At 49.3% G+C, this 203,636-nt stretch overlaps 4 protein-coding genes, 2 long non-coding RNA genes, 1 other non-coding gene and 1 pseudogene across 9 annotated transcripts; 3 read left to right on the top strand and 5 right to left on the bottom strand.

Moving 5' to 3' along the window:
* Positions 1-8,392: 8,392 nt before the first annotated feature.
* On the top strand, positions 8,393-11,541 carry LOC139032038 (uncharacterized). Its single transcript, XR_011484584.1, has 2 exons — positions 8,393-9,054; positions 9,685-11,541. It is a non-coding gene; the product is annotated as an uncharacterized lncRNA (long non-coding RNA).
* Positions 11,542-14,739: 3,198 nt separating this feature from the next.
* TRNAG-CCC (transfer RNA glycine (anticodon CCC)) lies at positions 14,740-14,814 on the top strand. The gene has a single exon. It is a non-coding gene; the product is annotated as a tRNA-Gly (tRNA).
* A 2,022-nt stretch (positions 14,815-16,836) lies between these two features.
* Positions 16,837-29,815, bottom strand: LOC110142714 (olfactory receptor 10T2-like). Its single transcript, XM_020902031.2, has 2 exons — positions 29,807-29,815; positions 16,837-17,790 (listed from the first exon to the last, which is right to left on the bottom strand). Exons 1-2 carry the CDS (start codon positions 29,813-29,815, stop codon positions 16,837-16,839), a joined length of 963 nt encoding a protein of 320 aa, XP_020757690.2.
* A 10,455-nt stretch (positions 29,816-40,270) lies between these two features.
* Positions 40,271-43,171, bottom strand: LOC110124567 (MKI67 FHA domain-interacting nucleolar phosphoprotein pseudogene; annotated as a pseudogene).
* A 534-nt stretch (positions 43,172-43,705) lies between these two features.
* On the bottom strand, positions 43,706-82,928 carry NOTCH3 (notch receptor 3). Its single transcript, XM_070462725.1, has 33 exons — positions 82,757-82,928; positions 80,130-80,208; positions 76,594-76,736; positions 76,176-76,514; positions 75,967-76,089; positions 75,656-75,889; positions 74,613-74,768; positions 74,341-74,526; positions 73,627-73,740; positions 73,289-73,402; positions 72,264-72,497; positions 72,033-72,143; positions 71,359-71,551; positions 71,131-71,282; positions 70,795-70,908; positions 69,679-69,834; positions 68,116-68,341; positions 67,522-67,723; positions 67,107-67,260; positions 66,524-66,708; positions 65,836-65,968; positions 65,495-65,752; positions 65,293-65,411; positions 64,260-64,846; positions 62,302-62,634; positions 58,680-58,834; positions 58,373-58,595; positions 56,851-56,935; positions 53,586-53,748; positions 51,462-51,766; positions 51,049-51,196; positions 46,637-46,734; positions 43,706-45,822 (listed from the first exon to the last, which is right to left on the bottom strand). The coding sequence occupies exons 1-33, from the start codon at positions 82,875-82,877 to the stop codon at positions 44,767-44,769; spliced, it is 6,999 nt and encodes a 2,332-aa protein (XP_070318826.1). The 5' UTR covers positions 82,878-82,928; the 3' UTR covers positions 43,706-44,766.
* Positions 82,929-96,830: 13,902 nt separating this feature from the next.
* EPHX3 (epoxide hydrolase 3) lies at positions 96,831-101,464 on the bottom strand. Of its 2 annotated transcripts, XM_070462716.1 has the most exons (8): positions 101,393-101,464; positions 100,228-100,527; positions 99,932-100,017; positions 99,362-99,519; positions 99,135-99,263; positions 97,835-97,938; positions 97,620-97,756; positions 96,831-97,522 (listed from the first exon to the last, which is right to left on the bottom strand). In XM_070462716.1, the coding sequence occupies exons 2-8, from the start codon at positions 100,468-100,470 to the stop codon at positions 97,297-97,299; spliced, it is 1,083 nt and encodes a 360-aa protein (XP_070318817.1). In that variant the 5' UTR covers positions 100,471-100,527; positions 101,393-101,464; the 3' UTR covers positions 96,831-97,296. The 2 variants fall into 2 exon arrangements, with proteins under 2 accessions (XP_070318817.1, XP_020728807.1); XM_020873148.2 differs by having other exon boundaries at positions 97,620-97,666; positions 100,228-101,464.
* A 2,996-nt stretch (positions 101,465-104,460) lies between these two features.
* Positions 104,461-176,620, bottom strand: BRD4 (bromodomain containing 4). Of its 2 annotated transcripts, none has more exons than XM_070462682.1 (21): positions 176,534-176,620; positions 175,353-175,456; positions 136,728-137,046; positions 133,065-133,202; positions 131,615-131,750; positions 129,858-130,147; positions 128,832-129,194; positions 127,690-127,818; positions 122,841-123,050; positions 122,159-122,358; positions 121,587-121,921; positions 120,417-120,527; positions 111,276-111,328; positions 110,764-111,139; positions 109,597-110,190; positions 107,607-107,719; positions 107,346-107,508; positions 107,082-107,212; positions 106,720-106,925; positions 106,399-106,630; positions 104,461-106,088 (listed from the first exon to the last, which is right to left on the bottom strand). In XM_070462682.1, the coding sequence occupies exons 2-21, from the start codon at positions 175,397-175,399 to the stop codon at positions 106,020-106,022; spliced, it is 4,215 nt and encodes a 1,404-aa protein (XP_070318783.1). In that variant the 5' UTR covers positions 175,400-175,456; positions 176,534-176,620; the 3' UTR covers positions 104,461-106,019. The 2 variants fall into 2 exon arrangements, with proteins under 2 accessions (XP_070318783.1, XP_070318787.1); XM_070462686.1 differs by having other exon boundaries at positions 121,587-121,882; positions 176,534-176,618.
* Positions 176,621-189,469: 12,849 nt separating this feature from the next.
* LOC139033496 (uncharacterized) lies at positions 189,470-200,043 on the top strand. The gene is made up of 2 exons (XR_011486050.1): positions 189,470-190,183; positions 191,327-200,043. It is a non-coding gene; the product is annotated as an uncharacterized lncRNA (long non-coding RNA).
* The last annotated feature ends 3,593 nt before the right edge of the window (positions 200,044-203,636 follow it).

Here is a 203,636-nt window from a genome sequence, read left to right as displayed (position 1 = left end):
CCTTTCCTAGGCCTTGGCCTCCTTCTCCTGTTCTCTGTTATAAAAGGTATTGGTTGCTGTCCGGACCATCTCACCTAAAGAGGAAGCAGGGTTCTGTTGCTGTAGATGTTGTAGCTTTATTCTGGTATCTGATGCACATTGGGACAGGAATTTGTCCTTTAAAATCACCTGTCCCGCCCTCAGATTGGGAGAAAATAATAGCAAATGAAGCAACAGACAAAGGATTAATCTCAAAAATATACAAGCAACTCCTCCAGCTCAACTCCAGAAAAATAAATGACCCAATCAAAAAATGGGCCAAAGAACTAAACAGACATTTCTCCAAGGAAGACATACAGATGGCTAACAAACACATGAAAAGATGCTCAACATCACTCATTATCAGAGAAATGCAAATCAAAACCACAATGAGGTATCATTATACGCCAGTCAGGATGGCTGCTATCCAAAAGTCTACAAGCAATAAATGCTGGAGAGGGTGTGGAGAAAAGGGAACCCTCTTACACTGTTGGTGGGAATGCAAATTAGTACAGCCACTATGGAAAACAGTGTGGAGATTTCTTAAAAACCTGGAAATAGAACTGCCATATGACCCAGCAATCCCACTTCTGGGCATACACACCAAGGAAACCAGATCTGAAAGAGACACGTGCACCCCAATGTTCATCGCAGCACTGTTTATAATAGCCAGGACATGGAAGCAACCCAGATGCCCATCAGCAGACGAATGGATGAGGAAGCTGTGGTACATATACACCATGGAATATTACTCAGCCATTAAAAAGAATTCATTTGAATCAGTTCTAATGAGATGGATGAAACTGGAGCCCATTATACAGAGCGAAGTAAGCCAGAAAGATAAAGACCATTACAGTATACTAACACATATATATGGACTTTAGAAATATGGTAACGATAACCCTATATGCAAAACAGAAAAAGAGACTCATGTATAGAACAGACTTGTGGACTCTGGGAGAAGGCTAGGGCGGGATGTTTCAAGAGAACAGCATTGCAACATCTATATTATCTAGGGTGAAACAGATCACCAGCCCAGGTTGGGTACATGAGACAAGTGCTAGGGCCTGGTGCACTGGGAAGACCCAGAGGGATCGGGTGGAGAGGGAGGTGGGAGGGGGGACTGGGATGGGGAATACATGTAAATCCATGGCTAATTCATTTCAATGTATAACAAAAACTACTGTAATGATGTAATTAGCCTCCAACTAATAAAAATAAATGGAAAAAAAAAAAAGAAAAACTATGCCTAAAAAAAAAATAAAATAAAATAAAATCACCTGTCCCTCATAAGAGTCTAAGTCCAGATTGGTAAGCTTTTGGAGGGCTTCTTTTAGTCTTTCCAGAAAGTCTATGGGGTTTCATTGGGCTCCTGAGTTATTGCTGAGACTGGGCACAGTCCCACAGCTAATGGGCTTCCTTCTATTTCCGTGGGTGGACTCCCTTAGGGAAGTCTTTCTGAAGCTTATCTTACCCAGTACTGTTGCAACCTGAGAGCTAGGCGTCCCCAGGTCAGGGTGCAGATCCCCAGGCAGGCTGAGGCATGACAGCCTCCTGGAGATTGAATCCCTGGGCAGGTCAAGGCAGGTTGGCCTCCCGAGAATTGGGTCCCTGGGCAGATCAAGACATGACGACCTCCTGGGACCCCTGGACTGGCAGATCCCCAAGCAGGTTGAAGTGTGACAACCTTTCGAGAACAAGATCCCAAGGCAGATCAAGGCAGATTGAGCTCCTGGAACCCCCAGACTGGAGTTGGGCATCCCCAAGGTCTCCAGCATGACCAGTGCTGGGTAGAATTAAGGGGTTGTAATTTTAACTCATTGCCTGTTTTTTCACCACAGATGGGAATAGATATCATGATGTGAAGCAATTCAAGCCTATACCCTGAGACTGGGAAACAGTGAAACAATCATAGGCTTTATCCTCTTACTGCTCTAAGGGATTTAAGTCATTGATTTCTTCCCCTAGTTCTCCATTAAAGCAGGTTAGGGCGTCTCCCCTGGTAAGCACTGTTGGCATAAACCCACTTTAGGTAATAACAGAAGTAATGACAAAAGAGTGGGTTATCTGGCCCTATTAGGTGGAGAAGGCAATGGCAACCCCTTCCAATACACTTGCCTGGAGAATCCCAGGAACAGAGGAGCCTGGTGGGCTGCCATCTATGGGGTCACACAGGGTCGGACACGACTGAAGCAACTTAGCAGCAGCAGCAGGGGCATTAAGGTGTTTTAATAATACACTGGGTGGAGCAAGGGGGCAGGGTCCTGATTGTAGGAGTTAGTAATTGGCTTAAGAACAAATTTGTTAAGAGGCAACAGACCAGATGTTCTGTAAAAGTGGAGTGGAGATTTGATCCAGGGGTATGTTCTCCCTTTAGGAGAAGGGTGGTAAGGGTTTGGGCCCAAACAGCCTGCAGGGCTAACTCCCAAAGTGGCAAACATTATCCCTGGAAGCCCAGTTGCCCTTGAAGGGATGCCAACTGATGGACTTCTAGCAGGCATTGTGTGCCTGTCGCCCACCCTAGCGGGTTCACTGAGAAATGCTGGTGTTGCACATGTTGTAGGAAACATGGAAGATGAAGAACTGAATATCTAGAGAGATTGGACATTATACAATACTTCCCTCCCATGGGCCAGATATTTTCTGGTTGTCCCTCCAGAAGATTGTAGAGGCAACATTGTGGGGCCTGATGGGGCTCAGGAAAGGAGCATGAAACAGGAGGGAAGGGGGAAGGGCATAACCTTTGAAAGAATGACGCAGCGCAGGGGCATAACATAAACCGATTAAAATCAATTGGGTCCAAGATAACAAGTCAAATTCAAGTAAACCTTAATGCCCAATCTGTAAGCCAAATGACACACCCAGAGGTGGCAGAACAGCTCCAAGGCACTGTCAAGACAGAGGAGTGGTGGTTCCCCAACGGTTGGGTTGATCTTCCCACTCATTAGCATACGAATTCACCCTGCTCGCAACACCTAGCCAGGCCCCATTCCAAGGCCAGAGCCCTCCGCAATGGCCCACACCCTGCGGAGTGTGCTTCTCTCTGATTCCTAACAAATCCACCTCTTACCTATCGCTTTGTCTCTCACTGAATTTTCACAATGAGACATCAGAGCCTGAGCTTCATTAGGTCCTGAAGCCAGGCTTCCTGGGTTTCAGCCATGCTCGAGTCCCAGGAGAGAGAGCTGAAGGGCAGGAGGAAAAAACAGTGGGAAAAACATGCCAAGGAATCCCCTTCATAGCCTGCCGGGAAATCTGCTAAATACCTGACCTGTGCTCACAGTTTTCATTGGCCTGATCCTTGGCACAGAGAAGATTAAGGACAGAAGAACTCCCACCGGCTTGGGTAACAGCTACTGAGACTCAGCCTTTGGGACATACCGAAGAGTAGCCTCTCCAGAGTCCCTCAATTGCACCCACTGCCGCCCACCTGTTCGAGGGGGGTTCGAGGAAACAAGAAATGACAAATTGTAAAGGAATTTTGTTAGGCATATGTCCCTCCAGCCAGAGGAGCGAGGACTTCCTACCTTAACTGGAGGTCTTCTGGAATCTGAGGCTGAGCCGCGTGAGCTTTCTCCTGAGTTCGTTTCTCACTGTCCCGGTTTCTAGCATGATGGGCCTCTTGTCACTTCCCCTGTGCTGGGTTTTCTTCGCATTCCGCTTCTACAGCGGGAGCTTTCGCTAAGTTGGGCTCCTGCTGTGCCTGGCCTCCTCTTTGCGGGGGCTGCGCAGAGGTTGTTTCAGCCAGGTTAAACCAGAGACAGGGCACCACAGATGTCAGAGGAGTGTGATCTCCTCAGTTCTGTCTCGTCTCAACAAAAAGTTGAAGTGACGGACGTTAAAGCGTGTCACAGCTCTCAGACAGACCGTGTTATAGCTCTTGGACAGATCAGTATTACAGCTCTGGGTTACAGCTCAGTTTTATTTAGAAAGTAACAGGAACATACATCCTCGAGACGTGAGAGCATGCCGACCCAAAGACGCGAAGAGAATGAGCACGTGTGTTGGGGGGGGCGGGGGCGGGGGGAGAGACCCCCTGCCCTTTGGCTCCTCTTTTTAGGTTTTTTTCCTCCCCACTGGGCCTGCCCTATGTAAATTGGGCTAGCCAGGAATGTTGTTTGTTCTACCTGAGGTCCTCACTCCGGTCTTCAGACCTTCCTTTGTTCTATTTTCACGGGCTTTTCCCTTCTTTGTCTTTTAGCCACCGCCATTCCGGACTTTTCCATTTTCTAACTACCTAACACTAATTATCTGCATAACCGAATAGAATCATAAATTCTATTATGCTTATTGGAGTATGACCACAGGTCTATTGATAATTGTCCACTGTTAAATACCTAGGCTTAAGGCATACGAATCATGGGTTTAAGGCATATGAATCACTGGTTAACTTTGGTTGTATCTTTCTTTTCTTTTGTTCAGACTAGTTTCAGAAAATTTGGGGAAGTTGGTTTGAGCGTGTACACTTAGGGTATATAAGGTTTTCTCAAAAAGATGGGGTCCTTGGAGACTCTGCCTTGGGCCCATAGGTGTAATAAAGTGCAGTCCACTATCTTCATTGTCCTTCTGAGTGAGTTTGTTTCCCAGAACATGTGACTACAACATTTGGTGCATTGTCCGGGAAATGCCTCACTTTGAGGAGACAGTCCCATTTGGAACTACTCTGAGGCCTTAAGGCTTGAATCTTCTAGAGGAGGAAAGGTGCCTAGCCCTTCTGGAAGGATTCTGCTTCTCAACACCTGGACCTTTCATGTTAGTAGGTAGTGAACAGCAGCAGGGGAACTGAGCGCTCAGGTGAGGAGCAACCCACCCGGCAGGGTGGAAGAGGGGGCCTGATCACCCCCCTGGGAGGAACTAGAAGGGGCACGGACCCACAGGAGCCTGGAATAGGCAGGTGGCAGCTATTGCTTGATACACAGGTTGACGAGCGTGTTAGGGCTTAGGAAGGAAATTTGTGAATGTCATTTAGGAGGTGGTGTCCACACCATCTTGGGGAAAATTATTACCAAGCAATCGCCAGGGGATTGTTAGAAGAAACTTGGTCTTTGTGTGCTCATATTCTGCCCTCGTCAAGGAGGTTTCCCATCTGCTGTGAAATTCTTGACACCCTCAGAATTGTCGGGCTAGAAGGAGGGGGATACATAAATTGTTATGCCCACTGTCCAAATCCCCCAGCAGGAAAAGAGAAGACCTCCATGACAATGCAACACGCAAAGGAAGGGAAATTTATTGCTGACTCGAGCCAGGGCCCCTGCTGCAACCAACACAGTGGTGCAAAGTCAGAGAGCCCCGAGCCCGAGTTTCCACGCACATTTATAGGGTGCTCGATTTCAAACATAAGCAGTGGGTAGTGGGCGCAAGCGGACTGGTTACATGTTTGCAAAGCAATTTTATTGGTACAAACTTTCGCGCGCGCGGGACTTTCCAGGGGACCTTCTCGGAGGTTTACTGGGCGCGTACTGATTAGCTGGTCTCTGGTGGCCTGTTGAGGGCAGATAATTACCCTACCCTGGGGAGAAACTGAAACTTAGGCCTACTCTTAGTTCAGGGCGCCTGTCATGGTGCTAGTCTTGACAGTCTCACAAAATGAGTATGAACTGGCTTTTCTCAGGAAAAGTCAAAACGACCTGGGACATGGGATATTTAACCCATCTGTGTTTTCATCCGCACCCAATCAAGCCCACCAAGCCAGAACAGACTTTAAAAGTTAAGGGAGAAACAGTCTTGGACTACATGGTGGTCTGGTTCAGCCGTGCTGACCAATAGGTGAAGACAAGCTGATCCCCCTTCTCCCTCTAATATATGGTAGGTAAGGCTCTTCTCTTCTCACTCCAATTAGGAAGGAGGCAGAATGGCAATTTAAGTGTTTCACTGAGTGGAAATATCAGAAGTACACAGGATACCGAGAACTTCAGAAACAAAAGGAAAAGTAGAAGGTCCAAGAAGGTAAGAAAGATGGGGGCGGGGGAGGGAGTGAATCTAAGGCAACTGTACTGGAGTGCATGGTTAAAAATTTAAAGAAGGGATATGGAGGAAACTGAGGTGAAGATGATGCCTAACCGCCTCCACATATTCTGTGAAGTCTAATGGCCCCCCCATGGGAGTAAGATGGCCACCAGAGGACACCATGAACTTAAAAATTAGTGGAAGCAGTCTATACCGTAGTCACAGGAGAGCCAGGACACCTGGGTCAATATCCATATATTGACTCAAGGCTAGGGTTCGCTCAAGCCCCTCCTACTTGGACAAGGTTCTGTATCCAGAAGGGAAAGGGAAAAATATTAATGGCACAAAAGTTGACTGATGATCAAAAAAAGAATAAATTCTACAGGATTTGGATGGGGATGACCTGCCCCCTCCTCTGTACTGGATGATGATGTGCCCACCACCCAGTGACCCACCAGGACCAGAGGCCACCTTAATGCCCGATCCAGGGTCAGGGGAAGTTCCTGCAGCTGTTGCTGCTCCTCTGTCAACTCTCCTGGAGATAGTAGAGCCGCCGTTTTGGCAAGCTCCGTTCCCAGCGATGGTGACCTCTGGTCAACGCCCCCATGATTCCACCTCAGCCAGACCTCCTAGACTGTATCCACCTCTCCCGGTGAGTACTGATGGGAAGGGAAAAGAAAACACAGGAATTAGACAGAGGCTACGCTCCACCAAGGAACAGGGGGAAAGAACCCCACTACAGATGCCCCTCAGAGAGCTACAACAGCCTCTGGCTCAGGACGCATGTGGGCACTACCATCCCCCCCTGTAGCCTATTATTACCAGCTATTTTCCTCTATGGATATATTAAACTGGCAGAGACACACTCCACCGTACTCGGGGGAGCCACAACCATGATTAGGCTAATGGAGACTATTTTTCAAACCCACCGCCCTACATAGGATGACATAATCCAACTACTAGTCTCCCTTTTCAGCACTGAGGAAAAACACAGGATCCTAACTGAGGCCAGAAATGGTTCAGAGAAATGGCACCTGAGGGTACTGCAAACCCGCAGTGGTGGGCAGAACTAGCCACCCCAGATGAGAGGCCCAACTGGGACTGTAACACAGAGGAAGGGAGGGGCCACCTGGAGAGATAACGGGTGGCTGTTTTACAAGGTCTCAAAGGGGGGCCCGGAAACCTATGGGTATGGCAAAACCCTCCAAAGTGATTCAAAGGGGAAGTGAATCACCCTCTGAGTTCTATGAAAGACTGTGTGAAGCCTATATACTTTATACACCAATAGATCCAGAGGCTGCGGGGTCTCAGATAGTGATAAATGCAGCCTTTATGTCTCAAACCTATCCCGAAAATGTCAGATGGCGGGACACCAAGTGACTCATGAATTTTTATACATCCCTGAATGCCCAGTACCTTTGTTGGGAAGAGACTTGCTGTCTAAATTGGGGGCACAAGGGACCTTTGCCCCAATGAAAGACCCACTCTGTGAGTGGGCTCAGCCACCTATTTACTCTTCCTCTTGGTAACACTCAAAATGAATGGAGGTTGCACGATCTCCCAGAAGGGAAACCGGACAGGCTAAACAGTCAAAAGAGAGAGTTAACTCAACAATTCCCTGAGGTCTGGGTAGAAGACAACCCCCCCCCAGCCCCCCACAACCAGGCTTGCAAAACAAGTCCCACTGGTAATAAAATTCAAACCCAGTACAATTACATCAGCACCCGCCTTGGGCCTGCCAGACTCTGAGAAGTCGTTTTCTCTTTACGTGACTGAAAAGGACAAGGTGGCTATGAGAGTGTTGTCCCAGACCATGGGGACATGGGACAGACCCGTGGCTTATCTCCTGAAATGGCTGGACAACGTTGCCACTGGGTGGCCGGGATGCTTATGGGCAGGGACAGTTGCTGCAGTTGCCTTACTGGTTCAGGAGGCAACCAAGCTGACTTTGGGCCAAGATATCATGGCAAAAGTCCCGCATGAGGTCAACACTCTCCTGCGAGGGAGAATAAACGGCTGTCAACATCCCGGATTACTCAATACCAGGGACTGTTATGTGAGAACCCCATGTTACTATGGAGCCTTGTCAGGCCCTGAATCCGGCCACTCTCCTTCCTGTGGGAGAAGGTGGGCCCTCACATGATTGCAAGGAAATATGCCAGCAGACCTGACTTGAGAGACCAGCCAATCCCGGACCCAGATTTGATCCTGTACACCAATGGCACCAGCCTGGTGAAACAAAGACAACTGTCAGGATGTGCGGTAGTCATGGAAGAAACCATCACTGAGGCTAGCTCTCTGCCATCACAATGGTCTGCTCAATGGGCCGAATTATATGCTCTAATCTGGGCCTTCCAGCTGTCAAAAGGTAAGAAGACAAACATTTACACAGACTCCAGGTATGCTTTTGCCACGCTCCATGTACACAGGGCTCTGTATAAGGAGAGAGGCCTTTTGACAGCTAGTGAAAAAGATATTAAAAATAAGGAAGAAATTCTGACCCTATTAGATGCTGTCTGGGAACCAGAAAGGGTTGCAGTCATACACTGCTGAGGACATCAATAGGAGGATACCCCTTGGGCTCAGGGAAACAGACTGGCAGATAAGACCACTAAACAAGCAGCCAAGGGCTATAGGGTGACAAGTCAAGCCCCTATTAAAGCTCTCATATTGGTGGAGCTGCCCGAGCTAACGCTGGACTCTCCAAGATACACTGAAGCCCCAAACCAACTAGCCAAAGCAGAAGGGGCCATCAAGACTGAAAAGGGATGGCGGGAATTGCCAAGTGGCAAATTATTGGTGCCGGAGTTGCTGGTGCCCACTCTGGTAAGCCAAACACACCAAGAGACCCACCTAGGACATGATAAACTGGAAGAGCTAATTCAAAAATATTTCCTGGTTCCCTGCCTCTCTTCCCTATGTAGGACAGAATCTCAAAACTGCACTGCCTGCTCACAGGTCAGTGCTGCCTGTCGGCACAGACAGAAACCTCTGGGGATTCAGCTAAAAGTCACCCTGCCCTTTGAACACCTGGAAGTGGACTTCACTGAAATGAAACCTCACAGACCCTACCATTACCTGCTGGTCAAGGTATGTATGTTCTCGGGATGGGTAGAAGCTTTTCCTACCTGGACTGAAAGAGCATCAGAAGTAGCCCAATGCCTGCTTAGGGAGATAGTTCCTAGATTTGGATTTCCTACCAGCATCGTATCAGACAATAACCTGGCTTTCGTAGCTGATTTAGTACAAGTAAGCAAAACTCTTAGTGGAAATTACATACAGCATATGGGCCCCAGAGTTCTGGGATGGTGGAAGGAACCAACTGGACACTTAAAGAGACACTCTCCAAATGGACCATGTAGACTGACTGCTCCTGGGTGGACTTTCTTCCGACGGCTCTGCTCAGACTCAGGATGACCCCACGGTCCCATAGCTATTCTCCATATGAAACTGTGTATGGGAGGCCCCTCCCATAATAAAACAGGTGTCTACAAATTTGCCTCAGGTAAGGGGGGATGAGATTTCACAGCAGATGGAGCAACTGGGTAAGGTAATAAATCAGGTAACTAAGTTTGTACAAGAAAGTGTGCCGTTCCCCCTTGCAGAACAGATTCACAAAGGGTGCCTGGGGATCAGGTATGGGTCAAGGACTGGAAACACAACTCCTTGGCCCCACATAGGAAGGGTCCATACACTGTTGTCTAACCACCCCTACGGCAGTTAAAGTTGCAGGTGTCACTCCCAGGATCCACCACATGAGGATGAAGAGAGCAGACCCAGAAAACGCTGAGTGGACTGCGCAGAGGGACCCCACTGACCTTCAAGAGACCAAGATCCTCCTTAAGAAGAAGAAGGAAAAGAAGATTCCAGACGAGCCCCTTCAGGATGAAGCCACACAATCAACTCCTGCTGCTTGGCCTCATCAACCTGATTTTGAATTTAACTTCAGTTTCATCTGAGGACAATGTTTTCATCTCATGGGCACATTCCTACGTGGACTTCCACAACACCTCCAACTGCTGGGTATGTGGGGCTATGCCTCTGTGGTGGATGGACTTCCTTGGTGGGTGTCACCACTCCACCAATGAGATTTTAAACCATTCTGCTCTTTTCTGGGACAACAAAAAGAGACATTCCTTTCTCTTGTCAATCATAATCTCTCCCTGCTCTCTTGGTGTAAGCCAGACCTCCAGTCAATAGACTCGGGTCATGGGGTTACATTTGATGTAAACACTAGTTTCATTGAAGTAACAAAAGCCTGTACCTCATATTTAAAGAACAAAAAGGAAAAAAGCTCCCTGACCAGCAAACGAGAATAGGCCTCTAGGTATGTTGAACAATTCTACCAAGTCTAGGATAATTATTTCTGGATGACCCCAGAAAAGAGTCAATTAATTGCTCCCACCACTATACGCTGGGAACAAAAAGAACAAAAGGTAGGGTTTGGTGACCATCCATTAGACTCAAAAAAACTAAAATATATGGGGTATCTATCCCCCGAACAATGTAAACAAACATTTGAGGTCACATACCACCCCAACCGGCCCATCCATTGGCTAGGCTCTGATTGGAAATATAACCATGGAATCCACTGGGTGGCGGACCAATGGAACCCAATGACTTTGTGGGCCTAACCTTTGGCCTTGGTTACCAACCAGCTGGGTAGGCCGCCGTACACTGGGATTCGCTTTTGTCCATGGCAGCATAAAGCCTAACCTACAATAAGCCCCAGTAAATCTACCTTATTTGCATGCTAGGTGGACAAGGTCTGTGTTTCAATGGTATGAGTATATTGCTGCCTTATTCATACCTTCTATAGGGACAACAGATATTAGATTAAAGTAGAAGCCTGGGCTAATTTCACAAAACAGGCCCTCATAGATAATGCTAAAGCCATCCAAGCCTTAAATGAAGAACAAATTCAAATGAGAAAAATGGTAATTCAAAATAGAATGGCTTTGGATATGCTCACAGCTGCTCAAGGAGGGACCTGTGCTATAATTAAGGTTGAATGTTGTATATATCTTCCTGATTTATCTAGCAATGTGTCAGCTGCTTTAGATGACTTGAAAAACCAGGTAAAAGCAATGTCAAATGAAAACATTCCTTTCTGCACTTCAGTCCTATCTTGGGTGAAGGGTGATTGGTGGAAAACTAACTGTTTACCATTGTTATAGTTGCCTTGATAGTTCTGCTTTGTGGACCCTGCATTTTACAATGTATTATGAACTTTGTAACCCAAAAGTTGGTGTCATTCTCCTAAACTAGTGGTCAGAGAGCCAGGGTGCCATATATCCCTATGAGTGATGCTCATACTATGAGATAAGAGCATCAAGAGGAGGGAATGAAGGAGGAAACAGAATAGGTTCCATCTTGAAAGCATAACTCCATCTTGGGCTGGACTGTGGACTTTGAGCTATATGACCAGTACCTATGGAAACAACATACCAACTGGAAATCCAGAGCCTCCACCACCATGGAAGAGCCCCAGGGCTCATACCTAGACTCCCCATCACCTAAAAGAATACCCTAACAATCTGTGTAACTGAATAGAATCATACATTCTATTATGCTTATTGGGGTATGACCACAGGCCTATTGATAACTGTCCACTGTTAACTACCTAGGCTTAAGGCATACAAATCACAGGTTAACTTTGATTGTGTCTTTCTTTTCCTTTGTTCAGACTAGTTTCAGAGAATTTGGGGAGGTGGGTTTGAGCACATACACTTAGAGTATATAAGGTTTTCACAAAAATGAGTTGGGGTACTTGGCTAAGAGGAGACTCTGCCTTGGGCCTACTGGTGTCATAAACTGCACTCCAGCATCTGCATCATCCTTCTGAGTGAGGTTGTTTCCCAGAACACCTGGCTACAACAAAGGAACTTACTCCAGATTGCACAGCTTGTAAGTGATAGAGGCAGAATGTGAACTCAAGCAGCGCTGCCTGGGACTCCAGACTGGGAGCATCTCCAAAATGGGCACTGTGCTTCAACCACATGGCTCCTTCATGCCTATCCCGGGATGTAGTGTTAGGGGCCCACCCAGATGTCCCTGTGCTTCTGTTGAATTTTATCCTAAATAAGTTGCAAACCAGAAAGGAATTTTTTTTTTTTTTTTGGCCTCACTGCGTGGCATGTGGTGGTTAAAGATCCATCTGCAAACACTGAAGACACAGGTTATCCCTGGTCCCAGAAGATCTCACATGCCAAGGGGAAACTAAGCCCGTGGGCCCCAACTACTGAGCCTCTACCCTAGAGCCCACTCACTGCAACTCCTAAAGCCCCAGACACTCTAGAGCCCATGGTCTGCAGCAAGAGACGCCACTGCAATGAGAAGGCCTGCGTGTTGCAACTAGAGAGAAGCCTGCACACAGCAAAGAAGACTCAGAACGGCCAAAAGCAAATAAATAAACTTATCTTTTCAAAGAAAAGAATAAGAAGGAACCCAAGCCATCAGGCTCCTTCTAAACTGTGATTCAAGGCCCCAGTCCTTGCTCCCATCTTTGGTTCACAAAGACAGCGCCACCTGGGCTGGCAGTCATCCTCACCAGGTACAAGCACAACTGTGAGTCGTGCATAGCACACTGTGTTTGTTGAGTCTGTAGCCCTCTGGGAGGTGGTTAGGGAAAGACGGGCTATTTGTCATAGTTGTTGCTTCTTCCCACTATCATTAAAGAGAGAGGTGGACTTTCCCAGTGGCTAAGATGGTAAAGTCCATCCTAAAGGAGATCAGTCCTGAGTGTTCATTGGAAAGACTGATGTTGAAGTTGAAACCCCAATACTTTGCCCACCTAATGCAAAGAACTGACTCATTTGAAAAGACCCTGATGTTGGGAAAGATTGAAGGCAGGTGGAGAAGGGGATGACAGAGGATGAGATGGTTGGATGGCATCACCGACTCAATGGGCATGAGTTTGAGTAAACTCTGCGAGTTGGTGATGGACAGGGAGTCCTGGCGTGCTGCAGTCCATGGGGTTGCAAAGAGTCAGACACTACTGAGCGACTGAACTGAACTGAAGATGGTAAAGAATCCACTGGCAATGCAGGAGATGAGGGTTTGATCCCTGGATTGGAACGATTCCCTGGAGGAGGAAATGGCAAGCCTCTCCAGTGTTCTTGCCTGGAGAATCTGGAAACCTGGCCAGCTATAGTCCATGGGGTTGCAAAGAGTCAGACACAGATGAGCAACTGAGCATGCATGCATGTTCTGAGGCATGCAGAGGTATAACATGAAGGTATTCTTTCTCCATGCAGACTACAGTTTAAATTGGCTGATTCTGGTGACTTGGGGGGCTCACAGGGAAGCAGCGAATCAAAGGGCCCTGAGGAGGCAGTTATAGCAAGAAACTGACCATTTCTCCACAACCTTGAGATAATGCCAAGGTCTAACTGATCTCAGGTGACCTCAAGCCCACAGCAGCTTAAAGCAGGGTTTCAATTCCCAGCCACAGATTAAGTTTGGGCTGCAAAGGTGAGAGCGCTGAATCTCAGCCACTAGACCAGTGGTCAGTGACACAGGTCCTGGCCCTTTGACTTTGCACAAAAGAAATCCCACAAAGACAGGAAGTAGTGAAACAAGTGAAGTGTTTATTAGGAAGATAAAGAATACAGTACGTGTGAGTAGACACACGGGCAGACTCAGAAAGAGACTCAGGTGGTTTGAGTCACTTTTATGGGGCATTTCTTTCACCGATGTGCCTGGTTCTGAGTCCGTATTTGATGTATCTCAGGTCCTCACACATGCACACAAGCATTTCTTAGCCGAGATGGATTCCAGCAAAGAGGCCTATGGGTAGACTTTTGACCACCAAGGAGTCTTCTAGTCAAGAAGTTCTCCTTGACTTCAGGAGTGAGAAATATGTGGTCTTGGGGCATCTCTGGTGGTCCAATAGCTAAGACTCTGTTCTTCCAATACAGGGTACCCAGGTTTGATTCCTAGTCAGGGGACTAGATCCCACATGCCACAGTGAAGGTAGAGGAAGATCCCACATGCCACAACTAAGACCCGGTGTGGCCAAAAAAATAAATAGTTTCTTAAAAAAAGAAAAAAATGTTTAGTCTTTTATGTGGGCAGGGCCCAGCCTCCTCTGTCAGTGGTCCTGCTATTGATATTTCGGAGTTTCTGTTCACAGGGAATGAACTCAAGCCGCTTACTCTGGGGTACCCCACTGGCCTCATGCCTCACAACTAAGCACAGAAGCCAGGAAATAAATGAGGGCAGCCTTTGGGTTTAAGAACTACAGCAGATGGGTGAACCTCGAGGACATGATCCTCAGTGAAATAACTGTCACAGAAAGGCAAATACTATGGTATCATTCCAGTTCTATGAGCAATTTAGAGTAGTCAGATTCATAGAGAAAAGGTAGTAGAATGTTGGTTGCCAAGAGCTGGGGCAGGAGGCCAAGAAGGAATGAGGTGTTAGTGTTTCATGGAGACAGAGTTTCAGGTTTATGACATGAGGACCTCTGGAGATGGATGGTGGGGATGGTGGCAAAACATTCTAAACGCATTTAATACCACTGAGCTACCCAGATGGGACTAGTGGTAAAGAACCCACCTGCCAATGCAGGAGATGTAAGAGATATAGATTTGATCCCTGGGCTTGGGAGATCCTCTGAAGGAGGGCATGGCAACCCACTCCAGTATTCTTGCCTGGAGAATCCTTTGGACAGAGAAGCCTGGCAGGCTACAGTCCATAAGGTTGCAAAGAGTTGAACACAGCTGAAGCGACTTAGCACATACCATACATTTAAAAGTAGTTAAGATGGAGACTTCCCTGGTGGTCCAGTGGCAAAGACTCTGCGCTCCCAATGCAGAGGGGGCCCAGGTTCAATCCCTGGTCAGGGAACTAGATCCCGCATATGTGTGGGCATGCATGTTCAGTTGTGTTTGACTCTTTTCGACCCCATGGATTGTAGCCTGCCAGTCTCCTTTGTCCATGGAATTTTTCAGGCAGGAATACAAGAGTAGGTTGCCATTTCCTACTCCAGGGGATCTTCCCTACCCAGAGATCAAACCAGTGTCTCCTCCACTGGCAGGTAGATTCTTTACCAGCTACACCACCTGGGAAGTTCCCGCCTGCTGCAGCTAAAAAATATCGTGCATGCTGCAACTAAAGATTTCACATGCCAGGACTAAGACCTGATGCAGGCAAATAAATAATTTTTAAATAAATAAATAAGGGTAGTTAAGATGGTCAGTTTTATGTTGTAACTATTTTCGCCACAGTCTAAAAAATGAAAAGGAAAAACAAAAAGAACTGTGTCAGGGGAAATCTTTGTTATTACTTGCACATGAAGCTGCCTGGAGATAAAAGGACCAGACACCTACTACATTTTTGAGAGAAATTATGAACTTGGCCTTCAAAGGATCATGACTCTCTGGTACACATAAATCAATACCCTGGGGAGTTTCCTGGCAGTCCTAGGGCTTGGGGTTTTCACTGTGGGCCCCAGGAACTAAGATCCTGCAAGCCTCGAGGTGAGGCCAAAAAAAGAAAACAATGCCCCATGAGGTCCTTAAAACCATCCCAGTAGGAAATGGAATGAGAAAGCTTCAGAAGTAGTGATAGGGAACAGAGGTCTGCAAGGAACCTCCCAGAGAACAGAGCCAAGGACCAGGGACAAAGACCTTACTCATAGCAATGCAGGAGTTCACCATTCCTGCTTAACTCAATATCTGAATTGCTAAATTCAGTGACTTCTGTGTGTTTCCCATGCTTCCACTGAGGTTTTGGGCTCACTGTGTCTTTAACATTTATTTTGCATGTAGATTGGAAGTTTTTATCTTGTTTTTCAAGTCTGTGAGTCACCAGCCACAAGAAACCTGTCCAGAGTTCAAAGAACAGTTAGAACAGGATGCTGTGAACAGAATTCATTAAGCTATGACTCAGAGAGGATGCTCTGCGTCTGAGAAGGAGTGTGTGCTCGTTGTATGACATTGAGTAGAGTGGCACTTCTGTCACTTATGGACATTTGCAGAACTTCTCCCAGTTCTGCCTGGCTAAGAAAATGCCTTCAGATCTTTCAGCACCAAGATATTTACAAGACAAAGAAACCCTCCTCTTGTTAATACTGCCTGCCTCTCAAATCACAACTTTTTAAATTGTAATTGAAGATGAAGGGAAAAGGCAGCTTTTTATGGAGTTTCTGCTGGGTCCCAGGCACTGTTTGTGAATTGCCTCACCTAGACTATTTCATTTAAGGTTATGGGAGTAACCTGTTTTCCAGTCTGGGCAGTTGAGTGGCGAAGAAACTAAGTATCTGGCGGGGCATATATTCATGAAAAAGCTAGAGGGGAAATGTAGAGAGAGTGTTTTGTGTTTTTTATCTTATTTATTTATTTTTTTGGTGGTACCAGGTCTTTAGATGCAGCATGCAGAATTGTTTGTTTGTTTGTTTGTTTGCTTAGTCACTCTTAGCGATGCCATGGACTGCAGCACACCAAGCTTCCCTGTCCTCCACCATCTCCTGGAGCTTGCTGAAACTCATGTCCTTTGAGTTGGTGATGCCATCCAACCATCTCACCCTCTGTTGTCCCCTTCTCCTCCTGTCTTCAGTCTTTCCTAGCATCAGGGTCTTTTCCAATGAGTCATCTATTTGCATCAAGTGGTCAAAGTACTGAAGCTTCAGCTTCAGTATCAGTCCTTCCAATGAATATTCAGGGTTGATTTCCTTTAGGATGGACTGGTTTGATCTTCTTGCAGTCCAAGGGACTCTCAAGAGTCTTCTCCAGCACCACAACTCAAAATGAGCTCTTAGTTGCTGTCATGTGCGATCTAGTTCCCCGACCAGGGATGGAACCCGGGAGCTCTGAAATGGGAGTGCTTGTGTCTTAGCCACTGGGTCACCAGAAAAGTCCCAGGGAGTGTTTATTTTAAAATTACGTGGCTTCGGGCCAGGATCCTCCTCAGAGCCACCCTCACCTCCTTATTGCGCAAAGTGTATACCACCGGGTTCAGTAGCGGCGTCACCACCGTGTAGAACACAGCCACCAGGCGGTCCTGGCCTGGGCTTCCTCCAGACTCGGGCCTCAGGTAGATGATGGAGGCGCAGCCAAAATGCACGATGACCACGGTGAGGTGGGCGGCGCAGGTGGAGAAGGCTTTGCTCCGGCCAGCGGCCGAGGGGATCCTCAGGAGGGCGGCCACGATGAAGGCGTAGGAGAGGAGGATAAGGAGGAAGGAGATTAACACCACGAGAATACTCAGGAAGAAGATGGCCAGCGCTTTGCTGGCACTCTCCGCGCAACTGAGCTTCAGGACGGGGGCGATGTCGCAGAAGAAGTGCTCCACCCGGTTGCTGCGGCAGAAGCGCGAGGAGAAGATCAGGCTAGTCTCGATCGAGGCCACCGAGAAGCCGGAGCAGAAAACCAGGGCTCCCAGACCGAGGCAAACCGTGGGTCTCATGATCACCGAATAGCGCAGAGGATGGCAGATGGCCACGTAGCGGTCGTAACCCATCAGAGTGAGGAGGAAGCAGTGACTGCATCCCAGGCCCAGGAAGAAAAACATCTGAGCCCGACAGCCAGAGATGGAGATGGCCTGGTTCTCCATCCACAGACGAGCCAGCATGTTGGGGATGGTGACCAGTGTGTAGCAGGTCTCGGAGAGGGACAGCGCCGCCAGGAAGCGGTACATGGGAGTGTGCAGGGTCCGGTCGGCATGGATGACGGTGATGATGGTGACGTTGCCGCTGAGGGTAACCAGGTACGTGAGGAAGAACAGTGCAAAGAGGGTGGTCCTCAGGTCTGGGAGGTTGGAGAAACCCACCAGAAAAAATTCTGTCACCAGCCAGGTGGCATTTTCCTGCTGCTTCTCAGGAACCTGAGAGGAGAAGGCAGAGGAAATGGAAAAGGAAAGTTCAGGAAGGCTCTGCTAAACATCATGTGCCACAAAGACAGAAATATAGATCAATGGAACAGAATAGAAAGCCCAGAGATAAATCCACGAACCTATGGTCACCTTATCTTCAACAAAGGAGGCAAGGATATACAATGGAAAAAAGACAACCTCTTTAACAAGTGGTGCTGGGAAAACTGGTCAACCACCTGTAAAAGAATGAAACTAGAACACTTTCTAACACCATACACAAAAATAAACTCAAAATGGATTAAAGATCTAAATGTAAGACCAGAAACTATCAAACTCCTAGAGGAGAACATAGGCAAAACACTCTCCAACATAAATCACAGCAGGATCCTCTATGACCCACATCCCAGAATTTTAGAAACAAAAGCAAAAATAAACAAATGGGACCTAATGAAACTTAAAAGCTTTTGCACAACAAAGGAAACTATAAGCAAGGTGAAAAGACAGCCCTCAGATTGGGAGAAAATAATAGCAAATGAAGCAACAGACAAAGGATTAATCTCAAAAATATACAAGCAACTCCTGCAGCTCAATTCCAGAAAAATAAATGACCCAATCAAAAAATGGGCCAAAGAACTAAACAGACATTTCTCCAAGGAAGACATACGGATGGCTAACAAACACATGAAAAGATGCTCAATATCACTCATTATCAGAGAAATGCAAATCAAAACCACAATGAGGTACCATTACACGCCAGTCAGGATGGCTGCTATCCAAAAGTCTACAAGCAATAAATGCTGGAGAGGGTGTGGAGAAAAGGGAACGCTCTTACACTGTTGGTGGAAATGCAAACTAGTACAGCCACTATGGAAAACAGTGTGGAGATTCCTTAAAAAGCTGGAAATAGAACTGCCATATGACCCAGCAATACCACTTCTGGGCATACACACCGAGGAAACCAGATCTGAAAGAGACACGTGCACCCCAATGTTCATCGCAGCACTGTTTATAATAGCCAGGACATGGAAGCAACCTAGATGCCCATCAGCAGACGAATGGATGAGGAAGCTGTGGTACATATACACCATGGAATATTACTCAGCCATTAAAAAGAATTCATTTGAATCAGTTCTAATGAGATGGATGAAACTGGAGCCCATTATACAGAGCGAAGTAAGCCAGAAAGATAAAGACCATTACAGTATACTAACACATATATATGGAATTTAGAAAGATGGTAATGATAACCCTATATGCAAAAAAAGAAAAAGAGACTCAGATGTATAGAACAGACTTGTGGACTCTGTGGGAGAAGGCGAGGGTGGGATGTTTCAAGAGAACAGCATTGAAACATGTATATCTAGGGTGAAACAGATCACCAGCCCAGGTTGGATGCATGAGACAAGTGCTCAGGCCTGGTGCACTGGGAAGACCCAGAGGGATGGGGTGGAGAGAGAGGTGGGAGGGGGGACCAGAATGGGGAATACATGTAACTCCATGGCTAATTCATTTCAGTGTATGACAAAAACCACTGCAATGTTGTAAAGTAATTAGCCTCCAATTAATAAAAATAAATGGGAAGAAAAAAAAAATAAAATAAACATCATGTGCCAGTTGGAAAGGATAATCATCCCTGTTTTACAAGAATAAAAAGGAAAGAGGGACAGAAATGAGGCCATTGTGGGACTTCCCTAGTAGTCCAGTAGTTAAGAATCTGCCTTGCAATGTAGGGGACGCAGTTGTCATCACTGGTTGGGAAAATAAGATCCCACATGCTGGGCAGCAGCTAAGCCCATGAGTGGTGCAAGGCAACTTCTGAGCCCCAGAACTCTGGAGTCCCAGCCACACAACTAGAGAGCTGGCAGACAGCAACTACTGAGCCCCCACACAGCAATGAAGATTCCACATGCTGCAACTAAGATCCAATGCAGCCAAATAAATAAACAGTAAAAATAAATAAACAAGAAATGAGGTCATGGTTTTCCTAATATCACACAGCTAGCAGCTCTGCAATAGACAAGAAAATCACAGATATGGAAATAACTTGGGTGCTCATTAACAGATGAATGAAAAAGGAAGATTGGTACATACACACATCAGAATATGATTCAGTGATGAGAAAGAAGGAAATATTCCCATTTGACAATATGAATGGACTTTGAGGACATAATGCTAAGTGTGATATCAGATAGAGAAAAAAAAACACTGTATGACCTCACTTATTTGTAGAATATAAAAGTCAAACTTAAAAAAATATATATTATATATATATAAGGGTGGGAGTTAGGGATAAATAGTAAAATCGTCATTACCAGGGGTTGGGAGGTGGGTGGAGAATTGGAGAGATGATGTTTAAGTATACAAACTTGCAACTGTCAGGAAATAAATCCTAGAGATCTAATGCATAGCACAGTGAATATAGACCATTGTGTATATAAACATCAAAGTTGCTAAGAGATTAGATCTTTTTTTTTTTTTTTTTGAGACTATATCTTAATTGTTGTTTAGTTGCAAAGTCGTGTCTCACTCTTTCATGACCCTTTGGACGGTATCCTACCAGGCTTCCCTGTCCCTGGGATTTCCCAGGCAAGAATACTGTAGCGGGTTTCCATTTCCTTCTCCAGGGAAACTTCCCAACCCAGGGATTGAACCCAGGTCTCCTGCATTGTCAGGGAAGCTCAGATCTTAATTATTCCCACCATAAAAAAGAAATGATAATTCTGTGACATGATAAGAGATGCTGCTCTGGCTACAATGGTGCATCCGTGCTAAGTCGCTTCAGTAATGTTCGACTCTTTGCAACCCTGTGGACTGCAGCGCTGCAGGCTACTTAGTCCATGGGATTCTTCAGGCAAGAATACTGGAGAGTTTTACCATTTCCTTCTCCAGGGCATCTTCCCAACTTCGAGGTCGAATCCACATCTCTCACATCTCCTGCGTTGGCAGGCGGATTCTTTACCACTAGCACCACCTAGGAAGCCTGCCTACAGTAGTAATCATATTTACAATACATCAATATAGGATACACCTTAAACTTACACAGTCAAATATATTTCAATTAAAAAAAGAAAAGAGGGATGTCCCTGAGTGTCCAGTGATTAAGACATCATGCTTCCACTGCAGCACAGATTTGATCCCTCATCAAAGAATTAGATCCTGCATGCCCCACATGGCCAAAAACAAGGGGGGAGGGATTATTTTTAATAAAGCAAAAATATGTTCTTAATTAAAAAAAATTTTTTAAGAAAATCACAAGAACCTTATAAGGAGTAAATTACAATATTTGGGGCAGGGAGAGGGGGTAGGAACTTCAGGGCATTAGTCTGAATTCCACTAGAAACAGATCCTGAGGAAAGGATTCAAAAGCAAGTAATTTATCTGCAACGTCATCCCCAAATACATGGGTGGTGGAGTGGTGAAGGGAGACAGACCATAAAAAGTGTATTATCAAGATGTTGACTGAAATGAAAACATACAACAGGAGAGCTGTTAGGTTCAGTTTTATTTGGGGACTTACTAAGCACTGAAGCTTGAGAGAGGGCTGCCCTGGGGGCTCAGACAGTAGAGAATCTGCCTGCAATGCGGGAGACCCAGGTTCCATCCCTGAGTGGGTAAGATCCCCTGCAAAAGGGAATGGCTACCCACTCCAGTATTCTTGCCAGGAGAATGAACAAAAGAGCCTGGCAGGCTATAGCCCATGGAGCCGCAAAGAGTCAGACATGACTGAGTGACTAACACTTCAAAGTTCGACAGACAGCCTCTCAGAGAGCTCTGAGCAACTGCTTGGAAGCGGGATGGGGGATGGCGGGTGGGAGGGGGTGTGCAGGGGAGTCAGATTTTGGAGAAGTGGGAAATGCAGTCAAGCATGCACCTCAGTAGAAGGTTGCTGCTAGTCACAAGGAGCAGATATCTTATTGATTTTAGTGCTTTTCTAACTTTGGGAAGATGCAAGAAACTCTGTTGTTCAGTCACTAAGTTGTATCCGACTCTGCGACCCCATGGACTGCAGCACACCAAGTTCCCCTGTCCTTCACCATCTCCCAGAGTTTGTTCAAATTCATGTCCATTGAGTCGGTGATGCAAGAAATTGGGCTCATAAAAATCTCTCCCGAAAATCTAATTATCTAATGGGCTGTTCTGCCAGTTTCCCCAGAGCACTAAGAATTTCATTCCTGATCCCCACACTGAACTCCTTTCAGGGTGTGTTAAAGGTCTGTGACTGCAGTGGTCTGTGACTCAATCCTTCTAGAGCCAGGTGGCCAGTGACTTTCTTCAAGAGCATTACTACAATGTAATCCCACCTGGAGATCCTTGAGGGGTGGTGAGGGAACTACGCTGCTTATCCATCAATCCCCAATCATCTTGCTCAAGAGGTTCTACCAGGAGGCATCAATCTCCCAGGACTTCCACACCTGCCACACATACAGGGAATTCAGTCTGACAGGTAAGATAGGAAATTGTGGCCAAGGGGATGTGGGCTAGGAATTCACAGAATCCTCTACTATCCATGTGAAAAGGATACCCAAGAAAGGCAAAGCCTGTAACACTGATATCTGAAATGATCAAAGTAATACTTTTAGAAAATTTGACACCCAAGGCTATATAATGTCTTCCACGGTCCCTAGGCACTTTTGCCTTCCTCCATAAAAATTGCTTTTGGGGGGAGGGTGGGGCTGGCCAAGCCTCGAGGCTTGTGGGATCCTAGTTTCTCAACCAGGGATTAAACCTGGGGCCCTCAGCAGTAAAAGCACCAAGTTCTAACCACTGGACTACCAGGGAACTCCTGAAAATTATTTTAAAAAGAGGGAGGAATTCCCTGGCTGCCCAATGGTTAGGACAGCTTGATTCCATTGCAGGAGACACAGGTTCGATCCCTAGGTGAAGAACCAAGATTCTGCAAGCCATGAGACATGGCCAAAGAAAAAAAATTGTCTTTTATTTTTATGTAAATTTTATTTCTAATTTTTATTTAAATAAAATTTCATTTATCAAATGAAATAAAGCCAACTTTTTAATTTATGTAAATTTTATAAAAATTCAAAATTTTTACATTTTTAGGACTGTATTGATGTAAAGATGAATATAATTCTCTAAGAGCTTATTTATTTCTTCTGATCTTAGAAATCTACACAATTTCATGGGCCACCTAACAGTATTTCGGATCCAGGCCTTGTGCTGATAAATACTTCCGTGTTAATTAAATGGAAAATAATTCTGAAATTATTGGCTTTCTTTTTTTTGCTGTGCTTCACAGCATTCAGGATCTCAGCTCCTGTACCAGGGATCAAACCCATGTCCCCTGTAGTGGAAGCACAGAGTCCTAACCACTAAATCACCAGGGAATTCCTGTAAAATTTTTAACCATTTTAATTCAAATAATGAAGTATTAGTAAAAATCCTGGGATTTCCCTAGTGGTCCAGTGGTTAAGAATTTGCCTGCCAAAGCAGGGAACACAGGTTCGATCCCTAGTCCGGAAGGATTCCACGTGCCATGAGGCAGCTAAACCTGTGCACTACAACTACTGAAGCCTGCATGCCCTGGAGCCTGTTCTCTGAAAGAAGAGAAGCGACCACCAAGGGAAGCCCACACACTGCAGCTGGAGAGTAGCCCTTGCTCCATGCAACTAGAAAAAGCAGCAATGAAAACTCAGCACTGCCATAAATAAATAGAAAAAAAGATAATTACTGAATTGGTGATTATTTTATAATCAATTAACTTGCAAGCCCAGAAAATGCATATAATCTATATTGGAATGTTTCTGAGTATTTTGCACTCATTTGGAAAATTGTCCTAATGTAATCTTTCCCTATTTATCAAGAGTTAATTCGTCTGGAGGGAAGCACATTTCAAAACAACTCCGGAGACTCCCCTGACTGTGGGTACTGGAGAGATGAGGGCTGATTCATGCGCCATCTAGTGGCATTTAGGGTAATCTGCAAGCCAGTGGCCCTCGAAGTGAAGTGAAGAGAAAGTTGCTCAGTCGGGTCCGACTCTGAGACATGGACTTTCACCCGCCAGGCTCCTCTGTCCATGGAATTCTCCAGGCAAGAATACTAGAGTGGGTTGCCATTTCAGTGACTCAGAAGAGAAGAAATAGCTGCGCCGCTGAAATTACTCATCTGCAGCAATTGGTCAAGAGAAATTGAGGATGATTCTTTAAATGTTTTAGAAGTTTGTTGAAATTTTAATTTGTGAAAAATACATTTTAAATTTTAGTTCTAAAGATATATAAGTAGAGAAAAGCAACAAAAATGTGCTTGATCGTGTCATAAAGAAAAGACTAGTCTGGACCATCGGAGAATTTAATAGGTGCAAAAGACAGTGAGGAATGATTGCCCGTTTTTCATGAAGAAAGGAAAACCAGGAAGCAGGCAGTCATGTTGATCAAGCACAGGGGTGCGAACGTTTTCTGTAAAGGACCAGAAAGTGAATAGTTTAGGCCATTTGGGTTGTGCAATCTGTTATGACTGCTCAACTCTGTCCATCTAGTGTCAAAGCAGCCATGGACAATGTACACACAAGTGTCCCTGAACGTTTCAATAAAACTTTATTTACAAAAACAGGCAACGGGCCAGATTTGGCCCTCTGACTATAGTTTGCTGGATTTCCCAGGTGGCTCAGTGGTAAAGAAACCACCTGCTGCAGACACAGCAGATAGGGGTTCGATCCCTGGTCAGGAAGATCCCCTGGAGTAGGAAAGGCAACCCACTCCAGTATTCTTCCCTGGAAAATTCCTTGGACAAAGGAGTCCGGTAGGCTACAGTCCACAGGTTGCAGAGTCGGACATGACTGAGCACTCAAGGACACGTGCACACAATAGTTTGCCAACTCCTGATCCAGCACAAACAAAACTAAAAGAATATTCCACTTAGGAAAATTCCAATGAGGTCCTCTGAGGAATTCACACTGTGAAAAAAAAAAAAATGAAAAGCCTGACTTGAAATCTTCAAAAACTAAAGCAAAATGAAATTCCAATTTAAGAATCTCAGATTCCACTTAAGAAATCTAGATCTAGGGGACTTCCCTGGCAATCTAGCCTCTGCCAATTCAGGTGCTCCGGTTCAATCCCTTGATCTGGGGAATAAGATCCCACATGCTGTGCTGTGCAGGGATGGGGAATCAGGGGGAATCTAGATCTATGAAAAGGTACACTGGACAGAGATACCCAGAGCATGTGTCTGAAAAAGGATCCTTTATTGCAAATTAAACTAAATCAGAAAGAACATCAGGGCCCTTATATAGTGAGACTTATAGAAATTCGATTACCTGGAAGACTTCACAGAGAAAAAAAGTAATTGGATTATGACCACTGAAAAAGTGTAATTTCTGGATATCACAAAACATTGTTAAATTGAAATAAATGTATAGGCAAATAACAAACTAGAAGAGGTTGTGACTCTAAAAAATCTTCAGTTCCTCTTTTGCACAGCAAATCATAAACAAAAAGACAACCTATAGAATGGGAAAAAATATTTGCAATGATGAAACTGACAAGAGCTTTATTTCCAAAATATACAAACAGCGCATACAGCTCAATATCAAGAAAAACAAACGATCCACTCAGAAAATGGGCAGAAGACCTAAACAGCATTTTTTTAATTTATCAAATTGGCAAAGACTGAAGAAGGAAATGAGAGGTGGGTGCTAATGAGTGTGAGTAAAACTAGGTCGTTGACCTCTTTGCATTGTTGGTTGCAGGAGAATACAATTTGTTTATATATCTGAAATCTTATCTTGGTTCTATAATTCTCCTTCTAAATATTTTCTCAAAAATAAATTATCTGGGGAATTTCCCTGGTGGTCCAGTGGTTAAGAATTGCCTGCCAGTACAGTGGACTTGGGTTCCATCTCTAGTCCGGAAAGATCCCACATGCCACAGAGCAACTAAGCCCATGTACCTCAACTACTGGAGCCCAGGTGGCCTAGAGTCTGCCCACTGCACCTAGAGAGTAGCCTCCACTTGCCACAACTAGAGAAAAGCCTGTGCACAGCAATGAAGACCCAGCAGAGCCCAAAAATAAATAAACAAACATATAATTTAAATAAAAGAAAAAATTATCTGGGACTTCCCTGGTGGTCCAGTGGGTAAAACTCCTCACTTCCAATGCAGGGGGCCCAGGTTCTGTTCCTGGTCAGACAACTAGATGCCTCAACTAAGGATTCCACATTCCACAACAAAGATCAAAGATCCCACGTGCTGCAACTAAGACCCAGCACAGCCAAATAAATGAATATTTTTAGAAAAAGAAATTCTCTGACTTTCAGGTACAAGGATGTTCATAGTAGCATTATTTAAAGTTTAAAAAAAGAGAAAGAAAAACCTAAGTGTTCAATAAAATGCCCTTACAAATCATTAAGGGGGGGAAGAGCTAAAACTTCAATAGACGAGAGGATGGACCATCATTAAAGTCACGTCTTTGAGAATAATTGATGACAAGAGAAGAATCTTGATGTATGTGTTTGCTGAGAAATGGGAAACAAAACAGTTGGATCCCAATTGACTTACTACAAAAGCGTGCATTTTCCCTTCTTTTTTGTATGTCCCAATTTTTCTGCATCAAGTGGGGATTTTGGTAAATAGAAGAAATAAAATTTTTTAGAGGGATTCTTTTTCCTCTGGGTAAGTATTTTTATTGTTCTTAAAGAAGTTTAATCAACCTGGTTCAGAAAAAAAGGAGCTAAGGGTAGAAATAAAGAGGTTCCCTTTGAAACCCAAAGCTCAGATGGTAAGGAATCTGCCTTCAATGCAGGAAACCTGGGTTCTATCACTAGGTCAGGAAGATCCCCTGGAGAAGGGAATGGCAACCCACTCCAGTATTCTTGGCTGAAGATTTCCATGGACAGAGCAGCCTGGCGAGATACAGTCTATGGGGTCACAAAGAGTTGGACATGATTGAGCAACTAACACACAAGGATAGAGATAAAGAGGTTCCCTTTGGAATGCAAAATATGCTAACACCATTTGTGGTGAACATTTTCAATACATATCTGAGGAGAAAATGTCTAGTAAAAACTGCAAATAAGTAGGTGACTTGGCTCCCTAGCAAACCATGTATATTCAGTCCCTCAGTCATGTCCTACTTTTTGTGACCCTGTGGACTGTAGCCCACCAGGCTCCTCTGTCCATGGAATGTTCCAGGCAAGAATACTGAAGTGGGTTGCCATTTCTTCCTCCAGGGGATCTTCCTGACCCAGGGATCAAATCCTTGTCTGTTGCATCAAACCTGAGTCTCTTGTGTATCCTGCATTGGCAGGCAGATTCTTTATCCTGGGCAAGCCATGAGGTGGACCATTTTGGAAGATCATAGGAAGTATTTGTGGGTATCTAAGGGCATTAGACAAATGTTCCAGAGTGAGGTGATGCTTTTTAGAGAAAGAAGTTAAGACCAGGTTGATGGACTCCCTGCTGTAATTGTCCTATTAGAAGGGGTCTTTCATGGTATTAACACACGCTTTCTCCAGGAACGTCAGCTTTTCTTGGGCCTCATAAAGAGGGCAATTGGGAAGGAAACATCCCTCAATACACACTCAGTGTAGAAGTCTCCTCTAGCTAAATTAGCCAGCTTCTACGTGCATGCCTCCAGTGATGGGGAGGTCACTACCTGACAAAAATTCCCACTACATAAAGCAGAAATCTTGTGCTGGAGACAGTGATGTACTGAGACAACAAGATTGAGCTCTGGAATCAGACAGAGCTGGATTTGAATGCAGGTACCTTCACTAACTAGGAGCAGTGTGAGCCTGGGTAGCCGGCTTTCTCCCTCTGAGCATCATCTGTCAAAGTGAAAATTGATCCTCTGAGATCACAGATAATAATAAGATTCTCTGAACAATATTAAGAATCCTTTGGTCTCAGGCTCCTGACAAGGATAGCTGGGATTACTGTTCTTGGCTTTGCACTGCTGGGGAAGCAGAACATAGAGGGGATCACTGTTCACAGTAATGGTACCAAGATTTGAAGCCAGGAGTCTGTCTCCGGAGGCTGCCCTTTAAGGGCTGCTGTGAGTTTTGCAGGTTCACCTTCCATGCTATACACATTCATGGAGCAACAGTTCTCTGCCAGGCATTGCTCTCAGCATGGAGGACATAGCAGGGAACTAGACAGAGATCCCAGCTTGGGAGGAGCAAAAGGCTCTAGGGAAGTGAATCAGGAAATAAGCAACAAACTTGATGACTAAATATGTGAGATTCTATATTGGAAGTTAGTGCTACAGAAAAAGAGAAAGCAGAGAATTTAGGGGGTAATTGAGAGGTCTGAAGAGGCTGCAATTTTACATAAGACAGTCAGAAAAGGGCTTGTTGATAGAACTACCATGAAAGTGAAAATGAAAGTGTCAGTCGCTCTGTCGTGTCCAACTCTTTGTGACCCCATAGACTGTAGCTACTAGGCTTCTCTGTACACGGAATTCTCTAGGCAATGCTGAAGTGGATTGCCATTCCCTTCTCCAGGGGATCTTTCCAACCCAGGGATCTAACCCGGGTCTCCTGCATTGCAGGCAGATTCTTTACTGTCTGAGCTGCCTTGGAAGCCCATGTGCTGTGCTTAGTCGCTCATACTTGCTCAGTCTTATCTGACTCTTTCCGACTCCAGGGACTATAGCCCACCAGGTTCCCCTGTCCATGGGGACTCTCCATGAAGGAATGCTGGAGTGGGTTGCCATGCCCCCATCCGGGGGATCTTCCTAACCCAGGGACCCAACCCAGATCTCCTGCATTGCAGGCAGATTCTTTACTGTCTGAGCTGCCTTGGAAGCCCTTATGACCCAGAAAATCTCACCTCTGGACATATACCCAGAGAAAACCATAATTCCAAAAGCTACATGCACCTCAGTGTTTATGGCTGCACTGTTTACATTAGCCAGGACATGGAGGCAGCCTGGACGTCCATCCACAGAGGAGTGGATGGGAAGATGTGGCACATATACACAATGGAATATTACTTGGCCATGAAAAGGGGGAAAGAAATTGTGCCATCTGCAGACACGTGGATGGACCTACAGACAGTCATACAGAGTGAAATATCAGAAAGAAAAACATTGTATATTAACATATATGTGGAATCTAGAAAAATGGTATAGATGAACCTATTTACAAAGCAGAAATGGAGACATAGATGAGGAGAACAAGTTTATGGACAGTAAGTGGGGAAGGAGAGATGGGTTGAGTTGGGAGATTGGGATTGACATGTAAACACTACCAAGTATAAAATGGGCTTTCCAGGTGGCACTAATGGGAAAGAACCCTCCCGCCAATGCAGGAGATGTTAAGAGACACAGGTTTGATCCCTGGGTTGGGAAGATCCCCTGGAGGAGGGCATGGCAACCCACTCCAGTATTCTTGCCTGGAGAATCCCATGGACAGAGGAGCTTGGCAGGCTACAGTCCATAGGGTCACAAAGAGTCGGACTTGACTGAAGTGACCTGGCACGCATGTATAAAATAAGCAAATGAGAGCCTACTGTATAGCATAGAGAAGTCGACTCAGCGCTCTGTGGTGACCTAAATGGGGAGGAAATCTAAAAAAGGGGGATATATGCATACCTATGGCTGTTCACATTGCTTTACACTAGGAACTAAATCACCATGGTAAAGAAACTATTTAAAAGAAGGTGAAAGAACTTGTTGACGTTCAATGTTCAGTTGCTCTGGAATGTTTTTCTCCTCTTTGTTTTCAGATCTCACCTTGAGGGTTAGGGATGGGCCAGAGTGGCTTGTCCCAGCTTGGCAACAACCCCAGTCTTTGCTCTTGCTTCCCTCTGAACTGGGCAGATGCCACCTCCATGGTGAGGATGGAGAGGTGCCTGCCAGCTGTCCGCATGACCCCGCCCTGCTCAGCCTGTGTCCACCCTGGCATTCCCTGAGATAAACAGAGCCCCCTCTGCTCCTGGCTGGACTGGTCCCTCCCTGCCCGCCTGATACAGCTTTGCCAGCCCCTTCACCCTCCTCTTTCTCCCACACCCTCATCCAACCTGCCAGGAAATTCTGTGGGCTCCACCTGCACCTCTGTCCAGGATCGGCCACCTCTCACCACTTCCATGGCCCGCACTCATCATCAGTCAGCGGGACGAGCTCAGCCACCTCATCCTGGATCTCCTGGCTGTCACCCCTGTCCCCCACATTCTGGTCTCCCACAGTGGCCAGAGGGCACCTGGGAACCCCTCAGTCAGGTCATCTCCCGCCTCTGCTCAGAATCCCCCGCGGCTCCCACGGCACTTGGTGTAAAAGTCAGGGTCCTCAGTGTGACTCACAAGACACGCTCAGTTACCTCCTTGCCCTCACCTCCTTCCTCCCTCTCAGCCTCTCCCCCTACCTCCCTGTTTCTCCTGCAGTCACTGTTCTAAGCACCGCGCAGCCCCAGGGCCTTTGCGCGGGATGTTGCCTCCATCCCATACATTTTCTTGACTGATTTCCTAGTTTCTTTCAAGGGTGGATTCGGGATCTTTGCCAAGCCACCCGGGTCTACTCTTACTTCTTTCTGGAAGACCTGGGATTTCTGTGGTGGCATGGTGGATAAGAATCTGCCTGCCAATGCAGGGAACACGGGCTCAACCCCTGTTCCTGGAAGATCCCATATGCTGTGGAGCAGCTAAGCCCAGGAGCCGCAACTACTGAGTCTGAGTGTTGCAAGTACTGAAGCCCGTGCAACTAGAGCCTGTGCTCCACAACCGTGAGAAGTCCAAGCACCACAACAAAGAGTAGCCCCCCCACTTGCTGCAATAAGAGAGAGAGACTGTGTGACACATCGAAGACCCAGCAGAGCCGTAAACAAGTAATTTTTTTTTTAAAGGCAGAGTCCCTGAACATAGCTGCAGCTTAACCCTGCAGCAGCTGAGAAGCTGTGACTTTGAATTTGCCTCAACATGTCCAAAGTCTGTTTTCCAATTGACAGGTGAGAGTGCCTGGCCAAAAGGAGGTCAGGTTACAGGGCTAGACATTGTCTTATTTGCCTACCTGGAACCCGTGACAGTTGCACCCATGGACAGATCTCCAAGCGAGTTGCTTGTTTCCTGGGAGAGTGGGGACCCAGAAAGTTCTGAGCTTAGGAATCCACAGGAGGTTCAAATGGTAAAGAACCCACCTGCCAGTGCAGGAGACAAAGGTTCAATCCCTGGGTCGGGAAGATCCCGTGGAGAAGGAAATGGCAACCCACTCCAATATTCTTGCCTGGAAAGTCCCATGGACAGAGAAGCCTGGAGGGCTACAGTCTATGGGGTCAAAAAGAGCCAGACATGACTTAGTGATGAAAAAACAACAAAACAACAAAGTCCTGAGCTCAGGGGCATGCCCATGCCACCCCTATGGTGAGGGTGAGAGCCGAGGAACACACAGGACTGAGATCTGGACTCTTTCCTTTTCTACCAGGAAGCCTCCTCAATACTGGAACTGCTCCCCTGTCACCACTGAGCCCTCACCACTCAATGACCCTCTATGTGTGTGTGTGCATTTCTGCCCATGAAGCTTCTGGATTCGTGTGTGTGCGTGTGCATGCCTGCCACTTGCAGGGCACATGTGTGTGCATTTTGCACCCGTAGTGCATGCATTAGCCCCACCCTCCTTCTGCTGTCTGCTCACATGCCCGTGCATGCCTGTCAGGGTTGTGGTGTGGCTTCTCCAGCCAGGCAGGGGCCCTGAATCCACACTCACCATGGCCGAGGGAGGCTCCCGCAGTCCCTGCCAACATCACTCTCTGCTTACTGCCTGAGAGAGGAGGGGCTGAGGGCCAGGGTCCTGTTATACATGGGGTCCCTGGAGATGCCGTCCCTGGGGGGTCCCCAGATACTAACGAGCCCCCCAGGGCTCAGGCTGGAAACACCCTGCAGGCCTTTTCCCTCCTGGAAACTGGAGACCTCAGGGTCTGCTTCCCCAGCCCACAGGATCTGATGGCAAAAACAAGTGGGAAAACGACTAACGACAATTTCTATTTTTGGATGGTGGCCCCAAATGCACACCTCACTCCGTCCATTCTCCCCAGTGACCTTCAGGGCCCAGCAGGTGCTGGACAAGGCTGCTGCCCAAAGGAAAGTGTGCCGTCTATACTCCTCTCTCAAAGGGGGAAGGAAGAAGTGCATCATTTTGATGTTATTCAGTTGCTCATATGTGTCTGACTCTTTGCAACCCCACGGACTGCAGCACACCAGGCTTCTCTGTCTGTCACCAACTCCCGGAGTTTGCTCCAACTCATGTCCATTGAGTCGGTGATGCTATCCAACCATCTCATCCTCAGCGTCCCCTTCTCCTCCTGTCTTCAATCTTTCCCAGCATCAGGGTCTTTTCCAATGAGTTGGTTCTTTGCATCAGATGGCCAAAATACTGGAGCTTCAGCTTCAGCATCAGTCCTTCCAGTGAATATTCAGGTTTGATTTCCTTTAAGATTGACTGGTTTGATCTCCTTGATCAAATAGAAGACTCTCAAGAGTCTTCTCCAGTACCACAGTTTGAAGGTATCAATTCTTTGGCTCTCTGTATTTTTTATTTTCTAGCTCTCACATCTGTATATGACTTCTGGAAAAACTATAGCTGTAACTATACAAACTGTTGTCAGCAAAGTACAGGAGAAAAGCAGAGAGATAGCTCCAGAAGCAATGAAGAGGCTGAGCCAAAGTGGAAACAACGCCCAGTTATGAATGTGTCTGCTGGTGAAAGTAAAGTCCAAAGCTGTAAAGAACAATATTGCATAAGAACCTGGAATATTAGGTCCATGAATCAAGGTAAATCGGAAGTGATCAAACAGGAGATGGCAAGAGTGAGCATCAACATTTTAGGTGTCAGTGATGTCCAGCACTTTTGAGACCCCATGGACTCTAACCATCCAGGATCCCTCTTGTCCCCAGGCAAGAATACTGAAGTGAATTTCTACTTCCTTCTCCAGGGGATCTTCCCAACTCAGTGATCAAACCTGCATCTGCTACACTGGCAGGTGGATTCTTTACTGCTGACCCACCTGGAAAACCTTTGGCCAATATCTCTCACATTATTTTCCCCTCCATCAGTTCCTGGTAACCACCACTCTCCTCTGTTTATGAGTTCAGCTTTCTTAGCTCCCCCACATAAGTGAGATCATGCAGTATTTGTCTTTTGATGTCCAATTTATTTCACTTAACATAAATGATGACCTCAAGGTCCATTTCTGTTGTTACAAATGGCAAGGTTTCCTTCTTTTTCATAACTGAATAATATTTCAATATGTATATATACCATATTATATATAATATATATACATATATATAGCATTATAAATATTTCTTCTTTGTCTATTCATCCAATGCCAGATGGTTAGGCTGTTTCCATGTCTTGGCTATTCTGAACATTGCTGCAATGAACATGTGAGTCCAAGCTGAGCAATTTAACTTCACGAGTTAAATTTCTCAACTGTACGTGAGTACAGTCTCATGATTTTTCATACCCACCTGCTGTACACCTACAACCCCTTTCATAGTTGAAGTTCCCCCAGAAGCGGACACTGAGACAAGGATTTGAGTGTAGGTAAGAAATACCTGGAGTAACAGGCAAATTTGGCCTTAGAGTAGGGAATGAAACAGGGCAAAGGCTAATAGAGTTTTGCCAAGAGAACGCACTGGTCATAGCAAACACCCTCTTCCAACAACACAAGAGAAGACTCTACACATGGACATCACCAGATGGTCAACACTGAAATCAGACTGATTATATTCTTTGCAGCCAAAGATAGAGAAGCTCTATACAGTCTGCAAAAACAAGACCGGGAGCTGACTGTGGCTCAGATCATGAACTCCTTATTGCCAAATTCGGACTTAAACTGAAGAAAGTGGGGAAAACCACTAGACCATTCAGGTATGATGTAAATCAAATCCCTTATGACTATACAGTGAAAGTGAGAAATAGATTTAAGGGACTAGATCTGATAGACGGAGTGCCTGATGAACTATGGACGGAGGTTCATGACACTGCACGGGAGACAGGGATCAAGACCATCCCTGTGGAAAAGAAATGGAAAAAGGCAAAATGGTTGTCTGAAGAGGCCTTACAAATAGCTGTGAAAAGAAGAGAAGCAAAAAGCAAAGGAGAAAAGGAAAGATATTCCTATTTGAATGCAGAGTTCCAAAGAATAGCCAGGAGAGATAAGAAAGCCTTCCTCAGATATCAATGCAAAGAAATAGAGGAAAGCAACAGAATGGGAAACACTAGAAATCACTTCAAGAAAATTAGAGATACCAAGGGAACATTTCATGCAAAGATGGGCACAATAAAGGACAGAAGTGGTACGGACCTAACAGAAGCAGAAAATATTAAGAGGAGGTGGCAAGAATACACAGAAGAACTGTGCAAAAAAGATCTTCATGACCCAGATAATCACGATGGTGTGAGCACTCACCTAGAGCCAGACATCCTGGAATGTGAAGTCAAGTGGGCCTTAGAAAGCATCGCTACGAACAAAGCTAGTGGAGGTGATGGAATTCCAGTTGAGCTATTTCAAATCCTGAAAGATGATGCTGTGAAAGTGCTGCACTCAATATGCCAGCAAATTTGGAAAACTCACCAGTGGCCACAGGACTGGAAAAGGTCAGTTTTCATTCCAATCCCAAAGAAAGGCAATGCCAAAGAATGTTCAAACTACCCCACAATTGCACTCATCTCACACGCGAGTAAAGTAATGCTCAAAATTCTCCAAGCCAGGCTTCAGCAATATATGAACTGAGAATTTCCAGATGTTAAAAGTGGTTTTAGAAAAGGCAGAGGAACCAGAGATCAAATTGCCAACATCCACTGGAACATGGAAAAAGCAAAAGAGTTCCAGAAAAACATCTATTTCTGCTTTATTGACTATGCCAAAGTCTTTGACTGTGTGGATCACAATAAACCGTGGAAAATTCTGAAAGAGATGGGAATACCAGACCACCTGACCTGCCTGTTTGAAACCTGTATGCAGGTCAGGAAGCAACAGTTAGAACTGGGCATGAAAAAAAAAAAAAAAAAGCACCGGACATGGAACAACAGACTGGTTCCAAATAGGAAAAGGAGCATGTCAAGGCTGCATATTGTCACCCTGCTTATTTAACTTATATGCAGAGTAGATCATGAGAAACGCTGGGCTGGAGGAAGCACAAGCTGGAATCAAGATTGCTGGGAGAAATATCAATAACCTCAGATATGCAGATGACAACACCCTTATGGCAGAAAGTGAAGAAGAACTAAAAAGCCTCTTGATGAACGTGAAAGAGGAGAGTGAAAAACTTGGCTTAAAGCTCAACATTCAGAAAACTAAGATCATGGCATCCGGTCCCATTACTTCATGGCAAATAGATGGGGAAACAGTGGAAACAGTGGCTGACTTTATTTTTCTGGGCTCCAAAATCACTGCAGATGGTGATCGCAGCCGTAAAATTAAAAGACACTTACTCCTTGGAAGGAAAGTTATGACCAACTTAGACAGCAGATCAAAAAGCAGAGACATTACTTTGTCAACAAAGGTCCGTCTAGTCAAGGCTATGGTTTTTCCAATGGTCATGTATGGATGTGAGAGTTGGACTGTGAAGAAAGCTGGTCACCGAAGAATTGGTGCTTTTGAACTGTGGTGTTGGAAAAGACTCTTGAGAGTCCCTTGGACTGCAAGGAGATCCAACCAGTCCATCCTAAAGATCAGTCCTGGGTGTTCATTGGAAGAACTAATGTTAAAGTTGAAACTCCAGTATTTTGGCCACCTGATGTGAAGAGCTGACTCACTTGAAAAGACCTTGATGCTGGGAAAGATTGAGGGCAGGAGGAGAAGGGGACAACAGAGGATGAGATGGCTGGATGGCATCACCAACTCGATGGACATGGGTTTGGGTAAACTCCAGAGGCCTGGCGTGGTGCGGTTCATGGGGTCACAAAAAGTCGGACATGACTGAGCGACTGAACTGAACTGAACTGACGAGTTGTTTTGTTATTTTCTTACTGTTGATTTTTGGAAGTTCTCTATATGTTCTAGATAAAAATCTTTTGTTAGATATTTTCAAATGTCTTAACTTTTCACTCTTCTAACTGTATCTTTCACAACACAGAAATTTCTAATTTTAATAAAGCCCAGTCAAAACACTTTTTCTTTATGGATTGTGCTTTTTTTTTTCCTTTATGTATTGCTAGGAATTGCTTGCCTTATTGTGTGAGACTTGACCTCAATACAATATTGAATAGATGTGGTGAAAGGATACATCCTGGTCTTGTTTTACATTTTAGAGGGAAAACTGTAAATCTTTCACCATTAAATAAAGGGTTAGCTGTAGGTTTTGGGTAGAAGTATATCAAGTTGTTCAGTTCAGTCGCTCAGTCATGTCTGACTTTTTGCAACCCCATGAACCGCAGCACGTCAGGCCTCCTTGTCCATCACCAGCTCCTGGAGTTCACCCAAACCCATGTCCATCGAGTTGGTGATGCCATCCAGCTATCTCATCCTCTGTCATCCCCTTCTCATCCTGCCTTCAATCTTTCCCAGCATCAGGGTCTTTTCAAATGAGTCAGCTCTTCACATCAGGTGGCCAAAATACTGGAGTTTCAACTTTAACATCAGTCTTCCAATGAACACCCAAGACTGATCTCCTTTAGGATGGACTGGTTGGATCTCCTTGCAGTCCAAGGGAACTCTCAAGAGTCTTCTCCAACACCACAGTTCAAAAGCATCAGTTCTTCAGTGCTCAACTTTCTTTATAGTCCAACTCTCACATCCATACATGACCACTGGAAAAACCATAGCCTTGACTAGACAGACCTTTGTTGACAAAGTAATGTCTCTGCTTTTTGATCTGCTGTCTAAGTTGGTCATAACTTTCCTTCCAAGGAGTAAGTGTCTTTTAATTTTACGGCTGCGATCACCATCTGCAGTGATTTTGGAGCCCAGAAAAATAAAGTCAGCCACTGTTTCCACTGTTTCCCCATCTATTTGCCATGAAGTGATGGGACCGGATGCCATGATCTTAGTTTTCTGAATGTTGAGCTTTAAGCCAAGTTTTTCACTCTCCTCTTTCACGTTCATCAAGAGGCTCTTTAGTTCTTCTTCACTTTCTGCCATAAGGGTGTTGTCATCTGCATATCTGAGGTTATTGATATTTCTCCCAGCAATCTTGATTCCAGCTTAAAAATGGGTAAAACAGGGACTTCCCTAGTGGTCCAGTGGTTAAGAATCCACCTTGTAATGCAGAGGATGCTGGTTTGATCTCTAATCCAGGAAAATCCCACATACCATGAGGCGACTAAGCCTGCATTCTCTAGAGCCTGTGCTCCACACAAGAGAAACCACCACTATGAGAAGGCTCACACCACAACTAGAGTGTAGTCCCTGCTCACTACAACTACAGAAAGCCCACATGCAGCCAAAGAAAGACCCAGTGCAGCCAAAAATAAAATAAATTTTTTTAAATGGACAAAACACACAGGGCAAACATTTCACCAAAAATGATATACAGATGGCAAATAAACAAAAATACAGTCAAATCATTAGCCATTAGGGAAATGCATTTAAAAACCTCAATTGGATACATCTGTGCATCTAATAAAATGGCCAAAGATAAAAATAAAACAACAAAAACAACAAAACTTGCCGATACCACGTGCCAGTGAGGATGCAGAACTGGAAGCTTCAGACATCGTTGTAAATGCAAAATTGCATGTAGCCTCTCAAAAACAATGCAGAAGTTTCTTATAAAGTTAAACATCTTTACCATCTGAGCTAATAATTCCACTTCTATGTATTTTTCCTAGGAAATGAAAACATACATCCACACAAAAACCTATCCATGAAATGTTTATGACAGCCATATTTAAAGCTGCCAGAAACTGGTCACAATGCAGATGTCCTCCAATAAGTAAATGGTTAAACGAACTGTGATATATCCTTACGGTGGAATACTACTCAGAAATGAAAAATAGAAACTACTGAAACACGGAAGAAAAGCTATGACAAACCTAGACAGTGTGTTAAAAAGCAGAGACATCACTTTGCCAATAAATGTCCCTCTAGTCAAGCTATGGTTTTTCCAGTAGTCATGTATGGATGTGAGAGTTGGACCTGAAAGAAGGCTGAACGCTGAAGAACTGATACTTTTGAACTGTGGAGTTGGAGAAAACTCTTGAGAGTCCCTTGGACAGCAAGGAGATCAAACCAGTCAATTCTAAAGGAGATCAACCCTGAATATTCATTGGAAGAACTGATGCTGAAGCTGAAGTTCCAATACTTGGCCACCTGATGCAAAGAGTAAACTCACTGGAAAAGCCCCTGACACTGGAAAAATTGAGGGCAGGAGGAGAAGGGGGCAACAGAGGATGAGATGGTTGGATGGCATCACTGACTCAATGGACATGAGTTTGAGCAAACTCCAGGAGACAGTGAAAAACAGGGAGGCCTGTCATGCTGCAGTCCATGGGGTTCTCAAGGAGTCAGACAAAACTGAGCGACCGAACAACTGAAACATGAATCAAAGGAGGTAGAGTGATGGTTTGGTAGTTGTTTCCACAGAATTCCTGCTTTCACAAAACTGATAACCCTTAAATTTACCCCACCCCACCCCCATTTCCAGAGCAGAGACTGATTGCTTTAAGAAATCAGCACATTCTTTTTTTCTTTTTGGTGGTAAAGCTGAATTAGCTGATGCACATATCAAAGGCATCAAAAACTTAAAGATTGTTGAAAGGCAAAACCCAACAATTTTATTTCCAGATAGCAAGTTGCCCTTGCATACAAAAAACAAAGAAGTTTATTTGGTGGTCACTGCATGATTCTTGAAACCAAATTCCAGATTGATGATACTGATAAAAGATGATAGTTATTAATTAATCCACGTTCACTTCAATTCAGCTCAGTCGCTCAGTCGTGTTTGACTCTTTGCGACCCCATGAACTACAGCATGCCAGGCTTCCCTGTCCTTTACCAACTCCCAGACCTTACTCAAACTCATGTCTATTGAGTCAGTGATGTCATCCAACCATCTCATCCTCTGTCGTCCCCTTCTCCTCCCACCTTCAATCTTTCCCAGCATCAGGGTCTTTTCAAGAGTCAGTTCTTCACATCGGGTGGCCAAAGTATTGGAGTTTCAGCTTCAACATCAGTCCTTCCAATGAATATTCAGGACTGATCTCCTTTAGGATGGACTGGTTTGATCTCCTTGCAGTCCAGGGAACTCTCAAGAAACTTTTCCAACACCACAGTTCAAAAGCATCAGTTCTTCGGTGCTCAACTTTCTTTATAGTCCAATGCTCACATCCATATGTGACTACTGAAAAAACCATAGCCTTGACTAGACAGACCTTTGTTGGCAAAGTAATGTCTCTGCTTTATAATATGCTGTCTAGGTTGGTCATACCTTTTCTTCCAAGGAGCAAGCGTTTTTTAATTTCATGGCTGCAATCACTATCTGCAGTGATTTTGAAGCCCAAAAAAATAAAGTCTCTCACTGTTTCCATTGCTTCCCCATCTGTTTGGCATGAAGTGATGGGACTGGATGCCATGATCTTAGTTTTTGAATGTTGAATTTTAAGCCAACTTCTTCACTCTCCTCTTTCACTTTCATCAAGAGGTTCTTTAGATCTTCTTCACTTTCTGCTATAAGGGTGGTATCACCTGCGTATCTGAGGTTATTGATATTTCTCCCAGCAATCTTGATTCCAGCTTGTGCTTCATCCAGCCCAGCATTTCACATGATGTACTCTGCATATAAGTTAAATAAGCAGGGTGACAATATACAGTCTTAATGTACTCCTTTTCCTATTTGGAACCAGTCTGTTGGTCCATGTCCAGTTCTAACTATTGCTTCTTGACCTGCATACAGATTTCTCAGGAGGCAGGTCAGGTGGTCTGGTATTCCCATCTCTTTCAGAATTTTCCACAGTTTATTGTGATCCACACAGTCAAAGGCTTTGACATAGTCAATAAAGCAGAAATAGATGTTTTTCTGGAGCTCTCTTGCTTTTTCCATGATCCAGTGGATGTTGGCAATTTGATCTCTGGTTCCTCTGCCTTTTCTAAATCCAGCTTTAACATCTGGAAGTTCATGGTTCACATACTGTTGAAGCCTGGCTTGTTGAGCATTACTTTGCTAGCGTGTGAGATGAGTGCAATTGTGGGGTAGTTTGAACATTCTTTGGCATTAACTTTCTTTGGGATTGGATTGAAAACTGATCTTTTCCAGTCCTGTGGCCACTGGTGAGTTTTCCAAATTTGCTGGCATATTGAGTGCAGCACTTTCACAGCATCATCTTTTAGGATTTGAAATAGCTCAACTGGAATTCCATCCAGTTATCCATGCTAGCCCCCTGCAAACTAATTTACCTTGGTAAAAATGATCATATATACATAAATGAGTATCTATTAGTACTGATACCTCCTTCTCACTCCCCATAGAATTCAAGTTCTAGTTTCAGCCACCTTATGGGTTAAATGTTCTTGGTCTAACAGAGAACCATTTAGATGTTGTCAAGCAAGATTTTCTTTATTTGATGGTAACAACAGAGACTACAGTTTACTACTTAAACCAGCAGTTAATAGTGACCTTCTATGCAGTCAGAGTAACTAAAAGCAGCTGTGAAAACTGCAAGGAAAACTAGAGACAGGACAAGAGGCAGTGAAAGCCTGACTGCTGCAAACTGGTACACACCCCTGCATTTCAGCAAGCGCAGGGAAGCCAAAGTCACTGACTGCTCTCCTCACTAACTTGAATTGACAGTTTCTTCTCCAACCATCTTGTTACTGGTCACATTCCACTATATCTCGTTAAATATAAAGAATCAGTCTCCATAGTAAAATCATCTTTTCAGAAGAACTATACACAATACATTCAAAATCACTGTTTTTTCTTCATCTTTTTTCCTTGAACTTATAGGTGGTTGAGTCTCTTGTGTTTCTTCTTTTTCACCAGATATGGGCCGTTTGAAAACTATTTCATTATCTTTATCATCATCGTTCATTTTAGCCACTTCAGACTTTTGTTTCTCCAAAAATGTTGGTGTACAAATTGGTGTGGGACCCTGGCTATCCACAGCCTTCTCAGGAGTGTTAGGAGTGACTGAAGCTGCTTTCTTCTTCTTACATAAAACCTTTCTGGAATTTTGAGGACCAGTGTTTAAAGCATTTTCCTCATTTTTATGTAAGACCTTAACCAATGAAGGGAAACTATAATCAATTCTCTTTTTAGCCAGTCTCCTCCTGAGTAATTTTTCCTCCTTTTTAAACCACTCCTCCATCTATAGCTTTTAAAGAAGCTACCGATTCTGATTGTACCATTTCACTGCTGGATATGATGGCCTTTTAAATGGTATATGCCACTCTCTAAAAAGTTCTTCATGTACCTTTTCAGGTGGTATAAAATGACACTTCAAGAGCCTTTCACCAAAAAGGTAGCTGTTCATTGTCTCAGCAGTTATTTTAGTAACATCTTCAGACTCAAGCTCCACAAAGCCATAGCCTTTGCTATTTCCAGTCTTTTTTACTCCCGGACAGTCTGAATTTTGTAACAGTGCCAAACTGGAAGAAATATACTCGGATTTGGGTTTCATAAAGTGATGCTGGTAAGCAAACCTGAGCCACCTCCTTTTTAAATTTGGCATCCTCCTGCGGGTTTAGGGACAGGAGTGGCTTAGCTGGGTCATCGAAGGCTGCCGTTCCACCAATTTATACGCAGATGAGAAATCAACACATTCTATATCCCATTGCCATAGTGATTGGCTAGTACAGTGGTGCTCAAAAGCAATTTTTCATTGCTTGGCAATTGGCAACATCTGGAAGCATTTTTGGTTATCACACTGGAGGAGTGCATGCTGTTGGTATCCAGTGGGTGGAGGCCAGGGATGCTGTTAAACATCCTACAGTGCACAGGACAACCTTCCACAGCAAAGAGTGATTTGGCCCTAAATGCCAATGGTACCAACATTGAGGAACCCTAGGCTAGAGGATAAATATGTGACCCAAGTGAAGTCAATACAAAATCAACACCAAGACTAGAAGCTTCTCAACTCTCTGGAATGTACAAGATGGTCTATGATCCTTACACCTATTTTGTTAACACAGAGAAGGAAGATCAGAGGTGGAAGTGGGAAGAGAAGCCAGGTTGAGTACCACGTGGAACCTGGGGATGAAACTGATACTCAGGGAAAAATCTGTAGAGATGAGTACCTCAGTCCAAATGAGGTCAAATGTTGACCTCATTTGAGCCACTAGATCAAATCTCCCCTGAAGCAGATCCTTTTCAGCTTATGAACTGATTGGTTTTTTTTGTTTTAGCTAGCTGGGTAGACTTTTGTGTTACCTGAAACCAAGAGTGCACCAGTTGACAGGGGGAACCAATGAACATTAAAGTTCCCCTTTCCTGGAGGAGCCCGGTATAAACACAGCCTTGTCTTGTGCACAGTTATCTGCAAGACATAAAAACCCATTCAAGCTGGAGTACTTATTAAACGATGCACCAGTCTCTCCAAACCCCAAGGAAGCATGAAGTATAGTTGAGATCCGTGCAAAATCAGACTTAGGCACTTAGAAGGTAATTAATAAATACCCACTGATGGCAAAGCTGTGGTTTTTGCAGTGGTCATGTATGGATGTGAGAGTTGGACTATAAAGAAGGCTGAGTGCCAAAGAATTCGTGCTTTCAAATTGCGGAGCTGGAGAAGACTTTTGAGAATCCCTCAGACAGCAAGGAGATCAAACAAGTTAATCCTGAAGGAAATCAACACTGAATATTCACTGGAAGGACTGATGCTGAAGTTAAAACTCCAATCCTTTGACCACCTGATTCGAAGAGCTGACTCATTGAAAAAGACCCTGATGCTGGCAAAGATGGAGGACTGGAGGAGAAAGGGGTGACAGAGGATGAGATGGTTGGATGGTCTCACCATTTTGATAGACATGAGTTTGAGCAAACTCCAGGAGATAGTGAAGGACAGGGAAGCCTGGCATGCTGCAGTCCATGGGGTCACAAAGAGTCAGACACGACTTAGCGACTGAACAACGAACAACATTGATGTCAATGGAATATATGTTCAATTAACTGGAATTTCCATTTGGAAATGAAGTACTCCCTCCAACATCCTGGAACCATTTGAGTGCTCATCTCTAATTCTCCGATAGAATCTGATCCTCCCAAAGAAGACTGCATAGCTCCAGTCTTCTGCTGTTTTCTCATCAGTACCCAGCACCCCAAATTGCCCATCAATATTTCTCCATCTCTCTTGGCCTTAGTAGCTCCACCAAATGATACCTTTCTTGGTGTCCTCATTTTAAAAACATTCTCAAGCAAGAATCATTGGCTCAACTTTAGTCAGGTGGCCACCCCTAGTCCAATCAATGGAGTCATCCATCAAAAGAGGAAGCAAAAGTAGGTCAGCAAGTGAGCCAGATGGTTTGGTCCCAAGATGAGAGCTCAAGTTACCAACCAGGGTTCTTGGCCACCTTCATCAGTAGAATTGATCAGAGGCCAGATAAGAAATTCAGGCAAGGTTTTATTGGGATCCCTGTTGCAGCAGTGGGGAGTGAGAACAAACAACAGCTTCCCTTTACTTGCTCATTTCCCAATAGCAGAGAGGGGAGAGCTGGTTCCTTATATGGGGTAAGTGGGGGCGGGGGGTCCAGGGGTTGAGCTGGAGGGGTGGCTTAGGTGGTACCCAGCCCTCAGGTGGTATTGTGTGCAGGAGGCATGCACAATACCCTGTTCTTGCTCCCAGCTCTTCAGAAGCAGCAGTTGGGGTTTTCTGGTCTTTTTGTATCTTATTGTCCATAATTTGCCCCTTGTATACATACATGCCTGCAGGTATTTTTAGTCCCTTACAGTTTCTTTGTATTTTGTTGCCCCAGGAGAGGTTTGTCTAGGTGCAAGCACTGCAGGAAAGGGTCCCAGGTCCCGTGTCTCGGCCTGTCTCAAAGTTAATGCTGAAGAGACCAAAACCCCACACTACCAGCACCCCTCCTTACCTAGACACACAACAATAACACTGAGTGTTAACTATTCCTTTATTAGGTGGTGAGGGAACAGGGGGCTGTACAATGCAAGGCCTGGGGACTTAGCTACACAGGGATTGTGACCAGAAGCTATATTACAAAAATAGCCTACAAATACTTCTATTTTGCCCTGGGGCTGGGCCAGAGGAGTACCAGGAAAAAGAGGTGCCAGGCAGGCAGCTCCTTCTCTTCCTGCAGGCCCATTGTTTACAGGGAGACAAAGTAGAATGCACACATCTCCCCTGGTCCTCATATTCCCACCAGCCACCCCACCCTTCCCAGTTCCCAAAGGAAGAAGGCCCACACCCTAGGATGGGGGTGGGGGGACTGTGGGCGGGCTCTCTGGGCCAGAGGGCAAAGCTCTAGAATAAGTTCCATCTGGAATGCAGTGAAGTAAGGGAGGTGGAGCAGGGAGGAGGCTCCCAAGTCTCACCCGACCCCTAGCCCCGGAGGGTGCGCCCAAGGGTGCCTACTTGGTACACACCAGGGTCGTGTACTCAGTACACAGGAGCCCGGTCATGCCTGTGTACTTGGTACACAGAATCCAGCTTGGCCGAATGGGCCCACAGACTCAGCCCCACGGGGGCACTGGGGGGGTTCGCAGGGGGGCAGAGAGCATCTCCATATATATATTTTGTAAAAAATAATAATAATAATAAGTTTGTTTAAATGAATTTGTTTCTATACAAAATGTAAAAAAAAAATAATAATAATCCACTTGTGTCAGAGCAGGAGGAGTGAGAGAGGGAGGCCAGAGAAGGCAAGAAAAGGGGGGAAGAGAGAATGAGGGTAGGGGGGTATTGGCCACAGGATGAGGGTAGAGGCAGGAGGATGTCCTAGACTCACCACAGGACCCAAGGGTGAGGGTCAGCCTGCACCCCTTATAAATAAAGGAAGACTGAAACCCTAGGCTGGTGACCTATCTTGGTCACACTGCAAGGAGAGTGGGGTGCAAGAGAAAACAAGAGACAGAATGAAATGGACTAAAAGGGGAGACAGAGGAATCATGATGGGATGCCCCTTCAGCCTCCCCAAATCCAGGAACTGGGGAGTCCTCAGGCCAACACTTGCCTCTTGGGGGTGACTTCAGGCTGGGGCCCTAGCTGGGTCTGGGCCTGAGCAAGAGCGCCAGGGACAGACAGGGGGAGCGGCTGGGCCGACAGCGACCCAGCAGCTGTGGCCGTGGCCCCGGTGGCAGTGGCCGGGCTGGGCGTGGAGTCAGACCAGTCCGAGAGTGAGGGTGGGGAGGGGCTGGCCCAGTGCTCGGGGGACTCGGGGGATGGGGTCAAGTAAGGGTGCTCGCTGGGGACCCGCAGGAAGCGGGCCTTGGGGGGGCTGCCGTGGGCCCCAGCCACTGCGGGGAATTCCTCGCCGTGTCCTGGGGCGGCCAGGTAGGGCGGGGGCCGCTCCTGGGGGGACACGGGATTCCCGGGATTCAGCAGCTGGGGTCCCGGGGCCAGCGGCAGCAGGAAGGAGGGGCCTGGAGGGGCGGGTGGGGGCAGCCGGGCCCAGTCGAGGGGTACGGCCACGGGGTTCAACAAGCCCAGGCTGAGCACACAGCCCCCAGGGGGCTGGCGCCCTAGACCCGCCCGGCCTGCGCCACCCAGCTGCGCCAGAGACACGGCCGTGGCCGTGGCGGCCGCGTAGGGCCCCTCGAGGGGGAAGCCGCCTGGGGACGCGGGGGGCCCGCCAAAGGCCCGCGGGGAGTCCAGCGAGTCCACGGGCGAGAGCGTGACCGAGCTGTCAGCCAAGGGCCCCGGGCAGGCCAGCGTCAGCTTCTTGCCGCGCCCCCGGGTGCCCTGCGGCCCCAACCCCGCCTTCCCCGGGGGCCTCCGGCTCTTCTTGGCCCCGGCCTGCGCCACCTTGAGGCCGGGGAGGAAGGCCCCGGGCGGGCAGAGCAAGGGCCCCAGGCCGTGGGGGCCAGGCGGGCTGCGGGGCCCGCTGGGCTGGTCCAGCAAGCGCACGATGTCCTGGTGCAGCCTTTCCTGGGCCACGTCCCGGGGCAGCCTGTCCAGGTGGTCTGTGATCTCCCGGTTGGCAAAGTGGTCCAGCAGCAGCTTGGCCGCCTCGAAGCTGCCCTCCCGAGCGGCCAGGAACAGTGGAGTCTCTTCCTGTGGGGGCCCGGGAACCCAAAAGATGTCAGGGTCACGAGTCAGGTTAAGTCCTGCCTAACATCACAGAGGCCTCTAGTGTCTGAGGGAAACAGAGCTAAGAGTTCATACTCTGCAGCCAGACAGACCTTGATTGGAATCTCAGTTCTGCCTGGGGGTAAAACTGGGCAAGTTCTTTCCTTAAAGCCCTGTTTATCCAGCACCTATTAAGAAACTTCAGGGCCCAAAGCCAGGGTGAGGTGAGTGAGGCACTCACCTTAGGCACAGAATTTAAGGGGGTGGCGAAAAATTCTGTTATCAAAATAAATGGTATTTAATGCAGTTTTTAAAGTTAAGATTAATGGAAAAAAAAATCCATAACAAATATAGCATGGAAATTTTAGATAAAGATGGAATCTATCCCTGCATTCTTTTGAACCTCATTTTTCCATTTGTGAAATGAGAGTAATACCACCTTGCAAGGGTTTTCAAACAACAGTTATAATAGCTATCTTTTGTTGAGGATCCACTAAGCACTTTACAAAAGGATTAGCTCACTGAATCCTTGGAAGAAGCGATGAGGTGGGTACTGTTGCTTCTCCATTTCAAAAATGTGAACAGAAGTTCAGAAGAGTTAAGTAACTTGCCCAAGGTCACCAGCAACTGCCATCCACTTCCTCCTCTGATCCACTATTGGAACCTCTTGGGCCCTGATCCCACACCGGAACGCTGGCTACAGGCAGGGTGAGTGTCCCCACTAGCCTCCCCCAGTCTCCTCTCTGCTACCTGTGGCAGCTGTGCCAAGGCTGAAGGTGATCCAAAGGCTGGGGCTCACCTTGCTATCCTGCATGTCCTTGTTGGCTCCGTTTTTGAGCAGAGCCAAGGTGGCCTCCACGTTGTTGACAGCTGCAGCCCAGTGTAAGGCCGATTTTCCTACGGGAAGTGAGGAGAGGTCAAGGTCAGGACCCAGCCCACTAGCTGCCCCTCCCCCACAGGGGGGAACAGGAAGTGTCTAGAATATGGGCTGGGATGGGGGGGAGGGGAGGGGAGGCTTACCAGAGTATCTGAGTACCTGTGTTTGGGTCCACGTGTGCACTTTCCATATTTGGTGTAACTTTCCATATTTGGGGCATATTATGTGGGCCTCACTAAGTTGTACATAGAGCTGTGCTGTCCAATGCAACAGCCAGTCACATGTGGTTCTTTAGTTTATATAAATTACAGAAAAAAAAAAAGAATTTCCCTGGTAGCCTAGTGTTTAGGATTCCAAGCTTTCATTGCTATGGCCCAGGTCCAATCCCTGGTCAGGGAACTGAGATCCTATAAGCTTCACAGCATGGCAAAAAATAAATTAATTAATTAAATTGGTGTCAAGACAGTTTAATGGGGAAGGGTTAACTTTCTCAACAGATCGTGCTGGGGGGCTTCCCTGGTGGCTCCACAGTAGAGAATCTGCTTGCCAATGCAGGGGACACAGATTTGATCCCTGATCTGGGAGGACCCCACATGCCTCGGAGCAACTAAGCCTGTGTGCCACAACTATTGGGCCTGTGGTCTAGAGCCCAGGAGCCGCAACTACTGATGCCCTTGAGCCTAGAGCCCATGTTCTGCAACAAGAGAAGCCACCACAGGGAGACGCCCACACACTTTAACTAGAGAGGAGCCCCCAGTCATTGCAACTAGAGAAAACCCACATACAGCAACGAAGACCCAGCACAGCCAAAAATAAATAAAATTATTTCTTTAAATGGTGCTGGTACAACTGGATCTCCACATGCAAAAGAACAAAGTTGGACCCCTACGTCACACCATATACAAAAAATAATTCAAAGTGAATCCAATATCTAAATGTAAGAGCTCAAACTATAAAACATTTAGAAAGAAACACAGGAGTAAATTTTCATGAGACCTTGAATTAGGCAAAGGATTCTTAGATATGACACCCAAAACACAAGCAACAATAACAACAAAAATAGATAAACTGGACAAAATCAAGATAAAAAACTTTTGTGCTTGTAAGGACATCATCTAAAAAGTAAAAAAGAAAACCTCTAGGGAAATTCCCTGGCAGTCCAGTGGTTAAGATTCCAAGCTTCCACTGTAGGGGGTGGAGGTTCAATTCCTGGTAGGGGAACTAAGGGACTGCCCGATGGCTCAATGGGTAAAGAATCTGCCTGCAATGCAGGAGACACAGAAGACTCAGGTTCAGTTCCTGGGTTGGGAAGATGCCTTGCAGAAGGGAATGGCAACCCACTCCAGGATTCTTGCCTGGAGAAGTCCGTGGACAGAGGAGCCTGGTAAGCTACAGTCCATGAGGTGGAAAGAGTCAAACATGACTGAGTGACTAACACACATAAGGACATCACCTAGAAAGTAAAAAGAAAACCTACAAGAACTTCCCTGGTGGTCCAATAGCTAAGACTCCAAGTTTCCATTGCACGGAGTTGGGGGTTTGATTACCGGTTGGGAAACTAAGATCCCATATGCCGTGGGGTGCAGTCCCCACTGAAAGAAAACCTACAAATATAATAAACCTACTGTATGTTTGATAAGAGACCTACCTAGAATATATGAAGAACTCTTATAACTCAATCATAAAAAGACAAATAACCCAATTTAAAAATGGGCAAAGAATCTGAATAGACATTTCTCCAAAGATATACAAATGGCTAATAAATTTAGAAAAATGCTCAACATCATTAGCCATCAGGGAAATGCAAATCAAACTACATTGAGATACTAAATCACATCCACTAGGGAGACAGTACAAAAAGACAGAGAAAAACAAGTTGTCAGTCGGGATGTGGTGACATTGGAACCTTTTTTATACACTATTGGTAAGAATGAAAAATAGGGCAGCCACTGTGGAAAACAGTCTGGCAGTTCCTCAAAAAGTTAAAAAGAGTTATCATGTGACCTAGCAATTCTGCCCCTAGGGATACATCCCAGAGAAATAAAACCATGTCCACACAAAAACTGATACATGAATTCCACAGCAGCATTATTCATAATAGCCAAAAGGCAGAAACAACCCAAATGTCCATCAGTGGATGAATGCATAAACAAGATGTGGTGCATTCACATAATAGAGCATTATTTAGCCATTAAAAACAAAAAAGGGGGTTTCTCTGTGTGTTCTAGTGGTCAAGAACCCAGTAGTTAAGAACCCTGCCACACAGGGGACATGGGTTTGGTCTCTGGTCTGGGAGGATCCTGCATATGGTGGAGCAACGAAGTCTGCGCAGCACAGCTACTGAGCCTGTGCTCGAGAGCCCGGGAGCTGCAACTACTGAAGGCCGTGACCCCTGCCGCCCGTGCGCCACAGCAAGAGAAGCCCATGCACTGCAACTAGAGAGTAGCCCCCACTTACCACAACTACAGAAAGCCAGCAATGAAGACCCAGAACAGCCAAAAATAAATAATTCAAAAAAAAAAAGAGGGAGTTCCCTGGTGACCTAGTGGTTAGGATTCTGGGCTTTCACTGCTATGGCTGGGGATCATTCCCTGTCAGAGAATTGAGACCCCGCAAACCTTACAGTAAGGCCAAAAAACAAACAAAAAGCAATACTGGTACATGCTATCATGTATATACCTGCTATATGCAGGCTCATGAACCTAGAAAACATCACACTAAGTGAAAGGAGCCAACCAAGATCACGTATTATGTGATTCCATTTATATAAAGTAGAATACACAAATCCTTATAGAGAGAAAGTACATTGGCAATTGTCTAAGGGCCACGGAAAATGAGGGGGTGTGGAGGGGTGATGGCTAAGAGGCAAAAGCTTCTTTTTCAGGTGATGAAAACATTCTAAAATTTATTGTGACAAAAATAAAATTAAATTTATTGTGATGATATTTACACAACTTTGTGGTTATACTAGGGGGCTCCCCAGGCAGCGCTAGTGGTAAGTGGTAAAGAACCCAGCTGCCAATGCAAGAGACATAAGAGATGTGGGTTGGGAAGGTCCCCGTGGAGGAGAACATGGCAATCCACTTCGGTATTCTTGCCTGGAGGATCCCAAGGACAGAGGAGCCTGGCGGGCTACAGTCCATGGGGTCACAAAGCATCGGACATGACTGAAGCCAACTTAGCACACACACAGGTGGTTATACAAAAAAAAAAAAAAAAAATCACTGGATTTTACACTTGAATGAACTGCATGGTATGTGAATTACATATCAATTCAGCTATTTTTTTTTAACGCAAAGCAAAGGTTAAAATATTCAATGAAATAAAAGACTCAGTTCTTTGTTCGCCCCAGCCACATTTCAAGTGCTCAGTAACTACCATGCATTGCCAATAGCTACCATATCAGACAGCACAGACCAAGAGTATTTCATCATCACAGTTCTACTGGTCAGTGCCCTTCTAGAACCATATTTCTAAAGCAGGGGTGATTTTCCTCTCTGGGGCATTTGGCAATGTCTGGAGATATTTTTGGTTGTCACACCTTGGAGGTGGGGTGCTACTGGGATCTAGTAGGTCAAGACCAAGAACGCTACACTGCACAGGGTGGCCCCCACTGCAAAGGATGATCCAATCCCCCAATGTCAGTGTTGCTGAGATTGAGAATACCTGGCTCCAAAGATGTTTCTGAGAGTCCAAGTGTGTCTGTGGTCATGTGAGGTTCTCTAGACACAAGGCAGGTTGCTGTTGGGCAAGCAAGCCACCTCCAAGCAAGAAGTGATCCCCACCTACATACTGGCTAATTTGCAAACTTTACACCAGTAGTCCAGCAGGTGGCACCAGTGTACACCCGTCTAACAAAGCAGATAGAAAGAAAGTGTCGGAGAAAGCACGCTTGCCTGCTTCGTCCTTCAGTCGTGTCCCACTCTTTGTGAAACCATGGGCTGTAGCCCACCAAGCTCCTCTGTCCATGGAATTTTCCAGTCAAGAATACTGTAGTGGGTTGCCATTTCCTACTCCAGGGGATCTTCTTGACCCAGGGATCGAACCCATGTCTCCTGTGTCTCCTGCATCGTCAGGCAAATTCTTTACCACTGAGCCACCTGGGAAGCCCCATGGGGAAAGGCACCTTTTTCTAAATCACTGCAGCACAATATAGGCTAATGGGTGTCATTTTAAAAAAAATAAATGTATGAGAGTGTAAGTCCATGTTGAAACCCTGTTATGAGTGCATGGGTTTCACTGACCGGGTCTCAGTGTGGGTATGAGTTCACACCAAGTTAGGGTCCCGGTGACACTGTCTCAGCCCACACCCACCGCTACCCCCCGCAGCCTACCGAGCTCATCCACAGCATTGACATCAGCGTGGCTGGCAATGAGCTCTTCCACCATGCCCTCCACCGCCAGGCGGGCTGCCAGGATCAGTGCCGTGGAGCCATCTGCCATGCGAGCATCCAGGTCTGTAGAGCGGTTCCGGATGAGAATCTAAGGGAGATGTGGGTGCAGCAGGGGGAGTCATGGCAAGAACAAGGGAACAAGAAGCACCCCCAAGCCCTCTGAGGACCCCAACCAATGCCTCCCATGGAACTGATGCGTTCAGGGAGCAGCTACTTTACAGTAACTCTACACTCATATATCCCCATTTCACAAATGAGAAAGATGAGCTCTGACAGGCAGAACCAGGGCTCAAACCCAAGTCTGTCTGACGTGTGTCCCAGCTCTCAAGTCCCAAGAGGCAAGCCAATCTCACCTGGAAGACGCCCTGGGCATCAGCAGTGACGGCTGTGTGCAGAGGGGTGCGGCCAGAGTGGTCCTGGGCATTGGTGTCTGCCCCAGCATCCAGCAGCCGCTTGGCCGCGTCAGCCCGGGCATAGCGGGCAGCCAGGTGCAGGGCCGTCTCGCCAGTACGGTCAGTCCGAGCCCCAAGCTGTGCCCCCTGGCAGATCAGGTCTGAGATGATACTGGCTGATGTGTCTTCTGCCTCATCCTCTTCAGTTGGGATTGGCTCCAGGGCTCCCCCGCAGAAGGAGGCCAGCATTAGAGGGGTGAAGCCATCTGTAGGGACCAGGAGTGTGTCAGAAAGGAGGCGGACACAGGGCCTTCCCGGGGAATACGACACTGCATTAGGAGGAAGTGCACTGCATTAGGAGGAAGTGGGATGTGTGGAAGTACAAGATCGAGGGGCCAATCCTCCCATCACACACACGCACACTCACACACACACACGCACACACCTGGCACACACACTTGTGCCAGGTACCCCGAAGCCAACCCAGGATGAGGCTTCACAGGCATTTGGTTTGTGACAGGAGGCCTCCTAGGCAGTAGGGCACACAGAACGAGGGAGGAAGTCAAGCAAGTCAACAATGACCACATTCCTGGAGAGTTATTTCAGCCTGAGTTATTTCACTTTGTCAGCAAAGGTCCATCTAGTCAAAGCTATGGATTTTCCAGGAGTCACGTACAGATGGGAAAGTTGGACCATAAAGAAGGCTGAGCACCCAAGAATTGATGCTTTCGAATCATGGTGCTAGAGCAAGGAGATCAAACCAGTCCATCCTAAAGGAAATCAACCCTGAATACTCAGTGGAAGGACTGTTACTGAAGCTGAAGCTCCAATACTTTGACCATCTGATGCGAAGAGCTGATTCACTGGAAAAGACCCTCATGTTGGGAAAGATTGAGGGCAGGAGGAGAAAGGGGCAACAGAGAATGAGATGGTTGGATGGCATCATTGACTCAATGGACATGAATGTGAGCAAACTCCAGGAGACAGTGAAGGAAGGGAAACTCGGTGTGCTGCCATCCATAAAATACCAAGTACCTGGGGGCCTAATGGGAGTCCAAAGAGAGCCACAGGTGCAAGTCATTTGGAATGAAAGCAAAACAGAGCTGCAGGAGGCATATTATAAAATGTGGCAAAGACAGACCCAAGAGGATTCACATACCATGGTCTGCTCTACTCTGCAAGAGCATTTGCTCTTGTTTTCCTTAGGAAGCCACTAGCACCCCATTCTCAAGCCCTAGGTAAAGGCAAATCCCCCACGCAGGGACAGGCATATAGCCCAGGCCTGTCAATCTGCATGTTCCAGGCCCCAGGCCACACTGATTGGCTCACACATGGGGCACGTGACCTTAGACCATCCAATCAGAACTCATCTTTGGAGGACTTCCCTGGTGGCCCAGTGACTAAGAATCTGCTGACCAAGGCAGGGAACCCAGGTTGGATCCCTAATCTGGGAAGATCCCATGCTGCGGAGCAACTAAGCCTGTATGCCACAATTCCTGAGCCTGGGTACCCTAGAGGCGTGCTCCGCAATACGAGAAGCCGCGGCAACGAGAAGCCCCTGCACCGCAACTAGAGAAGACCTGTGAACAGCAACAAAGAGCCCACACACTGCAAAAAAGACCCAGTGCAGCTGACAGTTTTTAAAAAATAAATAAATAGCTTTCATTGGCCAAAGATACAATAGTTTGAGCATCAACAAGAATGTGTGCATTAAATTTAAACATAGCAGCTACATTAAAAAAAAAAAAACCTCATCCTGGGACTTTTGCTGTTACAGATGAGAAAAAGGTTTTGTAATGCCAGCAGGAGAAAGACTGCCTGGACTGGAACCAAAAGTTGACAAGTCCAGGATCCAAATGTGCCTGAAGCTTCTGTTTACAAGAGCCAGTAAATAAATCCCTTGTTTTACTTAAGTTAGCTTGAGTTGGGCTATTACCACTTACAATCAGGAGTCCTGACTAACACACACATCCACAGCCAGCCAGCCAGACACACCCTGCTGTCCCCAGAGCACAGACTCAGATGGAACCTCTGATGAGCAGGATGGATCAAGGGCATTCTGGAGGCAGGGGCGCCATCACTGACCTGGACCGCGCACGTTGACATCCATGCCATCCGCATCTGCATCGCCCTGCGGCGGTGTCAAGGCCATGGCTGGTGCCACGCGGATGTCGGCGGCAACCAGGTGGTGTTGAGTCCACTGGCGGCAATCCACAGCGTCCTCAGTCCCCACACCAGGCTCCTCCACCTGGAGGAACAAGGACCCAGGTTCTCACAAGGAATTGGGAGACACAGAGGGACCATCTGGGCATTCTCACAGAGATGCACACACGGCGGATGCCGAGAAGCCATTAACGTCCTGCTTGATAGGGACTTCCCAGGTGATTCAGTGGTAATGAGTCCGCCTGCCAGTGCAGGAGACACAGGTTCGCAACCTGGGTCGGGAAGATCCCCTGGAGGAGTAAATGGCAACCCCCTCCAGTTCTTGCCTGGAAAATCCCATGGATAGAGGGATCTAGCGGGCTACTGGAGAGGGCAATGGCACCCCACTCCAGTACTCTTGCCTGAAAATCCCACGGACAGAGGAGCCTGGTGGGCTGCAGTCCACGGGGTCACTAAGGGTCGGACGTGACTGAGCGACTTCGCTTTCACTTTTCACTTCCATGCATTAGAGAAGGCAATGGCAACCCACTCCAGTGTTCTTGCCTGGAGAATCCCAGGGACGGGGGAGCCTGGTGGGCTGCCGTCTATGGGGTCGCACAGAGTCAGACACGACTGAAGCGACTTAGCAGCAGCAGCAGCAGCGGGCTACAGTCCATGGGGGTTGAAAAGAGTCGGACACGACTGAGCAACTGAGCACACACAGCAGGACTAAACAGAGCCTGATCAAATCAGATCTGAACTTGAGGACCCGGGTGGAGAGTTTAATTTCATAAACGGGAAGAGCCAGGTGACGGACAGCTAACCGGAAAAGGTCCTGGAGGATGGGACACCCTTCAATGTGGATTTAGTGTCTGACACTGTCCCTTAGTAGACTTGTAACCCTACCATTCTGAGCTTCTCATTGGTAAAATCAAGATGATGCAGTCAGGGACTTCCCTGGTGGCCCAGTAGTTAAGGATCCGCCTGCCAATGCAGGGGACATGGGTTTGATCCCTGGTCCGGGAAGATTCATTATGCCTCGGAGTAAATAAGCCTGGGCACCACAGTGACTGAGCCCTCGCCCTGGAGCCCATGCTCTGCAACAAGAGAAGCCACCGCAATCAGCAGGCTGACCACTGTAACTAGAGAGAAGCCCTAGTCTCCACAACTAGAGAAAACCCACTCAAAGCAACAAAGATCCAGCATAGCCAAGGATTAACTAATTAACTAACTTAAAAAAAAAAAAGATGATGCAATAATCCCACAATACCCACATAAACATTCTGCACCATATACTTAACACCCACTTTTGGATGAGAAAGTAAAAGAAAAAAGCCTGAGGCAAGCAGATTTCTTTAGCTGTCATTTGCAATAGAAGTATCCATTTTAACAAACATTAAAACACAGGCAGGAGGAGAAGGGGATGACAGAGGATGAGATGGTAGGATGGCATCACCAACTTGATGGACATGAGTTTGAGCAAACTCCAGGGGTTGGTGATGGACAGGGAAGCCTGGCGTACTACATACAGTCCATGGGGTCACAAAGAGTTGGACACAACTGATTGAACTGAACTGAAAACACAGGAAAAGGGAGGAGACTCCCTGGTGGTCCAGTGGTTAGGACTCTGCACTTTCATTACAGAGGGCCACAGTACAATCCCTGGTCAAGGGACTAAGAATCCATAGGCCACCCAGTGTGGCCAAGAAAAACATAGGTAGGGGAGAGGCAGCTAAGCATGGAAGTATATATCAGTAGCTGCTTTATAGCATCCTCACAAAGATGAAATAAGAGGATTTGTGTACATCCCAGACATTCAGCAAGCTTCAAAGTATGCTAGCAGGAACCTGTTATGAATTGTGCTACCCCCAAATCATATGACATCACTTTGCCAACAAAGGTTTATCTAGTCAAAGTTATGGTTTTTCCAGGAGTCTTGTACGGATGTGAGAGCAGGACTATAAAGAAAGCTTTGCACCAAAGAACTGATGCTTTTGAACTGTGGTGTTGGAGAAGACTCTTGAGAGTCCCTTGGACTGCAAGAAGATCAAACCAATCAATCCTTAAGGAAGTCAACCCTGAATATTCATCAGAAGGACTGGTGCTGAAGCTGAAGTTCCAATACTTTGGCCACCTGATTCGAAGAGCTGACTCATTAGAAAAGACCCTGATGCTGAGAAAGATTGAAGACAGGAGAAGGGGGCAACAGAGGATGAGATGGTTGGATGGCATCACCAACTCAACGGACATGAGTTTGAGCAAACTCAGTGAGATGATGGACAGGGAAGCCTGGCATGCTGCAGTCCATGGGGTCGCAAAGAGTCAGACACGACTTAGCGACTGAACAACAACAAAAATCATATGGTGAAGGCCTAATCCCCCAACATGACTATATTTAGAGACAGAGCTTTTAAGGAAGTAATTAAGGTTAAATAAGATCATAGGGGTGGAGCCCTAATCCAATAGGACCAGTGGAAGAGGAAGAGACACCAGAGTTCTCCCTCATTCTCAGCACACAAAGAGGAAAGGTCATGTGAGGACACAGTGAGAAGACACATTCTCAAGATAAGAAGAGCCAATCCTGCCAGCACACTGATCCTGGACTTACAGCCTCCAGTGTGTATCTGTGCCTGCTAAGTTGACTCAGTCGTGTCCGACTCTATGCGACCCTATGGACTATAGCCCACCAGGCTCCTTTGTCCATGTGATTCTCCAGGAGAGAATACTGGAGTGGGTTGCCATGCCCTCCTCCAGGGGATCTTCCTGACCCAGGGATTGGACTCACGTCTCCTGCCTTTCCTGCACTAGCAGCCAGGTTCTTTATACCATTAGCGCCTCCTGGGAAGCCCCAGCCTCCAGAGGTGTGAGAAAATAAGTGTCTTGTTTGAGCCACTCAGTCTGCAGTGTTTCATTATGGCAATGCTCGCTGACAAAGACAGGGCCCATGGTGTGGCCCCTGGACAGGAAAAGACTAGCTGGGGGTGTTCTCAGGCAGGGCACGCTGGACTAAGGTGGCCGCATCAGAGAGAATGCAGAGTCACTCTCTGGGATAGGGGATCCCCTCTGGAAAGATGCCAGGAGCAGGATGGGGTGGTTGCCGTGACTGTTCTCCGGAACCAGGGACAGCGGGGATTCCCCTGGCTCTCCCACTGACCACTGGACCCCCACCCAGGACCCTGAGGGCAAGGGTCACAGGAGGGAACACAACCTTCAGTCGCTTGGCCTCTGGGCACTCTGTGTCCATCCAGTCGGTGGCCACCTCCCCCATCAGACTCTCACCCTTGGCCATGTTCCTGTGGGGACAGTGGGGAGGGGGGAGGGACAACAGGGTCAGCAGGGGCAGGGCCCACAGGGTCAAGAGACAGGGTCTAAGGACGGGATGCAGGATGCGGTCAGGGTTGCAGGGGATACTCTCAGGGGTTGTGATGGGTGACAGTCAGGTGGAACTGGGGAAGGGACAGGAGTCAGCGGTCAGAGCAGTTGTCTGTGGGACAGGTGAGGGTCATAGGCATACAGCATGGGTTACAGCAGATGACATCATAGTCATGGAAGACAGAGTTATCCTCATAGCAGGTGAGAGATGTAGCCAGGAATGAAGAGGTTGTGGAGAGGCAGCAGAGGGCACAGGGTCACAGGAGAGGTAAATTCAGGGATTAGGACAGGGTGTGGCTGGAGTCTTGAGGGGCCGGTCAGGGAGGTGGAGGTCATGGCCAAGGCCAGGACTGAGGATCCTGGGGAATGAGCACTGAATTGGGGTGGAAAGGCGGTGAGAAGTCAGCAAGAGTCAGGGTAGGTTATTTTTGAGGCTTTCAATGGCTAAGTCAAAGATCTCTCGGTAAATGTCACAGTGCACTTGCAAATATGTGGGTTATTTTAAAATTTCTTTTGATATTGATTTCTAACATGATTCCACAGTGATAAGAGAACAGACTCCATATGATTTCAATACCTTTAGACCATGACATTTTTGCACCTTGTTTTATGACCCTGGGTATGGGCCAGTATCTCCTGGTTTATAGTCTATGGGAACTTGAAGGTTTTGTTCCCTGCTGTTGTGTGAAAATTGTATAATCTTAATTATGTTGAATTGGCTCATACTGCTTTTCAGGTCTACCATATCCCTCTACTTTTCTGTCTGTTCATTCTGTTAATTTTTTGAATTTGATATTGAAACTCCAATGAAAAATCTTAATTTATCTACTTAAAAGATAATTGTAACATACAGTGGAACTATATGTAACTTTCTTCTGTATTTTCCAAGTCTCCTATAAATGTGCTATCATACTCTCATAAATTAAAAAATTAAAACAACAAAAAAAGTCAGGGTAGGTTAGAGCCAGAGGTGGTGCTGGGGCTCATAGAGAATAGGATCAGGGGTCCAGTGAGGGGCTGGGGTGCAGACAGGGGTCATGAGGTGCACAGTCATGCGGGAACACGTTCTGAGTATCAGGGTGAAGTCTGAGAGGCTGGGATGGGGGGAGCGGGTAGTCACAGTAGGGTCTGAGTCAGGGCACTGGGCCATAGAAAGGGGATCGAGGGCCACAAATCAGGGTGACCCCTGAGGGATCATGGAGTCGGTGGTCAAGGAGACAAACACTGATGTCCAGGCCGGAGTCTGACGTCAGGGTCAGGTAGGGGTCAGAGGTCAGAGTCAGGTGAAGGTGGGCTCAAGGGCTCATCAGACCCGGCCACAGTCAGGGACGGGGTGAGGGATCGGGTAGGGTCCTCACTTCATGCCCAGCGCGTCTTGGCCCACGGGTTCCCGCCGGCCCTTGTGTCCCGCGGCCACATCCTTGTGCAGCGCGAAGCCCTCGGGGAACCAGAGGGTGCTGTGCTCACGCTTGCGGCGGGCCACCATGACGCCGAGGACCAGGAGGACCAACAGGAAGATGCCGCTGGCCGCCAGCAGCGGTAACAGCGGCACGCTTGGTTCCGGCAGCTCCACCGGCTCCCCTGCGGGCAGGAAGCAGGGGGTCTTTTTACCAGGGGCCTGGGCCCACCCTCACCCTCATCCCCTGACCCCCGGCCGGGCCTCACCCCGCGCCGCCCGCAGTGGGTAGGGGAAGTCAAGGCGCTCCACCGCCGACAACGCTCCCAAATAGTCCGCCGCGCTCTGAGCGTCAGGGAAACAGTGGTCATTCTCGGGCGACTGCAGGCACAGACGGTTGTCAATCTCCAGCATCACTACAGAGCTGCGGAGACACAGGGGAGGGGCAGGAGGCTCAGCAGGCACTGCTACAAGCCCCGCCCCAGGCCCCGCCCACCGCCCCACGCCGCGCTCAGAAGCCCCTCTCTACTCACCAGGTCCCCACTAACTCCCATCCGGCATCCAATCCCACCACATCCCCTCAAACTACCTTTTTTAAAATCCACTTACCATATATTTGGTGATATTAAGGATGTTTATTTTTTTTAGCTGTGGTCATGGTATTACAGTGTTTTTTAAGAAGAGAGCTTATATTTTTTTTAGAGAAGCATACTGAAATGTCTACATATGAAGTGACACACTATCTAGGAACTATTTTGACATAGCATGGGAACTAGGACAAATCGAAGGGACTAGATATGAAACAGGAATGGCCTATGGGGGACTGCCCTCATAATCCAATGGCTAAGACTCCCAGCACCAAGTGCAGGGGGCCTGGGTTCAGTTCCTGGTCAGAGCACTAGATCCCACATGCCACAACTAAAGACCCTACAAAGACGACCAAAGATCCCATGAGCCACAACTAAGACCCAGTGAAGCCAAATATAAATATATATATATATAAAGAATGGCCATATGTACTCATTGTCAATGCTTGGTCCTAGGTACCTAGAAGTGCACAATCCTGATCTGTTTTTGCATATGCTTAAAGTTCTTTGCCAATTCCCAAGCCAGTATTGCTGTGGCCACCAATGTCCTCTAAGTCATGAATCCAATGGCCATTGTTTTCCCATCAAAATCTCCTTTCTCAGGTTGGTGCATCCACCTCCTGCCTGCTATGAGCACTGGCTTCTAACAGTTGACAGCTGTCCCTTCCCCCAGAGAACTAGCCTCAGCAAAGTGGGTAGCCCTTCCCTTGGGAGGTGACACTACTTAGGGAAGCCCTAGGCCAGGGTCTGACTGATGTGTACAAAAGCTGGCCCTTCTGTCTCAAGGCGGGACCAACCTTACCCTCCAGAGCTCTCCAAGGGATCAGGCTGTGGCCCGATCCTGGCCGAGGCTCCCTCCTGCCTCAGTTCCTGCCCCTGTCCCATCCTGCCTCCCTCATCCCCGATCAACCCAGAACACCCTTTCAATACATTGCCTATATCCGAATCTCCACCTCAGGCTCTGCTTCCAGGAACCCAACCCTCCAAACATTTTCTTTCTTCAGGATACCCAGTACCCCAAGTCCTGGGCCCCCTTCCGTCTCTGCTCCTTCCGCTTCTCTTTTCTGAGCTAATTTCTTTCAACCAATCTTTAGGACTCAGGGTCCCCATTTCATCCTTCTGTTCCCCACACGTCTCCCTACTTCTTCAAGTCCCTCCAAGGCTACAATGATTGCCAAGCTCGTTGGTCTCACTCTTCAGACCCTAGCTGCCTCCTGAGGGTCTCCCCGAGACCCCCAGTTCCCTCCAGACTCTACAAGTCACAAAGTGATCCCGAATTTCCACCTGATGTCTTAACCTTTTTTAAAAGAGATTTTAAAAATTTATTTATTTTTGGCTGTGCGGAGTCTTCATTGCTCCACGAACTTTTCTCTAGTTCTGGACAGGAGGGGCTACGCTCATTGCAGTGTGCGGGCTTCTCACCGCGCTGACTTCTCTTGCTGCAGGGCACTGGCTCTAGGGGACGTAGGCTCAGCAGTTGCGGTTCCTGGGCTCTAGAGCACAAGCTCAGCAGCTGTGGGTCCCTCCACCGCTGGTGGGAGCTTCCCAACACAGGGATCGAACCGATGTCTCTTTGCATTGGCAGGTAGATTCTTTACCACTAAGCTGCCAGGGAAGCCCTGTGTCTTCCTCTTGATGAGAACACTTCCAGCAACTCAAGTCACCCGGCCAAGGACTGGCACACCACCCATCCACCCATCTCCTTCATCCCAGTCAGAGGTCCTGCTCCTCACCTCTAACTTCCAGCCCTCCTCTCTGTGTCAGGGTCCTACCCTGTTCAGAAGCCACATCTCCCTCTGGTTCCTCCACCAGGTCACCAGCAGGAGAGTTTTATATTTTCCATTTATATTAATTTTGGACAGTTTGATACTGAAACTCCAACTAAAAATCATAATTTATCTACTTAAAAATGATCATAATATACACATTCATGTTAAGTGGCTTCATTCATGTCCAACTCTTTGCAACCCCAATGAACTGTAGCCCGCCAGGCTCCTTTGTCCATGGAATTCTCCATGCAAGAATACCGGAGTGGGTTGACATGCCCTGCTATAGGGGATCTTCCTGACCCAGGGATCAAACCCACGTCTCTTACATCTCCTGCACTGGCAAGAGGGTTCTTTACCACTAGCACTGACTGGAAAGCCCATAATATATAATGGAACTACATGTAACTTTGTTTTTTATTTTTACAAGTCTCCTATATGCTTCCCTTGTGGCTCAGCTGGTAAAGAATCTGCCTGCAATGCAGGAGACCTGGGTTCAATCCCTGCGTTATGTTGGGAAGATCCTCTGGAGAAGGGGAAAGCTACCCACTCCAGTATTCTGGCCTGGAGAATTCCATGGACTGTATAGTCCATGAGGTCGCAAAAAGCCAGACACGACTGAGCGACTTTTACTTCACTATAAATTTTATAAGTTAAAAAATAAATTAAAAGAAAAAACAGGGCAAGTTAAAGCCAGAGGTGGTACTGGAGCTCATAGCACATAGGATCAGGGGGCTCAGTGAGAGGCTGGGGTGCAGACACGGGTCAGGAGGGGGGCTCTTCTTCTGCTCCCCAGAGGACCATTGCTCATGTCTGGAGGCATTTCTGGTTGTCACATCTGGGAGGGGGGAGATCTGTTGCCTGCATCCAGTGAGTAAAGGCCAGGGAAGATGCCAAACACCCTACAGTGTACAAGACAGAACAGCACCTCACAGTAAAGAATGATCTGGCCCCAAGTCAATGGTGCTGAGGTTGAGATGTGTGTATTATATGTATTATATAATACTGTATGTACTACCAAGAAGGCACTCCCACATGTTGAGTATTTCCTAAGCAGTGAAATCAATGAAAACATAACTGGACTAAAGGCCTAACCCGGAGCCTGAAACCTACTAGGTGCTTTATCAGATATTTCCGGAGAAAAGCCAAGTTCAGCCACAGAGTTTTAGAGTTTGAAGGGAACTTAAAAATAGCTAGAATAGGGGTTCCCATATGGTAAGGGAAGTAAAACGCACAAGGGGTTTGGCTTCCCTGGTAGCTCAGCTGGTAAAGAATCTGCCTGTAATGTGGGAGACGTGGGTTCCATCCCTGGGTTGGGAAGATCCCCGGGAGGAGGGCATGGCAACCCACTCCAGTATTCTTGCCTGGAAAATCCCCATGGACAGAGGAGCCTGGCGGGTTACAGTCCATGGGATCGCAAAGAGTCAGACACGACTGAGAGACTAAGCACAGCAAAGGCACAAGGCCTTATGAATGGTGCCCCTTCCCTTGCATCTGTGTGCGCCTCCCACGGCTCCCCTCGGGGTGGAGTCACTCACCCGATCACCTCGGGGGCCAGCTCCCGCCGGTTCCGGGACTCAGCGCCAGGCCCGGGCCGATGGTAAGGGAAGACCATGGCCTGACCGTTCTCGTCCAGACGGAAGCGCAGCGAGGTGCGCAGGATGCCGCTGAGCCGCTGCAGGAAGTCGGCGCTGGAGCGCAGCAGCTCCTCCGGCGGCAGCAGCACTGTGAGCACCAGGACGCCGCGGGCCAGCAGGGCCGGCACCTCACCCGCACAGTCCAGGCCGTCCCAGCCGCACTCCTCCGTGTTACAGCCCTGGTCGCAGCGGCCGTCAGCGAAGTGGTCCGCGCAGTACTTCTCATACACTGGGCTGGGGGCGAAGGAGGGCGGGGTCAAGGGAGCCTCCCCCCAACCCCTAACCCCACACGTCCCCACCTTGCCCCCCCCCCGCTGCACGAATACACCACAAAGCACCCAAGACTCCTCAAGGAGCAGAGAACTGGAATATATCCACATGCTTGTGGAATGTATCAGGCTTTCTGCAAAACCAGCCAGTTGCTTTGCAATTATTAAGTCATTAACTATTGACAACCACGTCCTAGGTGCTGAGCGCAGCTGTAGGCACTAAGGATATGAGTGAGGTGAAAACGTTAGTCACTCAGTCTTTGAGACCTCATGGATGGTGGTCCGCCAGGCTCCTCTGTCCGTGGAATTCTCCAGGCAGGAATACAGAGTGAGTAGCCTTTCCCTTTTCCAGGGGATCTTTCCAACCCAGGGATCAAACCCAGGTCTCCTGCATTGCAGGCAGATTCTTTACCGACTGAGCTACCAGGGAAGTCCACTAAGGATATGGCCCCAACACAAAACCTTACCCACTTGAAGCTGTCATTACAATGGGCAGAGACATATATTAAAAATGATGAATCAGCAGAACATACAGTGTTTTGATCACACACCAATAAAGGCTAAATGTAAACATACACATACACACACACGAATTAAATGCTAAGGGAAAAAATTAAGCAGAGGAAGTGCTGTGGGTGGCCAGAAAGGAGTTCACAGAGAGACTTGTGCTTGAGCAAAGACTTGAAGGAGATGAGGGAGGAGCCATGTGACTCCCTGAAAGACAAGCCAGAGCGAACAGCCAGTGCAAAGGCCCTGAGATGGGCCCAAGCCGGGGAATCTGAAGACTGAAGAAAGGCCAGGATGGCTGGAGCAGAATGAGACAGGGGGAGACAGAAGGACACGCAGAGGGTCAGACAGGACAGAGAATATGGATGGATAGAGAGAATGTATGAGACAGACAGGCAGGCCTCATGAACAGACAGAGAAGGTCAGAAGAGGGGCAAGGAAAGACCAGCAGGGCCATGGACAGATGAATGGTCATATAGAAGGGCAAAAACATGCATGGATGGACATAAGGACAGAAGGGGCATGTGAATGAACGGATGGGGCACAAAGGTGCGCAGATGGGCAGATGGGGCACACAGAGGGACAGACTGGCATAGAGACAGACAGATGGACAGATGGCGTCCAAGGATGGACAAGCAGGGGTGCAGACAGACAGCTGGGTGCATAGAGGGACAAAATGAATTCATGGATGGACAGAAAGGCCAACAAACAGGGTATAATGAGGGACAGATGGGGTGCAGGGGCAGACAGAAAAACAGAAAAGGCTAATGGATGGACAAACAGACTGCCACATTGATAGGCAGGGAACAAAGATGTACAGACAAGGCACAAGAATGGGAAGACACACAGACATAAATGGCATATGGATGGCTAGGTGAGGGGCACAGACAGACAAACTGCACGCGGATGGGCAGACAAGGGACACCAGGAAACAGACGGGGCAAACGAAGGCACAGCCCAACAGACAGACTGAGGACGTACTGACGGATCAAGGCAAACGGATGGACAGACAAGAGAAGCAGGGCCCACGGTGGTCAGGTGTGGCACATGGACAGACAAGATCCCGGCTGAGGACGGACTCACTTGCAGGTGCGCTCGCGGCCGCCGGCGCGGCAGTCGAAGTTGTCGTAGAGGCAGGCGGGCGAGCTGCAGGCGGGGTCGCAGCGGCTGTTGTTGAACAGGAGCCAGCACTGCAGCGCCGCGCACTGCCGCCAGGGGTCGCTCACGCTCAGGGAGCAGTCGCCGCCGTCCCAGCCGCAGCCGGGGCTGTTGCACTCGCGGTCGCAGTTCTTGTCGCCGCTCTTGGCCTCGCAGGCGGCTCTCGGGCACGCCGGCTCCTCCGGGACCTCGGGCATCGCCACGGACACCTCGGGCATCGTCGCGGGCACCTCGCAGCGCGGCCCGGCCCAGCCTGGCGCGCAAGCGCAGCGGAAGAAGGGCGCGAGCGGCTCCGGGCGGCAGGAGCCCCCGTGGAGGCAGGGAGAGGTCGCGCAACTAGCGTTGCCGGCCCCGGGGGGCGACCCCCGGGAACCCCGGCAGGCGGGACCCGACAGCCCCGGGGGGCAGGCGCAGCGCGGTCCACGGACCGTCTGCTGGCACGGGACACCCATTGGGCACTGCAGCTCCCGGCAGGAGCGTGCCACCCGCTCGCAACGCGGGCCCCAGAACGGCTGTGGGTTGGGTGGGGGGAGAGGAAAAAAAGCGCGGGGGCAGGGGATGGAGGGAGAGAGAGAAGGGGAGGAGAAAGTAGGGAAGGTAAAAGAAATGGAAAGGTGGAAAAGCGGATTGAGGGTTGAAGGGGGAGAGGGAAGAAAATATGGAGGATCAGAACTTGGGAAAGGTTGTGCCTCTGATCGCCCCAGGTCTCGCCCAATCTCTCCTAGCTCCCACTGCCAGCCCCACCTTACAGGTAAGCCCAAGCGTTCCCAAGAGGCCGCAACTCCAAATTACGGAGAGACGCACACACAACCTCCAGGTAATTTCAACATTTCCCAGAAATCCTCTTCCACTTCTTGTCCCCTAAAGCGTCACCCTCCCATGAGGCCACGCCCCCTAACCTCCACCCCACCCGCTTCCAGAGACCCCGCTACCACGGGCCACCCCACCTACCACCTACCGGGATGCAGTGGCAAGAGAAAGTCAGCACACCCCCAGGGCCGGGGCTGGGACGGCACTGGCCTCCATGCTGACAAGGCTGAGACTCACAGGGAGACAAGACAGTCTGACAGCGGGGACCTTGGCAAGCAGGAGGACGCGGATCAGCTGCCTGTGGGAAACACAGGCAGGATCCCAGGCCAGCCCCCTCTTCCCGTGCTCACCTGTGAAGCCAGGGTGACACAGGCAGCGGAAGCCCCCACCTGGGTCCTGCAGGCAGTCCCGGGTATGCGCCGCGTGGCAGGCACCTGGGCGACACTCATTGATGTCCCCCTCACAGCGCAGGCCAGTGTATCCTGGGGGGCAGGTGCAGCGGAACCCACCCACCAGGTCCACGCAGGTACCATTGTGCAGGCACCGAGGCCCCAGGTCCAGGGCAGGGCCTGGGCCACAGTCATCCTCATTAATCTCGCAGAGCACGCCTGGGGGGTGGGGGATGGGGAACATCAGGAGGGCTCAGAAACCGAGCCTCCCCGCCTGTCCCCCAGCCCTGGTCCTGGCCTACCCAGCGTCCCTGGGGGACAGGAGCAGAGATAGTGGGCCACGAGGTCAATGCAGATGCCCCCATGCTGGCAGGGCTGGGAGGCACACTCGTCTATATCATCCTCACAGCTGTCACCAGTGTAGCCGGCTGGACACTGCAGTGGGGGCGAGACAGGGACCTCCTCAGCCCAGAGGGACACAGATGCTCCCCATGGAGATACAGAGAATCCAGGGCAAAGGGGCACATGCAGTCATCCCACGCACGGAGACATGCTCAGTGAGCAGAAACACACACCCAGTGCATGGAAACACCCAGACACAGAGGGCTACAGATAACAGTGCAAAGAAACACACATACATACAAATGCACAGGCAGTCACACAGGAGAAATACCCAGATACACCCAAGACACACACGGCCAGAGACGCACACTCAGACACTGGCCCATGTGTGCCATTCATACCCATAGAAACACCATGCACAGAGACACATATGTCCAAGAAATAACAAAAGACAGAGGCAGAGCCAGACGCAGACACCCTGAGATCTACCCAGAGTGACACCCACAAAAAGACACTCAGAGTCACAAAAGCAAAAACCCAGACATGCCTGAGAGGGACACTGCACCAGGCTCTAGACACACAGAAATGTGTAGCCAGACTCACCCAGGAGTGAGCAGCCCTCCGTCTCCTCCCCTGGGTGCTCCTTACCTCGCACACATAACCGCCCAGGTAGCCTCGGCAGGTGCCCCCATGTTGGCAGGGCTGAGCCAAGCAGGGGTCCATCTCCTGCTCACAGTGGCTGCCGGTGTGGCCCTCTGGGCACACACAGTAGTGGGAGCTGTCCTTGTCCACACACTGCCCACCCGCCTGACACAGCTGCTCCGTGGGCACCCCTGAGCAGAGGACAGCGGCATCAGGCAGACTCCCTCCTCCCTGCCCCTGTCATACACAGCACACCCAGCATCCCCACTAGCCTTGGTCACCAAGGCGTCACACACATTCCACTGGGTTCCCACACATCCCCTCACACTGACACACACACACACACACACACACGCGCGCGCGCGCGCGCGCGTGCGCGCACTTTCAAAGCTCACATCAGCTAGGTCACACACGGCATCGCAGACATCCCAGTCGTTTCGCAGTGATAGACACACACACCACCATGTCCTGGCCATATTCACACACACTCACACACCCCACCACGTCCATAAGCTCTGATGCGCTCTCATTCAGCTCACCCTAGCAGGAAGTATGTGCACACACACCCAATCACGCGCCCCCCCCTCACCGATTTGGGCTGCAGCCTCTCTGCAGGGCAGGCTCCGGATGTCACATAGGCGGCCGCTCCACCCCGGGGGGCAAAGGCAGTAGAAAGAGGACCCTGTCCGGGCACAGCGACCCCCATTCTGACAGGGCGAGCGGCTGCACCAGTCCACCAGCGTCTGTCGAGGAAGGCCGGAGTGTCCACACTCGGGGACCCCTAGAAACCCTGCCCAGCTTCTCCTCCAAGGTCGTGAGCAGGCTCCAGAACGCCTCTCCAGATTTCTCCCCCAGGATCCCTGCCAGGCCCCTCACCGCTATCCCTGTGCCAACTCCTCCCCAGGATCCAGGCTGCCTTCTCAACCAACCAAGGTACCCAAAGGGCCCCTCCCCCAGAACATCCCTCTAGACTCCTCCCCCACGGCTCCAGTGACCCCGCCCACCTGGCACTGAGCGCCTGTGAAGCCCCCTGGGCAGGCGCAGCGGAAGCCGGGGTGGGCGGCAGTGCAGACGCCCCCGTGCATGCAGGGCCGCGAGAGGCAAGGGTCCGTCTCATGCTGGCAGTGTGCGCCAGTGTAGCCCGCGCGGCACAGGCAGGTGAAGGAGTTCACACCATCCACGCAGGTCCCTCCATTGAAGCAGGAGCTGGAGGGAAAGGCGGGGCGCGTCAGGCCCCGCCCTTCAGAGGCCCCGCCCCGCTCCTGGGTTCCCTCCGGGCGGAAGAGTGACAAGACCCGTACCCCAAGGAGAAGCTGAGGTCCCCCAAAGGCCCCGCCCTGTCGTGTCCCTTAACCCCAGTACCCCAGGTGCTTCAGGGCTATGTGGAGGCCCCAACCTGGCCTGGCCTTGCTCCCTCAGGGACCAGGGTACCTAAGGTGACCTCCCAACAGATGTCCTGCCCCTTCCCGGACATGTCCCCATCAGGCATCAAAGTCCTGAAGTGGGTGTCCAGCCGAGGACTCCTTGTCCCCGGCTCCTCGGGTCCCACGCCCCATCCGATGCCAGGGTCCCTGCCCCCCAGGAGAGGCCCCACCCACCTGGGACTGCAGTCGGGGAGGTCCTGCTCGCAGCGGAAGCCGCCATAACCGGGCGGGCAGGTGCAGGTGAAGGAGGCCACGTGGTCTGTGCAGGTGCCTGAACCGCAGGGGCTGCTCAGACACTCGTCCACGTCTCGGGCGCAGCGGGGGCCAGCAAAGCCAGGGAGGCAGGAGCAGGAAAAGGAGCCCACTCCGTCCTGACATGAGCCACCATTCAGGCAGGGGTCTACGGTCAGAAGGGAGGAGGTCTGGTCACGCACCTCACCCCCTGACCTGGCCATGCCTTGCATAGAGGAAAATCGGGAGAAAACCAGGCTTCATTGGGAGGAGCACACTTAGCCAGGGGAACCAAACCCTGTCCTCTCTGAGGCCTCATGCCTTCCCTTATCTGGTTGAAACCTCCTCTATGTGGAAGGGAGGAAAGGTTTGAGAAGCTCCCAAAAGGTTGCCTGCGTGCATGCTATGTTGCTTCAGACATATCTGAATCTGACTCTATGTACTATAGCCCGCCAGGCTCCTCTGTCCACGGGATTCTCTGGGCAAGAATACTGGAGCGGGTTGTCATGCCCTCCTTCAGAGGATCACCCCCACCCAGGGATCGAACCCTCATCTCTTATGTCTTCTGCACTGGCAGGTGGGTTCTTTACCACTAGCACCACCTGGGAAATCCCAAGTACTGGTTGTATCTGCTTAATTCCTGAGTTTGGCACAGGAGGTCTCCTCCAGGCCTGGGCTAGCCAGTATGGTGGCCGCTGACTACATGTGGCTCTTGAGCACTTGACATGTGGTTGGTCCAATTTGAGATGTACTGTAAGCATAAAATAGACACCAGATAGCAGATCATGACGATTCCATATGAAAAAAGAAAAAAATAATGTAAAATACCTCAATCATTTTATATTGATTACATGTTGAAATGGTAATGTTTTTATGTATTAGGTTAAATAAAATATATTATTAAATTTGATATCACCTGTTGTCGTTTTGTTTGCTTTTTAATGTGGCTATTAGAAAATAATTAATTCAAGGACTTCCCTGGTGGTCCAGAGGTTAAGACTACCTGCTCCCAATCAATGCAGGGGGCCTGGGTTTGATCCCTGGTAAGGGAACAAGAACCCCCATGCTACAACTAAGATCTGGTGCAACGAAATAAATTTTTTTTAATTAATTTTAAAAAAAAAAGATTTTTAAAAAATCAACTAAAGAAACTTAATTCATATGTGACTTGCATTATTTGTCTATTTAACAGTGCTCCTGGTGACTCACTAAGGGGCCTATTATCTCATACTTTACATACAATTTTAACTTGCTTGTTGACAGAGGCAGGTTACAGGCTTCAGAGTCAAACAGATCTGTGCTCCTATCCTAGCTCATCTCTCTACTCGCTGCACGACCTTGGGCAAGTCACTTAACCTCTGTGGGGCCTCAGTTTTCATGAACAAATGGGGTAAGTAAGACAACTGTGAAGATGAAATGAAAGTACAGTGCTAGGCATACTGTAGCAACTTGATGAACATGTTCCCTAGGTCAGAACCCTCCCCCCAAGAGCTCCCTTGAACTCACTGGGGTCACAGTCATCGATGTCCTGATCACAGGAAGGGCCACTGTAGCCCTCATGGCAGGTGCAGCTGAAACTCCCTGCCAGGTTGGTGCAGGTACCATGGGGACCACAGGGTGAGAGGCTGGCACACTCATCCACATCCTGCTGACATTGTGGGCCTGGGGGTGGGGAGCAAAATAACATCCAGGATTAGCAGATGCAGGGTAGGGTCCGGGAGTACCTGGCGCTCAGGAGGAATTTTAAGACTGACATAGATGAAGGCAAGAAGTTTGCTTCTCGGTGTTTTGCACATACTGTTCCAGCACGCCCCTCTCCTTATTTCAGCTGGTGGAGAATGTGATTCTGTGATTGAGGCCTGCTCCTCCAGGCTTTCCCCAAACTCTCAGCCTGAATTCTAGATTCTCAAGCCCTTATCAAACCGAAACCAGTCACTCCTAAAGGAGATCAACCCTGAATATTCATTGGAAGGACTGAAGCTGAAGCCGAACCTCCAATACTTTGGCCACTTGATGCTAAGAGCCAACTCGCTGGAAAAGACCCTGATGCTGGGAAAGATTGAGGGCAGGAGGAGAAGGGGACAACAGAGGGTGAGATGGGAGGTTGTATGACATCACTGACTCAATCAACGTGAATTGGAGCAAACTCTGGGAGATGGTGAAGGACAAGGAAGCCTGGCGTGCTGCCCTCCATGGGGTCAAAAGAGTCAGACATGACTTAGCAACTAAACAATGAACAACACAGCCCATATCCCTTCCTCTTCTCCTGAACTGACTACACAGGCTGCAAGTGTCTCTGTCTAGCTCTGTTCCTTCCCAGAAGGAAGCTCCCTTAAAAGGCAGAACCAGGGGACTATCCTGCTGGTGCAGTGGCTAAGACTCTGTGCTTCCAAAGCAGGAGGCCTGGGTTCAATCCCTGGTCAGGAAACTAGATCCCACATGCTGCAACTAAGACCCAGTACAGTCAAATAAATAATAAGCAAACAATTTACTTAAAAAAAATTTTTTTTTTAAAGGCAGAGCCAAGGGGGGGTTGGGGTACTCCTTCTCTGGGTCCTCAGCATCATCCAGTATGGAGCAAGTTGCAGAGGAAGTGAAGGACAGAAGAAGCAACTGGTGTACCTTGCCAACCAGGGGTGCAGGAGCAGACAGCCAGCTGGCCAGGAGCAGACTCACAGTAGCCCCCATGCTCACAGGGATTCGGGGTGCAGGGGGACAGCAGCTCACACTGATGGCCTGTAGTGGGCAGGCAGAGTGAGATCGTCTTGAGAGATTCCTTGATCCCATCTCCCCACAAGGTCCCCACCTTGATACCCACCTCCCAAGCTCCTGTGTAAGAGTGAGAAAGGAAAAGAAAAAAGGGACAAATGCAGAGAAGGAAGAGAAAATGAAGCAGAAAGGAAATAAGAAGGAAGAAGGAAGGAAGAGGCCCTGGGGAGGGAAGGTGGAGACACGCACCCTGGATACCAGGGGGACAGGTGCAGCGGAAGCCCATTCCATCACTGGTGCAGGTGCCGCCTTCCCGGCAGGGACGGGATTCACAGGCATCTCGAGTGAGGCTCTGACTGCACTGAGGGCCACTCCAGCCAGGTTCACACACACAGCGGAACCTGGTGAGGGACGCAGTCAGGGCTGGCAGGAGGGTAGGGAAGCTGCAGGGGTCAGGGAGCTAGGGAGAGACCTCACCCTCCAGGCGCATCGTGGCAGATGCCATGACTGCAGGGTTCCTGGGCGCAAGGATGGCTTGGGGGAAGGCAGAGCGGGGGCAGGGAGCCAGGTGGGCAGAGGCATCGGAAGCCATTTTCACCATCCACGCAGGAGGCTCCCTCGCCGCAGGGGTTGGACGCACACTCGTTGATCTCCACGTTGCAGAGAGGCCCTGGGGAGCAGGCAGGCAACCTCGTCCCAGGACAAGGATAGCGGAGCCAACCAGGGAAGGGCAACCTTGCCCCATTTAGCACAGTCACACCCTTGAGTAAGGACCATCTCATTTGCTTAGTAACACATCAGCTCTTGTGCAAATTAGGACAGCCATCTCCGTAACCCAGAGATACCTCGCCCCAGATCACCCTTGCCCCCAAACTTACATGAAGTCACTTTCATTCTGCCAAGGATTGCCTTGGCCCCACTCAGAAACACCTCAACCTCTGAGTCTGAACACCTTCATGGACATACCAGGATAATCTTGAGCAAACATGGGGACACATGCCAATGGGAGAAAGCAAAATTCTCAGGGCAAAGCATGGACAATCCCTAAGGACAAGCACATGCAAACAGAGGGGCAAAACCTGGCCAGGAAAAATAGGTGATTTCACCCTCACTCTATAAAGACCCTGTTTCCATGGCAGCCACTTGCCCACCTGTGAATCCAGGCTGGCAGACACAGTCATAGCGGTTGATGCCATCCCGGCAGACTCCAAAGGTGCAGGGGTTGCTAGCACAATCATCAGTGTTCACTTCGCAGTTCACACCTGGGGAAGGGGAACACGACTGGGATTGCCACCACCGTCACCTGCCAGAAACACCATTCCTGAACCCTCTGTGTCCCATCATATGTACTATTCCTGTCCCAGACCAGCCCCTGGCCCCACCTGTGGTGCCAGGAGGGCAGCGGCAGAGGTATTTGTCCACCAGGTCTAGGCATTTGCCTCCGTGTCGGCAGGGCTGGCTTCGGCACTCATCCACCTGGCTTTCACAGCGCATGCCGGTGTAGCCCGGGGCACAGGCGCACGAGAAACTGGCGATGCCGTCCACACAGCGCCCGTGGTGGCAAGGGTCTGGCGAGCAGTCATCCACGTTGCGCTCACACACTGTGCCCTCGAAGCCTGCGGTGGATAGAGGGTCAGGCTCCACCCACTGGCCAAGGTCCTGCCCATAGCCTTGGCCTCTGCTCAATCCTAACTCAGCTCTCCCTCAGGCCCGGCCCATTGAGCCAATAGGAGGCAGGCTCAGTTCAGGCTCCGCCCCTGGCTGGCCTCCAGAGGCCATCCAGCGGCAAGCTCCGAGACTTGTCCCTGGCCAGGACCCTACCAGTTAAATCACACCCCTAGCGAGACCCTGCTTCCAATCCTTACACCATCAGCCCTGATTTGCCTCTCCCTCCACTGGAGATGTGGACACATGGGAGGTTCCTGGGCTTCCCAGGTGGTTCAGTGGGTAAAGAATCCGCCTGCAATGCAGGAGAGATGAGTTCGATACCTGGGTGGGGAAGGTCCCCTGGAGGAGGGCATGGCAACCCATTCCAGTATTCTTGCCTGTAGAATCCCATGGACAGAGAAGCCCGGTGGGCTACACAGTCCATTGGCTCGCAAAGAATGGACACAACTGAAGTGATGGAGCAGGACAGTACGGGAGGTTCCTGGGGATGGAGGGGTTTGGACGGGGTCCCTCCAATCCAGTGCACATCTAACCTACCAGATCCTTTGGGCCCACCCCCTAGCCTTACCTCTGCTTATGTCCACGATTGGCTCCTCCTCCTGGCTCTTTCATTAGTCCTGCTCCAGGCCTGCCTTGCAGCAGCTCTGTCCCCAACTTTCCCCCAAGCTTATTATTGGCCCTTTTCCCCCACTAGCCCCTCCTCCAGATTCCTGCCGTCTTGTCATTAGCCTGCCCTCACCCTCTGCGCAGCGGCACTCGTAGCCATCTGGCTGGTCCACGCACTTGGCTCCGTTCCGGCAGGGTGTGCTGGCACACTCATCCACATCCAGCTGACACATGGCCCCACTGAAGCCTGGAGCGGGGAGTGTGAGATAAACAGAGGGACCCAAGTAGGGCCAGAGCAGACACCCCTCACCAGTGCTGCCTGGTTTGGGTGGAAAGCCCATTTACTTTTAAATTAACTTCATAAGGTGCTATCTGCTATATAGGAACCCACTAACATGATGTTATAAGCTCCCATCCTGGAGTCTTTGCCCCAGAAGGTCTTTCTCAGGCTCCCTGGCCCAGAGTCCTCACCCGAGGGGCACGTGCAGCTGAAGCCATTGACTCTGTCCTTGCAGACCCCACCGTTCACACACGGGCTGCTCTGACACTCATCCATGTCCACCTCACAATATGTGCCGGTGAAACCTGGAGGGGTGGAGGGGGGGGGGTCACAGCAATGAGGGTTTAGCTTCTGGTCTGAAGGGAGAGCAAGGGGGGACATACCCCACTTCCCCTGAGCCTTGGCCCTGACCCCAACCCATCTCTAGATTCAGTTTTCAGACTCAGGCTGGATCTTCATTCAGCGTGGCCCCAAATGGCCAAATGGCTCAAGGCTTGAGACTCCATGTGGGCATGTCTTCAGACCACCTCCTTCCTTCTTCAAATTATGCCTCTTCCCCAGCTCCCAGCCAAGGGCCCACCATAGCCTTGTGCCCAGCCTCAATCTCACCCCAGCATCAGTGCATCTCTGTCCAGTCTCCACTGTGACCCCTACTCCAGACCCTGGTCCTGCCCTCATGTCATTCCCATCCCACAGTGCGTCCAGACTCCACTCCCAGCCCATGTGCGGTTCTCCTGACTCCACCAGACCACACCCCCGACTCTGCTCCGGCTCTGCCTCCACCTCATCCCAAGCTTCAGTCTCTCACCCTTCCAGTTCTGTCTGCTCTGGGCCCCTCTGCCTGAAGGCTTTTCTCACCCCGCCTCCCAGCCTCAGGCCCCGCCCCAGCCACGCCCACCACACACCTGCCATGCAGATGCAGGTAAACTGGCCTATGCGGTCCAGACACGTGGCCTGGTTGCGGCAGGGTCCTGACAGGCATTCATTGACATCGGTCTCACAGCGCGGGCCAGTGTAGCCACGGCCGCACTGGCACAGGAATGAGCCCTGTGTGTTCACACACCGGCCCAAGTGCTCACAAGGGTTGGCACCTGCAAGGTGGGGTCACAGTGTGGGTGTGGGAAGCTGAGGAGCAGCCTCTCCCCTCCTTCCCTACCCTCAGACTGTACCCCCTCACCAATGGAACACTCGTCCACGTCCTGGTCGCAAGCTCCGCCTGTGAAACCCGGTGGACAGGTGCAGATGGCCCGGCCATTCACTGGGTTCGTGTCACAGATAGCATCCTCGTGACAGGGGTTGCTGACACAAGCATCGTCCAGATGACACAAAAGTCCTGGGAAAGAGTAAGTGGAAGTCAAGGGCAGACCATCCCCCGGCTCTGCCCAAAGGTCCCACATCCCTGAACATTGTAGTGTTTTGTTTTTTCGTTTATTAACCAGCAGTGTATTTAGTGGGCTTCCCAAGTGGCACTAGTGGTAAAGAATCTGCCTGCCGATGCAGGAGACATAAGAGATGCAGGTTCAATCCCTGGGTTGGGAAGATTCCCTGGAGGACAACATGGCAACCCACTCCAGTATTCTCTCCTGGAGAATCCCATGGACAGAGGAGCCTGGCAGGGCTGCAGTTCATAAGCAACTTAGCATGCACATACATATTTAGTAGCTATTCTCTCCCAATCATTTATTTAAAATTTAAACATACAGAAAAGTTTATTCATATACCCATCACCTAGATTCAACTATTGTAATTTTATTTTTTCTGAACCATTTGAAAATAAGTTGGAAATATCCACATATTGTTTTTAAAATCCATTGACTGTTTTTATGATTCTAAGAGAGTCCTAGCATTAAGTCTTTGCCTCTGCAGTACCCTCTGCCTGACATACCCTGCCCTCCGCTCCAAGTTACCCTAGCAAACATCTTCTCTGATCTTTGCCACTCCCAAAAGTCCCCTCTCCTTCTGAGTCATAGTTTAGCTCTCCATTCCGGTGAATTCTTTCCTGGATTGTCTGCCCTCCAAGGCCTCTCCCAGGCTTATCCTTCACCCCAAACCCAGCTTCTAGCATAAGCATTAAGCATCAGCTTAATTAATTAAGAACAATATGTTTAATTATGCTTCTAGCATAGCATAAGTCTGACTCAAGTCAGACTCCATCCTTGGCCCCACTCAAGAGCCATCAATGGCTCCCTGCTGCCTTCAGGGAAAAAAATAGTCACTCACCAGTTTTGCCCATGGGGCAGGCACAGTAAAAAGAGGCCACACGGTCGTGGCAAGTGGCCCCGTGGAAGCACACAGCCGTGGCACAGTCATCAATATTCTGACTGCAGCTCTCACCCGTCCAGCCATTGACACACACACAACTGTGGCCACCCAGTGTGTTGAAGCAGGTGCCCCCGTTGTGGCAAGCGTTGGGCTGCAGCTGACACTCGTCCACGTCCTCCGTACAGAACTGGCCTGTGGCACACAGATGCATCAGTCCGCTTACCTGGCGCGTGCCCGTCCAGGGGCCCCCCTCAGGTCCCACCGCTCACCTGTCCACTCAGGAGGGCACTGGCAGTTGTAGGTGTTGACACCATCCACGCACGTCCCCCCGTTTAGACATCGGTGCCCTGGACAGTCGTCCACATTCACTTCACAGTTCTGGCCCTCGAACCCTAGCGTGGAGCGCAAGGATGGTCACCGCCAGGCGGGCCGGCTGTCCCGCCGCCTCTGCTGCCTCCCCCGGGTACAGCTCCCTCACCAGGAAGGCAGGCACAGTCGTAGGTGAGGTCGCCGCTCTGCCTGCAGGTACCCCCGTTGCGGCACAGGGAGGGAGCGCAGGGCGCCGCAGCGCTCTCACACAGGGGCCCCGTGTAGCCACCTGGGCACTGGCAGCGGAAGGAGCCGGGCGTGTTGAGGCAGGTGCCACCGTGGCGGCAGGGCGCGCCCACCCGGCACTCGTCCACGTCGCTCCGGCAGCTGCGGCCCTGGAAGCCGGGTGGGCAGGAGCACAGGTAGCGGCCGTCGGAGCCCACGGAGCAGCGGGCACCATGGGCACAAGGGCTGCTGAGGCAGGGGTCTGGCAGGGAGCAGTCGGGGCCTGCCGGGAACCAGGAAGGGTGAGCCCAGGCCGACCACACCCTTGCCTGCCTTCAGCTCCCTTCCAGACCCCCCTTTACCTCGGAAGCCCCGGGGACAGCGGCAGGTGAACCGGGCGGTCCCCGCCACCACTGAGCTCTGGCAGACACCACGGCCAGCACAGGGGCCGGAATGGCAGGGGTCTTCCAGCTGACACCGTTCACCCACCCAGCCTGGTGGGCACCTGCGGACAGACACGACCTGGTGGGGAAAGTCAGGGCAGAACAGCACAAGAGAGACACACCAGACAGACCAGAAGCACACAGGTAAACAAACACACACACTCATTCATCCACGCAACAGTTTCCCTGAGCATACCTACTAGGTTCTTAGCAATGGGAATACAGCATGTGTGCTAAGTCACTTCCATCATGGCCAACTCTTTGCAACCCCATGGACTGGCTGGCTCCTCCATATCTGGGATTCTCCAGGCAAGAATACTGGAGTGGGTCGCCATGCCCTCCTCCAAGGGATCTTCCCAACCCAGAAATTGAACCTGCATATCTCTTAAGTCTCCTGTATCGGCAAGTGGGTTCTTTACCACTAGTGCCATCTGAGAAGCCCAGGAATACAGCAGCAAACACAATTAAAGTGGTCCCCACCCTTTTGATGTTCATAGCCGGGTCTGGCAAAGAGAAGATATACAAATAATGAATGAATAAGCAACATGCACGCGGTGGAGTGGGGGGGGGGAGGCGGCAGCGGCGGGTAGTTCAGGCCATGGGGATCATGAAGGATGCAGTTGGGCAGAGTGGTGGCCCCAGAAAAATTATGTCCATGACCAAGAACCTGTGACTGTGACCTTATTTGGAAAAAGAAATGTAATTAATGATGCAATTAAATGAAGGATGTCTAGATGAGACCATCCTGATTATCCAAGCTGGCCCTAAACTGAGTGACAACTGTCCTACAAGAGAAAGGCAAAGACTTCTGGCCTCCAAAACTGCGAGAATAAATTTCTGTTATTTTAAACCACCCAAGTTTGTGGTCATTTGTTCCACAGCCACAAGAAACTAAAAACACAGGATAAGGAGGACAGAGGGATGGGGGTGGGGGGAAGGCAACTATGTTTTCACAGACAAAGGGAAGGAAAAAAGAAGACTGTGTGGGAGAAGAAAGTGAGGGAGGGGGCCACGGGCCTGTGTGGGGAAGACTAGAGGAAATGGCAAATGCAAAAGGTCTCAGGTTCCAGAAGACAACCACCCAGGCGCACACAGATGGGCAGAACCCCCTAAGGTATCAGACGAGAGGGACACACTAACACGATGCGCTGGGCTGGCAAATACTCAAGACCCCAACCCACAGCCTCATTCACCAGTACGGGCTAACTTTCACATGCCAGACAAGAGGACCTCCACAAAGCTTCAGTTCCTTTCCTGGGACACAGAGACCCCTTCCTCCCGTTGCGGGGAGGAGGTGGCCACCAATGCTGGCGCCCCCTGTTGGGAGAAGGTCCTTCAGCCTCCAGCCCCCTCCAAACGCACCAAGGCCACCTTGAGGGTGAGGGTACAGAAGCGCGCTGGTCTTAAGGCTAGACACCTCCAGAGTGGGGTCAGAGGGCGGGACTTGGACCGGCCCTCGACGCTACCCGCCCCTCGCCTGGGTTCCTCCCTGTGGCCTGTCCCGGTCGCTCGGGGCTAAACTTAAGTAACTGACTCAGTCCTTAGCGTCACCCACAAGATTCCCCCCACCCCAGCCCCCAGCGAAACAAGTCGGGGCAAGAGCGGGCGCAGAGGGAGAACCCAGGTCCCAAACCCCCTCCCCAAAGATCCGCAGGGCAGGGACCGCCGCCAAGACTGCGCGCCGGGAGGGGGCGTGCTGCACCGGGCGCCGAGCACTGCGAATTCTTCCTCCCCCAACCACGCGCGCGCGCACGGCAGGCAGGGCGTGGCCGCGCGGCCCGCTCCCGGCGCCCCCGGCGGGTTCCCACGCTCTGTGCCCCGCGCCCCTGCCGACCGGTCGGGCTGGTTCTCCGCTGCCCGCGCCCCGCCCAATCGCCTGGGCTTCACCGGAGACCGATGGGGGCGGGAGAGTGGGGGGGGGGGCGGGGAGCATGGACTCGGTAGGGGGACTGGCTGGGGAAGAGGTGATGACTACGAGATAGACACTAGAGTTTGAGAGACTTTGAGAGTTGGAGGATCCATGGAGGGGCGACAGACTGCGGGATCCGCGAAAGGAATTTGAAGGAGACTAGGGATGAGGGGGTACGTGGGGAGAGGTTCCCACGGACCACCTCTGGAGACTAAGCCCGGCGCTCCGCTCCGGGTGATCCGGGCTCCGGGCGGCCGCGCGGGCCGGTGATTCACCTGTCGGGGGGGCGGGGCAGCCGGGGGCGTATACACCTGTCGGCAGCTTTCCAGGCGCGGGGTCCCAGAGCGCAGGCGCCTGGTCCCGCGACTCCGCCTCCCAAGTGAGAAGCGCCAGGTGAGGTCACACTTTCCCCCCAATTCCCACCATCCCAACCCGAGGAACCCGCTCTACCAGGCTGAGACCCTCCCCCCCCCCCCCCCCATCGAGGTGAGTCAAAGTGCGTGTGCAACTTCAAAGGGTCTCTGAAGTCACCCCAGACCCACCCAGCTTGGGCTGGACACACAAGTTGCTGAATAAATGGATGCATTTAATGAATCGACCAATGGCTACTGGGTGACCTGCTATTATTAATGATGATATTATAAAAGGAACCAAGCATTTTCCCATAACCTCAGAGGTTCCTCCTTATGGCACCTATTTTCCAAGTCTCTACCATTAATAAAAAATACCATTTATTAAGCACTTACTGTATGCCCAACACTATGCTGATTTCACTCTTAATCTTTACAATCAACTCCATAAAGGAGGGAACTGTTATTGCCCCATTTTCCGGATGCAAAAATGAGGCTCAGAGAGCTCAAAGCACTTGCTCAAGGTTATCGCAGAGCCCAGAATTCAAATTGATCTCTGTCTGCCTCTGCTCAGCAATTTCCCAGGCCCTGCCCTGCCCTGCTTTCCCAACCCTCTGCCTTTCCTTGTACTTTCCAACAACTGCATTTGGGGGGGACTTTGGTCACAAATCAGGCAGAAGGACCATATTTTACAGATCAATGAGGTTCAGAGAGGGGAAGTGACTCACTCAAGGTCACACAGAAAGTAAGTGGCAGAGCAGGGCTCCTGTGGCCCCACCACTAAATCATGAGATGTGGGAAGGTACAGATGCTATCCCCACTACTGCTAAACCACTGTTACTAGTCCCTGAAAATCTGTTGATTGAATAACTATCTGTCCATCAGGGGATTTACACAAGACCACAGGCAGCAGAGAATTCGGTGTAGTTGGCATTAGCGGGCCCATTTTCCAGACTAGGACACTGAGGCTTAAAAAGTCAGGCCATCAGCAACATGATGTGGAATTTGAACCGCAGCCAGGCAGACTCCAGAGCCTCTACTCCTAGCTCTGCTCCCTCTAATGGGGAAACAAGAGGTTGCTCAAGCCACACACTTGAAGGAAGTGGTGGAAGCATCTATGGTGAACAGAGGCAGGGGGAGAAGACAGACCGCCTCCCCACACAGGGCCCACTGATGGCTCAGAGCCAGGCACTCACAGGCAGGCAGCCTCCCGGGAGGGCAGCTGGGTGCAGCGACCTCCGTTCACACACGGGCTTCCGTCCAGGCAGGGGGGGGCTGGGTGGGGGTGAAGGAAGGTGGGGGTGTCAGGCAGGCGCCCAGGAACCCCAGCCTGGATTGAGACTCCGTCCTTTCCTCCCTTGGGCAACAGCTGCACCAGGCTGGGGGCGTCTCTGCGAGGGCAGAGAGCCCCCCCATTCACAGTTCCCACGGCCCCCCGCCCCGGCCCCAGCTGTTGGGGCTGCAGCTGTCACTGCCAACTCGAGCCCTGGGAACCACAAGGCAGGGGCAAGCAGGAGGAGGGGCCGACTTGTGCCAGATGTGGGGGCTCAGAAGCTGCCAGAATGGGGGGCAGGAAGTGGGGGTGCTGCGAGGGTTGAAGGGAGGTCTGGGACTGTGTGCCCAGATCCCGGGGTTGTGGAGGGGGCAGGGGTGGGGAGTCCTGGGGCCCTGGGCTTCCTTCTGCTGATGTTGGGCATCTACTCCAACTGGGCAGGCCTGCATGCTAGTTCTGGGGAGAGATGCCAGGGCATGAACGAACACCGTGCGCAGCCAGCAACTGGGCGTTACAGGGATGGGGTCTGTGTTGAGGGAGGGGCAGCTGGCACAGGCTGACCTCTCCAGCATCCTCACCTCTAAGGGCTGTGTCTCTCTGCGGTGTGGCACAGTCTAACTGTCCTGTCGGATGGGTCAGGGCTGTGGCGGGATGTGAGTTAGTGGGGCACTGTGTGAGCCAGCAAGTGTGGGGCTGCTTGTGCATGTGTGCCTGTGTGTACAAGAGGAGACAGAAAAAGGGAGAGGAAGAAGATGAGAAAAACAGACAGACATAAAAGAAGGAAACTAGAAGGAGGCAGACACAGAGAGGAGATCAAGAAAGACAGAGACAGAGTTTAAAAAAAGAAGAGAGACCAAGATATACTGGACATGCAAGTGCATTAAACATGGCTTCTGTCCCTTCCACAAGGCACAAGCAGCCAGGACACTATCACCCATACAGGAGCCCAGGGCTGTTTGTGAACTCACACTGGGGGCCACATGACATGAGCCGTGGGCCCTGTGGGCCATGTGTGTGTCTGCATGGCCTGCATGGATGTAGAGATGTTTATAGGCTGAAACTTGTTGTGTGTCCATGTATGTGAACTACGTATCTGAGTATATAGCCGTTGTGTCTGTGTGTGACTTGTATGTGCATGGGTGTGTCTGGGTGTGGGTTGGACGTGCTCGTATACCTGCATGTGCCAGCTAGGTGTAGGCATGTCCTTGCCTCTGTCTATATGCATCTCAGTGTGTGCAGATAGTGAGTGTGAGGCCTTGGGCTGGTGGTGCAGGGTATGTGTGAACATGCGTGATCATATGAGCACGTGTGAGCTGTGAATGTGTCTTGTGTGATCGTGTGAGCACATGTGCGGGTGTACTCTATGTATGTGTGCACACACATACACATCTGCATCTCCACATGTGTGACCCAAGAATGTGTGTCCTGTGAGTGTGTGACAGGCCATGTGGGGGCGGCTGCTCCTGCCCACTCCTGCCCCATCTGCCCGCCCGGGGCTGGGCTGGCTGGGTAGGCCTGTTTCCTCCCTACCCCTCCCCGGGCTGAGCCCCACAGCAGCGTCCAGAGACCCAGGGCCAGGGCCACTGGGCTCGCGTCCCTCCCCTGCCGGCCAGGCCTCCCTTGGCTGGGGGTGCGCCCCAGCAGCCCCGGTCCGGCCCCGCTGCCGTCCCCGCTTTGTCTGGCAAAGAAAGCGCGAGGCTGCCGGGGGGGAGGGGGTGTCTAGACGGCGTGGCCATTGTCCCAGGCGGGGGAGGGGAAGAGTGGGGAGGGGGAGGGGCGGGGGGCTCCCCGGGCCCGCTGGGGAGGGGGTCGGGCTGCTGGGAGGGGGCGCTGGAGCGGGAGAGGAGCACGTGGGCTCGCGCCCCCTGCCCTCCCCTCCCTTCCCCAGGCAGGGACAGGGTCCCGGGACGCCGTCCTGTCCAAGCAGCCGGGGGAGGGAGCGGGGCCGCGGGCGGGGGAAGGGGCGCGGGCGCCTCTATGGCTCCAGCTCTGGCTCCGGTTCCGCGTCTTGCCGCGCTCCGGCCTGGGAAGTTTTCTCCGAGTTTAGAGCTCCGAGAACTTCGCGCCCCCTCCGGCCCCCCGCCCTGCCAGACCTGCCCCGGCTGTGTGCATGAGGAGGGGGAGCTTTTATGCGAGGGGTCCCCGACCTGGGGTACTTGGGTTCCAATCGTGACCTTCCCAGGGCTCTCGACAGGCATGGTTGGTGAGAGAGCCCCAGATTCTTGGCTACCCCCCCCCCCCACTCCCCCGCTAATCTTGATCCGCTCACCTCCAGCTCCCAGTCCCGGGCTCCAGGGTCCCTTCATTCCCAGCCCACATCTCTCCCAGGCCCCGGTTCCTGCGGTCTCTGGGGTCCTGCCTCAACCCCCACTCTCAATTCGGAGTCCCTGCCCCCGGCTCCTGCGCTCGCTGCCCCTGCGCTCTGGTCCCTGATTCCCAGGGACCGCCCCCACACCCACCAAGTCCCAGACTCGGGGAGGCCTTGCACTCCATTCTTCCCCTTCCCCCACCCACTCACCCCATCCCGCCCTCAGGGTCCCGGCCCCTCACCTGCAGCCCCCGGCCCCGCTAGCAGCAGCAATAAGGGCAGCGTCCGCACGGACGGCAGGGGTGGCGGCGGCGACATCGGGCGACGGCGGCGGGGGCGGCGGCCCCGGGGCCCCGGCCCCATGGCGGCCGGCCGCGACCCTCCCTCCTCCCACCTCTCTCCTCCCTTCTCCCTCCTTCCTTGGGCTCCGGGCGCGTCCGGGGCCAGCCTCCGCGCAGCCAACTTCGCTGAAGTGAGACGGCCGGGCCGCCCCGCCCCCAACCCTGGGCGGCTCGCCCCGCCCCAGGGCCGGCCCAGAGCTCCCCCGCCCCCGGCCCGGCCTCCTGGGGTCCCTGCCCACCCTCCACCCACACAGCCTGGGACCCGAAGACCCTCTCAGAAACTCAGGCCAGCCGGCCCAACCCACGGTGTCAGACACACCCAACTTCCTGAACATCTCCAGCTCCCCAAAACACATCCAGAGCCCGAGACACACACGGAGCTGGGCACAAACAGACACTCCCCTACCCCCACCCCCCGACACCCCGAAACTGAAACCAGGCACGTTCTGCAAGGCTCATGAATACATAGCCAGGATGCACAAATGCAGAGGCGTGCACAGAGCCTCCTGGGGGACTTAAAATCTGAAATATTCACAACTCTAAACTCAGGCCCTCTCAGACCCTCTCAGACCTAGAACCTTGGGCGATTTTTGCAGCCTCGGACCTCAGGCACAGGCCAGTAGTTTCAAGTGTGCTACCAAACACTCACACTCCTTCTTACTCTCAGCGCTTCCTGAAAGTAACCCCTTCCTCCTCAATATCCAAAGGTCCACCCCACCCCATAGCCTACACAGCTTCGCTGCTCAGCCAATCTTGCTCAGTTTCATCCAACTGCCTTTTCCAAAATCAGTCATGCTGAAAAACAACCACCCTGCAGTGAGCTCTGTCCCTGTGGCAAGAATGGGGACTCCGGAAAGGCCCCAAGACCAGCCTAGAGAAGCTCCCAATCTGGGGAAGAAAAAAACAGACTCCAGCACTGTGGACTTAGGGTTGGGCCAGAGGGAGAGACAGAGCAGAGAAGCTGGTGAGGGTTCTGCTTGGGGGAAGGAGGTTACTTATTCATTCATTCATTTATTCAACAAGTAGGTATAAAGCTCAGGCTCTATGTCTCGTGTTGTTTGAGCAGCTTCACCTCCCCTGCCCTCTTCCAGAGAGAGCTTCCCTGAGAAGGGTTCAGTGGGGGCTCTGCCCAGAACTGGAAGAAAGACATTTCAGGAGAGGGACAGGTCTGCAAACAGAGGAGGGGGCCGAGTCACGTAGGGAAGGAGGGGAGAGTGGGCAGGTCAGGGGTCGCCCTGGCCCTGAGGCGGAGGAGAAAGAGGCCAGGTCGACCTTGTAGGTGTTTAGCACGGTGATGAGGCTATAGTGAGGAGGAATGGGTTGGGGGTGATGCGCTGAAACCCAGGAGTCTGAGGTTCACCCATGAGACAGCTGAGCACGGGGGCATCAGGGTGGGATGGGCACCCTGGGCACCCCAGAGATCTTTGAGCAATTTTTAAACTTCATTTAGAAATAATTTAAAATGCAATTTCCATAGACCCTTTACCCAGCTTCACCAACTCGGCCCACACTTTGCCAAATTTACTTTATAATTATTGTTATTGTTCAGTTACTAAGTCATGTCCGACTCTTTGCGACCCCCTGGAGTGCAGCACGACAGGCTCCCCTGTCCTTCACTGTCTCCTGGAGTTTGCTTAGACTCATGTCCATTGAGTCTGCGATGCCATCCAACCATCTCATCCTCTGTCACTCCCTTCTCCTTCTGCAAACTTCAGTCTTTCCCAGCATCAGGGTCTTTTCCAAAGTATTGAAAAAGAGTTGGCTCTTCGAGTCAGGTGGCCAAAGTATTGGAGCTTCAGCACCCCAGCATCTATCCTTCCAATGAATATTCAGGGTTGATTTCCTTTAGGATTGACTGGTTTGATCTCCTTGCTGTCCAAGGGACTCTCAAGAATCTTCTCCAGCACCAAAATTGGAAAGCAGTGCTCAGCCTTCTTTATGGTCCAACTCTCACATCTGTACATGACTACTGGAAAAACCATAGTTTTGAAGAAATTATATATAATTTTAACTTATATATAATATGTAATATATTATATAATAGATGTATTTGAGAGCAGGGCTTCCCAGATGGGTGTTAAAGAACCCACTTGCCAAGTGCAGGAGACATAAGAGATGCAGTTTCATCCCTGGGTCAGGAAGATCCCCTGGACAAGGGCATAGCAACCCACTCCAGTCTTCTTGCCTGGAGAATCCCATGGACAGAGGAGCCTGGTGGGCTACAGTCCATGGGGTCACAAAGTGTCAGACACAACTGAAGCGACTTAGCACGCACACATATTTGAAAGCAAGATGTAGATATGATGTTCCTTTGCCCCCAAAATCATCACTGTATGTTTCCTAAGATTGAGGGCATTCTCTTATACATATATACACAACAGTTTTCACCATACGGACAGTTTTTGGTTTCCCCAGTAATATCCTCTATAGCATGTTTCTTTGCTGGTCCAGGATCTAATCTCTGACCATGTGTTCCATTTAATGGTTATGTTTCTTCATGTCCTTTAATCTGTATCAGTTCCTTAACCTTTCTTTATCTGTTATGATGCTGATATTTTTGGATAGTCAAGGTCATTTGTTTCACAGAACATCCCTTAGTGAACTGGGCTGCAGTTTCCTCATGACCAGGTACAGGCTCTGTGTCTTTGACAAGAACTGCGGAAGCAATGCAGGTACTCTTCCATGGGTTGTATCAAGGAGGTACCTGATATGGGTCCCCAACACTGGTCTTGTTAGATTTTGATCACTTGAATGAAGCTGGTCCAGTTTCTCTACTGTAAATGTACCACTCTCTTCCCATCCCCTCTTGTAATGAGTAAATATCAATATCATGTGGGGAGATATATTGAGACTGTGTGACTATCCTGATGCCTGTCAAACTTTCACCACTGTTTGGGGCATTTATTGGTGATTGCCTCTGATGATTTTTTTAAAAATTGAGATACAATTTCCTTACATAAAATTATTACCATTTTAAAGTGTACAGTTCAGTGGCATTTAGTGCAACCACCACCTCTACCTAGTCTTATCACACTTTCATCAATCCTAAAGAAAACTTTGTCCCCAGCCATCACTCCTTATCTGTCCCTGGCAGCCATTAATGTGTTTCCATCTCCATGGATTTACCTTGTTCTGGAGGTTTCACATCTATGGAATCAAACAATGTGTGGTCTTTTATGTCTGACTTTTTTCACTGGGTATGTTTTAGAGGTTCATCCATATTGTAGCATGCATCAGTTCTTCATTCCTTTTTATGGCTGAGTAACATCCCGTTGGAGACGTAAGAAATGCGGGTTCCATCCCTGGGTTGGGAAGACCCCCTGGAGAAGGGAAAGGCAACCCACTCCAGTATTCTTGCCTGGAGGGTCCCATGGACGGAGGAGCCTGGTGGGCGATGGTCCAAAGGGTTGAGAAGAGTCGGACACGACTGAAGCGACTTAGCACGCAGGCACAACACCCCATTGAATGGCTACACCACGTTTTACTGGACCATTCATCTGTTTACCTGGGATGATTTTTATAAGTACTTATTTTTGGCTGCGCTGAGTTTTCATTGCTGCGTGAGGGCTCTCTCTAGTTGTAGCAAGCGGGGGCTACTCTTCGTTGCGGTATGCGGGCTTCTCCTTGTGGTGGCTTCTCTTGTTGCAGAGCATGCCCTCTAGGTGCCTGGGCTTCAGTAATTGCAGCAAATGGGCTCAGTAGTTGCAGCTCTTGGGCCTAGTTGCTCCGTGGCATGTGGAACTTTCCCAGACCAGGGATCAAATGTATGTCCCCTGCCTTGGCAGGTGGGTTCCTATCCACTGTACCACTGTGGAAGTCCCCTTGGATGATATTAAAATACTGGAAGAGGAAGAGGTGGTGGAGGCAGAGAAGTACCATTAGAGAGAAAGAATGAAAAGCCAGGGGTGAAAGTTTAACAATAGACCAGGGTCCAACACAGGAGATGATCCCCAGCCCTGCTGACAGTGGCAGAGAGTCGACCACCAGGGGACAGGAACTGAGGGTGTCCCAGCCTCTCAACTTATGAGTGCAACCTCCATCTGGGAGGAGAGCTATTCACACATCTTACAGGGTCAGCCCTCATGGGGATGGGTCTCTGCCCATCTTATGATGATTTGCTGGAGGCTTCCTAGAGGAAGAGCTGAGATTTGAACCCAGTGACTCCAGGCCACATGGAATGAGAGGGAGGAGTTGGGAGTGGGGGTAGGGGCTGGGCAGAGAAAAAGACAAAAGTTGCATAATCAGAAGGGGCACAGCTGACTCACCTTGAGGGTGCTGAGTCAAGGGGCCCATGGGGATGGGGGAAGGCGCAGCTTAAGTCCTTCTCATACTCGTCACCCCAGGAGGAAATCCCGGCCCCTCAGCCCTGCTTTCAGAGCCTTCAGATGCTCCCCAACCCCTCCTGTTCCCTTCATCATCACACTGAGTCACCCAGCAGGCTCCGCACTCTCACGGCCTCTGTTCAGGTTCTTCTTTCTGCCTGGGACATCCGGCTAGTTAGAAGGACCCTTTTGCTTTCTCCCCACACAGGAACTCCCAGCAGATGTGTTTTTTTAAAAATGCATTTCCTGGGGCTTCCCTGGTGGTCCAGTGGTTAAGAATCTGCCTTGCAATTCAGGGGACACCAGTTTGATCTCTGGTCCCGGAAGATTCTACATGCCACAGGGCAGCTAAGCCCATGTGCCGCAACTATTAAAGCTCTTGAGTCTGTGCTCGGAAACAAGAGAAGTCACCACAATGAGAAGTCCGTGCATCATGATGGAGTAGTTCCCACTCGCTGTAACCACAGGAAGCCAGACACAGTGATGAAGACCCAGCACAGCCAAAAATAAAGATAAATAAATGTATTTCCTGGGAGTTCACTGGTGGCCTAGGGCTTAGGATCCTAGGCTTTCACTTCTGTAGCCCTGGGTTCAGTCCCTGGTTAAGGAACTGAGATCCTACAAGCTGCACAGTGCAGCCAAAGTACATAAATAAATAAAATTTTTTAAATGCATTTCCTTCTAGCTATAGGGAATGCTGTACTATTTCCTGCACATGCCATGGCTTTGCGCGCGCAGCTCCCTCCTTCTAGCGTGCCTATCCACCTCCATCCTGTACCTGGTAAATTCCTATTCTTTAAGATTTCAGCTCCAGGAAGTCCTCTCTGCTCCCCACCCCTGGCTCTCCTAGCATCCTCTCACCCTACCACTTGGCCTTGTCCACAAGGGGCTGGGGGTGTCTGTATCCTGCTCTTTCTCCCCTCTCCTATAATGGGGGCTAACCAGTGGCCAGACATCACACAGCACGAGGTGGACACTGAGGGGGCACCCTGGGGGGGAACTGGCTGAAGGAGTTGGCATGCTCAGTCCAAAGGAGCCACCAGTAGGGGCCCAGACGACTCTCTTCAGTAACTTCTAGGGATCTGGGGGTCCTGAAAAGGGTCAAGTGGCCCAGGGGACAAAGGTAGAGACTTCAGGAGTGGGGCTAGTGCCTCCCCTGACCCCTCTGAGAAAGGATTTTCAGATGGAACAGATGCTCTAATGGGTGCTGAGCTCCCCATCACAAGGAGCAACCAAGAACCTGGATACACATTTTGCTAGGCAGGAAGTCCAAAGTCTGCTACTCTGTTGATCCAATGGCCCCTGGTCTGCGGCAGACAGAGACAGAGAGGAAGCAGTGATGATGAAAGCACAGGCTGAGTATAGAACGAGGGGAGTGAGGACAAAAAGAAGATACATTTGCAGAGCCCCTACTGTGCACCCATCTCTTTTTTCCCCTCCAATTATTAATTTACTTTCTTTTTGGCCGCGCTGGGTCTTCATTGCTGCACGCAGGCTTTCTCTAGTTGAGGTGCTCAGGCTTCTCGTTGTGGTGGCGTCTCTCGCCGTGGAGCAAGGGCTTTACAGCGTGCAGGCTTCAGCAGTTTCAGCACACAGGCTCAGTAATGGCGGCTCATGGACTCTAGAGCTCAGGCTCAGTCGTGGGGCACAGGCTTAGCTGCCCTGCGGCATGTGGGATCTTTCCAGACCAGGGACCGAACCAGCGTCGCCTGCCTTGCAAGGAGGATTCTTAACCACTGAGCCACCAGGGAAGCCCTGTCTGTCCCTTTCTGAAGCCCCCAAATTCTGAGGACACCCACTCGGCAAGGCAGAAAGTGAGGGTCCCCGCTCCAGTCTTCGGCTGCCCTCCAGTCACAGTGGCAGGAATGGCCCAAGGTGTCCAGATCCTTGGGAGTCAGGACAGTCAGAGCAATTATTCCCATGGCTTTGCAGCAGGCAGACACCCAGTTCCCAACATGGTGGGGGTAGGGGTGGGTTTGCACCGTCTCCTGTCTCCCTTGCCCCTGCTGGTTGCCTTGGCCAGGGACTGCATTTCTCCTCAATGAGCTCAGTCCCCAGGGATGCAGGACCTGGGGCCAGGCCAAGACACAGCTGCTGGGCCCAGGCCCACTGACCGGGAACCTGAGAATGTGCCCTTCGCTTATCCTCTTGGGACCACAGTCCCGTCCTCTGCACATGAAAACTGGGGCTGGGCCCTTACACCCAGGCCATGGGAGCCCAACAAGAACCAGCAGGAGTGAGGGCTGCTGGGTTATGGGGCCTGGGCAACGGGGGGGAGGGATGGACCCCAGGGGTTTTGGGCTGCAGACCCGGCCGGCGACCCTGACCACTGCCTCCCTAGAGCGCTCTCATGCTCAAACCCTTCAAGGCTTCCCATTGCCCAGAGCGACATCTTCCTCACCAGCTTCCCGTCCCCGTTTCCCAGCCGTCCCAGCTTTTTGTTGGCTGTGCGCTGGGTCTTCGCTGCTGCGCGGGCTTTTCTCCAGTCGCAACGTGCCGGCTTCTCGCTGCAACGGCTTCTCTTGCTGCGGAGCCCAGGCTCTAGGGCACTCGGGCTTCAGCTGTCATGACACGTGTGCTTAGTAGTGGCGGCTCCCGGGCTCTGGAGCACAGGCTGTATAGCTGTGGGACACAGGCTTAGTTGCCCAGTGGCACATGAGATCTTTTGGGACCAGGGATGGAATCCATCTCTGTTGCATTAGCAGGTGGATTCTTTACCATGGATTCACCAGGGAAGCCCACAGCCTTTCCAGTTTTCACAGTGGCTGTACCCACTGCCTGGGACACTTTTCCCAAACTTGGGAGGCTCCTTTCACCTGACCGCTCACTCTGGCCCTCCAGCTCTCCCCACCTTCATTCAGTCATTTGACAAACACACAGTGAGCAACTACGTCGTGCCTGACCCTATTACAGGTAGAGGTGATGAAGGCCGAGCAGGTTCCTGCCCTGATAGGAAACAAGGAGGCAAACAAATAACCCTAGAAAGGGACATGAAAGATGAAGAGATTTCAGTGTAGGGGACTGAGATAAGCGTCGCTGACGAGGGAACATTAGAACTAAGACATGGGACTTTGCTTGTGGTCCAGTGGCTAACACCCCAAGCTCCCAATGCAGGGGGCCTGGATTCCACTGCTGATCAGGGAATTATTAATAGATCCCACATGCCATAGCTGAAGAGTTTGCACGCCACAACTAAGAGTTCGAATGCCACAATGAAGATCAAAGATCCTATGTACCATGACTAAGACCAGCCAAATAAATATATTTAGGGAATTCCCTGGCAGTCCAGTGGTAAAGACACTGTGCTTCCACTGCAGGGGGTGTGCGGATTCCATCCCTGGTCAGGGAACTAAGATCCCATTTGTCTTGCAGTGAGGCCAAAAAAATAAATGAATAAATAAATATATTTATGTTATGCTCAGTTGTGTCCAACTCTGTGACCCTATGGACTGCAGCGTGCCAGGCTTCCCTGTCTTTCACCATTTCCTGGAGTTTGCTCAAACTCATTGAGTTGGTGATGCCATCCAACCATCTCATCCTCTGTCATCCCCTTCTCCTGCCCTCAATCTTTCCCAGCATCAGGGTCTTTCCCAACGAGTTGGCTCTTCGTGTCAGGTGGCCTAAGCACTGGAGCTTCAGCTTCAGCATTAGTCCCTACAATGAATATTCAGGGTTGATTTCTTTTAGGATGGACTGGTTGGATCTAAAAGAACTGTGATCTGAAAGGAGGAGAACAAGCCGGTGAGGCAAACAGTCTGGTAGCATGTTCCAAGTGGAAGGGAAAGCAAGTGCAAAGGCCCAGAAGAAAAAGGGGTGGGTGGATAAGAGGAACAGTAAGGAGGCCAGGGTGCTGGGTGCAGAGTGAGCAAAAGGTAGGCACTCAGGGAAACTGAGGGAGGCCGAGTTCCAAGGGGCCAAAGATCTGGGTTTAAATGAAAAGCACAGTGGACACCACTGGAGGGGTTCGGCCGAGGGAAGCTGACCTGATCAAGGTTGGAAACGATAACACCACCATTTCTTTCTTTTTTAATTTTTTTATTTGGCTGTGCTGGGTCTTGGTTGCGTCAGGTGGCATCTTCATTTCTGCGTGTGGGATCTTCAGTTGCATCATGAAGGATCTAGTTCCCTGACCAGGGATTGAATCCCTGCATTGGGAGCACGGAGTCTTAACCGCTGGATCACCAGGGGGGTCCCGACACTGCCACTTCTCCCAGGGATCCTTCCCTGAAGTTTCCCGTGGGCTCTGCTGGCTCCCACGGCCCCTCTCAGTTCCACGCTGACCCTTCCATGTGATCCTGCCTGGCTACCCCAGCATTCTGAGCTCTGTGGGCCTCTGTCTTGCTCACTGCTGAATCCCCGATGTCTAGTCTAGAGCCTGGCACACAGTAGGTGAAATAACGGTCAGCTGAGTAAATTAATACACCCAGCACGTGTCAGGGGAACAGCAGGATCCAGGAGCTGCGTCCTGCTTGAAGCCAGTCCAGAAGATGTCCCTGTCTGGATATGGACATGTCTGGCCTCAGTTAGACCAGGACTCAGTCAGAGGGAGGGATGGGGGCTGATGGGGCCTCCTGAAGGAGGAGTGGGTGTGAGGGCTTCAAGTGGAAGAAAAGGGAGTGAAAAGAAAGGAACTCACTTCCATCAAGCACCTACTGGCTCAACAGCTCTGGGCAGGGGAAGAAGGGAAGCCATACTCCCACCGTTGGTGGGGGATGGGCAGGCAGTGGTTTCCCTGCCTTAAGACCCTCCACTGAGCAGGCATCCCAGTGGATGTCTTGGCCTCATGGGGTGTGTGGTCAGATCACTCCAACCTTCCTTGCCCATGGCCTCACCCAGGACCCCATCTCTTCCAGCTCACCTCTGAACTAAGACACTCTGTGTGCGTGCGTGCGTTTCAGTCGTGTAAGACTTTGTGCGACCCTAGGGATTGTAGCCCGCCAGGCTCCTCTTTCCATGGGATTCTCCAGGCAAAGAATACTGGAGTGGGTTGCCATGCCCTCCTCTGGGGGATCGTCCCCACTCAGGGATCAAACCTGTGTCTCTTACATCTCCTACATTGACAAGCAGGTTCCTTACCACAGCTCAAGACACTGTGACACCCTTTATTACATCCTTGCCGTCCCAGCTCCTGAAACTTCTCTTCCTTCTTTCCTGCAGGTGTGGCACTTGTCCCCTACCCACATACCTTTCCTCTTGCTTCAGAGAAGGAGAGCATTCCCCCCCTCCACCCCTTGGCTTTTCATTACCTCTTTCCTTGGCCATAGGCTGAAGTCTCTTCTGTGACAAAGTGAAGTGTTAGTGTTAGTTGCTCAATCATACCCGGATCCTTGAGACCCTATGGACTGTAGCCCACCAGGCTCCTTTGTCCATGGGATTCTTCAAGCAAGGATACTAGAGTGGGTTGCCATTTCCTACTCCAGGGGATCTTCCTGACCCAGGGATCAAACCTGCATCTCCCGAGTCTCATCATTGAAGGTGAATTCTTTACCATCTGAGCCACCAGGGATTCTGTGATAAAGTGAAACCTGCAGCAAACGCTCATTTCACACGCACACCCCATCCCCAAGCTCTTGCCTCTCTCCCCTGCATCTCTCCCCACTGCTTGGTCCATTCTTCGCCTTCTCCACTCTGCTCTGTGCCCCAAGGGGCTGACCTCTACAGACTGTATCAATGGACATCCTTGTCCTCTGGCTTCCACGTGGGTTTGGCCAATAGGAGGCACTGGCAGAAGATAAAGCGGTGGGGCAGGGGGTAGGGGGAGGGAGCAGGAGAAAACAGGATATTAATTCGCCTGTATCTTTCCTGGTAGGGTCACCATTTCAGCTGACTGTGTCGCTTGACCAAAGGTCCCATCCATACAATCCAAGGTATTGAAGAGCAGAGACGTCATTTGGCCAACAGAAGTCTGTATAGTCAAAGCTATGGTTTTTCCAGTAGTCATGTATGGATGTGAGAATTGGTCCATAAGGACGGCTGAGTGCCGAAGTACTGATGCTTTTGAACTGTGGTGTGGAGAACAGTCTTGAGAGTCCCTTGGGCAGCAAGGAGATCAAACCAGTCAGTCCTAAAGGAAATCAATCCTGAATATTCATTGGAAGGACTGATGCTGAAGCTGAATCTCCAATACTGTAGCCACCTGATGTGAAAAGCCGACTCAGTGGAAAAGACCCTGATACTGGGAAAGACCCTGTCCCCTGGGAAACAAGGGGGCAACAGAGGATGAGGTGGTTAGATAGCGTCACCAACGCAACGGACATGAATCTGAGCAAACACCAGGAGATAGTGCAGAACAGAGAGACAGATATGCTGCAGTCCATCGGGTCGCAAATAGTCAGACATGACTGAGTGGCTGAACAACAAACACACAAACCTCTCTCTGGGCTCTGCTAACATCTTTCCTTCCCTGTTCCCAAGCAGGGGGATCCGGAGGTGGTCATGGTTCTTCAGGGGTGCTCACTGGGGTTTGCTGCACTAAACTCCTGTTGGTTTTCCCAAACCCTGCCCACTGCATATGGTCCCTATAGCAAACCTGTCTCAAATTGCCCCATTTGAATGCTAGTTGTTCCCTCCAGGCTCCCGACTGGGGTCCCCACTCTTCCCTCCCATCTCCACTTAACTGCACTCAGAGCATCCAAGTCCACTGTCCTCAGACTGAACTCTGAGGTTTCCTCCCTCACAATCTGCATGGCTCAATGCTCCAAATCTCTCAGCGGCTTTTGACACCATGGGCTGTGTATGCCTCTCTTCCTTGACCTCTCCCCCGCCATTTCTGGGGCATCACCCTTGCCTACTTCCTCTGCTGCCTAACCCTAACCCCTCCTGCTCTGCCTGTCTCTTAGATGCTGGGGGCTCCCAAGTCTTGTTTGTTCTCCACTCTGTTCTGGGGAGGCTTCATTCTCTCTCCCAGCTTCAGTGCTCTTTTGCCTCACCAAACACGGATGCTTGCTGGATTATCTTTATCTTTAACCTATCAGATGCTTCAGGTTCCTGCCTCAGGGGTCCTGCTCCCTCAGGTTGAATATGCCCCAAACCTGCTTCTGGTCTTCCCTGGGATTCTACGCATCCTTCAAATGCCCGGACTTCAGCCTCTATTGCCTGGACCACACCCTTTCTCCTTCCAGGCCTCCCACCTTCAGTCGGCCCCCTCTGGTCCTGCCCCCTTACCAGCCCCCAATATTCCAGACATGCAGATCTGTCTGGGACACTTCCCTGCGGGCCCGATGTGGCTCCTGGCCTCGTGTGGAAGCATTTTGCATTCCCACGTCTTCCCATCCCAAACGTTCCTCTCAGTCCCACAGAAATGCTAAATGGCCTGTGCACGGGAGGTTTCCGTGGACTGTAGCACATTCTACAGGATTCAGCTCTAAGGCCGCCTCCTCCAGGTAGGTGCCCCTCCCATCCCCTCGCCCCTAGGCCCTCATTCTACTCGGGCCTGACCACACGGGCTGGGAGAGTCTGCCCGTCTTTATCTCCCCTGTCCGCCCAGTGGTGCGGGGCCACGGATTACAGTTGGTAGCAAGGACATGTACATGAATGATGATAAGTGAGTAAACACGATGGAAGGTGATCTGGAGACTGGAGGCCAGAGCAGGAAGAGCGGGGTCTGGGAGGGGCCTCACCCAGAGTCCTAAACCTCCGGTTGTCGGCTCCTCCTCAGCTCTAAGAAAGACGCTTCCAGATTGGCTCAGGCTGAGAGAGGCGGGTTTTGGCCAAGCCTCTAGTTGCTATTGGCTCACTTGTCAGGACTCTGCCCAATCAACGCGATCGCCTCTCCCCTCTCCCCACCACACCGCCTTTCGCCCGCCAGCAGTCGCGGAGGCGTAAGACGGCGCCTTCTCGTTACCCTGGCAACCGTCAGCGGACCCCGTCGCCCCGGCAACTGTTCGAGGCCTCTCGTCAGCCTTCTCCTGGGCCCCTCCGGTCACCCAGACAACCTCGACCCGTTCCGGTTAACCATCAGCCCTTTCCCCGTCACCCTAGCAACGGTCACCAGACCCACCGCCAGCCCTGCCCGACCCCCCCACCCCGCCCCCGCGACACACCATCTTCATCCTGCACACAGGCTTCCTCGTCCTAAATCTCAGCTCCAAGCTGAGGTCCCTGGCTCCCCCTTCCTCTCGTCCATCTTCCTGGCCCCAGAGGGGAACTACAGCGAGGAAGAGCAGAGGCGGGGAGGCGAGATGGGTGGGGTCTGGGGTCCTGGCTCAGATCAGGGCTAACAGACCATCTGGTTCTGAGGCTGTGCGCAGCTCTGGGCCTATCTCCTTGCTCTCACTATTGCGTGGGAAGTTCAGCCGCCACAGGGTGCTTCTCAAAATGCAAACCATGTCCCTCCCCTGCTGAAAACCCTCCCCGGCTCCCCTTGAGAATCAGATCTGAACTCTTTGAAGCCCCTGGCGGTCTGGCTGTGGCCTCTTCTTCCTCGCGCGCGCCTGCCCCCTCGGTCTGCCCTAGCAGGCACTAATCTCCACACTGCTACTCCAGTAGCCCAAGCTTATCCCAGCCTCTGACCTTCCTGTTACTGCTTCCCACTCCCTGGAACGAAAACCTTTCCTGGGACCAGTCACACACCCGCGTTGCTCTTTCTGCCTCTTCTCTGTTAACTCCAGAATGGGGCCTGTGTCCTTGAATACACTCTATCCTCAGGGCCTAGAACAGCTCCTGACACATACCATGAGCTAAAGGATTTTTATGCAGGGGACAAAGGAGGACAGACTGGGGTAACTAGCAGGCAGGCTTTGGCTAGGCAGGCCCATCCCAGAGATAAAAGTGAAAAAGTAAAATGTGTTAGTTGCTCAGTCATGTCCAACTCTTCTGTGACCCCAGACTGTAACCCACCAGGCTCTCTGTCCAGGGGATTCTCCAGGCAAAAACACTGGAGTGGGTTGCCATGACCTTCTCCAGGGGATCTTCCCCAACCAGGGGTCAAATCTGGGTCTCCGGATCGCAGGCAGATTCTTTACTATCTGAGCCACCAGAGAAGCCCCCGGAGGTAAGAGAAAGGTATTAATATTTCTGAGACCCTCAGACTGATTCATCACACTGCTGCCAGTCATGACAGTGCTCCCAGAGGCCAGGACAAGGCCAGGAAGATAAAAGTTACTGCTGTGACCAGCCTGGGGCTGGATGGTTCACCTTCGACGTGTATGACCTTCACTCGGAGGCTGGTGCCAGGAGTCCCCAGGAAGAATCAGCAGAAACTCTGGTTAATTTGGAGCAGAAGAGTCCAGGAACTGGGGAGGCAGGCCTGACACCCCAGATGGCTATTCAGGGAGCTGGTCCCTTCCTGTGCTGAGTCCACAATCTCACTTATCCTAACAGAGCCAAGAGCTGTTTTCCCATAGATCTGAGACAGAGATCCCAGGGATCTTTCCCAGACTGGGGCGGGAGAATTTGACCTCACAAGGCCAGGAGTCATGACCAGGAGGGAGATAATGGGCGTTTACCCAGGGCCTGGCTGGAGAGGAGTCCAGACCTCCACCTGCCTGCCTGTGAGGGTCCTTCCTCAGTGAGGTGTCAGAAGCCAGGCAGGGAGGCCCCCTGTTCATAAGCTAGGAACACCCTCATCAGCACTGCCCATTAGAATGTTCTATGTTGCTTCAACTGAGCCCTTGATGGGCTCACAATATGGCTAGTGTGAGTGAGGAACTGAATTTTTCATCGTATTTAATTTTAATTAACTTGCATTTAAATGGAAGTAGCCAGACGTGGCTACAAGTACTGTATTGGACAGAGCAGCATTTACCTGAGGACTCCAGGCTGGCGGTGGAAGCCAGGGACAGAAAGGTCATAGTTCACGGTCAACACAGCTCTGGGCTTTGACTTTGGCAAGATGGGTGGGGTCTCATGGAGAGGAGAAGTAGGACGCTCAGTATCTAGCTCCACAGAGAGGCATACCTGGTTCCCTGGGGTCAAAGTGCTTGCTCACAAGTGCACACATGCCTGCCTGTATGGGAGCATATGAGGGTGGTGTGGCTGAGGGTAACCACAGAAGCACTTGTGTGCAGTCTAGGAGTTTCATCCATGTGCATCAAGAGTCCATCTGTATATATACAACCTGGGAGCATGCAAGCCAGTGTGAGAACTCCTGGGTGCATGCAGGCCAGCGAGCTAGGGCCATCAGTCCAGCAGGTCTTGCAAGAAGGCCCACATATATTGGTGCATTTCCACAGGATTGGTCTGGGGGATCCAGTGCCCCGTGCCTGGCAGGATGTGGGCTTCGAGCCGGCCCGGCACAAAACGGCTGCTGATGGCCTCTACCAGACCTTGCTCAAAATAGGGGTCCTTCTCCCCCCATAGCAGCAGTGTGGGTGTGGCCAGCTCCTGGGGCTCCAGGGGGAAGGTCCTGTGATCAAGACAGACAGACAGGCAGAAGGATGGCTGCCCCACTCCTAGCCCCAAGCCCACAACTCTCCTGAGCTTATCAGGACCTGGGTCCTCACCTGAAGATGTTTCGATAGTAGTTGAGGGGTCCATTGAGGCCACCAGGCTGTGAGAAGTCATAAAGGAAGGCTTCAAGTTCACTGGGGGTCAACTGCGGGATGCCCCTCTTGCGGTGGGTGAGGGTGGTCTTAAGGATCTGGGCACACAACAGGACGCCGGCTTCAGTCCCAACCCACGACCCTCCACCCAGCCCTGGGCCTTCACCCTACTGCACCTGGAAGTCAGACATGGATAGCAGCTTCTCAGGCAGCCAGGGAAGCTGGAACAGGAAAATGTAGTTGGAACGGAAGAACTGGCTGATGTGGTGCAAAGAGTAGTCTAGGGTGGGGAGAGGAAGGCAGGGGTGAGGCCTGGGTTTCTGCGGGCCTCACACCTCTGCACTTGACACATACCCAGATCATGCACACAGATATGCCAACACTCAGGAATATCACAGCTGCCTGCCTGAGCCTGTGGGGACACTCAATGGTCCTCTCGGCCAGGGCACCAGCTTCTCTCTCTCTTAAGTGGTCGCTGTACCCACAGAATGGGGGCACTTTCCTCCACAGTCCCCGGGAGCTCCCTGAGCCACTGGCATACTCCCCCTGCCATGTCTGAATGAGTTTCTCCTGCCTCACTCAGCAAACATTTATTGACCACCTACTGGCCCTGTTCGAGGCTCTGAAGATATAGCAGTGAATGGAACAGACAAAACTCTCATGCCCTCAGGAAGCTGGAGACGGAGACAGATAAGAAACAACAACAAAAAAAGAGTGAGAGATAATACAGCTCTGACTACAATTCTGGGATTTAAAATTAGGTGATGTGATGGACACTGGGTGGCCAGAGAAATGACACCTCAAATGTTGTTGTAGTTGCTTCTGTTTCCCCAACTGGACCATGGGATAATAACATTTTCATAAGCCCAGCAGGCTTGTGTGGGTTACTCTATGCAGGCTCCTTGTCAAAGCCTTTTCGGGCGGTGCAGTGGTTGAGAAGGCACTCGGCAATGCAGGGGACATGGGTTCAATCCCTGATGTGGGAAGATCTCACATGCTGTGGAGTAACAAAGCCCAAGTACCACAACTATTGGGCCTGTGCTCCAGAGCCTAGGAGCCACAACTACTGAGCCCACATGTCACAACTACTGAAGCCCACACACCTAGAACCCATGCTCTGCAACAGGAGAAGCCACCACAATGAGAAGCCTGTGCAACGCAACAAAGAGTAGTCCTTATCCATCGCAACTAGAGAAAGCCCATGTGCAGCAACGAAGACCCAGCACAGCCAAAAATAAAATAAATAAATAGTAGATCTTGGGGGGAAAAAAGCAATTGCAACCTGTAACTGCTCACAAAAATGTGGATTACTCCTAGGTGTACTGCCACAGATTATAGATTGTGAGCACCATGCGGGAAGGAATCCAGGTTTACCGCTGTGCCCCCAGCCCCTGGAGGTGGACAGAGAGGTGCTGACACAGACACACACACCCCTTCACACAAGCGCACTCCAGCATCCAGGACTCCCCGACACACCTTGGTACACTGACATGGGGGCAGCACTGACCACTACCATTCGCTCCACCAGGGATGGGTAGTAGATGGAGAAATTCCAGGCTAGGAGTGCACCCCAGTCATGGCCCACGAGAATACACTTGGAATAACCTGGCGGGGAGGTCAGAGGAAACTGTGTAAGGCAGATGTCAGGTAGAGGTGAGGCAGGGGTGAGGGGGGCTAGGGCTGGGATGGGGGCACCTCCCTACCCAGGCCCAGAATGACATCCTGGATATCTGCCATCAGCAGGTCGATGGTGTAACAATCCACATCCTTTGGTGCATCGGAGGAGCCGTATCCCCGCAGGTCCACAGCCACCACGTGGAAGCGGCTCTGAAACTCCCGGAGCTGGTGGCGCCAGGAGAACCTGTTAGGCGGGCCAGGGAGGGAGGCTGAGTCAGGGTACCAGGGCAGCACCTCTGCATGACGCCCAGCAGGGACCCTGGGGTGACCCCCACTTTCCTGCTCAGGACTTCCCAGAAGGGAGGATGGGGAACCACAGCAGGTCATCTGCACCCTGGATTCTGGGCAGCCTCAACATGGATATTTCTGCATCCTATCCCTTCAGGACCTCCTGTCTCCATCTATCTCCGTGTGGACCCCTGTCCTCCAGCACCCCATCTAGGCCTGATTAACTTTGCCTTAGGGGCTCTCAGTTTACCCAGCCCTGTCTCCGCCTCCTCAGTGCTCTAGTGGTCCAAGCTCCACATCTCCCGCCCCACCCCACCCCCTCCCGCATCCGGTCCCGTGAGGCTCAGGACCCTGGGCCTCCGACATACCAGTTCTCAGGGAAGCCATGCAGAAACAGCATGAGAGGCCCTTTGCCGCGTCCAGCAGAGACATAGTGCAAGCGCAGGCCCGAGCTCTGGAGGAGGGCAACGTCTGAGACCCGGGAAACCTCTCTTCCCCGGGCCTGAACACCTCCATTCTCCCAGGTCACAAGCGTACTCAGACTTAGATTTAACCATTTGCCACTCCGCACCGGTCCAACCCGAGCCGGCCTTCCAGGATCCTTGACCCTCGAAAGCCCGGTGACGGCGCTCCCTCCTGCCCCCCCTCCCCCCAACATGCTCACCCTAAGAATCAGGAAGCAGTGCTCTCCCAGCGTGGGGTCGGTCAAGCAGACCGGTGGGGTGTGCCGGGGGCGCCCGCAAAAGCCGCGTCGCGGCCGGCACATCACGTGCGTGAGCGCGATGCAGCCATAGACAGCTGCAGCCACCAGCGCCGCCGAGAACACGAGGCTCCACATAAAGGCACGAAGCAGCTTCAGAGTGAGGCGCGAGGGCGCCAGTAGCGCCGTCACCACCAGCTCGGGCATGTCGCCGCGTCCCGGGACTACCGCGTTGCCGTCTGGGGTATGGGCGGGGGGCGCGGGCTGCAGCAGCGAGACGGAATTTGGGCTGGCGAGCCCGCCGCCTTTGGTCTGGAGCCCCTCCGTATCGTCGTTTGCCGAACGCACCGAGAGAAGAGCTGGGCGGCTCAGACCGAAACTGCCATGGCTTACAATTCAACTGTTAGATAAACACCTGGGCGCGACAGTGGCCGGGAGCAAGGCTCGAGGTGCGGGGGAGGAGGCTGCGAGGACCAGACTCAGGTGGTTGGGGTGGAGCCTTGGGTAGAAGGGATGCTAAAGGCTCGGGCTGTGGGAGGGATCTATAAAGGCTTAGGCGAGTCTTAAGGGGCAGGGGTCTAGTAGGACGCCGGAGTTGGCTGGGTGATCGGGATCTAAAATCTAGAGGGAGACTGGGGTCCTGCATGAACCGAAGACAGGAGGCGTTGTGGGTGAAATGGGCGGGGTCTGGGGCAAAGGGGCGGAGCAATGCAGAGTAAGTGCGGCCTACTAGCTGGAAAGGTGGGCCCCAACTAGGCCTAAGAGCGTTATATGGGATAGGGGCGCGGCTTAGGAGGCTGGGAATGAGGATGGAGCCTGGAGAAGGCGGGACCTCAGTTGGGCGGAGAAGGCCCGAGGAAGGGTCTGGATGGTTTCGGTGAGAGGGATGGACCAATGAGCTGGGAGTCGGCCTGGTTACGGGCCAATGAGGCGGGAGGGGCGGGGTCGGAAGCGGAAGAAGGGGGATAGGTAGTGCCTTGGCGAAGGTTAGGAGGGAATAGCGGGTTGTCGCCGCGGCCCAAGGAGGCCTCGGAAGCTTCTGCCGCTACCCTCATCTCCCAGGAGTTCCCCTCCCTGGAGCGCGCGACCCTCCCCTCGGTCTGCCTCCGAGAGACCTAGCAGCACCTACACTAAGCTCTGGTTCCAACGGTGGTCCAGCGGCGCAGACCCCGCGCCGGCTCCAGTTGGTCCAGCGGATCCGTTGGCCCGCCCCTGCACGCCTGTGATTGGGTAGCGACCGTTATTGACGTGCAGGCTACAGGTAGCCCCGGAGCCAATCCGCAATTGCTGAGACCGGGACTCAGCCAGTGGTGACCCGAGCTTAACGCCTAGAGGGCAGGCCCGGCCCGGGCGCTAGAGAACCGGACTGGTCGAGTCACCGGGGCTCTGGTCAAAAGAGGAAACAGAAGTAGGGTTGGACGAGAAGCCCGGGAGGGTAGCTTCTTCCTCCTCCAGTTTTGCAATCTTCCTCCCAAGATTCTAAACATTTCAAAGTTACTCATTATTTAACCCTGATAATAATCCTATTAAGTGTAGATACTATCACCTTCCTGCATTATAAACCAAGAGCCTGAAATTCTAGTATTAAGTCATTTGCCTGAAGCCTAACAGCTGAGTCAACAGCAATCAAGGACTTGAGAAAAATCTCAGTCTTAGGTTCCACCTCTTCCTCCAACCAGAGGCAGTCTTTGGGATGATTTTCGATATTTATTAATAGCTATCTCTAAATGTGTTTATGTGGTTTTATCTTTTGATTACCAATTTGGGGCATTGACTGTCATTGTCACCACCACTGCAGGAGCCGTATCCATGTTTATAGTTTTCCTACTGGTTTCCTCTAACTTTACCCCATTTTGTCACCTCTCATCCTCCCTTACAAGGGCTTTCGTGGTGACTTAGTGGTAAAATCCACCTGCCAACGCAGGAGATGCAGGTTTGACCCTTGGGTCGTAAGATTCCCCTGGAGAAGGAAAGGGCAACCTACACCAGTGTTCTTGCTGGGAAATCCCATGGGCAGAGGAACCTGGTGGGCTACAGTCCCGGGGTCACAAGAGTTGGACACGGCTTAGCTACCGAACATCATCACCAAATCTTCACTTACATCTACCAGTTAACTTTGCTTTTGTATTGTCAAAGCTGCTCAACATTGTACTTGTCCTGGGACCATATTAGGTTCATAGGTCCCTATTTATCTTTTTAATCAAATACTGCAGTAGTGATTCAATCACTATAAAATCGAAAGAGCTTTAGATCTGTAATAAAAATCCAAATTTAGGGAAGGAAGGGCAAACTTTAAAACAGCAGCCAGTACAGAAGGGCTGGGGATGGTGTAGGCAAGTGAACAGGCACTTTGGAACTGTGGGGATGTGTATGCCACTGTCAAACCAGTGTAGTTTCTTGGTTTCTCATGGAAAACATTTTATACACCTAGTTTTTTCCTTCTATACTTAAGGTCATTCAGTGTTCAGATAGGACCATTCCTTGTTTTTCTTGGTGATACTACCAAAAAGGTGCCTATTTAAAGGGAAATCATGGTTTATGTGGTTCTGTTTCAGTAAACAATTCATCTCAGAGCCCAACAGAGATCTATGATTACGTTGCGTGTATTATACAAATATTTGTTCACCTTGCGTTTATCACCTACCTTTTCTTGCACAGTTAACCTCTATCATGGCTTTGGTTTCACTTACATTTTCCATCAAATCAATTTTCCAACCACTTGATCCAGGAATCCCTCCTTCTGAAGCCTCTAACCTGGCTGCTGCATACACCAGCCATGGCTGGGGGGTGTTTGTGGATCTCCCTTCTTCTGCTGTTGCAGAACACTGACTCCTACATTCCCCCTACCCACACCCATTCCCAAGCTCTACCCTTAAAAAGACAGCAGGAGTCACAGGATGATAATTTTATATTCAGTACAAATGTTTATTTTTGCAATGAGAACTGCACAAAAAAAAAAAAAAAACCTTTTAGTATATAAGTGAAAAGTCTACGAATTCCCTTCTACAAATGTCTAAAGTGTTTAATACAAGTCTCAGATTCACTGACATAATTATTGGCCAAGCGATCCGTGCATACAGTACAGTATGGGCTCTTACACACCTCTTACTCTTGTATAGAACTAAGATTTCTAGTACTGTGGGAGGGATTGGGAAATGGCCAGAGAAATTAAATAGTAGATCCAAGTTCTAATTACAACCCAGTCAGAGAAACACCCTTCAAGGAGGTGTGGAGAGGGCCATGGCAGAGTTAAATCTTTAGAAGGAAGGTGCAGACATAACCGTTTCTCCAGCTAAACAGACTTGGCCTGGGGAAGTTTCTGAACAAAACACGGAACAAAAAATGAGGGAGTAGGATGAGAAGAAACCCCATGGAACCAAAATATAAGTCACACTTGAACCAGCACAGTGGTTTGTTTATAAGGAAGTGCTGTGGGAGGGGAAGAGGGTGGGGAGGAGTGTGGAGCAGGAGTGGGGCAGGTCTCTGGCTGAATGCCTGAACTACAATATACCATCAGTTGGGATGTTTGGCAGATCCCAAACCCAAGATACAGGGCCTTTCTGCTTGAAAAAAAGGAGAATGTGGGTTAATAAACAGTGCTGGAAATGTTTCACTTTGTGTCTTTCCATACGTGTAACTGATAAACGTTCCATCTTACATCCTGGGGGCTGCTCTTGAGTACTGCCCTTGCCCTGTGGCTGGGGCATGTGTGTGCAGATGGGTGCACAGGCAGGCCCTGCAGGGTGTCCACCACCCGTCAGGCTTGGGGGTGGAGTGGGGGTGAGGAGCCTATCTGGGGGGATGTACATTATTTAAGTATCTGGTTAACCCTGAGCTTAAATGAAAGGAGGAGTTCGGCTGAGGCAGGCAAGGTGGGAGACGTGGCTCAAGTCCTTTGGGTGAGTGGGAGATCAGGATGGAGGAAGGGCAAAGGGGAAGAATACTGTCTGGAGTTTGGCCAGGTTCTGCTGGAGCATGTCACCAACTTCAAGTCCACAGGGAGGGATGCCTGGGCTCCCAGTTACAGCTTCAGCCTAGAGGGGGCAGCTCCTGCCCAGGGACAGGCCAGGTGGTCCCAGGTGGTAGTTCTTGTACCGAGGTGGTGTGTGTGTGTGTGTGTGTGTCGGGGGGGGGCAGGCAGACCTAGCCTAGGCAACAACAGGTGGTTCACAAAGAAATATCAGGGAGACGCCAGCATTAAAAAAGAGAGATGTGTTTATTCCATGATCAGTACAGACCAAATGCATATTCACCGTATGAAAGTCACACCAGTCAATGACTCCAGAGTTTGGCCAACACTGAGGCGCCAGCGTCATGGTGTAGAGTGGGTTCTCATGGCACGTGTAACCTCACCAAGGGCTCCAATTATAAAATTAAAAAAAAAAGTCAGGAAGGGGCAGCCGGTTGGTAGGGCCAAGTGCCGGACAGGGAGTCTGCCTCAGTCTGTGGCCTATGGCCCCTTGTGCCCGCCTCACCCCCTGGCCCTTCCTCTCCTGGTTAAAAAAAAAAAAAACAAAAAAAAAAACCCTCAAAAACAAAACAAAACAAAACAAAAACAACAACACAGATTTTATGTTAAAAATAAAAAGAAGAAGCCAACAAACGGGGGGAGGAAAAAAGGATAAGAAAACGCAGTTTTCTGGTTTTATAATTAAAAATAGACTAGTAAAGTTTGAAACAGTAAAATATAGGCAGTTTTTTTTGTGTTTTGTATGTTTTGTTTTTTTGTGTGTGTGTGGGTTTTGTTTTGTTTTTTTTTTTGAGTTTTTTTACACCAGTTTGGTGGAGTCACCAACAAACTTCAAACAAAGATATGCCAACTATGTTTCACTACACAGTACAGCCACGGTCACACACTACCCACAGCGCGGTGGCAGCCGCCGCTCAATGAGGAGACGATCACACCATTTCAGAGATAAGCAGTGCCATTGTGTCTGGAGGAGAAGAGAGAATTAAAAATAAAATAGAATCCAACAAAAAATATATATATAGAAAAAAAAAAACAAAACAAAACCAGAAACACAGGTGGGAAGGAACTGACTTTGGTTGGTGGCCTCACTCGCCAGGCGAGGCCGGCCCACACACACACGTGTGACAGTCACCTCGCTCCAGATTGCCATGGACACACACACACCTCCACGGCACTATTCCCTTTTGCACAAGCGAACACTTACAGAGAGCGGCTCTCAATTAAAGGCTTGTGGGGGGAGGGGAAGGGAGGGGTGGGGTCTGTTCAAGGCAAAGTCAGTGCCAGCAAGGGGGTGGGCCAGCGCCCTTGCCACCTCCAGCTCTTGCAAACCTGCCCTGGTCTCCTGGGTGTGGGCAGCGGCAGCTGGGGTGTGGGAAAGGACTCCCGGCGGGCAGGACGTCACGAACGTCACGCTCTTGGGGACAGTAAACCAGTCACGGTGGCGGCAGCAACGATGTCCTGTGTATACTGTGTAGACATTTGGCAGAGAGAAGGGCCTCTGCCCCACACGCGGGGACTCGGGGCTTGGGTCTAGCCAGCACTTGCTCATGGCGACGTGTGCCCTGTGCCGACGTCCTGTGGGGGTGGCAGGACGTCCGGCTGGCTATAAGGCAGACAGGCTCTGCGATCCTCAGCTGCCCATCAGGCCTGCCCCAGGCATAGCATGCAGGAGAGCCAGGCCTGGAAACACCCCCTCGCCGCTGCTACTGCCTCCACTGCTGCCCCTAACACTATGGAGAGTCAATGTTTTGCCAGGAAATCAAAGTCAGAAGTCACCCAGGTGCTCTCAGAAAAGATTTTCTTCAAATATTGACAACAGATCACTCTGGAAATTCATGTCAATAGTAGCTGCCATCTGGAGGAGAGAGGAGGGTGGAAGGAAGTGAAATTCGGTGCCCTGCTCTTGCCGTGGCTCCCAGAACCTCAGCCCTCCCTCCAGCAATCACTCTCCCCACAAGCCCACAGTGCAGCACTTCCCGAATGAGGCCTGAGCACCCCGGAGGCTCAGAGGCCAGCACAGCAAACAAGGAGAGCTTGGCCCTGAGTTCCTGCCCAGTGGCTCTCTGCTTTCACCCTGCCACCTCCTGGACCTCAGGGACCCCTTTCTCAACTCCCCCAGGGGTGGCTCTCTTCCCAGCGGTGCCCAGCAGAGCCCCCCAGCTCACCGCTTCCCGGCGCCTTCGCTCCTGCTCCTGCTTCCGGGCCAGCTCTCTCTGCTGGTCCAGCATGGACTGGGGCTGGGAGCTCCGGGCCTGGGGGGCGGTGGCGGCAGCTACGGCAGCTGCCTGTTGCTGCTGCTGCTGCTGCTCCTGGCGCTGCTGCTGCTGCTCCTGGCGCCGCCGTGCCTCCTCATGGGCTCGCCGGGCCTGCTCCAGAGCATCCTCATCCTCCCGGCTCCTGAGCAGGGCAGGGCTCCGGGTCAGCGTCCACATGGGGACGGCTTTGAGTCCAGGGAGCCCCATGCCCCACCCAGATCCCACATCCACCTCATGCGCTCCTGCCGCAGCCGCTCCTTCTCCTTCTCTGCGTGCTCAGCCTGCGCCTTCAAGGCCTTCTCGCGCTCCTCCTTCTCCCGGGCGGCACGGCGGAACTGCTCAAAGCTGTCACTTGAGGACTTGGCTGTGGAGGACGGGGTGGTGGGATGCTTCTGCACCAGGCTCGCCCAGGAGCCCATGTTCTTGATCTTTAGGTCCTGTGAGGCAGAGAGACCATGAGACTGGTGAGGGACTCTGCTGTGCCTGGGCTCCTTGAGAGGCCCAGAGTCTGAGGACGCACCCACCAAGGCACCTCCCTGGGTGCCCTGGGTGGGGTGGGAGTGAAGGGCATTCCTGGGTCCAACCACTCCTACCTTTTTGGGTGCAACTGGCGTCTTCGGCTCCTGTTTCTGTTTGTCCTTGTCTGGGGCCCCTGGTGGGGGTGCATTCTGCTCAGGGGGCCGAATGACAGGCCTCCCGACATCCACAGGCTTCATCTCAGGCCCTGGAACACAAACAGCCCATGGGCCTCGGCCCTGCCCACCTCAGTAGGGCACGGCTGACCGGCCCGCAGAAAGCTCACGCCCAGTGCAGGCCGGAGGCCCTCCACCTCTGCCGGGGCTGGGGAGGGCACTCACGCTGGGGCAAGTGGACGGGGGCCTTGATGCTCTCCGGGTGCTTGGGGGGCTCCGGCCGCAGTGAGGGGCTGAAGGGCTCACTGCGGATGATGGGTGAGTGGATCTTCTCCTCCTTCACCACCACCAGGGGCTGGGGCTGGACCACGGAGGCCGCGCGGAGCTCCTGGGACAGCACAGGCATGGCAGCCGGTGAGGCAGACAGCTACCTCTGGTCCCGCTCGCCCCCACCCCTGGGGGCTGATGCCTAGCCCTGCCCCTTACCTGCTTTTTAGGCTGGACATTTTGCTGGGGTGGCGACTGGTGGGTCAGGCTCTGGAACTGTGGCATCTGGGGGGAATGTATCATAAGCGGGGAGGGGGCTTCACGGAGGTGACCTAAGAGAAGGAACAAGGAGTTTATCAGCCAGTCTGGTGTGGAGGCCACATGCCCTGATCCCAGCCGGGGAAGCCCTCCAACGGCTCAGCCCCTGGCATCCGGGCTCTCTGCTCACTGCACTGCTCTCAGCGGCTCAGCTGTGTCTGACTCTGCTACCCCACGGACTACAGCCCACCAAGCTCCTCTGTCCATGAGAATTCTCCAACCAAGAATACCGAATGGGTAAATTCCTTCTCCAGGGGAACTTCCCAACCCGGGAATCGAACAAGGGTCTCTTGCATTGCCGGTGGATTCTTCACCAGCTGAGCCCACTGTGTTCACTGTACTCACTGTAGAACAGGGCTCTAAGGAGCCATGAGCTCAGTCCTGGTTGTCTGATACCACTGTGTGTCAGGAAAAACAGCGTTCATACAGATACATTTGGGCCTAGGTGGGGTCTGGACTTAAGCCCTTTTTATAATTCTTCAGGTGGTCCCATGGTATGACCTGGGTCAAATACGGGGGATGTCAATAATCCCACAGAGCAGGCAGCCTGGGTGCTGAGCTGTCCCATGTGACTGGGCCAGTCTGCTTGGACAGTTGCTTTGGGTCTAAGGCCGGACGCCCAGGAACCTCCCCAACACAACTCAACCTGCAAGGCCCACACAGTGGGGAGAAGGCTGGGACTGGCCTACACCACAGCAGAACAAGCAATGGACATGTGGCTCTTGCAGAAAGTGGGCTGGCGCACCCACCTTCATCCAAGCCAACACTGGGGGAACCCAGGCAGCCTTGGCCCAGGCCTGCCAGAAATCCCCAAACACACAGCTACAACAAGCCCCCCGTGCGGGTCGCTCCCTTGGGAGCCCCTTCTGAGGCGGACCTAGATGATGGCTCCCAGGCCTGTGACATGGAGGCATCTCCTGCCTCCTGGTGGCTCCCCCAGCAGCACATAAAGTGGAGCCTGGCAGCCTGGGGCAGCGCTTGCAAGCTGGCCTTCCCAGGGACACCTGCCAAGCCTCCTTGGACTCCAAAAACTTGGCCTTTGACCCGACGCCCCCAGCTGGACTCCAACACACATCACTCCCTGTGACCCATTCTAGGCCACAGAACTCAGGCGGAAATGGGCCTAGGGCCTGTAAGCACAGGTAGCCAGAGGGAACTTGCCCCGCCCGAGATGCCGACTCTTTCAAAGGTACCTCATCACCAGCCCACCCCTGGACTCAGGCTCGAGGAAACCTCCAGACTTTTGCAAACTGCTGGGACCACTACTGCTCTTCCCTGGAAAGGATGGCCAGCTGCTCTCAGCTCAGGATGCACTGCGAGCCGACTGGCACCTGGCAGCTTTTACCGGGTTTAGGAATAGTCACAGCCTAAAGCCAACAGCTTTACTCAATTTGTCAGCAGCACCCACAGCGCCCCTCAAGCCAGGCCGCACAGTCTATGTGCCAAGCCCAGGACCCTCAGCTCTGACCCTCACATGTCACCACAGCACGAGACATCAACAAGAACACTGCCAGAGTGTTTTGGTCAGAGACACCTAGAAAACAAGTACTCAGGGAAGGCAGGAGAGCTTGGCCTGCCCAATGCTGCTGACTGAAAATGGGCAGTCGACATGAGGCTAGAGGCTGGGAGCAGAAGACACAGGTGGCTTCCTGGTAAGTTGTGTGCTACCTTTTAGCGCGTTTACCTTTTAATCAGGCTACATCTGATTAAAACATCAAGTATCATTGCTCCTTTTCTGCTGCCTCTCTCCAACCAACCCAGAGCCTCCAAGGCTCAGCTCTGAGCTCATCTCAGCCTGCCGTGCCCAACTGACCCACCTGGCTCCTCCGGACGAGATTCTGGGCCTGGAGCCAGCCTCCCCAAAGCCTGGGGGCAGTGTGGGGACACTTACCAGTGGAGTAGGGGTCCGACTTGTGGTGCCGGGGTGAAGGGTGGTGCTGGATGACTTGCTGGGGCTTGGCAGGCTGCGGCGGGGGTGGCTGCTGGCCTGCGGGTGGGTGGGGTGGCTGCTGGCCGGGGGGCGGCGGGGGCTGCTGGATGTGGGCGGGGAACTGCATGGGCTGCATGTGCACGGGCCGTGGGGGGGGCTGGTGCTGCTGCTGGGGTGGGGGCTGGGGCTGGGGTGGCGGCGGGGGCGGCTGCTGCTGCTGCTGCAGCTGCTGCTGCACAGAGGGGTGGGGAGGGGGCGGCAGGGGGGGTGGGGGCTGGGACTGCACCTTCACGGAAGGGAGTAGTGGCGTGGGGGGCTGCACCTTCTGCAGCTGCTGCAGGTAGAGCTGCATCTGCATGGAGGTGAGGGGTGGGGCAGGCGGCTCTTCGTCCTCCTGCAGCAGCACTTGGGGGGGCTGAGCCATGGGGGGCTGCGGGAGGAGGGGTGGCTGGGCCAGGGCGGGTGACACAGCGGGGGGACGGGAAGCCTTGGGGGGCAGGGCGGCAGCTCGGTTACTGGGTCGTGATGGCTGCTGAGGCAGCGCGTTGTGCAAAGCTGCAAGGACGGGAGCCGGGTGGTGAGGCTCACGCACTGTGCGGCCCCCAGCCCAGCCTTTCTCCTCCATCCTGACCTCTGACTTGTCTCCCTCCAACTGGCAACCTCTCCCCACCCTCCTTGGCTTCCCCAGAACTCGAGAGTCAGGACGGCATCCGGGAAGTCTACAGGTACAAGCCCCCTCCACCAGCATCATCCTGCCCTGCACTCCGTGCCCTCAACTTTCCTCCCCGCTCCAGGTCTCTCCCCATCCCCACATCCCTTCCAGGATGAAAGTTCGTGCCCCCTTCCCTACCCCTGACTGGGAGCCGCAGAGGAGTCCCATCCTTTCCCACCTCACACTGTGAGGCCTGGCCCAGCAGACCTGAATCAGTGTCTTCTGCATCAAAGCACTGTCTCTCTACGCAAGGTCTGTCCTGTCCTGTCCACGCTCCTGGTGTCATTTCCAGAATGGGCCCCAAGGAGCGGCTAATCTCCCCTGAGCGACCAGACAGCTGAGGCCAAGAGGGGCTCTACCGGCCGCTCAGGGCACCGTCAGCGTGCTCAGATCCGAGGGGCGCGGTGGCCGCTCACCTGGAGGAGACACCACCGAGTGCTGGTTGAGATGAGGCGGAGTGCTGTGCTCAGCAGGCTGGGGCAGGTGAGGGGGCAGCTCAGGCTGCGGCAGGTGCAGGATGGGCTGGGTGAAGTGGCCAATAGGGTCGAAGACGCTGCCTGGAAGCTGGGGCTCCAGCACAGGCACCTGGGCGGCGATGAAGGGCGGAGGCGAGGACTTCATCGCAGAGGCCGCCTGCTGCGGCATGGACGGGGGCGGGGGCGGGGCCGGGGGCTGCGGCGGTGGCTGCTGCTGGGGCGGCGGCGGCGGCGGGGGCTGCTGGGGCGGCGGTGGCGGCGGCGGGGGCACAGGGGCCGCGGCCTGCTGCATCTGCTGATGGTGGTGGTGGTGGTGCTGCAGGCAGGCAGGACAGGCTGACGTGAGGCCGGCCGCGCGCATCTGCGCGAGGCGCGGGAGGCCTCCCCGCCAGGGCCCCCACAGGCAGGCGGCCACTGCCCACCTGCTCCCAGACGCCCCCGAAACCACCTACCTTCTTCTGCTCCCTCCCAGGGTGCCCCTTCTTTTTGGACTTCGGAGCCATCTCTGTGGAGGTAAAGAGAAGGCGGTGAGGCTCTAGGGGAGAAGACTGGGAGCGGGCCTTCCACGCGGAGCAGAGAGAAAACAGTGTGACTTCAGGAGAAGGGCCAAGTGACCGGTGGGAGGGAGGGTGGCCGGTTCCGTCTGGGGCGGGGGTCACAAGGGAGGGAAAGGTGTGTGGGTGTCACCTACCCATTTTGCCTGCGGCTTTTTTTCCTAGCGGGGACCATGCCTAGCTTCCCTGCCAAACTCCAGACCACCAGCTCCATGACAAGAGCACACCCGAAAGCATGGGGGACTGTGCTACGAAGGACCTCCTGGCCCAACCATCTCCCCTTGGCGAGTCAGAGGCCTCCAAGGGGACCTGAGCATCTGCACCCCAACCTGCTTCGCCCTGGGACCACCACGGGGCTTGAAATGATCTTGTCCATTTAAGAAATTAGCAAAGTAAGGCTCAGAGAAGTTGAGGGGCTTGCCCCAGCCACACAGCCTACAAGTAACAACTCGGCGGCCTCCAGCTGCACTGCCCTCTGACACTTGTGCCTTCCCACTGTCCGAAGGGATGCAGAAATGCATGGGCTGGGGTGACAGGGACCACTGGTGCCAGCATGGGCCAAGGCCCTGGCCACAGAGCCATGGGGCAGGTGAAGAGAGTGCTGACAAGTGGGAAGTGCTGACAAGCTTGAGCACTTTGTGGAGGGAGAGAAGCCAGCCAGCCAGCCAGCCAGCCTCTCTGGACGACCCAGGAACCAATGAGGGAGGCACCAATGCCGTGGCCAGCAGAGGCGGCGGCCGCTGGCCAGACTCCTCTTCCTCTCAGGAGACCAGCCTCAGAGAAGTCCCTGTGTTGGGACAGGGTCCATGGGCTGCAGGGAGAAAACAGTGCGCGTCCTGGCTTCTCAGGAGCCCGTGGCCTGCTGCCGCCACTGTGGGGGCACATGTGGGGTCTGCCCGTCTCTGTCAGGAGTGTGCCAGAGCCAGCCTGAGCCCCTCTGCCCCCACTCGAGAGAGCTTCATGCTAAGGAACTTTGGCCCATGGATTCCCCTCGCCAAACACTGCTGGGTGCACATCCTGGAGCGGGAGACAGGGAGGGGAAGCTGGGCCAGGGCTCGAGGGCTGGGAAGTGAAGCCGCCGACCACCACGGGGGACTTGGGACCCCACTCGTGGTGCCTTTGGGATTCCTGTCACTGAGAGGCACCTCGTCGCTTCGCCTGGCCTCCCCTGCGCTCCTCACCAGGATGCTGGCTCTTGCCGCTGGTGCTGGAGGACACACGCTTTTTGCCCAAAGTGGGGCTAGCTCTGCTGGTAGCTGCTTCATGGAGGGCAGTGCTAAGGAAGCTTTGGAGAGGCGTATGGCCTTGGTGCAGCGTGCCACGTAGAGGGGTGAGGGGGACCTCGTGCCCTGCCATAACTCACCATTCCATGCAAGAGGTAAGACAGTGACACAAAACTCTGTGGCTACAGACACGTTTTTACACAAGTGGCGGTGACTAGGGACGCCTGGAGTGCGGGAACTGCAGGCCCAGCCCCAACCCCAGATACTAGAGATGCTGGGATACAGGGCTCAGGACTCTACGGGTCACATATGAAAGCTGGTAGAAAGGACACTCTTGAATCACGCATATGAAAGGGAGCAGTCTGTAATTTGTAGGACTGGGCCACAAGCTGGGTGTCCAGGAGCCTCAGGGTGAAGGAATGCTGGACAATACAGAGGCTGGAAGCCCAGGGCAGAGGGGACCCTATATGCATAAAGCTGGAGCACGGCACACAGGAGGAAGAGGGCGGGGCATTCTCCCAGGCCGGCTCCTCTCCCAGCATGGATTTTAGCAACAGAAACTGCAGTTCAAGGGAGGCTGGGGGCAGCTGCTCGCACCCTGGTCTGCCTTTGGAGGGCCTGGGGTAGGAAGGTGGTCAGTGCATTAAGTATGACCAGGATAGGACACTGTGTTGCAGGGAGAAGGTTGGATGGGGTTGGGGTGGCCTGTCATCTCATGGCCTTGGTGGGGAAACACTTTTTTCCGACACAAAAGAGGGACAAGTGGCTTTGAGCTCTCACCACCTCCCTGTAGCCATGAGCAAGAGAGGCCCACCCGGGGAACTAGTGCGGACAAACTGCACTGGGGCCCTTAAGGATCCAGGGAGTGGCTATCAGCTGCCTTAGAAAGGTCACCAGGAGTAACCCCCCCCCCACCCCCGGCTGCACAGAAGTGCGGGGCGGGGCTTGCCTAGGGCGGGAGAGAAGGTGGGAGGCACCCAGAAGACCACCAGGACCAGAGGACTCAAGGGGCCGGCGGCGGGGACCAAGGGGTGCCAGAGTCTATCTGGGGCCGTCACATCTGGCTCATGTGCACCACTCGCCTCGTGGTAGGAAGACAAGACAGGAAGTGCACAATTTCACCACACACCAGCCCCAAGACACCCCCCACACAAAACTCTCTAGAGAGGGTTACATGAAGATGGCCTCAAGTACTGTGTGATCTTTATTCCATGAACATCTTGAACTCAACACAAATTCCAGCTTTACATAGGATGGTAATTGTACAAAGAATTAAAACGTTTTTGTAAAATCTGATTAAAACACTGATTCCTCCCCACTCCCCCACAACTCAAGGGAAGGAGATGGGACGGAAGGCAAGGGCAGAGGTGCAGAGTCCCCTCAACTGAACCGACTGGAAGCCTCCGCACCAGCAGACACCTGGCCCCCCACCCTTCCCGAGAGCAACTTCTCTGGCCCGGCTGGCACCGCCCGCCGCCCGCACACTGGAGGCTGCCGCAAGGGTGGGCGGGCTTCTGCTCTTCCTGGGGCACCAGTGCCAGCCCGAACCAAACGATCGAGTTCTCTGTCAGACGGAAGCACCATGGGCAAGGACAGGACCCCTGAACAGAGAAGTGCAAGGATCACACGGAAGAGCTGGCCTGGGGCTACAGCCTCTGTGCCCACGAGTGGGAAGGGGTGGGGGTGGCACACAGGCTGACGCCGTGGGAATCTAGCCTGCCATTTGTTCCAAGACGGCAGAATCTTCCCAGAAAGACAATGCCAGCAGCTTCCCAACTGTCCTGTGGGAATCTCTGGGCATGAAGCCCCCGGACCCAAGCCAGGCCAAGCAGTACTGGAAACACATCAGGAACAGGCCAAAGGGCAGCTCAAAATAGTCTGTTTGGCAAATGAGCTCAACTGGAAGCCGACCGGCTGGAGGATCCGGGAGCAGCTGAGGAACTCCCAAGTATCACCGCAGGGCCCGAGGGGCTCCGGGGAGGCTGAGCACAGAACCCAAGGCCAAGGCCAAGGCCAGTCTGGGGCAGTTACAGCTGCTTGGGCCCAAGGTCCCAAGGAGCTGGGGAGGGGGTCAGGGCTTCCATGCAGGCGCTGGCCAACTGCACCTCCTCAAGCTCGCTCCCAGGTGCAGGAGGCTGATCCCAAAACGCCAGGAGACAGTCAGGCCTCGAAGTACACACCAACTACATTTAAAACAAACACTATTCCTTAGGGGACTTTTCACGCCAGGCAGTTTTCTGCTGAGATGTTGGATTCATGACCAAAAAAGGGCTGATGTTTATTTTTAGAGCCAAAAAAAAAAAGCCTATCCAGTGCCTCTCAGAGGGCTTGGATGATATGGCCCACCCGGTGACTCCCATCACTCTTGGGGGATGAACTGAGGGGAGTACTTGCACGTGCACGAAGAGGGCCCAAAGGCTCCAATGCCCTCACCACTGACTGGTCCAGCCCTTTCATGCTACTACTAGCCCAGATCCCGAGGCGAGGTCGCCCTAGCCCAGCGGGGGCGAGGACTGTGGGCTGGAGGAGTCAGGTCAGCTGGAGGCACAGCCACATCTCCCCAGATGTCCCTCACTCCCAGCCTGCCTGGCAGCTCCTGCAGTCTGCATCTATGTACCTGGGAAGGGAGGAGTGAGGCTGCCGCCTAGGAGGTACTTTCCCTGTGCAACTTTAGGAGAAGAGGCCAAAGAAGTTGGGAAGATGCCCAACAGACAACAGTGGGAACAATGAAAACGGAGAGAGGACTCCGGGGGGCTGAGAGTCAGCTGTGGCTGGTGGGAGCCTCTGGCCAATAGAGCCTCGTGGGTCACCAGAGAAGGTAGACTGAGGGACAGCCCCGAGGAGCCATGGGCCCAGCTGGCCTCGCCTCTAAAGCCTCGCTCCTCACTTGGGGAAGCTCTAGATGTTACAGTGTTCTTCCTGAGGCTGAGTTGAGTGAGATCTTCCCTGGGCTAACATCATCGGAAGGTCCAGGAGGGAAGCAGTTAGGATCCAGAGTCCCCCCAAAAGAGGGAGGGGTGAAGACAGAAAACGTGTTTGTGATGGGGCCTTGCACACGGAGCAGCACCACATGAATGTGTGTGCAGGGGGATTGTCATCACCCTCTGGGAGATGCCACCCACTCAGAGGACCCCAGACGACCAGGGAGGCTGGGCAGAACAGCCAGGCAGTCTTTACACAGGAGGCCCGGGCGGGCGGGCGGCCAGGCAGGCAGCCTTCCCGGAGGCGGGACTAGGTGTGAGCTGCTGGACATGACTAATCCACCCCGGGGGACAGGCCCAGGGCTCTGAGGAATTCCATAACTTGATGGAGTCCTGTCCCTTTCACGGAAGAAAATGGACTTAAGCTATAGCTTGCTGGGAAGGAATCTGGAACTGAAGACCGTTTTATTAAGAGTCCGTGTCCAATGATTAGGCAGGACCTACGTAGAGGGAGAGAGAAACCAGTGTGAGAGAAATGGTGTGGAATGTACCGTTCAAGTCACAAGAACAGAAGAACTGCAGACCAAGCCAGCCTCCGGTGCCCCGCCTGCTGTCAGGGCACGAGAAGACAGCGTCGCAACTGGGAGCTCCACCCCCTGCCTGGCCAGCTGTGGGTGGGGACAAGCCCACCTTCCCCTGAGAAGGGCCTCAGATCAGGCACGCATGGATGTCTCCAGAACCGCCTGAGCTGGCTCATGCCTCTAAACAGAATGGCTTCCAGTAACGAGCTCCATGTGTGCCCACTGCGTGCTGGGGTCTCCTTTGCTGGGCTCTGCTGCTGAGAGATTAGCCCACCCGTCCTCCTCTCCTTGCATCACTTCTGAAGTCCTGCGTGGTGTGCCACGCCCACTGGGCACCCACTGATTCTGTTGTTACCCCCCAAGATCCGCTTTTCTGCACCCTATCTCAGCGAGGTAATGCTGACCCTGCCTTGGGGCTCAGCTGGAAGGAGGGAATGCCCCTAACAAAGGAGCTCTGGAGTGGAAGACCTCTAGCTAACAGCCTCTGCATTCCTCTGAACTCCAAGAAACAAAACAAAATTATAAGAAAGAGGAGCCAGTGACATATACTGTTAAGAGAACGAATTAAAAATAAAAAAAAGTTGAGGAAGAAAGTTGTCCTTTCTTTTTTCCCAGGAATCGAATGCAGCTTCCTTTGACTGGGGAGAGGGGCTGGGGCTCTTTCCCACCAACAGAGCAGAGCAGATGCTTCTGTTAGAATCACGGATGCAACCGACACTGCACTCCCATGGTCCCCAAGTGTGTGCGTGTGTGGGAAAAACCCGCCCACCGGCTGCTCTCTCATTCAAGGCACATTCCACAAGGCTCGCCCTCGCCCGTGAAGCCCTCGAATCCCTCCCTGCATGTGTGTGGGTGTGAGGGGTCACCTGGCACTGCAGGCAGATTGGCTATAGCCCCATCCTCCAGATCTCTTCCTGCCCCCACCCCAGCCAGGGACTTAGCCCGTCCCCAAGAGCAAGCATCACACCCTTGGAGTGGGCAGCAGCAGGCCTCAAGATGGGACAAGAACTGAGTCATTCCAAGACCCAGGGTCGCGGAAGCTGAGGCTGGTTGTCTAGGAAGAATGCCCCACGGCCTCTGTCTGCACTTTCCAGCTCAAATCTTTCCAAAACATACAGCATTCCTTTTCCCCCTGGAGCTATTAAGAAACACCCACATGCTCCGATCCTGGGAAAAGGAAACCAGGAGACTAAAATAGCTGGTGCATGCTCCCTCTGCAACTAGAAGACCAAAACCAAGTCCAAGAGAATGCTCTGAACTCCTATCCCAGGGCAGGCTAGGGATGCTCCTGAGAGGGACAGGAGGTACTGGCCAGCCCTGTGTGCCCATAAAACCTGTGGGTAGCACTGGGGAGGAGCCAGACATCAGCAATGGGATGGGGTGAAAGTTTACGCTGGCTCAGGGGCAGTGGGAGGCCCTTGTACCACTGTCTTTGTCCCAATACTAAACCCTCAAGCAGATTCAGAGTTTAACCACAGTCAAAGCTCAATGGAAGACTATGACTCAGGTAACAGTTGGGTTCAAAAGACATGGTGGGTCTGGCCAACAGTGCTGCATGCTGCTCAAGGGAGGAGGTGCACACGGTGGCCTGGGACAGAAAGACTCCCCCCCGACCCGTCTGTGGATGCACCGCATCCCTGAACAGTAGCCCTGTCCCAATAACCAGAGCCCTGTCCTGAGCAGTTGGCAGCACCCTTGTCTGTGGGCAGTGGCCAGAAATGAGACCACGTGCCACTGCCCCGGCCCCAATTTAGTGCCTCTGGTCAGTTTCTTTTGGTGATTCACGTCCGGGGCTGTGTTGGCAGAAATGACAAACACAAGCCCTTCAGGAATTTCGGCTCTAATCCAAATGGAAACACAAGAACAAGAAGGGTGAAACAGTTAAGCCCCCAAAGACCAAGAGAAATACCCCTAGTTCCCCCCACCCCCGCCCCCTGCCAAGGCAGAACCACCTGTACCTAGTCACAGCAATCTACCCAGCTCCATGGACCCCACACGAGGAACCATCCAGCAAGCAAGCAGTTTCCTGTGCAGGAAGGTGGTGGCAGACAGCCCATCCCCTGAAACCAGGGCATGGGCCCCCACTTGGGACCTGGAGCATCTGAGGTGCAGGGCACAAACCTACAGGGTGGGTCCCTCCCAAGAGCAGAAGCTCTCAGTCGGCCCCCGGAGCTCTCCAGAGCACACAGATGGCAAAGGAAAAGCCAGAACCACAAAGACAAAGGACAGCCTCGCAAAACCAAGGTGGGGAGGGCGCCTGGGGAGGAGGTGAGGCAGTGAAGGGAGCCGCCAGGGCTGGACTGCCGGAGCCTGGGAGCCTGCAGGCTGGCGGCTCCGAGACTGTAAATCTCGCCCTCCTTCCCGCCAGGACAGCTGTTCCCAGGACTCTCAGATTACTTGTTGCACAATCTTTCCACTTTCTTTAAAGGAGGAAAAATGTGAAGAAAAAAAAAAAAATCTCGGCAGCAGCAGAGAGCTGCTGGAAATGCCGTCATGGTTACTCCACAGGAGGCGGCAGCAGGAGGGGTGTAAGGCACTCAGGAGTCAGGGACAAAGGCCACGGTCACGGATTAACGACTGGGACACCGGGTTATGATGGTCATGACACCCTAAGGTGCCACGTTGGGTGGGGCCCGGTCGTGCTGTTTTAGCCATCAGGTCCTCTGCCAGTTTCAATCTCGGGTTTTCTTTGGTAGCTCAGATTCTTATGAGAAAAGGCTGCAAAACCCCTAGTAGGAGAAGCCTGCTAGAAAACACAGGAGGTATAAAACCTCAGAAGCAAAGGCAAACCTGTGGTTTGGCTGGAACTGAGATTGAGAAGTCAGCAGCCACCTGGAATGCTAATTAAGCCCAAGAATACAGCCATTCACCCAGAGGAGGGCGCTGGGCCCTGGCCTGAGGCCCCACTCTGCCTCAGCAAGCATGGGGTGTGGTGCCCCCTACTGGCCAGCAGATTCTAAAAATGCACTGGAAGGGGGAGCTGGTCAGGAAGAAAGAAAAAAGGGTAAAGGATAGAGAGGTGACCAGCAAACTACCCACAGCAGTCTCTGCATACCACAGGAGCTCAATAAATACAGAACATCCTCAATGGATTTCACATCACCTGGGCCCACTGAAAATGAGCTAGACCAGAGCACTGATGTCCTAGAGAAGGCTCCCTTCCCCCTCCCCCTCCCCTGGGAAACCTGGTGTCCTTACAAGGGGAAAAGAACAGTGACAAGGTCCAGGAACCCCCTGCCCCACAGGACCCACACATCTCACTGCAGCACCACTCTTTTCAACTGCTGCAGATAATCCTCACACCTCCTCGGCACACTAGATCACATTATCTATCTATGAGAACTAAGGGGAGCGTGTCGTTTACTCCCAGTCACAGTGAAGTATCAGAGACAGGGTTAGGTACACGGAAGAATACGCCAGGAGTCCTGCTGCCCGCTGTGGATGTGCACACTGCAGCCTGCCTGGAGGGACGGGCCCAAGGCAGGCTTGTGGGTGGTCTGCAGACTGTCGACTCAGCCGATGAAGACACCTGCCTGCCCACCACCAACCCTATTCACTCAGAAACAGAAAGTCAGCTCCACCTCACAGAGCAGCCTAGTCACCAGGCTTCTTCCCAGCCTCTCCTCTGGGCCAATCTGAGCATCAGCTCCCCTGAGAATAACCAGAAATGCTTGTGTCTGGAGGAAAGGTCCCCTGCCCCACCACCAGCACAGCTCTAGGCATCTCCACCTGCCCCCGCCTCCCACGTCAAGGCTGCTGCTCAGCCGCACCAGGGGGCACACGTGCACGCCCGTGGAGCACTGGAGAGAAGGAACTGTTAGAGGTACAGGACACGCATGTCCAAGTGCGTGCAGTTAGGAGCAGCCAATGCAGCAGTGAGCAAACTCCGGGGAGGACGGCAGTGCTCTAAGCCCCGAGAACAGCGGGGCCAAAAGCAGGCTGCTCCACACCTGCTGAAGCACGTCACCTGAAAGGGCCGAGTTGCAGGCAACGGTGCTGCTGGGGGACTCTGAGGCGGGGCAGGGTCACGCCAAGATCAGTTCCATCATCTACCCCCTTTCCTCCTTTCCCAGGGCTCTGCAGGGTCAACACCACTGGCCACTTGTCTCCTCCACCAGCCCAGGTCAGGGGTGGGGTGGAGGTAGGTGCTGGGATACCCACCACCCGAGGTACAGGTCAGCATGGTGACCAGGAAGATGGACAGATGGGAGGGCCCCGCAGGCTCTTATGACTGCCGTCTCTGCTCCCTGGTAGCCTGGACAAAGGGCGGAACACAGGCAGAAGTGCAGTAAGACTACATCAGAGACACCTAACCTGTTTCAGAGTCTTCACTGTCAGAGGAGCTGGACTCGCTGGTGCTCTCCGACTCTGAGGACGAGAAGCCCTTCATCTTGGAGGAGCCAGCGATCACATCAACTTTCTCAGCTGCAATAAAGCAACGGGGACAAGAGTCAGGCAGGGCCCAGGGCCCCATGAGCCAGAGAGCTGCTCCCAAAGCCCGGCTGCTGTCCTTCCAGACCCCGGCCCTACACACACTTCCCAAGGGCGCAGCTAGCCTACCACGCACAACAGCCAAAATCCTGGCTTATACTCAACTTTCAAGGCCCCTTCAATCTCTCCAAACACCCGCTCAGAGTTCACTGAGGACTGGGAGACCAGGGCAGGAGGGAACTCCCTCACCAGGGACTGCTGGAGTATGCTCCCTCAGCTACTTCTCTGGCAGTGGGGAGAGGGCCTAAGGGGACGTGACAATCCGAGACAAAGCGAGACGAAGGCGGGCCCCAGGGGCCCTCCCAGCACCTTGGTGTGCAGAGGGAGGCGGGTGTCACTGTGTGCCACCCTGAACAGAGGGGAGGGGTGCCAGGGACCCCACGTTAGTCTGGGCTGGGATGAAGGCTGTGTGCAAGGCCCTGACTCAGAATCCTAAACCCTGCGGGTCCTGAGACAGAACTATGAGCCAAGACAAGGCACTGATAACACCAAAGAGCTACTTGGAAGACTTGCAGAGCAGGTCACAAGGAACTAGAGAAGACAGCAGGCAGGCGCAGTGCCAATCTAATGCTTTCCTCCTAGCCATGTCCCCCACCCCAAAAAGGCCGGGGGGGGGGGGGGGGCGCGCGGGCGGTGCCTTTTGGGGAAGACTCAGAGGCAGCAACTGGGGATGAAGACTGCTGATGGTTAGAGCAAGGCTTAGGACCCCGAGGGCAATCTGCCAGAGAGGTCAAGAAAGGTGCCCCACAGTCCAGGGTCGAGATTGATGTCACAACCCTCCAGAGGCTTCCACGTCGAGGACACAGACTTCATAATTGGAAATTTAAACAGCCTGCAGAGGGAGAGGGCTGGGATTGGAAGGTCAAGTTAACTAAAGGTGCCAATGGGGCCTCGCTAATAGGGGTGCACGGGCAGCACCTGGCCCCACCTGCCAGCCCTCTCCCTCACCAGGACCAGGAACCCCCAGCCCCACCCCAGAGGGCCGAAGGGCACCTTGAGGTTTCCTCTTCTTCCGCAAGCAGGAGGTGACATAGCGCTCCAGCTCACGCAGGGTGGATGGCTTCAGGGTCTCGAAGTCGATCTCGATCTCATCGGGGTTGGAGTTCTTGAGGGAGGGCTCCCGTGACTGAATGATGTGCACCACGCGGCCCAGCTTCTCGCCAGGCAGCTTGTTGATGTCCAGGCTCAGCTGCCGCTTCTCCTCGTATGACATGGGCTTGCACTTGTCCTCTTCCTCCGACTCATATGCGGGAGGGGGCTTGCTCTTCAAGGGTGCTGGCTCCTTCTTGCTGCGAAGGGGTGATGCAGATACCATTAGGAATGGGTCCCTGCAGAAAGGGGGCACCCATCCCTTCATTTAGGGCTTGGGGAGGCTTCTACAACCCCTCCCAGTGGTCTTCACAGGGGACAGGGGACACTGGCAACACCTTTCTGTGAGAGCGCAGCTGAGGTTGAGACCAAAATCGGTGAGCTGGGGGCGTCTCGCTACCCACCACGCCCTACCATCCTCCCTCCGAGGCCCGTCCCAGAGAGGGGGCATTTGTCAAGCGGGGGCGGCCACAGACCTCGTGCTGCTGTTACTGCTGTTATTTTTCTTGGTCTTTTTGGGAGGAAGTTCCTTGGCTTTGCTTTTCTTATTCTCCTCCACTTCCTCTTTCTTTTTGTGCTTTTCTTTTTTCTTTTCCTTTTTGTCTTTCTCCTTTTTCTTTGGTTTGTTCTGCTGGGGCTGTGAAAGCGCTGCAAGCTGCTCGTGCACGGCTTTGAGCTATGGTGCAGACAAGCAAGACACACTCTTGTCATGACCTGCCGTCTCACCAGATATCCACAGGGCCCAGGCCCACCCAGACCCTTGAACCCCAGGGCAGACCAGTGTCTTCCCTGTCAGAGAAGCTGACACTGAAGCCCCATGACCATCACTGGTCCCAGGAAGAGGGTCCCTAAAGCGGCAGGGCAAGAGTGTATAGACACGTATGGGCTCTAAAGGCCAAGTTGCAGGGAGAGGAGCATCCAGGAAGCCCCAGGAGATGGACAAACTGGCTCAACCACCTCCTTCCAGACACCAGAAAGTTCCAGAACCTGACTTCTGCCCAGAGAACGGCCATGTCAGCCCACGTCCATACCCACAATGTACGTGTAAGTATGAACATGCACTGACTAGGCACAAGGGGGCCAGCTGGCACGCGAAGCCCAGGACCCCGTGCACACCCCTGCCCCCAGTGGGCTGCCCCCGACCTCGGGGGCCCTCACCTGCTCCTGCAGCTCGGCCAGCCGCTGGGCCCGCTCCTCCTCTGAGTCGTCGGTGGAGCTGTCACTGTCTGAGGAGCTGTCACTGCTGCTGTCACTGGAGGATGGCGCGGCAACAACCTTGGTGGGAGGCGGCACTGCCGGGGAGGACACGGCTGCAGCAGGCTCCTCGGGCTCGTCCGGCATCTTGGCAAAGCGCATCTCGAACACATCCTGGAGGCGGGGGAGGGAGGGGAAGCCGTGCCCATGAGGGCTGCTGGGTGCCCGGGGGGCGCCTGGGCTGTGGCTCCACACACGCCCTTAGGCTGGGAGGGCTGACTCAACAGGGAGCAGAGGGGGCTGGGTCGGCAGTGACCCCCTTCCTGCCACTAAGCTGAGGTGTGCGCAAGGGCTCCCGACAGCTCTTCCAAAACTCCTCTCTCAAATCTCACTTGGAGGTGAAAGGCACTCCCAACATGGCCTGACAGTGGTGGAAGGAACAGAGCTGGTTTCCCAGCAGGATTTTGAGATCTGTTTTAAGCCCAGAGAAAGTCAGTTTAATACAGAAACTCACACAACAGAAGGGGGTGGGAACCTTTCTCAAGTACAAGCAGATGCTTGAGAGAATAGCAGGGCCCAGAAGGGCCACAGGGTCAAACTCCAAGGCTGCTATTTCAAACTGGGGTGTATTTGACAGGGCACAACCTAGGAAACTCTCTTGATGTCTCTGGAAACACATCTTCAGGTTTCCCCAGGCCCAGAGAGTTGGGAAAGCATGATCCGGGCAGCAGACTGTGGTACTGTTCCCTCCCTGCCAGATCACTCAGTTTGACCTCCTCCAAGGCAGTTTCTCCTCTCAAACAAGGTGCCTGCCTGAACTCTGCTGAGTGGGTTTGAGGTTAAGAAGGGCAATGGCTTTCTATATTTATTCAGAAATAAATCCTGGAGCAGATCCAAGGGCAAGAAGGAAGAATAATAGGAGAGATGACCAGACATCATCATTGTTCAGACTGCTAGGCGCAAGACCCTGTGGGCAAGACCATCTCTGCCCACAGCGCCCTGAATGTGGGCAGGCTCAGGCCCACAACTGCCCCCCACAAGCATCTAGAAGAGCTGGGCCCACACTTAGGAGAAGTGTGTTTAAGAAGGCGATGGAGCAGCTGGACCCCAAGAGAGGACAGCTGCAAGCACTTGGTGCTGCTGAGAGGTGATGCTTTACCAAGCAGAAGCTACCTGGTGTCACTTGTCTGCGAATCAGCCCCCCATGCCAGCTGCCAGACAGCTCTACCTTACCACAAGGGCACCCCTGTTCTTGCCCCACAGGCTACGGCTGTTGTAGAAATGAAGCCTCCTTCCACTCCCTGGCTGCTTCTGGCCCTTGACCTACTAAGGCCCCAAAGCCAAACAGCAAGAAACATGGGACAGGGGGCCAAATGGACTGCCAGCCTCTGAGGCTGTGCCCAGCTGGACATCTATCATTCCATGGTCTGTTCCAGCCCTAGGGGGGCCACCCCAGGAACACACTTGGGCCTGTGTGCCAGTGAGCTAAGCGCTGCTGCAGAAAACCTTCCAAGTGATCGAGTCAGACCTGCACCTGCTCTGTGGTAAACAAGAATGATGTGCTCCTCGTCCTCAAGGGGCAAACACAGATTGTTATAATGTGTCCTAAGTGCTAAGGCAGAAACAGCAAAAGTTGGCAAAGAGACTGTGGGGGAACCTGAGACCTAAGAATGAAAAGAGGGTAACAACAGCTGCAGACACACAGGACGGTACAAATGAGAGAAAGGTCAAAGTGGCGTGGGGTCGGGCAAGAGACAGGAAAACCCAATGAGCCACACCCAGGGCGAGTGTCTCAGGAGAGGGGAGTGACAGGAAGGAGCTGTCATCAGCAGCACATACCATGAGAGTAGGGCTCAGGCCTTCTGTGCTAGGACGGTAGTGTCTTGAGGTGAACCCATCTACTCTGCCTAGCATGACATGACCTCCACCCCACTCCAAGAACCTAGGCCACATCACAATTCTCAACATCGGAGAGAACACTGGTTTCAGAGAGCAAGTATCTCTTCTTACTATAGTGCTGACCAGAGCCATCTACCCTGGGCAGTATCAAACTCATGGAGGAAGCTCCACACCCTCTTTAGTGACAGAGATGCTCAGGTGCTAGGAGGCGGCAGTGTCCGAAGACTCTCAGGCAAACCAGCCTCCAGCTGAGCAGAGTTGGAGACCAAAGGGGAGGCGCTGTCCGGTCAGCCCTTCTTTGCCCCACCTGCATACTGCTCTCGGACTTAGCCATACCTGGGCATACCAGGCTCAGGGGCTGGGGGCACGGAAGTGGGAAGCAGAATTCAGGCCGTGGAGGCCCACTTGGCCCCAGGTGCTGGAGACACAGCCACGAGTGGACACTCAGATACACATCCGAACACACACAACCATACATACACTGGAGGTACATCGGGGCCCTGCATATATGTGTACCTTCCTCAGTTTAATGTTTTTCCCTTGCTGTAAAACAACTGTGTACCACCATGAATTTGCACTTTCTGCCAAAATAAAACTCTGGTAATCCACATAGGCACAAAACTTTCTAAATTACCCCTCCTCCCTTCACAGAACAGAGCGCAATGAACAGTACCAGCAGCAGCTCTGGGCCCAGAAGCTAGGCTAGCAACCCTCAGCTCAAGTCACCTGCAGGTTCCCAAGGACACCCTGAGACCAAGGGTTCCTAGCTGTCTTTGTGACCACAGCTGCCAGGTGGTGGGATGTGGGCTTTCTAAAGATCCAGCATTTGGAGGCTGGACGATAAATATAAAGTGGATTCTTTCCCATAAAACATTCTGGATAAACCCCAGCCCCCGGGCACAGCAGGTCCCAACTCCTCTTACTGAGGCAAACAAGGGCCAGAATTTTTTTGCTCCTCCTCCCCAGTAGGCAATCTAGCCACCTAAACCATGCTAATCCTGGAAAACTTCGAAAGAAGAAAAACAAAACTCTAAATACTACAAAACACAGGAACTGTGTTCCAGAGATGACCACACAGGACCTGCCACGTCGACTCTGCTGAAGCAGACATCCCTACCCCCTACCGGGCGTTTTACTTTCAGTAGCATGGAGACCCAACCTGCGAGGGACAAAGCAAGCCGGGGACAGAGGCAGCCCTGTGCTGAGTGGCCCCGCCGGGCACTGCCCTCTGCCCCCCCCCCCCCCAAGTGGGCCCTTCTCCAGGGCAAGGATCTTGTCCCATTCCAGCCTTGCATCTGGAACCAATGTTTAGAAAAGAGCTGCCATGTGGCAAACACCTCGGTGTCCGTGCTATGAGTAAACCCCATGTTTGGGCATGCTCATGGCACTCCCAGAACAAGAAAAATGGTGTGTGTGTGTGTGTCTGTATGGCTCTGAGGACACCGCTGCCACCTGGTGGCGATGTCTGAGAATTGCAACACAGGTATGAAGGCTGACCAGCTCCTATAGGAAAGGCAGAAGTAAACAATAAAAAAGGCAACTTTGTGAAGAAAGCAGACAACACAGCACCAAACTGAAGACTGTGCCCTGTCCAAAAACAAAAAACCTCAAATAAAATAATAAACAGTCAGCAGAAATAAAAACCTTCAAGTCTGAGTGCATGTTTAATTAACAATAACCAGGTTCATACTAATAAGGTTTTCTTTTCTTTTTAAATACGTAGAGTTTCAGGACACCAAAGGCTGACCCAGACGAGCCCAAGTGAAAGAACATCTTAGCTCCAAGACGATGACATAGGAGACAATATGCTGGTGAGTGTGGGACAATGCGTGAAGCTAGCAGAGCTGGGAGACAGGTGGGCAGCAGAGCCTGAGTGGTCTCCGACAGACAGTGACCCAAGGTCACCAAAGGCCTTGTGCAAGTCCTTGCTTCTGGAAGCATCCCACAGCTGACAGAGAAAGCCCGGTGTGAGGAAGCCCCACCCAGACCCCAGGAGAGAGCCTGCCGCAGGATGTGTGACTTGGACCGTGTGACAACGGGTGGTCCAGTCTGCTCTGACCCTGAAAGCAGAAGCACAACCTGGGGTCCTGGGGAGAAGAGGCTGGGAATTTTCATTACGTGTGATTTCAAAAAATTATAATGATGAAAACAGGTAACAGTACTAAATGTTGACTTTATTCTCCATAATTTTTAACTCCTGCTCTTTCTACTCAAAATATATGTCTCTGGTGAAATTTGGGCACATGTCGTTCCTTGTTTCTTTTTAAAAATAAAAAGAAAGAAAGAAAAGTGGAGCTAGCTCACACATTTATGTTGTAATCTGCCCCCTCCCTCCCACCCATGGGTGCACTCCACAGCGTACACCACCCAGAACCAACCTGAAGGGGCCACGAATCCCACCCCATTGGGGCTCCACGGCCACACAGAACGTCTAGAAGCAGCCGCCCTGCAGCGGGAAGGCAAACCTCATGGCTTTCAAGGCTCTAGTGAAGAAATGCCTGCAAGTGAGCAGGTACTTCAGCTCACAACTGGGACAAAGTGTCTACCTGGCAAGAGCGTCCCTCGCCGACTTGAGACGGGTCTGTTTTGGAGAAGAGTTGGGCCATGCACAGGATGCACACTCTTCCAGCCAAGGGGAATCGAATGCAGGGGGTGGGGGTGGGGGGGCTTTCAGTGGAACACCCCAAAACGCCCAAGACCAAAACCAACCACCCTACTTTAATCAAAAGACAATAATCCCAATGTAAAATAAACCTGTTAACCTGACTTTAGTCCACTCTTCCAAAGCAACATGGCATTATACCAAAGCAAGCGACAAGTAAAACCTGCTGAGGCCCACAGAGGCCTGGCCCACCCAGGACCCCAGCCTGCCCTGCGGCAGGACGCCATACCCGGAGCTGCCCCAGAGCCTCACCTGGAGCTTGCGGGCCATGGCCACCACCTCATGGTCAGGAGGGTTGTACTTGTAGCAGTTAGAGAACATCAATCGGACGTCGGCACCAAACTCCTGAGCATCACGGTACTCACGGGCCTCCAGTTTAGACTAAAAAGACAAGACGGGTCCTGGTTAGTCACGGATGCCCCTGCTCCAAGAAGGGCTGTCTGCAGGAGCAGGTCAACTTCTCAGTGGCTCGGAGTTTAACCCAGACCTCAGTGGGGAGAAGTTATTACCTCAGTTCTCAGCATCAGGTAGACACAGAGATACTCTAACAATAAGTCTCAAGGCCAGGAAATGCCCTGCTAGCGTCTAACCCACTGTGCCTGGCATGAGCACACACGATCCACACAAAGCTTAAGCTACAACTGTAAAGAGAGGGCTGGGCCTAGTTCTGACCTGGCCTGTGTTGTTTTGTTGACGTTGGACAGGACACCAATCAAAAGGAACACAGCAATGTCCTCTGCTCTGCCCAAGTTTGGACAGGTTTACTCCACTCCCACATGGAAAAAATGCCAAAGGCTTAAAATAAACAAAACCAAAAATGCCAAGAAAATGCCAGCACTTGGGATTTCCCTGGTGGTCTAGTGGCTCAGATTCAGAGCTCCCAAAGTAGGGAGCCCTGGTTCAACCCCTGGTCAATAACTAGCTCCTGCATGCTGCAACTAAAGATTCCACATGCTGCAACTAAGACCCAGCACACCCAAAGGAAAAAAAAAATATATATGTGTGTGTGTGTGTATATATATATACATATATTTAAAATGCCAGCACTCATATACCTCTTAAGAGCCTGTCAAAGTCACCACTCTCCACACCCTATTGGAGCACCTACCACGTGAAGATGTCTACGGGCACTGGGCCTCAAGACCACAGAGGGCTAGTCCTCAGATGAGGGAAGGGGCAGCACTGCTGTCCATGACCAACATGCTCCCACGATCTCAGACGCTGCACCCTCCACAATGCCCAGCAGGGGGCGCTGGGCTGCTTTGGGTTGGTGAGGAGATCTAGACAGCTCCTGAGACTGGGTCCTCCCTCCTCCTCCTGGACAGGCCTCAGAGGTGCTGGACTTTCCGGTTCTAAGGGGTCCCTTCCCCAGCTTCAGGGACACATCCACTCACCTTGATTGTGCTCATGTCCATGGGGTGCTTGATGATGTCACAGTAGTCATGCAGGCCCAGCGCCTCCACGTCCACGGGCTTGTAGAAGGGCCAGGCGTAAGCAGCGTGCTTCTTGGCGAACATCTCCTTAAGGATGCCACTACAGCACTTGAGCTGCTCTGAGACCTTGCTGCTCTTATCTGGCGCCGGGTGCTGCTGCGAGTCAGGCACATCCTTCTTCGGGGGTTTAACAGGCCGGCTGCTCTCCCGCCGGGGGCCCAGCTTGGCGGTCTTGGGCTCCGGGGGCAGTGAGGGCGGCTCATGAATGGGGTCGATGGTGGTAGGGGTGGTGGTATCCGCTTTCCTCTTAACCCCCTTCTTTGTCTGTCAAGAGCACAGGCGCGACAGGCATGATCAGAGGCAGCGGCTGGCACAGTGGGCCCTCTGGGTCACTCCTGAAGCCAATTTCTTTCTAGGGTCTCAATTCTCACAGTGAACAGAGCCCAAAGGTAATCCCACAGGTGAAGGACTGAAAACAGGGAGGCCCTGTCCCACCACTCTGTTCTGGAGCTGGGACAGGACCCAGCCAGTGGCAGGAGAAAGCACATAACCGAGTGTGGGATCTGCTCACCAGAGGCCAAAGAGACTTCTGAAAGCAATTTCCTACAGGCCAGGGACCTCTCCCGAGCCCACCCCTGTCACTGGCCACCCACGGAAGGCACATTTCAGAGACTATTTAGACAGGAACTGCAAACACACAGTCTAAATTAGAACTGGGAAGGGGGCAGCAACCACCTGGGAGGTGTTACTCAATTACGGAATCTCTGGGTCAGCAGCTTTCAGGCTGTGCTGATTTAAACACAGCTTGATGCCCCCTCGAAATACCCACAAGTGCCCTGGGAGCCAGAAGCACTGGCAAGGATGGGTGACTGTCTCCTATAAGCCTCACTGCAACTGGGGAAGTGGGAAGGGGGTTCTTCTCCTCCCTTCTGACGTAGCGGAGCTACAAAGTGGCCAGGCTGGGCCACACACGCACAGGACACTCACCTTCACAGGCTGCGGGGTGGCTGCAATGATGGGCGGGTGGCTCTGCACGGGCTGGGGGGCTGGTGCAGGGGGGGGCAGTGGCTGGGGGGGCACTGGCGGGGGCGTCTGCAGCGGCTGGGCCGGTACCACGGTCATGACAGGGGCCTGGACGATGAGGTCTGGGGTGACGGCAGGGAAGGGGTGAGGTGTGGCCTGCACAGGTGGAGGATTCTGCTGAGGGGTCTGGGTTTGCGGAGGAGTTGCCGCTTGCGTCGTGTTCGGTACCGCAGAGACGCCAGGCTTTGCTGTCCCTATCAACCATAAAAGCGACAGGGGTGAGATGCCAGGCATGCATGCTGGCTGACCTTGTGGGGACACGGCCACACATGGTGAGCACACAGTGCCATGGGCATGGCACACAGAGTCACCAGAGGGATTTGTCTAAGAGACGGAACAGCCCGAATGCCCTGGCCCTCAGACAGATTTGTCCACCTGTCCCAGGAGGCTCCAAGAGCAGCGGCACACCACATTCCACACTTCCTGGGGTGTCCTGGCTCCAAGTCCTTACTCAGGCACAAAGACCCCTTCAGGAGCACGAAGGCTTGAGCCAAAGGAACAGGAAACTCACACTGAGACTTACCACTAGGACAGTGATAGCAAAAAAATATTCCTTGGCACTTACAGGCAGAGCTGTCCTCATTCCCAGAAACACTGCCTTCTGAGTAAGCATTTCTGGCAAGAGCCCGGGATCGGCAGCCCGAGCCAAGGTTTCTGGAAACTGGCAGCCCCCCATCCCTCTGAATCACAGGGGCAGGCTGGACAGCTGCTGCCCTTCAGGACTGGCTCACACAGCCTCCTTGCAGCAGTGTGGGTGAGCCCAAACACACAAGGCCCCACAGCTACCCAGGTGAAGCCCAAACCCCTCCCAGCAGGGAGGATGGGCTCCTTGGTTCTGAGTATACTGGACACCCGTGGGCAGGTTCCACAGCTAAGGGGTGACCCTCAAGACCAGCTCTCCTTGGCTACCCCTCAGCACTGCAGGGGAGATAGCCAATCCCCTTCACTCCCATAAAAATATCCCTTCCACGCAAGATAGGAAGTCAGGTGAAAGCTTGCGCCTTAAAGAAGCAAACTCACAGCACAGGCCACCTTGCAAGCATCATCTTTCTGCAACTTGGGTGCTGCAGATGGCAAGATGCAGAAGGCAGCTGTGAAAACTTCTTGGACAGAAATATTTCACGAGTAGGCTACTCCCTACCAACTGGCCTTCAGAATGGTGTGTCAAGTTGGGGGGCAGGGGTGGGGTGGGAGCTAAGACAGAGAGAGTTTGACTTCAGAAGACTATGCAGTTAGCAGGTATGACTTTGACACAAGTGGATTAAGATAACCCAAGTGACAAACCTTAAGGCTCTAGGATTAGTTAGGACTAAGACTACCCCTGATCAAATCAATTTTATCCAAAATGAAAAAGACGATCTATGGCACTGGTGGGATGAAGAACTCAAATAATTTCAAAATAACTTTAAAAAAAAAAAAAAAAAAAAAAGCCACACTTTCTTTTCAAATGAAGTCCATCGAGACAGCACGGCCCAATGTTTTCTACTGTGCTGGAGGGTCGTACGACCCTCTGCGCTGGCTCCACCGTACCCCAAACAGCACCAACACAGGGGGCGTGTAACACAGCCGTCTCCCCTCCACTCTAGCCCCCAGGAGCCCTGGGGGAGGCTGGCTGACTAGGGAGGCGCTGCCGCACGGTGGAGCCGCTGTGGGCGCCCTACCTGCTTCTTTCCTCCCGCGTCCTCGTCCTTTCGCCTGGACTATCACAATCTCGGTTTCTTCAGTGGGCAGTTCGTTGATTTTTTGCAAGAAAAGCTTCTCCAGAGCTTCTGCCATTAAGACTATGTCATCTCCAGGCTAAAAGAGGAGACACACACAGTGAGGGTTGGAAAGCCCTCCCCACCTTTCTAGACAGAACAAGAGCTCCCCATCCTAGGTCCCAAAGTGTGGAGCGTCGTATTCGGAGTCCTCCAATCTGAACTCCAAAGGGCTACAACACAGCTATGCTACCTGGCACTGCGGAGGATTCACAGACCTGCAAGTCTGCTGCCTCTCCAGCCTTTTAACTTCTGGCCCGAGAAACCATCCTAATGCCTTCAGTATCTATCAAGCACTGCCAACCACAAACAGGGGTCCCTCCCTTGACACAATGCAATTTCACCAGAATTACTTGGATTACACAGGATATAGGAGCAGGGCTCCAATAATGTTCCCCAGGGTATTGCCAAAGCAGCTCACTGAAGCTTGGGGAAATGCCCATTCTTCACTGCCTTATGGGTCCCACTCTGCCACCTCACCTGTAACATCCCTCAACCCACTCAGCTCTAAATGGAGAATCCTACCTGTACATATTTCCCTTAAACCTAGCGATGACAACTGAGACTTTAAACAAATGATCTGGCTTCACGGCATAGCCAAGATGAATGGCTTGGCTACTGGGTTAAGACGTGATCTTTAGGCCTACATGTAAGACCCTAAAAGGGGATACTTGATTCTACAGCCACAAGCTATTATTGATGGTCATGTCCACAGTTGCAGATGCAGCAGGCCCCACACTGTACCCTCTCTCACATTTAGGTTTCTGTTTGAGCACATCTTTCTTTACAACTGGGTTTCCCTGGTGGCTCAGCTGGTAAAGAATCCACCTGCAATGTAGGAGATCTGTTTTGTTTAATCCCTGGGTTGGGAACATGCCCTGGAGAACTGAATGGCTACCCACACCAGTATATTGGTGTGGACAATTTCATGGACTGTACAGTCCATGGGGTCGCAAAGAGTCGGACACGACTGAGCAGCTTTCACTTTCTTTACATTTTTCTCTACATTTTAGTAGGTTCCTTCCTGACAATTTGAGTCATAGTGATTCTCGACTGTCCTTTTCACATCTTCTCTACTAGACATGCTCAAGAACCAAAGTCCCAAGGGCATCAGAAGTACATGCTTTCAGCTAACAAGGACGGCTTGGAAACATAACCAAAAGGTTATTGGCCTCAAAAGACACATACCCAGATCACACACAAAACCAACGGTCCCATTTACCTCTGCCACCAGTGGTCTCCTCTGCTCAGATTGCAATCCCAGCTGCACCCAGCGCCCCTGCCCATGGGTTCAGACACGCCCACCACCACACCTCCTCTGCCTTCTGCTTCTCCACCGGCCCCCAAATCTCACCTTGTTGTAGATGTAACAATTTGTAAACATAGTGTTGAAGTCCTGGATACATTCCTGAGCATTCCAGTAATAGTTGTTTTCCAAGCGCTTCTTTATTGTTCCCATATCCATAGGTGTTTTAATGATCTTATAGTAATCCTGGAGAGCAGAGAGAGCGAAAGGTCAACGTCACCTCCGCAACCAGGCAGCACTCACCAGTGGGGTGTGGCTCTCACCCCACGTCTCACCACAGACACGCAGACCTAAGCTCTTCCACCGCCTCAGTGAGCCATCTCATGGGTGGACTCCAAGATAAAGTGGTTCACAGAAGAGTTGCTAAAAGCTGAGTGGCAATTCAGAATAAGTAACAGGGAAAGTTGCTCAACCTTTAAAAAAGTGGTTATCATCTGGTAAAATAACCCATGGTAGTTTCTACCTTCTCCCTACCATGTGAAATTATCCACATCCTAAAATACTTTCCAGCCCACCAAAACAAACTGGACCCCTTGCTTCCTGTCACACTGAAGTACCATGAAGCAAAAGCCTCTATTTTCAGTTCATTTCACTTCCATTCCTTTCATCTACATACAGTCTATCACTGAGGATCCACTAGTATCTGGATACATACAGTTCAACAACAAACCAGGTTAAGTGCCAGATGAGGAATCAAATGGAGTCCTCACAATTCTTAGTTTTAAAAAAAACAAAAAACCAAAACTCAAAATTCCAGCAGACCCACTCCTCAAACCTCTGGATCTTACTGTACAAGTGCTGAACAGAAGACGTCAGACAGCAGGTGCAGATGTGGCGAGAGCCCTTCCAATCAAACTCTCTTCTACCATCATCCCTTTCCCCAAATCGAAACCTATCTTAAAAGCAAATGCTCCTTTTAAAAACCAAACACAGGAGGATTTGGGGACAGATCAGACAGTGCCTGGGTTCCAGGAGGAAGGGCCACAGAGGGGCAGGCGAGAAGGCGCAGTTGTACACAGCCAGCCAGCCCCACCGAGGGCCACTCTCTCTGAGGCCCCCACAATCAGGCCCAGGTGAAGTATCAGAACCGTGTCACGTCCTGGGGCAGCCTGATGGCAGCGGGGCAAGTCCGTGCTTTGGCAAGCACAGAGGTCCTGCCCAGGAACAGAGGCGGGCAGTGCTGAAAAAGTGAGTGAAGGGTGTGAGGTTCTGAGTTGCTCTGACGCCCCCGAGAAAGGAACAGAAGTCGCTGGCATACACCTGAGAGCTGACACAGCTCACACCCCTGCCCCAGGCCTAGGTACCCTGGCAAGTAAGCCTCAAGGGACTGAAAGAGATTTTCTACACTGTATTTGCTCTGACCACCTTTCCTGAGAGAACCAAGTCCAAATATAAATGCCCTGGGGGAAATTCAGAATCTATTCCATGGCCAAGGACCGCAGTGTCACCACTTGAGACTGGTGCCAGGTGCTTGAAGCGGGCCCTGGTGTGTGGAAAGCACTGTGAGGCCCAACAGGACAGACGCTGAGGACAGAGAGGGAGGAGGAGGAGAGCTGCCAACAGGCAAGGGTGAGCGCGGGGGTGCTGAAAGGGAGGCAGGGGCGTAAGGGGCAAGACGACCATCTGCACCTGTGTGCCCAGGGACAGAAACAGGCATTCTGCTAAGTCCTGAGGGGACCAGAGGACGAGACTTGGAAAGATCTGGAAGGGATCAGAAAACAGAAAAAGAACAAACTCTTGTCTGGGATTGCCCTATTCCCATTTCCTGGGGAGGGGGCTGTCCCTGGAAAACTGGGCTTCAGTATGACACTGTCCCCAGGCAAAGAGCCCTGCCCCAGCCCTCTGGGTTAGCCCCTAGCTCAGCCACCTCTGTGAAGACACCAGATCAGTGCCACCACCCCCCAGCCTCCTCTTCCTCCACTGGAGCTGCTGAGGGTGACACCAAGTCACACTGGGACCCCAGGGGCGCCTGGCTTCCACTTCAGAGAATGACCTCAAACTCCCAACCCCTTAGCCTGACAGCCCACACACACCCTTGTCTGTCCCACTGGCAGGCATGCTGCCTTCTCCGCATCTCTGGTCCACTGACGCCCTTTCTCCTCAGTCTTCACCCTCTTAGCTTTCTGTGCCTCTGCTCCCTCTGCATTTACCTGAACAAACCAAACCCTCCCTCCTCCACCTGGCCGTGCCACGCTTTCCCTTCAAAGTCAAATTTCTTGAAACGGAGGCTTCACATCCTCACCTTCCTATTCACACCAGTGCAAATCTGGTTTCTACTGCGCCACATCTTCCTAAGGTCACCAATGCCCTCCTAAAGGCCAATGGAGGGTCAGGGTGGAACCCTCAGCTCTCTGACCTTCCCGTAGTCTCTGATGTGGATACTTGGGGGGGCTGCTCTCTGCCGGTGATCCTCCTAGCCTCCTGCTCCCTCCAGTGCTATAAAAGCCGTCGGCCCCCTTGGACTCCAACCGCAGCGCCTTCTCTCCCCACTCTTTGCATGTGCTCTAGGAAGGTCACCTCACCTGTGGATCCTGCACACCCCAGCCCTCAGTCTAGCTAGAAGCTAGTACCACAAGCTCTCCCAAGAGCCTCCTTTCAGTGATGGGGCTCACGGCCTCTACTCCTGGTTGTGCTCAATGAGGAGATTGACCTTTGGAGCCCAGATTCCATGAGGACTCTTCTTTTGTTCCCACTCGCTTTGCTCCGCCAGTTCATGACCCAGGCCTGCAGCGCCCCACCTGACCCTCCTCCTGAGTGCATACGATGGGTGTTCAATGGACAGACGGTACTAGACAGCTGTCAGAGACACAGCAACGGTCAAGCAAGGAAGGTGGCACTGATGGGTCCCTCTTCCTTGAAACCAGGTGCTGGGCAGAGGCTGGGGTCCACAGTAGTGCAGCTCTGACTCGCAGACTAACATCTGGGTCAGCTGCAACAATCATCTAATTGCAACTACCTTGCCCAGGTGTGTGTGGGATTTGGCGAAGAGCGGAAGACAATTTAAAGACAATTAGTCCTTGATGCTTTGAAGACAGAAAAAATTAACACGTTTATCCTGTTTCCTCCCCAAGGTTCAGTTAAAGGCAGAGGGTGAGTTTCCAGAGATATTTGCTAGGAATGTGGGCAAAGAGAAAGCTCACAAAGGAAAAAGGAGAGGAACAGGCGCACTTTTAAAAGAACAACAGCAGGTGTAGCATGGCCACAACACAACCCCCCCTCCAATCCAGGCCACCTCCGTGTACCTGGCTCCATTTTGCTACCTTTCCCCACCCCATGCTCCGAGTGACAACGAGGATGCCAGTAGCAGAACAGGTACTGCAGCCTGCCAATACCTCTCAGAATTTGACCAACCATGTCTGCTGAACCTACTGGGTCAGTCTGGCCAACCAAGTCTGAGGAGTGAGGGCCTGGACCACCAAGTGACCCCACTTTAGCTCCCCTGAAGCAAGGGCAAGCTGCAAGCACCCCTCCACTTCTATTCCTACCTCGTCACACAATATGTCCCAGAATCATAATATCAAAGAAGTCAGTTACTATTTAATCCAGTCAGCACCTCTCCTCTTTCCCCACTTCCATTCATCAGGACTGCTAAAACCACTCACTCAAGCATACTGGAGTTTGACTCCCCCCTCCCATCAATCCACCCTCACAGGAGCAACATGGGAGGAGACCTGGAGGACAGGAGCCCTGGACCCTGCCCAGGTTACTCACAGGGAGGTTTAGCTTGACGGCATCCACAGGCTGCTGGAAAGGCCACGCAAACTGGTGTTTCCATAGTGTCTTGAGCACCACTTTGAGCAGATATTGCAGTTGGTTGGTCTGCCTCTTGGGCTTGTTGGGGTTGGAAGTCTCCGGGGGAGGGGGGTTGGTGCTGGCTGTGTTGGCTTGCTGGGGTTGGGCCTGGGCCTGCGTTGTAGACATCTGGGTAGTCTCTAGTCCATCCCCCATTACTGGCAGATTTCTCAATCTCGTCCCAGGGCCGCTCTCCGCAGACATGCTACTGATCCCATCACATTCTTCACCGGGCAATCTACAAAGGAAAAGCCACTGTCACAGACGAGGGAGCATAGGGGAGCCATTCACAGTGACACAGCCCCCTGGGCTGTGGCCTCCAAAGGTGGAGCCCCTTTGATGAAGACCGACTGGGTTGGCTGGAGAGAGACTCCAGGCACTGACTGAAAAGGCCCCACTGTCTGCTCCCCTCAAAGATTCATCATCCAGTAGGGAAGAGAGACCAGGAACCAACTGTGCGGGCCAGGCCATGGAGTCTAGAGTCAGCCAGGTGCTGAAAGGGGCTGGGGGAGCTACGGAGTTCACGGGAGGGTGGATACAATAAACAACAAACCAAGTTTTCACCTCTTGAGTTTTCAGTGGACACTGTGTGTGAGAGAGGATGATTTGCAAGCCTCAAATTATCTCTTCATTAAAATTCTTGTTTGTATTTGCAGCTCATGAAACATCTAGCCACATCAGTAATTCCACTTGGTGACTGGGGGCCAAGCAGGAAGGCCAGACTGCCTGTTCCTTTTTAGCCCATGCAATCCTCTGCTAAGCGCTCACACTTACGAAAAATATTTTCTTGGTAACTTAAATAATGTATGCTTGCAGATTAAAGAATACCACATAGTAACTGCTGGTAACATAAAAATGCATCCATACTTGACCTACTGTTTTATTAACCAGCTTTTCAAAGTTTGTTTATAAAGGGATAGAGGGGCACTTCCTGTGATTCTTTGGGGGCTTGGGGTGGGGGACAGCACATGTGACCCCCCCTCCCCCCAAACAATGCCTTATTAGCACTGTGTCCATGAACTGCCCTCGACAACCCCTGCTTCAAGTCATACTATGGGCATCCCTGCAATGGTGACTTTGTGCATCTGTCCAGTTATAGTAACAGGACAACCACAGGGCAGTGGGTTCATGTTCCTAATACCAAACTGCCCCTCAGAAAACACACTAACCCACCCCTTACTCTTCACTCTTTTAGTGAGAAGAAACATCTGTTTAAAAGCATACTGATCATTTGCATTCTCTGTGCACTACTTTTCTGACACTTTACTACTGCCAAGAAGGAACAATCAGAAAGTGAGGCAGGAGCTGCCTGCATGTAATGAGAAATTCCAGTAATAAACCCAGCAGTTTGGTGAGGGCAAGAAAACCTCCATAGCTGAGAAACTCAGGCAAAGGCTTAAGGAAAGAGGGACTATAGGAGGACTCTGATAGGCAGAGGGGACAAGAAAAAATGGGGCAAGCTGGCTGGCTCTGTCCCAGCTTTCTTTCTGGAAGACACTCAGCACATACTAGGCATTCTGGTTCAGTCCAAGTGTAATTTAAAACAAGGCTTTCACAATGGTTTCCACAAATGCAGTTCTGGCAAAACGTTACTGTTGTTGTTCTGTTGCTAAGTCATGTCTGACTCTTTGAGACCCCACAGACTACAGCAAGCCAGGCTCCTCTGTCCTTCACTATCTCCCAGAAGTTGCTCAAATTCAAGTTCACCAAGTCGGTGATGCTACCTAACTATCTCATCCTCTGCTGCCCCCTTCTCATTTTGCCTTCAATCTTTCCCAGCATGAAGGTATTTTCCAATGAGTCAGCTTTTCACATCAGGTGGCCAAAGTATTGCAGCTTTAGCTTCAGCATCAGTCCTTCCAAGGAAGGACTGGCAAATTACTGAATTTTAAATGCACAAGGTAAGAACTCGCTACATAAAAGCAACTCAGTAGTGAAATCTGCCACGGCAGGTGGTGGAGAGCTGAACCTCTTGGTCTGAGGCCTGACAAAGCCGACAGGGAGACCGCTTTCCTTCCAGGGTGCTCTGGCTGACTACAGGCCTAGCTATCAAGTGGCTAGAGAACCCAAGAAGAGAGCGCTGCTCCAAAGAAAAGGCTGATGTGAGGGTAGGAAACGACGTGGGGAGCCCATGGCCATCCCATGGCAGACTGGATCCTAGCGATCTGAATCCTTGTTTGCTTTGAAAGGAAGAATTGTTCTCTACCCCCTTTCACCATATAGATATAAAACTTAAGAGCACCATTTGCCTGTTCTGAGATGGAATACCAATCACTCAAAACAAACAAACAAAAAAATCCACCACCCTAAATAAGTCATTAATCATTTAGCTCACAAGAAAGGTCAATACTGTCAATGCTAGAGGAAGGCTGTGTTACAGCAGTGCCAGTTAGGTGTCTAGAGGTGGTCATGAAACTATTCAATAATGTCCAACTGCTTCCAATAGGCTAGTAAGACTTTAAGGTTTATGCCCTCCAGGTAACTCCCAAGACCCAAGAGGGAAGGGACAGCGCCTATGGCAACCTCTAAGTTTTATACAAGGAGAATATCAACCCAGTTCTAACAACGCTTACAGGAAAAGGGGTTTTGCAGGTGCAAAACTGATTCCTGGTGTCTCTCCTGCACACACAGTGCTGGAGATGGAGAAGGGACACCCAGAGTTAAAACCAGAGAAGTGTCCGGCATAAAAGTGTGAGGGAAACTGATGGGCCAGCAGCCTGTGGGAAGCACCCTCCAAGCCGTGATAGCCATGTGCTAGGAGCTGGGCCACGAAGCGGCACTTCCCAAAGGAACTCAATCTGATGGCAGGCCAGTGAACAGTGCAATAGCACAAGCTCTCAGGAGCACAACTACGGGACAGGACAGGTCTGCTTCAGGCTCTGAGGGTACAAGGCACTTTTCCTTTCTCCACCAAGGGTACTTCTGGTACAAGTATGGCCAGAACTAAGGGCCCTGTGGTCCTGAAAATGCGTCATGCAGTAAGCTGTGGTGGGACAGTGGGGATTGAGGTGCTCCTAATGTGAGCGGGGTACATAAAGCACAGCAGGCTGGGAGCCTGGAGAGGAGGGGGTGGACCCTGGAGCCCTGAGTTGAGTAAACACACCCCAGTGAAAGGAGGAAGGAGGCCACAGACTGATTCAGGGAGGGGAAGCATCCAAAAGCTGGGTGGGATGAGGTGTGTACTCATCGGCAAGAGTGCTCAGAGAACAGAGGGGAAGAGAGGACAAGGGGTTAGGCTGAATCACTCAACACTGAGTGTCTTGCAGGAGGAAGGGAGGAATCTGGCTGAGAGCACGTCACTGCTGACCTCAGGTGAAGCACAGTGTGGAGGGCAGCCGAAGGGTGTGAGAGAGGGTGGCGGCACCCTGGAAGCTGCGTTTGGCTGTGTGTGGAACCTCGCACACAAAATGCATGCCTTCACTCCTGAAGTGAGTGACAAGGACGAGAGAAGACATTTCTCTAGTTCTGAGGTTTAGTTGATAAAAGAGTGGGACTTCAATCTCACAGAAGCTGGGTCTTACAGCCACCCGCAAAGTAATATGACATGGCAAAGTTCAGCCAGGAGTTCACAGAACTGTGTCCCTGAAGGCAGCAGGGGAGTGCAGACTGCCTTTACGCAGCTGCCATCTAATTCCCCTCTTCATTTCTTATTATTCTCACCCCAGCATTGCTAAGGAAAGCCCCTGTTTGTACCAGTGTTAAAGGTTGTACTTAGAGGTGTCAGCAGACAATAATACTATTTTCTGGATGAAATTTAACAACATTGTTTTGTTCTCATGGTTTCTAATGTTACTGTTTATCCATATGTGACTTCTGATTTAGTTTTCTTTCAAAATAAAGGTACTAGAAACAAAACAGTAAACTAATTAGAAAACAACAACATAGTAAAGGATACAAGTATCAAGATAGGACATGAGAAAAATAAAGTGGGAGTTGTGAGGGCAACTTGGCCTTGCCCTGTGGTCCCATTCAGAGGGAGCCAGGCAAGACCTGCTTCAGGTTCCAGGTGGGGAAGCCAGTGAAGGTCAAAGCCGCCCAGTCGTGTCCGACTCTTTGCGACCCCATGGACTATACAGTCCATGGAGTTCTCCAGGCCAGAATACTGGAGTGGGTAGATGTTCCCTTCTCCAGGGGCTCTTCCCAACCCAGGGATCAGACTCAGGTCTCTGGCACTGCAGGTGGGTTCTCTACCGGCTGAGCCAGCAGGGAAGCCCGAGAGCACTGGAGTGGGGACCCTCTCCCTTCTCCAGCGGATCTTCCCGACCCAGGAACTGAACTGGGGGTCTCCTGCGTTGCAGGTGGATTCTTTACCAGCTGAGCTACTAGGGAAGCCCAGGGAAGCCAGTAGGCTAGGAAAATTTGCAGGAAACTGCTGGAAGAGGGAGTGAGGATGGAGAGGCATCCTCAAGACGGCAGAGACTATGCAGTGATCCCTCGAAGCCCTCCACAAGTAAGTGAATTGAAGTAACCATTTATTGGGCAGCAATAGAAACTGGAGTTTTGGGCCAACACGGGGAAGACAGAAGGACAAATGACACAGGCAACACACCAGCTGGCCAGGAGCCTTTCGTCTGGTGGCCACAAGCACGGTACAGAGAGACACAGGATATGCTAAGTGTGGGACACAAGCACGGACAGAGGGGCAGCACACAGAGATGGAAACATGTCAGAGGGGTTTAAGAACACCTGGAGAATAAATTAAAAAAAAAAAAAAAAGAACACGTGGAGTTGGCTGGGGGACGGTTTCTATGCAGCAGGACCAATATGTCCAGAGGAGCACAGGGGATGAATGTTAACTGTGGCCCCATCATGAAGGGGGGAATTAAGTGAGGATAAAGACTGACGTGCAGTCTGGTTTCTCCTCTTAGCTCTCTCCCAGAAAGAAGCTCGTAAATGACACAGCCAAGCCTGTGCCAGGTGAGTTCCGGCAGGGAAGGGACAGGAGCCACCCCACCCCGAAGGAGACAGCCGGGCTCTAGGGCAGTGGCACTCAGCTACAAGAACGCAGGCCGCCAGGGGGTGGAGCCAACCACATCCCACCAGGAGGAGACAACCCCATAGTTTCCATTAAGTAATGACATTCTGGAAACCTTCAAGCAGTGTCCCCAATGCAAGAAGGAGTCAAAGTAAATGACTTCTAAAGCTTCAGGGCTGGGCTGTGCCTTCTCTCTTTTCAAGTGGACTGTCAGCAAAGCCAAAGGATAGTGGGCTCTGGACATAACCATTTTCCTTCACCTTCAAGCGAGGCCCATATGGGCCCTTGAGCCAAGGAAGTTAAATTTTCTGCTCAAAGAATGAATATTTTTTCTACAGAAAATCTGACCCTTAACTTTGCTTCATCTCTATTTTAAACCAGTATGTCTGTGACAGAAGCTAAAACATCCTTTCGAGCCTCTAAGAACTAGGCAAGTAAACTCAAGAAACTTTCAGAAGCCATTGATTCATACTGCGGCAAGACCACCAGGGAAACCAACAAGGATCTCTAATCTGTTATGGGCCAAGAGAGGCACTGGTGAGCAGCACTGTGTGAGAGCCAGGATGACTTTTTTAAGGTACAGATCCAATTGGGTTGCCACCTCAAGTAAATGGGTCCCACGGCAGTTGCCCCTAGCCTGCACTGTCCCAGCGCCTAGTATCAACACGCCAAACAACATGGGGGCCACGATGGGCCCCTTCTCTTGTCACCTTCACGCCTTTCATTTGCTGTATCTGGTGCTTTCCTGATGTGTCTGGTGGTTTTGATGGTCGCCTCCCCCACATACGCAGCTGGGAGCCCGACGGCCATCTTGACTTCACTCTTGTCCTCCTAGCACACAGCAGGTGGTTACTCAATGACTCAAGTACTGAAGTCACCCTACACTGACCACACACAACGGTCACTCTGGGGCTTCTAGCTCAATTTCACAACTCTGGAAAGGAAACCAGCTTGCATTCTCACATGGAAAACGTGACTCCTATAGTCTCACTTGCTCAGCCAATGCATCCCATCTGAGCTACAAGCCATGCTTAGGGACTCTGTAGTCCACATGATGTCCTCTGAGTGATTAAGCAACACTTGGGTGAGTACTGTGAAAAAGAATGGCAGGGTTGCTGTGATCACTGACAGAGGGGATGGGCACTCCAATGGTGGGTAAGGTGGAGAGAGACAAGGCTTGCGATGGACAGGGGAAGGTACCACTGATGCAGTGACACAGGCACAGGCCTGGAGGCAGGAGACACACCAGTGCATGTGCAGAGCTGAGAGGACAGACAGGAGCATGTGACCCTGCTGGCTGCGTGTCCTCCATGAGTCCCTGACTGTGGGGCAGGGAAGACGGTGAAAGGAGTACAGGGTGGGGGGTGGGGGGCGGAAGAGGCACTGAGGTCTGATTCTAGGGACACCAGGAGGTAAAAACTATAAAGAATCTCATTCCTGCCTGGAATACAGTTTCATCCTCAACTATACCTGCACACAGCAGCATGCTGTTTACAGATGCAGAAGATGGGATGCTTGGGGACAGGGTAAAACCCTGTGTGAACACAGGGTGGCTCTCTGCTCTTGAGTCCTACAGGAAATGAACAGCTCTGCACCAGAGCTCTCTTTAGAGAGAGGAGGCTGAAAAGTCACTTATAAATCTGCAGATATGGAGGAATTAATTAAATTCACATGACAAAGTATAAATCGTCTTCAACTAATTCAACTGAAGTTTTACATCTGAAAGATTCAAAAATGCAGTTCCCTGTTTTCACACTGAGCTGTGGCTGAGATGCAGGAGCCACCGGGGACAGGGCTGAGACAGGGGAAGGTCAAGGGACAGGAAAAGGATTTCACCTATTGTTTTCAACCCAAAGAAGACTGAAAGACCCCACAGGGTGTCCAATTCTGGACCTACTGCCAACAGGCATCTTACAGCATGTTCCCAGTTTAGAGAAATAAGAAAAAGATGAAGAAAACTTGGATGGTCAGTATCCTGGTTCAAAGACTGACTGTTGAGTGTCACAGTGGGAACTATCAGCGCAAGGTAATTGATGTTATACCCTACTATATTCAACAATGTCCCATGTTCCAAAGCCTGCATTCAGCAGTTATTGTCATAAAAAGCAAATGCAGCTGGTCCTTCTTATCTGCAGATTCCACCACAGCAGATCAACAATATGTGGGGAGGGGATATTCTAGAAAGTTCTAAAAAGCAAAATTTGAATTGCTATGCACTGGCAACACAGAATTTACACTGTCTAAAATTATTTTCATAATGTTTACATTGCATTAGTTATAAATAACCTAGAGGTGATTTAAAGTATAGGAGAGGACAGGGGACACACAGTTGGTTATATGAAAACACTATGGCATCAAAATTTGTTTCTTTATTGGAGGCTAGTTGATTTACAATGTTAATTTCTGTTGTACAACAAAGTGAATCAGTTCCATTTATACATATACCAACTCTTTCTGAATACTGATTTATTGGCTCTGATGGGTCTTAGTTGCAGAACACAGATCCTCAATCTTCACTGAAGCATGTGGGATATTTAGCTGCAACATGCAAACTCCCAGCTGAGGCATGTGGGATCTAGTCCCCTGACTAGGGAACAAACCTGAGCTCCCTGCAACGACAGTGCAGAGCCCAAGCTGCTGGCCCACCAGGGAAGTCCCTGACCCGTCTTTAGGCTCGTCTCCGGTGAAGGTCATTGGAGTAGAGCAGAGCTCTGTGCATTACACGGTGGGTCCTTAAAAGTTCTCTATCTGATACAGACAGTGTGTGTCACTCCCAATCTTCCCATGGACCCCCCCTCCCCCCACTGGTAACCTTAAATGTGTTTTCTACAACGATGTTTCTATTTCTGTTTTATAACTAAGTTCACTTGTATCAATTTTTCTGGATTGTACATACAAGTGAAATGATATATGCAATGATCATATGATATTCATTTTTTTTCTGACTTACTTCACTCAGCAGGATAATCTCTAGGTCTATCCACGTTGCTGCAATATAAGAGACTCGAGCACCTCTGGATTTGGGCGCCTGACAGTGGGTGTGTTTGTGTGTCCATGTGTCCTAAAACGAAATCCTCAACAGATACCAAGGGAGGACTGTACCATGTAAAACTCAACATGGGATAGAAAATGTGGGTGACAGATGCCTTAAGGTTCCAGTTCTAAGGTTTCAGGAGTTGTGCTGTAGCCAAGAGGCACACACATTCCATAAGCAACCGGCTGTAGTAATGCAAGAATATATTTTTCCCTTGCAATTCATGTGTTTTCTTCAAACAGTTGTAAACTGTTGTTGGGATGTTAGTACTTACTTTGTTGTTTGTACCTAACTATCCAATAAACAAACTTGTTAGGTATTCCCTGCGGCCTAGTATCATGATAAAAAAAACTGATATGCTACTACTGCTGTGAACTGAAGTCTGGGAACCTCTGGGGTGACTAATGAAGTTAAAATGCCAAGCCCATCATCTCCGTCTGCGCTGGTCCCCACTGCTGCTCGCAGGCTCACTCTGTGGCGCGAGGGGGCTGCTCTCTAGCTCTGGTGTGCAGGCTCTGCGCTGCAGTGGCTACTCTCACGGTGGAGCACAGGCTCGAGGGCACACAGGCTCAGCTGTCCGGCAGCACGTGGAATCCTCCTGGACCAGTGGCTGAACCCTTGTCCCCTACACATTGGCAGCTGTATTCTTAACCAGCAAACCACCAGAGAAGTCCAAAATGCCGATTATTTTCCTATGTTTATAGTCCCCTGATTAATCACTCCTGCTGTGAAGGATATTGCTTGTTATCATTCCAATTCATCTAAGGACAGTGTTTAACAGACAATACAACTGTAATGTTTTTCAAATTTCAACAGAAATATTTTCTGTCCTGGAGATTAGGAGGCGAGACAGACATGGGAGAGGCTTGGGTTTAGGCTTCTGAAAGTAAGCAAGAGAGAACAAGAGAAAGACGTGATTCCTGGAGATTCAGTCCCAGCTCTGCCTCTGGAGACAGGCTGACAGTTACACTTTGTACTTGCAGTTCCACCTTAACTCCTGGCCTCCCAGACAGCCCACAAGCCCAGTGACCCCACCTTGACTGCTTCTCATCCATTCACTTGCCTCTGAACTAAAGTGACACAGCACATAGGCAGTAAGATGCAAGAGAAGGCAGAAGCAGTGCAGGTTAATCGGGAAGCCTCACGAACTCTCCTGTGAGATACATTGACGATACTCAACATCTGTGCTAGGACCTAGAAAAGCTTGTCAGTAGATAACTGCTGCTTCCTGGGCTGATGCCCTATACTAACACTTACTTAATCCTCAAGGCAAACATACAAGGGAGGTGGTGGCATTACCACCTTCATCATCCTGGCAACAAAGCAGCATAATGGGTGGTGGTCTGGTCAGCAGGTCGTCACCCAGGGCTGTGTCTCTTGCGTGCTCTGTTTCATAGCTGCTTCAGTTCACGAAGCCCAGGGGCAAAGGCCCAGTCAATTGCTGGGCCCAAAGAGTGTGCTTTGGCTGAGGGCACCCCACTTCCATGTCCTGGCATGTATTTCTTAAAAAATGTATTTGACCTGTGTTGGTCCTTCACTGCTGATGGGTTTACTCTAGTTGAGGCAAGCAGGGGCTCTCTGGCTGTACTGTGCAGGCGTCTCACTGCAGCGGCTGCTCGCTGCAGCTCCTGGGTTAGCTGCTCTGCAGCATGCGGCATCTTCCCAGATCAGCGATTGAACCTGTGTCTCTTGCACTGGAAGGTGAATTCTTTAGCACTGAGACACCAGGGACACCCTTGGCATGTATTTTAATCAACAGACTTGCCCTCTCTGCAGAAGCAGCTGAATGTCACATGACCCCCAAGTAAATGAGGTTAGCTTCCAAAGAATTTCACCCCTGCAAACAAAGTCAAGATAACTCTCACAGCACCTGGGCATCTGTGACTTGGCCAACATCATAGGTGAAATCAGCAGAACCCTCCCCTGCTGATGCCATGGGGAGTGGGGTCAAGGGGAGCGAAGACCAAATTATTTATGCTTCCCAGGCAGTAAAGGGCCTGAGGGGCTGTGGCTTTAACTGGTTTCATGCCAAGAAAAAAGCTGGCCAATGCCAGATGACCCCAGTGTGTCTTGAAAGTATAACTTGACAGTAGCATTCACCCTTCAGGCAAAGGAGATGCCTCCTCACCACTACGAGGCTCTCCTATAAAAAGGAGGAGACACAGATGGTGATAGGGGTCCTTGATTCTGGAAGGAAAAAAAAAACTCAGCACTGTCTCATTACTAGTTAATGTGCAGCAAATCGTATCCTGTCCTAGGAGCATCTTTGTGGAAATGTTAGTTACAATGATGATGGAACACTAATATCAGAAAGCATGTTCCTTCTGGTTACTGAAGAGAAGCTCCTTCCCGTTCACAGTGAAGGCCCCTGTTTCACTGTGCGATCTGTGTTGGTGGGGGAGCACAAACAGGATTACTTTTCCGTCTGACCAGCTCAGATGGCTGGTGAGAACAACAATCATGTCATCAGCCAGACTGAGGTGTCTGGAGGCTGGCCAGTGGCTGTGCACTGAGGAAGCTCTCAGAAGCCTTAATCCTCCTCCTTGCAGCTTGTACATGCCCTGACACCCTGACTTGCCAAGCAGGGCCCCATCACCTCAGAATCAAGCTGGCAGCTGCCTTGAGCCAGGCAGCTCCAGGTGGAAATGAGTCAGCCTTGCTGCTAAGCGTGCACAGACACACTCATGCTCTCTGTCCCCCACTGGAGGGAACCAGGCCCATGAGGACCCTGCAGCCGGAAGACCAGGACCCAGAAGGCTGGGCAGGCCACAACTCCGCCAATCAGAAATCCACTCGCTCTGCTTTAGAAACCAATCAGCAGGCACATTACATTAGGGGCAGTGAAAAATGTGTACCATCTTTTCCCTATGAAAGCTGCCAGCAGCTGGAGGTAAAATAAAAGGTTCCATTGTTACATATGGCTTACATCATGGGGTTGATGGTTATATATGGACAGATGATTTGTGAATTTAAAGTGTTACTGAGATGGACATGCAGTTAAAAAGAAAACAAAACTTTGATGTGGACAAGACTAAAACTACTAAAATATACATCGGTAGGGGGAGGCTAATTTTTCCCAGAGAGTAAATACAGTCAGCTATGCAGGATAAACAGTCTTTGTAACACTTCATTCTGCTGTTGCTGTATCATGAAAGCAGCCTGCTGACAAATCCTGGGACAAGGAACTGTGGCTGTGTCAGTAAAATTCAGACTAGTCGGCAGGCCTTAGCTTGCAACCCCTGTTTCATAGATTTCTAGACTTTGTGCCAAAATGAAGGAACTGTAAGTGACAAGAGTGCTATGTTAGAAAAGCAGAATACACAGTTACAGATAAAATTAGGTAAAGACAGACAACTGGGTGTGTACATGAAACCATAAAATGGAAGTGGGACATGGGGGCAGCTCTGTGGACGACTATACCTACTTTCATTTAAAAACCAACCAATAATATGCCCCCCCTCCCCAAGTCCTCACTGACCTCTGCTGAGGTGGTCTTTTGATCTGTCTGCCTCTTTACCTGGTGAGCTGGCCTCCAGGCACTGCTTCTCAAAGCAGCCTTGACCTGCCCAAGTCTCCAAATTAGAGGCTGGAAGACTGACAGAAACACAATCTGCCATTAATTCAAACTCTCCATTTCCACGGATCTAGGTCTAACTTTGTGCCCTTCGTAGGTAAGGTAAGAGTGATACTTTCTTCTGGTTGCCTCTTTTAAAGTTATTACTCCTACTATTCTGCCTTTACTCTCCTACCATCTTCCTTTACTTTTAAACCTTTTATTTTCAGTGATTTTGTTTTCCAAAAGAGCTGTTCTGAGGTGTGTAACACTAAGATTAACCCACACTACAACACATAGTGCCAACAGAACAGACTGCCATTTCGCGCAGAAAATTTCTGCTCACTTTGAGAGGTAGACTCCAATATGGCTAGAGACATGCAGATCGCAAAGCCATGGCAGGCAGAGAGGCCAGGCACTTCCTCTGCCTAGATGAGAGTTTCCCAGTAGGAAGGAAACATAGGGAACAATGCAGAATTGAATAATCTGCAAGGCAGCAAGAACGAGAGATGGCGTTCATTTTGCAACACAGAGAAAGTACTGAAACGAAGAAAATGCCTGAAGAGTGAGAAACTAGCATTAGCCAAATGAGGCTGACAGTAGTGTCATGGGAGACCTGCATGTAGACCCATAAAGCTTCTGAGGGTGATGCTACACTGGTTCTCTGGAACTGTCACACTGACTCTCTATAAACCCTCCCATTTCCAACAAAAGGATAAAAACCAAGTTCATGATGCTCATGAACAAAATTTACAACTAAAACTAGTACAAGCAAGACAACTGTGGTGTTTCTAGCACACCAAACACCAGGAAAACACGTTAGTGTTAACCTTCAAGCTAGTGGTCAAAGTCGAGCTGTTTGGGAACTTGGGAGGCCAAGAGGAAGGTAAATGAAGTACAGATGATGAACAATCTGCAACAGGCAACAGGAAGCACCGGGGGAGAGGCAATCTACTGTCTGTGGCTGAAATGTTCCAGAATATGCCAGCTCACGGGCACACAGGTCTGCTTTGTTTAAGTGGAAACAGCAACATCCCAACCAACTTTCCCACAATGTCATTCCCTGAAATGAAAAGCAGCCTCCATGAGAAGGCCAAGCTAACAAGGTGGGAGATACCCCACAAAAGCGTATCATGGCTGAGCTTCTCTCCAAAGCAGCAGAATGGAAGCTGAGAGGGAGACTCAAAACTACCTTAACTGGGACTTCCCTGGTGGTCAAGACAGTGCTCCCAACACAGAGGGCCCAGCTTTGATCCCTAGTCAAGGAGCTAGATCCCACATGCCACAACTAAGAGTTCACATGCTGCAACTAGAGATCCTGAGTGCTGCTAAATAAGTGTTTTTTAAAACTACACTTACTGGGGACAAATGGGGCTCAGGAAGAGGGCTAACACAAGAGCTTCCCAAGACACCACGACCCCAACATCTTCAGCCATGAGCACCAAGGAGGCAGGAACACATGCATCTATCAAGGACAAGGGCACATACTGACTCCGGCTTTAGCGAAGGAGAGTCTAGTTACCTTGATGAAGAGCTGATGCTTATGGGTGACCTCTTCTTTAATGATACTACCCTCTGACCTTCACTGTGAAGCTGAACTTTAAAAGAAAAATCAGAAAAAGGAATTATCTGTCATCATCAGGCACTCTCAAGAGGAGGATGCAGCTAGGATGACCTGTTCCCCTCACCTTTCATCAGGTATAGAACTCAAATAACAGCGAGAACTGAGTGTCTGAACTAGACATCCACTGCCAAGGGTACAGCTAAGGCTGGTGCTCTGAGAGTCAAGCTGCCCCGGGGGAAATAGGCCGAGGGGCCCTGGCCTCCATAATGCACTGATTTCCAGACAGGTGCTTCTCTCAGGCAAGGGCAAGCCACCTCCATGCATTGCAAGGAGGTCTCTACCCTCAGCAAACATCCAGTGTTGACTTCTGCCCTCACAACCTCACCATGTCGGCTTGAGAAGGATGTGTGGATTTAACCAACCTCCTCTAGATCTCAGTAACTTTTGGAGTGCAAAGAAGCCAATCACGGACAAAACTGAACACTGTTTTAGATGAGAACAGCGAGGGAAGCAAAAAAAAAAAAGTGACAGGGATCAGTTTCCTTGTAAAGACTGATGTTTTTGTTTGTCATTAAGTCCGCCTAACTTCCACCAAAGTAACTGATTCACAGAAGTCAAGTGCCCCAACTCTGACAAAGACAGGAAAGTGGATACAGGTCAGGTGCTGGAGAGAAAAGGTCAGACCTCACAAATCACATATGATCTCTTCAGCCACTGTGCTCTGGGCAGGGGGCCTTGCCACAGGCAGTGCTCTGCCCTGGGGGACCTCAGCTGCAGCAGAATCTCACAGGCTCAGATCCTGTTGCACAGTCCAAGTTTACTCCCTGGCAGACATGGTCAGGTCTATCTTGTCCCCAGTGTCCACTTAGGAAAGTAAGGGCTGCTCACTGGCGAGGAGCTCTCAGCCCATCAGAAGCCAAAACCCCTGCCCCAATGAACCACACCCCCAATGAACCCACGGCATTTCCTGGAACTCTCTGCCACTTTTCTATTAACATCAGGAAAAATACTTAAGGATGCGGAACTAACATACACCCCACATGAAGCTTCAAACCAAGGTCCAGGGCACAGAATGACTGAATTTAAAACGTGTGCACACACATGCCTCTGAATGAGAATGCCACCTGCATTCACTGGATTTAGTAACTGGTTTTCCCAGTGCATGGGGAAAGCTGGAGACCCACATGCTGGGCAGACTAAGGCCTGTGGTCCTTCCCCAGCTCTCCACACAACTCTCGGATTCTGAGTTCTTCTAGCCTTCATGCCAGGCATGTCTCACCCAGGAGAGAGCAAAGCTGAACAGGGCCACTGATCCCATTGTCCTCTCTGGGGTCTCAGCGCCTTCCCACCAACGACTCCCACACCAGTGCAGCTTGGGACCCGGGGGCAAAGGGCCAGACAGAAGAGGAGCAAAGACATGTTCTCCTCCCATTTAACCAGGAACACAGATGGGTCGCCATGTAAGTCCCATCCCCCACAAGCCTTACCCAGATGAGATGTGGCTGGGACCCTTCCCTCCGCCAGTCTAACACTCAGTGGAGAAGCAAAGGCTTCAAGAGGTGTACCCAGGACTTAGGTGCTCCCAGGCCTTATTTAGGACAGAAGGACAGAAATGAGAGAGAGAATCCAGTTGAGAATTCACCAAAGAACAGCAGGGCCCAAAAGTTTTCAGGAGTCTTCAGAAGTCAGAGAAGGACCTGGGAGAAGATGGCAGTGCAGGCTGCCGCACAGAGGAAGAGATTCTTCACTCCTACATCCTATCTACATGTGTCTGACAGAAATAAATGTGACCATTCAAGCACCTTCGTTTTCTTGTAGCCAGATTAATGTAAAAAGGTGAAGGTAACAGTATTTTCGTGGAATCCAACATACTCAAAATTCCATTTCAATGTGTAACCATGTAAGAAACTGAGACACTTTACATTTTTTCATACTAAATGTCTTAAATTGGTGTGTACTCCACACCTTCAGCACATCTCAATTCAGGAGTTAAATTTTCATGCAAAATATATGATCTGTGTGTACATTTTATGAAGTTTGACCTTTAAAGTCGATTCACGGACTTCCCTGGAGGTCCAGTGGTTAGGGCTCCAACCTTCCACTGCACAGGGTACAGGTTTGATCCCTGGTCGGTGAACTAAGATCTTGCATACCATGATGCATGGCCAAAAAAAGAAAAAAATAAGATGCACGTGCCCAAGCTGTTCCAAACATACTTAAAAAGCTCTCCAAAACTAAATGGTGGTTCTAAATTTTTAATTAGAATTCATTAAAAATTTAAAACTTAAAATTCAGTTCCTCAGTCGCAGTACATTTTGATGATGCCTAAAATCCCAATGAGATTAGTACTGACCTTGACTGTAAAGATGTAGAAGGTTCCTCTTGTAGAAGCTAGGCAGAGTGGGGCATTCAGGTTAGAAACTCAGCTCTGGGGCCAAAGGGACCCAGATCACTACACATTTAGGGTTGGTCTGACCCTAGTCAATTCAAACCCATCACCTTCATTACCCACAGATCCACCTGCACTTTGTATCAACTTGCTTTTTATAAATTTAAATATATCTATTTAAAAGAATATGCTAACATATCACATGTGATGTGTCAACCTATTTGAATGGGAAACAGACATTTTTGGAGACAACATGGGAATTCTTAATATGGAATGCAATTATTGTTGATTTTCCGTAATGTTTACTGTGGTTTAATAGGACAATGCCCTTATTTAAAAAAATAAATAAAAACCTCAATAGCCTTTTATATTATTTATCCTTTTATTGTGGCAAAATACACATAACATGAAATTTACCATTTTAACCATTTGCAAGGTGGCTCAGTGGGTAAGAAGTTCACCTGCAACGTGGGAGACAGAGGAGACACTGGTTCAATCCCTGGGCTGGGAAGATTCTGTGGTGGCAGGTATGGCAACCTACTTCAGGATTCTTGCCTGGAGAATCCCACGGACAGAGGAGCCTGGCAGGCTACAACTGTGGCAAACAGTTGGATATGACTGAAGTGTCTGATCATGCACACGAGTGTACAGTTAAGGGCACTAAGCGCGATCATGCAGTTGGCCAGCTGTCACCACTGTCCAGCTCCAGAACTTTTTTCATCTTGCACAACTCAAACTCCACACCCATTAAACACTAACTCTCCATTTCCTCCACCCTCCAGCTCCTAGTAATCACCATGTTACTTTCTGTCTCTATGAAACCAACCTAATGTAAGTGGAATCACAAAGGATTTGTCCTTTTGTAACTGGCTTCTTTTTCTTAACATAATGTCCTCAAGGTTCATACATGTGTAGCATGTATCAGAATTTCCTTCCTTTTATGGCTGAATAATATCCCATCATGTGGATAGACCGTATCTGTTTATTCATCCCTCCTTGGAAACTTGGGTTGCTTCTATCTTTTGGCTATTATGACCAATACTGCTATTAACATGGGTACACAAATATCTGCTGGGAGTCCCTGCTTTCATGAAAACACCCTTATTGTGAAAGAGATGCTTGCTGAAGTACATGAGGTAAAACAGCACAACTGCAACCTACTTGGAAAGGACTGGGGTGAGGGGAAGCCTGTGCAACAAAAAATCAAACAAATGTGGCAAAATATCAATTGGTGAATCTACTTTTTGAAGCTACAAAAAATTTCAAAAATAAAAGAAAAAGTCATTAACTTAAAAACAAGCACCAGCTGCCATGAAGAGAAAGTCCGTGTAAAAACAAGGACAATGAAAACAATGTTGGCATGACTACTGGCCCAAGATTCTGACCGGCATTACAAGTGCACCAAGGGAGATTAGCCACAGTTGACGCTTTTTCCTCAAAGTGAACAGAAGCACTGTGGGGAAGTGAAAGGTAACTGCGCCCTTCTCTCATGAGGACAGCTAGCCCCAGTACTGGCTGAAGCCACCCCACAATCTGGGAGCACTACTGAGGGGCTGCAGAGCACACTTACCATGGAGGCTACTGCAGGAACAAAGCGAGACCCAGGTGGGGCGGGGTGGTGCGTGCGGAGGACGCAGCCAGACCCAGAGACAGTTTAAGGGGACAAATCCCAGTTGTTGAGGCTCAAAGGAAGACCAGAATTAACTGATGAGCCATCACAAGACAAACTTGTATCTGGGTGCAGGAGCAGAGCACAGCAGAGCCGAGCAGCCAGGCTGAGTGAGGCCATTCAGGACACGGTGCCCAGAGAGGAGGGGCCCAAACTGAAATCCCTGCCAGGGAGGCAGACAGTCGCTGGAGTCAGCAGCCTCCTGAGTGGCAACACCACAGAAACAGGGTAGAGGCAGTAGGTGTGCGTCACGTGGTCTCAGCATCACAGCTGCTCCTGGGATTTTCAATGAGGTGGTTAGCAACCTGGGGCAAGAGTAGGGTGACCCAAACCATAGAATTTTGTCCTACAAGAGTTGAATAAAGGATGTGAAAGGGGAGGAAATGGAAAATAAGCCAGAACATGTTAAATGTGAGATACACAAAGGCTTTTAAAGCATCAAGACACTGAAGGAGAGTTTTAGATCAAGGCAAAAAACCCCAAAGAAAATAAATTTCAAAGATTCCAGAGCCTGGGCTATGATCCTGCAGGGCCCCCATGTTTCCCTTAACTAGAGGGAGGGGACTAGAGCACAAGTTTTAGTTATAAACTCAGCTCCTTCCCAGAGGCTGTTTTGTGAGACACAAGCAGAACTCAGCCAGGACTACTAACCCTGCCCTGAACCCTCCACAAACTTGGGTGGCTCCTCCCACAATGTAAAGGCGCGCGGAGCCACGCTGCATTTCCCTTGTTCTGGCCTCAGCAGCTGGTGCTATGCAGGATAGCATGCTGCACCAGGCAGATGTGAGGAAGCCAGCCCGTGAGGGTGGTTTCATAATAGGGTGGAGGGCACCGACCCAGGCAGAGGGAGGAAGGCAGAGTTCTAAGTCCACCCTCAACGGATGGCATGAATGAGCTCTTTCACTGGCAAAGGAGAGCGTGCGGCAGTACCATCTGCTACGGGGAGAGAAAGGTCAGAGAGCAGGCACTGAGTCCTCGACCCTCCAGAGACGGGTGAAAACCACCTGCATCTCCACCCTGCCAAGGCTGCTGGAACAGGCAAGGCCTGAACATGAGAAGATGAAACATGTGAGCTACAGGCTCTGTAACAAGTGGGGGAAGCCAAAGTGCAGAACTATCTCAGAAGAGCTTCATAACTTCCACCTCTGGCTGCCCTGTTCAATTCCATGTCCCCAGCTCAGCCCCCCCTCCCCACGCCCCCATTTCTCAGCCTAGAGATTAGCACCCAGAGCCAGCAAGGGTAGAGATGTTTCACCACGATGCCTCCAAATGACTCCAGCAGAAAGCTAGGCTTCCTATCAACTTAAAATCAGAAAACAGGCAGGCATCATTTCCCCAGCCCCAAACTGCTAACAGGATAGCTTAAGCTGATGAAATCAAGAGAATGGAAGCTGGGAAAGGTGTGGTTTGTGGAGGCCACTGCTCTCTCCCCATGGGGCACCACCCATAGCCAAGACCATATCCACAGAGAGAGGAAGGCACAGGGCACTATTCTCTCCAAATGCCACTGCCACCTCAGCAAGGGGTTCAGGTCAAGGAAGGCTTCCTGAGAAAGGAATTCACAATTTTATTTTGTCTCTTGGAGAGGCAGGATAAGTTAAGTTAAAATCACCTGATCTCCAGGCTCAGGCTGGGGTAGAGAGTTTCATGCTTGAACACAAGAATCCCCAATGATAGAGGCCTCTAAACAAAGTTTTGACATCCAGAGAATGGACATTTTACCAAATACCCACTTTGGATTAAAACTAAGCTTCCATCAACACCCCCACCACCCACCCAAATGACATTTAAAACCAGACTAATTTGACTGCCATGCAGATTATCAGAAGTGAACTCAAATGAAGTAAATGTTGAAAATTTGGTGCCGGACCATTTAAATTCTCTTCAAACTGCAACAAACTTATAATGGTATTTTTGATGTGCCTTCACTAATCCTGTTACCATGTTAGAGCACAGAAATAGAATCTGTTCCCTTGGAGTTCACTGGTTGCCATAGGAATGGTATCAAAATGTATTATACTTTTAGGTGTAGAAATGCACCATAGGTGCTTAAGAAGAAAAACCCTTATCAAACCCAGTTCAAACTCAAATCCCTTTAAAAGTAAATGGGTGCAAGTATACAGAGAACACAACTCAAACAGATGTGCTCCAGGTCTGGGGAAGAAAGGGAAATGTCACTCAACACAAACACAGAACACCAGCCCTGCGAAGACCCTCCAATGAAACACAGCCAACCTGGCCAGGACCCCCTACACCCTGCCCCAGCCTGGGCACACACACCCGAGGCAACAGAGCTCACGCACACATTCCCACTCCAAGCCCACTTTTCTTATTCCTGATTTATTCTATTTTTATACAGACTCACATTTATGAAAGCATAAGCTTTAACCCCCAGTGGATTCAAGTTCCCTAGTGAGTTAGGCTCACTACCTCTAGAGAGTAAGGACAGAGATATAAGCTATTATAGATGTGACTTCAACCCAAGGCATGATGTGAAACATTTTAAAAAGTGTTCTTTAAAAAGAGAAAAGCCTATTGCATTACAGAGGTAATGGTCCCCAGCAGACCTAGATGGAAAGAGAGGCATGATGGTACTACAGACCCCGCAGAACCCCAAATCAAGGGGTTCTGAAAAGGGCTGAGCTTGCTCCTCTTTCTGTTCACTTGCTCCTGTGATCCAACTACTACTCTTCTCACTAACCAGTATCTATCTGGCCTGTCCTGCTTCTTACTTTTGTTTCCTTCACTACACAGATATATGCTAATATAACATGTATTTGTGTTGTGTGAATATGTAAAGAGATGATGTTGAAGATTAAGAACAAGCTGAAAACCAACTGGTCCAGTCTGGCCAAGCGGCAGAGGCCTGGGGATAACTGGGTATAACCCTGTCATTTGAGGTGTTCCTAGTTTAGGTGAAAACTTTGGATTTGTTACAGTTTTCAACAAACACTTTACTGTGTATCTCTTAATTCTACAGGCTCTTGGGATTCAGCACGAAGACACCTACCCTCATGGGCTTACATTCTGGCCCAGAGGTGGGGGAATGGAGACAGACAGGCAACCAAGAACTAAAATTACGTGATGTATATCGAAAAGAGAAATGATAGGGGGCACATGGCATTGGAGCTTTTAAAAGTAACTACTCCTTGGGACTTTCACAAAAAGCGGGACTGTGGTTTCTGAGTTCTCCCCATTTCATCTATATTATGTATTAAAGGAATCTAGCTGACAAATTTTCTCCATTAAACTCTCATTCATGTGCAAATTACTCTAAAGATGGTTCCCCAGGTCTGTATCAATTTTGAACTCAGGGGCTTGCAGCTTCCTTAAAACCACGGCTTTCATCCAGTGACAGGCTCATCTTTAAAGATAACGAAAAAGGACAGAATTCATTTACTTTACAGGATTTACATATAAGACAAAAGAGCTCATTAAGCCAGTTCCATACTACAAATTCACTTTTTGCCTACACATTTACTGCATGCATGCACGCTGAATCGCTTCAGTTGTGTCCAACTCTCTGTGATCCTATGTACTGCAGCCTGCCAGGCTCCTCTGTCCATGGAATTCTCCAGGCAAAAACACTGGAGTGGGTTGCCATGCCCTCCCTCCAGGGGATCTTCCCAATCCAGGGATTGAACCCGAGTCTCTCATGTCTCCTGCATTGGCAAGCAGAATCTTTACCACTAGCACCACCTGGGAAGCTCATTCACATTTGTTATACAAGCGTATTTTCCTGCAAAGAGTCATGTCTGAGAGGCAAGTCATCCTTGATTCCACCCCTCAGGCAGGATACAGCCAGAAGAAGGCAGTTCCTCCTGGTACACCAGTTACTTGGGTGGCAGTAACAAAATAATGGGCTTCCCTGGTGGCTCAGCGGTAAAGAAATCGCCTGCAATGCAGGAGACGCAGGTTCAATCCCTGGGTCAGGAAAATCCCCAGCAGAAGGAAATGGCAACCCACTCCAGTATTCTTTCCCGGGAAATCCCATGGATAGAGGAGCCTGGCAGGCTACAGACTATGTGGTGGGATAGGACTTGGTAACTAAAAACAAAATGATTCCCTAAATAAATGTCACAGTTGTAAGCCTTGCCGAATGGCAACTTCTCAGTTGATCAAAGCCTGATTTTTCATTTCACAAATATATTCCACCTTTAATTAGGAAAGCAGGTCAAAAACAGTACCCTAGTAATGACAAGCCACTGTTACACATTCCCTATCCTAATCTTCTATCTCAGAATCCTCAGAAGTTCCACAGCTTCCATGTGCCAAAGGCAAAAGTGTGTCTACACCTGGGGAGGTGCCCTCACAACCCCCATCCACGACTGCTGACTCCGGGGATTTAATCTACACCCTAAGGGTCTCCTCTTTGCTGCTGCAAAGTCCTTGTCATTATTTAGACTGAGCAATGGGCTGTGGAGAAACCTGCCAAATACAACCCCGGGAACACATGAGAAAAGCACAGACACCAACCTGAAGCGGCCCAGGCCTTGTGTCTCCCCGTCTCAAGCCGCAGAGGAGCCCAGCAAAGGAAGGCAAGCACACCTGTCCTCCTCACTGGGCAGGGAGGAGGGTGAGCGCCTCCTTTCAGATTTCAGTGCCCCTGCAAGTGCTGGTTCATGAGAGACCACCATGCCAGTGCACACCCAGGGGTCCTGACAACAGCCATCTACCATCAATGCCAACAGCTCAAGGGGGCCAAGAGAAGCACCACTCGAGTCAGTGACATCCAGATGGAAAAAACCCATGAATAATAAAGTCACCTTTAACTCAAAACAAGATGAGCTGAGCCTCAGATGCCAGTGTAAAACCGAAGCTGGGGAAACCATGAAACCCAACCACCACAGTGGCTATTTGGAGGAGGGGGGGTGGTTCTGGCCACTTGAAGGCCTAGAAGGGTGGCATCGGGTAAGGCTAACACAAAGCCCAACCCCACTGAGAAGACAAGCTTATCTCCGTCCCCAGGACACCAGATTAAAAGCAGCCCATTGAAAGGGGAGAAGGGCAGTTTAAGGCACAGGAGGAAGCAACAGCTGGCAATGCGATAGCAGACAAGGAGAAAATTATGCCGTTTTACTGAAAGAAAAAACAGCCAACAATTTAACTGCCACCATGGCAGAGAACAATAGCCTTAGGTAACCTGTGCAGACCAGAAGCCATTAGACTGCAGTGAATATGATCAATATACAGCTAGACACCTGGAAGAGGTAAGGTACACTCATTAATTTTTTTAAACTTGTGGTAAAATATACATAAGGTATACAATTTTAAAGTGTAAAGTTCCATAGCATGAAGCACATTCACACTGTTACTCAACCATCACTACCATCCATTTTCAGAACTTTTTCATCTTTCTAAACAGGAACTCTGTCCCCATTAAACAAGAACTCCCACTCCCCTCCCTCCCCCAACTCCTGGCAACCACTGTTCTTTTTTCTGTCTCTACAAATAGACTGTCTTAGGTATCTCATATAAGTGAAATCACACAGTATCTCTCCTTTTGTGTCTGGCTTCTTTAACTTAGCAGGCTCTTTAAGGTTCGTCCATGTTGTAACCATATGTCAGAATTTCCTTCCTTTTGAAGTTGAATAATGTTCCATTATATGGATTTGACACACGTTGTTTAACCATTCATCAAGTGGACATTTGGATTGTTTCTACCTTTTTGCTACTGTTAGTGGCAGTATGAACAATGGTGAGGGTACATCTCTCTTTATCTCAGGACAAAGATTCTGGTAATTCAGTTCAGAACATGTTCCATCTCCAACTGACTGGCAGAAATAGCTTCAACACTTAAGTCGGTCAGGGGCCTGCATCCCAAATTTTAACAGGGCCCAAATGTAGCCCAAATAGTTAACTGGGTTTTAATAATAAACCAGACCACCATTCACACTAAGAAGGTGCTCTACAATGAAGACAGCAAAGGAGAAATCCAGGCCCAGATTTAAATCAGGGCCTTTAAGCCAAGCATGCCCAGAAGAGTCTGTGACTTGCCCAGTATATGCCTCTCTTCACAAGACTGTGCAGCTTCCAGATTCTCAATACTTAGCACTCGACCTGGGGTGAAATCTGGGTAAACAACAGTTTACAGACCTGTACAGTTGGCAGCATCTGGAAAACATTTTAAAAAAGGAACGAAAATAAAGATACCTGGGCCCCTCCTCAGAGAGTCCAGTGGCACAGTCTTGGGTAAGGGCCAAGTATTAGGAGTCTCACATGCTCCCAAGGGGATTCTTAACAGTCAGGCCAAGACTGACCCACTGTACAAACTAAGAGCTGGGGTGCCAACGCCAGGACACACCAGTGCTCTGGAGTTCTCACAAATATACTTCACAACAACTTTCTCAAATTATATGCTAAGTAAAACACAAATGAAAACACCAAAATCTAAGGCTCTCTGTCCCCCTGCATTTCTTCAGCTGTAACTGATAAAATAAAGGTCTGAAGATGTAAGTGCACAGAGGAAGACAAAGACATGCTGGCCTCTACAAATACATTTGGCAGACAGTCTGTGATCTCCGCCAACTAAGGAAAACCACCTTGTGCAGGGATTTCCTGGGTCCTCGTTTCCTTTCCAGTCCAGAATCCAAGGGGACAGGAAGAGGAATATGATTCCACTGCCAGCACTGAATACAACTGAAACTTGGCTATAATTCCAGAGCTAATTTCTGGGTGTGGAATTTCCCTCTTTCCCACTGTTTTTTTCCAGAAAAGTTTTCTCAATTTACCACAGCAACCTAGGGCAGGCTGCTGTTCGAAAGGTTCATTAAGTTGGCTCTTGGGATGTCTCTGCTGGGTTCCCAGGGAAGAATGCTGTAAAAGATGGCTGGATGCCAGGACTAATCCAAAATGAACAAGCTGATTTCCTTGGAGCCTAGGGCTCTAATATCTGGCTGACATCCAAGATTCATTCCAAGGATGCAGAGAGTCAGCGTGAGGCGAGGCCTGGAGTTTGGGCCCTGTGTGGTGAAGTGGCAAAGCAGTCATGGATACCTGCCCCACACTAATGAATGGTGGGGCAGGCTGTCCCAGACCCCAGAGGCCAGAGAACAAAGAACTAACACATCTGTTTTTAAGAAGAGAAAAGATAAAATTGTTCTTCAGTTATGACCGTTTCCCCAATTGCCTCAACACTCTTTTTAAAAAATCAGGTCCCAACTGGAGGTGCCACGAATAGGAACAGTGGCCCAGGGAACAAGCCACACAGTTGAAACCGAACCTTGGTAGAGTTTGCCCACTCTAGAGAACCAGCATGCTGAAGGAAGCTGCACCACAACGAAACTCCTCCTGCATTGTGCAGGTATGTCCCTGGCATCTCAGGGCACTGGGCCTGTAACAGGAGCCCAAGGATTCTAGCCAGAACCCTCCTCCTAGTCCCCATCTTTCTCAAAAAGATGCTTGCTGCTGCTCACACATGCACAATTCTGACACACCTGACTTCTTCTTTTCACTATACTAGGCCTTCCCTGTCTAAAAACACCCTGTCCTCCACAGCTCCCCATCCTGGCACACCACTCTCCTTCAAGAAGCCTTTGCTGAGTCCCCACCCCCTGCCCACTCCAAGTGTGCCACAGGTGGCTTTCCCAAGAGTTCCTGTGGCCAGATTTTGTCTTATCACAATCACAGGATCTACTTACTACTGAGAAACTAGACACTATCTCCTTAAGATCTTGGACCAAGGCAAGGATGTCCTTTCTTTTAATATTTATTATTATTTCTTTATTGACTGCACTGGGTCTTAGCTGTGGCACTCAGAACCTTCCATCTTTGTTGTGGTATGTAGGATCTTTAGTTGAAACATGAGAACTCTTAATTGTGACATGTGGAATCTAGTTCCCTGACCAGGGAGAGAACCTGGACCCCCTGCATTGGAAGGGCAGAGTCCTAGCCACTGAACCACCAGGAAGTCCAAGGATGTCCCTTCTCATAATTCCTTTAACACTGTACTGTAAGTCCTAATAAATGCATTAAGAAAAGGAAATAAAAAGAATACAGACTGGGAAGAAACAAGACTGTCTTTATTTGAAAATGGTATGACTGCATCTACAGAGAATCCGAAAGAATCAATCAAAAAAACCACCTGGAACTAAGAAGCAATTAGAGCAAAGTTGTACGATACAGGGTTAATGTACAAAAGTCAACCACTTTCCTATATATCAGCAATGAACAATTAGAAATTATAACTACAGCACACACAGATCTGTGATCATGTTTGTTCTCCTTCTCCAAGTTCATATTGCTACAGACAGCATCAAGTCAGTATTTGACAGGTTGAAAGGTCTCAATAAAAGTTCGAAGAAAGCTAGAAACCAACCACAGTTGCCAGTTATGCAAAGCCCAAAGCCTGGGACAGAGGCCTCCCAAACCCAGAGAGAGAGGGCAGGATGTCTGCAGACAAGTCAGTGTGTCTTCAGACAGTAGTAATGCAGAGAGTATGACATGTTAGCTAAAGTGAACAAGTAACCTAGAGGATCAGTGTGGGGGGTGAATCATCAACAGTGATAATCACTGATCATCAAGGCGGCACCACAATATGCAGTGTGAGTGCATGCGTGCTAAGTCACTTCAGTCGTGTACGACTCTTTTCAACCCTATAGGCTGCAGCCCGCCAGGCCCCTCTGTCCATGGGATTCTCCAGGCAAGAATACTGGAGTGGGTTGCCATGACTCCTCCAAGGGATCTTCCTGATCCAGGGATCAAACTCAAATCTCTCTTGTCTCCTGGATTGGCAGGCAGTTTCTTTACCACTAGCACCACCTGGGAAGCCCAATGTGCAGTGTACTGACCTCCCACACTGAGCTTCTGAAGCAGCACTTCACCCAAGGACAGAGCTTTAAATTTGAGTTTGGAAAATCCAGACACCTAATGCTTTTGAACTATGGTGTCGGAGCAGACTGTTGAGAGTCCCTTGGACTGCAAGGAAATCAAACCAGTTAATCCTGAAGGAAATCAATCCTGAATATTCAATGCAAGGACTGATGCTGAAGCTCCAGTACTTTGGCCACCTGATACAAAGAGCCGACTCATTAGAAGTGACCCTGATTCTGGGAAAGATTGAAGGCAGGAGGAGAAAGGGACGACAGAGACGAGATGGTTGGACAGCATCACCGACTCAATGGACATGAGTTTGAGCAAGCTCTGGGAGATGGTGAAGAACAGGGAAGCCTGAGCGACTAAACAACAAAAGACCAACTTACTCTCAATCTTTTGAAAATCCACTTAACAAACGAGATGGGTGGGAAAAGGCACCTCTAATTTGGTTATCTAAGCACATAAGTCCCTTTGCCTCCCTTTCCTGGGGGATTGGTCTCTGATGGTGGTGATTCCCCCAGGTGAAAGATTTATCAATACTTCAAAGCCAGAAAGACCTTGGTTCAGATCCTGCCCGTGTGATCCTAGGCAGGCACCTTAGCCAGGGATCTTCTTTTGCTGGGATTTTGTCTTATCTACTTGTGTTCTTCTGAAAACTAAAAAGGATAAGAAGTCAGCACAGCTTCCAGCAAAAGATTAAAGAAAAAAAAGTTCCTTCCCCTCTCACACACAAATAGGTAATAACAAGTTGTGAAACACTAGTAGCCCTCAGTTCCAAGTGTCATAATCTTCAGAAAAGACATAGCATGGAATTTCCATGGTGCTACAGTGAATAGGAGACTGACTGCCAACACAGGGGCTATAGGTTCGATCCCTGCTCCGGGAAGATTCCACATGCCAGGAACATTCCACGACTGCTGAGCCTGTGCACCTAGAGCTGTGCTTTGCAACAAGAGAAACCACGGCAATGAGAAATCCACCCACCTCAATGAAGAGTAGCTCCCACTTGCTGCAACTAGAGAAAGCCCTCACGCAGCATGAAGCCCCAGTGCAACCAAAAATAAATTGAAATAAGAGGAATGGTTGCTTCTTTAAAAAAAGGGGGGGGGGAGGGGGACACAGCATGGCAACCAGGTCTGGCATCATTGCATTATGTCACCTTCAAATGTCAGAAAGGCCAGGGTATCCTGCCACCCTCCTGCTGACCAGGCCACACAAACTGGGAGGACTTTCCAAGATGTTCCTTCACAGTTCTAAATTTAATGACAGCTTTTTCTCTTTTCGGTCTCTAAGAAAAGGTCAGGTAGAATATATTGCCCCCTCATCATCATAAACAAGCAATGCACAAACATTCTCAAGACTTCTCAAGTCTTCTGCTCATCAAAGCCTGACACACTCCCATATCCTCCTTTGTTCTACTGGACAAGTACAAGGAGCTTTCTATTTGCATAATTAATAAGCCTCCTTCAGGCTTCCCTGGTGGCTCAGATGGCAAAGAATCTGCCTGCAATGTGGGAGACCTGGGTTCAATCCCTGGGTCAGGAAGATCCCCTGGAGGAGTCACGGCAACCCACTCCAGTTTTCTTGCCTGGGAAATTCCATGAAGTGAGGAGCCTGGCAGGTTCCTGGCTACAGTCCATGGGGATGCAAAGAGTCAGACATGACTGAGAGACTAATACTTTCACTTTTAACCCTCCTTCAGGGGCTTGTTGACATTTCACCAGCTTTTGTTGTTGTTGCTCAGTCACCCAGTCATGTCCGACTCTTTGCAACCCCACGGATGGCAGCACGCCAGGGCTCCCTGTCCCTCACAACCTTCCAGAGTTTGTCCAACTTCATGTCCATTGCATTGGTGATCCATTCAGACATCTCATCCTCTGATGCCCTCTTCTCCTTCTGCCCTGAATCTTTCCCAGCATCAGGGACTTCTCCAATCAAGTCAGCTGTTCACATCAGATGACCAAAATACTGGAACTTCAGCTTCAGCATTATTCCTTCAAACCCTGACTATTCAGGGTTAATTTCCCTTAAGACTGACTGGTTTGATCTCCCTGCTGCCCAAGGGACCTTCAGAAATCTTCTCCAGCACACAGTTCGAAAGCATCAGTTCTTTGGCACTCTGCCTTCTTTACAGTACAGCTCTCACAACCATACATGACCAGTGGGAAGAACATAGCCTTGACTATACGGACCTTTGTGGACAGAGTAATGTTAACTTTTCTGCTTTTCAACCTGCAGAGTCTAGGTTTGTCACAGCTTTCCCGCTAAGGAGCAATAGTCTTCTGATTTCAAGGCTTCAGTCATCAGCTTTTAGATTTATCTTTATAAGGGGCTCAGGTCTAGTAGGAGACGCCCCACTTGCTGATAAAGGGAAAACAGAGGTAGGCACCACCTAGGAGAGTTCTCATTTTCTCTTGTCTGAGGTGGCAAGAGGCAGTAAGCAGCTGGTTCACTTGGAAATTGACAATGGAACCAGCAGCATAGATGGACCCAGCCCATAAAGCAAACACCCTCACAGCAGGAAGGAAGAGGTGATGCCTGCGGATCCTTGTTCCCAATCTCGGGCATTTTTGCAATCTCATCTTAGAGGTGAAGGTATTAACAACAACAGGGAGTTGCTACAACCAGCAATGTCCCCAGATGGGAGAACCACTATGAGCCACAGCACAACAGGCAGCCAGACATCAGGTACGCAGCAGCTAACTGTGATAAACGCTCCTGTGTGCCTATTCTACAAAGGCAATGGGGCACACCGCAGGTGCAAAGACTCACAACCCAACTGGGACTTGATTCTTAACTGGTTTTTTTGGTGGGCTCTGCAAAAACACACAAACATGGACAAAATTCCACAAACGGAAATATTTAAGTACTGCTGGAATATTTGATTTCTTTTCGCACAAATCTTGCCTAAGTCTATATGAAACTATGGTTAACTCCAATGGTAGCTGAAAAAAGAATCACAAAATGCTTTCCTTGCATACTTAATCTAAAAGCTTGCAGTCACATCATTCCTCTCCTCACTCCATCCCTGAAAAAGGGATGAAACTACACTTCTCTACAGCCTCCCTAACACTTGTGAACTAGACCAAATTATAGCAATCTATTTCCTACAATCAGAAAATTGGCATAATAAAAAGAAAGCCAAATTGTTTATCCCGAGAAGACTACAAAGTCAATCCAACTCCACCCGAGGCCTCGAGAAAGAAAATCGGCCCCACGCTGAGAGCTCCCAAGGCAGCCCAGGCTACCTCCTGGGTCTAGCACCTGGGTTCCCGCTGACACCGCGTGCTGTCACTTCTGTATGTTGTGCCTCTGGCACCGTGGCAACAGCCCTCTTCTGTTGGCACAGAGCCGGGCACTATAAACATCTGTGGACACAGACGCTCCTTGGGGAGCAAACGTGCTTAGCTACCACCAACTGCCCACCTGAATGCGTTAGGTTCTGGACTGGCTCTGCTCACACTTGTAACCCATGTGACTATCTCACAGCAGAAGGATCTAGCATTTTACTAGAAGGGGACCATCATGCATGGAATGGGTAGAGCACCCCTCCTCGCCATTTAAAACAAATCCTCTCCTTGAGAATTTTGCAATTTTCATACAATTCTTTCACAATTGTTTCTTTGTGCTCCATAGGCACAGTAACCAACTCAAGAGTTCGGGGGGGTGGGGGGGAGATGGGATGAAGGGACAGAAGGGATAGGATAGGACCTGGGGCATTCAAGCTATGGCCAATATCAGCTAAGAAGCAGTTTACTCTGTGATTCCAGGCAAGAGATGCCTTTCCCTCAGGCAGAACTCCCAATGTGGACAGATGTAGAGAGGCACACAAGAGGGACACACTTCCACAGCTTTCAGCAGGAGTGCACTCTGTGGCATGATGTTCAAGCTTCCTCCTCCCTCCCCAGGCAAGGCAGTGACAACAGAAGGCAGGCAGCCACCACTCAGAACAAGGCCCAATATTCCAGGGCTATCTCTCCTTACATCAAGTGGCCACCTCCTCCTGCATCTTACCCACCAGGCTCATAGGCAAAGACATGACATATCGGCCACTCTGGAGACAGTTCCTAAGGCGGTGGCGCTCATCTATGGCTGCAGAGAGAACTGTTTAGGGATCGTGCTTTAAACCCTCATGTGTACAGCTGGTGACAGGAGGAAGTGCTGTCTGCAAAGAAGCACAGAAGGAATTTAGGGGAATGCTGGAAATACTATCTTGACTGCAGTGGTGTATTTGTCAGAGTGAATTTTATAGCATACACACTGAAGAAAATGAATAAACAAACCAACCATGTCTGTGCCCCCAACTACTTCAGACCTGATGCTCTGCAGGGAACGTGGAGACAGACCTGCAGATGAAGAATAAAAGCAGGCTGGCCTGAGCCTTGTCAACCTCCAGAGCTAATCTCTGAAACTTTTAGCAACAGACACTGTCATTAGACTTGTGACTCCTCATCTGTGAAAGAGAGTGGCTAACAGGACCCATCCTTAGGACTGTCTCAAGTTCAGGAGGCTTACAAATAGTGCCTGCTTTATGTGCAGGGCTCAATGCTGCTCAATCACAGCTTTTGGAGCAGGGTGGGGTTGAGAAAGACCCAAACTGCTCTACTTTCTGGGAATGATCCATCCACCTTGTGCAGACTGGAAACACCTCCAAGATGAGAGCAGCTACTGGAGCACTGCTTAACAACTAAGTGTTATGAAGTGCTTTTCTGAAAGGAAAGTTTAAGGTAAAGAACAGATTCTGTGATTTGTGGTTTACATTTAAGACAGCAAAACAGCGAGACTAACAATCTTCAAGGAGTAATAAAAAATCTTTGTGGGTTGCACAACCACAACATTTCGTGTACTCACATCAGTGGGGACATGGGGCTACTCCTAGCTCAGAAAGTTGATACCCAGCTATTCAAGAGTGTTTAATGTACAAGAAAGTTTATTAATCTTTTGAGAAAATTAACTTACCCTTATAGAACAAAGGTGTTCTGCAGAGCAATTTTTCATAGTAAACGTTTCCTTGAAGACCTTAGTCCAATGTTACAGTTTTGGTTAAATCTCAAAATTAGTAAAGATATTTGCCGCAGGGCTGGGAGTGGGACTCCCAGGCAACAAGTGCCAGAGAACCAAGCAACTGCCTACTAGCCCTGACAAAAGAACATCTTCCAGTTCAGGGGGAACAAGCAACATTAAACAAACAGGGCAATTCTGCCCTATATTTTTAGAGCTCTTGATTAATACATTTAGCTGTTATTATAATAAAATGTAACAAAGCCACAAGTAGGGGAAAGGTCACCCTAAAGCACGAACACCTATGTTCCCATTAGTAAACTCACAGGGTCACTTACAATCAATATCCCCCTCATACTGTGTCCTGGCGTTGACGGGACATGTGTATAGACCCTACCTATCCCCTTCACATGGGACATGACAGCCACGCCAAAGGGCAAAGTTTACCACTCCTCAGCTCTTTTACACTGGGACATCTCCAGTTTTTCAAGTGTGGACATTATAGGATTGAGAAGGCTCAACAAATGTTTGCTGGCTTAATATTACACGCTCAGCTCAGTGGTTTCCTCCATGAAAGGTGTTATGACAAGCCCCTGATCAAAATGGCAGCAGTAACGCTGGAGAGTGAAACCGGAAACGCCTCAAGAGAGGCCAGTAACCACCACAACAGACTCCACGAGCAATGCTTGAAATCCATGCCTTCAGTCTCCTCTGACAGCTGATCTCCCAGGATACATGAAAAAATGTCCATCCATCCTTCACTGTCATTACTCTCCTCCAGAGGAAAAAGCAAAGCCTCTTTGATCACGGGATCTGTAACTGTACCTCACGACACAATCCCAGCCCATTCTCTCCAAGAGTCAGAGAAAGCATACTGTGACACAAATGCCAAACATCACCAGATCCCCAACCTTCTGTTTTGTTTGCTCACAGGACTTACACACTGGATGTCTGCACATATGGTCGCTGGCAGTCACTTAAGCTCCTTTCAAGGACCACAGCTCCTGGTTAGAATGTCCAAACTCAACTTTGTAACTGTATGGGAGAGTTAGGAAGCAGTCACTTCTACAATGCATCAGATCTACACTAATAAGCTCTAAGACCGAGCACCTGCCTGCACCAGGCAAGTCTGCACGCTGCTGAACATTCTGCAAGCCACCAGTGCCCTGCCAGGGGATTTGCTGAGCAGTCAAACCCAGCCTGGCTGCGATGGTTGTAGCAGTTGGCAGGCAATGTACTAGCAACAACTTTCCCTGTTAAGTGCCAACTTTCCCTGAGTGTCCACATGCTTAGGGAATGCAGCTGAACTCAGAACAAGGAGCAATTACTGAACGCTTACTGAGGCTTGCTGTCTGACCTCACAAGAACCCTGCACACAGTAGGGATCAGAATCTCATTCTGTAGCCAAGGACACTGATGTTAAAAGAAATCAGTCATTTATATGAGGCCACCAAGCCAGCAAGGAGTTCAGAGGCTGCATGATTCTTCACCCTACACCCCAAAATCATCTCCTGATGGATGAAAGGCAAAACCTGATCAATTTTAGAAGATGGCGGGCCCAGTGGCTAAGAATCCACCTTGCAATGCAGGGTATGTGGGTTTAATCCCTGGTCAAGGAACTAAGATCCCACCTGCCTGGAACAACTAAGCCTGTATGCCACCAGTACACCAGACAGTCCATGCGCTGCAACAGAAGATTCTGTGTGCCACAACTAAAAACTGACACAAATAATAAATATTTTTTAAAAAAGACACTAAAAAGTGTGTGTACATGGTGGTGGTGGTGGTGGTAAGAGATACCAAACTAGGAGGAAATATTTGTAAAATGTACTATCCACAAAGATCTGGCACTCAAATATAAAGAACTGCTGCAAATCAATTTTAAAAGATAAACAAGCTAAAGGAAAATGAGCAAAAGTCAGAAACAGGTATTTCAAACAAGTACAATAAACAAACATGAGAAGATGCTCACAGCTGAATTAACTCGCAAATATAAGAAGTCTGTTAATGTCAAAATGTTGGTGAAAACACAGTTCAGCATTTTCCGATGTGGGAAGGTAAACAGATGCAACTGCTTCTTTTAAGTAATCTGGCATTAAGGTATCCCTGATGGCCTAGTAATCCCACTCCCAGGGCACCTGAGACACCTGCATACCACTTGGATGCATGCATACATGCAAAAGAATGCTATAGCAAGAATGCTTATCAATAGCGCCTCTTCCACTCTCCCTTCTCTGTTCAATAAAAGCAAATCTACTGACCTAAATGTCCACCAACAGGAACAAATTGTGATACATTCACACTTAGGTGAAAATAAATAAGTTACCCATAGACAGCTACCACAACATGGATGAACTTTAAATGAGGAAGTGGCAGAAGTCTGCAAATGGTACGCAGCATTGATAACAAAGCTGAGAAACAAGACTGAACAACATACCATTCAGCAACACAAGCAACTGAGACAAAAGTATCAGATGGTCTCAAAATTCAGGATGGGGCCAGAAAATGTGTAGGGAAAGGAACACACACGAACCAGAAATGAATCAGGTAGTCCCAGGTCCCCTCGAGTTGAGAAACAAATTAGAATCATTCGAATTTAAAGTGAAAACCACTGCAGCTTTCATCAGTATGACTACAGTATCTTCTTGAAATCAGACCACCCCAGAGTAGGCAGAAGCAATCCTCTACTGTTCCTGATTCTCATCACTAACAGTAGGGCCACTTGATCCCAGACAAATCTTCACCATCTCCAGGTAGGTGGAGTGCTTCTGTCATCCCATTTTACTGATAGGGGAAGAGAGGCGAGAGGTTAAGGAGTCTGCCAGATCACTGCCAAAAGCCTGTGAGTCCATTTTCAGCTTCAATACCATCAGTCATAGCTCATCTGCTCACCTCCTTAGTAGTACATTCCATTTTCAGCATGCTCTAACGGTCAGCATAAAACACACCGGAGGAATAGAGAACTTCAGCTAAGCATAAACACTTAATGACTAGCTCACTCCCTTCCCAAGACAAGAAAATGACACTGGCAGTTTAACAGTTTTAAAAAAAAAAAAGGACTTCAAAATTACAGCTGGTTTCAAAACTTGATGCACAGTCTACCTAAGATCCTTGATGAATCAAGTCTGCATCCTCTGGCCTCGACTAGAAGCTGTTCGGCAACATGTACGACAAGATGGATTCTGAAACACATCTTTATATTCAGGTTCGCATGTGTGCCTATGACTAAAAACTGGGAAGGAGAGTGTGGATTGGAACCCTCACCCCAAGATCCCAACATTGTATTATCTAAAAAGAAAAAAAATCAAGACACTACTAGATTAAAAGTTTACAGAAAGCGAGTCCATTAAATACTTAAAATTCAACCTCTTTAAAACACCAGGCATCCAGGTGCTTCATGTGCATTCAGTCACCTTGTAACTTGTGTCACATGACAAGACTCATCTGGGTGGAAGCGCCTTTGGAAGGTGCCTTCAAGAACACTGAGAAACAAAGTATCTTGCAATGGCTGCTCAACTCAAAGATCAGAAGGAAGAAAAAAAAACAAAAAAAGACAAAAGCTGAAAACTACTTAACTTCTGCTAGGTTTAAAAAGCTATAATCAAAAAATTAAAAAAAAAAAAAAAAAAGCTATAATCAAAAAATTATTTGTAAGTGCCAGCAAGGATATGGGGAAACTGCAGTCCTCATACATTGTTTATGAGAATGTAAAATGGGGCAGTAACTTCTGAAAACAGTCCAGCAGCTCCTCAAACGTACATATGATGCAGAAATACTACTGTGGGTATACAGCCAAGAGAAAGAAAAACACAAAAACTTGCAAATGAATGTTCACAGCATTATTCCCAAGAGCCAAAAGGTAGAAATTGAAATGTTCATGAACTGATGAATGGATAGTCGTATTTATAAGGATATAACCAGATTTTCTGAAAATGGTGGTGGGGGGGAGCGGTGGGGCAGGGCAATCTAAGCTGCTTCCTTTTGGGGGAGCAAACTGTCTCGTTTATTGCATTCCCCTTTGAAGGAGATGCTTGGTACTCAGGAAGCACAGGGACTCAGGATGAAGCAATTAAAATTACCCAGGCTTGGGACTTCCCTGGTGGTCGAGTGGTCCATCTTCCAATACAGGGGAAATGGGTTCTATCCCTGTAAGATCCCACAGGCCATGGGGTAACTGAGCCCCTGAGTCACAACTACGTGAGCCACATGCCACAACAAGAGAAGCCTATGAGCCGCAACGAAGATCCTGCATGCTGCAAGGAAGATCCTGTGTGCTTCAACTAAGACCCAACACAGCCAAAAATAAATTAAAAAATTACTAAAGTCGTCCAGGCTTAAGACACAGAACACTGAATGCAGAGACGTGGTCTGCTGAGACTGGTGCTACAGACACCTCTCATCTCTGATATGTCTGCTCATGAGTTGGTAAGGGCCCTCCCACTTACAGGATTTAAAAAGTAAGCTGCTCTGGTCACATTTTGAGGCAATGCATGGAGAAATGTTCAATTACAATAATTCTGTGAGTCTTTTTAGGGTTAGACAGGTTGAAATTAAGATACAAGTCATGGAGAGTATAGCCAATATTTTGAAATAACTATAAATAGAATATAACCTTTTCAAAGTGTGAATTATGTTGTACACCTGAAACATATAATAATGTGTATCAACTATACCACAACTTAAAAAAAAAAAAAAAGACATAAGTCAAACCAGTGGCTGTGGAAAACACTGTCTTGGTACTTTGGGGGTTGAGAAGCCAGGGCTGTGGGGTAACTGACAGACCTTGAGAAACCAAGATGGGGTGGGATCCATTTCAATTTTAACCAGTCGCTTCTTTTAAGATGCCCTGAAAAACAGCTAGTTGAATACCACAGTGCCACTGCTTGAACCATCTCCTATACCTTTTGACCATCTTTCACAGCTGCCTGATAAAAATCCCCCAATCACAAATCAGTTTCAGAGCAAAATCAGAACATGAGAAGTTTACAGTCCTCTGCAAGCTTGTTTCAAGGTCTAACTCATTTTCAAAATTGCCAGGACTTCCCTGTTAAGAATACACTTTGCAATGCAGGGGACACAGGCTGGATCCCTGGCTGGGGAACGAAACCCACGCACTGTAACCAGCCAGAGACTGCATGCCTCAATTATGGAGTCCACCAGCCGCAATGAAGATCCCATGTGATGCAACAAAGACCCAACAGATAAATAAATATTCAAAATAGCCAAGAAGTGAAAGCAATTTAGATGTCCATTAACAAACACCTGGATGGATAAAGAAAATGTGGTATGTGTATATACACTGGACTAGTAATCAGCCTTTTAAAAAATAAGGAAATCCTGGCATTAATGATAACATGGATGAACCTGTATGACATTACGTTCAGTCAAACAAGTCAGTCGTAAAAAGACAAAGACTGCTTAACTCCACTGTATGAAGTATCTTAAACAGCCAAACTCTTAAAAACAAAGTAGAATGTAGTTGCCAGAGGCTAGGCAGAGAGGAAAGGTGAAAGTTTTCAGTAGCTATAGTTTCAGTTTTGCAAGATGAAAAAGTTCTCAGGATCTATTGCACAACAATGTACACACAGTTAACACTATCGTACACTTACAAATGTTAAGATGGCAAAATTGTCTTATGCATTTTTGACCAGAAAAAATAGGTGGATAGCGTCACTGCAGCTTCCGCAACTCTAAAATGGAAATAAGGCCCTTACAAGGCTTGTGTAAGAGCCAAATGAGTTGCAACAGAAAGTGCTCAATAAACACTATTAACTCTGAAAACGTTCACGTTTCACGAGCTGTAAACCACGAAACGTGTAAAACCAAAGGCAGCCCACCAGCAACAGCTCAGTGGGCAGGTTTCTGCCCACCTTGCTCAGTTGACTCACTCCAGGTGGACCCACCACCGGCACCTTCTAGAGTTACAGCTCAGTCTTCAATCTCTGCTTGAACCTTAGTTCACATTCTCCACAAACAGGTAATGGGGCCAAATGATCCAGCCCTGCCCCTAAAGGTCACAAAAATGAGAGTGGAAGGGAAGATGACAGATAACGCAAATTCCAAAGAGGGGTGGGGGATTTTCTAGGCTATAAAGACAGGCAGAGACTAGAGAACATGATCTTTTCTAGATAACTCCAGGATGAATAGTTTCCGAAGGCAAAGACCTCACCCTGATGAGGGCTAATTCTCTGAGTTCTCATCCTGCACAGGCGTGGCTCTCAAGTCCAGGCCCTTTCTTGGATTCCTCTCCCAACCTCCTAGGGGTGGAGGAGAGGAATAGAGGAGAAACTTTCCTATCCATTAATCAGGATTCAGTTTCCACTATCTTCTCATCTAAATGCTGGCCCCAGGTCCCTCATTTCTCCCCCCACAGCCCTAGGGAGACTTCTCTCACCTTCCTGACAATTGCCCAAAGCCTTCAAGTCTGGCAAACCCTCCCCTGAATTCTAGAACTGCACATCCACCTGCCCACAGGCCAATGTTAACACAGATACCTGAAAGCACCATGGGACTAAAATGAGTCCAGCTTCTCTAAAATCTGTCAAACCAAGAACATTAGTCTTCCAGCCACTTTCAAGGCCTTATGTGCCATGTGAGTGTAGTGTTAACACACTAAATAACCCAGAAAACAAATGTTTCTATGACTGTACAAAGTTCCACTGCAGAGCACTGCTTTGAGTGGGTAGCCTCCCCCTTCTCCAGAAGAGCCTCCCAATCCAGGGGTGGAACCCAGGTTTCCCATATTGTAGGTGGATTTTTTTTTTTACCAACTGAGCCACAAGGGAAACCCTAGAAACTGGGCAGATCACTGTAAAATAAGAATGCTCCAAACTGGACCCTAAAATATGGAGGGAGTGCAGAAGCAGCAAACAATCAAGACATGGAATTGGGCAATGGTCTTGTGACAAAAGCCAGGCGCTCACAGTACCACAGGATGGGAATTTCAAATATGCAATTTTAGAGTTTTAGAGCAACAGAATTATGCAGCAATAAATCTATTATATTTTGATAATGTACTGAGTTGGAAAAAAGTTCCTTTGGTTTTTAAAGTAAAACTAAAAGACATTATTCATTTTCACCAAGAACTTTATTCAACAATGTATTCGCCATTTTGTTCTACTACCTTTTGCCACTTTTCAGGCAACTTTGTAATTCCATCTTCCCAAAACTTACCTTTTTTGAGCAAAGAACTGTTTCAGGTGCCTTTTATGGTCTATCAGGGAATTTAATTTTCTCCCATTGACAATTTATAAAGACCAAAATAAATGGACATCCAAAGGTCCAATGTGTGGTGAACACAGCAGACAAATCAGAACTTCCCAGACAAGCTGTAACAATTTTTGCCTAATCCAAAGAAACATGTGGTCTTGCATTATCCTGATGGAAGATTATGCATTCTCTGTTGACTAATTCTAGATGCTTTTCATCAAGTGCTGCCTTCAGCTAGTCTAACGGGAAGCAGTACTGGTTAGAAATAATTGTTTTATTTTCAGAAGGAGATCGTAACAAACGGACTTCCTTCCAATCCCACCATAGACACATCACCTTCTTTGGATGAAGACCGGCCTTTGGTGTGGTTGGTGGTGGTTCATTTCATTTGCTCCAAATCTTTCATTTCACATTACTGTACAGTATCCACTTTTCACCGTCTATTACAATTTATTAAAAAAAAAAAAAAAAAAAACAACATTTTTGTTACGTTTCAGTAAAGAAATCATATGCAGAAATACTGTCAGGAAGGTTTTTTTCTGCTTCAGTTATGTGGAACCCAAACATCAAAGTGATCAACATAACCAAGATGGTGCAAAAGATTTTCAACGCTTGATTTGGATATTTTGAGTATGTCAGCTATTTCCCACCTGGTGTAACAATGATTATTCTCCACTAATGTTTCAATTTGATTGCTAGCAACTTCAACTGGTCTACTCAACTATGGTGCACCGTATAGTGAGAAATTTCCATCGCAAAGCTTCAAAACACACTTCTGACACATTCAATCAGTCACAGCACCTTCTCCATACACTGCACAAATCTTTTTGCTTTTTAGTTGCATTTTTGCCTTTCTTGAAACAATAAAGCATAATACGCTGAAAATGTTGCTTCTTCTTTCATCTTCAATATTAAGATGACTACACAAAAATTCATGGGGTCACAAAGAGTCGGACATGACTGAGCAACTTCACTTTCACACACAAAAATTCACTTTTTTAAAAAAAAAAAATGCATGCTGATATGACAGCCGTCACCATACAATCTAACAAAGCTGTTTCAGATGACATTAAAGACAGCTAACCACTACTACAGTTCTTATGGAAAAAAGCAAACGAAACTTTTGGCCAACCCAGTACTTTCCAACTAGCTTACTAGTCAAGTTTTACAGGCACTTTGTTTAACATCTACCATTTTCTCTTGACTGGATAATTTTTTCACAGATACTCAGAGCCAAACCTTTATTCAATGAGATGACTTGCCATTTTACAAATTGAAAGAAAAGTTTTAAAAGTAAAATGAAACATCTATTTCTTCAAGGCACACTTGTTAAATGAGTTACCACCGTTCTAACACTGGGTTGTTGCTCACCACTGAGGATACTAAGATCTCTGAAGCACCTGTCTCACTCCCCCAAGCCCCAGTCACATTGTAAATGTACCTGGCATATAAACATGGGAGACACTTCTACTCATCACTGAATCCGCACTGCACACACAGAATAGTGAACACAGTACCTGATTACGTAGGAAGTTCCATGCGGACACGAAGAAGGAATCATCTAAGTCAGCAAGTTTGCTTCCGGCAGGAAATTCCTTGTAAATAAAAGTCCCTAGGTGTGAAATAAGCATCCAAGAGCTGGAATTCAATTTCACCCTACAAGAAGCAGAGCTTAGAGACTGCGCAGCTCACGGTAATCGTAAGAGATCATCCAGCTCACACCAATTTAACAAGCCTGGGCTAAAGATGACACTCCAGCTTACTGCTCCCCCAAAATTCCTCTTCTGTACTCAATATACTTCCACTGGAATATCAAGGGGAAAACGGAGGTGAGACCAAGTCAAAGCGCTGGTGGAAACCTTTTTAGGGCGCAGTCTAATCCCACTTGTTTGCATTTCCTCATCAGACTCTTCAGGAGAGTGGCACAGAATCCTGGATGAAAAGATCTGTCCAGTGAAAGCAACAACCCTCCTCGGGTAATTCTCTGCCATGGGGACTGCCTCCAAAGGACAGGTGTTTGCTTGCAGCACTATCCAGGTCTCCATCCAAGCCTTAGCTATCCTCACTCACAGACCAGCCTAAATGTCAGTTCTTTTCCAACGTTCACAGCTGGATGGTCTCTTCCTTCCAGGACTGCCTGGCCTGTACCTCTCCGAGAGTACTGCCAAGATCTACCTTATTCTATTAGGTACCATTCCAACCACCTGCATGCATTACATTCCTTCCTCCCTAGTCATGAACCCTTGGGCTCTAGAGCCAGGCCTTGACTACTTACCAGCAACCCTGTCCAAGTGACTGAGCTCTCTGGATGTCAAATTTCTTATCTGTAAGACAGAAATGATACCAGTACCTATCTTCAGAGGACTTTAGGAATACAGATGGTCTTAGAAATTCAACAAACAGTACACCTGGCACACAGTAATCACTCAGAATATTCACTAAAATGGAGAGATCATAAACAGATGCACAAGCTCCATCTGTGCAGGGGAATATAGTGGAGGAAGGGAAGTGATTCACACTGAAGTTCCATACATGAAGGCTGACTCAAACAGCAAGCAGAGTGACTTCTGTTCCAATCTACCACTTCAGAATAGGCCAGCAGTAAGAAACAGACCACAGCCATGAAATTAAAAGATGCCTGCTCCTTGGAAGGAAAGCTATGATCAACCTAAACAGCATTTTAAAAAGCAGAGACATTATTTTGCCAACAAAGGTCCATCTAGTCAAAGCTATGCTATGGTTTTTCCAGTAGTCACGTATGGATGTGAGAGTTGGATTATAAGGAAAGCTGAGCACCGAAGAACTGATGCTTTTGAACTGTGGTGTTGGGAAAGACTCTTGAGAGTCGCTTGGACTGCAAGGAGGTCCAACCAGTCCATGCTAAAGGAGAGATTAGTTCTGAATATGCATTGGAAGGACTGATGATGAAGCTGAAACTCCAATACTCTGGCCACCTGACGTGAAGAATGGACTCGCTAGAAAAGACCCTGATTCTGGGAAAGATTGAAGGCAGGAGGAGAAGGGGCCGACAGAGGATGAGATGGCATCACTGACTCAATGGACATGAGTTTGAATAAAATGCGGGAGTTGGTGATGGACCAAGAAGCCGGACATGCTGCAGTCCATGGGGTCACAAGGAGTCAGACACAACTGAACTGAATAAACAAAAAAAGGCAACCCACTCCAGTATTTTTTGCTGGAAAACTCCATGGACAGAGGAGCCTGGCGGGCTACATTGGGTCTCAAGAGCTGGACATGACTTGGTTAACTAAACAACAAGAAACCAAAAAAGATCTATTCAGAAAAGGTATTTCTACCCTTCGAAGGGAAATCTGTTCATAGGAAACTACTTGCTAACTCCTTTTCACAAAGAATCAATGATCAAAGATAAGCAACTGTCTCAAGGTGAACAATTGGGGGGCTGGGGTGTTTAAAGAGCCACAGGCCAGGGAAGGTACCCAGCTCTCACAGGTGTAAGGGAAGGGTACTCAGATGGGCTCCCAGAGCAAAGAGGCCCACAGGTGTCCTGAAAATGACACTGAGGACAGGCAAGCTAAGATGCAGACTATCAGCTCCAATGTTACGGAGTCAAAACTGCACTCCTGGGATTACAGATATATGTGAGCTATTATCTTGAAATAGATGAACATAAAGGTGGTGTTACTTCCAGACAACTAATCTGTGAGCACAATAGTTTCCTTGAATGAAAAGGAAAATGAAGACACATATGCAAACTTCATTGCTTAGCAGTTTTTTTAAAAATATAATTTAAAGTACTTCAGAGCTAAAAAACTTTAAATGAAGATTATGAATGAAAACAACCTACACATGGGTGGTACCACCTCTTATAAAACTCCTTCATATAAGTTATACTTCTTTTAATTACAGAATAAAAAGAGCAAACTGTTTAAGCAACAAAGCCATGTCTGTACAATACATAAGACTGTAACTCAACTGGGCAGAGCAAAGGGATTAATTACAGCCAAAGACCAATAGAAAATGAATGGGGGAAATATCCATTAGCACATATAAATTTAATTCAAACTTTAGAGATTAGGGGAAAGCAAAGAGGTTTTGATATTGCTAAAAAGAGGAAAACAGGCCCAGAATGAGCCCCAGGTCAACAAACCACAGCTTAATTAGTTTCGCTCTCCCAGAAATGGAATCTTAAAACCAGTCAATCAGGAATTACCTGGTCAGCACTAGTGAGGTAATCTGCCTGACAGACCCCTGTCATCCCTAAAAAGAAAGTGACCTTGCCACAAGCAATTTGTTTTTCGATGGCCTAGTTTCCCCCACCGCACTCTCTGTCACAAGTCTTTCCTCTGCACAGCTCCGTGGGGGCACCTCCCTATCTGCTAGGTAGGATGCTGCCCCATTCACAAATCACTGAAGAAAGTCACTAAGACCTTAAAATTTACTCCACTCAATTTTTTTTTCCACTCAATTTTTAAAAAATATGCACTATTCCTAGAAGTAATACAAGTTACTTTGCATCCTTCGACAACTCTGCCCCAATTACAAAGCATGAATTATTCAAGCTAATGACACTGAATTTCCCCTTCCTTCTACCAGAGGATTTATTTGGAAGAGAGAAGAATGGCATCATGCACAGCACCTGTGCAGCACGTTTCAATCCCTAAGCACAAACATTCCAAGCTGAAAAATGGCATTTTCTCATCCCACAAGTTCTGTCTCCCTCAGCCTGCAGGTTCAAATGCAGGCATGGAAAAAAAGGTCCCACAGCTAACAGCAGGCACTAAGCCACATAAGGGACCACATCCACAAGTCTTTCTAAGTCTACCCATATCTAGCACAACCAAATGATCAGGCTGGCTAGCAGGCAGTTGGATTACCTTCTGTAGCAAAGGCTCCAAGCCAACACCAAATCCTGGAAAACAGTTTTATGAACAGCACAAGTTGCTTCAGCGAAAAGCCCTAGAACAAAAACCTTCCTTCACCCGCAGCCACTCCAATAGGCCAGTCTGGCATTTTGAGACATTTCTCATACTCAAGAAAGAGAACAAGTTGAAAAAGAGGGGTGTAGAAGGCCCCTGGGCAGATCTGCACCACAGCTAACACAGGTTGACAGCTCTGAGAAAGCCTCTGGAGGATTTTCCACAAGGATAAACCAAAATGGGTGCTCCACATTGTTTCCTAGGGTCATAAAAATTGCAAATGTTTGGAAAAGCAGGATACATGCAAAAACAAAAGTCTTCAAAATCATCAAGGGTTATTTAATTAACATAATAACTTCTCATTCACAAAGTCAACTCCAGGAAATTCATTTTAGTACATGCTTCTTGGATGGGCTCTAGGGTTCTAAGAAATGCCTCTACCCCTAACTATTCAATGTTCACACATATGCATTTTTCTGGAGAAAGGATCCACAGCTTTGTCACCTTTTCAAAGGAACCTCCAACCTCCCCTTAAATTAAGAACTGATGCTCTAATGAGAAGCAGAGCTGCTCTATCCTTGGCCACTGGATCCTCAATTATTTTGAGTCCCTTAAAGAACTGAATAAATCCAACAGAAAGAACTGTAGGAAAATGATTACTCTAGCAGTGTTTAACACTTGTTTTTGATTATGGAAATCTGAGTAAGCTTTCTGTAATACTACAGGAATGCCAAGCAGCAGACTTTACAAGAATTTAAGTATAGAAACAGCTTAACAAATGGCAAAATTACAAATGTAGTTTTTGTGTGGACAAAGATGAATCCAGTCTACTGAAACATTCATTCTCCATTACAATTTCATTCATGAATGAATATGCTCATGTTTACCTACCTGGTCTCTTAACCCAGTCTCCCTCTGCACTTCTTTCCATGTTATAAGCCTATCTCACCCCTGTGCTTCCTGAGGGCTGTTTACTGATCAAATTAGGCTCTATCACCAGCGGTTGGAGTCTTCTTATTCACCCAAGAGACTACTGAGACTTGGCTTGACTCCTCCCTGAGTCCCCACAGCAAATCACTCTGTACCTAAACCTGGTATAAATCATGTCTTTCATTTAATTCTGAACCAAGGATTTGGAATACCCACATCCTTAACTATCTTCACTTTATCCTTTTTCTTGAGAAACTCGTTATAAGCTGATTGCAGCTAATTCTGGTTTTTATGACCAAGTGTCGAAAATTAACTTCCCTTCAGCCATCCAAAATTTATTTCTTCAAGATAGGGGGTACACTCTACTTCAAATATAAAATGGAGACTGTTCCAAAAAAATTATCCCATTTAGCATGACTCACAATGAGGAGCAAGATGCTGCTGGGGTTACCACTGGAGGTGAGCAAGTGGAGGGCAGAGATGAATGAATGAATGTGTTATGTTCGAGTGAAGTGGCTTGGCATTCCCACTCTGAACATGGTCAGGGATGGGCAATGATCCAAGCCAGTGTCTTCGGTCATCAGAGCACAACTCAGGAATAATCACTCTTGACCTCGAAGTCAGGATATCAGCGATAAAAAACAGCTCTGATGTCCCTATTCGAGTCCCTGATTTCAGCTGTGCCTGAGGTCCACTCTAAACTTACTACCATCAACCAGCAAATTCCATTTTGTTTCAACAAATCCCCTTTTGTTTCGTGTTTGTTATTGATACCGTAAGTAAGTAACCAATATAGCCATTTCCTTTAGAACTAACATCTTGCTTGATTAAAAGCTGGGAGGACATGATCTCAAGAGTAAAAATAACTTGCCCCCTCCCCCAAACACACACACAAAATACTCTTTACTGTTTTGCTTGTTGCAATCTGCTGACAGCCTTCCCCACATGCTTTCTCCTCAACTTCCCCATCCCACTCTACCCTCCAAAGAGTTTCTAGCAAGCAAGGCACAAGGAAGAAAAGAAACTAAAGATCAATGCAGTTCACATGCTACTAGAAAGCATATCCAGGACAAACACCTTGGGCATATGATAAAGAAATGATTGTAAAATGACCAACAAAAAAAAAAAAGAAAAAAAAAATTCAGAGTACCCACAGTTAACAATGAGTGGTATCTAAAACAAGGCTATTTCATACTAGTCTGAAAAGATTCACAATAGGAAACAGATTTCGCCGTGTACACAATACACAGAATCACAGCAAAGGTTTTATGAAATACCCTTGAATGTGTAACACTTTTTGACATTTCCTTTTTCTCCCCCCTTAAACAATGATTTCAACCTACTAAATTCACTTCATAATCCAGAGTTTGAAAAACAGACCCAAAACAAGAATTACTTTCTCTTAAAACCTAGACTGTGGTCAAAGTTCACTGGAGCCCAAATCTGTTACCTCATTTTACATATGAGGTATCGTTTTTACATATGAGCTATGGTTTTTCCAGTAGTCACGTATGGATGTGATAGTTGGACGATAAAGAAAGCTGAGCGCCAAAGAATAGATGCTTTTGAACTGTGGTGTTGGAGAAGACACGAGTGTCCCTTGGACAGCAAGGAGATCCAACCAGTCCATCCTAAAGGAAATCAGTCCTGAATATTCATTGGAAGGACTGATGCTGAAGTTGAAACTGTAATACTTTGGCCATCTGATGCAAAGAACTGACTCATTTGAAAAGACCCTGATGCTGAGAAAGATTGAAGGTGGGAGGAGAAAGGGACAACAGAGGGTGAGATGGTTGGATGGCATCACTGAGTCAATGGACATGAGTTTTAGAGTAAGCTCCAGGAGTTGGTGATGGACAGGAAGGCCTGGCGTGCTGCAGTCCATGGGGTCACAAAGAGTTGGACGCGACTAAGCTGAACATGTGAGAGACTGAGGCCTGGAAGGATATGCAACTTGTCCAAGGAAGGCACACAGTAGATGCAGAGTGTCCAGCCCAGCTCCTTCTCTCTCTCTTGTGCACGGAGGCACAGGTGCACGCTCGCACAACCTGCACTGGCAGGTTCACGCTCCATGCAGTCCTCTTGTTTCAACCTTCAGAATTTGCTCACCTGAAATATATGTTTCCTCAAACACAGTGAAGAATGTTTTAAGTGTAAAATCTCTCAATTTATCTTGCTTTCTCTCTTTTACACAAAATAATTTCAAAGGCCAATTCGCCTGTAGGCATGTATGTGTTATTGCCTGGGGTATGACAACAGGGGGATGTTAGCCACACACAAAGACACAGAAACTATTAATTCCTGTTTCTAGAAATTGCATAATACCAAGCCCAACATCTCTCCCTGGCAGTGCCAGTGTCTCTTGGCATGAGAGTAACTAGAAACAAAGTTTCAGCCTTAAGTGCACACCAAAACAAGAGAAGTGACTACAGGCACAGTGAGGCCTGCGCAGCTATTCTTGAAACCCTTCGGCAGAGCAAAAGCAGCACTCCCCCACCAAACAAATATAGTACAAGTCAGAGACCCCCTTCCCTTCCCTATCTTAATACAACCCAGATGCCAGGCACTCCCATCTTTTGTCTACCCAGTCAATGCTTAAACATACAGATCCTGTTTTACCAATAAGGAAACTGAAGTGTAGGGAGATTATGTAACTTGCCTGAGGCTGAGGTCAAGGTCAGAAGGAGGTAGGGCTGGGACTGATGCCCCGACGTGGACTCCACAGGTCTCCCTTTTCAGTACACAGCTCCACCCAAGCCCAACTCTGCTAGCCATAGCCTGAAGTCCTGAAACTTGCTACATTGAGAACAGGCCAACACTTGTCAAGGAACAAATCACAGAATAACCTATACCTAGGGTGACCTTTAAAAACCCTTTATTTGTAAGTATGTCATAGATCAAAAAGAAGAAATACATATTCATTTAGGTGCTCCTAACTTCCAGTTAAATGCTTGTATCTGATCAACCTCTGAAAGAGACAGACTCTTCAATTGGGTTTCACACACACACACACACACACACACACACACACACACACACACACGAAAAGCATTCCACATGGAACTGATCCTGACAGTCCCTAGTAAAGGTGACTGGCATTGACTGGGCCTGCCAGAGTCCATCAGCAGGAACTTAGCCTCCCAGCCAGCAACTCCACTTTCCTGGCCCACCATACAACTGCCTGCCTCCTTTCCAAAAGACCCTGACTTGTGATATTGTGACACAAACCTTCCTGGAGACCAGAATCCTTTCACCAAGTCCAAATGTCAACATACTTTAATTTAGTGCCAAAAAAGGAAGGGAAGGTACAGAAAGATGCTGTGCTTGTGCTTTGGAAAAACTTCCTCCACCAGCAATTTCGAGCAACTGTTGCCATTGTTCACATAACCAGGTTTTAATGAAATGGTTAAGTTTCATCTTAGGACTGAAAATACACTGGACCACCTTCCCCAGCTCAATCATTTCTCCAAAACTATACAGCCAACAATATCCCAGGGTGGGCACCCCCAGAGCTTGCTGAATTTCCATTAATCCTATTACCCCCCACTTTTAATCTCATTATCAGCTGAAGACAAATCTTCACTTAAAAAACCCAATCCACACTTTAAATCACCTCCCCCCTTGAGCTCTACTCAGAGTTCACTCGAAGGAAGACTTCACAGCACAGAGGGGAATCTGAAAGGCACCTGGCTGATCTTGGTATTACCTGATGACACAGTGTCCAGGCATGTCAGCTGGTGCAATCTTCCGAACCCTCAGCCGCTCTACTTTCTAATACCTCTCCCCACTTCCATTCTTCACCCTGGGTAATGACAGCAAATAACCTTGAGAGAGCACCACCTCACTTTACCCTTAACTGAAAGGTGAACAAGTGAAGTTTGCGGAAGGTCGAAAGTCACACAGCAGGCAAGAGGGCCAGGATTCAAACTGGGGTCTACAGTGCCACCCTGGCAGTATCAGTCCTCGGAGCAGGTCAGCAAAAATGAGACAGGACTGGATGCCAAGAGGCTGTTCAAGCCTTCCCCAGAGCATTCAGATTACACTGGACTTCTATCTTGGAGTCAGGAATTCTGAGACCTGATTTCATGAAGCAAAGTCCAACTCTGGGCAGGAGAGAAGAAAGGTCAAAAAGCAAGATCTTCGAGACACTTCTGCTTCTCAGAAGGCTTCACAGAACACCAAGACCACACTTGGGTTTTACCTAATTGCTATTTGTTGGGGGTTGTTAAAAGCCTCATCCTTATAAACAAGACACTGTCAAGTTTGATTGGATAAAAGGAAAATCATAGAACTTTTCCAGAAAACTAAATTGTACCAAGTTTCAAAAATCACACCCCCTCTGGTCTGGTAATTTCATTTCTAGAGATGAAAAAAGGGGAAAACTTGAAAATCATCACCAGAAACAGCAGAATTATGGTATGTTCATGTAATAGAATTTTAGACACTTAAAATAGAGCATTTTGGAAATGTTCACAGTGTAATTAGTATTTTTTGAAAAGCTAAGCACAGAAAACCCTTACAGTCTCTTTTGCAAATAATGTGGACCAACCAGTGCTATTACAGGACAACTGGACAGAGGGCTGCTTTGCCCTAACTTTGAGACTGGACTCACTCTCCATCTCTTTCTTTAGAATGGAATATATCCCATGATTTACAGTGGCCCATGTGGATGCAGTTTAATCAAGTTTAATCAAGTTGTAGCCTGTTTGGACTGGGGGGAAAAAACCCTAAGTGTTTTTAAACATTTTACAGCAACGGTACAAGTCTGGGGTGCATCTTCCAGACTATTCTCTGTACCTCATCAGCACTTCAAGCTGTTCTCTAACAATTACAATTAAGAAACCAAATGGTGATCAAACCATGCAGACTATACCACAGGTCAACACGCTGACATCCTTGTACTTCCATTCCCCATTCTTTTAAATGGCTACACCACATTCCATTAAGCTTTTTTCTTTTTTAACCCCTCCATGAAAGTACTAGAAAAACTGCAATAAAAAGTCATCACACATGGTTAAGTACCATGACCTAGCAATTCCACTCCCAGCTATCCACCCAACAGAAATTAATACAAAATGTCCACACAAGAATTTGTATGTGAATGTTCAGAGAGCACCATTCACCATAGTCCAAAAAAGTGGAAACCCAAATACCCATCAACTGAAGAACAGAGAAATAAAATGTGACATATGCACATAAGGGAACAGTATTCACTCATAAAAGAAATGAAGTACTGATTCATGCTACACCATAAACCTTGAAAACATTACACCAAGTGACAGAAGCCAGACACAGAAGGTTATATATATTGTACAATTCCTGAAATACCCAGAACAGGCAAATTTATAGACACAGAGAGTACATCAGTAGTTGCCATGGATTGAAGGGATGGAGAGTGCCTGCTAATGAATAGGGATCTCTTTTTGGAAAGATGAAAGTGTTCTCAAATTGGTTGTGGTGGTGGCTGCACCATTCTGAATATACTAAAAAACCACTGAATTGTACACTGTGAATTGGTGAACTATCATTTGTGCATAATATCTCAATAAAGCTATTACAAAATGACTAAAAACAAAACAGTAAGATTTTACAATAATAGTATAATGCTCAAATTGTATATAATTTATATTCAATGTTTGGGGGTGAATACATTAATTAAAATTATATGTGCCATAAAGAAATCATCGTGCAAATATCTTTTTGTCTTTCTTTATACATAGCAGAAGCTCAAAAAATATTTGATGAAACAGACTGATCAATCACGTGAAATCAGGGCTCGATGCCTTTTTTTAAAAAAATTATTTTTACTGACAAATGAGATTCACATTAAGAAATGCTACCCATACTTATTTATTACCCACTTCATCTCCCTCTTAAAATACTTTTCCCAGGTCAGGACTGAACCACAATCCAAACCCACTCACCACATTTCAAACTGCAAAGTGGGAAATGTACAGTAGACAGTGCACAGAGGCAACCGCATGCCATGCTGCTTCAACTATTAAGTTTACCACTATTAGAGACCTTAACGTTATCTTAGTTAAAATTCACATTCCCTGAAAGTCACTACTTACTAATTATGCCCGTTAATATTTTAATGATTTAAGAGAAATTATTTGCATTTGGTATTATGGGCATGCCAAATTCTTCTTCAATTATCTCTCTAGTTTATTCACTCAAAGAATATCACAGCTGCTCTTCAAAGGTGCTGAGGATACGCTAAAGAATAAAAATAGGCAAAGACTGGCAAACAAAACCCTGCCCTCATGGAACTCACATTCCAGTTTTGTGGTTTTTAAGTATAATTTAACGAAATTTTATTTATTTTTAACAAACTCATGTCTTATGAATTAAATGTCAGCATCAGCAAAGAATCCCAATTCTCACCTTGCAAATGTTCAGTCTTTTCTAAATACTAAAAATCACAAAGATTTATTAAACATCAGCAGCAGTTTTCAATGACAAGCCCTTTCCCCCCCGTTTTACAGATGTACCTGGAACATAAAGACAAACGTGTCTACCTTACAATTTTATTCAAAACCAGAATTTGAAACGTTTTACATCCACACCATTGATACAGACGACGACAGTGGGCTCTCAGAACAGATTTAACAGCCCAGGGTCTTCACATCATTGTTACCAAATGGTTTTTACTGAAATTTTAAATAAAGACTCCAATCTCCTTCTAAAATTCATAATCTCAAGTCATTCAATAACCTGAATTGTGTAACACGAAAATATTGCATCCCCTCCACCTCCAAAAGCAAAAGTGCAATTTAGTTCAAAGATCACAACAACTGGCTCAAAGGGGTAACTTTTGGAAACAAAGTCTAAATTCTGTTAAACAATTCAATAATTTAGTGGAAATTTTACAAAGTGGCCAATGATTCTCTTGTAATATTTTTCTTCATCACCCTCTCAACCAGGGAGGTTAGCCTTAAAGACACCTCAAAACAGCCAACCCATCCTTAAAATGCAGTCACTTTCATGTTCTTTCATCGGTTAGCAAAATTTCTTATCTTCAGCAATTTGGTTGGGGCTGAATTCTAGCAAGATGCACACATGTGGGTTCACGTCCTCAGATAAGACAAAGTAAAAACCATCTTAAGAGACTCACTCCACAACTTAAATACTGTTTCCTACTAAGGTTAAGTGGGTATAGCAGGTAACAGGGAGCAATGCATTTGTTTCAGATCAGACTTTTCTCGATTTGGTTGAAGGAAATCATAAAAGTTTATCTTTCCCAGGCTGAAGACTGGGGGGAGAATAGGTTAGTTACCTAAAACCTTGGTAGAAAGATAAACCCCATCCAAATTTAACCGAAAATAATGTTTTACCATATTACTGGCAAGTTGCGGTCATAAAACAGACTGTGCCATCCAAAAACTTCTTGAAACTGGTAACATACTCATAAATCCTATTGGGGACTGCTTTCTTTACAGCCTCCAAGAACTAAATCCCAAGAACCAACAATTTAAGGAAACTGACAGCCCCATTCACAGAAATCTCCCAAACATTATTACAGCACCAAAGAGCCACTGGCTTAGAGGTACTCTGATGGTCTTTGTAAACACAGAGAAAACTCTCTTGAAGGTAAGCAGAAGCACTTTAACTCTCATGAGGCACAGACTCCAAGAGGTTACTTCTTGCATCCAGCACACACATAAAAAGTAACCCAAGGGCCAAGACCATACACAGGACCAAGTTGCACAAAACGTTAAATGAGTGAACAAAAATAACACTTCAAAATACAATGCGTGATCTTGAGTAAAAGAGAGGTCAGCCACACAGTAAAAGCACATGACTCATCCACAGGCCTGAACAGAAGTATTTGTACAGTCCACTACACCAGAGTGGGATTTCCCATCTTCATCCAAGCCTGGGCCTTAGGGGTATCTCAGTCGGGAGAAGTTGTGCTATTTCCGTTTTGGAGGGGAGGGTCATTTTATTTCGCTGAATCACAACTCCCCCACATCCCCACCCCAAACCACCACCATGCACAATACTGCAAATAAGAGACGGTGGAAAGGACGCCAGCGAGCACCGACCGAGCAAAACAAAGCACCCAGTGAGGAGCTGCCGTGCAGGGAGTGGGTGGGTAAAGGGGGCCAGGCTCGCCCCTCGGAGCACGGCTCCCGCCCCCAACAGCCTCTCTCCCGGTAGGTGTACGGCGGCAGCCTCCTCCCTCCACCTGGGGACCAGCTCCGTTCTCCGCAGAGCTCCGGGGGACAGTCCGGAAGGTGAGGAAATGAGGGCGGGGGCGCGGTGCCCCGGCCTGAGCCAGAGGACCAAAGCTCCAGAGGGAGGGCGCGTCGGGCCGCCCCACGTGAACACCGAGGCCGAGGCCGCCCCGGGGACCGCGGCCGGGAACAGCGGCGCTCGTGACCACCACGCCGGGCCCGGACTTACCCGGGCCAGGCGCACCGCGGACTCCGCGGCGGCCTCTTCCTCCTCCTCCTCCTCACTTGACAAAATGGCGGCGACAGGAAGTGCCGGGCGCCTCGGCCCGCCCCCCGCCCGCCCCCGGCCACCCGCCCCGCCGCTGCGCCCGCGCCCCCCGCCCGCGCCCCTGCCCGGCCGCCCAGCCGGAGCCGGGGGGCGGTGGCGCCAACGGCGGGGCGGCCGCGAGCCTCCCTGCCGCCCCGACGCCAACGGCGCAAGCGGCCCTGGCCCGGCGCGAGCGGCGCGGGGACGCGGGAGGCCCGCAGGCCCGAGCCCGCGTCGCCCCGGCCTCCCCGCCCCCGCGCCGCGCCGATGGCGTAGCTCCTGGCGCACCAGCCCCATTACGCAATGCAGGTTACGCGGACCGCGCCGCGGGCCCCAGCAGGCCGCCCCGCGCCATCTGCTGCCCCGAAGGGCACCGGTCCTCACCTGAGACGCTAGGCCGCACGCCGCCCCCGCCAGCCGCCCGCCGCCGCCCCCTCCTCTTCGGGCTACCTGCGCGGCGCCGGGGCCCGCCCGCCGCGCCCGCCGCTCCGCCGCGCTCACAGGCCCCGCTCGGCCGCGGGCACTGCCGGCAGCCGCCGCCGCCGCAGCCCCCGCTTCGGCTCCTCAGCTGCGGGAGAGCAGAACAAACACCCGTGCCGCCGCCGCTGCCGCCGCCGCCGCCAGCGCACTGACGTCACCGCGCACGCTGCGCGCGCGATCACGCGCTGCCGCCGCCCGGCGTGCGCGCCCCAAACCGTGACCAGCGAGAGCGAGCTTAAGCGAGCTGGTAGCGGGGCGGTGAGTGGGGAAAGCAGGTGGTCGCTGTCCGCGGAGAGATGAGACCACCCCCACCCTCCGACACCCCAACCCAGACCGAGGGTGAGAGCTGACAAGAGATTTTGCACACCTGAGGTAGGGGACCGCTTCGTCGGAGGGAAGGGACCCCGCAGACCGAAGGAGGAGAAATCTCAGACTGAGAGACAGGACCTCGTAGACCAAGAGGGGAGATACTTCAGACCGAGAGGGACCCCCACCCCCAGACCGTGAGGGGACCCCGGAGACCGAAAAGGATACACCTCAGACTGAGAGGGGACCTCACAGACCGGGAGTTGGGATCCCGAAGACGGAGAGGAAACACTTCAAACCGAGCGAAGAGACCTGCAGGCTGAGGGAGGGGGTCCCTTGGACTGAGGGAGGGAATAGACGCTTGGAAGGCTGAAAGTTGAGCCTGAGGGAAGACATCTGAAAACACAGGGAGACATCCAAAAATTTAAGAAGGGATTGATTATAGACCCTCAAAGAGAGGGAAGACAGTGAGGATAGGCTCCACAGACTGATGACCGAGACCGGGAGAGACACCTGCCTGAGGGAGGCCGCGCTGCAGGAGAGGCTGAAGGGTGTTGGAGGAGGCTGGAGTAGGGTGGGGCTTGAATGTTAAGGGAGAGAGCTGACATGGGGGCGCTGGGGTGAGGGAAGGCAGGTGAGAGAGGAGGCTGTTAGCAATGCTAGGGTGGCATCTTTCTTGGCTGACTCGCCAGCCGCTGGGATCTAAGGATTAGAAAGTATCAGACTTTATGCCAAGGGCGCTCTCCCTGCAGTTGGCCCCCAGCTGACCTTCTCATCCTTAAAATCCAAACCACAATCCAGCTCCCTAAAACGAAGAGATTAGGTTTAGGTTGCTGACAGTTTAATGTGGTAATCCTGTTAAAAATGTTCAAATGGGAAGCCATAACCCCCTTTCCCCTTTTGCCCTTATTATCACTCTTTTAGCATTTTAAGTGCCATCTTTTAAAAATAGCAAACTCAGTTCTTCTAAAAAGTCTAGGTAATTAAAAAAAATTCCTGATGTCCCCTTCTTTCAGAACATATTGATACACTAGGATAGCAGTCAAATAGTTTTGTCTCTCTTAATGGGGTTTGCTCCCCTGAGAAACCTGTATGCAGGTCAAGAAGCAACAGTTTGAACCAAACATGGAACAACAGACTGGTTCCAAATTGGGAAAGGAGTACATCAAGGCTGTATATTGTCACCCTGCTTATTTAACTTATATGCAGAGTGCATCATGCGAAATGCCGGGCTGGATGAAGCACAAGCTGGAATCAAGATTTCTGGGAGAAATATCAATAACCTCAGATACGCAGGTGATACCACCCTTATGGCATAAAGTGAAGAGGAACTGAAGAGCCTCTTGATGAAAGTGAAAGAGGAGAGTGAAAAAGCAGGCTTAAAACTCATTCAAAAAACTAAGATCATGACATCTGGTCCCATTATTTCATGGCAAATAGATGGGGAATCAATGGAAACAGTAACAGACTTTATTTTCTCGGGCTGCAAAATCACTGCAGATGGTGACTGCAGCCATGAAATTAAAAGATGCTTGCTCCTTGGAAGAAAAGCTATGACCAACCTAGACAGCATATTATAAAGCAGAGACATTACTTTGCCAACAAAGGTGCATCTAGTCAAAGCTATGGTTTTTCCAGTAGTCATGTATGTATGTGAGAGTTGGACTATAAAGAAAGCTGAGTGCCGAAGAATTGATGCTTTTGAGCTATGGTGTTAGAGAAGACTCTTGAGAGTCCCTTGGACTGCAAGGAGATCCAACCAGTCCATGCTAAAGGAGATTAGTCCTGAATATTCATTGAAAGGACTGATGTTGAAGCTGAAACTCCAATACTTTGGCCACCTGATGCAAAGAACTGACTCACTGGAAAAGACCCTGATTCTGGGAAAGATTGAAGGCAGGAGAAGGGGACGACTGAGGATGAGATATGGTTGAATGGCATCATTGACTCGATGGACATGAGTTTGAGCAAGCTCTGGGAGCTGGTGATGGACAGGAAGGCCTGGCATGCTGCAGTCAGTCCATGGGGTCGCAAAGAATTGGACACGACTGAGCAACTGACCTGACCGATGGGGTTTGCTCACTCTTCACTAAGGTCAATTATAAATTAATGATAGGTCCTGGGCAAAGTAAAGACTTAACTTTTGCCCTTTATTTTAACAAAGCATGAAGTAACAAACTATTAACTACCAGCAACAAAGGAGGTAATTGTAACAAGTTCATTAGTAAGGTTATTCTAGTACTGTATTACAGAATATTGAAGTTTGTTAATATCTCTGGCTCCTAATGTCACATACCTGGCAATTTGCAGAAGGTGATGAGAAATGGAAAAAGAATAGGAAAGTACACAGGGATAAATGAATATGGAGTAACAACTTTTTAAGAAAAAAAGAAGAGAAAACAGAGTATATCCATTTAAAACTCATCTTCCCCATAGTAGCCTAGTTGCATTATCTACCTAATTTATTGTTGTTGCTGTAAACATGTTTAGGGAAGCATTTGGAACTGTCAGTTTGCAAGTAGCATAACAAAGTCTTCTGTTACACTTCATTTTAGACAAAACCATAATATCTAGCTTGATTTACTGGGCCCTACTACAGGGCTTTTGGCTATGACTGGAAATCAGATCCAACCTGAAGAGAATTTACAAGCCGTGAAGGCAGTCCCAAAAGCTTTGTCCAAAAATCTTGTATGACAGCGATGTCTCACCCAAGATAACACATTTACACAGTTTAGAACTCAGATCTCTTGACTCCATGAAGGCTGCATTCTCTAACCCAGGAATTAACTCTTTGTTGTTGTGTTGGTTTTTTTTTTTTTTTTTCTCACTTAGTGCACTTTGTGGGACCCCTACCAGGGATCAAACCTGTGCCCCTCCTAACCCCCAGTGAAAGGACAGAGTTCCAACCCCTGGACTACCAGGGTACTCCCAATAAATGTTTTCTATAAAGAGCCAGGTAGTCAATATTTAGGGTTTGTGGGCCATGCCATCTCTGTAACATTACCAATCTTTGTAGCTTTGCCATTGTAGTACAAAAGCAGCCATAATTAATATGTAAACAAGAGAGTGTGGTTGTTTTCCAATAACTTTATGGATATTAAAATTAGAATTTCATGTAAATTTCAAAAGTCACAAAATGTTGTTCTTTTGGGTTTTTTTTTCTCCCAACTGCTGAAAAAATATGAAAACCATTCTTTGCTGGAAGGCCTTGGAAAAACAGACAGCAGTCCAGATTTGTCCCATAGATTTGCTGATCTCTGCTCTTGAACCTCAAGTTTAGAGAAATGGAAATTTCTTTACCATTATACAGAAGCTATCTGCTTACAGTTTTGTTTTGTTTTAATTCATAGTTTTGGGAGAGCAGTTTTAGATTTAACATTGAGTAGGAAGTACAGAGTTCCCTTACACCTCTCACTTTCCCCATCTTGCAGAATGTGATACATTGGTTAGAGTTGATGGGCCAATAGTGACACATTATTAACTAAAGTCCATAGTTTGCATTAGAATTCACTTTTTGTGTTGTGTATCTTATGGGTTTTGACAAATGTGTAGTGACACACTTGTCAACCATTATGCTTGCCAATTTTTTAACTCAGAAGCTAGCTAAGAACAAAAATAAGTTTCAGAATAAAGCATTATAATTCTGTCAGCCACAAATAGGTACAAGGTGACCCTCTAAGGGTCATTTTGGCTCCTGCTACTTTGTTCATGTTTATTTGCTGTTTTTGCTTAGTTTCACACTATTTACAATTATCATTCACTATAACACTTAAAATAATGAGTGCTGGAAGACCTAGTGTGAAGAACCGTATAATTGCAATTTTGAAAAGGAAGTGATTTTTTTTTCCCCTAAGTTTCAAAGTGGAAAGAAAATGCAAGTATTACACATGGGATAAAAGTGCTTAAGAGGAAGGAGTCTGGAAGTCAAAGAAGGAATGATAGTTGGAGCTCTTATATACTGCTCATTGCTTGATTCAATCATTGTAGAATACATTTGGCCTTGTTTGGTGAAGTTGAAGCTCTGCACACTCCATGGCCCACTAATTCTAATCCATGGAAACTCAGTGACATACTTAAGAAAGTTCAGCATAGTCCTAAGAGCCCACACTGAAAACAACCCAAATGTCTGCCTGGTAGAATGTAGTATAATGAAAATGAACAAATCACAGCCACACACAGTAGCACAGATGAGACTCAGGAAAACCAAAGAAGCAAGGCATATGTGATGATTCCATTTCTATGTTGATTTCTAAAACAGATAAACATATGTAGAGATTTTTAGGAAAATTATACAACTTCCTGTCACCTGAGGAGCTCTGAACCTGAGATCCAGCATCACAAAGTCCTGTGGAGATAAGAGGACTGCTGCTTCTGCATCTTTCCTTGAGTTGGATGTGTTCTGGGCAAGAACCAGTGGAGTGGCTAGGAAATAAAATTTTGGTCATGAGCTACTGGTGGTCATAGGGATTCAAGCCCTTGTGGAATCATCATGGCATCAAAATGAAAGACAAGTCAAGTGAAATTGCTCCAACTGCTCAAAAATTCTCTTCAGCATTTGCTGAGCAGAAAAGGTTTCTTGACAGATCTTCACTATAATTGCAGCCAGCCTATTTTGGTGAAGGATACCTAACCATTTATTTCTGCAAGGACTTCATGGATAAGCCCATGTTGGAATGCTCTAACTGGAGTAAGTACATATCAGGACTGAAAGCTTACATCTCTTTTGCTCCTTTCATCTCCAAGACAAATGCACTGATGAAGCATGTTCTTGCATGTGGGGACTTCTCCAGCATCCCAATGGTTAAGATTCTGTGCTGCCAATGCAGGGGGCACAGGTTTAATCCCTGGCCAGAAAACTAACATCCCACATGCTGAGCAGTGCAGCCAAAAAAAAAAAGAGCATCTGTATCTAGATTGATACTAGTATTGTCTGGTAGCCAACTTTCAAAAATGGCCCCCAAAGATTACCCTTATGTAAACTCCTCCCCTCGAGTGGGGTCTGGACCCAGTTACTTGTTGATGACAAAGAAGTTATGGCAAAAGCAATAGGGTATCTCTTTCATGATTAGGTTACAAAAGACTGACTTTCCAGCTGGACTCTTTTTTGCCTTCTCAGCTTCAACTTTTTTGATGAAGCAAGCTGCCATGTAGGAGAGGCCCGTGTGGCAAGGGACTGAGGGTAGCATCTGGTCAATGCCAGCACTGGACTAAAGCCATCAGTCCAACAGCTGCAAGGAACTTAGTTCTGCCAGCAAACACATCAGTACCATTGAAAGTAGATCCATAATCAAACCTTCAGAAGAAACCACAGCCTAGGCCAACACTTTGATTCAGTTCAGTTCAGTTCAGTCATTCAGTTGTGTCCGGCTCTTTGTGACCCCATGAATCGCAGCATGCCAGGCCTCCCTGTCCATCACCAACTCCCAGAGTTTACCCAAACACATGTCCATCGAGTCGGTGATGCCATCCAGCCATCTCATCCTCTGTCATCCTCTTCTCCTCCTGCCCCCAATCCCTCCCAGCATCAGGGTCTTTTCCGATGAGTCAACTCTTCGCATGAGGTGGCCAAAGTATTGGAGTTTCAGCTTCAGCATCAATCCTTCCAATGAACACCCAGAACTGATCTCCTGTTTAGGATAGACTGGTTGGATCTCCTTGCAGTCCAAGGGACTCTCAAGAGTCTTTTCCAATACCATAGTTCACTTTGATTACAACCCTGTAATTCCAACCAGAGGATCCAGCTAAGTGACACCTGACTTCCAGAAATTACAAAATGATAAGTGTCCTTTATTTTTTTAAGACAGTAAATTTTGGAGTAGTTTGTTATGCGGCAATAGATAACTAATAACACATCCTGGGACCAAATACCCTTTCCCCTAGGGAAGACATATTTCAGCCTTTGTGGGGTTGATGAACAGTGTGGCAAGCAAATTCTTCCTTCTCCCAAAATATCCCCTTAGTTGCTCTGGTTTTGCATTGTTAAAGTAGACCAAGTGTATTTGAGTCACTGGGGAATGTTGCTGTGGTCTTAGTTCTTTTGAGACAAACAGTATTATCTCTAAGTTCTCTTCCAATGGGAATGAGTTAGGAACTTATGTCTCTAAGGAGGCTAGAGTCTTCCTTCTGGGAACTATTGTAATAAACAATTGCACACATTCTGTTACCCTGAAGTTAGTCAGTCATTGACCCTTGGGGGTTATCTCTAAAGAGGAATTCTTCCACAGATAATTTCAAGGCAGCAAATAAGGGGGATTTATGATACATTTGTGAGCTGTCTGTCTTCACTCCTATTTAGAGAAATGCTCCCAAATCTTTGTAGGCATCTAAGAGGCTAAAACACCCAAGCATTTCCCATGGGGCAAGTTGAGGATCTGTCCTGAGTTTGTATCTGTGGACAGGTTACTGAACAAAGAGTTGACTCATGCATCCACAAGGCCTTGGCCCTGCAGGCATTCAGCAGTCAATGTGTTGACCTTACTCATAAAGAAGCTGCTGTATACTTTATGTTCTTTATTTAAATAATCCAGCTTAAATGGATTGGCTGGAATTAAGAGTATTTGCAGGAACCTAGACTCATGGTCATCCACATAAACTTAATACAATTCACAGTAAGGAGATAATTACTAAGGATATAAGTAACTTTATTTTAAAAGTATTGCAAATTCTCTGGTGGTCCAGTGGTTAGGAGTCTGTCAATGATGAGGTTCGATCCATGCCCAGGTTTGATTCATGGTCGGGGAACTAAAATCTCACAAACTGCAGTGCAGCTAAAAGAAAAAGAAAACAATTCCATTTACAGTTACACCAAAAGAATACTTAGGAATAAATTTGACAATGTAAATGCAGAAATTATACATTGGAAACTACAGAACACTGCTTAAAGAAGTTAAAGAACTAAATAGTAGAAAGACATACATAATCATGAGTTGGAAAACTTAATCTTTTTACAGATGACAGAAATCTCCAAATTGGTCTGCAGATTCAGTGTAATTCCTGCCAGAGTATCGTTGACTTATATGTAGAAAATAAGATAACCCTATAGTTAATATGAAAATTCAAGGGACCTAGAATAACCAACGGAGAAGGCAATGGCAACCCACTCCAGTAATCTTGCCTGGAAAATCCCATGGACGGAGGAGCCTGGTAGGCTGCAGTCCATGGGGTCGGGAAGAGTCAGACATGACTGAGTGACTTCACTTTCACTTTTCACTTTCATGCATTGGAAAAGGAAATGGCAACCCACTCCAGTGTTCTTGCCTGGAGAATCCCAGGGATGGCGGAGCCTGGTGGGCTGCCATCTATGGGGTCGCACAGAGTTGGACACGACTGAAGCGACTTAGCAGCAGCAGCAGCAGAAAAACCAAAGGGCTTCCCAGGTGGTGCTAGTAATAAAGAACCCGCCTACTAGTGCAGAATGTGTAAGAGAAGCAGGTTCAATCCGTGGGTTGAGAAGATCCCCTGGAAGAGGGCACGGCAATCGACTCCACTATTCTTGCCTGGAGAATCCTATGGACAGAGGAGCCTGTCAGGCCATGATCCATAGGGTTGCAAAGATTTGGACATGACTGAAGCAACTTCACATGCAGAATAACCAAAAACAATCTTGAAAAAGGGGAAGAAAATTGGAAGATTCACACTTCCTAATTCCAAATCTTACTATAAATCTACTTAATGGTGTTGGCATGAGGATAGATGTAGAGAGCAAAAAAATACAGAGTATTTAAAAAATACAGAAATAAATCCATGAAGCTATGGTCAACTGATTTTTGACAACTGTGGCCAAGATCATTCAGTGGGGAAAGACGGTCTCTTTAACAAATGGTGCTGAGAAAACTGGATATTACATGGAATAGAATTTTTGTATATGGTAGGACTACCTCCTACCATATACAAAAATTAACTCAAAATAGATCATAGACTTAAATGTAAGGGCTAAAACCATACAACTTAGAAGAAAACATAGGCGTAAATGTTCACAGCCTTGGAATTGGCAATGATTTCTTACCTATTACACCCAAAGTACAAGCAACAGAGACAAAAAGATAAATTGGACTGGGCCAAAAACCCATGGAAGGGTGCCCAACATCATTTGTCATTAGGAAAATAGGTCAAAACCACAGTAAAAGAGTTCCCTGGCAGTCCAGTGGTTAGGACACCATGCTTTCACTGCCATGGGCCCAGGTTCAATCCCTGGTCAGGGAACTAAGATTCCCACATGCCATACAGTGGCATAAAAAAAAAAAAAAAAGAAAAGAAAACTTCATAGTGAGACAGATACCACTTCACACCTACTAAGATGGCTAGACTCTTAACAAGGAGAAAGGGAAATAAGTGTCGGTAAGGATGTAATCTAGTCAAAAGCTACGGTTTTTCCATTAGTAATGTGTGGATGTGAGAGTTGAACTATAAAGAAAGCTGAGCGCTGAAGAACTGATGCTTTTGAACTGTGGTGTCAGAGAAGACTCTTGAGAGTCCCTTGGACTGCAAGGAGATCCAACCAGTTCATCCTAAAGGAGATCAGTCCTGGGTGTTCATTGGAAGGACTGATGTTGAAGCTGAAACTCCAGTACTTTGGCCACCTAATTCGAAGAGCTGACTCATTGGAAAAGACCCTGATGCTGGGAGGGGTTGGGGGCAGGAGGAGGAGGGGACGACAGAGGATGAGATGGTTGAATGGCATCACTGACTCAATGGACATGAGTTTGTGTAAACTTCAGGAGTTGGCGATAGACAGGGAAGCCTGGCATGCTGCAGTCCATGGGGTCACGAAGAGTCAGACACGACTGAGCGACTGAACTGAACTGAAGGATGTAGAGAAAGTGGAACCCTTGCAAATTGCTGATTGGAATGGAAAATGGTATAGCTGCTATGAAAAACTTTGGTGGTTCCTCAAAATTTTAAACATAAGAATTACCATATGATACAGTAATTTCTGTGCTAGGTATATACCCCCCAAAATTGAAAATAGGTGCTCAGAGATTTCTCTGGTTGTCCAGTGGTTAAAAATCAGCCTTCCAATGCAGGGGACTCAGGTTCAATCCCTGGAGGTGAACTAAGATCCCACATGCGCACACCACAACTGGAGAGAAACCAGTGTGCTTCAACTGCTGAGCCTGTGTGCTCTAGATCCTGTGCTTCGCAACTTGAGAAGCCCCCGATTTCCCCAACAAAGACCCTGCAAAGCCCCCTCCCCCAAAAAAGGTGGATCTCCCTGGCAGTTCAGTTGTTAAGACTCCGTGCTTCCCATGCAGGGGCCATGGGTTTAACCCCTCATTGGGTAACTAGCATCCCACGTGACATGCGGTGTTAGTGCTCAGTCTCTCAGTCATGTCCAACTCTTTGCAACCCCAAGCTTCTCTGTCCATGTAATTTCTAGGCAAGAATTCTGGAGTGGGTTGCCGTTTCCTCCTCCAGGGATCTTCCTGACCCAGGGATCGAACTTGCGTGTCCTGCATTGTCAGGCGGATTCTGGCCACCTGGGAAGCCAGCTGTATAAATGAGTACTTCATTCCCTTATATGGCTGAATATCCCATCGTATATACATGCTACAACTGGATAAATGAATATGCTGTGTCCTTAGTGGGATATTCAGCCATATAAAGGAATGAACTACTGATACTGGCTGGAACATGGAGGAACCTCAAAAACATTAATGCTTAGTTAAGAAGCCAACCATTGATAAATGCCGAGACAGGAAGCAGATGAGTGTTTGTCAGGAGACTGGGGAGGAGGAGTGGGGAGAAACTACGGGTGGGTAAGGAGTTTCCTTGAAGGGTGAGAGAAATGTCTTGGAACCAGTTACAAGTGATGGTTGTACAACTTTGTGAGTATGCTAAATGCCACTGTGCTGTCAGCTTTAAAATGGTTAACGGTCCATTTTGTCATATGAATTTTACCTCTTGGGGGGAAAAAAACTTAGAAACCACTTTTTTTCAATAGTGCCAAGTATTTATTATACAATTTTTTTAAAAAATATTTATTTGGCTGCACTGGGTCTTAGTTGTGGCAGGGAGGATCTTCACTGCAGCATGTAAACACATATTAATAGTTCAGGCATGTGGGATCTATTTCCCTGACTAGGGAATGAATGCTGGCCCTCTACATTGGGAGTGCAGAGTCTTAGCCACTGGACCACCAGGCAGGTCCCCTTATCTCACTTAATTTTGATAACAGCCCTGTCAGAATGGACAGATTGTTCCCTATCCCACCACATTATGTAATCCCCCAAACTGAATTCCAGTTTCTTTCAAATACATATAAAGTATATACTCAACCAGATGGCGTTTTGAGAGGAAGTACATAGACTCTTAAGTCTGATTATAGAAAACCAACTAAACCTCATAGGCCTCAGGGTCCTGTTCAAGATGAAGGAAGTGACCCAATTCTAAAAGGCTCTTCTACTTTGTTCTAAAATTCTATTCAAACTCTCTGGTGCCTGTCTAATCACTCCTGGCCTCCTTTCTGCTGAGCCAGGATCACTTTCAGCAGTAGACATGATCTCTTTATGGTCCAAAATTTAAGAAAAGATTTACAATTACTGATTATGTTCTCTCTTTTTTTTTTTTTCCATTTATTTTTATTAGTTGGAGGCTAATTACTTTACATCATTGCAGTAGTTTTTGTCATATATTGAAATGAATTAGCCATGGATTTACATGTATTCCCCATCCCGGTCCCCCCTCCCACCTCCCTCTCCACCTGATCCCTCTGGGTCTTCCCAGTGCACCAGGCCCGAGCACTTGTCTCATGCACCCAACCTGGGCTGGTGATCAGTTTCACCCTAGATAATATACATGTTTCGATGCTGTTCTCTTGAAACATCCCACCCTCGCCTTCTCCCAGAGTCCACAAGTCTGTTCTATACATCTGAGTCTCTTTTTCTGTTTTGCATATAGGGTTATCGTTACCATCTTTCTAAAGTCCATATATATGTGTTAGTATACTGTAATGGTCTTTATCTTTCTGGCTTACTTCACTCTGTATAATGGGCTCCAGTTTCATCCATCTCTTTAGAACTGATTCAAATGAATCAAATACTGATTATGTTCTCTTGAATGAGCACTTTGGTTATTGTATTTTTTTCCTCTTTAGCAACTGTAGTAATTTCATAAAAACCCAATTACATCACACAGACCCACAGTATTACCTAAAGCTGAAACTATTAATAGGTTGACATTCTTAAGATCATTTTTTTTGCTGCCAGTAGCAAAGAATACCACATTCTCTAAACCTGTTTTGTTGTTGTTGTTGTTTTTAGTTGCAGCATACAAACTGTTAGTTTGTGGCACGTGGGATCTAGCTCCCTGCCTGACCAGGGATTGAACCTGGGCCTCCTGTACTGGGAGCTCGGAGTCTTAGCCACTCGACCGCCAGGGAAGTCCCAAACAGACCTGTGTATTGATCTCAGTATTTCAGACTCCCACATCTTTTGTTTTTTGGCTGGGTTGGCTCTTAGTTGCGGGTAGTGGGATCTTTGTTGTGGTGCAGATTCTTTAGCTGTGGCTCGTGGGCCCCGAAGCACTCAGGCTTAATTGCTCCATGGCATGTGGGATCTTAGTTCCTCCACTAGGGATTGAACCCGTGTCCAATGCATTAGAAGGTGGATTCTTTTTTTTTTTTTAACTAACTTCTAAAATTTTTGGCTGTGCTGGGTCCTCGTTGCTGCACAGACTTTTATCTGGTTGTGATGTGTGGGCTTCTCGCTGTGGTGGCTTCTCCTGTTGTGGAGCACAGGCTCTAGGGTCTTTGGGCTGCAGTTAGTTTTGGCTCCTGGGCTCTAAAGAGCACAGGCTTAATAGATGTGTCACAGAGGCTTAGTTGCTCCGAGGCACTGGGATCTTCCTGGACCAGGGATGGAACCCCATGTAGACGGATTCCTTACCACTGAGCCACCAGGGATGTCACAGTATTCCTGTATCTTTAATGTGGGGCCTTAGAAGTTACTTAACTTCTGTCTCAGGTTTCTCCCCTACAGATAAGAAATAACTGATAAACATCGTTTCCAATGAGTAAGCCTGAAACTTATTCCTGTCATCCCAGGCATATTAGGACATCCTTTTGTGCAACCATGTAATGACTCCCCATCTTGGGAAATGAGGGCCTGATTTAAACCTAAATTTAGGAATAAAATGAACCATGTCATTTCATACTGGGGGTAGGTGGTAAGGGTGGTGGTAAAATAACTTAATAGAAATTCAGATTCAATGGCAGGCCTTGTATTAATTTTACAAGAAAAACAAGGTAATTCCCTGGCAGTTCAGTGGTTAGGATGCCATGCTTTCACTGCTGAGGGCACTGGTGATTGTGGAACTAAGACCCCCAAGTCGCATGGCATGGCCAAAAAAACCCAGTTTCATAGTTTTGTTATTCTCAGACACTTGCCTCAAGAGAACAAGCTTCAACGGGCATGCATAACTAAGCCACTTCTATGCAGTATTAGTCAGCAAATTTGGAAAACTCAGCAGTGGCCGCAGGACTGGAAGAGGTCAGTTTTCATTCCAATCTTAAAGAAGGGCAGTGCCAAAGAATGTTCAGACTACTGTACAGTTGTGCTCATTTCACATGCTAGTAAGGTTATGCTCAAAATCCTTCAAGCTAGGCCTCAGCAGTATGTTCTAGGCTTCTGGAACCGAGAACTTCCAGATATACAAGTTGGATTCAGAAAAGGCATAGGAATCAGAGATCAAATTGCCATTTGTTGGATCATAGAGAAAGCAAGGGAATTCCAGAAAAACATCTACCTCTGCTTCATGAACACCACTAAAGCCTTTGTGGATCACAGCAAACTGCGGAAAATTCCTAGAGATTGGAATGCCAGATCACCTTATCTGTCTCCTAAGAAAACTGTATGCAGATCAAGAAATGACAATTAGAACCAGACATGAACAACTGACTAGTTCAAAATTGGGAAAGGAGTACAAGGCTGTGTATTGTCACCTTGCTTATATAACTTATATGCAATGTACGTCATGGGAAATGCCAGGCTCAAGCTGGAATCAAGATTGCGAGGAGAAATATCAGCAACCTCAGATATGCAGATGATGCCACTCTAATGGCACAAAGTGAAGAGGAACTAGTCTCTTGATAAGGGTGAGAGTGAAAAAGCTGGCTTAAAATTCAGTGTTCAAAAAATGAATATCATGGCATCTGGTCCCATCAGTTCAAGGCAAATAAGATGGGGAAAAAATGTACACAGTAACAAGTTTTATTTTCTCAGGCTCCAAAATCACTGTGGACAGTGACTGCAGCCATGAAATTAAAAGGCGCTTGCTCTTTGGAAGGAAATCTATGACAAACCTAGTGTATTAAAAAGCAGAGATGATCACTTTGCCAACAAAGGTCCATATAGTCAAAGCTATTTTTTTTTTTTTAAAGCTATGGTTTTTCCAGTAGTCCTATACAGATGTGAGTTGGACCATAAACAAGGCTGAACATCGAAGAATTGATTCTTTTGTGGTGTTGGAGGACTCTTGGAGGCCCTTGGACTGCAAGATCAAACCAGTCAATCCTAAAGGAAAT

Source organism: Odocoileus virginianus, chromosome 3 (genome assembly GCF_023699985.2).
Source record: "Odocoileus virginianus isolate 20LAN1187 ecotype Illinois chromosome 3, Ovbor_1.2, whole genome shotgun sequence".
Classification (NCBI taxonomy): Eukaryota; Metazoa; Chordata; class Mammalia; order Artiodactyla; family Cervidae; genus Odocoileus; species Odocoileus virginianus.
The sequence above is the reverse complement of the archived record's forward strand: the minus strand, read 5'-3'. Positions and strand labels throughout refer to the sequence as shown.

What these genes read in the sequence shown, in the direction of transcription:
- EPHX3 (XM_070462716.1), bottom strand. Translation starts at nt 100,470, where the DNA reads ATGCCCGAGCTGGTGGTGACGGCGCTACTGGCGCCCTCGCGCCTCACT. An exon ending in CCCCATGTCAGTGTACCAAG is followed by an intron (nt 97,939 to 99,134) that starts GTGTGTCGGGGA and finishes TCCCCACCCTAG; the next exon opens with ACTACTCTTTGCACCACATC. An exon ending in TATCCATGTCTGACTTCCAG is followed by an intron (nt 97,757 to 97,834) that starts GTGCAGTAGGGT and finishes TTGTGTGCCCAG; the next exon opens with ATCCTTAAGACCACCCTCAC.
- BRD4 (XM_070462682.1), bottom strand. Translation starts at nt 175,399, where the DNA reads ATGAACCACCACCAACCACACCAAAGGCCGGTCTTCATCCAAAGAAG. An exon ending in TGGACATGAGCACAATCAAG is followed by an intron (nt 127,819 to 128,831) that starts GTGAGTGGATGT and finishes TTGTCTTTTTAG; the next exon opens with TCTAAACTGGAGGCCCGTGA. An exon ending in AGCGAAGGCGCCGGGAAGCG is followed by an intron (nt 106,089 to 106,398) that starts GTGAGCTGGGGG and finishes TCTCTCCTCCAG; the next exon opens with ATGGCAGCTACTATTGACAT.
- NOTCH3 (XM_070462725.1), bottom strand. Translation starts at nt 82,877, where the DNA reads ATGGGGCCGGGGCCCCGGGGCCGCCGCCCCCGCCGCCGTCGCCCGATG. An exon ending in CAGCTGCACGTGCCCCTCGG is followed by an intron (nt 73,403 to 73,626) that starts GTGAGGACTCTG and finishes TCCCCGCTCCAG; the next exon opens with GCTTCAGTGGGGCCATGTGT. An exon ending in CAATGCTGTGGATGAGCTCG is followed by an intron (nt 46,735 to 51,048) that starts GTAGGCTGCGGG and finishes CACTTCCCGTAG; the next exon opens with GAAAATCGGCCTTACACTGG.